A 267107-nucleotide genomic window follows, 5' to 3' on the forward strand; every position below is an offset into this window, starting at 1 on the left:
GGTCAGCTCAGCACGGTGTGAACGCACAGAGAGGTCAGGACTAGCACTGTCTTCAAGTAACTGGACCCTGCCTTAGCTCAGAGCACTGGAAGCACAGCCCAGAAATACCTCGCTGCACCTGGCTGTCTCTACTCAGAGACAGTTCTGGATCTCTTACCTCCTTCCCTACGCAATACATCATTCAACTTTGTGTCTTACAATGGCATCCCAGTGCCATATTAATGAAGTCTAATGACCACATATAATTGGTGGTACCTAGCTGTTTGTCAGCTTTTGCCTTTGCAATGTGTGGTACTTGATGAGAAAGTATCGTTAAGAATAAGCAATATGTAATATGGACTATATTTCAGTGTAAATGAGGTGCACTCATCAGTCAAGAGTCTTTCTAGTGGGCCCTGTAGGAACTAATTCTGGTTCCTCAGCTATTTAATATTTAAAAGCAACTAAAAAAAAAGTAGAAGAATAGGAGCTTACAAGTAAGGAAACAGGTGGAAATGGATCAGGAAATGATTGGGGCTACCCTGGTCTAAGCAACCAAAAGATATTTCATACAACAAGTCAGACATTTAGGAGCTAAGAGTGTTGGCTGAACTTAGTGTGTGAGATTTCCTCAGAAGCAGTAACTTCATGCCCCATAAACCCCATGCCTTCCTTAATCAGCTTTGCTTAAGCTCCAGGAGAACTTGGGACAAATGTGTATAATAAGCAGTAGAAATTCTTATAAGAATAAAGTGATAAACATTACTGTGTTTGGTACTAGTTCAGCCAGTATTAGAACACTGTGTTACGCCCTGGAAGCCAAACTTCAAGAAGGATTTCCATAAACTGGAAATGGCTCAGGGAGAAAAGACCAGTGCAACTTGAAGTATTCTTGTAGCTTGAAAAAGAGGTTGGGAGGCAAGTGGTCCCATTTGCTCCTATTTTTGTGTGGAACAGGACTAGGCAATCAAAGACTCTTACATTTATGTGACTTCTCCTGTTAAATTTTTTTCTCACTGGTTGTACTGGATTTGATCTGACAAAGTGTTGTTTGTTTGTTTGGTTTTTTTAAGGTATCTAGTCAGAGGCTATCCTTCAAAGATAGTTCCTCCTTTTTGTAAATTACTTCCAGTTGTGAAAACCCCCAAGCTTACCTTTTAACACCAATCCTTGAGTCATCACTTCATCTTGGCTGTTTTGACCTGCTTTCATGCTCCTTTCAGAGAATTGAAAAATGTCCACAGAAAATTGTCTCATTGTCCCTGTTGCACTATTCTTCATCTTGACATCATCATTTTATTTTCTATTATCCCCCTCAAATTTTTCCCTTAAAGTGGTTAGGGATTTTTGCTTCAGTTTGTCATTGTTTTCATTATTAGAATTTTTTTTTTCAATTTCCAACTTTGCATCTTTTTTTGGATAACTTGTGTCTGTCTGTTCTTGTGCCATCCTATTCTTTTAGCAGATGTAGTTCTCTTGCTATAAATTACTAGAAATTATGTTCTGTCATCCAGGTTCCATTTTATTAGGATAAACAAATTATTTTAATCTCCTTCTTTACACTCACCTTGGTGGTATGGATGAAATGAGATTATTAGATCAGTGATCAAGAACTGACTTGTGCGGAAACACTCCATTGCCACATATAACAACGCTATTCCTGAAACAAAGCACCAAATCTATCTTGGGGTATTCCACACTGTGAAATCCAGTGTGTTCTTTGACAATATGACTGGCAAGCACCTTGATGCTAGAGGGAAAAAAATCCTTGAATATAGTAAATCTGTACAACACACTTGACTTCCATGAAGTTATATTGTTGATTCATGCTCTCTGAGAATTTATTGGAGAGGGATTAAGCATCAGTTTAAAAAAAAAAAAAATGGCCTTCAAAAAGGGCATTTTTTCAGTAAATGGTAAATTGTTGCAGCTGCTAAGAAGTTCCTTCTAATTGTGGCAGGAATAGTGAAAGAAGTGATATTTTTAATTAGACTACCTTTTCTTTCTCCTTAGATTCTCGTGCTCATTGAGGGAAATTAATGTTTTCATTTCCAGGAATTCTTGTTTCAGACTTCTCTCGTGTTTTTGGAACTGATCTTAGACCACCAGAAGTCAGAAGCAACAGTCCAAATCAAGTCTTTCAATGTTTAGGTAAAATTATTTTTTGAAAGTGTATTATCTGGGGCCCTAACTGATTAGGCAGCTGGAAGAAGGAACTGTTTCCATAACAGAATGCTAGAAGAAATTGCGAAGTAAAAAATTAGTTCTTGCAGTAGACAACATTAAACCTGCCTCACTTCAATAGCAAGTCAGTCTAGCTGGAGAAGAAATTCTTACTGTGAATTTAATTCCATTGGCCATGTGGTCATCCATTAAGCCACTGCTGACCATTGCTTCTTCATACACGAGCGCTTTCTTGGTAATGTCCATGTTCACTGGCACTGTGTCCGTTCCCATGTGTGTGTTTTAAAACTTGCAAACTTACATGTATCTGTGAAAGTGTAGGATCTTTCTACGAGGATGTAAATCCTAGGATAAACTGTGATATGGAAGGAGTGTTTTTGACTGCAAAGGAAAACATAGCTGGCTAAAATTAAACTGTTTCTGTAATATAAAGAAAAATAAGTCTTATGTCCTCCTTTTCTTCTTTACTGAGATGTATATACAGCCTCATAAAGCATGTGAGACAAAGTTTCAGTTCAATCGGAAGTCTCCACTGCAATCTGTAGGAACTATGTTGATTTACTCTAAATAAAAAAAAAAAAAAAAATGCTTGTTTAACCTCAAAAATATCAAGAACATCAACTCATGACTTGTCTGTTTTTACTGGAGATTCCTCTGGATGACTGGAAAAAGTTGTTCTGAGTTAAAAAAAGAACAACATGGAGAGAAAGCCAAACTAATGCTAGAGGACAGTTTAAAACTGTTGAGGACAGATGTTTAGTGTGTTCTCTGGGTCAGTTTGGGGAAAAATATGCTGCTGTGACCCACTCAGAAATTCTGTTGAGACTGATGGTGATCTGTTTTTTTTTTTTTTTTTTTTTTCTTCTGGATAAATAGAAAAGCATCATATCAGTTAACAGTAATAGTGGTATTTAAAATTTGTCTTTAGTCATGATGGTTAACCTGTGAGCAATCAGAAATTAAAAAAGAAAGAAGAAAATTCCCTGGAAGCTGGGTCTTATTAAACCAGATGAAAGAAAATCAGTGTGTTCTTAAAAGTTTTTTACCTGGACAGACAAAGCCCTGTGAGAGTGTTTGAAATAATCCCCTTTAAGGTTGTTTTCTTAGGCCCTGCTCTAGTATGGGCTGGACTGTGAGTAAGAGGTGTGGGTGAAGAATATGACTTGAATAGAGAGCACCTTGGGGGTATCCCACGAAGGGCCCTATATCTTAATCATGAACTGAAATAGGAAATTTTCAGCCGCCAAAGCAGTGTAGATTTAGGAAAGTGCAAAGTGTGCTGCCTTCTAGGACGACAAGTGTTGTAATGTCTCTATGTGCAGTTCAACATCATACCGTGTACCTTTCTTTTAATAAGTGTCAGGTGTTTCTGGATTCCATTGAATCTTCTATGAATGATGTGAAGGTGTTAAATCATCAAATAAGTGATGGCAGAGTAACATAAGCGTTATAGAACTAGGAAGAAGTAAGACATTTCTATGAAAAAAGAGATTAAATAGTTCTCGTTATAGTTGGCAGTACACATAGGACAGAGGAAGGGTCTGTAGGTGGAGGTTTCAGGTTTTTTAGCAGCTTAGAGGACAATTGGCTTGAGTTCCTCAAGACGCACGCTATAGAGTGTCAGAAATATATTTGGCTAAGTTACAGCAGCTGCAGAGCACTGTTGGGTTGTCATGAGGCTGGGAAATGAGACTTAGAGCCAACAAAGATGAGGGCCTTCAGCAAGGCTTTTCTGCTCCCAACAAATGTGCTGGGGAGCCGCAGCTGTTGGGAGTCAGGGAGCCTGCTGGAGCTGAGTAGTTCAATCAGTGAGCTGAGTGCAGAGCTGATGAAGTGATTCTGTCTGGCCTGTGGTGTCTGTGTAAATTATGCAAGTGCTTAATAAGCAAATGGGGAAACTGCCTCCCCGTACTGGGTTCTGCGTGTGGAAGCAGCATGTAGTGCTAGGCAGGGCTGTCCTGAGGTAATTCTTTAATGTTCAGTAACTATCTGGTATGCGGCCTGCAAATTACTGTCTTCTCCACAGGACAAGGTACTACCTTCTGCTGCCTAGAAAGCAGTACCTGGCCCAAAATTGGACTGTAAAGATTCATCACATCAGTATTTAAAAATAAATAAATAATAATGCCTTGTTGACAGGGAAATGCTGGCTCTGATACCTGGAGAGCCATCTGTGAATTACTGTGAACACCAGAAAGCATAGGTTAAAAGACAGGCCACAACTTAATTATCAAGAGAATATGTATAGAGATATGTGTGTATACCCATAGTCAGGAGTGCCAAGACGGCATGCTGGCTTGGGGAGAGAAAGGGGAATCCCCAGTATCATCACTAGCTTCTGGCTCACCTCCCCTAGCAGACCTAAAGTCCACCAGCCTCTAACTTAGAGGTAGCTGTAGAGCGCTGATCATCCAGGATAGCATCAGCTATTCTGAATCCTACCACTATGTCCTGAAAGATTCTGTCTTTCTAAAACTTTTCCTGACATTAGTCTTTCCATGCCTGTTTGAAACTACTTTTTTACTAACAGCTCTTGGAAGGGACAGGGAGAATTAATGCAGTAAGAGCTAAATGTTTTCTGACTGAACTTCTGGCAATGTGGACATGCATGTACTGCAACTGCACCTTCTATAGCAAACCCACATCTGATCAAAACCCATAATGGAAACAGAGGTGCAGCCCTTATTCCAAAGTAATGTGTATCAAATTCGCCTGGGGGAAGGAAACATTGCAGGCAAGAGGTTTCTTATTATTAACACAAATTTGGCAGCTTGCACAACAGTGCAAGAAGATAGCAGAACCAAACACCAAATAACTCTCGTGAAATAGAAGATGCAGCTAGTCCCCGATGACAAAATGTATTGTTTAATGATCTTAAGCCACAAGTTTTCCTTCTTAGCCTGAAAAATCCTGAATCTCCTATAGGATGGTGTTGTATAACCTAAATATCTTTGTTGCAAAAACCATCAGAACTGTCTTTAGGGCTGCCTACATTGACTTAACCAGAAGCTCTTTTGGTTTTCCTTAGAGAAATGGCTTTTTGATGAACGTGTCATCTTCAAACTGAAGCAAAGCACTTTCCAGACTATTGTTGACTCCTGCAATATGAACTGCCCAGTTAAATATTTTCTACTGTAGACAAGGAAATACAGACTTTGCATTAGACTAAAAGACCCAAGGAGACTTGTTAACTTATTGATTTTACAATATAGGGTGTAATTACAACATTTGTTCTTTAATTTGGTGCTCCAGATATCAACCACTCCCAAGAAGAGAAATAACTGTAAGAAGCTGATATTTATAGTGATACTCTGCTCTGTCCAAGCAACAGCCTCCTTTATCATGAAACACCGACCTCTGCAAACGCAGTTCACTCATTGCTACTATCTGAAATAGCAGCTTCCTCTGAATGCACAGCTCTGAATGCTATAGACAATCTGTACTGAGATGAGTCAGAAGGGAATGGCATACGTGAAGGAGTACCCTTCTTTGTCCATGTAGTCGCTGTGATGTGGGATGCCCTTTGGAAACTCTAGTAAGAGTTTCCCGCTGACACTAACAGTGCCGAGTAGCTTTCTCACTGGGTGACATTTGAATATCCAGAAGCATTCACAACTGTGGGAATGCTGTGGATTTCCCTTGACTCACTTAAAATCTAGGAAAAAAATAACCAACTTGAAAGTAATTGTGTAACCTGAGAATATAGTTTAAAAAGGGTAAGACTGCTCATAGCTGTGTATTCTTACTCTCACCTGTGCTTAGCACAGAGTGTCTGGTCTGGATACCAAATTGTATAAATAGACTCCTGTTATCGCAAAGCGTGGCAAACACTCCAGTCATATCAGTACTGGTGTGGCTCACTCCTTAGCATGCTAGCTCAATTGTTTTTATCATTAAACAGACATTGTCCTTAACCATTTCATTTATAGTGTTGCACAGCTCTCCTCTAAGGGACCATCTACACATTTTCATAGAAGTTTTATAGCCTTAAGTCAGAGCTGGTGATAAATAAAGCTGTTCCCAAACTTAGAAATACCAAGAGCCAAGAATCACAGTTATCAAATCTCCAAAATAAATAAAGCATGTGTCAAACTTGCCTATCCATTGGCAAGGGGATGCCATGAACACTAGTGTCCGATTGTTGATAAGGGAATGTGGACGTTGTCAAGTGTTGACTGATACAGCACTCAAGGGAATGGAAAAGAGAAAGTTGTGGAAGATGCAAAAATGTATCAGCTGATATCCCAGTAGGACTTTTTTTTTTTTCTGGTTCTGTGAAGATATTCTATTGATGGGTTGCAGGGAAGAATAATTCTCAAACTTCCAGCAAAGTCACTTTTATGAGTTATATTCTAGTAGTTTTGTGGAGTTGCTGTATGGTTGCTGTGGTGATGGACAGTCTTTTGAGCAAGGTTTTTTTAAAGTACATGCCAGGTCTGGTTCCCTTGGCTTTTATTTTTGTGGTTATGGATGCTTTTCACCTTTGAAAAAGTATATTCTTTGTTATCTTGATTAGAACATCAAAGAGCTGATGTAACAGAATTGATAAATACTTCGGTCTTTGGTTTGCTCTTTATTACTTATCTGTAAATGAGGACAATTGCATTCAAAAGGGAGATTTTTTTTTCCTTCTTGGGTTTTTTGTTTTGTTTTGAGTACCTTTGAACGCATCTCAAGGCTCCTCTTTTCTTTTTACTACTTCCTCTCTAAGAATGGTACTTCTTGTTCTCATAGGATGCGTCAGCTACTTATTCTGCTGCTAGTAAATCAGCCAGGATCATTTCCAGTAACAGAGGCCATGTGTCATGATGCACTAGCACTGGTATCCCACAATTCTAAATAGATTCTTGCATGAACCTCAGAAGGGTAAGCAGACATTCAAGATTACTGCAGTCATATAGAAGAAGAATAACAACTCTAAAAACTAATGCCAGGACCCAGTGTTTGGTTATTCAGAGGGTTGTTTTTTCTCTCAAAGGGCTTGGCTTGTATAACTCTTTAGACATTTTTAAATTTTTTTTAGTTTTGCTTTATTTGTTTTCCTCTGGCATGTGGACAAACTGCTGCTACTACCCAGCATGTGCTTTATTGTTAGTTTTTAGGAGGAAAAGGAAAGGTTTCACTATTATCGTTATTTCTGGTTTTCACGTTGCTGTGTTCTTTTCACAGCTTTTGTCCCCACATATGCACAGCTCTGTGATGTGTGTGTAAGAAGCCTCCCTGTATTCTGTGTATAAGAAAGCTGCTAGTTAAGTAAAAATCTTTTCAATCGGAGGGACTCAGCAAGCATTTGAAAATATTTCATCTGGGCCTCCTTGAGCGCAAGAGTTTTTGGCAGTATATTAAGAACATGTGTACAGCTTTTCAGAAAAGCAGCTGTATAGTCAGAAAACAGTACTACTTGCTGTGATGTAGGTGCTAAGCCTGACCAAACGGAGTTGTGGATAGGCCTTGTAATCTGTTTTGCAGTGGATTTTTTTTTTCCCCAAATACATTATACACAGTTTTCTGAAACTCTTCCTTCTCCCTCCCTGCTATTTATAGGATAGAACAAGCCAGGTGGGTGTCTGTAAAAATTTCACTGAGTTTTTTTTGACTTGGGGATTTAACAGACAACTTCTGGTAAATCTTGATGTGGTACTTTAAACTGTCTCCTTAACCTGCAGCTCTCTGCTGCATCTCTGCTGGAGGTTTCTGCCTCTGAAGCTGAGTCAAGGAAGCGTTTGAGTCTCAGCCGTTGTAATGTGAAGCCCAGCATTTTAGCTTTAAACACTGGTGAAAAAGTGTGTATCCCCTTCTCGTAAATCAGATTTGGGAGTAATAGGTTTGGAAAGATGCAAACCAGAGCTAGAAGGGATGTGTGGATAGGGCTTAAAGCATCACAGCCATATTTGCCTTTTGCTAAAGCCTGTGACAGCATAAGCCTCCTAAACTTTGTTCTGGTACAAAACCAAAAAGAAGCAGAAGCCTCACTGGCTGTGTGGATGACAAATAAACACAGGGCTCACACGCTCACAAAAGAAAAGTTTGGTTTTGGCTAAAGAAACTTCCTGTGTCACACTTCCTAAGGACTTGATCTCATGTACTAATGGATGCATTACATTGAACGAATCCTCAAAAGGTTCTTGGCACGTACGTACTATTTCCTATTTTTCCAGCATAGTTCAAGTAGGACTACATTTTAGTGAAACATTGTTTCTTTTTAGAAATTTTGGGTTGACTTATATGGGTGTAATAAAACTGCTGTAAAATAGAGCATATTTAATTTGATCTCCTCGTGTAGCCTGTGTAAGTTTTGGAGGGCTAGAGGACAAAGTGGCAGCATTATGCCTGTGTGTTTGCTCAGCACTCCCACTTGTAAGGCTCTGGTTTCAACCGATTATTACGTGCCGGGTTTTAACCGTTTGGCCTTGACGTTTCCATGGCATGTTTCCCCAGCAAGTGTCAGTATTAGGCTGAATGAAGCTTTCCAGAAACAGCAAAAATTATTCAGCTTTCTCAGATAGGAAGGGGAAAAATATATTTTGCCCATGCGTCCAGAAAATACCTCATAGTCTCTTCGGTAAGTAGTTCTTGATTTATTTTTTAAATTATTTATTTATTTTTAATCTGACATAGGAGTTGTTGTAGTGCCAAGGATTTCCCTTATTTTTCTGATCGGGCCGGGAGGGGGGGTGAAGTATGCCGACTGGAGACTTGTTAGAGTTTGTCATCTTAAATTGGCATCTATGGCCAAAACAGAGGACGCTTTGAAATCTGTGTGTCTGTCCCCATCTCCCCCGAAGTATGTGGGACCACTCATTTACCCAAGATACCTTTCAACGGTATCCTCAGAGCAATTATGAAAAACTCATATCATAAGGGAGCTTTCCCTAGAGCACGAGCGTTTTCCCCCGTTCCCGCGGCAGGGATGAGCGCTGTAAGCAGCGCTTGCGTTTTCTTCCCGGTGTGTGACGGCGCCCCAGGCCCCCGCTAGATGTCACCGTTGCTCTTCGTCACCTCCGCCGAGAAGGTTGCGCAAGCGACCGCAGCCTGGACGCAGAGGAGCTCGGAGCACCCACCCCTGGGTAACCCGCTTCCTCCTGGAGGCGAACGAGAAGCCAGCTGATTACAACGCGCATCTAAGCATTCACGTGGTGAATTTTCAGGGAACGAGGTGTTTCAAAGCACACCCGAGGAGCTAAGGTCACACGCAGCTGCTGGCGTGTCTGACGAAAATACCTCCCGCGCGCTTGCAGAGAGTATCATCAAGTGGTAGGCTTCCCAGAAGCGCTGTTGCAGTTGGCTTTGTCTGGAACTGTAGCGGTTTGGAGGGAGTGCTCCTGCCTATGGATAAACCCTCTAAAATCCATGTCTTCCGCTGAGTTCACTATGCCTGAAGACCACGAATGGAAATCATGAACTTGCTTGATTCTGTTCTTACTGGAATGAAGTATGATGATTTCAATGCCAGAAAACTAGTCAGTATTGTTTAGTTAAGTTAATCTTGCATTTCTTGTTAGTCCAGCCCAAATCTTTGACAGAACTTTGTGCTGCCAATGGCTCTAAAGTAACATGTCAGGTTACAGTTCCCAAACTGGTACAAAGTGGGTTACACTTTGATTCAACTTGTTGAGGGTTTGCCTCTTCCCTATAAATTCTTGAAAACTACATAGATGAGTTTATCTATAGTGTATTGCATTCAAAAATCTGGATTAACAAACCATTATTAAGCCTGCAAAATCAAGCACACATGTTAAATTTAACATTGCCTGTGTATCCTGTGTGTTCTCCTTTCTACACAAGTAGAAATACAGTGTTTATGTATACAAAACAACACTGCTTATTTTTGCCATGCCAGCATGTTCTTTCATCTTCAGCTGGGATGGTCTTTACTTCACCAGCATTCAATGTTTTATTTTATCTTCATTGAAAAAGATGAGATATGATATTCATATTCTGTGATGATGACTGAATTAGTAATTTCTTTGTGGACACTTTTTTAATACTTCACAATATCCATATTCACCTCATGAAGTTCAACAAGGCCAAGGGGAAGGTCCTGCACATGGGTTAGGGCAATCCCAAGCACAAATACAGGCTGGGTGATGAGTGGATTGAGAGCAGCCCTGCAGAGAAGGACTTGGGGGTGTTGGTTGCACAGAAGCTCAACATGACCCGGCAATGTGTGCGTGCAGCCCAGAAAGCCAATCGCATCCTGGGCTGCACCAAAAGAAGCGTGGCCAGCAGGTCAAGGGAGGTGATTCTCCCCCTCTACTCCACCTCATGAGACCCCACCTGGAGTACTGTGTTCAGCTCTGGGGCCCCCAACATAAGAAGGGCATGGATCTGTTGGATCGAGTCCAGGGGGGGCCACGAAGATGATCAGAGGGCTGGAGCACCTCTCCTATGAGAGTTGAGAGGGGTTGTTCAGCCTGGAGAAGGAAGGCTCCAGGGAGACCTTATAGCAGCCTTCCAGTACCTAAAGGGGGCCTAACAAGAAAGCCAGAGAGGGACTTTTTACAAGGGCATGTAGTGATAGGACAAGGGGTAATGGCTTTAAACTGAAAGAGGGTAGATTTAGATTAGATGTAAGGAAGTTCTTCACTGTGAGGGTGGTGATAAGGCACTGGAACGGGTTGCCCAGAGAGGTTGTGGATGCCCCCTCCCTGGAAGTGTTCAAGGCCAGGTTGGATGGGGCTTTGAGCAACCTGGCCTAGTGGAAGGTGTCCTTGCCCCTGGCAGGGGGTTTGGAACTAGATGATCTTTAAGGTCCCTTCCAACCCAAACCATTCTATGAATCTATGGAGACCAAGCAGTGTTACTAGGCAACCTGGACAGTGTTGTGAGACGAAGTTTAAAATTGCCAAACTGCTGTTAATTTTGGTGGTCACAGTGAGATGTCTTGAAAATGCTTTTCAAAGCGCTCTGCATTTTTACACCATATTAGGTACTGCAGAAAACCATTATAATACATTAAACTTTGGCTGAAATTGTGAGTACTCAGCAAACTTGGCCAGATGTTTCACTTGGGACATGTAAGAAGTGAGAGAATTAGTGATCATCATGTTAGTTAAGTTAAGGTTTCCGTTCGGAGTCCTGCCTTGTGTTAGTACAGAGGCAGACATAGGATCTCATTCTTCAGGCAGCATTCAACTGTCTTGACCCTAAGAATATATTGTTTTTTCCCCTACAGTGACCTTCTTAATTTACCACTCATCTTCTGTGCTATTTAAAAAACAAACAAACAAAAACAACAGAAAAAGAAATGAGACAAATTGTAAGGACAACAGCAGTCTTGGCTATGCAGCTGTGAGCACTGTAGAGCAATGTACATCCCAAGGAGTATGCACAGAAGAGAGCACATTAAGAAGGAACAGGCATTTGTAATTTTGATACTGCTGAACATATGAATTTCTTTATTCGCAAGCATAATATTCTTTTTAATATTTTGTGTAATTCCCTAGGTTTTTAGAAAAGCAAACTGAAAACACCAAACTAGATTTTGTGGAATCGTAACACCCCCCACAGGTGTCATCAGCAAGACTGCAATCTTTGGATACATCTGACAACCATCTGCTACTTGAGCTAACTGTGCATTGACAGCAGTAGCAGAGAGTTATCTTTTATACTGACTGTAAGCAGAAAGGAAGAAAGGGTCTGCATCCTGTGGATTCCCTAACCTCCTGCTGGGAGTCGAGAAATTTTCCTATATCATCCAAGTCCCTGGGAAGGAAGTCTTGGCCAATTGACCGGCTACTCAAAGACTGAACCCTTCTGTCCTTGTCTGACTGCTCCTCGTTTCCCTGCTTCAGTTTTCCATCTCATCCTCCTCCCTGCCACTGTACTTTGTCCCGATATTCTTTTTCCTTGAATCCTTCACCTTGTTTCTCTGTATTGTTTGTAGCTACCTCAGTGCTCTTTCCAGTTTCCTGCCTCACTCTTGGTTCAGTTCTCCCTGGTTTGCTGTCTTCTGAGCCCAGTACCCTCCAGGGTTAGGTTAGATGAGCTGATATCACTTCAACACCTACAAGTTCTCTGTTACCTCCTGATTACTCCTGATGTCAGCCTCTTACCCCGGGTAGTACCACGCTGCCCCTCTGCTCGCAGTTTTCATTTCGTCCACTTCCAGTACCAGTTTCCCTCATCCCATCGTGCATAATAGGGTCCATTCTAAGTCTTGGAGCCCTTGACCATAAGGTATTTTCCTGAATGTAACCTCCCTGCAAGCCAAGTTATTGTCCTACCTGTATTTAAGCTAGGTAGGTTTTATCTTTAGATCTGATGAACTTTACCTACTTTCTTCGCTGTACTCTTTCCTGAAATAAGTTCTCAGAGAAGGTACCTACGTAGCTGTTGAATGAGAAGGGAGTGCAGTCAAGGACTGTCTTACATTCTGTCTCAAATTTTATAGTTAAATCAGCTTGGTTGTATTATAAGGAAACAGAAAGCAGACAGCATATCTTCCAGCTCATTCACTTCAGTGCTAGGTGTCACAGAATCACAGGGTTTAAGTCCAGAGGGGATGATCAAACCGTCTTGTTTGAACTCTTACATGCTGCAAGCCCTTATATTTCACTCCCTTAATATATATTGGATCTGATAAATTGAATTTTGACACTGAGATGATCATAGTTCCTTAAACAAGGATTGGAAAGCCTGAGGACAAACACACACGCACACACACTTCTATGAGAAACAATGTGAATTACTGCCTTTGTCAATATGATGGTGTTTTTCAGAGAGCTGACATGATGGCAGTGTGTAATACGATTATAAACTGAATAAACAGGTGATGTTATAGTACATATATGACGCCTTCTGTCACATTTCTTGCTGCAGTATTTTCTTTTGCACTATTTTCTTCCAGTCCATCAAGATGTAAGATATGAAAATTCTACTACTACTCTGAGTAGTTGCGCAGTTGGGTTTTTTAATACCAGCAGAAATGAGGAGTAAACTTAATTCTTATTAAGCTGACTTTTACTTGATCCTCCCCTAAATAGAGATGAGTGCCATTTAAATACTCCATTATAAACCTACAGAAAGCAAATAATGCCACTGAGGACATTACCTGAAAACGCGTGAAAGTTAAGGATTGTGATTTGGTTAAACTCGACTTACTCATTGTTTGTCAACTTATACCAACAAGAACATGAGTATTTTACTTGGAAAAGCCTTATAATATTTAGTCATTGATGAGTGGGGTAAGTTAATCTAAGGAGGTCTGATTTATATGGTTTTATGCATCATATCCAGGCAGTCTCACTGATTTCCGGAATTTACTTTCTCTTAAAGCTGTATCATGTTTAATTTAGAAACAATTTCACCAGTACTAAGTGCATTAGCACACACCATTATCAGTTCAGGAGCTGAGGTGTTCAAGTATTTTGTCTTTGAAATATCCCAATATTTATGAATTCTTTCAGTAACTTCCATTTTAAAAAATTATCTATTGAAACAACTTTCAAAATAAGGAAGAAAGACATGGAAACTTGCTAGCTTTATCAAAATAACAAAAATTACTTCGAAATTCTAAATAGGCCCCGTGCTTTGGATGTATAGAGGAAGGTGATGGCTGTGTTTGAGTTAATATTATTATTTCTCTTCTTTTGAAAGAGCACCTGGAGACCCCATTTGTGATCAGCTCCCCACTGTGTATTGTATATACACATAATAGCTTCTGGTATGCAGGAGGTCAGATGGGAAGGTGTTCTAGTCCCGTCTGGCCTTAGTCTATGAATAATAGAAGACATTTGCTGCCCAATGTTTACAATGAAAATAGACCTGGCAGATGGTGAGGAAATATGGAGGTACTCTGAATTCCCACTTTTATAGCTGGATAACTGAGAAACTGATAGGCAACTTGCCCAGGGTCACAGAGAAAGTAGAGTTAGTACCAAGAATTAGATTGAGCACCAAACAAATGGCTTGGCCACAAGCCTGGCCTTTCTTTTGCAGTCTCCAGTAGTTAACAGACTGATCGGTGCAGAGGCTGGATACCATTGCCAGCTCCTCTTTAGTTCCTTTTGCTTCATAGCAGCATTACTTTCTCAATCTTTGCTGTCTCCACCTGAAAAGGATGTACCAAGACCCAGCCTTTGGACTGACTGTAAAAGCGCTGGAGCAGGACTTCGTAATTCCTTCTCTATGTGCTTAACGAGGGCAGGAAATAACCTCACGCTAAGCAACTATTTTCACTGTAAAGAAGATAGATTCATAAGCACATTTAGCAAGCCAAATAAGCTAACTTTAGCAGTGATGTTTTAGGTGTAAATTCACATCAGGGACTTATGGTTCACCTAGGTGCCTGCCCTTTGGACTGCCTGTGTCCAAATTTTAAATCTTTGCAAGTCCCTACTCAGCTGGACACTGGACTTGCCCAGTTTCTACGTGTGCTTACATTCATTTACATTAGAAGTCCCTAGACGTCTAAAGCTCTGTTTCGGACTATAATCTGAACTGCCTCAAATGAGACAGTACTAAAAAGATGCATCTCTAAGGATTCTCACTATTCATAAAGTCAGGGTTTCTCTGCCTGTCCCAGCTCCTGTGCTCTGCCTTCTGTTGTTCTTAGAGTAGGCTCCGCAAAATACATGCGAGAGGGAAGCAAATGCTGCTTCTGTTCAGCTGCTCAGTGGTGGTGATATTTGCCCAGGAAAGCTGGGGTTTGGTCTGACGAAATTGGTTTAGACCTGTGTCCCAGAAGAATGCTCTAGTCGCTAAGCTATAGCTCTCTGGGTTGGGGCCATGCTCGCTTCCCTTTATTTGCCACAAAATACAGTGGGTTTCCTGCTTATTATGCTGGGCTTTTTTCGAATCTCATTCCAAAGCATCTACATTTCTCCACATACCGGCATAAGGAACACAGCAGCATTTCACAGGGAGGACCAAGTACCCCAGCACCTACAGTCGCAATGGCTTGCTCACTATCGCTAAACTCATAGGTAGCTTAACCTGCCCAAATTCAAAACTGTCTAACTGAAAACTAGTGGCCTCACTTCTGCTGATTTTTCTGAAGTTTCTTTCCTGAGCAATGGATAAAAACTGGTGAGTGCTCTTAAAGACTTTCAAAGCATCAGAGAGAGCACGGGGGGAGTGCTGATTTTTCTGCTGGCTTGTGCAGAGTATTTCCCATGCCTCAGGTTCCAAAATGTTAACTGGAAACAATACACCCTTACGCGAGGGAAGGCAGAAAAGAGGAATATTTGTTATTCTTCTACACATATGCAAATCTAGAAAAATCGGCTGGAGAGATGAGTGCTGTTATAATAGCTGTACTAACCCCAAATGATTTTAGGTATTTCACGTTCTGCTCCTGTTGCAGAGGAAGAGAGCTGCTGCTTTTTCTCATTTCAAATCCTAATCTTATGTGATGCAAGTCTAATTCACACTTTACAGCAAAGATTTCTGATGTAGTGAGAAGCAAAAATGATGGTGAAATTTTCCAATATTTCCTCATTTGCTTTGTCTGGACCTAATTGCATTTGTTACTGCCTGAGTTGTATGCAGTCTCTACAGCTGTTTTTCCTCCTGTGTACTTTTGATCTTTTTTAACATTTATTTCTCAAATCTCTGGGAATCCTGAAAAGGGACAAAAGTTGAGGTGCAGTTAGTAAGGGGTGGTTTAAAGCTAAAATTTGGTGTCCAAACTCTGCATGTCCCAGACCATAGAAGTAACCAGGGTAAAAACTTCTTTCACAGTTTCTCTTAAAATGTATGTTCTTTCGTGTTTAAACCACAGAAAAATCTCTTTGTGTCGCAGTAGCAATGGAGCCACAGTCAGGAATTCAAATGAACAAATAGCCCAGTTTGCAGTTTTGAGTAATCTGGTTTTGGATTTATTTTTTTTTTTCTGGTTTGCTCTCAGCTGAAATGCAGGACTTACTTGCAAAGCTGAAGCAAAATCAAAGCTTTTTGTTTGAGAAAGGTGTGAAGAGTTGTTTTGCACACAAAAAAAAAAGGCTTTATTTTCTGCGCCCATGCACTCAAGAGATGCTGGTCTTAACGGATAGCATATTATGGGATTTCTTATTTGTAAAGAAAATATTAATAGTCAAAAAAATTAAAATCCATGTGGAAATCTCCTTTCACTTTTCACACAGTCAAAAGCAAATAAGCATTGCACTAAGCTACTTGTCATTTGTTTCGAAGTTGTTTTCCTATTGGCTTCGGTGGAAGTATGTACGTAGAGGTTGCTTTATGGTGTTATCATGGAGGTTTGCATATATAACTGATTGCATGCTACATTAAGGATGTAGATAAAAACAAGAATAATTTGAAGAATGCAGAGGAATAGCTGCAGTATGTACAGGTTTACATACATATTATATATTTGATACATTAACACCTGCTTAAGACACAAGTGAGTTAACTGTTGTGAAGCTGACAATAGTTTTGGAGCAGCAATTTAAGGTTCACATACTGTTCTTCACTCCTGTGGAATGCCTTTGGGAAAATATTGTACATAATTCAACTGACTTGTGTAGTTTTCAGTTGGACCTAGTTAGTCTGAGCATCATTTATCCATGTGCCTGGATGTCAAAGAAATGTGGGTGGAAGATTAGCATTCAATTAACATTAACACTTTTTTTTTTTTAAAAAATACTTCTTCATCCAAATAATGCTTAACTTATTTTGACTACATATTTCTGCTTTCAAAAACTGGGATGCAATTCAGCACCGGACAGTTTGAGGGGTGTTAATGGTTTTCAAGATTGTGTGATGTAGAGGTTTTCAAGATTGTCTAGTTGTTCTTAAACTGTTTAAGAAAAAAAAAAATTACAGAAACATTATTGAGCATGTATTCCATTTCCAGGAGAGGGAAAAAAAGAGGAAATCTATTATTTAAGAAAGAAATACAGCCAGTGTGATAAAAGTGCCTTCCCGTGTCTTCTGGCCAGGTGCTACGTGCATATAAATGTTTCACGTTAAGCTTTAAGATCAAGGAAGAGTCTGTGGGGAACCTTGTTTCCTGGAGATCTGCTTTCTAGAGTAGCTCCCAAGTACTGACTTCCCATTTTTTATTTGGTTATTAAGGATGAAAGGCTATATCATTTTCTGGAATAGCAGTTCCTTGCATGCCATTATCTTTGTCCACAGCTATGAAACATGCATTTCCATAGGTTCATGTGGATACTTAGCCTAACTCAGCTTAGTCACTATCACTGCTGCTTTATGTATGTTTAATTCAAAGGATCACCTTTATATCGTATTGTAGAGCGAACAAAAGATATATGGTTTCATTAGCTGAGAAACTGTCTTTTTTAGATACAGCTGAGTATAATGGGTCTCCAGCCTATGTAATGCAGGGAACTGTAACTCTGTTACTACTGAAAAGGAAACTTTGAAAGTCCAATTTTCTGACATGATTCACTCTGGGCAATGTGTGTATGTATAAGCAGCCTTACATGTGCAAATCGCTAGTATGGAGTTTTGCATGCTATCAAATGTATACACAACCAGTAGAAAAAAATGCAATTGAAATCCATTTGTACTCAGTTTGCATCAGCAAATCATCCATAGGATTAGAAATTCCCACACTTATTTATTTGTCACAGCTACCCTGCATAAATATCCCTTCCACAAAGTCAAGGCTTTTTTAAAAAAAGTCTGGCACAATTAACACAGATGTTTAAAATATCTATATAACAAGCTTAGCAAATAATTTTTTGGCTTGGAAAAAAAATCCTGTTTAACTACTGTATTTTGTTATTTAGCTAACTTCTATATTTCTGGTAAATGCTATCAAAATGAATGTTTCTGAATTTCAAATAAAGGACTTCCATTAACTGTTTCTTTAAAAAAAAATGTAATAAACAATTTAAGCTAAAAAATTCTTGCAAAATATTATTACCAATATAAATGACAGAAGTTATGCTCAATCAAATGTAACATATCACTGTAAGATGGTAAATGGTAATAGCCTTTATACAGAGGTATCAAGGAAAGCACAATAGATGCAGCAATTTAGAATGAAATAAAGCCCTGCAAAGCCAAACAAAACCCAGTAATTTACCAAGGGTAAGAGTAAGTATAGGGTTTTTTTTTCCTTTTCTTAAGGATGAAGGATCCAACCTATAGATCTTTTTCCTCCCCTGACCTGCCTGCTTCTGTCTCACTCTTTAATGTATTTGAAGGCACTTCTGATTCATCAGGACACCTGAAAACAGGTGTCACGTTGTTGCTTGGGAAAAAGCTAATAATGGCAATCTACTGCCTGGAGAGTTTATGCTCATGTATTTTCTCTAACATGACACTCATATCAAATATAAACTTAACAAGGACTGATCTATATTCTGTACTCTTCAGATGTTACTGTATGTATTTCCTGCTGACTCTAGGGAAGAGTAATTGTGTTGCTCAAAACCAGACACGATTGGTATTGTGTAGAAAAGGGAAACACGTTTTTGCCTATACCCAAGTTTTGTTTGGGGGACCAAGAAGCACACCCCCACCCCCCGCCCGTGTGTGTGTGTGTGTATATATATATATAAAAAAAAGTATATGTCTGAGTAAGTCTCTGTATAAAACTCATACTTCTAACTCTTCTGACATAGACATACAGACATACAAATGCTACCATCTTTCTCTGAGAGATACAAACTGATTTCAATTTATGTACCCTTTTAAACACCAAGAACATGTTAAGGAAAGAAAGGAACATTCATTTGCAAGTAAACATAAATGGTAAAGCAGAATAATAATTCCAAATGTTTTCTGTTTTTACATTAAATTCACTTTAGCTTTGATTCTCTCTCTCGTTTGCTGTCTCCAAACGTTCCTGTGACTGTGGTTTTTCAATAGCTCCATAGAAAGGGTAATCCAGCTTTCTCAAAATGGAAGGCAACCTTTTGTTCCGTATAAATATGATTAAGAGGAATTTCCATATGGTTGTATGAAGGCATTGGGAAGAAAAGAGAGCAAGCACAACTCTTTATCTTCTTCACAACAAAACCAAGACTAAACAACAAGGCTTTGACAATTTGTTATCTGGTAGTGGTGTATATCATTTTGAAACACTTTTATGAGGTTTTCTTTAAAAAGCTGTTTACATCAGAAAAAAATTTCTTTTTAGAACTTGGTCTTGCTTTACCTTTAACATAATGTAATGTGTATGGAGAAAACATTATCATCAACTTTTAAAGCAAAATGAGTGGGTTTGTTTAAGTCGCTGTTTAAAAAAAATCAATGTCTGGAAAAGTTTCATTTTGATTCCTAATTTTTGTGCTGGGAAATCTAAGACTTAGCCAGCTAAAATGTACTGACTATAACCAGCTTTACCAAACCTGTTCTGTTTCTCCATCCACTATTATTTAAGCCACTTTCATAGAAAAGAAAATGGGCTCCACTAAGAAGTTGCCTTAAGATGGAAACAATAGGAAGGACTTCCAAGTAGTAGAAGATAAAAATGTGATTTCAATTAATTTAATTTAGACGATAAACACAGATAAAAGCACAATAAGCAGGAGACTAATATCCTTGGCAGAGGAAGGAGACAGACAATCTGCATGGTCCATTGCCCTAGCAGCTCTTCATTGCAATAGGTACTTAAGTTTGAATACTGTTTTTTAGAATAGTTCAGTTAATGAGAGTTTCTGAAAACAGTCTAGGAGTAAGAGTTCAAAGAATCAAGACCTTTTCTCACAGATTTCTCAGACTTGGAAGTAAATATAGTCTATCTGACATGAACAGAAATGAACACTGTTACGCTTATGCTCCTAATTTGGCAACACATTTGAGTACTATCCTACATCTAAGGATGTGTTTGAACACTACGTTGAGAAATACATATAAGCTTGTGAATACCTGCATTGAGAAGAATGATGCATCCTAAGAGTTGTGTTATCAAAGGAGCTTGAACTGAAGTCTCTGTTATCCTCTGCTTTCATATATCTTGTTGGCTTTGTATGGAAAGTCAGGGTGTCAGAAAAGCTAGCAGTAATAAACATTTTCCTAGCTTTCCTGTAGAGCATGAGGGTACGGTTTCTGAGATTTTTCTGAGAATTTTAACCTAAAATATCTCTTTTGTTGGGGACCTAAGATACCCTGTTCTACTTTGCTCTCTGCCTCTGATGCGTTATTTTGGTGCAGTAATCATTTTGTTTACTTCAATGCTCTGTTAAGTGTTTCACGGCCTGACATGAACTGAGTAGCTGGTGGGCAATTCTGATCTAGGCTTCCATAATATGGCTGTCTATGGTTACAGGACGGTTGAACCGGTGACCAATGTGAAGGCCTATGTCCTTATGTTACGCCTTTATATTTTTCCTTCCCTCCACATGTATTCTCTTTCTAATTTCCTAGGTTTCTTCTGGTTTTTCTTTGGGAAACTTTCCTATTCACTGTGGATATTTAACGTTTTCTTTTTTCCTTGGACTTCTGTTAACCTTAACAGATGCATCAAAGGGACAGTAAATATTTTTATTTCTGGTATTTCCTTTTTATTATTAAACTCCTCTCCTCTTTTTCTTGTTTCTAATCCTTTGCTTTTGATTCCATCTTCTTTTCTCTCTGTCCCATATTCTATCATCTAATCTTTATTTTCCTTCTCTACTTCTCCTCTTTCTTAATTTACCTTTAATTGTTCCCATAGTAGATGTTGGGGTTTTTTTCTTCCTCCAAAATATAGAATAGTTCTATTTCTATTTTTCTGATTCATTCAAGCCTGAAAAAGAATTGTTTTTATTTTTTAGGCTCAGTAATCGTTCTCCAGTCTCAGGACTATAGAGGGATGAGGTGGAGCCTTGTACTTCTGAGAAAGGATATATAGTTGCTGGCATTTGCCCACTCTGAGGAACAAGAACCTGCACTCAAAAAAAAAAAAAAAAAAAAAAAAAATCCAAAGTGAAGAATCCTAGAGGGAGCCCCCTTGAGAGCTGAAAACCACCCTTCCCTGATGTGAAAAACACGTCATTTACACCGTTTCTAACAGATTGCAATTGCTGTAAGGTAAGCCTCGCTTATTGATAATGTAAGTGCTTTGGTCTGTTTGTAACCATGAATTTCAAAGCTGCGTGCTGAAAGGGAAAGTGAAGTTTTAAAAGTAGTGTGCCTGCTTAGAAAGTGTACTCTGACATACACAGAGCTTGGCTTCAGTCTGATGTGTCTTCATGCTTCCCCTGCAAATCGAAGTGCTTGGTCATTAACACAGTGAGTCACAGTAATGTGTTATGATCTGATCTGGCATTTATAAGGAAATAGAGTGTCTAGCCTTGGATACCTCTCCTACAGGTCATTTGTCCTAGTGATAAAGAGAGTGCTTGCTCCCAAGAGAAAGCAAATCTGCCCATTATGTCAGCTCACACCCTGGAAAAGGCTACTGATTTCAGTGCATCTATTCGTGATGTGCTCTCTAAACGGGGTCAGTGTCATAACTGGGAGAAGGGAGCAGTTTCAACCGTGAGTGCTCAGAGAAATGGTATAACTGACTCTGTCAAAGATGAATATAAAACGTAGACAAGCTGGCTTGTTTTATATTCACTTTTTAAAAAAAAATACATATATAATGATTTGGGTTTTGGATCATTGATTTATATGTCAGACAGATGAAAAGCAAAATTTCTATGACGCCTTTATCATTATTCTGACAAGGACTGCTTTTAAGTTAAAGACTGATAAAGAATGCCAACTCTTGACGTTACTAGAACAGCCCTATCAGCTTTAATTTTCTTTTGTTTTCTTGTTGTCAAAGGCCATTAGAGAAAAATTATGATCTCAAACTGGTTAATCTAGTGATGTGCATTTTTTTTTTTCCATAAATTGCCCTAGCCAGTTTATAAAGCATTATATAATCTCATTGAGGAGCAAGCTGCCGAAAGTAGAAATTGCAAGTATCGAACATCATCAGTATTTAGGCCAGAGGTTCTCAAACCACTGGAAGACCATGGGTGAGTTGTCCACAGCTGAACCATTGTGTCATATTGCACGGTTAAATGTATGAGCCAATTTGTTATGTTTGACTGTACTTTTGTGTGCACAGTTTTCTTAGCAAGCTAGAGACCGCTAGAGTGTGCTCAATTATAAGTCTGATAGGAAGCACGCAGAGGGGTGCGCAGGGAGTGTTCAAGGTTGCTCAAAGTTTATTTTTTCCACTAAATTAGGGAGCTAGTGCTCTTGTCATTATAGATCAAAGTTAATTGACCTCATACCATTAGCATCAGTATAGTTACAGCACAGAGTTTATACAGAAAACTGGAGAATTTAAAACTGGGAAGTTTCATTTTGACCAGTCTGTGTGTGTATGCTGCAGTTTCATGCTTCAAGTGAGGAGTAGCTGTGCAGATTATGAAGATTTCATGCAAAAGTTTGTTGCCTCGGATCACACTTGAGCTACAATGTATGCTGTTTCACACCAGTCTTTACTCTTCTCCCTCTTTCTTCTCTTTTCTCTATTTTTCTTCTTTCTACCAATTTACTAGTTTGATGAGTGTTCAGCCAAGGTGTTTTCTACAAAACATAATTGACAGCTAATAATAGTTTGCACCTCTTCAGCCTGGCATAGTCGATGTTTTCAAAGCCTTTATAAACATTAGCTGAATCAAGCATCACCCAATCAAGTAGGCCAGTATTATTCATGTATTTTGACAGGTAAACTAAACTAGAAAACAAAATCAGATAGTTTCCTTGCGACCACAAGACTGTTTGTGCAAAAGCCAAGATGAGAACATGTATCTTTTGACATCTATTCCTATACTCAACCATACAATGTTGGGTTTTTTCCAAATATGTGTATGATTATCATTATGATTAAAGGGTTATGATTAACATTCTTTTGGGAATAGATAATATGACTTATTTATATTTATACTAGAAGCTTTCAAGTGTAATATATCATCCTGAGTATGTTATAATAGGACTGACACAAACAGAATACACTAAAAAAATCCTCCCTGCAGCTCAGCTGGATGTTAGCACAGATATATAAGGCATTATGTGAAGTGAAAGAGAGAAACAAAGAATTGGAGAGAGAGGTGAGAAGATGCTGAGAAAATCAGCAGAAAAATACAGAGAATGACAGAAAAAAAGAAGGAAGAAAAAAATGGGAAGAAAGAGGAGTCAGGCTGGATTTATTCATACCCAGGACTAAACTGTATATTATAGATACTATGTGCAGGATGTAATAATTAGACATTATTTAGTAAAATGAGCATATAGAACCTAGAATCACACAAGTTTGGAATAGAAATAAAAATCGTGTTTTCTGTCACAGTATGTAAAGACTCTGCTGTCAGTCTTGTCTATTTTTAATGCATAATGGTAAGGGAATAGAAATATTATGTATGTTTCACTATCGTGATGTGATAATGTCATATATCAGTGTGTATTTTACCATATCGTATCATATATCTGTGTGTTACCAGTGAACAGAAAATATGTGGAGAGAAATTCTTAATTTACCAGTGAATAGTAGCATCTCTGTAGAAGGACAGAGCCCCAAAATAACAATACCATGCAGAGAGTTATTGTAAATTCAATCACCATTTTTTTTTTCTTGTAGCGTGTGTGTTTTCAGTATCCTCTTTCAAGACTTTGGTATCACAGAATAGCTGTTAGTGTTTAGTCACTTTCTGCACCAGTGATTCCATCTGCTGGGGATTCAATTGATTTTTCACATCTCGGCATAAGAAGGCCCAGACTGTGCCCTATTGCCTGTGAGTGGCACCAGCAGTAAGGGATGTCAAGGCAAATGCTTTTAGGACAAGAGCAATGATGATGGAAATACCACAGAGAGCTTTAAGATTTCATGGTACTGCAGACATTATCTTACCTGAGCAGTTCCAAATGTGGATTTCATATGGCAAGAGGCTTTGTCCTGTAGGATCTTGCCTTCTTATTAATGTTGGAAAAAAAAAAAAAGGTCTGTTACTGTTCCTTAGTTTGAAGCAACATTTATTGCCTTTTACATTTGGATTTAATCCTCAACTCTTTAAGCATGAAATTAATTCATATTATTTTCCTAATCTTATTAAAAGATTCTCCTGGGAAGTATCTCTCTCCTGGAAAGAGCAGAAGGTTAGAGATAGATGTGGGAGCAAGGAGATTGATGCTATGTTGGCTGAGATTTCACCTTCTTAATGTATTGTGCCACCAGGCAGTATATTTATATTAACTGCATTTAATTGCTGTCAGGGCACTTAAAACTTCCGAACAGACTGAGAAGAAGAACAGATTCTCCCTGGGCCCTTGCTGCTTTCTTTTGCACCTCTCCGATCTTACCGTTTCCTAAATGAAATGGTAATAGACAGAGGCCAATGGCACTGCAGTGGCAAAATAGGTACGTAGAGCAGCATAGTCATGGAGCATGAAGGCCCCTTGCAAGGACTGCGGGTGGATTACTTCTGGGTTTCCCCTAATGGTAGATGTAATCCCTATGCTGCACATGTGATAAAATATAACGTTTGTAAACATTGCTTGCTTTTATATGGTGTTCCCATAAAATCAACCCTCATTTCTGTTTGGTTCATTTGAAGCTCATGAGAACCTGACTCGGCCTTTGGAGAAGGTAGATTCAGGCCTTTTGACCTGAATCCTGACAAATCAGGGTGTGATGCTCTTATGAAGGTATGACAGTGTTTGGCCTCTGTGATGCATGTTGGAATTATGTTTCTTTCCTCAAAGAAGGGACTCCAGTTAATTTATGGGAAAGAGCTTCCCAGGTTGATGGCAGACATGACTGGTAAAACAAGCTCTAAACTAGGAAGCTGGGGAAGAATGCTGCTAAAACTTATTAACTACTTAAGCCTGCTACAGACAGTAAAAGGGAAAGAAGCATAGTTGCCTGAGAATGAAATGAAGAAAAAAGTGATGTTTAACAATGGCAAATGAAAGGATACATCAAGTACGCTGGCTGCATCACTGGAACTTGGCTGTTCCTCCTACTGCTGGAAGCCTGAACAGTAGGATGAAGGAATTAAAACTCCTAGTACTGGCTACAAAAACAAATCTTGTAGTAGTGGTAGAAATATGGTAGCCATGACATGCTCTGAATTAAAGAATTGAAAGGTTTAAACTGATCAGGAAAGTGCAAAATATATACATAGGCAGTGAGATAGCATTGTCTGTTAGTGAAATAAAAAATGGGACCACCAGGAAGAGGGATGTTGAGAAATATCCAAGGTTCAGAACTGGATAATGATATCGGGGCGGGGGGCAGGCAGAAAGTAGTAGTGGAATTTATGTGATCATGGGAGACTTTAACTTTCCCAGACTAAGACACAAAAAAATGTCCATTGAAAAACTGGACATTTGAATACTGTAACTTTTTTCCCAAATTTATTTTCCAATAAAGTCAGGTCTCAGATATTCTTGGAAGTGAATGAAGGTAGATTTTTTTACCAAACAATCAGTGAACCAGTAAAAAATAATGTGTTATGCTTAGTTTCACTGCACAGCAAGATCTGAAGGGGCTGGACATAAAAACTAAACTTAGAGCAGATTCAATTTTGTCCAATTCTCTTTCTGAGAAAAGTAAAAGATAAATCTCTGCTTCTGGGGCCTTAGAAAGGCAAACTGAAAAACTGAGGATATTTAGTGAGTACTGGGAAGCTTACATATTTGAACGTGGAGGAGACATATAACAACTTTGAATCAAAAAAGTTTTAGCAGCAAGCAAGATGACACTAGTAGAAAGGAGTACAGATCTCCCCGGAATGATAGTCATCTTAAACTGTGTGTTAAAAGTAAGAAGAGAATCCATAAGGAATGCAAAAGGGGATTGATTAGGAGGAAGAATTATGCCCTGGAGGTTAAAAGATACAGAACTGAAGCAAGAATGGCCAAAAGCTATGTTAAACCAGACTTCACTATTCATTTCAGTACTCCGCAGAGCTCTTCAGCTTTGCAAACAAAAATTGAACAAGGAGGAAAAATTCTCATCCTATGTCTTTTCCAAGGAGTATGCACACCCTAAGTAGAGGGATGTGTGATGGCTTTAAACAACTGATCAGGAAAACCCCCCTCATACACCTGAGAGCACATTCCTTGTTACTGAGAAGTGCTGAAAGAGGGGCTATAGTTCCACTACTTCCTTCCTCATGCTTTCTCCCTCTGCCAAAATCTGTGCCACAGGATATTTTGTAAGAACCTATTCAGGGGGCTTGTTTTATTTGCTAGTAGAATATCAATAAACAAAGCTTAGCATAAGCCCTCTGGCTTGCCATTCAGAGAGCTATAGGCTAAATGGGACTTGTATGTGGCATTACACTTAGTGCCATGGCAGAGAGGAAAAGTCTCTCAAAAAAAGGCAAGACAAGAGGAGACTCATGTCTATAAGCCTCCTACCTCTTTTACTGTCCCATTGGGAAGGTATGTAATAAATTCAGGAGGAAGTTACAGGACAAGAAAAAAAGTAAATGGTCTCAGAGTCAACGAAGCTGAGTTTACTTCTGTAGAATGCGTTTGAATCTCAGTGTTGTTAAGAAAATTAGTTGTCATTTGACACTGACTTTAATCTCTTTGGCTTTTAGTGCTCCATCTATAAAATGGGAATAATTTTTCTGCTGGTGGAGGCTGTGTATGTGAAAATACATGCATTCTTGCTGTAACGCACAGTGAAACTGGTGACACAGAAATCAATAATTTTATTCTCAGTGCAGGAATGTAGAGTGTGTGAGAATAAGGTTTGGAATGATCCATTCACTGAACAGTATTTAGTATGTAAATGTTTGTTGAATAAGGCAGTGATTTTGCAGGGAGCAAAAAAAAAGAGAAGTGATAATGACATTTAAGATTGTACTATACTGGTGTTTCATGGAGAAACTGAAGGTTGTACAAATAACCTTAAGACCAGTGTTTCCTTTGCTTTTTAAGTATTTTTGTCAGTTGTGAGTGATTGACTTGGCAATCTTTATATACTTCAGACTTTTTTAGTGTATCTCATATATATATCTGCACATATGGAGAGAGATAGAGTTGTATTACGTATGTATATGCCAGAAAAAATCTATTACTGTTAGGATAGGAATAGCCTTGTGTTGATAGCCTCTTACCCAAACAGGTATGGCTCAACCAACGAGCTCTCTACCAGTGATATAATCACAGTAAGCAATCAAAGAAACCATTATTAGGCTGAGATTAACGTTGTGCCTAAAGGAAGAAAAATATGCATGGAACATCAAAAGTCATCAACGTCCTAGAAATGAATGCTGCTGGGATCGGCAGGTTGCTGACAGTTTAGGACTTGGGTTTATCTCCTGCCACAAAATCCTGCAGGACCACCCAGCAAGAGGTCCACACAGAGATGAGATTGCTGCGTGTGGAAACGCATGCCCACCCCTACGCTTGCTTGTTCGTACACAAACGCGTTTGTGAGGAGGTGCAGGAGGGAGGCTGACAGGTAGACTTGGTTGTTGACTGTTAATAGCATTTCACTGCTAAAATTCCTAATTGCTGTTTCAAGGAGAGAAGTTTAAGACTGAAATACTCTGTTTTACATGCATGCATACCACTCAGTGCACTGTGTCAGCGTGCGACAGCACCATTCCTTCCACCAAGGACTGGGGAGCAAGAGTCACTCAAACTAAAGTCAGTCTTTACTCAAAGTTTCACTGGACTCGATGTAAAATTGTCTAAGTGAAGCCTGGGCATGCCAGATGGTACACTTTTGGTGCTGGGTGGTATTCATATCCACGGGGACCTTCTGAGTGTGAGTCTATGGATATGGGTAGAGATAATTGTTATTGCAGTTACTCTAACACACTAATAAAAACTTTGCCAATGAAAATAATATTCATTTAAAATTTCACTATTTTATGCTACAGTATTCAAATGAGCATATTGTAAATTCTAGTTGAGGGAAAACAGTAAAGTTAACAGGCTGCAGGCTTTGATAAACAATGAGCAAAAAGAGAAATTTCCACTATTTATATTACATATTATTTCTATAACATTGTACAACCATATCTTCATGTTTGCCTTATACACTCTGCTGGGTGTATACCTCAAGTTTACAGCGTGATTATAAATTCTTTTAAGGAAGATACAGCACTTCGGCAGCTCACTCGCTTCTGTGATATAAGTTCAGTTTCTTCTGCACCGGTTCTTTTGTTTGTAATGTAGCTTTTGTTGCTCATCTAAAAGGAATAGTGGATTAAAGGGAACTAAAACTATAAAACGTGCTTTGTAAACAGTATTATTTCAGCAGTACTGCTCATAATGTTAAAGCACAGAGTTAGGGGGTTGTTTTTCTCCTCCTCCCCCCCCCGCTGATGAGCTTTTGAAATGATCATGCAAATATCATAGATATTCCAGTACATCTGCAGTTCAGCCCTTCCTTAGCTCCTGTTCCTCTGAGGTTCATATAAAATTTGACTGCTTTTTCCCTCTTTATTTTCTACCTTTAAATATTGTAAATCAAACAGTCAACACATTCAAAACATATCAGTTCTTTGAATCCTTCTGGAAGACTCCCTACTGTGCTCTCTGAATTTTTAAGCTTTTCAGCATCTCATATGACAAGTATGTTTTCTTCCAATGGACAAGTGCAATGCGCAGTCTGTCAGCTTTTTCCCAACTCTGTCGCTCAGAACGAACTTCAGCATTGCTAGATCAACTTCTTTTTGATAGCTGGAAGTGTTCAGGTCTTTCTCAATAAATTCTATAACCACAATTCTTGCAGCGGAAGAATAAATACAAATTATGGTAGCCCCTTGGTTAATCTTTCCTCACGTTCAGCTTTGCTTGCAGGGTGGAGTCACCAAGGCAGTATGTTTTTGTTTCAGTCTTGCTCTATGTACTCCCTCTAGTGATCCAACCACGTAAAACATTTCCTTCTGAAAGGGGAGAGCTGGAATTTCCCAGATGGCTCACAAAACCTTTAATGAAGTGTGTAGCACAACCATTTCATTACAGCATATTGTGTACTTTTGCCTTTAATAACTGCATTCCTCATCCAAGAAGTCTCTATGGCTTTCAAAAATGAATTACAGTGGTATTATTTTTCTCAGAATATATTTTTCCATGACAAGAATAGCACTTTCCTAAACTATTGTATTTATTAGCAACCTGTTACCCTCTGACACTACTGTCATTTTCATCAGCCTTGATAAAGTGAGTATCATTTAAAATCTCTTTAAAAATTATTAAACCAGTTTTATTGGTTTCTTTTTTTTTTTAACTGTGCATGAAGCAAGAAAAGAGTCAGTAAAAAATTAGAATTTTTATTCTGATCTGATGGCAGTTGAAAAATCAGACTAGCCTGAGGGTGAAATAATCTTCCATGGTGGGACAGAGGAATCACACTGTCCTGATGAAGAACAGGCTGACTTAGAGGGTGTTGTCCATCTCGAAGCCAAAGTATGAAGCTCAGTGCTCCTACTCCTAGGTGACTACTGCTTCAGCTTCAGGAAGAGCTGCTGCTCTTCCTCACAGTTTAGAGGCACTGAATCTGTAGAAACAGAGGCCCATGCACAATTTCTTGCTTCTTTGCGGCTTCTTGGCTCCTTCATTGCTTTTGCACATGCCTATTGTCTACTGCATTTTCTCTGTCCACCGAGGATGTGAAGATATGTATCAAGATTCTATATAGATAGGGCTGAAGATCTTGTGCTTACTTTCTACATGACAGGTGAATTTTACCCTGTTAGAGGGATATAATGATGGCATAAGGGAATTTATTCCTTCAAAATAAAAAAAAAGAACATAATTAATGCATTGACTCCCTGTACCTTACAGTATCTCTGCTTAAATAATCATTCTTAATTTATTAAACAAGTTTTTGACAACAACATAGTTACTGGTGGACAGAGCTGCGAATTAGTTACCCCTGGCACCTCTTAGCTCGGCTGAGGAATTAAGAGGCAAAGAGATTGAACTGCCTTTTGATCCAGAAGTCATCCTTCTGAAATATGCTCTTACATCTTTGGAGAAATCATGTGTGACTTAGTTGCCGTGGACAGGGATAGGATGCAAACTCCTGCCAAAGAGATCCTTTCAGCATGGGTGTTCAATCCCCTGTAATAAGTGTCATTATGAAAAGCTTCATCCATTGTGTAATTCAAAGGAGTTACAAGAGTTGTGATTGAAATAATTTCATTTCTCCTATATTTGCATAAAACTATTAGAACAAAATATTTTATTTTTTCTTAACTGTGGCTTTATTCTCTGTATCAGAATTCTGTCCTTGGAGCATCACAGAATTGGGTTTCATGTTCAGTTCTTGACAGATATTTGAAAGGGGCACTTCTGCTGTAAGCACAGCAGCAGCTGCAGACACAGCTCAGCTTCCCTTGTTTATAGTGTGAGTGTTCCTATACATTACAGCTAAATTCTGCCCCTTTTGGACAAACTTTAGCTTCCCATGAACTTCAGCTTCCCATGAACTTCAGCAAATGCTGAGACTGTGTACAGCAGCCCCCAGTCATGTGATTGTCAACATTTTAATAAGTGTTTGTTGATTCACTAAGTACAGTGTACAAACAGCATCCAATTCTTCTGGTGCTGGTTGAGTATTTTGCAAATCGATGGGTACAGGACAGGGCCCTTAATTTGCCAGCAACCAGGGCATTTAAATGAACTAGGCCTTGGACAGCAGATTGGATAGCTGCTCACATCGAGTTTCGCTTGATGTACGCAGCATCTCTGATAGGTCCAAGAGGCATTAAATCTAATGTGCATCTGTGATTAATCTGTGCGTGCGCAGTGAATCTTACTGGCCCAGAAAAAAAAGTGATATGTAATTATTTCATTAGCAACCAGCAATTCTACATTGAAACCAATCTATAGTAAAAGCAATCTGCAATTGGCCTGACAGCAAACTTTGTCCATTGCTATTGTACATTAATATTTCCATACTTTCTGCTAAAGTCTCTCTCATTTAATTCATTCCTATAGTTGAAGGAAAAAAAAAAAAACCTTAGAAAATTTCCTGTCAAGAAGAATCAAGGAATTATGTCAAGCAAATGGAAGAAAGGAAGGAAACTGTATAGACTGGCTTCCTTTTGCAAGCCAGAGACAAAGGGGATATGAAACCACTGAAGGATTCCAGGTCTACCAAAAAACGTGAAGTTGCTGAGTGGATTGTTCACATCAGTTAGAGATGAGTATCTCTAGAGGTGAATAGGCAGAAACTGCAGCAAACAGCGGCTTCTCCTCATGCAAGGATGGAGGCAACAGGGCTGAAAGACTTCTGTAAACTTTTAATAAAGATGACAGTGTAGGCAAGATCTGTACATATTAAGTTTTCCTAACCCTTTGCTTGAGTGCTTCATTTAAAAAACAAACAAACAAAACCAAAACCAACAATGGTTTGTGGATATCAAATAGAACCAGCCCAGCAAACAAGAAACCTGCACTGCAGAAATCCATCTGAAGGCTGTGGGATTCACCAAGGGGGTGATGGAGGGGAAACCTGATCCAGAAGGAAGGCTTACTAGCAGAACCAAAACGGATCCAAGCGTATCTTCCCTATAATCATGACACAGCTATTCAAGGCTGCTTTTGTTTTTCTTCTTTTTTTCCAAAATGGAATTATATCCTTTTTTTCCCTTTCCCTATATTAAATTGGGCAATAGCTACTTTGTCCACACTGCTGTTTGATCTGGGCAGCAGTTTGGTATTTTTCACTCTGTTTTTAGCATCCTGAATGCTTTGCTGAAAGTGGTTGCACTCCTCTGCAAATAACAAGGTAACTAATACTGAATCTTCTTCCCTCGTCTGTGAGCTGAGTCCAGAGAAGTTTTAGTGGAAGCTGAATTTGTTGAGAGTGCAAAGCCAATGCTTCCATGTATTTTAAGTAAGATAAAGGCAAATTTCTGTTTTAATGCAAATGTAACCTTGTCTCCACCCCTCCCCCCAAACCCTGAACCCAGCAAAGAATAATGCAACAGAGGGGTTGATCTGAAGAGTTACATCAGTCAAATGGTGCTCCAAAGCAAGGGAGCAGCTCAAATACAATTTTAGCACTTCTGCCTTTCAGAACTCAGTTGGATGTAATGTCTACATCAAGGAACTGACAGAATGAAGCTAACTGGTGTGAAAAAAACCCACTCCTTCTGAAGAAGCTTCTAAATACCAGTTGTCTAAATCTATTGATAAGCAGGGATGCATTATTAATGAAGCCTGCAGCCTGCCTAGTGCTGCTCAGATGGTTCAAGCATTTAGTAGGAAATATTTCTGTGAAGTGCTGCACAGAATAATGACAGTGTCTGTCTTAAATCGAACAAATGACTGTAGCAAGCTCTGGGGAGGCTCAGAGCAAGCAGATGCTTTCCAAGTGAAAGGCAGTGGGGTACCACCTGCTGTAGGCAGGCAGGCAGGAACAGTCCACTAAATATTGACTTGTTAATAATTCAAGACAACAGGAACCCCTAGCTCTGCAAGCATGGCGCTGCCCCTTCATCATGTGGCTTTTCATCACCCTAATGAGCTACTTGAAGAATCACACTGAACTGTCTTGCAGATATTCCCCAAAGACTAGGACTCAAGCTGCCGTAATTCTGAATAAGAAGTTGTCGGCGGTACACAAAATCAAGAGAATTTTAAAAATGACAGGATCAGTGCTTTAGCTAAATATTGCTGTTTGCTACACATTGCTGTGTAGTGACTTAGTCTGCAGTTTGTACAGCTCCTGGGGCAGAATGCCTGTCTTCTATGACATTTCTCTGGCTGAAAATAATTGACATTCCAGTTTATTACAGACATATTGATAGTTTTATTTGCAACAAGAAAAAGAGCTCTGTGAAAATCTACAAGAGATTACTTGCAACTGGAATTCTCGGTTAATACTTTCTAAAAAGGATCTTGGTTTTGTGATTAGTGTGTGTTTGGGACCCTCCCCAATTCCTATCTTCATCATGGATGTCAAATCAGCATTTGCAAATGAATACTCTTCAATTGAAATAATTGAAATCGAATAACGCATTGACAAGGAATAACCCTTCAAAAGTTAGCAAAGCTTCTATGCAGACTTTATTGACTTCCTGGTTTACTATCAACAACAGCAGTTTGCCCTGCTTGAACACTGCAGCTTCATGATGAAATGCAGGAGTTCCTGTATTAGTAGTGGTGTATATCCTGGTGATTGTTGCTGTTGCTTCTCTTTCAAGATGTAGCCTTAACAGAACCTTCCCATTCATTCCCCATTATTTCATTTGAGATATTTTACTTCCCCAAATATATAACTTTTCATTTATTTTGGAATGATAAAGTAATATTCTATTATGAGATGTTTCTTGCTTGCATGATTTTCCCAGCTGTCAAACAGTTAAGTTATCACTCAGCTACCTGACTTCTTTGCAAACTTCAGAGGGTATTTTGCTGCACTTAATCAAGCTGACTGGGCTTCACTCTGTGAACAGTCTTAATAATTCCAAATGGAATTTAGTAGACTGTTCATAAAGCAAGTGATTATCTATACTGAGGAACTTAAAATTACAGCAAATTCATTAGTGTTGCTATGAAGAGAGTGCTTCCTCCGTGCCACCATGAGTGAAAGTGTCTTGTGACTTCCCAGCACCGAGCACAAAGCTTTATTTAAAAGAGCCATGAGTGTGTGTGACTTTCTCTGCTGCACTGTTGACCTTCTGCTTACAGTCTTCCAAGTTTTTGGTCATCTGTATGCATTGATAGTGTTCGGATTTGTCAGGACTTAGAAAACGACCTGGGTTCCCTTACTGAGTTAATTGAAGTTGCCCCAACACCTCCACAAACTTTATGCTTTTTTCTGTCATTTGTGGTGTTAGAACATCTTAGCAATCTATACTGTTCATTCAGTGGTGGCTGGTCCTTACTGGACCAGCTGGAAGTGATGTGCATGAAATCACTTTGTAAAGAAACCTCAGGAATTTAAAACTGCAAACTGTAGTCTTTTCCCAGGTATTGTTTGTTTTTTCTTGAGAAGGTCAGTAGGATAGAAAATACCTTCTCATTTCTTTGTAGGACAGGAATACGTGGGGTTTATTTCAAGTAAAACTAACAGCTATCTAGGAAAGTAGTCTTTAATACATTTCTCTTTCCTTTGCCTAGGACACTATTTTATATTGTTGCTGTAGTAGTTTATTTCTGTCTGCGTCATTTGTATCATTCTTTTACATTCCCTTCTCTGCTTCTTAGCTGCAGCTATTGCAGAAATAACTGTGATAATGTCCATGCATCAAAAATGATATAGGGAGATGAGAGAAGTCTACTCTGCAAAAGTAAATTTACCAAAACAGCTAGAGATTGGGGCAAGGCTCTGTTGTCCCCACCCCTCTTTTGAGATGGTGAGTAGCTAGGTGTCTTCAGCACCACTAATCCAGTCACTGCTGGCAAATACTCATCTCCAGCTCTGTGACAGTTACAGCACTGGTTGGCCTGCATTGTTTCCCTGACTTGCTCAGCAGCTGTCCCTGAGTGAGGACGTCAGTGTTAGCAGTGCTTCTCTATTGTCCTTACTGCCATATATGCAGCTGTCATTGCAACACTGAGGCAAATATTACCCTTTCTGCTTCCCCCAAAATACAATTGCTTCTGCTACACAGAATTGCTGCTCTTTGTACGCAAGGTAGAAGCAATATGAGCTTTTATTGAAGTATTTTTTTTGCTTAGACAAAACCCTGTTTTATGATAGATCGGTTGTCTGGTCAGATATTATTGCTAGAGAGTATAATTTCTTCTGCAGCTTAAAAATCTCTTTATCCTGACTGCTAGAAGATAGCCTGTTAGCATTTCCTCATAGTTTTTAATTTGTTGGCTACAACAGGTTTGGGCCAGTGCTTAATGTTGTTTGGTGAGGAAGAGCAAAGAGGTAGATAATCCTTGATTATGCAGCCTTTCCCTCTAGTGAGTGGTTTTGCTGTATGCACAAAACCATAGTGAGGAGTTCAAGTATGAACGCGATTGTACCTGTAGTAGTGTAAGAAGCAGCCTGTCCTGGTAAATGAAGAGTAGGCCTTAGTGGGTGAACTAGGATGCTTATCTCATCTGAAGTTGTCTTTTCATATGCTTTCCAAACTTGCCTTGCTGAGGTGGGAGACTGTATGTTGGCACAAGTTGTACAGTTGAGTTGTCCCACTGAATGTTTTTACTTTATGCAAATAAACGCAGCATGGATGAAATATAGGTGAGGAGCTGCATGGTCTATCACAAACTCATCACTAACAGCATTCATTATGGGCAAAACTGGATATGTGAGCAACATGAATGGACATCTTGTTTCTATAATGCAAAACTTGTGTTTGTATACACTAATGAGAAGATAAGGTGAACCACCTGGCACCCGCAAATAGCTGTCTGAATATACCCTGCCTTTGCAGACAAGACAGCAAGCAAAACTGGGTATGAAATTTTTAAGTCAGAGACTGAAAATTTGGTCCCCAATTTTATTTTCAAATAGATGTTACTTTCAAAGTATATGACTACAAAGTGGCAACTACATGTTTGTCTTGCCTACAATGGTATTACTAAACATTGATCACTTTTCTGCTTTCTAAATTAAATGATGGAATAAACAGCAATCTGTTTTTCTCAAAATATTGCTACGTGTTGTCAGATGCTGAGATGTCAACAGAATATGTGACACTGTTGAGGAGTTATATGCATGCAGTTTGCATGTTTCAATATGCTTTGCTAGTAGAAGCAATAAATTGCCAAATTCCTCACCAACACTGCCAAGTAGACAAGATTTAAGGAGGAGAACATAATAGCGTTATTCAAGAGCACCTTTGATCATGGGAAGCTTAAGCTTTTGAAATATCTTGCAACTGGCTAGCTTAGAATGAAATTTTTAAAGGCTGCAAGGATCTTAAAGCCTTCAAAGGTATGCTTTCTGCCAAAAATCACTGTGATTGCTCTGCTATGTGAGGCTTTGCTAACGGAAGAAATACTTGCATTGTATGTCAACGTTAGCATCTCTGAATGCCAGAAGTACTGTCAGTAAATTAGTTTTAAATGCCCATTGAGCTCTGTAGCCATTGGCCTAGTAGACCTGCCAGGGCCCCATCAGTGCAGCTACCAGGCAAGTATGTTGAGGTAGATGCTGCAAGGGTCTGGGAGTAAGCACAGCTGGCAGAGGGGACTCCCTCCACCACTGGATAGCTGTTCAGAATCAGAAATTGCATAGCCAGGAGTAGCAGGGACATAATTAAGGCTGAAATAGGCATTTCTTAAAACGTTTCACTGTGTTTTTAACCAAGCAGAAATAAGGCCTTCATTTTCCAATAACTTTAATATGATCAGAAATAACACTCCAAAAATCTCATCTCCATCAAAACATCAGAGGAACCCCAACACACTCGTCACAGTGCTGAAAGGGATCAGAATAAAGTATGCCTTTTTATTATTTCAGACATTTTCTGTGATTAAAATTGTAACTAGTTTTCCTCTAAAAAACCAATTTTGCTTCATCTGCAGTTGCTCATGTGAGTGCTTCTTTGACAAAGGAGAAAAAAATTGGGGGGAATTCTGCATTATGGTAGTGCATGGGATTGCATCTCCTCCAGCGACACTTGCTGCTCTATTGCAGACTGCATCTGTCACTCCATTTAAAAAGTGTCTATTCTGCCCTTCCTCACATCCCTGCTGATGTTGTTTGGTTTTCTTTTTCCCGCTGAAGAGAGAATAGTGCTATAGAATGCAATAGGTTAGGAATGCATCTATTCAGTACCACCTCTCAAGCTGATCTCATTTTTCTTTAATTGTATATCTAGACCCTCCAACTGCAAAACCAAAAGTATCTTCAAAACTTAGGCTACTAGACATGCAAATGCTTGTGCTGATTTTGCAAGTAGGTTGACTAATAGGTTTGGTTTTAACTGGAAAAGGAATCAGCTGCTATCAGGACAGCTGAAAGAACAGTCCACCCTGTTGATGTTGCCCATCTCCTCCTAGTACTACAGCTGACTTGTTCTACGGCCTTGGACGTGTCCCTTCCTCTCTCAGACCTCCAGGTGTAGGGTCTCATTGAAGTTATTTTCATGGAATGAATTATATAGGCTTAAATGCACACTAAGATGAGAATCTGATTTGCTGACTGTGAAGCAATGAATCGCTAAGTGTGTTACACGGGGCTGCTGTAAGAACTCATTAGGAGGAAGTTTTGAAAGGATGCTCTAGAGGAGCTAAATACTCTTGTATCATGATCAGGACTTTTTATATCTTATAGACAAAAGTGCGATACCATACATCTGGATCTACACCAACCACTCATGCTTATTATCTATCAGAATGCTTTTCTTTTTCTATATAATATATTATTTTAGTTTGCATGTGGGAATAATTTTTAAAATGTCAATTTTCTAACCAGGAAAGAAATAATCTTATCCAGTAATACAACAGTGTAACAGAATGGTACAGCATCCTTTGGAATGTGAGATAGTGGTGTCACGCAGCACAAGAGTGGTCCCGTCCCTAGGAACATGCTTTAACAAATGCCTGTTCCACATTAACTTCACTTAAGGCAAGAATGTCTTTTTGTTGAAGCTTTTCTCAGTATCCTTTTTTTTTTTTTTTGGTGGGAGCTCCTCAAATTTGGCAGGGTGAAACAGCTAAACAACTTCTGAAGTATAATGCCTGGATTTTAGCTCAGTGAGTACTCCAAACTTCCGATCTGGTCTTCCCCCCACCCGCCGCTTTTTTTTTTTTTTTTTTTTTTGCTTTCTTAATATTAGAGAAGCAAATACTGAAATTTTGTCCCAATTATTTGGACTAGCCAGATCGAGGCTATATAGAGAATAAGAATAAAATGTCAGACCTGATTCTGTCACCACAAGATATGAGTAATTGCATATGACTTTAACAGACACTACCTATACCGTGGGCCAGGAAAATAACATCCAGAATTTCTGACCAATGCAGATAAAACCATGTAGATGGACAGATGCAGTCTCAATTCAGTTAGAATATTTATGTTCAAATTCACTTTTCTTTCCATATTTGTTAAACAGTAAGTGCTCCTGGATCTCTCTTTATTCAAATAAGCAAAATGAATGTAAGGAAAGCTAGGTACCAAGAGTCTACATAAATGTTCTCTGTGAGAACCTTCACAGGATTGAGGGTCTTGCCTTGTGCAGCTTTGCAAGAGCGTAAAATGAGGAAAACATGCAAGGCACTACTGAACCCACAAAGACATGGACCTTCAGAGTCTTTCTATCTTTATATGCAGGCTAGCAGGCATATATGGATGTGAAATATGAAGAGAGCAGAAAGCTATTTCCACACAAGTATCTGTCAAGGGAGCAAGAGTGAAGAGCATGATGCAGTGTAAGCATCATACAGAATACATTAGCTTTATCCATAGATAAATAAATTTTGTCATCAGTGGTGTTACAGCTGTGATGGTCTAAAGACAGAAATGAGACAAGGCTTGTAGGAAAAAGTAGTATCTTCCATTAGGTCTCCAGCATAGAGAAGCTTTCAGGTGCATGGACCTCTTCCTTACACTTTGTTTAGTTCTATAATGCACTGTAACAAGGTAGATCCATTACCCACCCCAGCAAGGGCTGGAGCCTTGAGAGCTGCTGGCTAGTGGGGAAGATCCTCTTTTAGTGAGGCCACCTTGAATATAACAAAGAGGAGGAAACGGCAAATGGACAAGGGCAGGAGACTTCCATGCAAAAGGAAGCTCTGTACTTGGAAAGATGACATAAGCTGGGATGTATGCTTTATTAAAAATCCTTTTTTTCAATTTAAAAAATCTTGGGAGATGTCTCTTTACAGTGACTATGTAGTTTAGCGGAGTTGGTTAGACATCCTATCACCTCATAACCATGTTATGTTTTGGGTTGGGAGATGCTATTTCCTGTTCCAGAAAATTACTGTTCTCTTTTTCAATTATTAGCAAATCACTGCCTTACCATCACCTTCCTCCTCTGGCTTTTAATCAGGGTATTTGTTGCAAACTACCTTATAATGCAGAGGAAAACTTGCTGGCTCATAAAAACACCTGAAGTGTTTTTTTCTTGGTACAAGAGGGAAAATATTGTTATTCTGAACTCATATCAGTTTTGATATATTAGACCTGAGATCACATTATGTTCATTCTCTCTCCTTCTCTTTTCTTTTTTGTTCAAATTTTGCTCAGGACTGTCACTTTATTGCAACTTTCAGAAGTGACTGGATGCTTCTTTCATTGAACTGTTCTTTCTAAATGGTCTGTTTTTAATACTATTCTTCTTTTTATTAGCAATTTTAGGTATTCGATACTAGTTTTCTTTAATAATATGTTGAGGAAAAAAGTTTTAACAGCAAAGGCAATTGGTCAGCCAGAACATAGCCATGGTATTTAACCTGGTTCCATGTTCCATTATAAAATATTTTTACCAGAAAAAGGACTCTTACTCCTTTTTTCCCATCTTCCTTTTAAAGAACTAGTGCATTTTTAAGTATATCTTAAATAAGTTTGTAATTTTTGGCATCTTAAGGTGCCAGAGCAGAGAAATGAACCATAAATGAGAAACATCAAAAGTAACTTAGAGAGAAATTTTTTTTAATATTAAAGCGATGAATCACAGGCCAAATTAACAAGTAAAGGAATCCGCCTATAATGAAATCTTTTTTTCTAACATAACACTTCATTATAAAGGGAGTTTTTCTATAATAGTAGCAAGTGTAATTACATTTTTATATATAATTAGGACATTATTATCATTTCGCCATATCAAAGTTCATTATAAGACATCTCCAATGCATTTTTCATAGAGCAAAAATAAAAAGAGAACAGGGGTCCTTCAATTAGACTAGTATAAGGACATCCACAGAGACCGAGGGAAGCTGATCAAACAGCTTAGCCCAAAAGGGACCAGGTAGAAACTCATTGCTTCTCTGGCACAGGGAAGTTGCGTTTTTACATGTCCTACTTGGTACTAATTATACTTTTCACCCTTCTCATATTCCACTACATTGTTTGGGAGACAAAAATGCTTTCAAAGTTGTAATCCACCAGAACTGCATACAGAAGATATGAAATCTCTGTATTTATGAATTTGAGTCATGAGAGCTCCTCTACCTTCTGGAGCATGTTGCTATTATGCCCAGGAAGATACACCTGTGTCACCAGAAGGACATGCAGATGGAATCCATGTAAGGTGATCATTTTTCTAGATTAATTTGAAAGTGTTTGGGTTCTCTGTTTTTCTAATTTGAAAAACAATTTGACACTTTCCTCTTTCAGAAATCCCTTTTTCCTGAGTAGGGTGAGGATTAAGGAACTACTGAGAATTGGTACAAGAACAATCAAATGTCACGTTGATTATTAGTTTATATATTCCTTGAACATTGATAAAACTATGCAGTTTGATTATGCCCCACTTACTTTCCTACTCCTGAAGGGTTTCATTATCTGATGCACCCATGCATGTAAATCCCTGCATGCTTTCCTAATTGCCAGAACAGGTGTGTCCTCTTCCTCTTATAAAATGCATGTAAAAGTTCTCTGGTAGAGCCATAGGATGGCAGTGTTTTATTCTGAATTAGTGTTAGGCTAAGTGTATTACATCCCATTTATCTATTGGTCTAGAAGCAGGAGATAGGTAGGTTAAATCACAAACACAGTAGGAAATTGAGTATTTCTAGTGTCTTTAAAAAACTGCAGTCATTTGCGAAGCTGGGAATAAATCATAATGAGATCCTGAAAATGTGGCTTTGGACACTGCACCTGTGTGTGTGTTCTGGGATTTGGAAAGGGAACCACCGCATGATGTTGGACTGTGGTATCTAGTGTTTGTCAATGTAGATGTGTTCCTTCTCTTCTCCAAGAATGCACTAATGCATATATAATGCTCACTAGCATGTGACAACAGCTGGGTAAAACAGATTATGAAATACAGAAGTACTTTAAATGACTACTGGTTAAATGGTCCATTCATCAGAGAGGTGCCTAACTCACGTGCTTGCCTACTCTCCAGGCTGAAAGCACCTCAACTTGGTGATTAGGTTTGGGCAGTGGGAACTGCCTCCTTCAAGGCAGTTAAGAATAGCACAAGAGGTGCTTTCTACAGAAGGAATGCACACCAAAAAAAGGAGCTGCTGCTTCACACTCTCTTCCAGGCTGCTTCTACGCCAGGAAAAATTCATGCCTATATTGGAAGTATTCTAAGTAAGGATGCCATTTCTAGAAAACAACCCAAAAAAATACCCAACCAAAAATCACCCCTTTGTTTTAACACTGTATTCCTGGCTGATAAAAGCATATTTTTGTTAGAATAGATTGTGGCTACACAAACGACCTCTGCTGCCAAAGCATCACCTGCTTTAGTCAAAGCTTGCACCTCACCACACTGCTCCCTGACACACCTGTGCTGGCAGAAGGCCGTAATGCAGACCGGCTCAGGGATGAGGCAAGAGGGAAAAAAATGTGTGGAAGCCCCACCTGCCCAGGAACCAAAAGTGTCTTGCTATGGCTCTGTTCTAGAGGTGGTCCATATTCAATATATTTCTAATAACAACAAGTTGTTGTGTCAGGTTGATTTCTGCATGTGAGCTGAAGAGAATGCCTGGCTATATAAGAATCGAGGTGACTCCAAGTCTTACTGGCTTTACAGTATTTGGTGATTGCCAGAAGGTAGCTGATTGATTGTCTACTCTAATGGGAGGTTGCAGAGAGCTGACTCTACTGATTGGCAGTTTATTTTGCTCATCTCAAATGATACCTCTAATTATGAAGCAATGCATTGCAGTCCTGCATTTTGTAGATCCCTTCCTATTCAGTTCTGATCTGCAGGCTGTTGTAACACTTCATTGTGCTCTGTATCATGAGGCCTTGCCACATTTTACCTAGAAATATTAAAAGAACATATTACTTTCTGCTGTCTACTGCCACATAGAACACCACTGACTTAGTTTGTCATTCCTGGAATAAGAATGACTTTCAGAATGGTGTAAATGTTTTTTGTGACCACCTGTGTGTCAGGGTGTAAAATGTCACCCAAGTGGTACATGTCAGGCTCAGGGTGTTTCTTCACACTGCACAGGCAGAGGTTGGAGGTGAAACACCATCACGCACTGCCAACAGCCCTGACCGCCCGCAGCCCTTCTGCTCACATACAGCAAGCTGACAGGCAAATGCATCAGTCCCTCAGGGCTGAGAACAAGCTCATTCCTTTTTTAGAGCAATAGTATAACATGGGTGTAATATGCCTAAATTAAATTAGATGGATGTTCTTGTGTTTCACTTGTTCACTTCTTCACTTTCTCCTTTCTTTTCCCTCCTAGCAGCTTCCGTTAATTATTTGCATTTAGCTTGGGATTATCTCCTGTTTGCTTGTTTTCCTCTTCTCATTTCCTCTGGAATTCAAACCCTTCTATATAACCATCTATATTACCCTCCCTGACTTTGCCAGATATCACCAGGATTTTTGTCCTGTCAGGACAAAAGTTAAACTATATTTCAGTAGTTATAAAATGGGGTAGTATTTGTTAGGGATCTGCCAGATCTTCTATAGGACACAGGAACTGCTAAAAGATTTAAAACAGAAAACTACAACTGGAACTAGAAGTTCTAATCTCAGTTCCATTGCAAATACCACAGGCATTTCATTACAAATAACTGCATTTATTTTAATGGTTTCTGCATTGCTGAAGTGAAAAAGAGAGAGCAACAGCATTCAGGGGGTTTATGCTCTATCTTACACTTTCACAGAGGTGGACTTCTCTGCTCAAGTGAAATCCTTATGAAATCACTGGGCACTGCTGGAACAGTTGGGCTTCTCCCCAACTTTACTGGGATCTGTGAGACAAGACATAAAACACAGAAAGGAGAAAAGACCAAGATGGCAAGAATGGGACAAAAAGCTCTGCGGACCACCCAAGTGCATATGTAGACAACTGCTAAATGTAATCGCAAGTCTCCACTAACCTCATGGTTGTCTTTGGGGCTTTCTGTAAACATTACAGCACAAATGACTTTTAAAGCAGGTCTAGAAGGAAACAAATGTGGGGACCTCTGCTTCAAGTTATGTTGCATCTTTTAGTCTGACACAGGAGCTGCTCAAGGCCACTGTTAAGCTTTTAAATTCTTGCTGCTATTTCAAAAATACAGAGAGAATCCCTTCCTTATTTACCAAATCAGCAAAGACAAAATTGTGAAAATATTACCTGCTATGTAGTGCCATGTGAGTGAGGTTTGGATGACTTAGGAAATAAAAAAAACAGCCAAGTATATATACCCTATTTAGTGAGGGACTTCTTTTAACTGCTCAAAAAAAGTAAAGCATGTCAATTCCTCTTAGCCGTACAAACCAGGCGAATCACCATTTTTAATGTATCATTGCATATAGAGAGTCAGAATTTACACAGATTTCCTATTTTATTAAGTACAAGTATCTTAATTATTTTGCTGCACTCACAGCCAGGAAAAAAAATCATAACATGGAAAACTCCCAAGCTTCCTAAACTCCTGCTGTGCCTTCCCTCCACAGCACTCTTCACCTTGCAGAGCAGCTTCACTCTTTGAAAAAATAAAAGATTAATTTTTAGACAGAAAAAAAGAACATAAAAATGATTTGGTATAGAGCAAAAATGTGCAAAACCAACCATGAGAGGAGGAAGATCAGACTTCTGTAACATTATATTTCTTTATTTCTGAGAGAGTAACGCAACAGTTGTTGTTTAGGATACGTCTATGAAGTCTTTGCAATAGGATGAGAAGTGCCTCTGCCTGCAGTCTGGGCAGCTGAAGCCAAATAACAACATTACTGTAATGCTGGTCCTGACTGCAGGGCCCGTTGCCCCCGGGTTCATCAAAGCACTAGCCATGGCTGCAGGATTTCAGTTTGGAGCGATCCATGCCTTATAAGCTCAGAGAATGAGCAAAGTAGGCTCTTGTCTATTTGAAAGACTGTAGATGTCCCCGTAACAATTCATCACTTCAGAGACTGACTTTCAAAGTATTTATGCAGCGGCTGTTTGCCCTTTGGCCTTTTCTATAAAAGATTTTTTGCTCTCACATAGATACATGGCAGCACTGTGAATTTCTGGTGCAGGAGTGCTGAGCTAGAGGAAAGCAAAACTCAGAGACCTTGGTAAGATGCTGAGAGTCCAGTTTCTTGCACTGAAACTTTTAACACTTGGGCTTCTACCTGAAATCATTTGAATTTAATTTTCTGTGGTGCTGAGCATTGACACAACTCCTTAGTTGTAGCTGTGGGAGCCCATCATCTTTTAGATGAAGAAGGAGGAGCAGGAAGAGGACAGCAGGAGGAAATATAGACCTGGACATCCAAAATGCAAGGGACCTAAAATGAAGACCACTAACAAATGTTTAGTCAAAATTTCTGTCTTGTTTTTGCCTCTCTGTAAAGTGAGGATATTGATAGTTACACCCCTCAAAAATGGATTTTAGGGATTTCAGTATTTGTTAAAGCCCTGAAGAAACACTGTCTGTTCTCTCTAATGAAGTTCCTGGGAAGAAAGCAAATTTAGTGTTAACACGATCCTGTCAGCCTGTCCTTCCCCTAGAGAGCTATTCCCATCCCCAGTAAATGGCCCATATTGCACTTCAAAGATGGCAGGTAGAACAACAACATGACATTTTGCCTATGGGAGCTTTGCTGTTTTTCTTACTGTCTTCTTGCAGCAAAACAGATGTTTGCCTGCAGAGGAAAAGAAACAGGTTAATAGGGATGTGTTTTGTTTCATATTTTAAATTAACCTTTGTTTTCAAATGTGGGTTTCATGCCCATAAAAAAATGTTGCCATTTGACTCAAGTAAGCGATTGCAACAGAAAGCATTGTCTCCTTGGCACAGCTTCCACCTGCCCTTATCCTAGATAACTCCATTGGGTTGGTTCCTGGGCTGTGATGCCATTGCCTTCACAGTAACGAGGATGGCGTAAGGCAAGATGGAGCTGTACCTGCCTTGTGACATGGGAAGGTCCCCGGTTCCAGCTCTGCGACGTGGCTCTCTTCCCTGCCCTGGACCCTGTGGTCCTCAGTACGCACACATTCAGGGTGAAGGTGAGCTTTTGGAGCAATAGCCAGAGATCTCCTGTCCCTGAAAAGAGTGGCCTTGTTCTTTAGGAGTAATAGGAGTAGTAGCTTGGGTCTCCTCTCCTCTGGAGGGCTAGTTCTGTTCTCTTCCTGCTGTGATGGGGTTTGCTTGCCATTTAAAACAGTAATGAGATTAATAAATCAGTTTTTCTCACACACAAATATTAACACAGTTCTCTGCAAACTTAGGCAGACATCAGTGATTTTATTTAACTTAGATCATATTCTGGAATTTTTCTTTATGACCAAGAGTGTTTGAAGCATTTTATTTCAACAAAAGGTGTGATTCTGCTGAACTCACTGAATTCATGAACCTTGACTGGGAGGTACAGGCCTGTACTTCTTCCTATAGCCCCAATGCATGGTGTATCCCCAGGAGCTGCCATTCTCTGTGTAGAAATACACCCCTGCTCAGGGAGGGTGGGATGGATATGGGAAAGGAGCAGCATAATGCACCGATCATTGTTTTGAGGCTTAGTCTCAAGATAGTGGTAAGAGACTTCTATTTTTTGGAGGAGAGGGGATACCTTTTTAACTCATTAAGGCCAGAGATACAAGGTTCTCTCTAGAATTTCCCCCACTGTTGGCATTCTCCTTTCCTAGGAGCAGGTTTCAGCATGAACTGATTGCTTTGATGGTGACAGTAATGTGCTTCTAGTGACTATTTCTCTTGGGGTCCCCTCTTCTTCCTGTTACTGTCCAGTACACCCCATCTGCTGGTGCCCAGGCAATGAGGCATTTCTCAGAAAACTCCCAAGCATGCTGCAAATGCACTGGTAATCATAATATTGTATGAATCCTCACCCTGGTTTTGATCAGCTGAATCACTGCTCAACTGCAGGATATGCGTTGCCTCAGTTATTATAATAGGACAAACAATCCAGAAAATAAACACAGAAGAAATAAAATCAGTCAAAGCAAAATATGCACCTTGGAACAATGCTATTAAAAGATTACCGAGAGGAACTTCAAGGACTGTAATGTCTGTCAGACATGTAGTACTAGAACTAGATGAAATGATTCAACTGAGGCATTAAATGCTTTCAGTATAAGCAAGTGGAAGAACTCAGTGAAGAGACACAGCCCTTGAGTCGGGTAAGCAGCATGACAGCTGGTGAAAAAACTGACAAAATACATTTGCATAGAGCAATTCATTTATACAAGATGGTACTGAGATGAGCTCAATAACAGACGCCTGCAATTGAGGAAATAATATCTGAGGTGGCTGGCAAAAGCACAGTCTGTCTCGCAACCAGGCAATTTTGTATTAAGCAAGCAATTACTTACCCTGATCTCCACACTACAGAGTAGAAATGGATGGCCGAGAGAGACAATATGGATTAAATTTGCTGTAAAAGAATATTAATGCTGCCAGCCAAATATGCTAAAAGGACTCCTTGAGATAAATATCCAGGTGATCAGCATGCTCAGGTATAGTAATTTGAAGGTAGCAGAAACTCAAGGTAGACCATGTCTGTAACATCCTTTTGCTTCTAAGAGCAAGCTAGGGAAGCATAACTAAAATAAGGGGAAAACAAGAGAAGCAATGCCTGCCAACAGTGTTATACAGGGGTCACTTGCTGCCTGTTACAAGTATACCTTGAACCTGGAAAGGCTAAAGCAATGCGACAGCTGCCCACACCTGAAGTATGTCATCTTCCTAGTGAGGAAGGAGAGACTAAGAGACAATTAATATCTGTAAGTTTTCTGAACTAAATTGCTTCCAAGCATTTAAGGTGTCAGTTGAACAAAGATGCAATGTAAACATAACTGCTTCAGCTTGGTGTATCCAGTATGTAACCCCAGGAGCAAGAGACCAGCTGTTTAATGTACAAATGCTCGATTCAGAAAGTAGAGACAAACGAATAATGTGATGCCAATGAGAAAATGTCTGGGCCGTTGCTTCTCTAAAAAGGACACCAGGTAGCTTTCATATCAAACCTGCTGTTATCAATGGAATGCAAATTATGAAAGTCATGAATTGGCTTTTCAAATGCAAAATTTGGCCAGTTCAATTTTTCAATTTGAAGATTGAGAATCAATTTGAAAATGAGCACGACTAGCCAGAACTTTTCTTAACACCAGTAGGAGTGGCGTCAAAATGCTTTCAATGCATGCAGCTAAAATAGCTGTTACTTTTATGCCACTAATATGCCCTAATTTAGATTAGTCCAACAAGGAAAAGATTATGGTATATATCCAACCTTGAGAACAGCAGAATTATAATATTGTAATAGAATATGTCTGAAATTTTCAACCTGCAAGAAATAGAAAAGATGTGTAAAGCCTCCAAATCTATCAACCAGACTAGTTATGAGGCAGTTTTAAGAGAGGCTGAAAATGTCCAAAGATGTAAACAACAAGAAACAACTAAACGTTTGTCATTCTGTCAGTCTGGCCAGACATCAGGAGCAAAGGACCCCGTATACACGGTGAGTTCAAAGAATAAGATCCTCTGCACCAGTAACTCCTTGTAATACCTGGGTCATTGAAAACCTGAGCTCTGAAGAACAAGAACAGCTCTCAGATAGAAGTGTGAGTGCTCTGAGAGGCAGAGTTACCACATGGTGGCCAAACATCACCCAGGTTAGCAGCGACCTGAGAAGGGAGCTTTCCCATTAGCAAAGCAAAAGCTGCCAAATCTGTATTTCGTTCTGGTGTCCAATGCATGAGACAAATATGGGAGCAGAAAAATAAGAAACCAGGCACAAACTGCATGAGATGATGTGTCAAAAAAGGAGGAGGTCTGGACAGATTATTCTACGGTCTCTTTGCAGCTTTGCCTTCGGTAAGAAATGTTTGGTTCTCAACTGTAAAACTGTTTGTGTACTTTTTATTGTAACTATAGATTTCTAATTATCATCAACCATGGAGCCGAGCTGACATTTTCTAATTACTTTTTTTTCCAGTTATCTGAACAAGTGTGGCAGTGCTGTTTAGATTAGGTTTGTTCTGTTTCGCCAGGATATTTTAGAACAATGTGATTATGCATGGTTGCACCTAGCTACTACTATCATGACAAGTACAGAAGTTAAATTATGAAGCAAACGTAAGCTTTGAAGAAATTTTTATTTAATCTGTATTCCCCTGTTTCATCTGCTCATCCATCCAGCACAATCTGCATCATTATTAACCACACCATATTTCTAAAAAAAAGAGTATAAAAAGTAAGACATCTGTGTTATAGCATTAATATATTCAAAGGTTCTTACTTTCATCTTCCAGGCATTAACACTATGTAAGTGCAATGTAGGCGCAACTTACAGCATCGATGAGATACCACAAGAAAATCGTACTAAGTGGCAAAAAAGAAGGAAAAAAAGATGCAAGTAGACTGAGTATTATGTAAAAAGAGGACTTTTATTCATAAATAGAGCACTTTTGCCTATTGCTCCTATATACCTTTATTTCTAATTGCTACCACAATTTTTAAGGCACTGAGGCAAGCCTCCAGCAGTGTGCTGAAGGTGTGTTTGTGCTGTTATGCCCTCTGGCTTTGCTGCCAGCCTATTCCCTTAGATCAGAGCCAGAAGGCAGACTGTTTTCGAATACCGATCACCTCACCCGGACCTAATCCTTTGAGTTCTCTTTGGCATCTATTCCTTCTGCCAGTTTCCTCTTCTGTTCCTCTCTTTTCTTCTGAAGTTGACAACAAAGACATCCTCAGGGCCCTCCTTGATGTAAGACCACTCTTGATGTTGTTACAGTGTGGGGTTTTTTTTGTACCCTAAAGTTGTGCTACTTTTATATTCAGCTAGCACAATATTTGCACACCAGAAGATAAAGAAAATGAGAATATGTTACACAGAATGGTAGTTCCTTTTTTATTTGTACACCTTGGTCCTTTCAGTGGAAACCTTTTTTCTTTTTCTGTCATTCATCTACATACCTGATCAAGAACCTAAAGGTATCTTTTCACAGGCTGTGCTGCCTATATACCTTAAATTGGCCTGACCTGCCACTTTTAATTTTAAAAAGATGGCTGTATGGGATGTGGATGAATATGGAATTTCTATGAAGCACAAAACTTTTGAACGGTTTCTGTCCTCTGTGATAGTGAGTTTTAAAAGGGAAATCTCCAAAGAGCTAATTAGTAGACAAGTAGAGCTCAGGCTGAACAAAGCTGAAAAGATAGCAGATAACTAAAAGGACCTGGCCATAGCTGACAAAAATCAAAGCACTGACAGAGAGCTGGCAGTAACCTTGGGCTGCTAACTGACAGGGACAATAAAAAAAGCCTCTGAGTGTGGCAGAGAGTGACAGCCACAACCACAGGCTCTCTAAAGAGCCTGAAACCTCCACCAAAACGAAGATATAATCTTCTGCCTGGCAGCATCATACACTTTTCCCTCCCATTCCAAATTGGGGAAATTGGAGCTTGTCTAAATAATTCTGCTGCATGAATGTGAACTGAGAATGGAAACGTCCAAGACTGGCGTGCAAAGTTTAGTGGCAAACCTATGGTCTGAGGGGACACGTTTGCAAAAACGTAAGTTTGATTGGGGGACAGTGAAGGTTGCCTTTGCTTACCCTGACACTTTTGCTGGAGCAGCCACATAGCTGCTTGACTCTTACTCTCTGTAAACCTTCATGAAATAAACATATAGCACAGACTATGAAAGACATTTAGTCACTATATGCTCCCTGAAATATAATATAAAATGGAAAACAAAATTAGCTTCTCTGCAGCTGGCAGGGCAGGGGAGATGCTTATTGCTGCATCAAGTTCATAGAGGAAAATGTGCTTGATCTGATTCTAGAAGTCACTTAAATTTTGCTTAATAAATTGTGGCATTTCTTTATATTTGTATGTCCTCACTGACTGTAAACATTTGCACACTGTAATCAACAATCTGTGAAGCCCTGTTCAGCAAGTAATCATTCATGAATTAAGATATTGAGGAAATGTACACATGTAGCAGGTAACATATTGGACCAGCAGCCATGCAAATGAGTTATGCAAAAAAGCCTTGGAGATTGTTTCATACGACAGTAGAGATGGTAACTGCAGGGAAACTAAGGCTGCAGAACGCAGAGAGCATTTATGAAGTGATCATCGTTCCTGAAATCACCATGACAAGAGTTTGGGTGTTGCTTTTGGGCATATCCGTGTTAAGACAAAGATTCTAAAACATGATTTTCGTATCTCAGTGTTCTACCTGCAACCAATTTATCTTCTTTCATATCGTGAAACAGGGACTGACCTTTTTCAGAGGTGGCCAGTTTCTTTTATCCTACAAGCTATAGTGAGCTTACTATATATCAGCAATCCCCATGACCCCTAGAAAACTGTAACACAATTACTTGGGAAATCTCTCTTGTTTTGTGGAAGGGATGGAGATGATTTTAAGGTTGAAGAAGAGCTGAAATTTTCTTTATGCTCTCCAGAAAATCTTGACAGCACTTAATAATCTTTGGTTTACCCAGTCCTAAACCAGTGACTATGCCGCACTGTCTTGGATATGTGTGTTTAACTTGATCTTTCAGCTAAATGGTCAGTTCTGAAATGCCATGCATATATTTGAAGCATGAAATATGGCTCAGAAGTAATATCTGCCCAAGACATGCAAGAAAAATTCATATACCTCAGTATTATTATTTCAATTTGCCTAAAAGCTTAAAAATGTCTAAGTCCTGTTTTCAAAATTAACACTGTTGTTTAATAGTTTCCATCTATGTGCAAGCTAGAGCAAATCCAAAATCTTATAGAAATTGGCCTGCAGCTTCTAAATCTCATAAAAGAGATAACCTTTCGCTTCATTTACATCTGTAATTCAGCAACCTCAAGACTGGGAAATTCTTTTATTTAGAAATTGTAATTCTAAACCAGAATACACGAAGGCTGCTTAAGAGAGCCTCTGTGTGGTGGGACAATTACACGCAACAGGGCATCCTGCAGACAGCCCGTAGTTTACGCTTGCAGTCAGAGCCATGCTCTATATGAGAATCTTGATTAAAAAACTATCATGGGATCCTCTGAATGTTAACATATTTTTAAATTTCATTCATCCTATTTGCCACCTATTTTCATTCTCTTTTCATATGACCAAAATAGCCTTTGGCTATGCTTCATTTCTCCTTGTAAACCATGTCCTTCATTCTCAGTCTTTGGCCTGTCCTGTCCCCCTAAGATTTCTTTTTCCCCTCTTTCATGCTACGTATCTTACAGTCTCTTTTTAAGCCTTTGAGTTCTTCATGGCTCCCACTTTCTTCTCCGCAGGTGTTCCTCATTCCTTGCCTACATGCATTTCCCCTGTACCCCCTGCACAGGATACATTTCCCTCTCCCTTTCCTCATAAAGTAACTTTACTCTTCCAAGTATGTGTTCTTTATTCATTTTATGACACAACTCCATAAACACTTATGAACCAGAATGACATAAAAAGGCCAGCAAGAATATGGCCGTTTCAGGCCTTTTCTGGGTTATTCTTCTTCAATGAAATTTGCTTTGACCATTTTTCCTCTCCTTTCTTTCTCAAACTGCAGTGTTCTTCTCTATTTTACTGCATTGTATTAGCAACTGCCCCCACTTAAAAAAAGCTTCGCAGCTTCATCCTCTGTTCTTACACTGATATAGCTGAAGAGAAAAGCTTTTAAAATCTGCTTTTATTAGTCTTAGTGGTTTAATTCCTCACTGGCTAAAGGGCTGGTACAGGTTAACATACTAATACATATATATATACTAAAATCATCGTAAATTGGTTTTGGAAGGTAACATTGTACTGCATTATACTCAATGCATTCGAAATGAATACAGTTTGTAAGGGTGATGTTCATTTCTGGTAGGAACTGAAACAAAATTGGACCAGTTTAACTGAGATTGACATTAATATATCACTGAGCAGTTAGCTATATCACATGAATTAGATATTACAAATTCAAGAATCATTTGTTATGCTTTTAGTACAAATTTCCCTGACATAAGTGAGATAGAGATAAATAGCCAGTCACAAAGATGTCATTTGATCTCTTGGGACTATATTGATGATTCCTCCTGAGAAACTCTAGCAGCAGTTTACCATGCAATAAAATGTGGAACTGGGCATCCATGGTTTTTGTAGGGCTCTTTTATGATTGGTTCCTCACATTTTAATATTGATTTTTATGCGGATTGTGTGTGTGTGCTTTGACAGAAGAAACTCCACTGAGAAACTTTGGAGTCTCCTCAATTTAACTGACATTAAAAGAAATGTTATAAGGAAAAGATGAGTTCTACTTTGTTACTACTGCCAGTGGAAGGAGAATAGCTGTAGGTAATGAGGCTTTGTTTTGAGTATTACTCAGATATATCTCTACTTTACTTCTCTCAGACCTACCTTGCACAGCCCTTCTGGATGTCAATATTCTCACAGTTACAGTAATTACCTTCAAATTGTTGATAATTTTTTAAAAAGTTAATTATTTGCATTATCATATTTTATTTTTTATAGATCGCTTCTATATTGCTATATTATGTTGAATTGCTCAAAATCTTTTCTCTCCAAGGTTTGGAGGAATTTAGTAGCAAATTTAGAAATGCTGCCTTCTTGTTCTGGTTCAAGACAAAAATTCAGAAATGCCAGAATTTTCTCTTGGGCAAACATCCTATCTTCTAATTCACTCAAACGCTGACATTAACTGGTGCTCAGGCTGTGTATTCTTTCTCAAGTACAGTTTTGTGACTCTGGATCTTGTGGACAGCACCTGTGTTCAGTAAGCATTTCTGATACTTATAGCCAGTAGACAGGATCTGTTTAGCTACAGCAGTATGGCAATCAGCAGTTGCTCTTGCAGCATACAGGCTTCCTTTCTTTAAACAAAGGTATCCGCTACTCAAAAGATGCTTGATGCAGGTAGTACCCATTTAGAAATGTCCAAATGGAGATGTGTATTACAGACGAGTTCTTTTTATTTATTGTACCCTTGACTGGCACGACATGAGTCTTACGGTTTAGCTGTCTTTTACCTGGGTCTATACAGTGGAAGCGTGTCCTCTCTGAGCCTCTCTGTGCATACAGAACCCGTTGGCATTGATGAATAACTAGATGCGGCTGTGAACCTGCGAGGATTCGGGCCTCATGGGCCTCATCTTGCTCTTCTGAAACTAGTTCTACATTCCAGTGATGTAAATGAAGGCGCCCCTCATACGGTAGCGAGAAGTAAGAGCAGCTATGTGCTTGAAGTGCCTTTTCTTTTAATATGCACATTCCTTGAATGCTGCCTGAAATGACCAACAGCAGAATGTAAAAATGAAAGCTGAAGCTTCTTTTGCCAATGCAATCCCAAATCATCTGTTACAGCAGGACTGAATATTTACTGAAGAAACATAGGCACAAAATTAAATTAATATGAACACCGCCAACACAGCCTCACAGAGAAAACGCAGAAAAATCTAAAAATCTCTTTTCTCCTAGTAATACTACAGTGCACATCCTTCTGTAGTTTTCTTTCTTTTTAAGTATAGTAAAGCTACCAGACACTGCATGCATACTTTGGTCCAGTATACAGAGATTTTTTGGAGCCAGGGGTATCTTTAAGCAACAGCTACAAAGGATTATTTTGTGTATATCTGGTTTGTGAGAACTGTGTCTGAAAAATGAATAGAAAATTTTCTCTTCTTTTATTATAATTTTGAAGTAGTTTGTGTTGCATTAGTTGAATGGGATCTTTTTCAATCTTTTCATTAAAAGAATTTGCTTTCTTCATCATCAAAAATTTTATTTTAAAAAAATAAATCTTTTATTCAAATGAAAATCAATAAAATCCATGTTGAAGCTATTGCTGCTAAGTGCATTTTAGAGAGACAACAAACACTAATGGTTGCTAGAGTATTTGCTTTTTATTATGAGGAAATGGCTTCTGGTAAAATATACCTGATAGAAAAGACATATTTTTGCTGGAAATATGTGCAAGCTAGGATTTTGGCTATTTTTGATGGACAAATAATATCAGGAGCCAAGAGTGTTTTCTTCATACATTTATTTAGCAAAGAAAAACACAAATTTTCCTTTCAGAGTTTCATCTCCACCCTGTAATGCATTCAAGCCGAGCTAAATCTGATGTCTCTTCATGTAGTACAGGATGTGCTTGCTTGCTTGTGGTGGGATTGCTCACAGGGAAGCTTGCAGTTGCTTCCAGATTGTTTCCAAATACATGAGTTTTATGGTTTGAGTTACTGATTAAAGGTCACTTCTCTATTTGTATTCTACTTTGACGCTTCAGATGAGATGAAATTCTTGAATTATAAAACTATTTAGGCAGCTATGAATTGTGCTGAGCAGTGAGAGCTCAGAGTTCAGCTCCCTGCTGACTAAAAAAGCCGCAGATTGTTCCCCCAGAAGCTTCAAGGGCTGCTCTTTTTGAAGAGACTTTGTTGAGCCCATAAACCACATTTTTGGAGGAGACTTTTAATTGACAGTGGCTCTATTAGTCTAATGTATTTTGATACTGCACATGCTTTTAGTCTCATAAACATATTTTATAAATCAAAAGGGAGATGCACTATTGTATATAATGCAGTCAAAGAGAATATTAACACTATTTAAAAGAACAAAATATACAGCATATGGCAATAAGTATGAAATAAAAATGGGATTACACAGTAACCTCTTCACATTAAAAATGTTACTCATTCACATGAAAAAGGGTTAATTGCATTGAAGTGTAAACTACAGTTAATTATCAACATTCACCATCCTTATCTGTTCACTGGCTGCAGTAAAATGATTCCTGAAATGGATCTGGCCTAGTGACACTCACATAGCTGTGCCTGATGATTTTAAACGACACTTCTGATCTCAGGTCACAATAGCCTCATGGGGCAGCACGCTGAATGACTACAGGACTATCAGAGCTCTCACTGTGCTGGGCTTGTATCTCTTTGCCTTCCCCAAGGATTCATCAGACGAAAATTGATGTGAGGGTGACAAATAGCCTAGGCAAAATGATCTTCACATCATATAATTTAAGTCCATTTTGTGTGTTTTCATTAAAAAGTTTCACTCAATTTCTTACCTATTGTCCCAATGCACGTTTCTAGCGTACATTTCACTGGGGGGGGGGGGGGGGCGAGTCCGAGGCCCTTCTCACTCCACATTTGGAGTGAGAAAGATTTGAAGTGAGAAAGCCATCAGAAAGATGTTTGCCAGAATTTTGGTGAACACATCAGTTGTTAATGTAACTATTCAATAGCATGGCTGCAGATTAGCTCAACTGAAGTTCCAGTTGCCTTCCCTTGCTTTCCCCAAATTACCCCACGTGTATGAAGAAAACACAGGAGAATTCTCACACAATAATTCATGGAAGTGCTTGCTTTACTCCAGTGCAAGGGAGACAAAAATATGCTCTGAAGACTCTAATTCTACACTTGTTTGGTATTATGGCTTTTGGATGCAGAAGCCAGAAGTGTTAACTTGACTCTGTTTCTGTGTAACACTAAAACATGAAGTGTTGATTCTGCATAGAAATTTTCAGTGTGCTCAGTCTCGTGGCAATGAACACCAGTAAAATCTTTTGAATACCTAGTAAGTCGGATAGAAAAAGAAAACAGTTGAAGTACCAAAGCCATACAGTATTACATGTGGCTTTTAAAAGTTACTTATTGCCTTTCTTTCCAACTCTGAAGTGCATGCTAAGGAAAACTACAGTCATTTGACTGTAGTTACCTGTTGCTAACTGCTCCATTTTAGTGGGAAAGAAAAGAGTTGCAGCTTTTTAACCATCTCCTGGCTCTACAAAGACAAGAAAAAAAATGTATTTAGATTGAGCAGAAAGCAATAGGGAATACAGGAGTTGCAGTTCACCTTTTTCTATGGTTTTATTAACATTTATTATAAAGGTGATGTTTATATATTCTGATCCTTTGTGATCTTCAAAGTTAAGCTTTCAGTAGGTATAGGCCTACAAACATTAAAAAAAGACACATACATTAGGGTGTTGGGTTTTTTTTTTCCATTTGAAAAGTGGCTGTTCTATTTCAGTTAGGCTAACTCCAAGAGTAACTTGAATTAAATCTGGAAAGGCACCCCAGCTAGGTAGAACACTTCTCAATCTTTAGGAGTGTATGAATTACGATAGCCTTTGGCTAATAATTTCACAAGATTTAGAGCCATTGCATATTCAGTTGCTGACTGTCAACCTTGTCAGAGGATAGAAAGACCAACATGATGAAAGAATCTGCTGTTGTCAGTGGCTTTTCTCAACTACCCTCAAAAACAGGCCTCGTAATAAGAACAATCAGAAAAACAAAGAAGACCTAAGCCCAGACACCAAAAATGCTTTCAGTGAGAGCTGTTTGCATCTTTCTAAGAACCAGACAAAATGTCTACTCCAAGCAACCCTGTCTAACAATCAGAACATCTCGTATGATATAAAACTTACACAGTATAAAATCTGTTTCTCATCATAGGTGTGTTACAGTGCTCATCTACTTGTCAGTAGTGACACAAGAGAATTCGGCCCAGAAGTCTTGACAAAATATTGACTTAAATGTTCTGCCCTCCACTAAGATAATAATAGTGATATCCCATTAATCTGCCAGATACCTTTAACAAATAAACTGTGTTCATTTTCCAGTAAGTTTGTTTATATTTACCATAGGCAATGTCTCAGCAGTTTAACGGTCAATATTAAAATCTAGATTATAATTTGAAAACTTCAGACAAAAACACAGTACTTACAAAGTCTTAAAATTTGCCTGGGAGGACAACCATGCCAATGAACTAATAAGATAAATTTACAAACATGTAGACATTATTGTATGATGTAATGAATACGGCAACACAGTAATTTCCTAAAATAATGACTTTGCAGTCAGGTTATGTTTTATTTATAGACTTAACATTTGTTTTGAAAAATGACTACCTGTTTCTTGTTTTAATTAGTCACAATCTCCAGAATCCAATGAAGGGTACTAGGAGCACTAGACAAGAGAAGCCTCTTTTTACCCACAAATAGTCCAACACCAATTGCTTTGCAGCCATCAAACACTACTTCTCCAGCTCCATCCTTCCAATAGATGTACAAACCTTTAGTGATAGTTGCAAACAGGCTATCTGAAGCAGAGACACACTGGCCCCTGCCACTCTTAAAGCTGATGAGTTGAAAATCACTCTTCCATCAGTCCCTAAGTATTCCAGAAATTGCTTGTCCCCCCAAAATCAATCCCAATACAATCAGACACCCCAAAACATATGCAATTTAAGAGAGACTTTTAAAGACATGTAAAACAAGAAGTGTAATATAAAAGTAAGACAAATTGTTCTTCTCCTCCTCATATAACGATAGAGGCATTATTAATTCAATTGCCAAATTTATATCTTTTCAGTTAGCGGTTTTCTGTGATGTGTTGTTAAAGCCTTCTACCAAGATCAAGGAATTCAGGGTCTGTCCTAGTTCTATCATAACCCTTCAGTATGAGACGGAGTAAATTGTTTTCTTGTACTTCAGTTTTCCATCGATAAATGGGGATAATAGTGCATTTCATGACAGACAGATGTTGGTGAAAATTTACTGAGAAGCCTGATACTCACAGGCTAAAAGCGTGTGCTTTAAAAACCGTCTCCCTTCTTTGCTAGTGTTGATCACCCTAGGAAATGGGTAAGTAACAGATGGTTTCTTCACAGTATGGAGGTGGGAATGTCTTTTTGTTGTTGGTTTTTTTGAGAGAGAGTTTTAGAAAAATGTAAACTAGGGAGCAGGGGAGATTCTAAGCTGCAAATAAGACTTATGAAAATGATGGTTATTAAAGAGTGAATGGTAAATATAATAATCTAAAGGAAAACTGAGGCTAGCTGCTTTCCTAAAATTAATTTGTGCTTTTTAATATCAACTACATATTGGTCTGAGAAGTTTACGCTAACCTATCTGAATTCAGATTAGGTTAGCTATAAGAGAAGGTTTTAATTACCAGAAGATTGTTGCAATTAAACCTGCAACGGGTAAGCAATTTTTAAAGAGAGTAAATGGTACGCTTTCCCTGGTACTGCTGGAAGCAACCCCTGCTAGGGGAAAAAAGTGATGTATGCTCCTTGCAATTCTTTTCTGAGAAATCGTTTACTCTTAATCAATAGTGAGAATAAATGCTACCTCCTACAGCCAGGTATACTGAGTATCGGGCAATAGTATCTCAAAAGACCACAGACAGAAACACTGACAGAAAGTTTTGAAGATATAACAACTGCCTTTTAAAGAATCACTTAAGTGTTGATAAAAATAAAATTGCACAAGTAATTAAGTATTACTCTGATCTAAATAATACTGTTGATGCAACTAAAGATAATTTGGGACACAGTTAAAGTGACTCTTGGGGCTGCTTTATTAGCAGCAAATGAACAAAAGGAGGGAAAACATAACAGGCTGTTGGAAGAACATCAGTTCAGTAAAATGGACCTGAATCTAATGGAGATGTCAGAGTTTCAGAGCTATTTTCAGAAAGGAAGGCTATTAAAACTGTTTTCACCAATAAAATCAGACAATGTACCCTCTTGTAAACCGGACAGATTACTTGCACATGAGCCAAGAATGCACTGAGATAAGGAACTGACTGGAACAGAATAAGGGGAGTTGGATGTTTCTTGTCTTGGATACTGCAGAGATGCTTGTGTGTTATTTATAAACAATTATGTTCAACATAGTTACTTTAAATGGCCAAGCCTAGATTTCTCAAGCACAACAGTACCAGGTGTACCATTACAGGAGAAGGAAGAAAAAAAGATAAAAATAAGTAGATTAAGTTAATGGTTCCATTCACATGAACTTATGTGTTCTGTCTAGCCTGGTGGCCTCATTCACCCAGTGAAAGGTGTTGCCTAGACTTAGTAAATACCTTGAGATTTAAGCATAATTGATCCAATTGTAAATTGATGTTTACAAATAAAATGAAAGTTATTATCCAAGTCCTACAGATGAGGAAACTAAGACACTAAATGTTATGTGATTAGAATAAGCTTGTCCTGCAAGCCAGTGACAGAGTCCACCAGAGTCAGGAATGGAACCAAACTTGATGCTATTGCCCCTGGGTCATGTTGATTCCCCTTAGGCAAGAACTGCATATATTAGTTAAATGCCACATTTTTTTTAATGTATGGGATTTGGTGCTTGACAGAAGTACTGGTTTATGTTTTGGATATATAGAACAAAAGTGAGCAAAAGCGCTCACTGACTCAAGCGGGTCAGGATCAAGTCATATAATAATAACTAACATATGTATCATGTATCAAAACAAACTGTCTGGAACCTCAGATCACAGAAATTTGCTATGGGGAAAGATATATTAGGTTATCTGTTGCCTCCTGCCTGGTTATGACTCTTCTACAAAAGAGGTTCCTTTTTTTTCTTTTTCTTTTCATTAGCAGGTCCAAAGGCTTTGTCTTCTCTTCCTCAATGCCTTCACTTCTCACCCTCCATCTCAGCTCTAGTTCCATCTTGAACCTCCTGTTTGTGCCTTCATACACTTCTCCCTGCACCAGATTCACAGTGCTGAGGCTCCACAGGACTCTCCCTCTTTCCCTACCCAAAATACTGAAAGACATAGCACAGTGGTACAAAAGAGGCATTGTTGGGAAAGGGGGTGGGAGGTATAGAGCCTAATCCAGCTTCCAGCACTGTCTCTCCATTCTCCCATGCCACAACATCAACCGACAGCTCTGCCTATGCATGGAGGTTGGAGAGGCAGTCACAATGCCAGAAGGGGTGCCATGGCTGCTGGTTCCCCATTCCTCACTCTTAAACAGTCATATATGACAGAATTAAGGAAGACTTATACAGAACAGGTTACACTCTGTTGTTCTTTTCTCATACACCCTAGTAAGACAAGAAAATTTAAGTGTAAGTACTAGTTATAAAGTGTATCCGCAAGCATTGTTTTGCTAAAAATACTAATGTTCCATGCACTTTTCCAGTCCTTTCTCTATAATTATTCCATTCATGTCCGGTGATGCACATGTCTCAGATTTGATTAAATAAATTCTGGAATAATAAAGCAGAAAGGGATATACTCATGTGTAGGATTAAAGGCCCCACTGAAGTCAGCAGCTGTTACACGCACAGTGCTAAGCCTGCATGCTGAACAGAAGAGCCAATCTGAAAACAACATGGGCAGCCCAATGCATTTAGAGCACTTAGACACTCGTAGGGTTTGAATGTACTGAGCTGCTGTTTTATTAACAATACTTTCTACTGGAAGACTTATACATACACCTTTCCAGAAAATGCTCTTACTAATTTAGCTAATATACTGTATGCATCTTGTATTAACTTTCTTTGCTAACTTCACTGACCTTCACATTAACAGACAGTACCTCATACTGAAGCAAAAACATTTCCTATCTCTTTTTTAATTTACTGCTGCTATTACTCCAAATAATTAACTTCTACTCACTTATTCCTATCAATTAACCAATAGAAAGCAGGATATAAGAGCTATAAAATAATACTGAAACAAGATATATTATTTAAGCAATGAAGCTTGGGGCTGGAGCTAGAATTTTGGTGAAGTTGGGGACTGAAGTTTTAGTCTACAGCATTACAGAAAAGGCTAACATTACAGAAAAGGCAAGTTTAGACCCAGCATAAAAACTTGGCATAGTGTGGTTCACATGACTTCCCAGGGAAAGATGTAACAATCCATTCTCATTTATGGAGATGTATTCTACAGAATTAATCCAAATGCAAAGAATTGACAGGAACTGGAATATTGTTTTTCCTCTTTTCTGTTTATACATTTGCTTTCTAAATGCAGAAAGGGAGATTACATACAGAATTTCAAAAGAAACAATTTTCCCAATCTCTTGTCCAAATTTATCAATTAAGCGTCATCTGTTAAGATGCTTAATACTGTTAAGGAGGAAAGAAAGCAACTCTTCCTCATCCTTTTTTTCATTCTGGAGGGAAGATGTCCTCCCTTCCAGGTTGTCTCTTCAGAAGGGTTTATTTCTAGTGATTGTAGTCAATATTTCCCTTACACACCTTTATTTAGTCATTTTAATTTAAATTAATGACCCCGTCTCCAGAGCTGAATATCACAGAAGTGTCATTAAGTTTGTAGGATAAAGCAGCCTCACTGCACTTGGAAGTAAGAAAACCCAAGTGTATGTCACTTGTCCTACAAGCTCTGGTGCAATTTGCAGCATTTCATCCCTCTGTTCAGTTGCGCGCCTTGCTGGGGCAGCAGATCAGGTTCTGTGACTTTCTCAGCTGCCTAGTTTCCCAGACTAGCATATTATCTTAAAAGGCTGATGTGAGAATGTTTATGCTAAGATGTTGACCTGTGAACTAATGCCCACCAAAATGTTCTATTCTGCAACCTATTTGCTGAAGTATTAAACCAAGAGCAGAAAGCTAAAAGAACAAGAAAGCGCAGCCCATCAGAGTCAAATTTACCATAGGTTATCTGTTAGAGCCCCTCCAAGAATGTTGGTGGTGTTTGCATGACCTAAAGGTTCTCCAAGAGGGGCTGACTATGACAGTCATGTCTCTGTTGGCAAAGAAAATTATTTTACCAATGAGAAACGGAAGATCATGGCAGGCGGAATGATAATGCTTAGACCTTTTGTTTTCAGAGAGATATTTGATTCTGAACATCTACCAAAAGACAATGCTAACAACACTTTATAATGCTTGCTGATTTATATGGAAATGACACCAGAAAAACTTACTAGGAAGAATAAATAAAACACCAACTGAATGACAACAAAATAGAATAATAAGATTAATTTCAGGCTAGTGAATGAGAACGATGTCTGGAGAAGATCTAATCAAGAATTAGGGGAGGTCTGTGAAGAATGATGATACGTTATTATAATGATGGAAACAGCACAACAAGGTATGTCTGGGATACCTGCCATTTCCTGTCTTCTGCCCACATGACCTAGGAGAAGATGGAGGAATTATACTGAACAAGAACTAAGAGTTCCTCATGTTGAGTTACTAGTAATAGGAGAAATATTCTCTGACAGAAGAAAGTGGGAACAAGTTGTGAGATCTGCCAAGGTCTTTTCAGAGTATTCAGTGACAGAGACCAGTACAGCAGAAGTAAGAGGCCTATATACTGTGTATTTACTGCTATGCATTGCTCTACGTAGTGAAATTCTTGTTCTTTAAACACAATATCTGTAGACTGGGGAACATACTGCCTGACGGTTTCACAGTTGTCTTTACACACCTCTCATGTTTTGTTTGAAGGTAAGGGAACTTCAAAGGGAACAGTAGAACACACAAACATATATATGTTCATGAGTGTTTTGCCTGTCTTTTGCCTTGACTGCTTGCCTAATTTGCAGCCTCTTGAGATAGGAATTATTTCCTTTCTTCCCTAAAGCATTTATAGACCAAATCATTTTTACAATCATTCTTGTCCTGTAGATTACCTGCAGGCAGTTTGTTAAAATATTTTACTGTTTTTCTGTGGACATTGAGTGAGATCATATGCTTACTATTTCTTCACTGGCTGGGAATAATTTGTAGCCAAGTTTCTGGTGTAAATACTAATATTTAGGAGTCTGCTACCTCTGTGAAAGTTCCTATCAGAACACTTGTGGAACTGAATTCCTCAGCTGAAGAGGGTGGGACAAACAGTTGGAACAGTCAGATTTTATTTTTTGCAAGCATAAATTTCTTTTCAAAGTTGTTTACACTTATTTCTTTAACTAACTGGATAATGCTTTCCAGTGTAATTGGAAGAAAATTAACATGCTATCTAAACACTTTCCTCTGAAAGATTAGATTCATGACGGAATGTAGCATTTTAAGGAGCCTACACCTACTGGAACATTGCGATTACTTTTCACTACATCTGAAGTCTTACTTGAGTATAACCCAACATAGTCTTCAGCAATTTCAGACCAGTCAAAATACTGCCACGTAATTGTTGATCATAAGTGACCAGTTAAAGAACACTTATATTTAACAAGTTTGTGTGATTATCACATGAAAAATGTGCTGAGGACGAAGAGGTTAGGGAATTCAGCAGCACACTGGACAAAAATGGAAATTCCTCTAAGATTTTCATTATTCTCAAAAGTAACAAGGCTACTCAAATGCAGAGATGCAATTATTCATTTGCAGTCCACAAATTCACATAAAATGATCCCTTTTTCACTCTCCATTTGGATGACAGGATAGTGCAGAAGAAACAAGAATGTTTGCCTGATGGGCTATATGTTTTTATTCACATGTATCCAGAAATAACGGAATGACTCCCTCGAACTTTCAAAAAATAATTTTCATCCAACAGAGACCTAAACTATGAAAATGTCACCTGGCAGCCAGAAGTTTTCAGAAAGTTATAAGCTGCTGAAAATGGGGGTAGCATGGAAAACGTCACACAACCTGAACAGTAGTAGTCATTTTCTCTCCTACTGTAATATGTTACAGTATAATTTATTCATGTTCCAAAGTACATTAGGTAAAAGTAATGAATTCTTAGTGCTGGAAGAGTTAACTCAAATCCTATAAAAATCAATACACTTTCTCACGTGTAAGATTAAGGTAGGGGTCAATTAACTGTTCTAGTTGCACTAAATGAGCAAGATTCCATTTTGGTTGGAAATACAAAGTGCTTGTCAAAATGCCATTTCCTACTGAATTTCAGTTTCCTGCCCTGGGAAAACAATCCCTAATAGCTTCCTCCCACCCCCATTGACTAGCTCCCTTCACATTTTCCCTGCTTTTTGGAATAATTATAGCAATTCCTAAGCATAAAAATGCTTGCTTGCAAAGTATTTTGTTTTAAATTAATTCTTCAGACAGGAAAGCTATTCAGAAATTAAAACATACTGTTTTCTAGCTATTGTGCTATAGTGCCTCCTCCTGCTTTTTTTGTGATTATCTCCACTTTTCGTACTGCAATGAGGTCCTTTTGTTGTTCATTTCACAGAATTCTACAGCTTGATTTTTTTGTTGGTTTATTTTTTACACAGAAATTAGATTTTTTTCACCCACATAAAAATCCGTATACACAGGATCAGAATCAGGGCAGGGTATATATTTAATTACACAGTATGTCTTATTCTTGAAATGTTAAGAGGTAAAGACAAAGTTTATTTTCACCAAAAAAAGTTAAGTCCCTAATATATTTAAATCAATTTGAGTTAATAGGCAGCATTCATTGCAAAGTTTGTTTTTATACTACCTTTTTTTCTTGAAACCGTCAGAAATTTCTGGTTTACAGTAAAGATTGCAGTCTGTTCTAAGCAAGCCAGGACTTCCAAAGCATTATTTAAATGCCTCAGCTGAATACCAGCATTCTTTCATCCCATTTCACACACTGAAGTACCAAAAGGGTAAATAACTTGCAATATCATTTTTGACTGACTTGGCTTTGAAAAAGGCACAACCTACATAAACAACTGAGCAGTTGTTAGGTGCTTAACTGGATCTCTAAATGATCCCATATGCTAGTCTGCTAATGCTGGTAATGATTATAAACACCTCAGTTCATCATATTAATGAGTTATAGCCAATAGAAAAGGACAAAATCTATAACTTTTCCACAAACTTAGTTAAATGTCAAGGTTTTTAAAGGCCTAGTTAGCAAGTATATTAGATGAGATATGTCAGTTTCCCAATTTACGACTCTGACTTGTCTCTTGTGATTCCTTATAGCCTCTAGCCATTCTCCTCTTACCTGAGGCATTCTTTGGCAAAAACCTGATGCTTCCAGTCATTCTGCATTCTTGTGTTCCTTCAAAAATAATTGGACAGGCACCTCTCCATAAACAATCATCATTAGTCACATAAGGTACACAGATAAGAATACCATACAAATAAGTTTCAATAGAATGTCTCGAGCCAAATAATAATAATTTGGCCAGCATGCTAGAAATGTGATTGACAGGGAGTTAATGCACTTAACACTTTTCCAGCAGGCTGTTAAAATTAGTTCCTTGATGCTCAAAAAGTCCTGCTCCCAGAAAAGTGACACCGACATTGACCAGTGAGTTTGTTGCTGTTCAGTAACCTGCTCCATTTCCAGACTATATGATTAAAGTCATTATGGGAACTGTCAGTAGGAGGGAAAAAAATGAAAACTGTCATAAGAAGCAACTGTTGGAAATCTTAGGATTTTTTTATAATGCTAAACTATTTTAAAATAGTCTCTGTAATTTTAATATCACAATATCCAGCCATATAATAAGGATCCATATAATAAAAGAAATCCTTTGATGTTATACCATAAATGGTATACACATCCTTCTTTATTATGTATATAGTAGAAAGGAAATTAATCATAAATTTCCTTTTACATGAAAGAAGAGTGAATTAGCTTACAAAAAAGAATCCCTATTTTAAAATGTTACCATCATATTTAAATTCTCTAAATTAAATAAATAAAACTAGAGAGTGGGGGAGAAAAAACAAGAATTCACGGTTGCAAGGATTTTGTTAAAAGAAAAAGCCTGTCGACAACGTAATCATGTCTAACATCAATCCTACAGAGCCAATTAGTTGCTTCATGTGAATGAACTAAATTAGAAACATAAAAACGTCCTAATTTCAACTTAAAACTTTCCTAAATTTATTTTAATATTTGATGCAATTATATAGGAATAGTTTACACTCTTAAATACCCACTAAGCTCTGTTTCAATTGACCCACTGAATGCACTGTAAATTGTTGTTAGTTATACAGAGATCCCAAGACTTACGTCATGCATTGCTCAAATAGACATAAATGATAGTATTTGTCTTGTATTTGAATATTTTCGTAGACTTTACTGATTTTTTTCACAAATTCACAAATACTTAAACCTTAAGCTGTTTAAAGATTTGGGGTTTTTTCATATCAACATAATGATCTGACCCTTTCCTTATGTTTAAAATATTTTTATAGATCAAGAGGGTGCTTAAGAAGATAGTGTCTTTATCTAATACAATAATACCAAGACTATAATTTTCTTATATTTATTTTTCTTTTCTCACCTGCTATGCCTAGGTTTTAACATTAAGAATATTGTGTTTGATATTTTCAGCATTAAAAACCACTTTATGCTTTGGTTCCATTTTACTCCCAGTCAGAAAGATCAGAAAAAGCTCAAGTCACACAGTGAGAAACTTTATCCACTGAATGAGACATTATCCATTCCACCAGACTACAAATCAAAGAGTATCTCTTAGGCTGCTTAAAAATTCATTTTAAAATCTGATCCTGATTGTACTTTTATGGTAATTTCATACCATCAATCATCCTTTTACCTTTAGTCTCTAGGTCCACTGCTTTCCCCATAGATCTCATTCACTCTGCCTCATTATAATTCTTTAGGTGAGAAAACAGGGTAAGAAACCTTAACAGAAAATGAGAGAAAGATGTAAATTTCTCGAGAAAAGTCAGGTTCACTAAGAAGCATAGCTAATGATATGTTCTGATCTATGTTTTTTTAAAAAAATTAAAAGATGGAGGGGAATAGAATAGAGTGAAAAACACATTTCCCATGCAAATAATGTGTTTGTAATCCGTATTCTAACTCAACAATATCATTTATACAACTAAGCTGTCAAAATACCTTCTTAGATGGAGTTCCTTAAAAAAAGAATAAAAGAAAGATTTTTGGAGCTCCACGGAACTTTTCCTAAATAAGCGCTGAACTTCCTACGATTCTGCACTTTCCATTACAACTAAGGCTGACCCATCTTTGCTAATACTATAGATTATGTAAATTGTAATAATTAGGAAACAGAACTAACTGCAGAGTACTAGAAACATACTGATCAAAACCTCTTTCTTACACCTAAACTTACACTACATCGTTATATAAAATGAATATATAACCTTGTTTATTTCTTCAGCAGTGCTGATGCCTTCACCAAGAAACAGCTGATCACAGGAAGGGAAAGCTACTGTATATTGTTCTGTCAACCAGTTCTCAGTGGCAGGTAAAATTCTTGGAAATAGTTGAAATCTAGTCTACGTCTGGTGGTTTCTACATGAGTCATACTTTCCCAGAAGTCAGTATTATAGTTTCACTCTTTTCATTTGAATCCTGGCCATAATGAAAAGCCTTTTTTACAGCATTGAGAGATGACAAATAACGAACCCGCTATTCGAGACATCTAGACTGGAAGAAAAACATGGCCCATCCATGTTACAGTTCCTAATGTCTTCAACAAAATGTAGCCATAAACCACTGAATACTGGTAATAGCAATAATCCCTCCAAAATGGTTTGTTACCAGCAGTTAGTGACCAGTTTCTTAGTTAACGGCCTGAGGGGAAAGGCTTTAAAAAAGCTGTATTCACTGTTTCCTCTCAGGCAATTTAACTGGCTGCATTAAACTGTATTTTCATTGAGCTTCCTAACATTTGTACTCTGATAAAATTCTAGTCAGGGAAGGGAATGAGGCGGCGGTGGAGTATGTCATCACTGTACTTTGTAACAGAAACATTAAAAAAAAAGTTATTGAGTGTCTTACTACTCTGAATGATGTTAGGATTTGGTACTGATAGTAATAATAAATTTTAAAGTCTTTAAATATCATGTAAAATTAAAAGTAATTAGCAACTTTATCTGAAGAAAGATGAAAGAGTCTTCAGCTTTATGGTATGATACAATGCCCTTGAAACAACCAGGGAATACAAGAAAAAACATTATGTGCTTTCATGCAAAATCAAAATGCTAATCTGAAATGCTCATTTATTTTCATAAACCAAGTAAAAATAGTACCTTATTTGGAAGATTATCACATGCTAGCGTGATACATGGTAATATTAAAAAGTTAATAAAACATGAGTACAGGAGGGCATATAAAACAATTAATATACAGTTTTCATTTGTATTTTAGTAAGTTAATACATTGTTTCATAAAGTGCTTCCAACTATGTCATTGATGTACAGGCTTATGCAAGTGGGATTTTTTTTTTAAATATACATGCTTTATCCATACTTTATAAAAAAACATTTTCAGTAGATGAAAATATTGTACAGCACAGTGCTCTGTTAAAAGGTAAAGCACGAATATTCCTTCACTATTTTAGTTCTGTAACAACCTGTAAGTCAGTCAAACACATAAACAACACTATGCTGATTCCTCTGCCTGCCTCCACAACTCACTGGGTTTAAACGATATCTCTTCGTTTTTTGCTCACATGGGTAAGAAGACTCATTAATCAGAAACTTTTTCCTGAGTATGGCAATAAAGTCAAAGGAATGATTGGCATTACACAGAACATTCTGTAACATACACACAGGAATATAGGCTCTCATTAGGCACAGCATATTAAAAAAACCCAAAACAAAATATATCTTTGCTTGCGCTATATAGGATGAAGGAATGATAGAGAAAAGAACCACACATAATGTGTAGGGAAGCGGGGGCAACTGGAGAGAATTTGAGGTTTCTGGAGTCCCGGCACGAACAGAAGGAATCAATTCTGGGGAACTCTGACAACCTGCCTTATAGCTTTGGTGAAAGATTGTAGATGGCACAATCCCAAATGAAGTTACTTTTGTGCAGGAAACTGATGTAAGGGTTTGTTGGGACGGAGTTATTCTGTTCGTGCACAGCCTGAGACATTCAAACAGTTGGTACCACTACCCAGCTGCATTATATGCAGTAAGACTTAGTGAAACTGGCTTTTTCATGAACCTTGCTTTTATCAAAGTGCTATTGGAGCACTTTTTGCTATCAGATCCCAGTTCAAGTCTCTCTACCACCCACCATAGGGAGAATCCTATTCCCAGCAATTTTGGATCTACCATAACTGCCATATGCAGTAGACTATCATTTTACAGAACTATTGATGTTTTAAAACTGCATTCTCGTGCTGAGGTGGGCTGTTCATTTTGTGTCATCTAACTATAAAGTCAACTGAATTATGGTGAGTAGAATGAATTATATCACACATAAAAATTTATAAATAAATAGACAAGGTGTTTGTTGGAAACACACCATTCATGCAGTTAAGTCAGTCATAGGATGTCTTAAGTAAATAAATAGTGGTAATAAGCGGCATTAAAAATGACTGAAATGGAACAATTAGGTAGCAACACTGGAATTTTAATATAGTTAGGTGGAAATGTGAAGGGGATGAAGAAAACTAGCAAGAAGTGGAGAGAAGGGCTTATGCTTTGAGAGCAGAGACAAAGGTTTTCATGGGAAGCAAAGGCTGAATACCCTTGGGAAAGGCCCTAATCAAGAAAGATACTCATTTTAAAGAGGGGATTTTATATCACATTTACAATTTACAACTACAACAAGCTGAAACATTTTTCTTTAATAATAGAAGAGTAACTGCACTTTTTTTTCCTTTGTGTGTTATATACAAAAGGAGCTTGAAAAGCTTTTGTTTTTTGTGGTTTTCCCAGCCTTCTCAATCCTCAAAATATCGGATGTTAATTCCGGTTTTGCTGGAGGACATCTTTGTGGATGTACCTCCTGTACCTTAATTGAACTGATAAGAGAGAAGGGACTGAACATTTAATAATACATTCTTCCTTCAAAAAATTAATGAAACAAGAGTATGAAACATTAATGGAATTACTTCATATTAAACTATCCAGAGAAGGTGCTAAGGATAAACGGCCTCGTCATTCAGGTGACTGTATAGGTTAAGCGCTCTGTTTGGATAAAAGGGGATTGGAGGAAATGTGGGCTCCACTGGACATTGTTTCATCTCTAACCCCTACAAGGGGCTGAGCTGTTACACCGACTTGTCTGAGGTCAGGCAAGGTTTCAAAACATCAAACTGAAGGCTAGTTCCTTTGAGCTGAGGGACTTCTCGGATCAAAAGCTGAGCAGAGGAAGGAAAACAGAGTGGACTAAAAGCAAGAGAAAGAGATGAGAGAGAAGAAAGGTATTTTCTTGGCAACAGAGCTGGCTCAGTGGTGTCTGATTTGGATATTTTGAAAGCAGAATTACTTGTGTGCAATTTGGATAATCTCTGTTCAAAATAAAACAACTTGTGTTCTTTTTTAATAGAAAGACACCCGGAAGCTGGGGCATTTCTCTTTCAGCTGTAGAAATCTTAACCATTGTAAAATCCTGATTCTGCTATGACTTTGGATGCAGCAGTATTTGTTTCATGCTAAGTTGACAATTTCTGTCAGATTCACCACAAAAGACAGCTGACGTAGGAAAAGTTCCTAACTCTGATAGCCTCCGTAGAAAGAGCTGGACTGGCGATAGCAACTTGATTTCTAGACAATTTTCTTCCACTTATGATAAAGCAACAGCTGATGACTGAGGTGGGAATCTGAAAAGATTGTAGCTGGTGGATTTTGTGTTTAACAGTGTTGTGGCAATTTACAGGAATATACAAATTGCCAGGTACAAAAATAAACATTTTAAAGTTACTTCTTAAGAGTGTCTTGCCATAAGGATGACTGTATTGCCTACCAGTTGTTTTGCAGGAAGTTGTTTGCTCAGGAAGACGGGCAGGCAGGTGCCCCGCTGGTGCCAAAGCAGGCATTCTTTGCTTACTTGGTTTGTTCCTTACATTCTCCAAAGAACTCTCAACTTGTTTCACTTCCCAATGTTTTATTTAAATCTCAGTGCAATAACGGAGCATGGCAAAAGACCTCCTATTTCATGGCTGATCCTCCTTTCAAATCTCCAGGCTCAAGCAGAATTGCATAGTATTATCTGACCCTTTGCACTGACTGTTCTGTCAAAGCTTTGGCTGCATACTGCCCAAGTGGTCAGTAATGAAGCGATCTCTACCATGATTTCTGCAATATTAGCAATAGTGTGAGAAATACAGCTCTTCCATTTAAAAAAAACCAAAACAAAACAGAGGACAACTGTTTTTGTTTAAAACAACTTGGTTTTGTTTAAAATCTTTTTCTACTTTACTCCTCATGCTAATACATTTGTGACAAATATTATTTTCCCAGATGACACTTGTACAGTAGGTCTATAGGAAATGTCAGCCGGAGAAAAAAACTCCTGCATTAATGTGCATTCTGAAAGCCTTCTCATTATTTCTCGTGCCAACTAGGAGCTTACTAAATAACAAAATAGAATAAAAATAATAAAATAATACAATTAAGCTCATATAAAGTTGGGGTGCTCCAGAAATAGCAGAGAAAAATTGCACACAATATTTATATATATATGATTCCCTTAAGAAAGATGGGGTACCGATTTTATGCACACTTTATATTCTTATCACTCAAATCATGTGGAAAAAAAAAGAAATTAAGATGCTACTGTGCTACGGAACAATATACAGTGATGAGTACAACGGAATCTGTCAGGGGTCATCTTTACGGATCCCTTCAAAATAAATTTCTGTATGGGAACTGCAGTAGGGCCAAAAAGGAAAGTTCAAAAACCACCCCCAAATTTATGAGATTTTTTTAAATGAATGAGGGTGATTTCTTAATCTTTTTGGCAGATTAGATTACATCTAACGTTTGCAAGAAATTCTTCTTTCCCAAATTTTTGTTCTGAAAGAGACAATGAGCAATCATTCCTTGACCACTTTCTTCATACTAGTAATGATTATACAGGCCTCCAACTATTTGTCTTTTAGCAAACTCTTTCTAGTTTATGTAAGCATTTCTTTTACAGAAACTATTCCCTACCCTCAATTATCTAGATGATTATGCAGAGATCCAAGGATGGACTTCCAGGGGGAATGTCACAGAGAACAGGAGCCTTATATACACAGTACTAGTCTCCTGAAAAATGATGAATGCCCAGTATGTCTGTCCAGTCCATCCTGCTCTTAGGAATATAAAACTGTGAAGTTTCATAAATATGCTGGTCCAGAAACTAAAGCACAGTATGACACATTGCAGAGACTCTGTGCAGTTTTCTTTAGCAAGACAAATTACTGTAATCTATTAAAGGGATTTTTCTTCAGATATTATTTTAACGAAGAAGGTTCAGCATGTTCCTGATACCAAAATCAAAAAAGGGTCTAGGGCAAGAAGAAACATTCTTTTAACTATCTTAAAAACAATCTAATTTAAGCTTAGAGCAGAGAACAGAATCAAAGATAGCTGGTTCAAGAGATTATACTCATCCACTCAGGAAACAAAAAGATGTGTGACCTGGACGGCCAGTTAGAGGTAAGAGTCCTTATAGTTTGGAAACTAGAAAGAAAGTAATTGCACAGCAGCTATTGACAGAACATTGTTGAGAAACTTACTGTAAATCATTCCAAATAAATTAGAACATACCTGCATGTGGCTAAGTGGCATTTATCTAAATAGTGGAGGCTGCCATATCCTGAAATGGAACTCAGCTTTGTGTGAATGGCTATAGCTACTAAGGAAAATCTCCTTTTTTCCATGATAATAATCTCACCAATAACCGTTACCCTTAAAATTATGGGGCTCTTAATCAAAAGAAAGGGTTGAGTCCCCACCAAATATACACAGATATGTTACAAAATGAATGTCACAAGCAACAGAAATAAATACTGAATCTCGCTGGATTCAGTAAAATTATTCTCTCTTCTTTCTGTTGGAGCACTCCTTTAGAAAAAGTCTCTATCATAAACACAATATCATAAATCTAAGCAGTAGAGAAATATTTAGTTAAAACTATAATTATAAATACATACATATTAACACATACACATCATTACAGCCTCTTGCTGTTTGCTTTCTTGTTTCTTTAGCGAGCTATCAACAAAATTTTCAAGGGTGATTTTTTTTGGAAAGCATGAAGTTGGATACCCTTCCTTAAGTAAAGTTGTAAAGTTTACATAGTCATAAAACTCCAAGAAAGGAGTCTTGAAGAAAAACCTTTCATATAGCTAAGAATTTTTAAATAAATTTTTTTAATAATAATAAAAATAATAAAATTAATAAAATTTAAACTTCAGATCATTTTATATTTAATCTTTAGTATACTTAACAAGTAAACATAAATGAGACTCAATACAATTATGGGAACTAGCAACAGAATTAGCAACACACCATATCTAAGGAAGAAAAAATAAGCTCTTTCTCTAACATGCTACAGATGATAAGCAATAGTTTTAATTTTAAATAATTTGGAGGGTTTTAGATGCTACAGCAGGGAACAATCAAGTAATAAGACAGGATTTTCTCTGCCTTCCAAAGGGTCCCTCTTTATCTTGTGTATCCTCCTCAGATTTGCTTGTCAAATTTGACTATAGCATTCTAAGTAAGGATATATTTCTTTTAAAGAAGTGTGATTATATTTTCAACTCATTTCTTTACATTCTGTTGCTCTTCACCATCCTAAGTGTATTTTTATTCTAGCCTAACATTAAGGACTTTAGAGAGAGCATTTTAGAAGTTGTATTAAATTGTAATTTGTTTCTTCATTTGTTATTTTGTCGACATGCTGAAAGAATGCTGGAAATTACTTACACGTATTTATAAAAATTTTTTTTTTTTTTTTTTTTTTTTTTCAAAACATACAAATTGGCATTACTAGGAATGAAAACCCCTCATGCACCAAATCATGAGCAACACGCCCAGGCCTTTTTAGACAGCTCAGAAAAGTACTTCAAAAGTCTATGTTCTAGAAAGACTATGCAAGTCTGACATAAAGAGTGATCTCTGCTGAGAAGAGCAGCAAAAGTGCTGGTTGTAATTGTGAGGGTAACTTTGCTCATAAAAACAAGTAAAGCAGAAGACACTGCAAGTTACTTACATGGAGTTAGCAAAGGTCCAAGTGTGTGCGGTGCACACCCCCAGCAGTTCCTCTGCTCCAGAGCAATGGCAGCAATTTCAACAATGGACAGCCAGTCCTACGTGTCTGAAAATCTACAGAACAGAATGCTATGAAGAGCGTTGACTAGCAGTGCCCTGGGAGTTACTTTGCTTTCAAGAGGCTGACTGCATTCTTTATGCTAAAAGAAAAAAAAGCATTCTTGGATCTGAATTTTGTTTTCTATTGTTGAAAATTATTTCTGAAACCAAAAGAATATAGCTTTGCATCTGTTAGGATCTACAATGTTGAAAAGATCAAAAACTTATTTTGGTTGGTAAACTGGGCAAACACAGTATGGAAGTTAAAGAGAAAACATCTATAGAAACTATACTTTTAGACATTAAATTTTTGAGAGTGCATGCTTTAGCAGAAGAAATGTAACACACTTTTCCATTAAGTTTTCTTTATAATTTTTAAATTGTGTATATTTTGGGGTAAATTCAAAATTTAGCTCAAATTTGAAAAATATAACAGGCCTGTTTCTGTGATACAATATCTCCCCCCCGCTTTTTGGGGGGCTTTTTATCTGCTTCTCCTGTTGACAAAAACTCAGCTACTTTCAATGTAATGTTTTTTTAGTGTCTCAAATATGACCTTGATCACCCCTTCTTCTGTTAAGTCTTCAGAACACTCTTGTCACAGACAGCCATAGTTTTCCAGAATAATACTAAACAGCTTGAGAATTTATTCAGTCTTCAGTTCTAACTATATCTTTTTCTGCTCCCTCTGATCAATCTGTCTCGTGTGCTGCTTTACCTCGGTATATTGTTTTCTTTCCTGCCCATATTTCTGAACAAGTCTATTTAGATAGTCTGTTTCATCAATTTTAACATCAAACTCTATCATTACCTGTTTTGCCTTAAAAAAAAATAAACTTCCTGGAATCCCATAATATCCTAACTTCAGAGCAACTGTCTACCTAGTAAAATAAAGACATAACTTCATTATCGTGTGCCAGCATCCCTGGTTAGCTAAACCCAGCTAGCACTGGAAACAATAGCCCACAAAGAAGGGTGCAGCACAAGTTTTGTGAGGCAGGAGTCCACAGGAGCCTTTTCCCAGGATCCTTGGAAACATTGTACTTTGGTTGTGGAAGGCCAGCACAGCCCTTGATCTGACCACATAAAATTGAGGAACTACTCTTTCATGCGGGCCTTATCCAGTATTCTACTCTGAAAACTTCTTCCTAATTGTATCTAATACATGCACCGTCTCTGCCACTGTGGATCCCACCCACTACCCTGAAACAAAAGCAGGAGTTGTGAGTATGGTCAAATACTGTGTTAATAATTATTTTTATCCCAAAATACCACATTGCAGTATCATAATTTTTTACTAAAACATTTTAGTACTGCACTGTTTATGTAATATCACTTATTTATCCTCATAAGAGCATAACATAACACCTGCCAAATCAGGCAGAAACAGATGTCTTCTGTTTGTGATAACATGTCTCTGACCTATAAAAAAGCATATGACATCTCAGTGCAGAATTGTGACACGATCTCCCCTGTTTGGATGTTTCCTTCTCACGCTTCCACTTACTCCTGATTTACGCTCTGAAATAGTTATATGAAGTCTCTACCCCTTTTCAAAGCCAGATAGAGTTCTATGGTTGAATACTAAGCTATTTTTTTAAATTTACTATTTGTTGCTCCCTAAATAAAAATGTTTATTCCCTTTTAAAATTCTATTAAAATCTGGAACACAGTACGGTGATGAGCTGCTAGACTTATGATGTGCATAGAAAAACACATATATATTTATATATGCTAATCCATTTAGAACACCTCTTATTTAGGAAATGTATTTATTAGGATCTCAATAACTACAAAACAACTAAAAAACAATGCACTATGAACCATTCTGAAAGTAAAAATATTGTATTTCCTAAAAATATTCTTTAACAGGCATAAAGTCTGAAACATCTGTTTTCCTGACTTTATTTAGAGACTAAATCTGAAAATCTCATTAATTTCATTTGTTTCTATTTCCATCACACGATAAAATAAGTGAAAGGAGGTCATAGGCCATGTTCTCAGCTGGCAAAAAATGGCATAGCTAACAAAGAAATGCTTCATGCTAGCTGAGAATCTAGCCCCATGTTTCTAAACATTACTCATTTACTATTTTAAAACATATTTTTAATTTAAAGAGTATGAGCCAATGGAATTTGGAATCTATACACAGAAAGCTGTGAAGCATGCTGCCTGTAATTACAGAAATGAATGTTAGATTAATACCTAATGTTAGTCTTTGCTAAGATAATCAATGTTTATTCTAGACAAAAGAAATGCAAAAGATTTCCTATCTGCACTTTAGAATGGAGCTTAATACAATGCTACATGGGAGTAACTTTTTCCAGTGGAATTTATACAAGAAAGTATGTAGGAAATTCACTGAAGAGGAGATGGTGACATACTATGCTGAAGGAGAAATAGGCAAGCTAAAAAGAGGCTATATATAGGATTCATAAAGTAGTGGTGAGGGGATAAATCACATGTAATACATTCAAAAATGATCTTGGCAATTAGGAATAAATGACTCAAAGCTGAGATGACGTTTTAAACACAGAGAAGGATCCAAATATCCAGAGAAGAAAATCACTCTGAAGGCTGGACTGATTTCAATGGCATGAAATGTAAAAGTACAGAATACAAAATAACATATTTAAGGACTAAATGTGGAAAATGTTTCTGCAAGATTGAGTTAAACTCCTGAGGGGGTTCAGTTTTCAGAATTATTGTTATGTAAATATCTAAAGCCTGGAGAAAGAAGTTGCAGTACATGGGAATGACACCTTTTAGTGACAACTTTGGAGGCATGAAGTCCAGGGCATGTGGTGCAGGAGCACAAGTTCCTTCCACTTGGAACAGGATTCTGACTGGAATCTCATTCGAGATCTTGGACCAAAACGGATTTATCAGTGTCACATTATTTGCACTTTTCTAAGTCACCTTCAGCTCAGCTAATCCCATCTCTGGCAGGAAGAAACAGGCTACCTCTGCATTTGCTAGCTTGTCAGATTTCCTCTGATGCTCTGGCAGCTAATACCATGCTAAGACATGAGATCTGGAGGGCTTGCTTTGACTTATCTTTATCCCTGGCAAAACAGGTTTGAAGAACTGGGCTGAGCAGCCACTGCTTTGCAGCTACAAATCTGGCTACTGGGTTTGAGCATTTGCTGGACTGTTCTTTATCAATGGCATAATTTTAAATTTTCTGCTTAATTCCTGTACCGGCCATAACTGGTCATATTCTATAGCAAATAACCTATTACAAACACACAGTGGTATGAAGTTTTTTATAAAAATATTTGTCACATCAAAATCTTACATGGGGATTCTTAAACAGAAATCCTCTCATCTCTAAGTCTACTTGCTCTGCTGGAATTTCCTTCTCAGATAGAATTTCTTCTTCCAGCATCAGTCACTCCTTTATCTCAGCTCTTGCAATGCTGTATAGAAAAGGTCAGCTCCAAGCAATGCTACTTTGTGGCCTTCTTTTTACCTAATACTAGATATCTCTTCTCATCTCTGTTGGATGCAACAGTGCCAGTTTCTCTTCTTTCAGAAGTGGCTTAGGAAGAGCACTTCTCTATTTCAGAGTCTGCTTCTTTCCTCCATTTTTATTTAGAAAAGGATGGAGCATAAACATCAGCAGATTCTTCTAACACAGCACAATTTTCCTGGTACCCAAATATGTAAATCAAAGCCACCATTATTAATGCTTTTTGCAGCTCAGATGATATGCTAAAAGGATACTTTATGTTCCCTTCCCTTAAGAGAAATGCCAGATAAAATTGTTACTCTGTTTAAATGGTGCCTGACTGAAGATTTTGTTAACATGCGGAACAGAAAGAGCAATAAGAAGGTACTCCCTTCATCAGGATATTCCTAGCTCATAACGCAAACCTACTCTACTGAAACTAGCTAAGAATGAAAAGTCTGTTTACATGTTAAATCTGCCCTGGACGTCTCACCTTTTCTTCAAAACTGCCAGGTGCTGTACACGGCAACACTGATTCCAGTCCACTGGATATCCAGTTGTACTTACCTGCATTTTCACTCTTCCTTCTCAGCCAATACCGGGTCCGACAGCGTTTTTCCTCCATTTTCTTTCCAGAAGTTTATTCAACAGGTTTTTAATAACTTACCTTCTTCCACTAACGTTAGTTATTCCTTCTTTTCTTCACATTCTAACTATCTTTAAATCTTTCATCCTCCTCCACACTTCCTGATCTTTCTTCACTAACCATTTGTATTTCTTTGAATTACCTGTTTCATGTTAGAAGTTTATTCTTTCTCTCCTCCTCTTTCAATCTTTTTCTTAATGTTAATCTTTATTTCAATCTTTATCTTTTTCTGAAAAGTCATTCTCAGTTTCCACACACTTCCTTTTCCAAAGGATTTCTAATCAGTTTGCTAATCCATAAAGTTATATTCCTTTCTTCTTTCTGGAGATTATTCTTCGTTGTTCAGTTCTTACTGTCTGTCTGCATTACATCCAGCTTCCACTGAGCTGCCCAGCTAGATATCTGCGGCAGCTGTTAGTTGTTTAGGGCAAACCTAGGCATATATGTTGATATGATATCCAAGTAGCAATAAGAACCCTAACACTCTCTGCATCCACACATAAAACATCTCAATGTTTGCTAAAGAAGTCTAACAGGCATAAAACAGCCAGGAGCCAGGGCTCTAGTTCTGCAGTTGCACCAGTATGCTCAGGGAGAGCTAGAGCTGTTTTACATAGCTGCTAATGTATGTTTACATGCTGTGACTCAGCTGGGAATGAAAAACAACTAGAAGATGCTAAGAACTCTCACTTTCCACATCTTTTGGTCTACCTTATGATAAGTTTCAGGTCAGCTCAAAACATTGATGAATGTATAAAATTTGCACTAAAAGTGCAGTCTGTTACAGTGGACCTTGTGAGTGTTTGAAGTCCCTTCTTGTTTAAAAAGTTCCTTTACTATATTTAACGGTAACACTGCAGAGAGGCTTAGCGTGAACTGAGAACATCAGATGTAGAGGCAAATTATAAGTATGCCAGATGACAAGGGGTGAAATTGTCTACCCATAGAGGCATATTATGTGAATCTGCCCGTTCTTCTGGTCAGATCTGAGCTCTGCACGATACAGCAATGGCTCCATATCTTACATAGCCCAGTCCAATGTTATGTTCCAAAAAGCAATCTGGATGTTTTCTCTCTACTAATAACTAGCAGGTTCTCACCTGTATAATTAAAGAGCAATATAACCACTTTAAATTTAACCACTTAACATTTAATTTACTAGGCATGAGTATATATTTTGTTTTTTAATGTTAAATTAGGTGAGTCAGTTTTATAGTTTGTGTTTTCATAATACAATAAAATTCTAGTCAAAATAACCACAGAACATATATACAAGGTAAAGATACTGTATCATAGAAGAAAGAGTCCCCTAGGTCAATGAATAATTCATTTGTGAACCATGGAGGTGATAAAAATCTGAGAACAATAAATAAATATAATCTACACCACAAAGCTTGGGAGTGCTGAGTGGGGGTAACTCACTTGAGCTCAAAGATAGTGGAAACAGTTTGGTTCTAGCTGCCCTGCTGAAAATACCAAGACTGTTATCCACGGTGTTAATATAATCAAAGCTATGATCATGATCTCTTCAACCTCAGGTGCAAAGAAAATACTACAGCAGAAAAGCAGCTGTCAATTGTTTCTAAACCAACTGAAGAAAACAAGTAGAACATGTTGCTAATCCAAGCTGATGACAAGAGTGTAGAAAATTAAGAGACCTTTACTCCAAAAAGATCTTCAGTGGCTGGAGGCAGAGAATGTAGGAAATTTACTGTGGGCTGTAATAATTGCTGTCTGCCCTGGGAAATGGCATCAAGGCCAGAGCAGTCATGGCTCCATGCAAGCACATCCTCTAATTATTGAAAAACCTGTGTAGAGTTTCAATGTTAATCAGTCTCTCAGAGACTTCAGCTTTATGTGGTTAGTGCAGATTTATGGCATTTTTCTTTTCTTGTTATTAAAACTGATATTTCACAAGGAAGAAACTATCTCCAGACAACTGTTAAAATGCAAAGTTTCAGTCATAAAAGAGAACTGCAGGATTATTCTGAGAATATTCCACAGAGAACCCAAACAAGAAGGGTAAGAAACTAAACATCAAAGACACAAGGAAAAATGGAAAAAGATGAGACTTTAAAATATTAACTAAAGATGCAACAGTTGGCCTATAGATTCAAGAGGTTATAGTGTAATTAATTAAGTGCTTGTTACAATTAGGGAAATAAACAGTGCATACACTAATGCAACATGAATAATACATAACTATAAAAAAAGTGAAACAAATTGAGAGGTTTACATGGCCACATTACCAGAGTTATTTGCATTATTGTATCAATGACATCGTTAGAAAACAAACAAATCCAGAACTTTAAAATTCTATTACATGACCACAGTTTGCTTCCTTTTACTAGTGCTGCAGTAATAGTATAATATACAATTTCTGATTATTCCACTGGGATGATTTTAAATTATATTTTGGTCCATAATGCTGGAGCAATTTTGAAATATTATACACAATGGTCTTTGCCAAGTAATATATTTAATCAATAATGTTTCAGATTTTCTACCAGCTGTGTCTGCAAATTTCTGGCAAACAAAGAAAAAGTTGTGTGTCTCAAGATCTTTTCTCTTACTGTTACATATTGCATCAACCCCTACTTTGCAGAAGTACCTGCCACTTCATAAATAGTAGAACCCTGGGAAAGTTCACAGAAATGAAACCATAAAAATTGCAAACTTCTATGTCACTGACAGGATTTGAGAAGGGCTTGGAGGGAGTGGGGGAGGTAGATGTGTTAGTCACACATCATTTAGTTGTTGTCATCATTTTGAAAAATACGAAATAACAGACCTGATTTGTCTACAGGTTTTAATTTACTAGTGATGGCTCACTGCTCTTCAGTGGCCTAAATTAGCATCAAAATAATCTTTCTGGAAAGACATGCATAAATACTGCATAGGAACTGACCGTAGATTGTATTTATAACCCAGAAGTGGCACGTTTACTCCGCATAGAAAAAGATACCAATTATCTATGTGGCAACAGGAAGTTCAAAAGATGTAACCGGCATAAGCAGTGGGAATGCCTATATCAGAGCACAAGACTGGAATCAAAAAAGGATATGCAAACTGACACCTGACATCGGCTCTTTATTCCACTTATGATGCTAACGCTTGAAAAGAAAAGAAGACTAAAATACAACGGATATATGTGCAGGAAAGATGCAGAATGATTTAAAGTACAAAAAATTGTATGGAAAAGCAAGCAATGTGTGTTCAAGAATTCTCTCATCAGCATACAAAGCTCTGAGATATAAAGACATCTAGGACACTATTTTAGACTAACTTACAGTCCATAGCCTTAACTATGATGGTATGATAACTTAAATCGTGTCATGTTCACTCAAAAGTGAATCACAGCTGCAGTTTTTACTACCTGATTTACTCTGAAGATGCAAACAATCAGGTACAACAATCAAGAAACATTAAAGCAGTCAAGTGCTTTATCTTCTGTAAAGATTATGACCAAGTCCAACTCACAACCAGAATACGTATTTCTCATTTTGGATTTGAATTTGAACAAACACTAGCTAATCTTGGGAGGAAAAACATGCAGCGGGCTCAGTATTTTATTACCAGAATGTCATTTGAAAAATGTATCCCCATATGAAGTAACTTGGCCACTACCAACACAACTAATACTGCAATAAGCAAGTAAAAATAACAGGGGAAGCACAGAAAGCTGTGCATGCTAGTGTGTTTGTGAGCCAGGCAAAAGTAATTAGATTGATGATTACTAATTATGGATTATAACTCAGATGTCTATCAAAGAATAAAACCACTCTGTAATACTCTATTTGATGTTTTGTATATAGTAGTTTAGATCTACACATTCTTACTTGTATACATTTCTATTTCTCAGTATTAGCTACCACTCTCTGCCTTAGTAATAAGATGCATGTCCAGAAAAAATTGAGGGTTTCTCACCCTTTTATAATAACAACATGCTGAATTGCAACTGTATGCATATTGTATATTATATATAAACATAGACATGAAAGTCTAGGTTTTCACACTTGTTTCTCTATCTGCATAATTGTAACTGTGCACTTGAATATTTACACGTTCACTTTTTAGCACATTAATTTTAAAACATGAAAAACTGAGTTTTACTGAGTGTAATATGAAGTGTCACCTTTATAAAATACAGTATTCTACGGTAATTACTGCAGAGTGCAGTATTGCTGTTGTTACTTATAGTGTCTTAAATCATCGCTACAGAAATCCTTAGTAATATTTTAAAAAGGAGGAGAAATGCTCGATTTGTACAGGTAAATATAATTCGCATTCCCAAAACTGTTCTAATGCACAGGAAAATTAACAACAGTTAGTCAATTTAACTTTCAAATCATACATACAAGTATCAGCTATATTTATCCTTTGCTTCAACTATGCAAACATACAAAAGTATAACACTTCTATTTATTTGAAGATACATTATTATCAATTAGTGAAAATACAGCTGACAGCATCAAAAATATAAATAGAAAGTTAATTTTTCTGAAGACTTAGTTCAGAAAAGACTAAAAGTTCAGTGTTTTTCTAACCTGCCACTTACTGGCCTTATAATAATGAGAGATTATTCCACCTTTTAAAATAAATACAAGATTTTTGGATAAGAAACTATCTATCTAACTGAACAGAATCTTTTAAGACTGAATAGCAGGTTTGATTAGAGCTTCTTCACTTATAAATGAAGCAGATACTCTGCAAAGACTTAAAAAGTTTAGAACAAAATTGTTCCATTAAGCAATCAGTGGCTATATAAGAACATATATATGATTTTAATTTTATTTCATTAATTATTTAATGAATTTTGCTTCATTTTATTTTATAAGCCGTCCACAATTTTATGTTGATATTCCACCTTTGCCACTACTTGTACTAAACACTGTAAGTGGTGTCTTGATGTGTTTTCATGTACATAAATAAGTTATCTGAGATGAATGGACCTTGACTAAAATCTTTCCTGGGAAGAATGAAATACATAACTTATTTAACTTCCACATGGAAATGACTGTGCCATAAGCAGTATGACCTGCTTTTCTGGGCATGCTTGCCTGTGTACTAAGTTTCCAGTGTTTCTGCGTGTCCCTGCAGTCCTGCTTGCCTACTCCCTATCTGTATGGATACAGAATTTTGTCCCTCTTCAAGAGATGATGTAAACATACTGAGAAAAATTTACTAAGATAAAGACGGCAAAAACAAGGGACGGCTCTTATCAGAAGAAGGCCCATTTTGCTATGAGTTCAAGGAAGAATCAAGAATTAGCTGTAAATGAGAGAAAGAAACACCAGTACTTGAAGGAAAACACTAGGTGCAAGGAAGGAGAATCACTAGCTCTTTAGAAACATCTGCTTGAAAACAAGCCAGATAACTATCTGTGTCACACATTTTTGCCCAGCTCTGTATATTGTTAAAATTAAAAACAATCAAGTGTAGGATCTCTGCAATGCCTGTCTTTCATACACTTCAGTCGTCACATTTCTCTGCTATGGTACTTTAAGAACCTATGCCAATTAATTCACGACTGAGAAAAGAAATACTAAATTCCTGAAGGCTCTTGGGGAACTTGTCTTTGTAATGAGTCCTCCCTGGTTGGATAGCAGGGATCCAGCTCTCAGAGGAGCATGCAAGATGGAAAGTGCATGCTAAGACTGTATACAGAGACTAAAAGGCAGTGCCTAAACTCTGCTCAGGTTAAAAAGGGAAAGAATTCACTATGAGGCCTTAGTGAGAGTTCAGATGCAAAGTTTTCAGGGTAGACAAGAAGGTAGCTGTTAAAATTACAAAACTAGGTGATTATAAAATTACAGTGTAGGTGATTATAAACCTACATTATGCAAGATCCTTAACCCTGACCTTTTTAAGGTGTTACGGCAGAAAAGGCTGATTCTGCAAAGCAGATAGGAGGAATTTTGTTGATTTCCAGCCTTGTTACCCAACACCACTGTCCCAAGCCAGTTCTACCATTTTTCTCTTCTTCTTTGGTTAGCTTTGGTTTAGCAATGCAGTCATGCTGCTGCCAGTTCCAAATATGCATCTGAATCCTTTCCCCCATCAGACTGAGCAGCTCTAGCTAGCTCTTTCCATTCTGTCCCCAGAAATGAGACACTCCATTTTTTGGGATGTTGTCCTATGGCTTTACCAGCTGCTACTGACCTTCAATGAGCCGAGGCACAGGTACATCCTGGCTGAATCCTCTATACTGGGTTCTGGAGACCAGAAATTCCTCTCAACAAATCCAAGATCAAAGGCAGATGGGTGCTGACATTACAGTGTATCGTCCAGCAGGACATAATGCTGAATTTCATTATGGGTGTTAGCTTCTAATCTTTCTTGCAGTAAACTCAAACTATTATCTTGAATACTGCCATAATCCATCTCCCAGCTGAGCCATGTTACTGAACTACAATTTCAGTTCAGCTTGTTTGAAGACAGAGATACTATGTACTTAGCTGAAACTGTTTAAATAGCATTGTTCAAACAAATTATCATTAATCACCCGGTAAGAACATATATCTGGCAACATTTAAGACAAAGCTAAAGACTGATGTTGTTATGACATAAATGTAATGAATTGTTATAAAGGTTTTGAATTCACAGTCAAGTCCCAAGAAAAGGAGCCCTTAGCATCATCCTCTCTTCTTTCTGGGGCTGAGAGATTTAAAATTCAGAAAGCCTGTACATTTGTGGGAAAATGATGGTCAGGATAGAGCAAGTTAGACAATAAGCCTGAATTCTCTGCATCTGAGGAAACAGTGGTGTAAAAATGCTACATATTGTGTACAACAGTTACAATAGTGTGAAGTTTGTCCACAGAAGAATCAATGCCAAGAACATCCATTTTCAATAAACTGTGCTCTCCCAAAGCCTAATTCATAAGAAACTGTCTGATATAAACTTTTGTTTCACATTTAGAAAAGAATGTGACTCAACAGTTTTGGCCATGTGGCCACCACAAGACAAAGGCATTTACGTCAAAGCCTACTGCAACTGCACATAGATCCAAGTTCAGCTATTACCACAGCAATATGTCTTTTTCAGGATTTATGGTCCTAAACTGTCATTGCCAGCCGCTGCCTTCAATTTCACTCTCCAAAAGTTGTTACTTTGACTAGATAAGCAAGCAGAAAAAGGATAAGGCTAGACTGGATCAGTATTACCTTGAGTTACACCTAGACATCCCTGCAGATTGAGGGACAATAAATGTCACCTCCATCTCCGAACATTTTGTTTTGAGGCAGATCCATAAAGAATGAGTGAAGCTGTTCTTCCAGGGACACAGGGACAGTGGCTTATGCTGGGGAACTCCTGCTTGCCTGTTCTGGACATCTTGCAACAAGTTAAAAATCTTCCTTCTCTTTGCATGGCAGTGAAGAAAATCAGGCAAATGTTACTGACTCCAGGAATGTATCATTCCAACAGAAGCTCTGTGCCTCGGCAGCACTTCACTGAATTCTCTGGCTTCATCAGTTCAGTTATTGTTTTTGTATTATCTGATAATTTAGATACAGTTATTGTAGGTTCTTCAGCCTGTGTTAGATATTCTCTATACTCCCCAGAGTTTTGTAGCCTGTTTTATACTTCTTCTCTTGTTTTTATCAGTTGTCACCTATTGTGCCTCAGTATTTTACTCTCGGGTGCTTTAATTATATATGAATGCGATGTGCTTCACAGCAGCTAGTTTCCATTTGCCATCTAAATATCTTTGTACATGAATGGAGTAACCCACATCTGACTTCACAGACAGTTGTGCAAATCTACTGTATTTCAGCTTTTGGGTTTTGTTTTGGGGTTTTTTTTGTCTGTTTGCTTTTATTTGATAATTGATTTCTACCTGTTTTTTCCTCTGCTTTTCAAATCGAAAATAGAATGGGAAAAGGCGGGGGAGGCGGAGGGGTGGAAAGGTTAGGAAAGAAGTCACAGAGCCTATCCCTAAACCTGAAGGGAAAGAGGCTATCTTGGGGTATTAGAGGGCCCACCTGACCTAAGAGGTTTAGTCATACTGACTCCATTGGTGGAGTTCATGTACTTAAGCTCGGTAATTTCTTTTAAAAATGTCTATTACAAGAAAGAGTAGCTTGCCTGGTTTTAATGTCTTGGTAGTAGCAGTAATTATTTGCAAAGCTTTGGTAGTACCCCACAAGACTGATTTTCAGAAGTGCTTTCATCCCACAATTAAGTAGAAGCTGTTTTTCCAGTACTCCTAAAAATAAGACACTTTGAAAACAGAGAGGCAAGATCCCTGCTCTTAGAGTATTGCCTACACAGACAAAAGCCAGGTAAAGAAGGCGGCAGGCATATGGACTGGCATTGACATTTATATGAATCTCCTTTGACTTATTTTCAGAAAATATTTGCAATGTCCAATACACATAAATGTGTTTGATACTTTTGTAATTTTTTTACATAAACATAAATACACTGTAGGAAAATCAAATATACCTCACATCATGCTTCCCTATGCTCCTTATACAGTATCACAGGATAGTGAAACAGAATTTAGTATCAAATTCTTGTAACTTTGAGACTGGGCTCTAAGTCTTAAAATCATATGAAATAAGAATCAGTGCACTACATTATCAGAACCATCTTTCTTTTTATCAGGTAATTTTTTTTCCTCACCTACTTGTCAGACGTCTTTGCCTCAGTCTACATTATTCAGAAAATGTAGTGGGTAGAGAACATACACTGAAGAAAAATGACCTGCCCACAAAGCTTATGGCTGGCCACGAGTGTTTTAAGGGTGTTCCCACTTCTTAAAGTTACTTCACAGAGCAGATAATGATCTGTTCAAACTCATGGAAAGTATAAGAGCTTTTAGAGAAAATTGGGTAGTAAGACTCTTAAAGTTTTTTGTTAAGCAGTCATCTTGCTACCTGCATCTGAATTTCATACTCAAACATGCATTTAATATAATGCCAGTGTTCAGAAAAACATATAAAACAATAAGCATGTATTCTTGTAGGAAAAAAAAAATCTCAGTACTAGAAGAACAGAAAATAGCTGCATAGGGACAAAAATGATTCAAAGCAGAAGCCCTCAACATATAGCAATATAACATTGTGTTTGTTTTGATTTTTGCTTTTCTCAATCCCACGAGCACCTAACGTACCTTTTAGACTATTTTGAAATAATTTTAAAAGTAAATAATTTGGTAGGACTTTTTTAATCAATTGTTAATCCATGATTTGAGTGGCAGTCTCACTAATCAGGAAAGCAGCATGAACAAGTGGTAAGTAAATACAAATCAAAATGCATCAAGAAATAAATGTCTGAAAAAACCAGCAATGCACTAGGGGATTTTCTGATTTCAAATCTGTGCAAATACAGATTGAGCTTAAGATGTGTGGTTATTGGTTAAACAATTTTTAATGAAATATAAAGACCTATGTGCTCTTAAATGGATAATTTATGTGCAATGTTATTGTCTCTCAAGGTTTAATTAAATGTTTGCCTTGTGGCTAATCAGCTACAATTAATAAATGAAGCCTATATTCATGTCACTGATAGGGAATGTTAAAATGGCCTCCGTTAGAATTTCAGCATCACTTTTGTGGCTGGTTGATAACAACAATCTAATGTATCAGAAACTTCCACAAAATAATTTGGTAAGGACACTAAGACAAAATTACATTAATATAATGCAATGTTTTTATCATAATGCATAATTTTAAGTTCAGTTTGGAGGTAAGTTCCTAGAAGTACTTAATGTGGAAGTGTATGCCCACAAAGTGCTTTTCATCCCCAAAGTTTCCAAAGTTCAATTTAAACATCTACTGTACCTAAAAAGAGCAACACTTCTTAGCCTTATGGATGCAAAAGAGTTTACACAGTGGAGCAAAAACATCCATTAATCGCCAGACCTACTGAACCCACAGGATTTGAACTATCTCTGGCATGATACACTAAATGTTGTCTTAGGACTATGTAACAACACGTTATTTTCCTAGACATGGCCTTTCCATGCCTTTTTCACTCCTGCTACTTTAAGTTATAAACCTCAACAGGTAAGCATTTAAAATGTAGGTGAGCCTCTGCTGGGTACTGTCCCACCTGAACACATTATATAAATCAAGGCCAACAGAGAACAGGCCAAAGGCAATGCTGGCTCTTACTGACAGTGTTCCAGAAGTCAGCTAGAAAGAGAATTTCAGATCTCCCTGACCTCAAAAAGACATCTGTTCTACGTAGTTAACATGTTGTTATTTATCATTTACACCGCAGTAGTGCACAAAGGTCTCAGGTCTAGGCTCCATCATGAAATGTTATCTGTAAATAATATGTAGTTACTTCTCTGTGTCAGTGTTTAAGATGAGAAGCAATCAATGAGTGTGACAAGTTGTGCTGGTTTTGGCTGGGATAGAGTTAATTTTCTTCTTAGTAACCAGTATGGGGCTATGTTTTGGATTTGTGCTGAAAACAGCGTTGATAACACAGGGATGGTTTAGTTACTGCTGAGCAGTGCTTGCACAGAGCCAAGGCCTTTTCGGCTCCTCACCCCACCCCACCAGCGAGCAGGCTGGGGGTGCACAAGAAGCTGGGAGGGGACACAGCTGGGACAGCTGACCCCAACTGACCAAAGGGGATGTTCCATCCCATAGGACGTCATGCTCAGCATATAAAGCTGGGGGAAGAATTCACACATTTGGAGTGATGGCGTTTTTCTTCCCAAGTAACCGTTAGGTGTGATGGAGCCCTGCTTTCCTGGAGATGGCTGAACACCTGCCTGCCGATGGGAAGTAGTGAATGAATTCCTTCTTTTGCTTTGCTTGCATGCGCGGCTTTTGCTTTACCTATTAAACTGTCTTTATCTCAAGCCATGAGTTTTCTCACTTTTACTCTTCTGATTCTCTCCCCCACGACACCAGGGGGGAGTGAACAAGCGGCTGTGTGGTGTTTAGCTGCCAGCTGGGGTTAAACCACAACACCAGAACTAGAAAACAATAATGGAAGAAGAGTTTAATAGCAATTAAGAATAAACAATCTTCAGGGACCAAGTGCAAAACTTTAGAGTTTCAACTTACTGGGGAAAAAAATTATCCTTCAGCGCAACTTAATATGAGCACCTTTTGCTGGCAGTCTTTCTGATTATCTTAAATGATTTTTTCACCAATTTAAGCATAATCTTATCAGACAAGGAAGAGAACTGTACAGGATAATTCTGTTGTCATCACTTCAGTCATTCATTTTGATTGCACCTCCTTTGATTTAGTTAGATTCTCGTTCAACCACAAGTCATACCACATACAGAATCATGAAATTCACTCAGAGGAATGTGAAAGACTGTAAATACTACTGTCTTCTATTAGTATAAAGGCATAATTAATTACAGTACAGTAAGGCTATTGGCTGTATATTTTGTCTCACGAAATGAAAACTTATTTAAGAATAACTTATTTCTCTTGGGGTTGTAAAGACATCTTTATCTGTAAGTCACTGTTCTTTTACATTGGCTTCTATTTATTACAGAATGAAGACTATACAAATTTATGTATTTGTACTGGGTTTGTGTGGCAAGGTTGTGGTAGCGGGGCGGGGCTACAGGGGTGGTTTCTGTGAGAAGCTGCTAGAAGCTTCCCCTGTGTCCGATCGAGCCAATGCCAGCCGGCTCCAAGACGGATCTGCCGCTGGCCAAGGCTGAGCCCATCAGCAACAGTGGTAGCACCTCTGGGATAACATATTTAAGAAGGTGTCATGGTTTAACCCCAGCTGGCAACTAAGCACCACGCAGCCGCTTGCTCACTTCCCCCACACACAGTGGGATGGGGGAGAGAATCAGGGAAAAAAACCTTGTGAGTTGAGATAAAGACCATTTAATAGGACAGAAAGGAATGAAAAACAATGATAATGATAATAATAATATGACAATAGTAATACTAAAAGAATTAAACTATACAAAGCAAGTGGTGCACAATGCAATTGCTCACCACTCGTTGACCGATGCCCAGCTAGTTCCCAAGCTGCGATCCGCCCCTCCCAGCCAACTCCCCCAGTTTATATACTGGGCATGATGTCATATGGTATGGAATAGCTCTTTGGCCAGTTTGGGTCAGCTGTCCTGGCAGTGTCCCCTCCCAGCTTCTTGTGCCCCTCCAGCCTTCTTGCTGGCTGGCCATGAGAAGCTGAAAAATCCTTGACTTAGTATAAACACTATTTAGCAACAACTAAAAACATCAGTGTGTTATCAACGTTATTTTCCTACTAAATACAAAACACAGCACTATACCAGCTACTAGGAAGAAAATTAACTCTGTCCTAGCTGAAACCAGGACAGAAGGGGAAAAAGTTACTGTGCAGCAGCAATTGCAGCGGGAGAGAGGAGTGAGAATATGTGAGAGGAACAACTCTGCAGACACCAAGGTCAGTGAAGAAGGAGGGGGAGGAGGTGCTCCAGGCGCCGGAGCAGAGATTCCCCTGCAGCCCGTGGGGAAGACCATGGTGAGGCAGGCTGTCCCCCTGCAGCCCATGGAGGTCCATGGTGGAGCAGATATCCACCTGCAGCCCGTGGAGGACCCCACGCCAGAGCAGGTGGAGGCCCGAAGGAGGCTGTGACCCCGTGGGAAGCCCACGCTGGAGCAGGCTCCTGGCAGGACCTGTGGCCCCGTGGAGAGAGGAGCCCACGCTGGAGCAGGTTTGCTGGCAGGACTTGTGACCCCGTGGGGGACCCACGCTGGAGCAGCCTGTTCCTGAAGGACTGCACCCCATGGAAGGGACCCACACTGGAGCAGTTCATGAAGAACTGTAGCCCATGGGGAAGGACTCATGTTGGAGAAGTTCGTGGAGGACTGTCTCTTGTGGGAGGGACCCCACGCTGGAGCAGAGGAAGAGTGCGAGGAGCTCTTCCCCTGAGGAGGAAGGAGCGGCAGAAACAACATGTGATGAACTGACCCAAACCCCCATTCCCCGTCCCCCTGTGCCACTCGGGGGGAGGAGGTAGAGAACTCGGGAGCAAAGTTAAGCCTGGGAAGAAGGGAGGGGTGGGGGGAAGGTGTTTTTAAGATTTGGTTTTATTTCTCATGATCCTACTCTGATTTGACTGGTAATAAAATAAATTAATTTTTTTTCCCCTAAGTCAAGTCTGTTTTGCCCATGACGGTAATTGCTGAGTGATCTCCCTGTCCTTATCTTGACCCACGAGCCTTTCGTTATATTCTCTCTCCTCTGTCCAGCTGAGGAGAGGAGTGATAGAGCGGCTTTGGTGGGCACCTGGCGTCCAGCCGGGGTCAGCCCACCACAGTATTAGAGCTATTTAGCTCGCTTCTCCATGAAACAAAGTTTGTCCCAACATATACCAGAATAAACAGACAATGGCACAATGAATACACAAAACACAGTAAAGTTTTCTAAATATGATTACAGTGGCTGTTTCTATCAGTTATTAATATCAGTTCTACACATAAAACATTTTTTAAAAAATGCTCTATAGGATAAACAGTCTTAACCTAATTCTGATTACTATTTTCCATTCAGTCATGAAGGAGACCTTCAAACTCACTTGCCTGAGGCACTGAGGAGCTCCAGATCTTTGACGCTCATGAAAGAAAGATAACAATCACTCTTCAGGGGAGAGAGATCTTATTATATGTACCCTGTGGGGTTTTTTTTATCCTTTATCAAACTGCACCTTTGTGGGCCTTTAATTTCTTAATGGGTTGTTTATCCTTTACCCCATAATTCATGATGATAAGCTAGATGTCACATAGATATTGTTATGGTGATGAAAAAGTTGTACTGATGAGCCGAGTCAGTGATGTAGTTTGATTAACTTTTTATATAAATCTTTCTAGACAGCTTTCAAAAGAAGGCAAAACAAATAAGTTGATAATGTTACAAATGTTTCAGGAGGTGAAAATCAATCTGATGCATACCTATAAATCTATGAGTACTAATACCTGAAATAAGTAAACATTACCACAGAACCAGGAGGAGATATTAATGGGATAAATTTCAGTTTATTGTAAAGAGAGGGAGTGGGAAAGGGAGTGGGAGTAAACATATAAAGTGCATGCTGGGGCAGTTTTCTCTGTAATGCATGTAGAATATAGGACCTACAATGGCATGATATAAAAGACTTAACAGCATGAGTTTTGAAAAGCAGTATTACTCGAGATTCCATCATTCATGAATAAGTTTATTAGGTGATCTCAGGCAAATGCTAATAAAACCTTTGTACAATGCCACCTTTGTTTATCCTATACATGTCTCTCAGGTTAAAGAAATACTGATTTAGACACTTCTGAGACGTGTTAGGTTACCATGAATCCAGTTATCATTTGTAATAGCCATAAAACTGAAGTGCAGCATCTCTGGACCTTCCAGGACTACAAATGAATGTTTCTACCCTCTTTTTAACAATGCAAAACTCAAATTTCTAGGCATGCAGAAAAATAAGGCCTGAAGAGGAGAATTTTTTGCCATTGTAGCCCTTATTTCAATGGCTGAGGAAATGCTAATTTTGTAAAAAATTAAAAAAAAAAAAATCTTTCCTCATTTTTTGTGGCATATCCTCTTCCCTAGTACCTATTTCTACCATGGCACATTCCATACTTTCATAAACACGCAGACTAGATTGTTACTGAAATAACCACAGCTTGTTTCAGTAAACCATAATTATATTTACCCTCCTTTGAACTATATCAGCCCTTAGACCTATTTGTTTAGAGCTAACCTGGGAAGGGTTGCTACTTATGCTAGCAAGTTTTTAGTCATATGAGCGGTTCCATTTGAAGTGAATGGAACAACTTACATAAATAAATGCTCACCAACACGTTAGAGTAGTGTTAACGTAGTCCTATTTTGCTTAGTTTCCCATTACAGTGTTTGAACTGACATAAGCAAAGAGAAATGGAAATCCTCATAAAACAAAAAGCTTATGGTGTCTAATCCTTTTGCTCTAATGCTACTGTGGAACACTTCCATCTCAATACCAGCTGGAAGCTACAGCAAGATGAAACATGACAAGAACCGTGAAGTAAAGATTTTGGAGACTTGCATTCTCTGACAAATATTTGGCTCTTTCCTGAGCCTATTATGCTAGCAATGGAACTTGACAATGATCTAGTATATCGATGCATAATATGTATATAATGAATAGCAAGACTAGAGATCCTTATAGTAATTTTAACACTGTAAGTTTGTTTGATCTTCATCAGCACTGCTGTCTCCATCTCATCACTCAAATAGAAAGCTAAAAAAGGAGATACATGATGTAGAGACATTGCTGAGGTTGGTTAAACACGATGCAAGTGCCGCATTAGAAAAACGGTGGAAATCCTTAGTCAGTATGATAGTACTTATTCAGATCTAAATGTGTATTTGCCATAAAGAAAAAATCAGAGGCAAATCCTCCAATTTAGTTGTGTATTCCAACTGCCTCTGAAATTAAAAGAGATGGCTCTTGTAGGAAAAGTAACTTTTATATTCAGTAATACTTTATTGCTGTCAAAAAAAGCAGTACCAGGTCTTGCCTGGCACAGCCTTCCTTGCCTAATTACTACCTGTACCAGGACGCCTATTTGTGAGGGCTCTGTATTTACCCTGCTTGCTTCTTCAAGTGCTAGCTTCATGCTGGTACCTGACCAGCAAGTTTTGCAGCATCACCAGTCAACAAAGCAGCTGATCAACACATGGCAGAACTGAGCTCCATACTAGCAGATTGGTCCACAAAAGCCTCATGCTCATCTCTCAAGAAACTAGAGGGGTATCACGTACAGAGTGATTACGAGTAAGGTACCTAAATATGGTTTTGAAGAGGCTGCTGTGAAAGAAAAACATTATAATGTGCCTGGGGAAGTATCTCATGTGCGTGTAAGAGAAAACCATTTCTGGTGGTACTTGGCCTATGATAACTACTTAGAACAGCAAGTTACACACTTCACTAACATAGGAACATCAGAAAGGTAGAAATGCTGTTTATCTCTCGCATGTATAAGGAAAAGATGCATAGGAAAAATGAATCATTTTACAGAAAGATAATCCGTTTTGAGATGACAGGTTTCCTGTTATTTGGCTTTAAAGAAAGTTCACAAAAAAACATTGAAAATTGAGGTTAGAAGCATTGACTGCAAAACCTTACAGGATCTGTCTCCAGAAATTCTCTGATTTGCTTAGGTTTTGTGTATTTCACTTGGTATGAAAAACAACAGTAGTACCACAGTCAAATTTTGGTTAAAGTTCGTGCCAAATCAGTACCTAGCTTAGTATGCCATCCAAGGTCTCAGAGAGTTGCAGAATCTTCTCATTCACCTCCTTTTGACTCTGGCCCTGGGCCTAGTGAAGGAGGAATTTTGACTAAAGAAATCCTGGCAACTTCAGAGATTATTTCTGTTCCACCAGCCTGTCATGTCTCCACACCTGCAGCCCACAGCAGCCAGCATTAGCTTTTGTACTTTTTGTGTACTTTGTACATCTTCATACACTGATTGCTGCCTGGTAGCATGCTCAGTGTTGCCTCCCTCCAGTTCCCTGGTTTTGTATTTTTGACACTTTGACCTTTCTCTTCTTTTTTTTCGTATTTTTCTCCATGATCACTCTAGTTTTCACCAAGTCTCTCTCTCTTTCCTGTATCTAAAGTGGAGGAGTGGGGACACTTCAATTTTGTTTTTTTCTGCGGTGGACAGGTTAACATGTAATAGGAAAATCAAAACTACCAGGGACCAAAGACAGACAGCTAGGCCGGAGTCAAAAAACTTTTTTTTTCTTTTGTTTTTTAATATATTTAAAGTAATAGTGCGCAGGTTCTTAACTAGTTTTATGAGCAGTATTCAAGTATTCAGTATTCAAGAGTATCCAGATAGGTTCTGGTAAGTTTTTGGCATTTGTGCATTTAAGCACAGACAGTATATTAGCAATTCCTTTTTCACGCAATCACTAAAGCTGCACAAACACATTTCCTAAGGGTACCAGCTACTCAAAATGACAAATATATTGCACTTTTTGCCTCTTTAGATTACATTTTTGAATATGCCAACATCTGAACACCAAGTTTTGCTCAAACAAATTAATTTTTCACACAAACAGTTTTTGCAAAGTTGATCTGCTATAAAATATTATCCTTCCTTGGACATTATCATTGCTTACAGAATTGGAAGAAGACCTACCCCAATGATAGGAACAAAAAGTGTTAGCAATTGAAATTTTTTTTTTTTTTCCCATGGACAGACACCCTTTCCCTTCAGGACTTGCAGACCAAACATTTCTAGACCAATTATATTGGTGCTACAACACAGCATTGTAATAGGAGTTGGTTTCATCCTTAACCACAGAAAGGCTACTGCCTCTTCATATTACTATACAGATGTAGACTGCCTTTGATTCTTTGCTAAAGAGTGTCCTCTCTAAGTCACATACTGTTTGGCATGCAGGATCCTTTGAACACACCTCCATAAAAAAATTCTTACTGTGCTTCCAAGTCAAATGAATTATATACGCTTAACATGGAAGATGTAGCCATGGTGTAAAATGGCTGCTTGTGAAGTATTTCAGATACCATTCCGGAATATTACCAGTAATTTTAAATCTGCTGTTTTATCTTTTCAGTTTTTACAAGTTTTCTTTGTAAGTTTATGTATAGGATACAAATAATTGTGTTATTGCATATGATAATAAGTCAAATGCTTTACTGAAGTGTAATTAAATTACATCAATATGTGAAACCTGCAGCCTCATTAAGAAAATAAAGTCTGTTTCCCAGGCTCTATTTTTCTGCCAGGTTATATATTTTTTTTAGCAGAAGCCCATGTTAATTGGAATTATCTGTCTTCTTTTAAATTCTTTGTTAACTGAGTTTTATATTGGCTATTCCGTATTTCGCCTGTGACCAATGTCACATTGATAAACTACTATTATCCTCTTCATTCTTTTAAACTATTAGAACAATACTAGCTTTACCCTTTTTATGTAAATGTCTCGGTGTTCCAAGAACTTCTGAATATGAACATTGATAGTGCATACAACTTCTTGACATGTTCATTCAGAACTCTAATGCCAGTTTTCTTTTAGAAACTGAAGTTGAACCATCCTCCTACATTATCATTTGAATAGAAAACAACTCTTCAATACCATACAACATACCTACATCAGCTGCCATCTTCCCAAATGCACAGAAGAAATATGTATATGTTTTAACATTCCAAGTTCGTCACTAATTATGGTTAAAGCTTACATCTTCATCCCTTAATAGGGTCTTCTCACTATTCAGATAATTTTCTATATTCTGTACTTGAAAAAAGCTTTCATTTTCCTCATTTTAACTCTGTTGACCATACGTATATTTCCCTTATAACCTTTTACTTCCCACAGTAATTTCTACAATTCCTAGCTTCCAGTGTACATGCATGATACCACATTCCTTTTTCTGTTTCATAGATGTTTTCCTTGTAAATCACCCTGGCTTTTCAGCAAATTTATTCTTTAGTTGTGGGATTATGGCTTTGTGGGTATCTGGGCTAACAACCTTAAACAGTTTCCAATTATCATTCTCATGTTTCAGACAAAATTCTTTCTCCCAACAGATTTAACTTATAATAGTATTCACCTTTATAAAATTAGCCCTTTTGAAGCATTAAGTATATATATATTATTGGTTTGGACTTCATTCTGTTTGCACATAACAAATGTAATCAAATCATTATCACTTATACATAAGCTATGGCTAATTTTTAGTTTTGTGATCAATTCCTTTTCATCTGACAAGATGAGGTCTAATATAGAATTCCCCTGTGTTGGATGCAACACTTTTTGAGTTAGGAAATTGACATTTAAAATATTTTGAAATTCCAAGTACATTTTAACACTGGCAGCATGAGACCTCCAGCATATGTCACCCAGATTTAAATTCACTGCAGTACAGCAGTGTTTTCCCTGTATGTTGTAAGTGGGTAAGGTATAGGTCATGCTGTTCTCTAGTGTGATTTCATATCAGCTAAGTACCCTGTCAACTTCTGACTTATCCGTTAGAACATTGACCCATAAACATTCAAGATCATTTGCTTCCGACTGCCATCAACTCAGAAACAGGTAATGCCATTTTTGAAGTGCTTTCTGTCCACTTGATCCTTCCAAAATAGATTATAACAATTGATTTTGACATTCCAGTTTTCCAACCAGTTTTAGCAATAAAAACTAGGTCAAATCTGTGCTAAAAAATGACCTCTTCTGCTGGTGTCAAGTTTCCAACAGTAAAAAAGAGGCTACTGAAAAATCTCTGCTCTTTGTATTCTTTAGCATCCCGATTATGGTTTCTCTTATCATTTTCGTTTGCACTTAACCAAAAGCTCATTGTTTCCTTCTCACTATTTCCATTTCTTATCAGCTCCCAAACTCCCTAGCCGATCAGTCCCTTAGAAGAACAGTTCCTTTGTTACAGTAAATTAAGCAGCAGGCTCTCATCACCAGAAAGTGACAAAATTTTCCACAAACCAAAAGCCTTCATGTTATGTCACTTACTTGGAGATTAAGTCTAGTCTTTTCTACTTGCTCTTTTCCATTGCTCAAAAGTCCTGAAGGATGTCGGAAAAGATCAGAGGTCCTGAAAGAAAAAAGCCTGCTCACTGCAAGTGTTCATCTATAATCTAAGAGACTGCCCACAAACCTTCCTTTAAGTACCGATATGATACTGTCACTGATTCTTTGCTTGCCAACTTCAGAAACTTACCTAGCTTTGAGAGATGCTCCCATTTGAGACAAGCTCATTTGGAGCTCATCTGAGCTCCAAGAAAGCACACAAACACTTTCCGTTAGCTGGAGGACCCGTTAATGCTGAACGCCTCGAGCTGCGCTCATTTCTCACAGCTTCCGCATTTTTCATGGTCTAAATCGGGCCTTGGGGCTCACCCGGCCTGCAGGCCTCCGCCAGAAGGGAATCGCTGGGCTTCCTCCTCACGCCCCGGCGACCGGCCGCCTCACAGAGGCCAAGAGCAGAGGTGCCTCACCCGGGGCGGCCTCAAGGGGGCGGCGGGGCCTGACGACGCCGGGTTCGGGGAATGCAGCGGGGCGGGAGGCCGGCCCTCAGCGCTGCCCGCCCCCGTCGCCATGGCGAGGCCGCGGGCGTCCCGCGGAGCGGCTGGGCTGCAGGCGGCGGCACCAGGGCCGAGCCGGCGCGGGGAACCGGGCCCCTTCTGCTCCTCACCCTGCGCGGGGGGCACCCGCCGGCTCGCCTTGGGCGGCGGCGGGGGAGTAACGGAGCCGTTGAGCGCCGGGTGCGGTGGGCACGCCGGCGAAGACCTCGTCCTGCAGCAGCGCCATGAGTAGAGGTCCGTTCACCTGGGAAGTTCAACTAATATCTTTTTTTTATATATATATATTTTTTTTTTTTTTTTTTTAAGAGGCTGAGACAGTACCAGAGCCAAGGGTTGAGGGTATGTAGCGTATGGGGGTGGTTAGCAGGTGAAGGGGAAAAAAAAGCGTAGCTGGCTGGTGGTCGGTGAAGGCCAGGAAGCAGCGAAGGGCGGCTGGCTGTCCTCCCGCAGCCAGGGCTGGATAGCCACAAGGCCGGAGGAGGTTCAGAATATGGGTCGAGTGCTGCAAAACCAAGCGCTGGTTGGGGCTGTGACCTCATCCAGGTTACTTGGAACAAATTACATCTATCATGCTGGCTATAGTTTTTAAAAATTTATAGGGTTTTTTAATCAATCATATCAGCACTTTCAGTGTAATAAAGCGGCGTGGCTGTAAGTCTGTCCTGTCACACTCTGACATCCTTTTATTTTATGACGTGCCAGGTAGCAGCAAACACATCCGCAAAGGCAGCTGGATGTAGCCATGCCTACTTCCTAGGCAGTGAACAGGTTTCCTAAAACGTGCCGGGAAAGGCCGTGACAAGCAGTTACCTTTAGCTTCAATGCACGTTGGAGCAATTCCAGCCTGTGGGGAGATTCTCTTGATCATGTGATTAAATATAGCACTTCTTTAGAAACTGCACTGCCTTGTCTTTTGCTGAATTCTGTGGGTGTTTGATTAAGTAAATGAGATGTAGCTTGAGCCTTATAATAAAGGAGTAAGATGTGAAGGGGTTAGCAGTCTTTAAATGATCAGCGACGAAATTTATGTGAACATAATACCACGCATTTCAGAAGGATGTGTTGCTGATACCTTCTGTCATATGTCTCTGTGGTTGTAATTTACCTGTAAAGATTACAGTTACCTTGGAAATGAGAGAAAAACACCATCCATTTCACTGTGAAAGCAACCTCCCACCTCTAAAATAAAAATTAAATTGTCATTATTATGAAGCAGATTTTTTTTTTCGTTCTGTCGTGGTTTGACCCCAGCCAGCAACTAAGCACCACGCAGCCGCTTCCCCCTCCCCACTCCCAGTGGGGTGGGGAGGAGCAAAAAAAAGTAAAACATGTGGGTTGAGATAAGAACAGTTTAATAATTAAAGTAAAATAAAACACGCTACTAACTAAGAGTAATAATAATAATATAATAATAATAATTGTAGTGAAAAGGAATATAACAAAAAAAAGAAATAACACCCAAGAAAAGACAAGTGATGCACAATGCAATTGCTCACCACCCGCTGACCGATGCCCGAGCAGTGATCCACCCCTCCTGGCCAACTCCCCCCTGTTTATATATACTGGGCATGACGTTCCATGGTATGGAATATGCCTTTGGCTAGTTCAGGTCAGCTGCCCTGGCTCTGCTCCCTCCCAGCTTCTTGCACACCTGCTTGCTGGCAGAGCATGGGAAACTGAAAAGTCCTTGGCTTAACATAAGCGCTACTTAGCAACAACTAAAACATCAGTGTGTTATCAACATTATTCTTCACACTAAATCCAAAACCCAGCACTGTACCAGCTACTAAGAAGAGAGTTAACTCTGTCCCAGCCGAAACCAGGACACATTCCCAAGCTTTGAGTTTGAAATAGGAGTCAGGGCAAGTTTTAATCCTTGTGAGGCAGTAATGGACTCAGAAAAATGTCTGCGTATGTGCCTCATGTTAGTGTGAGACCTGTGTGCGTGCCAGCCTGTCTTATCATATACTTGAGTTCTGTGGGGTGGGAACCTGGAGCGTGTGGGCCAGTGAGGAGCTATTGTATGCTCCAGCCAGGTCCCATGTGGGTGTAACCTGGAACCTGAGACCATGAGCATGCCACACAGTACACCTACCTGTCGATAGGTTTGAGGCACGCCACAAAGTACACCTACCCGTTGATAGATTTTCATGGTTGCAGTGACTCTACCAGGGCTTTCAAGGTCTCCCTTCAGCTGCTTACCCTGTCTTTTCTGCCCCATAGCTGCAGGTGTTCGGCTCTCCTGCCTTGCCAAATTCAACAGTTGCCATTAAGACATGATCTGTTTGCTTTTTCTCACCTAACACCTCAAAACTAAGAGGCTTGTAGAAAGCTTTGCATCTTCTCTGGGCTTCAATATTGTTGTTCCAAAGTTACTATTTTTCACTGGATAACATCTTCCTAAAAAGAGATTTTCCTTTCCATATTGCTTCTGGATACGAACCTGTCATTCTCTATAAGAAGTATAATCTTTTATTGTGTTGAATTACCCCTATGTTTTTATTCTATTGATTTTTTTCCATGACACACTTGTGTAAAATGTTGCTGCCTCCAATTGTAGATTAGTTTATTTATAAATAATTTTTTTTTCTTTCTGTAACAAATGTTATCCTTAGTATTAAGCCCTAAAAGAATGACTTAGGGGAAATATCATATCCAGTCTCTTTTTGACCTGTAATTGTCTTTGTTATTCCGTTCTAAGTAACACAATTTAAAAAATTACTTCACTATAACTGTAGCAAAATATTGCATCAATGAAATGGCTTTTGATCCCAGAAAGGCTATTATATAAAACATCTGCTAGTCTGATGCTGATCATTCAGTATCAAGTTGATTCATATCTAACATTTATTTCCCATAAAATAAATTTCCTTTCACTAAATGTGGCAAATAGTTAAATTGTTCCCCTCCTCCTATTATATCCTGTTTTCCCATCCCTATTAAAAGTTTGTGCCTTGAGGCCTACCAGCAGGGCATACAATACCTACATTAAACCAAATTTAAAAGTAAGGGTGCTCCTGCTGCTAACGTCCTCAGATCACAGGCATGCAAAATGAAGGAACTGGCAGCTGAAACTTTAACGGTAGAAAGTGTAGACTGAATACTTGGGGAAAAAACACAATAGCTTTGTATGAGAAAAAAGTCCTATTAGCATTTATGTACTTCAAAATGACGAGCTAGACGATTCTACATAACAGTGGGGCTTTTGGCTTTTGTTTTAAGTAAAACCCTGTGTTGTAAGTACAGCATTACTTACATTTTTTTATTCAAAGCATTGTTACTATTACAATAATGTATTATTTTGAATGTTAATACAGTGCCTGTTGTTGCATTGCACGCTGCATGTTCAATCATTTCTCCACCTTATGTATTAACTTAAAATATTATTAATACTTGGACTTAGATAGCTTCAGGAAGCACAGGGAATCACACGCAAGTAAGGTTCCTGAATCAGTTGTCCCTGTGCAAATGAAAAGCACTCCAATGAAAGAGACAAAACTATTGAAAGTAAGATCATGACCATTCCTATGCATTATGTCCTACTGAAGTAATGCTGAGGTCTGAAAAGATTTGTGTGGAACTGGAGTCCGGTTTTACACATAATGCACTGGAAAGAGAGTTGACTAGGAAGCAGCACAAGAAGGATAAGAAACTGCATCACCATGAAGACATTGTTTCAAGTAATGTTGATTTTGTTTGTTTGTTTTAGTTAAAATGAATGTGTTGCCTCAAGCGATCCTGCAAAGCCCAGGGGAGCATCCCAGGTTCATAGAGCAGACTGTTGGCCCCTCATTAGACTTTGCAAGGTATGTACCTCTTTTCTTTCAGAGTATCATTTTTACTGTGAATAGCTTCAATCAGCTATGCTGAGGTGACAAACTGTGTTTGCTTTTTTGCAATATTTAAAACTGCAAAAATCAGAGGCATGGAAATTCTCTCTTAGGAAAGTTTCATAATTAAAAGGGAAAAAAAGGAAAATAGGAAATGTGTTCTGTTTAAGGTAGATATTTCATCCTAATTTTTCAAAACCCCTTCAAGAGGCATAGGAAGTTATTTCCATTTAGCATTGATACGAATGTAGGTCATTGAAAATGTACTTATTTGGATGAAAAAAACAAGATTTTTAAAATTTTTTCATTCAGGCACAAAACAGTTTCACATCTCTCAAAATATAATGAATAAAACTGGCTTGAAAAACATTATCCTGTACTTAATAACTGACACATTTAACAACAGTGCCATAATACTTTCAGGCCATCTTCTTCTTGCACGTGCCTACATGGCTTTCCATTCTGTTGCACTCATTTCTCCTCTTAGTTACTTGTATCCATACATTTTTCTCTCTCTCGGTGAGTACTGGTCTCTCAGTTACTACTCTGCCCCGCTCTGCTCTTTTTCCTGGAATTGCCTTCATTTTGGAAAGAATTGTGGTTATTTTCTTCTTCCTCGTCTTTTTTTTTTTCTCCCTCCTCCCCCCCCCCCCCCATCCTAGCATTCCCCTTAGCCTTTCGCTGAAAGGTCTGGGGCATCTCAGAGTTCAGCAGCTGCATGTCAGTGTCTAAAAGCAGTAAGGATCTAGAAACATGGTATCTTTGGGCCCAGTCGTTCTGAGAGGCTCATACAGGTAGGTGTCCTCTCACACATTCGTAGAATAAGGACATACAGTGATGTCTTACAATTTTTTTTTTTTTTTTAAATTCTTTTATGGCTGGAGCCATGTTCTGCAGCCATCACTTTTTCCAGTAACTACATTGCTGGACAACTCACCCCAGAGATAGGAGGCTTGTTTCCTCCCTTTACTTGAGGAGTTTCATGTTCAAGAAGATCATTCTGCAGCACCCCTATAGAAGTTGTGCCTATTTGCAGAAAAGAAACTTGTGATTCTGTAATGGTCTAGACCATGCTGTTGATGCCTAGTGACTAGAGCAAGAGAAGCTCTGCCATTTTCTTTGATAGAAAATTTTGAGAAAACTGGAGTCTGGGTTAACAGAATAGGCAGTGGGGATAGAAAGTTACATGAGAATTAGTTTGGTCCTTTATGTGTGTCGTGGTTTAACCCCAGCTGGCAACTAAGCACCACGCAGCTGCTCGCTCACTTCCCCCCCACCCAGTGGGATGGGGGAGAGAATCAGGGAAAAAAACCTCGTGAGTTGAGATAAAGACAGTTTAATAGGACAGAAAGGAATGAAAAACAATGATGATGATAATAATAATATGACAATAGTAATACTAAAAGAATTAGACTATGCAAAGCAAGTGATGCACAATGCAATTGCTCACCACTCGCTGACGGATGCCCGGTTAGTTCCCGATCTGCCTCTCCCAGCCAACTCCCCCAGTTTATATACTGGGCATGATGTCATATGGTATGGAATAGCTCTTTGGCCAGTTTGGGTCAGCTGTCCTGGCTGTGTCCCCTCCCAACTTCTTGTGCCCCTCCAGCCTTCTTGCTGGCTGGCCATGAAAAGCTGAAAAATCCTTGACTTAGTATAAATACTATTTAGCAACAACTAAAACATCAGTGTGTTATCAACATTATTTTCCTACTAAATCCAAAACACTGCATTATACCAGCTACTAGGAAGAAAATTAACTCTATCCTAGCCAAAACCAGGACAATGTGACTTCGTTCTGTTCTTTAATTAAAAAGCCAGGTGTATTTATCATGAAGTTTATTTCTAGAAAAAAATCAGTAGCTATTTTTTTGCCGTGTAGATTGGTAACAGCAATAATTATAGGAACACATGGTGTAAAATGTTAACTCTGGGATAGCTGTCCATTGGATTAAAATATATTTGTCTTTAATAAGTGAGTGATTTAAAATTAAATAGGAGCCAATTTACAGGTGAAGTAGACTTTTTTATAAACTATTTATGAAATATAGTGAGTCATCATGGAAACACTGGAGAAATAAGGCTAAAACAGTTTGGGAAAAGCAAGTGACAACTTCTGGAAGAAAAGAAACAATGCCTCTTAGCCAGTGCCATCCTCAGCTCATTTCTGTCAAGAAACAAAGTCCATTCCAAGTCACAGTCTCAGTTCTTCACATTAATTACTTTTATTGTTTTTAATTCTTATTGCATATAACAAGCCATTTTAAATAATGATTATTTGAGTTGATGGAATTTTCTACTGTGTATTTTTTCCTATGTATCATCTGCCTGTCTCTTCCGTGTTATTGCTTCGTTAACATCATTGATAATAACAGCCAGGATGAGATAAGTATTTATTATTTTTAGTAACTTAAATTCTTTATGATGGATGACTCTGTGTGTAGTTGCATCAGTCCAATACAGGGTATTGCAGAACTTATGCAAACAGTAATTGGTTTGCAAGTTGCTTTTGTTGTTTTCCCCTTGGCTGTAGTTGTCTTTAAGTTAGAGGGTGTTGCCAATCAGAACTCAGAAATTTATACCTTGACTATAAGGCAGGTGACATTTTAAATTGTATATGAGTCTAGGGGCTTTTCCCCTGATCGCTTTTTATTAAAATACCTTTGAGAAGATAATGAGAAGGCATCAGGCTTTCCTTTGTTCCAGTTTGAGAAGATTTTTAACCGCAGTGTGGATTACATTGCAGCAAGCTGATAGTGATGCCTAGGAATTTGTTTGTTGTAGTTGACTGTTTTCAGTTTGCAGATTTGGACTCCCCCCCGCCCATATCTGGTCTGTACTCTATGTGCTACTGATGTACAGAAAGCTCATTTTTGCAGTCTTAAAGTACAAAGGTCAGCCAGGGGGTTTCGTGTTGTCTACTGAATACTTCATATTTAATTACCCAGAGATACTATCTTTCAGTTTTTCTATTACCTCATATAAACCTATTGTATCTTGAAATATGTTTTACATCCGTTTAAAATATACAACAATTACCTTATCTTCATTATCCTAATGACATCATGTATCTTCCTAAATTGGTGTGAAAATTCTGATATTGATTAAATTTTGTTATTGATTATAACTGAATTTTTATGGCAATATCCATAAGGTGTACCTTTTTATGGTCAGCAGCAACTCGTATGGATTGTGTTATGTGCACTTGAAAGCATAAGCCTCTGTTGGTGCAGCTCAGTAGTAGTAAATTCTGAAACAAATTTAAATACCGTATTTGTGCCGGAAGTTTTCACTATTACATTGTTTTAAATACAGACATGTCAATATCTCTACATTGCTTAGCTATTTTGTTTTCATTTAAATGAACTTCATGAAGTGTCTTTGGTATTCTCAGAGTAATAAGGAGCATGACGCTTATATTAGCTAACATTATGAAAAGAATTTACTCTCATCCCTGTAATGAAAGACAGCAGTGTAATACAGACAGAGAAAGAGGAAAGTAATAGATTTATGTGGAACACTAATGTTGAATTTCTTTTATCTTTGAGTGATTAACCAGACAATCTTTATGCTCTTTTAAAGAAGAATAAAAATAAATTCACATTACTTTTATAAAGATAATATCCTCTACTGTCGGGACATCAGAATCTATTTAAATACACTTTATGGTCAATAAGTGCATATTATCCTTTCAAATTCAAGGCATCACTTGTGTATCAGAGTGGAGATGCAAAGAGATGATGGCTCAAGTGAAAGGTGAAATGATATACAGTTCAAATTTTAAAATTAGATCCATACATCCTGAAATTTGCTGTTTATTTTAATGCCCTTTGGATTACCCCCTTAGTGGACCACCTTTTGCAATATGCTGCTCAAACTGTGGAAAGCTGAGAGCAGTATTAAAAGTCTACATTGCACTAAGGAAAACATTTTGAGTTGGGTTTGGGATTTGTTTTTGTTGATTTTCTTCTTTTTTAACTTTGAAAAGGTTAAATATAGAATAGATTGGACCACTTTGGTCCATACTGATAGTGCAAAAATGTAATGGTTCTGGTTTAGAAAACAGTTTAAATATGGATAGCTTAATCAATTATTGTTGATTTAGCTAATACACAATTTCTTCTAGTTTAGACAGAAATATCAGATAACCAGGTCCTTGAAAGCTAATACCAAGTCTGTTTTCTTTTAGAAATAAAGATTTGAAATAGCTACAGACCAAAAAATTAAGAAGATATTTGTATGTGTTTATAGAATGTCTGATACATTACTTTGTCAATATTTCAGTATTTAGCTCTACTTGGCAATGCTAATATATTATACATGCTGCAGAAGTCTATGTTAGCACCTCACAGTGTTTCTTTTAATTTTTTTCATTTAGATTTAGGATTCATTTGATCAAAGACAAAGATGGCATAGATGATTATTTGGCGAAGAATATCAAAGGGTTGTCAAAACAAGAAGCTGCTGCATAAGTTGGCTTTTTTGAGTCATTTTAACATCCATAAGTTTATTGTTTCCTTTATTTCTAGGCATCATAATCATTTACATTTAAAGTTCCCTAGGCCCTACCCTTTCTAATGGAACTTGGCATTTAAAAATTGAAGTTGATATTAAATAATGATGGTTCATTTCTCCTGATCTTAAACATATCAAAGCATTTAACTGCTTGGTTTTACTAATTTGTATATTTACCGAAGTATTATATCACATTTGTAACATTATTGTTAAGATTGTGTCAGTAATTACATTTGAAATCCTGCTTCTTTTTTTTTTTTTTTTTGGTCTTTTTTTTCTGAGCCTTTGTGAAATATCTCCTCTGGGGTGGAAGCTTAGTATACGAACATACACATTCTTGTAATTTTGAATTATTATTTAGCCAAGCCCGAGTGCTGACTTCTGCAGTGAAGCACTTAATACACCATTAGTTATTTAAAAACCCAATGAATGAAAGAAATCTAGATAACTTTTGATTTATTACAGCTGAGGTATTTACATTTAGAAGTTACAAGAGACTATGACTGACTTATTCTTCTGGCGTCTTTTAACAGATCTGGGGTTCAGCACCATCAAAATTAATGAAAGAATTCTAACAAATCTGAATTGCTGGTTGCTTAAGTGAGATTATTTATTTATTTCGATATTTAAATAATAAAAAGATGCATATACAAGGGCTCTAGGCACCTTAACAATTAATATTGCAAGATCACCCTTGCAGCATAAAAACATTCTATCGATCAGACACGAATTCGACCAGCTAGTTTCTTGCAAAACATGCTTCTTTTCTCCTTCCTAGCCTGAGAATGTACCTGTAAACCTTCCCTAAAAACTTTCAAATGAAAATCTAGAAAATTACCAAATTTGAGCTGAGGGGTAATAACTTTAGCAGTGTCCTAAAACCATACCATATAATACTCAGCCAGCAGACACACTTTCCTTTCCTGTGATACATGTCTGATCCGCCTTTATTTTTACAATGGTAACATGATAAAGCTAATAAGTGTTCTGACTGTCGGTACAAAGATTGTAATGTACCTGGTCTGATGACGTAGGAGAGCAATCTGTTTAAAGCAAACTCATACCTCACTTCTCTTATTTGAATTAAGACTAGATTCAAAGATGACGATTAGTTCAATGATGGGACTGGGCAGGACCTTCCCAGTATGTCATCCTAGGGTTTTGTAAAGTTCAATTTGTTCCTTTGTTTCTGTAGAACAGACTCTGTTATCATGGTCACAGTCTGTGGGAGAGAGCAGCCTGACAGTGACAGGGAAGTGAGTTAGGTGAGGCAGTGGGAAGTGCCATGTTAGTGCTCTGTGAGTACAGGTGGTTGATGTGGGACAGTTACCTTTGATCATACTGTTGTACTAATCGTGCCAGGTGTCATAGCTGGTTTAAATATTCCCTGCTTAAAGAGAAGGAAACTAAGATTGGCCTGTGACTCGGTCACATTCTGCATGAGCTGGACCAACATAAGGAACGGATCCTTCCTGAGCAAATGCTGTGTTGACAGAGGTCCTGTCCCCCGAATTAAGGGTAGCATAGTTGCTCTGTGAGAGGGGAAGAAGTATCAGACCTCAAGAAGCAGGTCTTATTTCTGCTCCTTGAAATAAGTACATTCACTTATTGTCACCCTAGTTCCATACCAGCTATGCAGTGCTGCTGTAGTCATTACGCTACAACAATTGTTGCAGATTGACTTGCCTTCCCAGTGAGCTGTTTCAGTTTTTAGCCCCAGTGGATTTCCACAGTACACACACCATGCTAAGGACAGAAGTGTTCTCTCTGTGATTACACAGGAAGTCACTGCTATTTTAGGAAGGCCTTGGGGCTTCAAAGTGCATTTTACAGCCCTGATTTGATCAGGTCAGCCTTTTACTGCTATTAAAAAAAAACCCACAAACAAACAAAACAAACAAACAAACCAATCCAAAAAACCCTCCTATACGATTTTTCTTTTTATATCCAAACCCTGAGTCTGGAGGTTGCGGAAAAGGAAACCAGCAGGGAAATCCACAATGAAGTGAGAATTTTATCATCTGTTCTGCAATACCTACACGAAGTGGGGTGTTTCCTTACAGTTTTGTAATATGCTGTTTTTCAAAGTAATCAAAGCCTCTTAGAAGATTAAACTGAAATATCATATGTATTCTGGTTTATTTGTATGGAGATTTTTTAAGTACATCTTTTAAAAGATGACATTCATGTTCTGTGTATTTAATTATTCTCAGAATTTTAGCTTTTGATAATAGCTCAGCAGTTACAAAATTTCTATAGTATGTAATTTACTAATGCTGTTCCATAAACCTGATCATTTGAGAGCAAAAAAATGGTAACAAACTAGCAGCTACACAGTTATATTAGTACTAGGCTAATCTACTTATGAAAAACTAAATGGAATAACTGTAATTTTAAACCAATTTATAAAGTAAGGGAATGCCATATCTGTAAATGATCTTACTGAAATCAATGTTATGCTTTGTACGTCTCAGCAGACAACAGATGTTTTTATTAAAAAAAGTATGAGAAAAGGCTTATAATATGCTGTGTAGTTTTTAAAATATTGTTTCCATTCCAGAAGCAGATTATTGTACTTCTTTATAAAAGGACAGGATATCTTTCTTTTGCCACCTAAATAGCTGTACTTTTGTTTAGTATGGAGGTTAACTTAATAAGTCAGTCATTATTTTGTCAAGACAAATTCTTGTAGCCACATTCCTGCTTAATATTAAACACCCTTTTTTTTTTTGGTGCATGTTAGGCAGATAACAAATTTATTACCTCCTAAATAAAGGAAAGTATGGGTAGTATCACATTTATGGAAACAAGCAACATTCTTTAAAACTGTTCACTAAATTGTATCCTTCACAATATTCTTTAAAATTGAGATAAGCTAGTTTCTTCATAGTTGAAGGAAAAAAAGGTTCAAGTTATCCTTCTATTATACAGTATTGTGCTCTGTTCCAAGCTTCAGCAAATAAGAAGAATTCCATTAAGTGTGCTTATGTTATAATCTCATTTTTCTGTGGAAAAATGTGGAGATGTTTTTCATTTTTTTTTTCTTTGCAATAATTTTTTGTCCCAGGTGATATGATACAAAAGGAATTAAAAACAGTGCTTAAGAAAGATAGTACTTTAATTATCTTAAAACAGGATATTGCTTTGGTTTTTTCATTGATTTTGTTTTGTTTCCTTCTCTAAGACTTTAACTTGAAATCAGAAGTGAATGTGGTGTAAGAAGCTGGAAATGGAAAAAAAGTAAAGGTTCCCATTAATGCAGAAGGTAACTGCTTTCTTGCCACAGAATTAGGCTTTTGTAAGCTTATGAAGAGGTTGGCTGACTCCACCAGCCTTCAGTGTGCCTTTCCTGGTACTTTCTATTCTTGGTCTTGACTCACCAAATCATTAATGGCTGAAAAGCAGGTTGCAGTAAAAATTAAAAATTGTCCTTACGACTGATCTAAGAGTCAAAAAGTTCATGATGAACTGTGAAGTAAGGCATTTTCCATCAAGAGATTGATTCCAGGGTTGAATCTTCAAATTAGTTTGGAGCCTAGAATGGACCAGAATTTGATATTGTCATTCCTGTTTCCTGATATTTTTGTCAGGGCCAGAAAGATCAAGTAACAGTTCTCTCCTCTTCATACAAATGAAAATTGTCCAAAGATGACCATATCATCAAAAAAGAGTTAAAGACTAGAAAGACTTTGAAATCTTTTTGATGAGAGGAACAGCTTTGTTTAGTAGTAACAAAAAAATACTACATTAGCGATTTTACTTGATGTATTTCTGTGAATCGGATGATGGAGTTCTAGTGTCCTCACTCAAGACTCATGGGTCAGATGCCATCTATATTATTATACAGAGACAGTACGGGCTGACCTAGATATGCAGAAAATTTGTATTTGTGTTTTCTGTCTTGTGAGTGGTGGATCAGTGTGTTATGGAAAGCTTGCCTTGATAAAAGACATGCTCTGATATGACTTTTTCAGGCAGGAGACAAGATTATCTTATACGCATTCGAGCAGATGTTTTTGAGATATAGTGGGTTGTTCTGCTTAGAATTCACCAGAAGGCTGGTCCACTTCAAGAATGTCTGGAACTCAAAAAGGCAAAGGCTTTCATTCTCAGGTGGGCCATGACCCCCAGAGCAATTGCCAGCCATCTCAGCTAATACTGGGAAGATCCATCATTAAACTGCTTTGCAGATTGTATACTGAAAACTAGAACATAATATTTTTGCTCTAGGAGTGACGACTGGTGAATATAGTAGCAATCCTTTGCTTCCATAAACCTTTGTCCTTCTCTGCAAAAAGAGCAAAGGGGTTTTCACCTAAGTTTAACTGATCCAGAGGACTAGGTTAATCACCCCATATAATCAATGGAAATAATTAAGAATAAGTAATTTGATTAGTTGAGCCCCACCTTTTAGGACTCAGACAACTGCTTTAGAATAAGGTGAATTACACTTTTGAAGCACCTATTTCTCTCCATTGCTTATATAGAGAGTTTAGGGTGACCAGCTCAGATGTAGACATGTACATTTACCGCTGAATCCCACACTGGGGAACTACTGAATTTTGAAAGCTGTAAAAAGTATTAGGTAGAAGTCTTAGAGAGTTGCATTCACTAACTCCTGAGGCAGCATTTCTACAAGAAGCTAGCAAGTCCAGAACAAAAGTGACCTGGCATCCATTTTAAATCTTCTGTTAGTGCCATCTGATAGAAGATTATTTTACCATTCTTCAGTGAGAGAATTAAAAGGGACAAATTATTTACTATGCTCCCCCCAAGTTTCTGCTGTTTTCAGTGTCAGTGTCAGCTAGGGAGAGTTAAGGAAAAAAGATGTCGGAAAATTAATGAGGGATTAAGTGCTCAAGATAAGTTTGTGGAAATAAAAGATTTCTTTCCTACATCCTTACTTCTTCTAGCAGTTGGTCTCTGAATATTCAACCCCATCTGTCCTCCAAGACTAAAGAGGAAGAAACTTCCTCACCTGATTAGAGGCCAGGATGATCCAGACAGTCCACTGAGGGAAAGGAATGGGGTTTGTGGGCTGATGGAGAGGAGAAGGTCTAGCTTGAAGCGTGTTTTATTCTTTACTTTCATCATAGCCATGATGAACTAGTAAGCCCTACTATTAGACTGGGCTGCTTCTGATCTTGTACTCTAAGTTATTTAAGTCTTGAGAGTTTTGGTACTCAGTTTAAGATTTGTTTGCTTTTCTATTTGTTCTTATTCTAGTCTTTTGCATTGATGGACCAGTTCTTTAAGGAAGCTGAACACAAATAGTTAATTGGGGTTTTGATTAATCCAGACTTTTTAGTAGCTGTCACCTCTACCAAATAAATTAATAAGGTGACTTCATAGGTGACCTATGAAATCTTTTATTCAACAAATAGATTGGGACCTTTTTTCATTGACAGCTTATCATATTGCCATGGGGTTTTTTTCACAACCTGAAATCTTTACTGGGCCTTCCCAATTTGAACATGCATAATTTAGGCTTGGGAATTTTGTGTTGTAAGGTGGATTTGACCATTTCTGTGTTACGGAATGAGGCTCTCAAGGGACAGGGGAGGGGCACTGCCAAGAATAAGGGTTAGGAAAAATATCTTGTTGATGTGGGGTTAAGGCGAGGAAGGAGGAGGGGCAGCTGCTATTACTAGAAAGCTTGCAAAAGGCAATTTCAGACACAGACAGATAATGTGTAGGTGCAGATTCTGCTTTTCCGATGTATTTCAGCCCTTGATTGCACAGTACTTGGTTCTAGTGATGCACTGATTTGAGCTGCTTCCATTTTGTCTGTGTATAACACTATGAAGACAGAGAGAGAGAGGAGAGCTCAAGGCAGCTGAAGAAGGACATAGCAGCAAAAGGAGAAAGAAGTAAACTGTTCTTTCCCTTTCATGTTCAGGTCCTAGCAAGATTTTGCTGTTCTTGCTATTGTCAATCTTTGGATATGACCTGTGAGCACCTTATGACCCTCTTTGTTCACATTACTCTGCTTGAGAACTGGTGGAATGTTGTGTCAACTCATTTACATTTTATGAGGATATTTCTTCACTTTTAAACACTAAAGACTATGGAAAAGGGTAAATCAGAACCAAAGAAATGTATCCTTTCATAGTAAAAGAAATTTTAAATTAAGGCACTCTATCCCAAACTCCCTGCTGATTGTGGAAAGGGAGATGGCACAAGTCACTTATTGAGCGAGATGATAAATTTTAAATTTCTTTCACAATATTATTTAAATATGTATTTTTTTCTGTCTGAATAATTCCTAACAATCTTGCTTGCCATGACCAGGATTCAATGTTTATTAAACAACTTTCAAAAAGAGATTTTAGCACTTAGAGGCACACATTCTTTTTGGTCAAATGAATGATCTCTGCAAATTTTGGGCCTGATAAACATATTATTTAGTGTAATTAGGCAGTGATCTAAAGAACAGAACTGTGTGGGAAGTGAATGGTTTGCCTTTCCTACAGAAACTTCTCTGTGCGTTTGTGTAATGTGAAAGGTTTTTCTTGAAAAGGTTAAAAAAAGTTCTAATCAACTTCTGTACATTATGTAGAACTTCATTTTCTAAACTCTGCAAAAGAAAGTTTCATATTTAATGGGAAATCATGAATTATTCCATTTATTATCTACTTCCTCCTTTCAAAGACATGATCTGGATAAAAGGCGGGGTGAATAATTTCAAAAAATACAATACATTTTTAATGGGAAGGTGCAAACTACAGATTCTCATGACTATTAGCAAGTATAGAGGAAACAGAATTTTACTTGCAAAAACTCATCAAACTCTTGCAAAGATAAGATACATGACATACTTTAATAAAGAAGAACACAGTGAGCTGAAGTTTTTCCTTTTTTTGTGTAACTTGTTGTTTTTACTAAGTTTGGTCTTACAGTTTTCCAGTGCTTTCATTTCTCAATAGTTCAACAATATTTAGTACTGAAGATAATGTACAAGCAATACACAACTGACTTGTATTTTTAAAACACTCCATAAAGGTGAAGCATCTCTAACATACAAAAAGAGTCTGAAATAAAGACAGTCAGTCTAATTTGCCTTGGTACAATCATGACTTCCTAATAATTCTCACAGTGAATCCTTCTGAATTGTGCAAAATCCTCTCTTTTTCTCTTAATCTCTGTGTGGTCTATTTATCCTTAGACTACTGAGTAAGTTCTGTTGGGGACTTGAATGAGATATCATAAATAAAAGCAAAATTACTGTGGGAATTGTTCATAGCAATAGTATAATAAATGCATAGCCTTGTATAGGGTTTTATGATAATTCATAGCATCAGCTTGAGAAGATACAGAAGGCAAATAATTATGATTATCTTTTTCTGAAGATAATTTTGCACACTGTGAAAGAAACTGGCAGAGAAATTTAATGACTTCTCCGGTATCATGCAAGTCAAATGGAAAGGGTTCCAAACTCAGATGTTTCTAGCTCTCAGTCCATTAGGTCAGCTCTGAAACAAAAGAGGAAAGTTGAGAAATACTTCATTTTGATAAATAATAGTCCATGAAATATGGTTGGAATTACTTTTTGTTAATGAACATAATTAATTTAGAAAGAAAAGCAGGAAGATTAATGAAGATAATGTTTTTTTTCTGATTATGCTTGAAATAATCACAGGTGTGTGTGCTCTTGTATGAAGACCATTTTTATAAGGGTAGCACTTTTTATTTTTAGTGCTTTCTTTGCATTTATGTTTAGGGACAGGATGTTCCAAAAGTTCATTGCTAAATTTATGTTTCCATTTTCTGGCTTAATGAGGATTCTTAATTATAACAGTACTTACATTCATTTTAAAATACTTTTTCTGTGTCATCCTTTGATGTTTATAATTGATTAATTTTTCATTTTATGTAGTATTAAAGTGGCAGTGTAGCTTTGAACGAAAGGAAGTGAGTTCAATGTACGTGTTCTTTGCAGGATCCTACTGACAGGTTATGCATCCACCTTTGATTGCATGATTTAGGTTAAAGTGTGGTTTGACAACACAAGACTGTGAGGCAGTAGATGAAAAATACTGCATTACTTATGCTGAAAGTTATTATACCTATATATATAGTATAAAGTACCTATATATTTTCTGATATACTTTATTTTCATCTTTCTCTTAATACTTCTGAATAGATAGGTCCATAAAACTTTCTTTATTTAAAAAAATCTGAATTGTTACAAAAGTCAATTTCAAGTAGATGTTCTTCCCTCTTGTGGTATGTACAAATTGTCATGCAATATTTTTTATTTGCTATTTAGAGTAGGGAATTCTTTTTATAACATTTGGGGGCTTGGTGGATTTTATGCTTTTTGTATTAGGACATTAGCTATTTCAGCTTTATAATTTGGAATTTAAAAACATGCACCCCACCCCAATATACTTTAATTCTCAGCCTTAATAATCAAAAATTCTGATGTGTAAGCTAACCATCTATTACTACTTAATGGCATTTACTGTACTTTCATATCTTTCTTTAATGAGATTACTGTAGTCTACAATTTAACATATTACCATCCAGTAAATATTTCATTAAAAGAAAAGTATTTAAACGGACAGTCTTCAAACTAGGATTAAAGAGGGCTGTGCCCTGCTTCAGTTAAATAGCTTTGTATCAGTAGCAGTATGTGGTGAAAACATGCTGAGTACCTTGACCAACTGAGGGCTTGACTCACCAAAGTACTTATGTATATAAATTTTCACACTGAACTCAGATACTCAGACAACTCAGATATATTTTCAAGTTAGCTACATACCTGACTTTGGTGAATTGCAGCCCCCACACAAGACAATATAGTTTTCAACAGTGTGAGTACATGGTTTTATACCACTGTAACCTGGATCGTAGCATCGCTGAAAGCGATAGTCAAATCTTCAGCTTCCATATTTACCAAGTATTTGCATAAGTGCTTTTTGTGTTCAGCAATGCCCTGCAGAAGTTTTAACAATGGTTTAGATGTGGGTCACTAACGGTGTTGCAAACCTGTTATGTTTTTTGGCTGTCCAGCTATAACTAAATAATAATTCCTCTTTCGATTCTTAGGCAGAGCAGCCTGAAGTTATAAACTCTTACATCATGCTTGGCTTTTTAGTGTTTTGTATAGTCTATTTGTTTTTACTTAATGCATATATTTTTCAAATTTTAGTGAGAGAATTCTGGTGTTTCCTTGTCTATGCTGTGTTTGTTTGCATGTAGGTTAAACACAAAGTAGCTAAGTATTCACATACTTGATGTAATTTTAATTTTCTTGTTGATTTATAGACAGGAAATGTGGGGGGAGGGGGAAGTAAAATGTATTTGTTTAAATAAACTTAAGCAAAAATATCTTGATTATTTTTTCACAATTTTGTGATCCTTATTTAAGGCATTTATACCAGTCATTGACTTGCCAACTGCAGAAGGAAATCCCAAGTGGATGCAACCTATTTGAATACAGTTTTTAAACATTATAATAATTGGTAGAGTAATTATTTTACACTGGAAGTACACTTTAATATTTTATATACTATCATTTAATCCATGCCATTTTGTGCTTTACAAAATGGGATTGCTACAGTACACTTGCATTGTAATCAGCAGCTGGCATTAACCTATAGTACTAATTAAATCCTACAAAATCTAAAGATATGAACCCTGATATTAAAAAAAAAAATCTGTCATCTGAAAATAGTAGACTTTTGCACTTATTTTGCATGTCTGTAATTGAACACACCAGACAGGAGGCATGGAGAATTAAGCTCATGATAAATAATTCTGTTATGCTATACTGACTATTTTGATTATTTCTAACACCAGTACCTGCCTCTTGGCCTCTTAATTTCTTTTTTCTTTTCTCTCTTTCAGTGTAAAGGGTAGAATGCAAATAGCTTTGTGCAGGATTTTAAGTTAAAGGGAATGTAGTACGGTACTGTCCTGATCTCCCAGAATTGCTTAAGAGTCTTGTAAAAATACAATACCATAACATGGGAAGGTTCTTGAGATTGCAACAGTGTAATTTCATTAGCCTCACTGAAGGTTAGTATTTATGATTTTTGTACTGGTAAAGGCAGATTAGAAACAAGTTTCTGTGATTCCTCAGCATGACTCTAGATCATTTTAGAATAGCAATAATAATAATAAAAGAAATCCATATAAGAAAATTATATATGCAGCTGTATAGTTTAAGAAAAGTAAAATGCCCGTAGCACCATCCAGGTACAGTTAAAGCACAGTGTTAACAATAGCAGTGCCTTTTCAAGCTTGCAGATCCACATTCAATAAATAGCTGCTTCCACCCATGTGATATTGTACTACATGAAATCATCATCTATAACATGGTACCACTAAAATGGCAACTTTAACTTTTGGTGGTTATTTATTTGGTGCTAAAAATTCTTCTGACACCCACCCCGCCATGACACACACACAGAAGCGCACAGGATTTTTCAGCACCTCATGCATAAAATACTGCATCGCAGTAACTGCTGACGTAGGACAAATGCATGATACCCAGCCAGATCCACTAAGTGGACCTCATTCCACTGTTTTACCCAACCTGTGTAAATAAACATGTAGCAACATCAACAGGGTTTCAGTAATGACAGAGATGAGTGTACAGTCGGCAGAACAGTGGATTCTCAGCATCATCTATCTGTGTTAAGTATTACGGTTTTCATCTGTTGAATTTCATGGATTAAAAAAATAGAACAAATCTGCTTTAAATTAAAAACAGATTAATTGGTATCTTTGTTTTAACCATAAATACATAGATATGCTTAGATTTCATTAAAAAATACTTTGTTTTAAAAAAGCCATCTGAAATCTTTTTCTCCTAGCGTGCACATATGATCATTCAAAGGGGAAAGAGGACTTCATGTTTATATTCATATCACGGTTCAATTTTAAAATTAAACACGGCTAACATTACAAAGCTGTCTGCTCATTCTAATTCGCCTGGTTTAATTGCTTGCAGGCAACTGTGCAGGCGGTGTTTGCATGTTTGTGGCACTCTGCTTTTGTGGCACTGAGTAACGCAAGCCAGAGTCAGCGGCGGCGCAGGAAGCGCAGCCCCGCTCTTCGCCTGCGCGTTGCTCGCAGCGATGCGCGCCCTGCATTTAATCCGTGCTGGTTCCTTTCTTTGTTCTGCAGCCGTGCCTTGCTGCACTGACAGCTGCATGATTAACATGTCCTGGCTGCAGTTTTCCAGATTTCCAGTAGATGCCCCCAGAGACCATTAAACCTCTTGAACGTCTCCAACCAAATGAAAGGCCAGTCTTTTTTCATTTTGCTTCTCGAAGTAACGTAATTGTTCAAAGGAAACCTAAAATCGGCGTGGACGCAATGCAGAAAAACAAACTTACTTGTTTAATAATATATCATAATTTATTAGGTAGGAAGGTTCAAAAGGTTTAGTGTAAACGAGTTTATTAATGTAGTAGAAACATACTCTTTAACAGTTGGATTTTATAAAATAAGTCATGTACATTTAATTAGGTATCAGGTTTTGATATTGATATTAGAAATAACGTGATCTTCGGCTATGTAAAACATGAGATGTCCTGTTTAACCCCCCATTTTACATGCTGCATGACATCATAAAAAGCAGTATGAAAAGGATTTTGAGGACTGAGGATTTATAGTTTATCTCAAGATATCATGAAAAGTTTACTTCTGTCACCTACACCACTCCTCTGTTCGAAACACTGTTTGTTGGAAAAAAAGGACACTGGTGTTTTCATCTGGAACCACTTTGATAACTGAAACAATTTCAGAATTCATTGCAGTGTCAAGCTCTCTTAGGTGTCACAAATACCATTCATCCCCATAATATAATTCATTTCTAGCCCTATTTTATTGTTTGTGTGTGATCAGTCACTTGTGGCTTATATGTTGCAGAAACTTAAGGAAACAATAGTATTATTATTTTGCGCTTTTTGTATTTTCTGGTTTTAAGTATAACTGAGAGATAACTCTTATCTTTATGCCTCTAAAATTTGAATGGTTATACAGTAGATAGCTTCATTGCTTGTGAGTTAAAATCAGTTATCTTTGCCAAAGACAAAAAGTGCTCTGTACCGTATGATTACTTCAGCATTATTTCAATTTCTTTATTAATTGGGATGGGATTTATTAAAAGAATATTGACACTAATTTTTAAAACTGACCTATTTTACTGTATGTTTTGTTTTCCTGTATTGGTTTGCTAATAATGCTGTCTTGTGGGGAAAATGTGCTTTGACTTCTAGTAAAATGCATCAGTCTACAGGAAATAACATGTTACATGGACACAATTTTTCTATTTGTATGAATATTAGTACTGTGCTCAGTGAGTATGCAAACGATGTTAAAAATTAACTGAATGACGTTTTGTTTAGTCACTGTTAAGATCTTTTAGCAGTACTTTCTTGTTTACTTCTAATACATCTAATGATCTAATGCATGCACACTTACATACGTATATAGATCACATTACATAAATAAATATGCATGTATGTGTGTCTGCTATACAGATTGTTATTCCACTGCTCTGAATTATATTACTGTAGGATTCAGTCCTAGGCCTTTGGAAGTTGGTAGGAATTTTTTTACCTATATTCTTCGATATTTTTTTAGTTAGATAGAATTTTAAAACAGAAAAAAAAAAAGCATTCCATATACAGGGTAGAGAATACATTGTACTGTATTAACATAATATCTTTACAGTATTTTTAAGCTATATATTGTGCATCTGATATCTGACAAATATAGCATATTCTGGCAAATTAAAATTTAAATGTTTAAAGATATTTCTCATTTACTTTTCTAAGATAAACGTTACAAATGTTTTCTGGTGCAGAGTAGTTATATATTTTCCCTTGTCTGTGTGAATAATGTGTGCTTTTCAATCTCAAAAAACCACCTATTTATATATTAAACATAAATTCAGTACTATCTAGTCTAAATCGTATCAGGATTTTGTAATATTTTTGTGTTCAGTTCTGCAACTGAAATGTAAAAAATACATATGAAGAATTAATGTGCATCTATGTAGTAATTAATAGGTTTTATTTTAATCATATTAAATATGAAATAATGCAGATTATTTACTTCTAACATCTCACATTACTATTTATTTCTTTGACATACAGCTAAGAAGTTTTTTACATCACTTTCATCTTATTAGCGTTATTAAAGAACTGCAGTAGCTCTTTTTAGGCTCAAAGTGTCATTCTCATTAGGCTATTGTTTAGCATAAGGTCATCTGAATTTATTACATACACTATAAATCTCCGTTTTCAGAATTCCATATTTATTTTAAAGCTGCTGAGAATTTGAAGTTAAATGGATTTTAATCTAAAAAGACAGTCTTGAAAACAGTTTGGAAACTTAATGGAATATAGAAAATAGAATTAACACATCTGGGTCCTTGCCATTTTACTGGGACAAAAGTTCGTTTTCTCACACTAGATAGCTACGCCTGCAAACCTTTACATCTGTCCTTCAGTGTTGCAGGCAGTCCCATTGGACTCATAGTTTTCTCCAGGATAGGACACAATGATTGTTGCATGACACATAAAAGAAATATTTTTATTATTTCCATAAATAATGCCTCAAAAGATATATTACCTCTTGAGAATATTTGATTACACAACTTTTTGATACGTATATCTTATCAGAGTTTATGAATGAGATAACTTTGATATAAATTCATCATTGCATAATATGATTTTAAAATTAGGGAGAAATTATCAAACTTTTGCATCAGTAAACCAGTCCCAGCTGAAGTTATAGGCTAAACAGAAGCAAAATAATATCTAATGATTATGTTTCTGGCATAGCATTTGTTTGAGGTTTTAAACCAAGCCATCATATCCTACAGCAAAACTATTTAACATATACATTGTTTTGACATGTGGAATGTGCCTCATTTTTCCCTGTGCACTGTTTTAAAGCAAACTAAGAGTTCGTTGTGTTTTCATGAACTAATGTAAACATGGGGTTTTTTCCCTTCAGTCAGCCTTTTTTACCAATACCAGCTAAAGAATACCAGTATATTTTTAACATGTTTTCAATATACGTATTGATATTTATTCATTATTGCCATATTTACTTCCCTAGGGTATGACATTCATAATCATATTTTAGCAGAATGCTTTTTGAGCGGGGGGGGGGGGGGGGAATAGCCCTTCCCCACTGCTGAACTGCAGAGGTCTCTTCTTGAAAGCTGTTTTAGTTATCTGTACTTATTTCGTAAGGTGGAGAACAGAATACAGGTTTAAAGGCTTAAAATCTTTCTTTCTTATTCCCAGTAACAGGAATTCATACAAGAAGAACATCTGCATAGACATGCTGCGACAGGGTTATCACAAGTCCTTCTCCGAGCTCTTCACTCTGATACAGAAGTGGAATGCCTTGAGGGAGGCTGCAGGGCCTGGGTCAGCCATATGGCAGCAGAAGTCCCTGGAGGAGCAGCCTGATAAGCTGGATCAGCTTTACCACTTCCTGACCAGGGCTGAGGCAGCCCAGCGAGCAGGTAAATGGGGGGATTGTGGGTAGCAGAGCAGCGGGAGCCGCAGCCGCGAATGCCTGGGGGAAGCTTCCAAATTGTTTCATGTATGAATTTGAAACGTTCCTGCATCTTAGCACATTTCAGCCTTAGTCAACTAAGCTGTATTTATAGAATAAATGATTAGGAACTGCAGATACCGGGAGAGGCTTTGTGAAGGAAAAAAAACCAAGGGAAAAGCATGTAGAGTGCATTATGATATCATCAGAAACGTTTGATGTGTTTATAGCTTTGATAACTTCTCAATTATTTTCTCATAGTTTCATTATTTATTGTTTTTCTTTCTCTATCGATTTGAGTAGCTGGTTTTGTATTAGAAAAATTTAATAGGTGAAATGCTGTTTCACACAGTAATAGTTTTATAAATCTGATTTTATTAAATACCCTGTCTGCTAACTGTGTTTGGATTTGTGACTGACTTAAAAAGGATTGTGAACATGTCAAATAAAATACAGCACACAGATGTAACATGCCACCTGTGAATTACTAGATATTAGTGAAGACATAACTCCAAATTACTGTATTTTCTCTATTGCCTACTATTTACTAAGCACTCATATTTATCATTTCCTTTTACTATAAATAGTAACATAACTTACTCTGTCTTTCTCCTTTGGAATAATTGTAGGATGGAGGCAGATAAAGCTCTAACTGCAATCCAGTTTCATGGCTGAGCTGATTTCACTATAGTTGGCTTGTTTCAAGATGCATTTTGATCATTACAAATATGGAAAACTACAATAAAGCTTGTGAGTTTGGAACCTAAGCTTTTTGACTGAAAATTAGAAACAGACAACTTCATTTGAAAAAGGAACAGCAAAAAAACCCTTTCAGCACTTAAAAAAATGTTCATTTAAAATGTTTATTTTATGTTTACTATGAAAGCCAAAAGTTGTGTTTCTTTATTTAATTCACTGTAATTCTAGGCAGGAAATCTAGCCAGCCCATGATTGGAAGGAATCTTCAGATTTGTCTGGAGTATGACTAAAACCTGAATAGGCACTGCCGTAGCTTGCAGGAGTACAAGAGAGAAGTTTTGCGCTCAGACTGCCCTGACAGAAGCATACTGCCAACACTTTGATGTTCAAAAAGTGGTAGATATCTTGATGGGCCTGCTTCCTGCAGCTGCTTGAGGAAAGCATTTTGCCTTCCTTCAGTGCATGATATTTTTCAGTGTTACAAACTGATATGTTACAAACTGATATGTTACAACAGAGTTGGCAAACGCGCTCCCAGAGAGTCAAGGCGCTGCTGACTATGCAGTTTCTGCCCCTATGAAAGGCAGGGGCCCTTTCTCTCACTGAACTCAGCATTCGTTGCGTGCTGGGCTCTGTAAGTCTGTCACCTCTCACAGAGACAAGATACCACCAATTGCCTGACTGATTGTATCTTGCCTGTAGGAGAGAATATCTCCCAACTTTGCCTGTTAAAGTTGGTTAAAATGAAAGAAGACAAAATAATGAGAACATGCTAATAGAGTTGGCAAGCATCTTTACTGAATTGCTAGAACAAGGTATAGTTTTAGCTTTGATTTTTCCATCAGTTTCAATGCAAACCTTTGCACAAGTCTCTTGTTTGTATTAAGTGAGGCTTGAGTCACCTGGCACGTGAAGGGGTGGATGCTAATTCATGTTGTAGGTGTTACAGCTAGTAGTGCTGTGAAGATAACATATGAATTATACAGCTCATCAAATACTAATTCAGTAGTTCCGCTAATCCAGTTACTCTCTGATTCTAATCAAATTGCTTGGGGCTCTGGCTTATGATCTCCTGACAACTCTAGTTGACACCATTTAAGAAGTGTTCAGCAGTTCACCTCAGCTGGAACTTACCATGATGTAGCAGTCACAACAGCAGCTGACCTGCGTTTGCTCTTCAGCGGCCACAGTTCAAGCTTAAAAGGCTGAAAGTAATATTTGGGGCTGCAAACTGTGAGAGCTTCACAGTATGGCTGATGTGACTAATATTAGGCTAGCTGAAAGTTTACCTGTCTCAGGTATGCTGTCCTGAGCTAACAGTTGTGTTGAAGAAGAGATAGCAGGTATAAATTATGAAAAAAAAATTTCGTGACTTGTAAGGTTTTTGATGAATTTAAACTTCATGAAGGGATTGGTTTTGAACCTGAAGTGGTAAGTGGAAAACAAAACTTCACTTACTATGTCAGTAAACAATTTTCTTATTTATTATTTAATTTTTCTCACCTGATGTTTTTGTATCCTAGAGTGTTGCTGTCTTAATTGTGAATATAACTTAGGATTGCTGCTCCTAAGTTTAGAGTTTTATGGTTGTTACCATAGTGCACAGAGAAAGCTAGGTATTCATTCACTTTCCATGTTTATTGGTGGAATATGTTAATCTTTTCAATTTTTTGATTGTTTGTAGTTATAGGACACTATAATGCTGGACATAAATTGTTTGCTTGCATAGAATCAGTGCCATCTATCACAATATGGAGGCTGCTATCAAAGAGCAATTATTTTCTTTACTGCTGAGTTTATTTTGTTTACCAGCGTTACATTGTACAGACCGTTTACCTTTACATACACCAGCGAATGTTCTCTCTGTTTTCATTTTTAGTGGAACATTTTGATTGAACTTCAAATCATACAGGAGTCATCTTTTTTTATTGGCTATTACCAATATTATAATGTGTGCAAAGAAAATATCTTTTTTTCTGTCCAACTTAATCTCATTGTCATTGTATTTGAATACCTTCCAAGTATTTAAAAATAGAGAGCTAGCATTAATCTTTGCAGCTTCTCAGAAAAATAGCTGACAGTTATTTTGCCCTACGTACAGAAGCATCCTAAAAACACTGGCAGAAATATTGGCAATACTTGACTGCATTCCTATTTGGTCTTTTTTGATGCAAATAATGTAAATGTTTCTGACTTCAAAATTGAGTTGTTTCTAATTATTCCTTGATCTTTCTTCGTTATCATGGACTAACCTCTCTTTTTACTAGTTCTGGTCTCAGTAGCTTAAAAAAAAAAGGAGATAGTTTAGATGTTTAAGTATGTATAGTTGTGGGGTTTTTTACAGAAGAATGCAGGCTAAATGCCAAAGTAATGTATCTACATAGCTCAGCATGTGATGTATACAGTTATTTCTTGGCACGTGTATGAAAATGTTGGGGTTTCTTTCAAAAAGAATGTTATATTTTGAGACCGTGGAATGGCCTGCCCAATTGCCTGCTTGCCTGCCTGATTGTACTGCTCAGAGTAATTCCATTTAAAAGTATAATTGCCCTTCAAAGGTGTAGTACAGTGCTGGCAGGTTGTGGTTGCTATCCCTTTGAAGAGCCATAGCTCCCTGGCCCCTACTCAATCCTGTTCTGCGAGTTAGCAGGAGGGAGAGTTTGAAGCCGCAGTCCATCCTTGTCTGACACTGAGGGTTGCTAACTAAATATCCTTTGGCTGCTGACACCCTGTGAACAAATGATGACCGTACCCTACAGAGGTGCGCCAACTAAATAGAATTCTTTTTGTCTGTCTAAGACCCAGACAAAATTTTACTCTGTGTGTTTAGGTGGGTCATGGGGAAGAAGTAGAAACAAAGGAAATCCAACGAAGAAGTCTTTTACTTATATTTTGGAATTTTGGAACAGCACCCAGTGTAATGTGTGCCTGGGAGAACAGTTCATTATAACGATAATGTTGCTGTTCCTCAGATAAAACTATTTAAAAGTGAAATTAAAACCTTTAAACTGGTATTTGCACAAATTTTACCATATGAATGTAAGTGATTCTTTAAATCACTACTTGGCTGCTACAGCCTGTCTTATTGTTTTAAAATGTATTACTAATTTACTTGTTGGTTCTATATGCTCATTAGGCTAAGCCACTTCTTTGAATCATCTCATCAAAATATTGTGTAGCTACTTTTAGTTAGTTAGTTAGCACTAGGCCTACCAGAAGAATGATTGATAGTATGCAGATTATACTGTAAAGCATCAACTGTGTGTTTTAGACTGAGGACAGCCTCTCAATGATAGTGTGCCGAATTTGTTTTTTGTCAAATTAGAGGTCACCTGTCCCAGTATTATTTCAGAAGGGCTTGGAAAATGTTGCTCTTCAAATTACATCTGAATTACATATTAAATGTAGGCTTGAACCCTAACTGAATCTTACCTAGGACTAGCAGAGGCCTTGAAGAGCTGGTATGATCAGTGCTTGCTAGAGTGAGCTGGTTTACTTGTATTGTACAAGTTGAAGGGAATGCAAGGCAAGTTACAGCTCAAGAACAATTAAAGGAAGAGATGTCTCAGCCATTGGCTCTACTCTGCCACAGGAGGGGAGCAAAACCAGGGAAAATGCCACAGTTCAGTGGCTGCAACGTGTATTGAGCAGTCAGCACTATAGTGGCAGATCACTGTGTTCACTGTGCCAAAGTCAATGCATGGAACCTATACTCGGGTATGAACATGCCTTCAAATGGGCAAGACGCTGCTTGTTAGTTGATCATTGGAGCAGCTGGTGGAGAGTAGCAGTTAAGACCTGGAAACTGTTGCCTTTCTCAGATTCCATCTGCTCCTGGTTCCTGACCCCATGCGACCTTTGTGGTACGCTCTAAGCTAAATGCTGAATCTGTGCATGTGCCACAGGCTGCTGACCCTTGTTGTAGAGAATATCAGACACATAGAATTAGAAGGAAGTGCTAACTTGGCTCTTTTTCCTCACTTCAGTGTAGAGAAAACTTTTCACAGTATGAGTTATCATTTGTTGTTGTTGTAAAAGATGACTTTTCGTAAAGTATACGAAGAAAGCATGAGTATTTGATGTGTTTGCACTGGAAAATCTTTCTTTGTCCAAGGTACTTAAGGTTGAAAACAGAGTTTAGCATTTTACAGTGGAAAGCTTTTCTGTAAGATTTCACACTTACACCTTAGGCTGAGCTAGAAACATTGCAATAACCATGTCACCCATGCTATTTTGGAAAAAAAATGGAAAGAGGTTATGCATTAAAAAAGATAAACATACCAAAACCTGTTTTAATATTTGCTTGGAGAAGACATAGTTTTCTTTGGTTTTGGGGGGATGGGGAAGGGAACGCTGTTTTATTTTCTAAGCAGGTTTGTTGTTCTCTACTTAATATTTTATCACAGGAAAAAACACAGCAGTTGCTAGAGACCAATGGAGGAGTTTATTTTTGTAATTATCTTACAAGAAGTGAAGCGATTCTGCCCAGGAAAGAAGCCAAGCCTTCTCAAAATATAGCCAATTGTAGAACTACCATTAACTTCAACAGAAGCAGCATTTCTTAGAAAATTTCAGTAGTGGGTTCTTGTTGCAATGGCTTGGAGTCTCCCTTTAGCATCCCAGATTACCAGTTAATTACCTTATATCATTATCATTAGATAGCTTTATCCTTACTTGGCAAAATTATATCCTGACCATTTCCTTAGCATCTTTGTATAGATTGTACTTTCATTGAATATATTCCCCTTATGTACCTAGCAGTGTTGGGAGGGGTGTGCTCTGTGTGCACTCTGCCTCATGATATCTAGGAAACAGAGGGTCTACCTGAAACTTGATGGTGTCAGCATGCTAACCCGCAGCCACCTTTCTTCATTTGTGTGCGAGTTTAGCTTATGGATATACTTTCTGGAAAAAGAAATGATTGGGTGGCGCTCTACCTGTAGGTCTAGAGGCATGATTGTCCTGAACAAGCAAATGGGACTGATTCTTTGCCGTGTATGGATCCAGGTGGAAATAAACTGATTGCAGCACCATATTCTATTACCGTTCATGCTTCTTTTTGGCCCAAGAGCCTCCATCCTAGATCTTTCTGTGTGTGAATTCTTCACAGCATCAGCTGTCTTGCCACTAAGTCACTGGTATTGATCTCTGGCAAAAGAAAAATGAAAATTCCAGTATTAATGGTGTCTCATTCTGACATCAAAAATTACTCCTAGTGATGTAATTGATCTCAGGTCACTCCTTTGTATGTCTTCAAGAGTGAATGGTCAGTTATAATCAAGTCATACTTACTAAAAATGACTAACTGAACTGGAAGATGAGTGTTACCAGCTGTTGAAAAGTTACCATATGGCCTTCATCTGGCAGGAACAAATGACTGACTGGTGGTTTTTTGAGTGGAAAATATTGAGCCATAAATAGAAGTTGAAAAATTTCTTTCTGATACCTGTATTTTAAAAATTAGTACAAGTTCTATTTTCCATTAACAAGAACAGCAGCCTCTTTCTTTTCTTCTTCCAGGAAAATACCAAGCCAGGATCTCTTCATGATGTTGTTTTCATCTGTTCTCTAAAGACCATTTCAGTACTTCTTTTCCTTTCTTCCACTGCGCCCTGTCAGGAAGGAGATCATACAGATGTGGCAGCAGTTGTACTTAAATCACACTAGTATGGCTTGCAGATCTTCTACGTTTCTTTTTTCTCATCTTAGCTCTGTTGGGATTGTCATACTCAAACTCCACCTTGCTATCACTGTGCATTGCACTACTTAGTATTGTCTCACTGAACACAACAAACATGCAGACCATGGATTTAAATGACCCTCTGTTCCATGCACACCTTTGCTTGCCAAGGGAACAGTTCCTGAGAAGAGTCCAGGAACAAATAAAGATATTGTTCAGTGGGCCAGTCGGGGTCTATGGCTTGAGCATAATGAGATCCTGCTTGACAGTTGAGATGCACCTGAAGAGATCCTGATGCAGAGCAGGAAATACTGTATGTGTTTAATATATGGGGTTTAATGTTTAAGCTCAAGTCGAAGGGATTTTTTTTTAAATCTCTCTTTAACAAAAAGATCTCAGTGAGGTTTGATAGGGATACTTTTCTTTTGTGCATAAACACCCAATTTTAAACTTGTTTTCCATTGCAAAGGACGATGAAAATAAAATATTTTGAAAGTTCAGATCAAACAAAATGAAAGTCTATTTTCTGTAACTTATATTCTGGGACAAAAACATAAAAATATTAAAATATTATAAACCAAATACTACAACATAGCATGACTTTTAATTTGTTTTCTGCTTAATTTTTGTGAAATATTACTGCCTTCAATTTGGTAATTTGGCATTGAAAAAATGTTCTGTTGGATAATTGTCCATAAGATGTGTTCTTAGCCCTGCTTCAGATCTTCAATTAAGTCCAAAACTGTGAACTATCAGGCCTCACCATCTGCCCCATCGAGTTCTGTTTGTTCTGTGTAGCTGCCATTTTGGGTAGATGTTCATCTTTACAGTGTTCTCACAATCCTGTGACTTAAATGTTCTGGAAGACCTGAATTTAGCTTCCAATGTTTTATGAAATTAATGTAATTTTTGAAAGATTAATGGGATCAGCCTTTGAACCTTTATCCATGTGCTTTCTTAATTGTTTCTTATTTAGAAACAGGAATTTGTCTTCCAGGAACCATTTTACAATTGCTTGTGTGATTCAGACTTCTCTTTCTGTTCATTCAGTATCACATTCCAGTGCTGTCATTCCCTGTCTGATAACTGGTGCAGATAATTATTATTTTTTATATCAACAGATATATAAAAATGACTTGTCTATATGTATTCTATTATCAGCTGTAGAGAACTTACTGTACAAAATCAGAGAGGTCAAAGATTTAACGACTGAACTACCAATGGGAGATTTTATAGAAGAGAGTATTTACTTATTCTAATATTTTTCTTCTCCTGGGGAGGTAAAAGTTCACTTTTACTAAGTCTGACATGCTAGCTTTACCACTGTCAGAATAATCTCAATGAATTTCTTGATTTGCAGATCAGACTTTGAATCCAGAAGACAATACGGCTTTTAAAAGTCTGTCTTTTGGGGTTTATTTTATGACCAGCATATCTGGTCAGCCACTGTCCAAGACAATTACAGAGAAATGGTTGTCTTTGTGCACTTCTCATTGTTATTCACCGGCAGGATAGTCATCAGAGGGTCACATTAAAGTTCATTCAATCAAAGCTGTGGCAGTAGCAATAGTCCGCCTCAGGTCAGTTCCATCTCTTGAGATTTGTAGGGCACTACCTGAAGTTATTTGCGTAATTTTATGTAGCGTTAGTGCCTTGATACTTTGTAGCAAAGATTTCAAAGGCAACAAATTTGTATCTAGTGTTCTACCCCAATGACAATCCAATTATCTTTCCCCTTACTGTGTTATTGTAACCATTTGTATGTATCCTCTGCTATCTTCCAAGTTCATTTTCACTTAGCTGTAATCTATGTATAATGTGTATTGTTATCTTTATGCTAGTAGTTATAATTAGGTTTTGTATTTCTCTGTTCATGTGGTTATTTGTTTATGTACTTGTAATCGTCATGGGAACCTCTGCCTTTTACTTTTGAGATAATCTTTAAAAGTACTTCCTTGTGCTGCAATAGATAGTTTAAGTTGGGATGAGATACTTCTGCTGAGATATATCTGCTTTTCTTCATTGAGAGTTAAGGGATCCTAGGTAACCCAAATCTATATGTCAATTGGTTAGTTTGGATGAATCCCAACTATGTCTTGACTTTTTATCTATGCATATGTATAAATGTGCTTACATATATATATATATATGCATATATGTGCGCACACACACAGATAGATAGGTGTATATTAAGCCCAAACCAGTTCTGTTACTTCTATTCCACTATCATTTGCAGAGATTTTTGAGGCTATTGTACCAAAATAGCCTTTATTTCTAATGTATGAATAAGTTTTTTATAGGATGTACACTCCTGGATATTCTAAAGAAGAGGTACCTAAAATGTACTTTTTCAGCCTTGAGGGGGAACAAAAGGCATGAAAACTCACAGCCATGAAGAATGTTCTGATTAGGAATACATGAAGTCTATATATTGATAATTATTCCTCTTAAAGCCAAATTTCTAAACTTAAGCTGATGTTTTGGTATCAAACCTTAGCTACAAATGATGAGATGATAATCTAGATGTAATTTCTGGGATATTTCTATTTTGGTGATTCTAAAGAGATTGTGAAACGTTCTCAGTTCTTGGAAGGGGTGTTATCTTATTTAAAATACTAGAAATGGAAACGTATGTAACACAAACTGGCTCAAAAATCATAATTTTATATATTTTAATGGGAATTATTAAAAAGGTAGAAATATGAAGTACCACTTCATGGAGGAAAAACTCTGAGAAAGTAAATAGGAAAGTAAAATAATAAAGCAAAAGCAACAAAAATATATTGTTTACCATTAAAGAAGAGGAATGAATTTGTAAATCAAAAGACAAAACCAGAGAGTGTTCAAGAATGGGGAAAAGACATTTCAGTTTGATTTCAGAAAATTTTACGCAGGGAGAATTCAGCCAATGTTCTCCAAAATGGCCAAGATAGATAAAAATGGAGGGGAAACAAATACTAGATAAACCTCTTGAAGACTGCAGAAATGATTAGGTGGTAATAGGGCTCTTTCAGAAGACAGAATAAAGTTCTTACTGTGTTGTACAACACACTGAAGAGCTTTATCAAGACATTCTGAAGTCAAAGAACTTGGTCATGACAACAGACAGAACAAGAGATTTGGATTACTTCCTATTAGACCATATGTAATTTGTTGGTTTTAGTTTTGAGATAGAGCATACTAGAGATGAGGCTGAGGAAACGCTCTCTTGTGTGGTTTAGTGATGCATTCACAGTACTTTTTTGAGTAATTGCTGCTGTTTGTTCCAAACAATACAAGTGACGCACATACATGATACAATCTACAGTTGAGAAATTAGTCCTTTTTGAAAGTTGGATTTTCCCCAATTCTTCCTGCAGGTAACAAAGGAAGAGAAATTAAATGCATCTTTTGATCAAAGTGTTTTGATATGGTATCATAGTTTTAAAACACTTAGAAAAGATCTGGACTTTGAGTGAGATCTTGCCTGTATTGAAATCAGGTTTTTTCCCCAGTCGATTTTTATGTGGTGCTCCATACCCAGGAGTGAGAGGGTTTTTTTCTTTCTTTTCCCCCTTTTCTCTCTTGGTTGAGCAAAGCTTACAAACTGCAGAACTCCCGAAAGCAAAGCAGTTCTGTTCACACATCTAGCTTAACCAGTCAGTCTCTTACCTGCTGCAAGACTTGTGGTGCTTAACTCCTTTACCCAACTACATGAAAATTCTTTTAAGAACTGGCTGTTTGGCTTACGTTCATTTAACAGCCACAAATACAGTAAGTAGCGAACCAAAACTGCAATGGAATTTTAGTTAATTATTTCCATTCACAGCTGACATGAGCAGAGTTTGGAAAGAAATTTCATTTAGTTTAGCCAGCGATAAATTTAGCTGTGAAACATGTAGGTTCACGCTGTACTTCATTATCTCATAGATTCTTCGGCATCATGTAGGAAATACATATTTCAAATCCCCCTTAGGGAGAAGCAGTATGATAAGAGTTGTCAGGTAAGTTTTAGATCTCTACTCCAAATTAATACAGTTTTGGAATAATCCAAAGAGGATTTTTGTGGATTTTTTTTTTAAAGGTGCTTTTCTGAGAGAAATAACTCTAATTCCATAGAAGCTCTCATTCTAACTCTAATTCCATAGAAGCTCTCATTCTATAATTTTAAATTGTGAATAATATATTTGTTGATGATTTTGTAATGCTACTTATATTTGGGACTTGCAGTGTTTTTATAAATTCTAGGGATAGTTCGTGTTCATTTAGATGTCTGAGATGATAAAGAGTGGGAACTAAATGTGGGGTGTTTTTTTTCTTTGGATCATAAAGGAGATCTGTGACTTTGAGTCTCCCCTGCTTTTCACATTCGTTCTGAGAGCAGTATCTTGGTGAACTGTCTTTTTCAGGGCAAGGTGTAAAATTCAGTTTGTCCTTAATTTCTAAGAGTGATAAGGTACTAAAAATGGGAATATACATGAAAACTCAAAGCCTTTCTTGTTAGTCTTACTTTGAACATTTAAAATAGTATGAATTGATAGATTGTGTTGCAGAGTGTTCTGTTTGGTTCTTTATCTCCATCACCACAGTTGCTACCTTAGACCTGTTTTGAAAGCTCTCAGTGCATTTTCAGGCCTCAGTGGCTCAGACAAATGCTTCTCTAGCAGTGACTGTGTGCTTTTTTTGCTCACTCTAGCTTCTCTCTTTTGACTAGCCAATGTCTTATCCAGGTTTTGCATGTTTTATTGAACTGAATTTTGGTTTTGCATACAGAAATGAGAGCAATTTATTGCGGTTTTGCTAAAATAAGTTTTCAATTCTGCCTAATTTATAAGGTTATCATTTTCCCCTTATCGTATTTCTTCGAGTGGATATGTAGGAGAACTTGGTGGTATTTGAGTGGTGGAAATATACCTTTTCATTATATGGTTATTGCTGTAATATGTAAGATTTCTGAAAGCTGATAATCGAACATTTTTATTGTAATTTTTGTTTTTAAAGGGCACTATGAGGAGGTGTATGATAACCAGCTTAACTTGGCCTACTGTTTCGATGACCCTGAGGACAAATGGTTAAGTAATTACTTTTATGAGCAATGCTTTAACACTGCTCAACTGATAAAAATTGATGGTGGGAAAAGAGAGGCACAAGCACATCTGAATATGGGCCTCATCAATGAGGAACAAGGTAAGTAACTGAGATCATCAGGCTACGTTGTATCAGCATTGAGTCATATTTGGCAATTTGTGTTTCATCACAGGGCACAGTATTTCAATGTAAAATTGATTTGCAACCATAATTTAAAAGAAGTTTTAAAACTGTTGCAATCTTAATTTTTGGAGCAGCGAATAGGAAGACAAAGAAGTCTATAATTATTCACAGGCCTGTTTCCTCTGACATTCTGTCTACTGTTGAAAGTACTCCATCAGATGAAAAACAAAACACAAGTTTGAAGGAAGCATTTGTTTAGCACAAAGGTTCTTTGGGTTTGACCTTATTTCCTTTTGCTTGTTTTTGACAAGAGACTGGTAATGCTGCCTCAGGCCACAGGTGTTTGAGTAGGATGGCATCTGTAGTTACACAACCTGGGTTGATTTAAAAGAGGTATGAACACGTCATTCAGTTTAATCCTGCCTCCAATTTACACTTGGATAAAACAGCCTATATTTTTGTGGTTTTTTTAAAAACTGCCTTCTGGTTCTCTTGACTGAAAATGACACCCTGTTTGTTTGTACGTGACTGCCACATTGGTGTTTGCTTCAGATTTATACCTTACCACAAGCTCCATTTCTCCATTCATGTATCTGTATCCTCAAACTGTGAGTCTCTGAAATTAGAAAAGATATTAATAGAAATAACTAGAATCATAGAACAGCCTAGGGTGGAAGGGACCTCAGAAGATCATCTGGCCCAACATTTCATGGGAAAGGGAGCCTAGATGAGATTATTTTAGCATGCTGTCCAGTTACATCTTGAAAACCTCCAGCAATGGGGACTCTGCCACATCCCTGGGGAGGCTGTTCCAGTGAATGATTGTTCTCACTGTAAAAAATACTTTCTTATATCAAGATGAAACTTGTTTCTGTGTTTAAAAATATGCATAACCTTTCATGACAGAGGGGTTTGTGTGTGTATAGCAGTCTGGGTATAAAAAAGGTGTTTTCTTATGTTTGTATAAAATCTGTTCATGTTGTGGGAAGACAAGCAATGAGTGAGCATCAAGTAACTGAATAAAACCTATCTTCCAATTCTAATTCCCAAGTGTGCTGGATGCCTAACCATTGCTTCAAATATAAGTGATTCGTATAGTCATTACGTTTTTGTTTTTAAGTTTGACTTTGTGGGTTGAAAGCATTCCAACTTTGAGCTCAGCTTGTGGCTGGTTTCTCAAATAGAATGGTTTTTCTCAGAAAACAGAAGATTTGCAGAAATTGAAATATTTTGTGGAAATAGTGTAATTCCAGTAAGTGTCTGACAGAATGGGTGTGTTTTGAAAGATGGCCTAATTTCCCAGCAAAAATCTGGACATAAAACCTGCAGGGTTTGGTTTTTGTTTTTGTTTTTTTTTAATTGAAAGGGTTTTGTCCTTTTTTTTCCCCATGTTCTCTTAGAGCTGAAACTTCCCACCTTTTTTAATATTTCCTTATATTTTCTAGACTGCTGGTCATTCACACTGTTTTCCTCTGAACTGTTGCCATATCTTTCTTGCCTGCAACACCCAGAGCTGGATGCAGTTTTAAAATTTGAGTTCATACTAATGATCAATAAAATGGAAGGATTACTTTTCTTACAAGTTGTATTTTTATTTGTGTTTTCAGGTATGACATCTACAGTTTTTGTTTCAGCATAAATTGCATACTCGTATTCAGTTCATGACCTTCAGTAATCTCTAAATTCTTTTCTGAAGAACTGTGAACTAGCTATTCTGTTCCCCATTCTGGGATCACCAGTTAGTTCTGCCTAAATGCAATATGTTGCTTTCTTTTTGCACTGAGTAGCATCCTGTGTTTTGTAGGCGGTTTCTAGAAATTGTCAAGATTGTTTTGAATTGTGAAGTTGTCCTTCAACACGCTTTCTCTTCCTCCTAGTTTGGTATCATTTGAACATTTAAAAAACATTTTTCTATCCTGTAATTCAGATCCTTAATGAAAATACTAAGTAGTAAACTGGACCTAGGACAGGCACCTGTGGAACCTCACAGAGTACCTTTTTCCATACTGACGGTGAACTACTGATAACCAATGTCTATATAGGATTTCCTAACCAATTTGCACTCACCTAACAATAGTTGCAGGTGATCTATGCTTCCTTAATGCTGTACAAGAAAGTTATATGACAGTGAGAAGGAATTTGCTAACTTAAATAGAAGATTAGTTTGATGACATTCGCTCTTGGTGTATTGGCATTGGCTATAATATTTTCATGTTTTCTCTAAATGCTTGTGAATAATCTGTTTGACTATTTGTTTTTTCCAGTATTGTTCTAGGAATTGAAGTTAAGCTAAATCCAGTTTCCCAGTAGATAAGATAGCACTTGCTTAGAGCCCAGCCAGTCACAACCAAGTCAGTTTCATTGTGAGTGAAAAATGCTTAATTAGGTTATCTGTCTGATACTCAGTAGAATAAAATGATTGAAGTTGCTGGGGGTTTTTGCAACCTTTCCACTTGGTCCTTCAGTTACTAAAAAATTATAAGAAAGTGCATAAAAGCAAACATCCCTGTCTATTTGTAGCTTCAAAGGCTCATACTGAGTGTGACTCACTACTGTTATCCAACCACTGCCTAAAAAAAATTTAACATTTCCTACTTTTATGATGTATTAAGCAAAAGTTGTTGAATACTTAAATATCTTTAAGCACATAAGTAAAGTTATGAAATACACTTTGAGATGCACAGAGGGAAATTTCATTTTCCTGCTGTAAAATATTGGGAAATTCCAGAAGAAAGGCTTCTTATTAACATTGGTAAGGAGAGATAAAGCAAGGTGCATTTTCACTGCCCAGGGTAAAGCTCTACTGAATCTGTAGGGTCTGTCATTTGCAAATATTTTCTTTCCATAGAGAGAGGTGAAAAAATGAAGAAACTGAGAGAGTAAGCATAGGATTTGCTTTGAGGGACCACTGAGAAAAAGACAGCAGATGTATTCCATGCGCTTTTTGTTTTCAGCAGGTGAAAAATTAAATCAAAAGTTCTGATTGCAGAAAAAGTGTAAGAGCAGATGTTGAGTTGGCATTGTATAAAATTGCATGAGTATTAATGGTGTTGTAAATAAAATTCTAAACATGCTATTTTTGATATTAGAACAGATAGATATCGCTTGTAAATTGAATGATCTTTTTTGTTCAGTTATTTATAATGCTGTAATCTAATTTGTGAACTGAATGAGTCAGATGCCCACTTCCTATGGGAATATATACATATATGCAGGAATAGATACACATGTATAGACATGTATGTATGCATTAATATATACATATAGGAATATGTATGTGTACCTATATAAATACAGGGATGTGTGTGTAGGTATGTGAATAATGCCTAACATTTACATGATACTTTTCATCTGATTTAAATCATCATATCTATATTAACTGCATTGATTAATAGTGCAGCCAGGAAGACAGGAGAATTTACAAGGAAGAGAAGTTAGTCTTACAGACATTTATGTGTGCATCCTTTTAGATGTAAATATCTTGTACCAGTTCTTTTCAGTTCTCTCACCCAATAGTGTATTTTTTATTACTTGTGAATGGAAGCTGTCCATATATGCTTAGGACTGATTGCTTGGGAGTATAAAGTTAAACATGTACTTGTAAAGATTGTTGTTTGCCTTGGAAGCAAATCAATAAATTTGCTGGGTAATTTTTGTGTAATCAAATTTAAAGTTCTTTGACTTTCAGCCTGGTCCCTGTCCTAAAGGCTGGATGTAATCTGATGTTCATTAATCTTCAAAGCTAAATATTTGAAGTGTCAGCAGTGTAGACTTCAGTCATGATATTTGGATGCAGGTGATTAGTGGCTGTCAGTACATAAGGGAAAGAAAACAATAATAATTGAGTAGCCTGCTACAGACACAAATGGAACATTCTGCTTGGAGCAAACATGATTTTAGTGGCAGTTCTTTGCAGAATGAGATTTTAACCTCTTTAAAAAAACTCTATTTGTAAAATAAGGTCTCTGTTTACAAGTTACCCAAATGAGGTGCTACTCATTGATTATTGTAGGAGTGTTCAGGTTATGATCCTGTTCAATTAGCTGTACTCACCCCATAGTTTGTCTTTCCTCAGGGGGCTGATAATAAATTTTTTTATTAGTTTGGTTTCTAGGCATTTTCTCATATAGCTATTAAACATGCCGATATCACTTTATACATATTGAAAAAGCAATGTAATATTTTAATATTTTTTTTCTCACATTAAATTCAGCATTACTTGTCACAAAGCCTGTGCTTACTTGGATGACAGAATCTCAGTTGAGAAAAATTAATTTAAAAAAATATTTTTATACCTGTGCTTTGAAGGTGGTTTTAGAAGTAATATCATTATAGTCATTATAAATGTGTGCATTTTTCTGCATATCAGAGAATAAGAAGATTATCATAGTCTGTGATAGTTCTATTATATTAGTGTAAATTCTGCTAAAGTTAATTGTAAACCTGAAGTTCACACTGTTGTATCTTGCAGAAGAAACACAGTCTGAGTGTACTGATAAACGTAATGGTTAGTGCTAGTTTGTATAGGTTCTTAGACTGCCAGTGCTCATCATTACAATATTTGAGTGCGTTCTGTTTTATATTAAATGGTTAACATGAAATGATGTAGACCTTAAATATATGCATCCCAAAGTTTCAGATAACTTATATCAGTAACAAAAGCAGTCTAGGGAAACAAGGAATTTGTACTTGTAGGAGCTATTTGCTTCAAATAGGTTATAACAAAATTAGATGTAATATATTTCTATATTATTCAAAAGTGTAATAAAAACAGATATCTGAACGTGTACTTGTTCTAAAAGCAGCCATCAAGGACACTGCAAGTAATACAGGTGTTTGTATAAATATGTGTGTACATAGATGTGTATGTATGTAGATGTATATATCCGTACACATCTATATACAGACATATGTATGCATATATATGAACACACAGATTCAAATATAGCCAGTGCTTTAAAGCCAGTACTTCAGATACCAACATTTCGGTCTTGATGTCAAGCAATTCTACATTTGTGAGAGAAGCTTAAAGATGACTAATTAACATATCTGATGGTGTTTTTCTACTACAGATGCATGACTGTTCTTTCCTTAAGGCACACCCTTACAAAAAGTTAGGTTAGTGGTACGTTGTCTGTGGGACAGTGGAGCAGGAAACGTGACATCGAGAACTCTGGAGGAAGCAACGAAAACATCATCACTATGATCTTATAAGTATCTATCCTCCCACCCTCAAATGATGCAACAATCTCAATGCTTACCTTTCAGACGTTCGCAGCTAAGGTAGACATTCACAGGCCATGGTTGCTTTCCTGCCTGACTAAATTAAGCAGTGCATGGGGATGTCTATGAGCATTGGAGCACAGGCTAGTGCTAAAATGGTGTTAATAGTCCTGCACGTGCTTTTAGCTTGTGCTAACTTGGACTTTCCTGTCCTGCAATTATTCATGGGCACAGTCTGGTAATTAGGAGTGTTGCAGGGACTTTTCCTAACAGGCAGTTTGCAAGCAGCCACATTGTTTTGAAGGATAAGAGAGTTTGCTAGGATAGATGTACCTTTCCATACCTGTTGGTTGCAGTGCTTGGAAACATTTCTGGATACACTTAAATAACTAGTTTTGAGAAAGCATATAAGTATCACAGTAGAGTCCAATGAATAAAACTTTCACAACAAATTCCAAATGTAAATCAGTGCCATGCCAGAAACTGCGTATCACCTGGTATGAGAGCTTTGAGATGTGTGAAAACTATGCCGTTAATCTCAATGCGATGGTGACTTTGAATTAGTCATCAGATTTATATTCTGCTAGCACCTAAGGATCAACAAAAGTGAAGGTAATACTTTTTCTGAAATGCTTACAGACCAGAAAGACTAAAGGCAGGTAGAACTAGTAAAAGAAAGGGACAGAATGTAAAGCAAATAGCAATGTTAGATATCTTAGTGCTGATTCCTATAACATACAGCTAATCCATAAACCCAGTTTTGTCTGTCTGTGTGTGGTTTTAGATTGCAAGTCTTAAAGAATTCCTGATCAGGGTCTCCTTAGTCCTTTCTAAAATAAGCTTAGACATTTCAAAAAACCTGTGATATTCTGCAAATTAATGAAGGTTTTTTAAGTGTTCAGTCTTAATCCAGTTCTGCCTTGATTATAAGCAATGTTAAGCTCCTGTTGCTTTTCAGTCTGAGCAATGTTATGCCAGAGTTGATCACTTCTGATCCCTCTGCACCCACACCAAAAATATTAATAAACTGGACCTGATTTATAAGAAAGGTATAATTGTTCTACCTGTAATCACAGATAAAATACAGTCTGTTTCATATGTTAGAATTTGATACAGACTTTTCTAGTTGAAAGGCCTACTGAACACAAGAGACTTATAAATAAATTTAATTAATTTGTTGTGGGAAAAAAACCCACAGGGTTCTTATAGACTTTGACAATCTGGATTAAGACCGAGGAGTAGGATTATACCTATTGTTTTACCATACTGTTGAAATTAAAGTTTTTAATCAAGGCATTGCAGAAGTTCGTGGAAAGATTCCTGTTGAGTTTAATGGGCATTTGATTCAAGCTTCTGAAGCTTAAGTATTAATTACTAGATATATTTGGTAAACAACAACTTAAATACAGTTCATGACATCATCTTTTTGTTTTGGAACATAAAAAGCCTAAACTGATTATTTTCTTGTTCTTAGCAAGTCCTATTTAATCCATTGCTAAGAAATTGATGATTTTTTTGTTTTGAATTGTTTATGGCAAGTGTTTTTCAATTAAAAACTGTAATGTATAAATAATTGAGAGAAACTCAGCATACATTCATGAGTATCTATGCAGAGGAAATATGCACATTTAAGCAGAATTTCCCCAATTGGTTTGCCTTAAGGCAGAAATAATTTATATTCAGATAAAAAAAAAAAGAGAATGTTAATATTGCAAAATGAAGAACTAAAAAGGTTTAAAAAGGCAAAAGTTAAAATTGCTTATGAAATTTCTTATGCTTTCGTGTGTGCGCATTTTGCGACTTTGTTTTAATTACATAAACATGTATTGTCTTTTGCTAGGAGATTCCTAAATATAGCCAGAATAAAATTCACCTGTGGGATGCATAACTTTATATTGTTATCTGTGTTGCAAGTCTGCCAAGCCGACTCAAATGGCAAATCCTCATTGTGCTGTATAATGTAGAAATGAAAAGTGCTGCTTTACGATCTGATTGCAAAACTAGAAATAGCTGGTAAATAAAACAAACCAGTGGGACAACATTTTTGAAGAGTGATGAATTTTTTCCTTACTACCTGTGGAGTGCAGAACTGTTACTGATAACAGTATTGCTGCATTTGAACTATCCAACCTGCCTATTTAATGTTATGTTTCCACCATAAGGTGTATAGCCAGTATCTAGAGGTCTCCATACTGTTGTATTCACAAGCGCAGGTCTGACACTGGAAGAAGGCACCTAAAACGGATCCCAGCTCTTTCTTCAAGAACAGAAGCAACTCAAATTACCAGCTAATAGCTACCCAAGGCCTTTCTGGTTTCATCTGTCCTTGTGTCTGTGTTATAGATTCCTTTTTGTAAGTAACTTCTTTTGACTTAAAATGATACTCAGATAAGCTTGTGATTTTTTGATAAAAGATTAGCCTCATAATTTCCTTTCTCTTTGTTTTTATAATGGGATTTTTCATAGTGTGGACCAAAAAGAGAAAAGGGATTTAAAGATATAAATGCCTATGTAATTTTTTTCATAGGAAGCCTCAGTGGTAGTCAAAATATGGCAGTGGTCTAAAGGAGAGTCACAGTTCTAGAGATTTAGAGACTATATATCCTTTGAGGCAGGAACCACCATTTTGTTCTGTGGTTATACAATACCATTTCCTGTATGCTTCTATAACGCTTGTACTTGGTAAGGTTCAGTGTGTGCTGTGATAAATTGAAAGCTATATGTGAACATGCTGCTGACTGGTCAGTGCTTAGATACTGGCTGACCAAGCAGTGTACTGCCCCTCTAGAATATGTACAGCAGAGTTCTGCCTGTCTTCTGAATTTGGATCAATCTCTATCCTCAAGCTACTGATTTTCCAAGAAGTGGTTGGAATTTATTCTCCTATGGACTTCTTACTGCTTCTTACCAAATTTGGTTGAAGTTCACTCCAAATGTAGTTGGAGGACAGGATGATCACATAGGCTTGTTTGCTTTGGAAACTAACCTAAAAATGTCTTTTTCTATTGTTCATTGTTTGGCGAAAACACATAGTATGTTTCATTTGGTTGTTTTAATTTTTCTTTATATAACAGACCATATCCAGTAGTAACCAAATACCATTGATTTATCGTGATATCCCCCGCTTCGCCCCAGGTTGCATATCCCAGACTGCTAACTTTTAAGATTTATTCCTAGTTGTGATTATTTATTCCAAACAACTTTTTCAGAAAAAGGAGTGTAGGAATAGTTCAGACCTGAAAAATTACTCACATTTCTCCAAATCCCGTATCTTTGGCTACATATACCTGTTGCTAAATTTTGTCTTTAAGTTCATGTAGAGACATATACTTAAAAAGAGTCTCCACATCAGGGAACTTTAGAGACAGAAAGAAGCCTTTCCTTGATGGGACACAGAATTCTGCATATCCGGTTTGACCATTTAAAACACTTCCAGTCATTGGTTTTCATCATATCAACTGAAGCTAAATCTTCTTTGTTCTTCTGCACTTACACTATTTCACAAAGCAGTTCTATTGGTTTTTTTCTGGTTGCTTAAGAATTGAATACATAAGTTAGCTGAGGAAAAACTTGATTGTAGAGCATAATTTAAAAAGTTTAAGCAGCAAATTGCTAGGAAATAAAGTCTTCAGATATGATGCCTTTCTATGTCAGTCAGTGGCAGACAGAAGCAGCCATAAATTCAGATAGATTCTTGGGGAGAACAGATTTAAAAGGTTTATTAAATAATTGAGCTCATCCTCATGCAAGTGCAGAAAGTAGTTCCCAGATAAATGACATCTTATTATTACAGGCTTGTTACTGGTATTGACCTAGCAGATACTGTATTGAATTGATGTTATAGAAATTAAGTATATTTTCAGTTCAAATTAGTGTACTCTTAAGTCTGAAAGAAGCTTCTGAACATGCAACAAGAAAGAGCAAAAAGGGCCTGTTGAGTTCATAATAATATTCTTCATATAATTATTTTTTATTCTTATTTTTTAAAAGGTGTTGGTGGGCAATGAGGATGTTTTGAATAAGAGAACTCGGAGAATTCTGTAGGGTTCTTATTTTCACTTCTGAAAATAAATACTGTGAAAATGAAAAACTTTCTTCATGATTTTCCTTCGGTTGATTTCAATCAAGGTTTATTATTAAGCACAGAGAAGTAATAATATTCTTTACACTAGGAAAAAGTAAGCAGGTTTGCTAAAAGCCTCCTTAATCCTTTCACCATCACTGCCACTTTCCTAGCCTAATTCTTCAAATGGAGAATCTTTCAGTTCTGATATAACACTTGGGGACAGGTCTGTATTCTTAATTTGTAATGAGAAGCTCTTCAAAATATTCATAACAGTGCATAAGTGCTAATTCTAAACTTTGTCATTTGAGTTTTCCTTAAAAGTTTTGACATATGCAAAAAATAAAAAAATCTTAAATTAGTTTCTGTTCTTAGGTATTCGGTGATTGTAATGTTCATTTTCAAATACGTCATAAAATTACTGAAAAAGTATTGCTGTTGTTTACTTTGAACTGTGAAAGATATCGTAGCAGAAATGTTTTAGAAAAAACATTTTATGTACACTTGAATATAATGTGTAGTGCTCAAGTGAATTGTTTATATACACACTTCTGTAAGAATCATATTCTTAATGTTCTTGGTATCAAATGTTGCTCTGTTTGCTTTATGTGCATGTTCATAAGACTATGACGTTTAATGAAGAGATCTTTTTAAAGTATTGATAGCCATGAGTAAATTATACTATGTTTGATCTGTGTTAAAGATTCAAAGTCCAAGGTCTTTGAATAGAACTTAGAATAAAAATGTAATTAGGTTACATCCCTAAAGTCTGATATATCTTTAAACAAGACTGCAAATGAAACTTTATTAAACCTTCAAATGAATTATTTCTTTGCTTTTTTAAATTCTTTTTCCCTCTCTTCTCTTTCATGTCTATTACTGACATTGCTGCTTGTATTTTACCTGTCTTTTCCAGGGTATTTTAATTATTTACTGCTTAATGAGTAGTACTGAGATGAAGCTTCATTCAAAGATGCCCACTCACTAACAGATTTTTTTGCTTCAAAGCTCTGCAAGGTCTTGGACTACTGCAGCTGAACCGGCAGTTGTCATCATAAACTTTCCTGGAGGCAGTGTTTCCCTTTAGTAATTGATAAAGGAGGCACTGTTTCCAGAGGTGCCGTCGCAGTGGGACCAAGAGCTGATGGGGTTGCATGTGCTCAGCTATTATCAATAATCTGTAGAAGTCATAGGTAAAACAAACATTATGAAGCTATTAATAAAAATATATCTTACTCTTCAGAGGATCATAGGATAATTCAAGTTGGAAGGGACCTCAGCAGGTCACTAGTCCAACCTGCTACTCAAAGCATCCTTCTGAAGTAGATTATCTGCACGACAGAACAGCTCCAGTGCTGGAGCGTTGCATCTGATATTAAACTTGTTATTGGAAGCTGTGAAAAGTAAGGGGAATGGGGTAGAATCTGAATAAAATGTAATCACTACAAAAAAATTATTTAAACTGAGGCAAGCATTTGACATGAGTTAGAAAAAAAAGTAGTGAAACTAATCTGCTTCAGTGTCACTTTCTGTATTTAAAAGATAATGATCATATTACTCTTTGAGATTAAATAGTAATATAACTTGTTTTCATTTGGTTCTACTGAGTTAAAAAAAACCCTAAAGCCCTGAAAAACAGAACTGCAAAGCGTGTGCCATTCTTCACTATTCATCACTACATTTTCACCTCCCTCCCCTCTCTGCATTTGGATATCTGCCTATAAACACTGAAATATTTGTGAAACCTGAAGTGTGAGCATCCCACTGAGCGTGGGCCTGCTCTTATTCAGAGCCTGGAGCCTTACATTGTGAGCTTCCTGAATACACTTTGCATCTTAGGTAGCCTTTGCATATAGAAAGCACTTTGATGCTTTACAAACATGAAAGAAGAAGGTTTGAGTGTTATCGTGAAGCAAGAATTCCATTCGCTTTGAAATGGGTATGTTGTCATTCAGCTAGTGTTCAACATTGTTTGCAATGTTCTCCTCTAGATTAAAATTGACATATATCAAACAGTGTTTGTTTATACATAATCAACAAATCAGAAGAAGGCATCTCACAAATGTTGCTTTCATGAAATATGTTAACCTAAAAAGATAAAGGAATTTTAATTGTAAACCAAAATTTTCTGTGTTGGTTCATTTGAATATGAATGCAGGACAGACAAGTTAGTGGAATTTTCATGTGGGACCTGTTCAGTTGTCGGGTTTTTTCCTGAAGTTGGACACTGATCTTGGAAGAGTACATTTTTTATTCTAGTTTGCATGTGGGCAAAATGCTGCTAAACACATTTGTGCAATTACCTGTTGCAAGGCCTTCAGAGACTCTAGATTCCACCTCAGACCTAAACTTCTGTGAAAACGCCTGAAATATGAACATTTTTTCCAGTTAAGCCTAAAGCAAAGGGAAAAATCAGTGATATAATGTAGTTCAGATAGCAAGACAGTAATTAGAGGTATGTTTCTAACTTTCAGAGTTAAGGGTTACACTTAGTATGAAATCACTCTTTGATTTAGTATTGTCTTTCATGCATGTCCATATGTTATATTTTGTACCACTCTGTAAAGTATACATGAGGTCTGTGTGCATATAGTTTTGGGGGGAATTCATCTAATTGACACCAGATTTTCTTTGCAGAGTTACTCAGAGTAGTTGCAATTGATCGAGAGAGTAGCTGTATGCCTCTCAGAGAAAATCTGAGAGGTTTTATGTAGAGCCAGAAGCAACTTAAGAAGACCTGGAACTGACCCAGAATTTTGAGGGTACGCTGCAGTAACTGGAAGAAAGGCAAGAGGAGGATATTTGTTCCAGTCTCCCCTACAACAGTGCCAGTTCCTCCTGTACTTTTTTCATGCTTTCTTGTAAGAACAAGATTTTTCACAGCAGTTCGTCTTCTGGTAATGTGCTCTTCAGTTAATTACTGTTTTTTTCTCTTGCTGGTCCACAGTAAACTATCCCCAAAGCAGCTGTCATTTCAGCTGCCTGTGGGAAACCCTTCCTTCTTTGCAGTTCAGTAGTGTTGGCAGCAGCAGGGGAAGGGATTAGAGGGCAGACAGGCAAGCAACCAGAGAAACTAGTATTATTCCTAGCTTGTGAGGAGTGTCTTAACCCTTTAAGCAACATCTTTTTAGAGCATTCTTAATATCATAATGTGTTGATGATGCGATATAACATACTGTGAACAGTCCTACTGTGGGCGCTACAATATGCAGTGCCCTCTAGGTTTGAGTATTTGAGCTTTAAGGCAAGTAATTTAGGTCCTCGGAGGACAAGACTATATATGATCTAATGCTCACTGGATTCCTATAGGTATGTTTTTCTTTTGGACAACAGATACTTGCTTAACTAATGTCAACAGAAATAATATATCATTCTCTAAACTGCAATACCAAGGATTAGCCTAGCAGTTCTTGACCCAGACAAGGGAACATAGAATACCATCTTTTTGCACTGCAGTCTCAGTCCACCAATGCCGTATCTCAGGTTGTGTGATGCTCAACTTTCCTTTTATCTCCTTCCTTCTCCTTTATGTCCTCAAGCCTTCTACTTCTCAGGCATGCTTTCAGTTGACCTTGAGCAGCTTAGACTCTAGGGAGAGGTCTACTAGTGTATTGTCAAATTGGGGAAATTGTCAGAATACCCTATAATGAGCTAGCATGTTCATTACAACAGTCCTAAGAACTGTCTATGTGGTTTTGCTAAAACTCCCTGTGGAATCTTTCTGAAAAATGTTATCAGCTCTTGCATAGTAAATGAAAAAACTTTTTATCCTTTATCTTAAAAATGCTCACCTTGATTGTCGTCTGATGACTGGTTGTGTTTTAGAGGAATCTTGTAGAGTTGTGGAAGCACAAAATTTTATCTTAAATCTCTTCCACAATTTCTATCTTTCTTTTGCAGATGGCACATAAACTCCGGTTCTTGCATCTGAGATCAGTCCCAGTGACTTCTGTACGATTCATTTTACTTCAGGAGTCCAGGGTGGTTCAACTATTTACTGAATGAGAGCCTTTTTTTATGATTCTTGTGAGCTTTTTATTCCACCTCCCAACACATCTCTGTTAAAGACTTATAACAACCTCTGTAGATAGTGGCTCACATCATTGGAAACTGTGATAGATTCTTAACTATTTCAGCATGAATAGTGCTACCATAATTAACGTAACTGAACATAGGAAACTAAAAATAATACAAGTAGTTCAAGTAGTTAAACTGAAATATAATCCTATATCTTTTAAAATAGTAATAACATTTTTCTTTTTTTGCTACCATTAACTGTTGCTTCAAGCAGATTTTATGTCCACATTGTACAGTGGACAGTAATAACTGATTACAAAAGATGTCCTAGTCCTAGATTAAAATATACTATAACATAAAGCTTTATTGTTCCTTTAGGTTGTTGTTTTAAGCTAAAGTGGAATATTTTCTAAAGTCCTCAACAACTGTTTACAATTTAGAATTAAATGTGCTTTCTGCTTATACTAGTGCTGCTGAAGAAATGTACCGAACAGACCTATCACTTTTTTGTGCAATTGTTTCTGTGGCATTATTTTCGTTGGTAAATGTACAAGCTGATAGAAAAGGAAATCATTAGGTGCTCTCAGTATTGCTGAGGCATGGAGCTAGAACAGGTCAGTCACTGCATTTTGCAGATTGTGACATTTTAAATTACCTGTACACTACTGGAAGCAATCCGTGGACCTAATTAACATCTCACCTAATTAATGTCAGGACTGTATATAGAGAATTCTAGATAGTTTTGCACTGCCTTTATTTATTAAATACCACATTATTCAAATTTGCTATCTTTAATTTCAGTATTGAAAACTTCAGATCTGTGTGCTGTTTTCTTAAGTGGGAGTAACTTCCTTTTTTTTTTTTTTTTTTCCTCCTTCAAGTAATCAATGCACTGCTGAATGAGTTCATTTTAATGCACTCAATCATGCCTCTAATGTTTGTAGCTTACGGGCGCAAGCATCAGTAATGCAGGAATGTTATATGGCTTTAGTTTGGGCCATTTCATAAAATATTCATGGAATCAAAAATGTGCATCAAAATAGCGGCTGGGAGAATTACATTTATGTGCCTGCTTTTATGGCAGCTTCACATTTAAACCCATTTGTGTTAATATCTAGTCAATCTTTCTACTTAAAAAAAAAAAAAAAAAATAGTAGTCTCCATATATACCCCTTTTGGTTTGATATCTAATTTGATATAACAAATGTATACTTTTGGAGTGGGTTTTAGGAAGGGAAATTATAAAGGAAGTTTTAGATAATGTAAAAACGTTTCTCTTCAGTGTTTACAAAATTACATTGAGTTCTTTTGCTTGAATGAATAGATTTATTTTTTTGACTTCTAGGCAACTCAGTGAAAACTGTAGCACAAATCTTTGTGCATATGTATGTAGTTGCTATGAAAGTAAGAGTAATTTATAAAATTTGATACTGTTAGTAGCAGAGTAATGTCTTATATTCATATAATTGTTTAAAACTGATTCTTTACTCCCAAAATTATATTGTGACAATGTTTACCTCCCATATTTAAGACTAAACTATTGCTGATAGGTTTTCTTTTGTTATGCCCTGAGCTACATTAAACTATAACATGTTAGTAGTGGTAGTATATATGTTGTAAGAGTTACGTTTCTGGTTTTTGATTCCTTTTATAAACAGGGAAGAGGGCGATATCAGAGATTCTCAAACTCCATTTACTATACACTGAGCTAATTTCTGCATGGTGGTAGGAAAAGAAATACACAATTGCTGTTAATGTTGCCAACTGAAAATAGCTTCATGTAACATTTAGCAAATAGATTTTTCAAATATAGATTTCCTAGAAACACCTTCTGGATTTTCTCTTTGAATTCCTAGAGATATAAAAGATACATTTCTACAAACTATTCCAAGTGATTTTCCTACTCATTGTTTTTCCTTTCATTTTGCCTTTTTTTTTTCTTCTCTCTTTCTTCTTTTCCTTCAATTGATAATAAAAGTCATTTAAAACTCTGCCTTGTCACTGCTCAGGTGAGATAAAGATACTCTTACTCTCAGAAATGTTCTGTAATTGGCTTATTACTTTCTTTTAATGTTTTTCAAGATTTTCAGACAGCATCTACCTGTGTCTGCACCTAACAGTTACAGTAGTTCAGTGTTTAAAAATTGGAATGCACTGGCCAGATCAATTCCAACTGAACCAACTCATGACAGTGAATAAACTTGCCACCCCCCTGAAAACATGATTTTTCCACAACATTTGAGGTTCACATAAACATTATGGATTAAAGAAATAGACTGATACATCGTTTGCCAATGAGAACAAGGGATTTCAGATTATTCCAAAGTCTAAAATGTTTTACCTTCCATGAATTTGAAAGGTCTCCAAATAACTAGTATTACTTAAAAGAGTCTTCAGTAAGCAAATTCCCAGCCATGAGGGCCTCTCAGGTCAGGAATTCCATCTCTTCCTCATTTAGAAAAGTAGCAGGTATTTTATTTTTTTGCTCAGCACCTTCTTTTTGGTATTTCTGTGAGCAGATTGTATTACTTTTTACTTCATAATCTTTCTTGGTAGTTCAGTGAAGCCAAATGTTATTTAGTTCCACTTGAATACTACCAAAAAGATTATATTGCTTTTGTATTTTGAAGCATGATGTAGATGGATTGTTTCTAAAGAGGTTTCACTGAGATCTGGCAAAAAGGATGTCAGGTCACAGCTGTTATGGTTAGGCCAGCTCTTAAGAACTATGGGATACAAGGAATATATGAGTTCAATTTCTAGTCTGACAGAAACTTTCGCAAGGGGATACTGCAAGTGAGGAAGCATGGGTAACAATTACCAAACCTGATAGTTCTAACAATCTAAAAAATAGTTCTGAAGGTTGCACGTATTATTTACGTAAGTGATGTGTCCCGTTAAGAGATTATATTACAGAGTCTTAGGAGAAACTCAGATACTGTGTTCAGCTTCAAATTACGTATCCGGGTGATACCATTAATTTGTTTGCTGCTTCCCCTTCTTACTAGAAGTTTTTGTTACACATGGATCAAACTCTATTATTCTAAAGAATCCATTACACATGTAGTGAAACTAGATCACTTAAATGTACTGCAATATCCTTTCAAAAGGACAGTCAATTGTTTAATAAACTTTGGGGAAAATTCCAAGGAGGAGTCTGTATGTGCTTATGAGTATCCCAGTGGATAAAATGCTAGATCTAGCTATTAACATTAAATGTCAACTCAACTTTCCATCATTTGTCACAAAGCCAACACTAGCTTCTTCAATTAATATCTTAAATCTGCATTTAGCAACTTGGATAACTGGAATTCTGTTGACTTCTGAGTTGAACTTGCCCTAAGAAGTTAACTGGACTGGATAGGCAGAAATCCAAATTCAAATTGGAAGCCTCTTTAGAACAGACAAGAGTTTTCATCTGGGTTTAGCAAGTCTACATCTCTATTTCCTGTTACGTGTACTGTCAGTGAATCCTTAAACAGCTTATACTGGTCTTGATAATTTCACTTTGTTCAGTCTGATGTCAAGTATGTGATATTTGGAAAGAATGTATAGATCTTTTCCTGTCTGTTTACACGGTCTGATAGCTACTCTGGCAATAAGATTTTTTCTAACGTTTTGGGTTATCTCTCCGATACCTGTCCCTAGCTAGACTGGAACTGAATAAAGCCTGCTGTCTCCCCTTTGACCTGGCATTTCACTCTTCGGCACTTTTTGTTGTTTCCTCTGGGACTCTTAAATGAATCATAGGTTGTAGAGCCTTAAAATGATTTGTCTATGAAACTCATTTAATTAGTTGCTTCTTTGAAAGAGAAGTTTCTTGTTCTTGTCAATTTTAGTTGCACTCATTTTAATCATCAGAGAAGCTTAATATGAAAACAAATTTCATTCTAATAAAGATAAGAGTTCTGTTTTATATTGCAAAGTTGAAAGCATGATTATAAAAGGGTAACATATGCAAAAGGCAAATCCAAATTAAGTTAATAAGAGGAATCTGTCATAGCTGTTCTGCTGCCTCCAGGTTGGCTGGAGGCCTGGGGAGCTAGCCTCATTTTCTCTCAGAATGCTTAAAGAAGGTCCTTCTCCAAGCTTCTCTCCCTTCCTTTCCTAGAATTGGGAAACAACTTTTCTCCTTCCTGGTTCTTTTTGTAATTTGAACACAGCACCGTAAAAACAGTCTGCAAAACAGTAATTGTTCCTTATAAATGATGTTTCAGGAGAGATGTAAAATGCAAACATCTAAACAAACTTAGTTTATGGTTTGTTTCAGCTTTTAATAGAAATAGCAATTGATATATTGATGATCTATGGGACAAGATTACACACACAAACTTACGAAGGAAGGGTCACATTCACAGTTTTCCCTGCTATAGACCATTCTTTGTAAAACAAGGTACTGTAACCAGAAAGCCTTTTTTTGTGTAATGTAAATGGTCTCATCTTATCTGCTTCCCAGCAGTTTTTCTGTACCCATTATGTACAAGGAAAAGCTTTTCTGTTCTTTCAAAGGGCTGTCATTTTCCATTGTCCAGAAAGCGTGGAAATCTCCTAGATTGCATATATACACAGAGATAAATCTAGCTGAAGGTAGAGGGGAGAGAGAAACTACTTGCCTGTTAAAATGAATTGAACTTTATCTTCAAACTTTCCTTTGCCTTAAAGATGTTTGAGTAACTTACGTTTGAAGATCTTAAAGTGTATTACTTAAGGCTCAATAATTAATCTATTAGTGGTTAATGCTCTTCCAGTAAATTTACTACATAAACTCACCAGAGTTGGCCTAGTAATAACTGTTGAATAAATTACTTTGCATAACAATTCTTTTTTCATCAATTAATTTATTTGAATAAAGATACTTTTTTTCCCCCACAGTTTTCATGCCTTTATTCTCCACATTTCAAATCTTTCAGCACAGGTTTTCATTATGGAAAAAGAAACTTGAGGAACAGTTTGAATAGTGATTATTTATGCATAAATGTGATTTTGAAATATGAGATCCACAAAGGCTATATTCATGAATCTATAATAGATGTATTTTCTAGAAAATTCTGACTTTGCATCCTTGGGATCACACACCCCCAACATTGTGAATCTACAAAGAAAAGATAATTTAAAATACGATAAGTTTAAATTACAGCATTACTGGTAACTGTGAGATTTCGCAGTATTTTCCAGCGATTTCTAAGTTATATATTGAAGATTCTTGAAAAATCTGTGAAATGGTTGGCTGCAACTTACTTTCTAATGAGAAAATTATTACAGACTAATAACTTCTTAGAATTCTGTTGATTACACTGATTGTAATTACGAATGACATTTTTCAGGTCATGTCATGAAAGCTGCTGAGCATTATGAAGCATTTTATCAGCTAACAGAGGGTTCAACATGGAAGGATGAGACAGGCCATACTTACAATTCACTGGCATGTGAGCATCTCTGGAGAATTTATACATTACTAGCAGATAAAATGCTAGAAAATAAAGAACACCAACAGGCCATCAAAACACTAATAAAAGCTTTAAAAATGGCAAAAGAAGGTAGGTGGAAAATAACACTTTCACATTCCTCTATTTGATGTGCATGCCACGGTTTTCCCAAGAGTAAAGTAGAAATTGTCAAGTGTTTTGACTGGGTGATTATTTCCTATGAAATTCAAAGACAAATGCTATCAATACACTTCCAGATCTCACTAAAGCAGAAATGCCTTCTTGCTGACAACAAAGAATCTTTTAGATTCCTGAAAGCTTTATCTCCAAAAGAACAACCTTGTGGGAATAATAGTATAAAGCAGTGAACCTATAATCAGAAAGTGAGGTCACTGATGGAATATCAGCTCACTGATTTTGATTGGCTAGTCACTGTTGATTTGGCAATTTGGGGGTGATATTATCTGCTGGAACACTACCTTTTCACTCTATATAGTTATTTAGTACTTGCAAAAAACAGTTTTCTATCATAAGCAAACAAGATTTCTTCTGTATATGTTAATACATATAAATACTTCGAAACCTGAAGTAAAAAATTACAGAATCACAGAATAGCTGAGGTAGGAAGAGAGACCTCTGGAGATCATCAGGGTCAGCTAGAGCAGGCTGCCCAGGACTACATCCAGTCAAGTTTTTAGTATCTCCTTAGGTAGAGACTCCATAACCATTCTGGAAAACATTTTCCACTGTTCAAACACCCTCACAATAAAGAAGTATTTTGTTGAGTTCAAATGGAATTTCAGTTTGTGCCCATTGCCTCTTGTCCTGTCACTGAGCACCACTGAGAAGAACCTAGCTCCCTCTTCTTTACTGCTGCCTAAGAGCTACTCATAAGATCCCCTGAGCCTTCTCTTCTGTGGTCTGAACAGTCCCAGCTCCCTCAGCCTCTCCTCCTAGGACAGATGCTCCCAGTCCCTCAGTCATCTTTGCAGCCCTTTGCTGGACTCACTCCACTATGTCCCTCTCTCTCTTCTACTGGGGAGCCCAGAATGGGACACAGCACTCCTGGGGTGACCTCACCGGTGCTGAGTAGAGGCAAAGGATCACCTCCCTCGACCTGCTCGCAACGCTCTGCCTCGTGCAGCCCAGTTGGTTGCCTTTGCCACGAGTGTGCATTGCTGTCTCATGGGCAACTTGTTGTCCACCAGGAAAGCCAGGTCCTTCTCTGCCAAGCTCCTTTCCATCCAGTCAGCCCGCAGCCTGGGCTGGTGCCTGGCGTTATCCCTCCCCAGGTGCAGGACTTTGCATTTCCCTTTCCTGGACTTCACGAGACTGCCATCGGCCCATTTCCCCAGCCTGCCGAGGTCCCTCTGAATGGCAGCGCAACCACCTACCTGGTGGATCAACCATTCCTCCTCAATGTTGTGTTGCCTGCAAACATGCTGAGGGTACACTTGGTCACACCCTCCAGGTCATTAATGAAGATATTAATGAGTATTGGTGCCAGTATTGATGCCTGAGCACACAACTAGTGACTGGCCTCCCACTGGACTTCACGCTGCTGCTTACAATCCTTTGAAGGCCGGCAGCTCAGCTAGTTTTCAGTCTACCTCACTGTCTGTTTATCTAAGCCATATTTTATCAGCTTGTGTACGAAGACGTTATGGGAGGTGGTGTCAGAAGCCTTGTTAAAATTGAAACAACATCCACTGCTTTGCCTTCATCCACCAAGCCAGTCATCTTATCCTAGAAGGCTATCAGGTTGATGAAGCACAAATTCCCTGTCTTAATCTGTGCTGACTACTCTTGATTGCCTTCTTGTTCTAGATAATGGCTGTATGAAGCTTTGTCCATGTGTGGCTAGGTTTAAAATTGGGGGAAATCAGAATAGCATTTGAATCTATATAATGTGCAATGTTGATCAGCTAGAAATACTATGCTCTGGAGCACTTCTTACGCATGAGACCGAACAGAAAAGAGAAGACAAATCTTACAAGTTGACTTTATGAAAATACACATAATTTTCCAGACTTTTCAGAAATCTTAATAATGCTTGTTTCTCAAAAGATGCTGTTAAATGTCCACTCCTACGGACTTACTTTTCCTAGATGATTATTCTAGATGGTTATTGGAGTGCTTCTCAGAAGTAAGATAGAAGGTCTCAAATAATCATCTTTTTCCATGCACCGCAATTTAAGAGCCTTTCATGGTATTCCTTAAGGGGCATATTTTGCATAAGAATTGCACATACAATTAATTTATAATATTAATTCAATATTTATCACCAGATACATTAGTTTTTTAAATTTAATAACGTATGCCCAACATTAACCTGTTAGCCAGTCTTTGAGTAGTAGTTAGGATAGATAGAATTAAACTATCAAAAATGACAAAAAAAAATTGAAGATCTTTTCCAAATTTTAAAATAAGTTTTGCCACAAATGAATATATGACTATACAGGCAGATAGTATAACACAGCAATCTATAGAAAACTATAAAACGTATTCAGTGAAGCCAAGGCAAGTTCCTAAAAAGAAATATCTTTATTAGACCAGCAGATACTCTTGGAAAAAATGAACAAGCTTTCAGGCATCTCAGCCCATGTGAACTTTGCCGTTTATTATTTTAAAAAGTGCCAGCAAATTATTTCTATTTCAGGTTTTTTATTATATTGTCTTTGATTATATTAATTCTAAAGAACCAAAATTTCTCATCTTGCGTTATCTCATGAAGAATAACATTCTAAAACACCGTTTGAAATCTAAATGCTTTTGTGTGGTAATTTTTGGGGAATAAACCAAACAGGACTTTGGGGGCAAAAATTCAGTTCTTTCCATTCCAAATATTTGATTTGTGAGGGTATATGATTGCATTTGGCTAATTTTTTCTTTTAATTAAACCAGTAAATAACCTATTTTGTTTTTATCTGCAATTTACATTAGTAGATCTGTTTTGTGAGTTGCCTGTTTAGATCTTTTCTCTTGGGAGTATGTACCCAAATACTGAGAATGCCAATACAATTAATCAGCTGAAGAAGGTCACGTGTACCCAAAACCTTCTTCATCTTTTCTAGCTGCATCTGTTGATCAAATACAAGCTTTTATCTTTTTCTACAGCTGGTATCTATAATACATGCTTAAGTCACAGCTACAGTAAAACTGCTGCTACTAATCTTTACTGAAGTAACTAGAAGGACTGCTGATGAAGTTTCCCACCAACTTCTTCCTATTGCTAGTGAAAACTGCTGGAAATGAAGAGATTATCAAAATGGATCTGATTCCTTTCCAAAACTTACTTTGACGAGGCAGATGTTCCAGTGCCCTTACTTCAAATCAGTCACATTCTTAGCTTCCTGAGACATGTAGTAAATACCACTATGCACAGTATACTTGCCATTGTTCTCTTTAAATTTAAGCTTTAGAAGCTCCTTTCAGACGAGTTCTCCAGTCCCCATTCCAGAACCATAGCCTTTGTCTATGAAGCCCATATTTAACAATTTAGTTAAACCCATACTGATTCTGGCTGCCATCTGTAATATCCATTCTCTCCTTCTGGACCATCATCTATGTTTATGTATTTTATGAATTAGGATTAGATATTACCCACTTCAGACTCTCAGACTGTTCTTAAGTGAGGAAGGAGGTTTTTTATATCCCTAGCAACTTTTCACTTATTATTCCTCTGTGAAACTGTATTTCTATATCCTTTTGCCTCATTAAGCCTTTTAAGGGATATTGAATACTGGAACAGACCATCAGGTTTTTGAGTTACAGGCTTTTCATAATTTTATGTAACGTATGAAGCGCTATAGATAGAGCATTGCTATGGCCTCAGCAATTATAACATTCAGAGAGTTCCAGAACTAGATGTAGGCTTCTGTGTGTTTGGACATAAAGAATTTATTAGCCTGACAATTGTAGGTAGTTAATCTCCCTTTTCAATGCAACTATATTTATTTATGCATTTTACAAAATATCTTGATATGCGGTTATGCTTCAGGTTGATTTTCCACTCTTTATTGTGTTTGAGCAGATGGATATTGAGCAACAGAAAGACTGAAATTTTGGCTATTTTTAATATAATTTCATCTACAATTTTTTTTTATGGATACTCATGTTCTGGAGGGAAATTTTTGAATATAGTGTGATATAGTAAGCATTTATATAATTAATTTATATAAATTTCAGTATTGAATGGATGATTTTCTATTGAGAGAGCAATATAAAAAGACCAGCAAGTAGTGTTCGTTAGATCAGTATTAGTGAAATAAAACCTGGCGTGGAAAAGTGTGAAGCACCTCAGTTAGCAACTGCCTGTTCAGAATTTTCTATGACTACTGCTTGCAAGTATAAGTTATCCCTTTTTTTAGCTATTCTAGCCTACAGTAGCTTGCAAAATAGCCATGAGGATAAGAAATATGAACCTGGTCTATGGATAGTTCTCTCTTAGTGTTTCACTAAGATTCACATTAGGGAAGTGGATGGGTCAATATATTTTGTGTTTATGTATTAGGGTGTGTTATATATTTGTAGCTACTTTTATTTTATATATGAATATATAGAGAGAGGCTACTATGATTTTCTAATGTGAAGACACTGTGAGTATTATTAAACAATTCATGACAGAGAACATTGCAGCATGTTAAACTGATTGTACAGCGTTACTTACTGGAAGTATTTTCTCTGACTTTGCTGAACTTTTTTGTTAAATTTTGTTTAAATTCATAGTCCCTATTTTTAATTACCACTATATATTTTTGGAAAGAGATAAATGGCAAGGTTAAGGAGAAGGAAAAACTTACTACAGTATTTAAACATCTGTATGTTATTTAAGAACCTGCAAGAACTGTCTGTACTAATGTCATTTTGTTCAGATTATGTTGGTAACTGTAACTTTAATCCTTTCTTTAGGAGGTGGTATGAAGATGGAAGGAGAAGCTGCATATTGCTTAAGTTTAGCATATCATTTTGCTGGAGAGCAACAGACGGCATTATCAGTAAGTTTATTTTAAAGTTGCTTTGGCTTTCCCAATGCCTTTCTCTGCCTCTTTGGTATCTGAGGCATTTTGGAGAGTGGAAAAGACTTGGAGAGACTTGGCTCACAGACCTTTTATAACTGTATCTAGTTCTGTAGACAGGGATACATGTGGCTTAAGCAATTATGGTTCCAATAAATTCCAGAACTGATGGAGTCTAGGTTTCCATGCTTGGATCTGTAGAAATAATATAAATTGACAATTCAGGTTATATGTGACTAGCTTTCCTTTTCCTGTATTCATACATATATAAACCAGTTTTTATTTAGTTAGATTTTTGTATAAAACGCCAGTTTTGCAAACTAGTTTGATACAGTATACGTGTAAGCAACGATTAAAAATATATCAATTCACATGTTGAGCTTTTCAGAACATCAGGAATTTAGAAGAAATATGAATTGCTTTTGGTATGAAAAGCTGTAATGCTGATGCAATCCCTTCTGTTGATACTTGAGTTCAAGCTTCTCTTCTCATGTTTCCCTTGAGCCTCCCATACATAATAATTCTAAGACAGTGAGAATTCTACATGTGGAATTCTAGTCTGGAAGGAGGGTTCCTCTAGTTCATCATAGGTCAGTGTGAGAGGAAAGATAAGCAGCAACTTGATTTGTCTATGCCAGTCATCAGAGAACTCACAGTCCTCCATGATCCTCTTAAAAATGTGTGGAAAATTAATTTGTTTGAATATTTTGTCCATGATTATTGTGATTAATCAGCTGGATAATTAGTATTTCTATTTCTGTTTGTTCCTTCAATTGCAGAATGATTCAGTATTTTATTAATGAACATGTTTTATAGAGGTCATTCTTTGTGGTTATTTGTTGTGGTGGTTTATTTTTTTCAGAAATAGACCAAAAGAAGTCACAGAGTGAATTCAGCACGGGTTTCAATATTGCTTGCTTGGCTTCTGCAGTGTAGGAGGGGTTCTAGACCTCTGTCTTGATATATCCTCTTACAAGCTTTTAATGATTTTTGATACAATTTTTCCAAAAGTTAGTTATTGACCGTCTTTATACATAAGTCTTCAATGCTGATAGGCCTATCTTCTGTATAGATCAACTGAATGCCGGAAAGTGGGAGCCTGTTCTCACATCAGTTGCAGTCAAAGTCTGTAGCTGAATGTGAAAATATTTCCAAATTAAAAAGCTACATATAATTTTATAAAATTATGTCTAATATTTGCAACAGCAATGAGAAGAGGATATTTGATCTCCTCCAAGAACGCAGTATGACAGATTAGACTAGAATTTTTTGCACTGAAGTTTATCTGCATTTTTTTTTTGACTGACAAGTGTGCTGGCATTCTTACCAGATCAACTTTTCTGTTAAGTTTCTGAGAGTCACACAATAAGCTGTGTGAATGATGAAGAGCAGGAAGATAAACAAATGTGCTAAATGAAGAAGCCTGCATGCATATTCGATCTCTCCATCACAGGATAAATTAATTAATGAACAAGACTGCACAGTCTCCATGATACACAAAGGATGAAACTGCCCTTGCAAGTGTCAAAAATATTAGATGTCCTGGCATTGTTTCCTCAGGATCCATTTTGCTTACATTTTATAGCTACTCCTTTCCTTTCATTGCTCCCCCATGCCTCCTGCCAAAAAGTTACAGCAGTCATTTGGAAGTTCCATTTCTTTTTGTCACGTGCAGAATTATTATTTTTTTAAGGAAGATTCTGAAACCTTGAATTTTGTAATGTACTACTATTAATTTAAAATACATACATGATAGGTTGTGCCTATTGTTTTTAGTCTTACAAAAACACCTGACAGGTAAGGAAAGCAATGTGCATTTTTGTTAAAAGAGAAAGTCTCTGTAGCACAAAACATAAATGATACATTAAGAGTATGAAATGTTATTTTAACAGTAAAGAAAATACCAATGCTTTTCAGTGTAAATAATATAATATTATAATATAGTGGCATTTCCTAATATAATGGCATTTCCAATGATATTACATAAGAAACCTATGAAGTACTTTCATTCAGAAAATATAGTGTGTGTTATGGGACTAAGAAAAAGGGGTAAAATTTTAGTTTCTTTTGTCCTTAACAGTGATCAATATAGACAGCAGTAAAATATCAGTGGTTGACAGTACTGTTGAGCACAGGTTGTCTTCACTCTCCAATTAGAAATCATTGCCTAAAATTTACCCTTCTGTTCTCAGTTTAATGGTCTCTGTATCCAAGGGGAGCTCAGATGCTTACGGAGATGAAATCATTGCATCCTATTCCCAGAGGACTACTGGTTATCATTACACATAACATGCAGACAATACTGCTAGGAGCCAGTTTGCCTCATGGTAATATGTAGTTCATCACCAGCTTCTGTAGCATGCTAAAGAGGTCTTGCCACACAGCTTGGGACTATTCGGGTGTAGACTCAGGGGTCTCAGCAGTTATTTTCCTGCTTTGCATCAGTTTTCATCATCTTTATCCTTTTGTGCTGTGGTCCACCTCAGGCAGTCTCCTTCTAGGGGAATCTGAAAGGAGCAGCTGTTAGAGATACCATTTCCTCCAATTGTTGCCACTTGGTTCCTTTTGCTGTTCAGCGTGCTACTCCCTCCCCCAACATGCACACACAGTAGCATGCATATAAACTTGTTTCTCTTTCATTCATGTCTTCTAGCAGAGTGGAGAAGCATATGTTCAAAATATTCATTATCTGATGCAGTAATTAAAGGTTGAAATGATTAAGCTGGAGCCTATTATATCAAAAATATGCAGTCACTTTGTATGGAATAGGCTAGTTTTGTTGGAGAAGGTTTTTTATTTGCTAGGCACTGGGTATTTAATCTAACATAATTTGATTTGGTGTATAATCTGTATAAATTGGTTTAATTTTATTTGATATATATGATTGATTTCAGTGGACCTACTCAGATGTAAGAACATAAGTGTGTGCAAGTTTAAAAGCCTAAGAACTAATTATGTTCAATAGCAGTGTGGTATGTTCATAATATTTTTCATATCATCTGGTTTATAATCAAGCCTAATGGCTTTTCCACAAAATATGACACAAAATATTAATAGTTCACATTATATAGATTTTATCTTAAACATTATAGATTTTGTCACGGAGAGTTCTCCATCTAGGCTAATTTTAAAGTAAAAGTTACTGTTTACTTGTTTTTCTTCAGACTTGCATAACAAGCTAAGTAAAACACTTCTGTGTCATTAGAAATCTTGCATAAGATAGTCTAATCTAATGCTTGATGTGGGAATTTTTTTTTAAACTGGGCTTTCAAGAATGCTTCAAAGAGTTGGGCATCATGGATTTTTTCTCTTTCAATTAGAGTTGCATCCCAAATCATCAGGAAAATTCCAGTCCTCATCCTTTGTCTGAGCGTTAGGGGTTTTTTCTAAGTGTTCCTTTATTTTGGATATTGAATCCTGTGTTTCAGATATGTTACATATTTAAATAATAGAGGCAGTGTTCACGAGTACTGAGACTCATGCCAAAATAAATATGGTAATTTATGACATAATGCTATGTGCATGAATTGTCAGAATTACGATATACAAGCCACAGGCATAAAATTATCAAGAAAATTTATGAACTTACAAAGACATCTTCACATTTGAAATGACCCTATTAAAGTAATCAGAGGTGATTTATGACCATAAAGTTAATCTCTGAAAAAGTCAAAACAACTGAAAATTTTGTCTCAAGTCATGCAGCTAGAGAGAATATAAGTAAATGTATCTGGGATGCAGATATTCTGAAGTTAGTAAGCACGGTATATTTTATCTAATTATATCTATTATATCTAATTATATAGATTACGCCCATATGTTTGTATGAATTTGGTGAATCAAGGAGGATCTTAGCAAGTAAAAGAACTCCAAAAGGTAGACTGAATGCTATCCTCTTTTTTCTCAAACATTGTGAAAGGTAGTTGAGAAGAATGAGCATCATTCCTTTGAGATTTGCTTACTATTCTAGTGCTTTGCTAGAAGGTTGAACTTCAAGACACGTTTCTGTCAATGGTGTCTGGGTAGATCACTGAGTTTAGGTTTAAGCTTTCATGACTGTTGTTACAAAAAGAAACACTTAAATGGAGACTCACAAAACACATCAAAAGATACTATTCAATGGGTATTATTTCAAACTTCCTTCTTCTAAATCAGATTGTCCTTTATTCATCTGTAAGTGATATTTAGCCATTAGTAATGAAGTGTAACACTTTCAGCTTAGCAAATGACGTCATGTGCTTGAAAAAACATTTTAGCATACCAGTTTAAGAAAAGGTCTCATCATTCCTAGAGGCTTCAATTTTTTTGAAGCGATTATTTAAATTGTTCTTAAAACTGTACTTATATAGAAATTTTGTGTTTTTCATATCTGAGGAATAAAAAAACAGACAAAACTCTGAGTCATCTTTGAAGGTAGGCACTTCTGATTGATCTTGACACTGACAATGGATTATGTACAGAGAAAGGTTTTCTTCTTGAAGGTCTAGAATTAGTGAGTCAATTATGAAACTGATTAAATTTCATGTTTCTGAAAGGTCCCACTGCTGCTAGGCATTGATGAAGATAGTACAAACAAAATTATGTGAGAAAAATTAGTACTGGTAGTGAACTTCGCCCTGACAAAATATACTGATTCAAATACTGATGGAATTAAGAAATTAGAAATTATTTGTGTTGAGAATATTAAAGAAGACCTGAAACTTCAGGAAAGAGGTGAATGTCTGATCATTCAATTGATTTTTTGTTGTTAATTTAGCACTTAATTCTTAAAGTGAAAGAAAGATCTAACTTCTTATTTGGATATGAAAGTTAACAGTCTTTTAGTGAAGACTGTTGGCTTAATTTAGATAATCGTTTCCCTATCTTAGCCAGTTTCTTGAAAACCTGAAAAAAACCAGGGAACATGTTCTGAGTAGCCCTGAGATGTAATGACGCTATTTTCCTTCAGTACTTTTCTGTATACCACACAGATTTGCACCTTGGTGATATGGTGTCCACTACAATTGCCTTGGAACATGGTATCATTTTCCTTTTGAGAAAGGTTCAAATTTCCTTTTGTGGTTCAAATTGCATTTTGCTTGGTTAATGGCATCAAAATAACTCCCCTCAGTAAACTGGATTTTTGTCAAGATAAATGTACCACAAGAATACCCTTTGTAAGAAAACACTCTTAAATGCAGTGCTGCTGCAGAATTACAGTAGTCATGTTATACAAAAATTATAGAGCATGAGAAACAAAAAATATGAAATACGTAAAAAATCTATTACTTGATGACAAGCAAATCAGATTATCAGATTTCCATGTTTTCCCATAGCAACAATGAAAATAAATGCACTAGTAACTTGTTGATATCAACCTTACTCTTCAGGAGTCTCATGTTCCATAAGACTGGCTACCAGAACACCATAAATGGGTGGACTTTCATCACATCCATTACAATTTTAAATTTAATCATTCATACATCCCAAAAGAGCAAGACAACTGCAGTGAGCTGCAGATTTGACTGCATGTTCTGTTAGATAAATCTATAGCACCTTTTCAGAATTTTCAGACTATCTGACCTCTGGTGTTCTCAGGAATCTGAATACAAGCTGGTGACAAAAAGTTTAAAACCCCAGTTTTGGGGGCTATGCATGGAGGACATTGTTTTGTTTGCTTAATTCCCAAACAGTGTGAAAGTTGCTGGGTTTATATATACTTACAAGTTTTATGTGGCCTTACTTAAAATATATATATTAAACAGCCTGAATTTAGAAATCATGCCATTTAACATATCAAATGTGGTTTCCCACACTTCAAACTCTATTTTTCTGTAAGATTTTGAGTCAGGATATCTATTACAAAATGACAAGTTTTATTATTACCTTATACACACATGCACTTGCACACATACACACACACTCTCTGTATAAGTTTGCAAAAGAGCTGGAGGGAGCTGCAGTGCAACATTAATAAGAATATTTACATGCTTCTGCATTAATAATAACAATAGATATCCTAAGATCAAGAGAATTTTTTATATGAGACTGAATCATTTCCATGAAATTGTTGCTAGCTGTTATGTTTGAACTCAAAAGCAGCAAATTGTCCCTTACTGGAGGTTTGCTTAGCTCTAATATGTTGAAACATTGAGGACAAAGCGATAAAAACTCCTTAAACTGCTCTGCAAGGGAATAAAAATATCTTTGCATATATTTTTCACCAAGGCGTGGAGGGCAGAGCAGTGGGCGATCATGGAGCCTTTGCTCTGGTCCTACCTTTTTAATATAGCTGATGGGATGGAACAGTCTCTGCTATTCTCTGCATATTCTCTGCTAGGTATGGCCAGTGGAGATGGCTCTTGCTTATGCTTTCCCAGGCAAGGTAGGAGCCAGATTGTGACCACAGCTATACAGTGTCTGGTTTATGGGATATAAGGTTACAATTAGTCCACTTGCCCTGACTGAGGTTTCTAAAACTCTAATAACTGTCTTCTGTCAGTTAAAAGATGTGATTTAGGCAGACATTTTCTACTTACTGTATTGAAACTTTTTCTTAGAGTAGCTAATAAAAAATACTTCTCTTTTTTTTCTTTTTTTTTTTTTTTTGAATAACTGCTGATATACACGTTTCCACTCATTTCATTCCCACAGGCTAGGAACAAAAAAGACAAAGCAGTACAACTGTATGTTATAGAGGTTATTTACTTTATGTACTTTAGACTATATTGGATTTCTAGCTTAGGTGTGCTAAACCTTGGAACCTAAATGCTGTATATAATTGAGGGAAAGAGATAGTTATAGCATGTCTAAGTTCATAGCTTATATTATCTGAGAAATAATAGTGTGAAAGATCCTTAGAACTGTCAGTAGTATGTCCATTAGTGAAACTGCACATATTGTACCCAGGGCTGTAGCAAATGGCTGAAAAACTGTATAAGAAATTTTCTAATTCTGTTAGATAATATACTTACGGAACTGAGACTTTTTATGTGTTTTGAGAAATGAAACATTTGTACCCACACTGTACAAACTCAGGAATTTCAGTACTTAAATGCAAATATATTCATAATCGTGGAGGTTTTGTTTTCCTTTGTATATTTTAGTTCAAATGAACAGGCTTTAAAAAAATTTCTATAAAGTAAGGCTTTTAAAATTAGATTGGTTTCTCAAATTGGTATAGTTCAAGCTACAGCAATTTACTTATTAAATATGTGTTTAAATTTCAATTCAGTTATTCCCATTCACTTCAAGGGGACAACTCATATATTCAGGTGTAAGCAAATGCTTAACAACTTGCTCTAATCAGAACCATCGATGGCTAGATTGGAGAACAGGAGGTCTTGATTCAGGCATCAGATCTGAAGGAATTTAAAATTTATCCTTTAATAGATAAATAACCTGAGAAGTTAAAACACAGAAGCATGCCAGTATAAAGCCTAGAGCTTGCTGCTTCATTGCTAGGAGCAATTTGTTTTGCTGTTTTGCTTTCAGCTTATGTATTATTTCAGAGCTGATCAAAAGAATTGGTAGCAAAGTGTGAAATAAATTGTACTTCTAAATAAATCGATTTAACATTCCTTGGTGCTTTAAGTGATTTTAGTAATATTAATATTTAAAATATTTCTGTCTGAAATCTTTTTATGACTACATATAGCAATAATGGCCACCATTTAATTCTGCTGTTTTTCATATTAGAATATTACACAGTAAACATTGTAAAAATACTATCTTTTAGCACTGAAATGGATGTAAAAGATTTCAAGTGTCTATTTGCATGTAAATGACTCAAGTTTTATTCAGTCAATAAAAACAGTCTATTAATCCTTTTACTACATTTCTTACATGGGTTAAAACTTAAAGAATATGAGGTTTTCAGCTGAATGAGAACTTTTCCTTAATTTCCATATAGGTATGCAGAAAAATAATGGTTTTTAACTAAAATTTTTTGTATACCTTCCTGGTTTGCCTCTGCATTTTTTTCCATTGTGTTATGCAAATTTAAGGGTTGGTTTGTTTGCTTTTAGCTAGGAAAACTTTGTGTAATTAAAAATACCTGTTCATGGGTGGACTAAAGATATTAATAAGCACGAAGCAGAATATTTATATGTGCTTTGTCTAAGAAGTAATGGGCATTTAAGCATGCACGTACATATAATATGATATTAATGTCTTAGGAGGCTACAGCAATCTGACAGCCAGGTACATTCATGTAGACACAACAGTGTGATAAATGCAGTCCAGACATCTGGATCACAGTGCTGCTACACAAAAACATTTCTGAACAATTCACATTATTGCACTTACCCAAATTTCCAGCCTTGTCCACTCCTTTCTCCTTGTTTCTTTCTCCGCCTCTGCCTTTGTCTTTTATGTACTTGCGGAATCTCATTTTTCCTTTACAAGTCACCTCCATCTGCTTATGTGTCAGAGTGGCCCTCATGCCACACATCACATTGAGGAATTCTCAAGATGAAGGGCTGTATTCACATCACTACTTCTGTCTCAGCACTGTTTCATGCTTGTCACTGCTCAGCACTCAGCGCCACACTGCCTTGTTTTGTCAATAACCATTTATTTGTTGCTGGAATAGTAGCAACCATTACATCTGACCTCCCTGTTTCATCAATTATGGATAGATTATTGGATGTGAACATCTGCAAAAGCTTGCTGTTGAACTTACCTCCTGGCTGGGATTAGATAAAGTATTAAACTGTTGTTTATTGTCAGGCCAAAACTCTACTGGGAAGCCAGGGAATTCCAAGACTAGCAGACTCCCATCAGCAAGCACCAAAAATTGTTTAGTATTGCCACCGTTTCCCATAAGATCGTAGCCATTTATTATTTACACTTATTACTAGTTGTTATAACATACTTGATAAAAGCTCTTGGCAGGCACAGTGTTTCCAGCTATTGTCACATCTGTCAGGATGGAAAGGATACATAAACTGTTTTTTCCTCTTATATTGCTGTTAAAGGGTAACAGATGAAGCTTCTTCACTCCAGACTGTTAAGCCATGCTCTATTTTGAAGAAATATGTCAACAATGGCTGGTTTGGAAAACATTACATTCCCGTACTAAATAAAGATTGCAACAACCTTTACTAGAGTAATGTCTCTTGCAGTAAAGATTTCAAATTGTACAATAATAACAAACTAAATACCTGGTTTTGATGTTTGCATAGGTTTTTAGTTTGAAGGACCTGGCTGATTTTGTAAAAGATTTTTTATTTATTTTAATAAAACTCTTTACGAGGTATAGTAAATAATAAAATGATGACTGCATTCCTACAAAGTTGTAGGTGTAGAGAACCAGAATTAATATAATTATTAGTGGCACAGAAGGCCAGAATTAAGAACAGTAATACAGAAGCTAATACAGAAGAACTAAGAAGGATGGGAACAGAAGTTAACATTTATTCAATCATCTGTACATTTCATCACTTTTAAGTTTCCTGTGCAGCAAAATGAAGCATACAGGGTGAACTCCTGACCTCGTGGAAGCCAACAAAAGTTTGAAATTACTCTGGGGAAAGGAACTTTTTCAATTAGTTACTTGTATTTACATATCATCCATTCAGAATCAAAGCAAAATATACATACTCTGAATATTATGCAAGGCATACAAGTAAGACTTGATACAGGCGAAGAACCTTAGGTCTTATCTTGATAGACTGTTAAGGAAGGAGTGAAATGTTTGTCTTCCCTTCTCTAATCCTTTAAACAGATGCAGACGTGAGTAACCTGAAGCACGTATTGCTGTGCAAGTTTGTAGAGCATCAAGGTAAACATTGCACTTGATAGCCGAGTATAACAGGGGAGGGAAGAGTGTGGACTGGATGGACCAGTTACCCCTCAGGGAGAGTGTCAATCAAGCGACACCTTAGTGATTAGCCATGTCCTAGCAAAAGCCTGTGGAAGGTCTTGAACAAGGGTGCTCCGCTTTGATGTTTGACTTGGCCAGACTTCTACATCCATCCCCATCCCCCTGTCCCTGATTCCCTTGCTCCAAGATGCATGCTTATGCTATGCATTATCCAAATACCCACATTAAAGTCCCTGGAATAGCAGTTCTGGAACAGACCAGATTGGCCAATTCCAGAAAAATTCTTATTGCTGTCCAACCTCTCTCACAAACAATACTGTGTTTTGGCCAAAATAAGAATACAGCTGGGTTGGTATTGTGAAACTTTTCTTTGACCTTACTCAGGATGGCCACAGGCGTGTAACCACTCAAATTATGGTAATAAAGACTGCACTTTTTAGGCATTTCTAAATATGCATTTCTTGAGGAGCTATGGGAGAGAGTTCACTGAACTGCAAAATGCCTACCCATACAGTTCTATTGCCTTTTATTTTCACTGGACTGCATGGAAGTGATTATTTAGTGACTGTCAGAGCTATGTGTTTTTTCGGAAAGTATTTAAGAGGTACTAAGTCATATGAGGCCAGTAGTCTCACCCAGTTGCATTGTCTGTCTACCAACACCTATTGTTGGCTCCAGAAAAATATTGTCAGATGCTGCTGGCCAGGCTGGGCCTTAGCCTGTTACTGCAGCACCTGTCAGAAATCATTAGCGAGTGATGTCTTTGACTAATGTTCCAGTTGATTGTCTGATTCATGTTCAAGATCTGTAAATGAGGCAGAAGCATCTTTACTGCTCAACCAGCTGTGAAATGGCTAAACACAGCTAGATTTTCAGAAATAAAAATAAATGTATTTCCAATAAAGTTTGACAACAATATCAAGTGCAAAGCTGAGAGCAGAACTATGTTTTTGTGTTTTTTAAAGTTACAGTATTATAAATCAATATTATCGCATAATGTTTATGTCAGAGTAATGTATTTTACCAAAATAATGAAATACTGGTAGTAGCATTAATCTTGTGTTGAGTTGGATAGACGTTCTTTATTCAACATAAATTCATACCTTCAATTTTTACTCTTTTGTCCATTATCCCCAGATGTATCCATGTTTAGTACAGCCTATGTCCTTTTGTCTGAGTCCTCAGTGTATGCCGATGACGTGTGTGCATGTTTTTATGTATGTATGAAAGAAGTACAGGTGTGACAACAATAAAAAATAAGAGGTGGGATTTTGGGCAGGGGGAGTCCTGAGGGAGGAGCTGGTATATCTGTTTTATATTAATGGAATAACCCCAGGAGGGTCACGCTGGCATAATGCTGAGATAACTGAGAAGCAAATCTGGGCCTGAGATCTGCCTAATATTTTTATTGGCAAAGGAGGTAAACATGAAATTCACCACTATCTGGAGAATTAGTGCAAGAGCTATACCACAAATAGGCTCCAGTTTGAGGATTTAAGCAGAGCTTGTTACTTTACTTTATTTTTACACTGCAACTAATTGTAGCCACAATAGACCTACAAAGACCCAGGAAGAGAGTTGATTTTGTAAATAAATGCTCCCACAGTAGCTATCCTCCTTCCAGGTGCACCTGCATCCAACTTTTAGTGCTAAGCAAGAAAACAAGGGAAATTGTACAATGCATCCTGATTTTTTTAATTTCTATTTTGGAGCCATCAAAAAACTACTTCTTTTATTTTTTTTTCCCTCCATACACCAAAATAGTAGTGGACGGCATGTGGGACAGTTGTCCATAATGTGGAAGACGAAGTTGAAGTCTTCACCCTGCCACCTTCCCACATCCTGCACGAATGAGAACAAGTGATTGAAACCCACTGTTCATTTCTGTATTAGACTTTGATTTTCATTTTATTTGTTTTTTTAAGCAGTATTTCCACTGCGGACCCACAGAAGTAGGAAGTTTGAGGCAGTCAGTGTGCTTGGTCACATAGAGCCAAAAACTAATTCGTGACCAGAATCAACGCAGTTTCTATAATTTTTGTTTTGTTAAACTTACCTTACATTTTCTTTTCAGAGGTAGAAAGAACTGTACATTATTCTAACCTGTTTAACTGCATGTACAATGATCTTTTTCCCCTAGTTGCCAGGAGTATCAAACTGTCTTTGAAATAGTATGGAAATTTTATAATGGAGCCTAGCATGATCAGGATAAATCTATTGCAACAGCTTCCTTCCTCAGAACTCTTTGTACATAGCAAATTTAAAAACAAAAAACCAAACAAAAAACAACAACAACAAAAAACAACAACAACAAAAAAGCCAGGACATTTTTCCCCCTTCAGTAACTCTAAACCTCTGAAAACTTTGTCTGGTTTTGAGAAGGAAATTCAGCCAGATTTGTATAATACCCAAACCCACTCTTTTTAATGTACATTACTAGTATAGATTCTAGTGTAGTCCCATTCAATATCTCTTTACACAATGTTATAGATTTTTATTTACATTTCCTTAACATGAAGAAAATTACCAAGATATTTTAATGCACAATATTTGTCATAGAATACTGAAGCAGAAGCATGTTACCTTAATAAGAAGACTTTTGTTCTGTTGTCTAAAACAATTTTTCCATCCTTTTTGTTTGTGTAATGACAGCTGTATTCTCTAAGACCACAAATGCAGCAAAACTGCACATTTGTGTAGGAGTTTTCAGCATTAATTATTGACATCTGGATATTGACGTATCCACCTCTTCCTTGGATGTCACTGTCCTCTGCACAGATTGGCCAAAATATATATAAAAGACTCGTTTCTGGCTATACTTCTGTCTAAAGGTAGAAAAACTTTCATGGGAGCCTATAAATTCCATTAGATCTAAATGATATGTGTTCCAAATATTTATCCACTTGTCAGAGAGCTAATAGATGACTGGCCCAGCCATGCCCACTCAATACTCTCTTGCCACATGCCTGGCTTCTGTTATGTGATATCTAAGACAGTTAGATGGACTGGTTGTTCATATCCCATGAAAATAAACAGGAAACTTTTCATGTCCATTTGTTTTCAGGCTGCTTACAAATTCTGGCAGACATCACTGTGTCAATTCCACTTGATTTGCCAGCATGCAAGCTTTAGAATTTTTCATTTTAAATGAAAATTAGAAGTGTGCTGTAATTGCAAGAGACTTTGGATTAAATCCTCTAATGCTTACGTGTTAATCCAGCATTTTATCCTGCCCTACCTCCTCTTCTTTTTCTATTCTGAATGCTGAAGGTAAGGCATGCAACATAAGTGAGAAGGCCCCTCTTCACTTCCTCGACATAAATGGATACTGGGCAATTGTAGCATACAGGGGCACTACACAGCTCCTTTCCATCAAGAACGTGTCCCTTTCTTTGTCCCTACATAGTATCTGAAGCTGGAGGAGTTATTTGAAATACAGACATAAAGAGTGTATTTTCTATTGTAATTTATCAAGATTTCCTCCCTTTCATGTAGATGATTTAATTATTGTTATTTCATCATTATTTAGAATGAAACATCTGATTTGTGTAGAGTAGTAGTAATCTGGGACCAAAATGAACGCTTTTCGTCAATATGAATGAGTGGCTTTATTTATTTACTTACTTCTTTCTAGCAGCTGTTGCAGAGATGCAGTGAACCAATTTTTTCTTTAGCTGCTCTGTCTATGGTTTTTCCTTGGTTTTATCTGCACTTTTTAGGCTTTGTGATATCTTTGGTAGAAAAAAAGTACAGTAGCCTAAGTCTTAGGTGTCTCAGTAACCTTTCTGGGCTAGATAGTAACCACTAGAGGTCCTGTGTCCTAGTTTAATATTGCGGAGGCCAATTTAAAGTAGGAGTGATTTCAGTCCAGTACATAAAATTTTGGAAACCTCCTGACACTCTTTTGGCAGATTTTCTGACATGGGCACGATTATTACAACAAATGTTTTAGGTCCTCTGAGTTAAATGCAAAACCCAGAACTGTTTCTTGGACACTAGTGTGCGTGTTTCTGTTACCATCCTGGATTAGAAGGATGCGCTGCAGGCCTTGACAAGTTTCAGAATGCATTCAGTTTAGGGCGAGTTCTGAACTGATGTGACACCTTCCTAACTGAGGTGTCTTTATACTCTTTGTCATATCTTATGCATTGATAACTCAATTGACAATGACCTTCAAGTACAGGATGCAGTGCTGATGTACATGAGAACAGAACTGATAAGAAAGTACTTGAGGGATGATAAATAGTGCAGTGCACATTAATAAACGCTACTTTTTATCCACACAGAGCTTATATGACTAAAAAATAAGAGCCTTGTCCAGGGATACTCCTGCATGTAGTAAAACTTTCAAGAACTAGGAAATCTGAGTAGTGGAAACTGTGATAGAAGTGGTGACATCCATAGCATTAACACACAGAGGTTGTCTTCTCTTGAACTACGCACTTTGCCAATGACAGGGGATGCAGTCTTAATAGAAAATGCCCTATCTTTTACCTCAGTATAAATAGGCATCTTGGGGCATGCAGGATACTGTCATATGTCCCTGGGCATCTCCCATCCCCCTTCAGAGCTGGTAAATGACATTCGCTACTCCTTTCTTGGAAATGTGCAAAAAGGATTTCCATAGATAGTCTTTGGAGATTTCCTGTTTTCTCATGTGTGTAATAGGTTGGGTCAAGCAACAAAGAGGAGGGAGGAAAGAATAGGATTTAATTTTATATGCACTCTCCCGTCATCACCATTGGAAAAAAAATGGATGAAAAGACAAATTATGCAATACAGGTGATGTCAGTGTTAAATTAAATTAAGATCATATGTTTTTATGCAGCAGCTGCAAACCTTTGGTTATGGGAGGGGTCATGATAATAGAGTACATTCCAAACGAATGTTAACAAATTGCTTGTGTGCGTGAATAATTAGTCATAAAACAACAACATTATCTACAGTATTTTAAGCCAACATAGTTTAAATGTATAACCTATAATTTATTCACTTTTGGGGCATCTGAATTGTACTAAGAAAAGTTGTCATAGTGACAGTTTAAAGAAAGAAAAATAATATTAAGTTGTATTTCGGCATATCATTCTAAAACATTATGAATGCAAAGGAAACTGTCTTAAGGTATTGATTATCAGAAATTCATAAAAGCATAGCTTCTTAAAATCTTTTAAATTATGGATAAGGAAATTTATATTGCAAATCAGGCAATACCCCTTTGGTTTTTGCAAAGTGCCAAAATACCGGGACTCAATGCAAGCTATATCTTTTTAATTTGTAATTATTGAGTAGTTTCAAACAACTGTAAGTAATGATCAAAAACCTAGTCCTATTACAGCTAATTAAAGAAGAAATTTACAAGTGGGAAAACTTTAATTTTGTGTTTCATATGGACACAGAGACAGCAAAAAAAAAGTGGGAATTCTTAGCATTGCATTTACTGGGTTTTATTTTCCTGTTTCACAGAATTTGAACACCTCTGTAAAAATCTTCACAGCACTTTGTGATTCTGCTGGCCTAGGCAGAGCATATGCAGCTATAGCCAAGATCCTGGTAAGGTACGTTAGCACATCCTTGTCTGACTGTCAGTGCAGATTCATTCAACTGTGAAAGACTTAAATTGTTAGAGGTCTGTCGCTTCCCATTACTGACTGCTTAAATTTTAAGCAGTGCCCTTCTTGCAGTAAGTGACCCTTTCATCGAAAGTTATTTTAAACTGGTACACATTTTTTAAAGTGTGTGATCCAAGCTTTTCTTTACCTGTAAACTATAGTATGTCCTTTTTTTCTGACTTTCTGGGGGCTTTTTAAATTTTTTTTTTTCCCCACAAGTTTGGGAGGACCTTACTGGAAAATAGAAATCCAGGCATATTTTCTAGATTAAAAAAGACAGAAAACCTTGAAGAATGTAGCAAGCTTCTGAAGGTGTCTCAGTGTAATCTTTTCCAAACTGTAAGTTTTCATTTATTGCACTCACTTCTTCTGTGGAGGCATTTCTGATTTGTGCATGTGTAACTAGATATAAATTTTTTGCAAATAAGATGCTTGTCTTCAATGTTTTCGTTTCAGCATCTGACATTAAAGTCTTCTTCCAGGTGAATTAGTTTGAAACTACTTCAACTTCTTACACAAATAATTTTGACATAAAGTAGTCTAATGCAATTATCATATGAAGTAGGAAAAAAGAGATTAAAGTGAAGGTTGCAGCTTATCCTTGATTCATCCTATGTTTGGGGACTTCAGTGCATATCATGCATGATAGAGGTTGGCAAATTGTTTATGGAGGAGGACTTGTCACCAGGTTTATTTCAGTGTGCAGAGCAAATTCTCCTGTTTGAGTTAGATCCCTTGTCTCTTGGCCTTTCAGAGCATATAGGGACCAGCCACAATCACAGTTCTCTTCAGCTCTCTGATACATAATTCATGGCTACTCATATTCTGAGCATCCTAAATAAGCACATGGGATAAGATGTTCAAAAAGCCACAGAACAGACTTGGAATACCACGTCCCATTTTCAAAACTGTCTTAAGCCTAACTGAGAAAGATTTAGTTGCTAGGACACCAGCTGTTACAATAAGTGACTTTGCAATGAGTGCAAAGGTGTCTGAGCTCTCAGTAGCATTCATGGGTTCCTTGTAATCACAAAAAGCAGCAGTCTGGGTAGAGGGTGGCCTAAGATAGCCAAGAGGACATTCCTAGAAAACCATATATATTCATTTCCTCTCTCTGTGATTTAGTCATTCTGGAATGAGAGCACATACATTTATTTACTCAAAAGTTACAGATTTGGAGATCCTTCTGAAGTCAGGTTGCTAAACCCTTCATCTGAAAGACCATGCCAGTGCAAATTCTTTTCTTAAAAGTAAAGCTAAAGAAGGAGCGGCTAGTGATTTTCTTGTATCAAATCTGTACTCCACACCTTCTGGGAGAGTTCTCTATCTATCCGGGAATGGACAGTCTCACTGCTTTCTGGTTGTTGCAATTTGAAAAAGAGGAAAACCTGTAGGTAAGGAGAAGTGAGAGGGCTATATGAGCAATAAGACTCCCCAGTTTAGTATTTAAGGCATTCTCCTGGGGGAGGAACATTCTGATTGATTCAAGTGAAGGAGGAACTCACTCTCATGTCTAGGATCAGGGATTTAACTGCTAATCTATTGCACAGGTAAAGAGACAACCATAAACCCTTCCTCTGGAAAATGGCTGCTGTGGTATTTGTTATAAAACCCATCTGGTAGTTATGCCCTGAGAGTGTTAAACAAGTTGAACACCTTACATATGTGCCTGCTTTGAAGAGCTTTAGGTGTGTGATAGGCATAAACTGCTTAGTGCTGTAAAATATCATGATGACTCTCAGCACCTTTCAGCCATTTGAGAAACTTTTATGTAGAAAAGTCTGGGCACCTATGAATCATAGAGTCATAGAATCATAGAATAGTTTGGGTCGGAAGGGACCTTTAAAGGTCATCTAGTCCAACCCCCCTGCAATAAGCAGAGATGTCTTCAACTAGATCAGGTTGCTCAGAGCCCCGTCCAACCTGACCTTGAATGTTTCCAGGGATGGGACATCTACCACCTCTCTGGGCAGCCTGTTGCAGTGTTTTACCACCCTCATTGTAAAAAATTTCTTCCTTGTATCTAGCCTAAATCTACCCTCTTTTAGTTTAAAAACATTACCCCTTGTCCTGTCACAACAGGCCCTGCTAAAAAGTTTGTCCCCATCTTTCTTATAAGCCCCCTTTAGGTACTGCAAGGCTGCAATGAGGTCTCCCCAGAGCCTTCTCTTCTCCAGGCTGAACAACCCCAACTCTCCCAGCTTTTCTTCACAGGAGAGGTGTTCCATCCCTCTGATCATTTTTGTGGCCCTCCTCTGGACCCACTCCAACAGGTCTATGTCTTTATTGTGCTGAGAACTCCAGAGCTGGACACAGTACTCCAGGTGGAGTCTCACGAGAGTGGAGTAGAGGGGCAGAATCACCTCCCTCAGCCTGCTGGCCACGCTTCTTTTGATGTGGCCCAGGATGCAACTGGCTTTCTGGGCTGCGAGCGCACATTGCCAGCTCATGTCCAGCTTTTCATCCACCAGTACCCCCAAGTCCTTCTCGGCAGGGCTGCTCTCAATCCCTTCATCCCCCAGCCTGTATTGATACCAGGGGTTGCTCCAACCCTGGTGCAGGACCTTGCACTTGGCCTTGTTGAACCTTATGAAGTTCACATGGACCTACTTCTCGAGCTTGTCCAGGTCCCTCTGAATGGCATCCCGTCCCTCAGGTGTGTCAACCACACCACTCACTCAGCTTGGTGTGTCTGCAAACTTGCTGAGGGTGCACTCGATCCCACTGTCTATGTCATTGGTGAAGATATTAAACAGTACTGGTCCCAATATGGATCCCTGAGGGACAGCACTCATCACCGATCTCCATCTGGACATGGAGCCGTTGACCACTACCCTCTGGATGCGACCATTCAACCAATTCCTCATCCACCGAACAGTCCACCCATCAAATCCATATCTCTACAATTTAGAGAGAAGGGTGTTGTGGGGGACCATGTCAAAGGCCTTACGGAAGTCCAGATAGACGACATCCGTAGCCCTTCCCTTGTGCACTGATGTAGTCACTACATCATAGCAGGCCACTAGGTTGGTCAGGCAGGACTTGCCCTTGGTGAAGCCATGCTGGCTGTCTTGAATCACCTCCCTGTCCTCCACATGCCTTAGCAGAGCTTCTAGGAGGATCTGTTCCATGATCTCCCCAGGCACAGAGGTGAGGCTGACAGGTTGGTAGTTCCCAGGGTCCTCCTTTCTACTCTTTTTAAAAATGGGTGCAATGTTTCCATTTTTGCAGTCACCAGGCACTTCACCTGACTGCCATGACTTTTCAAATATTATGGAGAGTGGCTTGGCAACTGCATTAGCCAGTTCCCTCAGGACTCTGGGATGCATCTCGTCAGGTCCCATAGACTTCGGTGTGTTCAGGTTCCTCAGGTGGTCACGAACCGGATCTTCTCTTACAGTGGGAGGGACTTTGCTCCCCCCAGTCCCTGTCTTGCAGTCCATCCACTCGAGAGGTGGGGGAAGAGAGGTTGCCGGTGAAGACTGAGGCAAAAAAGTTGTTGACTACCTCAGCCTTCTCCTTGTCCATTGTTACCAGTTTGCCAGTTGTGTTCATCGAGGGGGGTACGCTTTCTTTGACCTTTCTTTTCTGGCTGACATACCTGTAGAAGCCCTTCTTATTATTCTTTGCATCCCTTGCCAAGTTCAGCTCCAGCTGTGCCTTGGCCTTCTTGACCCCATCCCTACACAACTGGGCAGCATCCCCTATACTCTTCCCAGGATACCTGTCCCTGCTTCCACTGCCCGTGCATTTCCTTCTTGCCCTTTAGTTTGACCAGCAGGTCTTGACTCAGCCATGCTGGTCTCTTGCCTTCCTTTCCTGATTTCTTACACCTGGGGATGGAGAGCTCTTGTGCTCTATGGAAAGCATCCTTAAAGTTCTGCCAGCTCTGTTCTGCTCCCTTGTCCCGGAGGGCAGTTTCCGAAGGGCGTCTTATTGACTAACTCCTGGAAGAGCTGGAAGTTTGCTTTCCTAAAATTCAGGGTCCTGACTTTACTCTTCGCCTGACCCATATCCCTCAGGACTGCAAACTCCACCAGTGCATGATCACTGCAGCCCAGGCTGCCTCATATCTTGACGTCACCGATTAGCTCACTTGCATTGGTGACCATCAAGTCCAATATCACATCCCCTCTGGTAGGGCTGTCTATTACTTAGGGCTTAAGAAGTTATCCTCAATGCACTCCAGGAGTCTCCTGGATTGCCTACAGCTCGCTGTGCTACTTTTCCAGCAGATGTTGGGGTGGTTGAAGTCCCCCAGCAGGACGAGAGCCTGCGAGCGCGATGCCTCCTGTAGCTGGAGTAAGAAGGCTTCGTCAATAGGCTCCACTTGATCAAGCAGCCTGTGGTGGACACCAACCACAACATTCCCTTTGTTGCCTTGGTCTCTAATTCTTACCTGTAAGCTTTCAACCTGCTTGTGGCTATTCTTCAGAGACAGCTCTTCACACTCTATCCATTTCTTGATGTAGAGGGCAACCCCTCCACCCCTCCTTCCTCACCTGTCCCTTCTGAATAGCCTGTAGCCATCGATAGCTGCACACTAGTCATGGGATTCATCCTACCAAGTTTCAGTAATGGCAACTAGAGTTGAGTCAGAACTGAACTCTGACATTCAGTTGACCAAAAATTGAAAGGATCACAGTTCTGGATTTATGCTCCAAAAAATTAAAGATGTCTCAGGTAAGATATATAAATCTGTTTGTGTATGTGGGCCTTACGTCTTCTTGAGCGCTTGAACTCTATGACTGAGGGTCATAGAAACTTGGAAAGTTTTCGTCCATTGTCTTCATGGGGCAATTTTGTAAGGAGGTTTCACAGATGGGGGGATGCCCTTCCATAAAACCCATTTATTCATTGTTTTAAGTAGAAATGGATAAATTCCATTATTACTTTTACTATATCACAAGCAGCAAAAATAGCTGAGTAGACCGTAAAGTATCTCTGACATGAGAAAATAGCATAAGTAACATTTGAATTGGATGTTGAGGGAGCTGGGCAAAGCAAGGCTGCTTTCAATTATCTTTGAAAGGTTGGGGCAACTAGGGGAGGTTCCTGAGGACTGGAAGGTTGCAGACGTCACTTCTGTCTTCAAGAGAGAGGATGCAGGAAACTTCAGGCTGGTTAGCCTCGCCTCAATCCCTGAGAAAGTGGTGGAACAAATAATCCCAGAAGCAATTTCCAAACATGTTAAGGACAAGAGAATGACTGGAATTAAGACAGGGAAATCATGCTTCACCAATCTGATAGACTTCTAGGATAAGATGACTGGCTTGGTGGATGAAGGCAAAGCAGTGGATGTTGTTTCTCAATTTTAACAAGGCTTCTGACACCATCTCCCATAACGTCTTCGTACACAAGCTGATAAAATATGGCTTAGATAAACAGACAGTGAGGTAGACTGAAAACTAGCTGAGCTGCCGGCCTTCAAAGGATTGTAAGCAGCAGCGTGAAGTCCAGTGGGAGGCCAGTCACTAGTCGTGTGCTCAGGCATCAATACTGGCACCAATACTCATTAATATCTTCATTAATGACCTGGAGGGTGTGACCAAGTGTACCCTCAGCATGTTTGCAGGCAATACAACATTGAGGAGGAATGGTTGATCCACCAGGTAGGTGGTTGCGCTGCCATTCAGAGGGACCTCGGCAGGCCGGGGAAATGGGCCGATGGCAGTCTCGTGAAGTCCAGGAAAGAGAAATGCAAAGTCCTGCACCTGGGGAGGGATAACGCCAGGCACCAGCCCAGGCTGCGGGCTGACTGGATGGAAAGGAGCTTGGCAGAGAAGGACCTGGCTTTCCTGGTGGACAACAAGTTGCCCATGAGACAGCAATGCACACTCGTGGCAAAGGCAACCAACGGGATCCTGGGCTGCATGAGGCAAAGCGTTGCGAGCAGGTCGAGGGAGGTGATCCTTTGCCTCTACTCAGCACTGGTGAGGTCACCCCAGGAGTGCTGTGTCCCATTCTGGGCTCCCCAGTAGAAGAGAGAGAGGGACATAGTGGAGTGAGTCCGGCAAAGGGCTGCAAAGATGACTGAGGGACTGGGAGCATCTGTCCTAGGAGGAGAGGCTGAGGGAGCTGGGACTGTTCAGACCACAGAAGAGAAGGCTCGGGGGATCTTATCAGTAGCTCTTAGGCAGCAGTAAAGAAGAGGGCGCTAGGTTCTTCTCAGTGGTGCTCCGTGACAGGACAAGAGGCAATGGGCACAAACTGAAATACATGAGATTCCATTTAAACACAAGAAGAAGAAAAAAATTACTGTGAGGGTGAACACTGGAACAGTTTGTGGAGTCTTCATCCTGCAAAAGTCACTCAAAACTCCACTGGACACAGGCCTCCTCTATTTGACCCTGCTCTGAGCAAGACGGGTGGAGATTATCTCCAGAGATCCCTTCCAACCTTAACCATACTGTGATTCTGTGATCTTTGTTTTAAGCAGTCCTTCCAGATAAATTCACTTTTGCCATGTAAAGCTCTCTAATAGAACACTTTCTGTAACCCAGTATGATGGATATTTCAGACAAACGTACTTTTCAAAATTCAATACCAGCATTTTTCGTGAACAAAATCATGCTGGTCCAGCTCTACTGGTTCTTCCTTGGAGGAGGAAAGGGCATAGAAAAACAGTTTGAAAAGCCAATGTGAAGAAAGACATTAAAAGAAACAAGTTTCTCTTTACTCTCACACCAAACTTTTGGATATTTACTTACCTGATATATAGCAAACAAGCAAATTTCTGGCAAGCCTGTTCAGAAAATATTGGATAAATGTATGAATAATTACTGTTGGTGACAAAATCTCCATACTCATCTTGATCACTTTTTCTTTACTTGTATTTTTACCTGATCTAGGCTAGACTTGTACAAATCATTTTAAATTTGATGGATAATGTCTTTACAGAGAAAAGATGACTGTTTCCCTAATTATAACCATAATGTCTGTGAGAATTTGCACTGATTGCCTTGTGACAGGTTGGAGAAAGTGGCTGAGCCCTCCCTAATCGCTCAGAACTTGTCTATGGCTTTGGAATTTTTTGTGAAATCTTTGCTGCAGATGTTTCCACAGACCATGGGAAACTGAAAATCTGTATCATGTGCATTTAGGCATGTCATTTTCCAAGGAAAAATCTGACATAATAGCATCATGTTCTTGACTTATTCTGCCAGTGTCCACCATGGTAATGACTTCTTGTGGACACATGATTTATACATCCAATTCAATCACATGAGCAATCCTATAAAAGGTGCATATTTTCATAAAAGTCTAATAGGGGTAAAAATCTCATAGGGCATTTTAGCATGAAACTGGAAAATGAGTTGCTGTAGATATGTAATCTCTTCTGCTGAAGTCATCATAACTGTTCTGTGGGATCATGAATGACTATATCTTTAGGAAATTACATTTTATGCATTTAGGAAGGTGATGTCTAAGGAGATAGAAAGTATATGGCTGTATAAAATAACATGTAGATTTTTGAAGGAACTGTAAAATATTAGCCCTTTGAGTAGGAAAGACCTGTTTATCATGTTATCAGGTCTGTGCAGGATAAAGTGTTTCAGTAATCCTTCCAGCATACTCTAAATATCTCAAGCTGTAGTGCTTTTAAAAGTACTTCCTTTGAAAAATTGTTAAACTGTACCAACCGGTTGCTAGTTGGCATAAGTGAAGTTCTAACAGTGAGAAATATCTTTCTGATATGTATCAAATTGATTTCAGTTTGCCTGAAAGAGGTTATATGCCCTAGCAATTTTCATGTTTTCTATATGTGGAGCATTGGTTTTTATGTGATATATAAAAAATGGCCAAAAATACATCAAAACATTTCTATTAATTCATGAAATTAAGAAAACCTTTTTACATTTTCTCCTGTCACTGATTCCATTTGCTTTATTACTTTCAGCCTCTAGCCCACAAACTTGGTGGCACAATCAACAAACCCCTTAGTGGCTGTTTCATCTCTGCTCTATTTGATTTCTCCACTCTGAGTAAATGATTAAGTTTTCATGCATTGGTTCAACCAAAATCTATGTTCACTCAACCACATCCTTTATTGATTACTTCTACTGCAAACAGTAGGCCAAGTGTGATATACATAATTGGACAGTTGTCAGGGGATGTGGGTGTTAACAGTCCTGTTTTCCCAATTGGAAACTGGAATCACCTTGATACACAAATATTCTGCACTGTTTCATTCTCATTCCTTGGACCGAGGAGTCCTTTTCCTCAGAATATATGTTTTTAACTCTCAAAGGTCTGGTTGAATGGATTTAATGATTATACCATATAATATGCTCTTCAAGTTGCACCTGTGCACTGCATATAGAAAACTAGAAAAACTGGAATTAATATTTGTCTAACACTTTAACCTTGTCCTTTAACTTATATAAATCATGTGCTGTATTTCTGTGGGGAAACATTCCATTTTCTCTTCTTAGGAAAAAAAATAAGTTTAAAAAAATGTGTTTCTAATTCTAAAATTTAGAGGCCTTTTGACATTTGGCAAATGTTTACAGTACAGTATATTTAATATTCTCATGATATTGAAATACTTAAACTAGGAAACTTTAGTAAATCCAGCTCTGCTTATTGACAACTAAGCTTTATAGTAGCTTATACTTGAACATGTCAGGCATGTTAGTTTGCAGTGTTTTAGCATCCTTTTGTAGCAATCTAGCTCATCTCAGTCACATACAGATAATCACTGCAATATTGCAAATTTGCAGCCATGCTTTGCTGTGTTTCCTGTTCCATGGCAGGCTCTACCCTGTTATAATTACTCTGATAGCATAAGACAGGGAATTGCAGACTTCTGCCAGATTTTGAAAGCACATATCCCTAATGTAGTTTATAATAAAAACCGTGATGTAAATAAACCCCAGTCAGTCATTTGCTGCAGGAATATAACTTGAAGGTGTTTTAAAATGGTGAGAAAATAAATCACAATCTTTATCACTTACAGGAACTTCTATTTCTGTGAGTTTCTTAATTAAGACTGGATTTTCTGTCTTGCTTGGTGGCTTGACATTTAGCATGCTGCACTCCTACATTAGTGACTCAAGTTCAAGGCTAATATTGAGGTCAGCTGCAGTAACACTTCAGCCTTAAAGGGAAAAAGAGCGCAGTGCCTTACTCACAAGCAAACCCAGATGTCTATCTTCTATCTTGTAATCATGCTGCAGAGGTCTTATATTGTTAATATGACCGGCTTTATTAAAAAAAGGAAATCTGCAAATGTTATTGTCAAAGTGCATTAGCCAATTTTCAACTTAGATTCAGCTGTGACCTCAGGTTGCTCTGATCTCACTGGGATTTGGGGGTGGCACCTGCAATCCACAGTTTATAGGTTTGCCTGTGTGACTCCAGCAACCTTTGATCCACCCAGCCAAAGTGCAGTATTACACTCAGGGAAAGGCTGTCATCCCCAGAACTAAGAGACAGCGCTGTTATGGAGCTGCTGCTGCACCACCAGGGTTCTAGAGCAAGAAATGGCAGCTCTGAATGACAGGAGTACAAAAAGTCTTGCTGAAAAACTAGCCTTCTTACCTCCTTCCCCTATTTTGTCAGGATGTGAGGTCCAGCTGTATTGAAAATGTTATCAGCTGCAATAGAAAAAATATTAAAATAATAGAAACTCCAAAACCCCTGTAAAATCATCACCTGCATTTTCATTCTTGGCCTTAAAATATGGCACAATATTCTGAAGAAGAATTTTGTTTTATTTCACTCAAAGGATCCAGTTCTGCCCTCAGAGGTTCTGGGTGGACTAGTCTCATTAGTCTCAGCACAGGTAGTGCCTAGACAACCATTTTGGAAATAAAGTCCAGTAATGGATGAGTCATCACAAAGTAAAGTTACTCCAGAACAGAGGGATAGATCTTCAGCATTTGGAGAAGCCATCTGAGTGAATATTTAATTTTGTCCTTGTCCTTTGCTTCAGTCAGGGAAAAGCGGCTGAAACTATTAAGTACTTGGGAGAGTTTATGAAGGCTGCTGAGAACGCTCATCTAAGCCAAAGTCTGGTGGATGCATGTGTATTACTTGGAAATATTTACAATGAAAGAGTAAGTACTGGTTGTAGTAATGGTGTCAAACAATTGGGTTTAATTCATGGTAAAAATCTGGTTTTGCATATGAGATGACCCAGAAGGATTTGATCCAAATATTGTGTCTTACAAGAGTTATCAAAGGAGAAGATAACTGTGTGACTAAATAAAATGTGCCTTAAGTTTTTGGGAAAGGTGAAAATTTCACACCATATTTAACACATAGGATTTTGTTCTAGAATGGGTGAATAAAAACTCCAAATTCAGATCATGACAAACTTTCAGTGTTGTGAAAAATCTGATCCAAATCACCATTGGGGCCGCATATGCCCTTGAAGAGTCATCTGTTAACGCAAATGAAATTTTATTGTACTATACATTGAAATTCATGCTTTTTTTAAATGAATGTATTCTATATTGCATACTAATAAGCAGCTTTTAATCTTAGCTTGATTTCCTCTCTACATTCTCTCAGCCAAATTTATGAAATGGGTGCTAGCAGCAAATAGTTTGGCAAAGGTCTGTGTTGGTAGTGGAAAGGCTTTTTCTTCTATATGCCTCCATCCAGCCTGATGGCTTTGATTTGGCCTGTTTAAATCAATAGATACGCAGTGATGGACAATATTAAGCTAGAGGTAACTAAGAAACTCCCTTTATCGTAGTTTCTATGGTCTTCTGAAGTGCTTATTTCTGACCCATGTGCCAGTCTCTGGATTGTTGCTCTGGGCTGGACCCTGCAAAAGCAGCAGTTCTGTTGGCTGCCTCTCCGGGTAGTGGTTTCCACGCTTACTCTGTCCCTTACCGCATCTAGAGATGCAGCACTTGCACTGCAGTAGCACTTGGGTTTTGAAATCAGAAGGCTTAAAAACATTACTGCAGAAGTGAAAGATTCACGTTGAGCCCTTTAACACCTATTTTAGAGCTGAAATGCTATATGAAATTATTTAGATACAATAAGTAATAAAAAAAGAATTCCTTCTGCAGACTGGACAATGTGGAAATTAGGAAACGCTTTCACTATGAACAAAATAAACATAGACATATCCTTTCAAAATCACCCTTTCTAGCTTCTGTTGCCTGTTTTTTGTCAGAATTTCTTTTCTATGTGTAATATAATGAACAGGCTACTTGCCCCTTTTCACTTACACTACCCCCAAATGCCTTTTTTGTTTTTCCTGGATTCCTCTTACAAAGAACTCCCAGTACCAAAGTTGCTGGCCCATTTTTGTTTCATAAGCAGTAGAAAAATTTCTTACTCTGTAATCTCTAAATTAGCCTGAGAGTTTTCTATTTACATATGTTCTTAGCATAAATGCTGATTGTCCCATTGAAAACTAAGTTTTAAATACTTTGAGAACTTGCTGAAGTAACTTTCAAATGGATCTGAAACTTAGAAGAAAGTAGGGTGACGTGACACTGTGCTTAAATATTCTACTCCAAATTTGAAAAATAATTAACTAAATTCTGTTTAACTACTTTTATATTTCACTGTTTCTGCCACTATTGCTAATAATCAATTCTATCAGAACTGATATTTTAAGAATTAACTCTCTTTTGGTTATTCTCTAAATTCTCTTTCTCAGTTCAGAATTTGCTGCGTTGAACTGGGGTAGTGGTGTAGAAGGGAAGAAATGTAGTGACTTAATCTTATTAACTTACATAAAATATATAATTTAAACATACCAAAAAGAAAAATGTCTTAAAGTTTTACAGTTCCCTGTTTTCTATACCATTTTTTCTGCAAGGTCAGCAATGTTTACCAAAACTGAGTCTAAATTAACATTTCCTCTCTTGGATCACTGCCTGCTTGGTGTCAACTGTCATCGCCAGTATTCTCTAAGTCAAGTCATTATTAGGGTATTTTTATTCAACTCTCTACTTCCCCCGGTGATACAATTTGCAGTAGTACTGTCCTTCTTATATCGAATTAAAGATATCTCTATTTATATCCAGATCTATCCTTGGGGACCTTTAGTAAACCGGGGATATAACTTTTACTGTTCTTCCCAAAGTGACTTTGACCGAATTCACTTTGCTCTGTCCACGCTGTTGCTGTATCTTCACAGTTCCGTCATCTCGTTATTCCATCATAATCACTGTGTTTCTTTAATGCTGTACACCCAGTTCCTGCTTTCTAGTCATGATTGTCTTACCCATATGTTCTTGTTGCCTAAAATGCCTGGGTTTGTGTTATGCACAAGTATTAGGTCTAATTTCTCCCAGTTTTAAGCAGGTTGCTTACTTAATATGCAAACTCTGATGGAGTTAGCATGACACACACTGTCATTTCTCATTTGACTTTTCTCAAGTTTCTTAGTCTGATTTGCTGCATTCCTCTCACTAATTGCATCACTTAACCTATTATAGTTCTCATGAGTATGGTAGGTAGATGTTTCTTCTTTTTATCTATTATCCTACTGCGTATCATTCTTTATTCATTGCTGTGTACTCATAGGCCTAATTCTGCTCTCCTGCTGTATTAAACAAAGCCTAAAGACTACATGAATTTCTATTACTCTTTTCTCCTTTTTTAATTACAGACACATTTCAGCAGTTATACAAATTTTGATCCCAAAAAGTGGTATCAAGTGCAACAGGTATCAGTTGGAGTCTCTCCTCCTGGTCTCTATGCAGAAGGGAATTTCAGTCTTACTAAATCAAGCTGAGAGTGAAAGGATAAGAAGCTCTGAAGATGTTTTCAGTCAGGAAGTTTGTGCCATCAGGGCAGCAGAATTCCGCACCAATGGGAGAAATGGAAGGCATCTTCCAGGCAGCAGGCACTCTATAATTACTATTAAAGATAGACATATAGAAACTGCCACAAGAAGTTTCTCTAGCTCTGACAATAGCCAGAACTAGTTCCTTCAGAGTAAGGTAAGGGATGTACAGTTCCATAATGACTTGCTCCCAGGAAGACCTTTTTTGCCTTGTCTTCTTTGTTGATTTTTTTTTTTTCACAAGGATGTCCAACTTTCTTCTTAGTAGGCTTGTGATCAAGATTGTCACCATAAACAATCCATTAAGAGGAGAGAGCTATCTGTAATTATTTTTATATTTCTTGCTCTTCAGTTATATTCAATTCATCCCTATTCTTCTATTGTAGTTGGCAGCAATTTTCAGTCTATACCTGGTTTATACTTGCTGTTTGGCATATATTTACTTTGTCCAGTTTTATTAATATACTGTTTATTTACATAGATTGTATCTACTCTAGCTTTCTCTGTTGCATTCTTGATGCATCCTAATATTTTTTTTGTCCTTACTAGATCTTAGAGCTGTTTTGCATTTAGGAGAAGCCACTGCAGAGCTGTCCATGTTATTTCAAGGCTACCTTCCTGAGCCTGAGTTAATTAGAATCCACTAAAAGTTACAAATAGTTCAGGCAGTATGAAGTACCTCTCATTTTCTAAAGAATTAATTTCATTTGCTATCACGTAACCACTCAGGTAGTATTATTAGGTCCCTTTGAGATTCCTCAAAGCCTTGCAAAAACCTTTCTTTTTTACCTTTTTCAACAATCTTGGCAAAATTGTCATCTGATTCTTTTTCTATAATAATTAAACATTAAACAATACAGATACTAGAGCATAAAGTTATTGCACACTGCCACATATAATACCAACACAAAATGTACTACCTTTCAAGCCTGGATTATACTACCTAGTTTTAATGAGCGATGTAATTTATTTCCCAGCAATTGAATCTCTTTGTCTTTAGATTTCTTCAAATCTTTTATTTATGCTCTGTTTAGGTCTGGTGGTATGCTACTTTTTAAATTAGAAGCTTGCTCCTGCAACTCTTCTTTTGACTCCATGTCTAATGGTAACTCAAAATAGCTTCATGGCAAATAAGAAATATGCAAAAGATGAACAAATATACCAAGAGATATTTTAGCTTTTCAGCAGTATCCTTCAGCCTATCATGATTTTCGCTAGTTTTCTCTTTATTCCGCTCTGGTCAAGAAATTGAGGAGTTTTCTTTCGATATCTCACATAAAAAATAGTTCTTGTTATACCTTTTTTAAATTCCTCTTAATGTATTATCTGCTGTAGTTTATACTGCTTTTTACTGGATTCATGAATGTTGGATTTCTGTATTCTGCAGGATAAAGAGATAAATCATTTGGATTTTCTATTTAGCAACACTTGGCTTATATTTCTTCTACTGTTTCTCTTTTTGTGATTAGGAATATCCCTGGTTTTTGGTATACCCCTTCTTCCCCCATAAATCTGTAGGTTTTAATTTCTCTTCTTTTCTGTGTTTTAGGTCCATCATTTCATTATCCTCTTTTTTCCATTTTTAAGATTTCTTTTCTAAAATTTAGTATCACAAGAGTAAATTAGGACCTTTTGTCCCACAGAGATGTTAAACTTAAAAGTGATAATTTCTAAACGGCCTGGCTGGAGTCAGTATTAATACTTAGCATTGATATACTTTGATTTGTATGTTCAAAATACTACACAGACAACCAAAAAACAATTCAGTTCCTGAGAAAGATATGAGCAGTGTTATCTGGATTTTAGAGGTTAGGAAACAGCAAGGGAGAGTGATTTGCTTAATACCATACCATGAGTCATTCTGTGGGCTGGCCTCTCAGCTGCAACATCTCTGAGGTGCCAGAGGAGCAGGCTCTAACCTCAAGGTAAAACACAGGTGACTACAAGTAGTTTTTACAATTCTTTTTTTTTTTTTCTCTTCTTTACTAGGGGAACTATAAAGAAGCTTTTGAATATTTCAGTCAGGCTTCTGAGGCAGCAAAAACTTTAAATAATTTGCCCGTAGTGGATGAAACAAAGACCTATTGTGGCATTGCGAAGGCTCATAAACTGATGGTGGCGTTTAACAGCCATATAGAAGCAGAAGATCCCGTCAGCCTCAACTACCTGCTGGCATGGAAGGAGAACAGAAGTGACATGTGCACTGACCCTCTTACAGTCGGTAAGACATTGGTTATGAAACACATTAGTGCTGTATTGTCCTCAACGGTTAAGTTGTTTTTCTTGTAGAGTTTTATTAAATTATTTCCTGGGTTTAATCCTTGTACTGAATGGAGGTTAGATTCACTCCTTCATGTGCTTATTTTAAAGGCTGAATTGAATAGGTTTAAAAACAACATAGCAGGGAGAAACAGATAGTAGTAGTTGCTATGGATGGTAACTTACTTTTTTCAGTGCTGTTTTCCAAAACATCACAGTTACAGGCAAACAGTGATGTACTAGTTTAGTCAAATATCATTATTTTAATCTTTAAAGAAAAAAAATAGTAATAATCTTAATTTGCAGTCAGTTTTTCAAGTGCATCCAAAAATAAGTTCCCTGTTACTAAAAGTAAGACGTAATTTCTGCTTGACATTGTGGACATAGTTCTGAATTCAGAAGAACATGCTGTTTTATTTTTGGCATCCTTATACTTGACATTGGAGGGGAAGGAAAAAAAAGCGCAACTCTGACTTCTTCACTGTGTTTCCTTGTCTCAGATAAAGAGTAGAGGAGGACTTTGTGTGGAGTAGACCTCTTACTTCACAGGTTAAATTTGCTTTACTTTTTTTCCCCTGTACTATATGTTAATACAAGACAAACTGAATTATGCATTATCTCCAAGTATTGATAGTATTAAACTGTATTGTACTGGGGAAGGAAAAGCGATAAGTCTACTCCACCTGAAAACTTTCCTCTCTGCGTTCCTGTGGAGAGTGTGAATCTGGAGTACAATGGAAGTAAATGACAGCTGGGGCAAAGTCATAATATGGAGCTTCAGAGTTACTGTGTCCAAATTCCCTCAGTTATCATACTCTCAAAGACAAAGAACTGCTTGTCTGCTGTTTTCTTGTCTATCTTTTCCTTTCATAGAATTGGAACAAGTAAGTATAACTTCAGTTGTGAATTTTATATATAAAAGAAGTGGTTAATAGCCTGGTAATTGAAGACCAGGGTAATTAGGGGTTTAATAGGTTTAATAGGAGCCAGGATACCAGAGGCAACACTGGAAGCAACTGAGAATTGTGGAATGAGGACATTCATTGGCATGCTGAAGAGATAACAAATTAGATAGCACTCTGTTTAGAGTTCCAGTGATGGTAACAGGGCAGTTCTTTCTTGATGATAATGTGTTTCTTTTTCAATGACTATATATATTTATGATTTTTGCCTCAGTAAGTGAACACCAGGCACACTCACAGACTTTGTTGGCTGGCAGAGTTAATTGGGTGCATGTCTCCTGCAAGGGATAGTAGGTTTCTAGACCTGTAGTGCAGATGCCAAGAATTCAAACAGAGGTGGTCAAAGAAGAATCCGATGTCAAGCAATTTTATATGCATTTCATGTGAGGATCATTAGCTGTAGCTGATGTAAATAGGAGGCCAACAAAAATCAACAATAGCAACGGCAAAAAACCAGGAGCCTCGAAGAGGTGGGATCTTTGTATCTTCAACATGTATTTTACTTCTTGCACCTAAAGAGGTTTTCTGTTCAACTTTTCTACATTGCTTTCTCCAGCTAGTTGTGAAACTCATTTATATCCTGAAATGATATGTGCCCCTTTAAGCTTGAGCTTCATGCTCCTCTTTAACAGTACTGCAGGGATAAAAAGAGTATGATTAGAAAAGCCCTTTATGTCCTGGCAAGCATGGTACCAGAAACAAGTTTTGCCTGCTGAGATTCTCTTCCTTCTGTGTTTCTGCCTAGTTCACCCTCTGTTACTTTCAGTATTACAGTTTTCATTTTAGTTCCAGTTAACTCCAGGAACCCTGTGGCTACTGCATATTTAGCAGCTCCTCCAGTTCAATATCATTCTTCTCATTAGTGCTCCAAGCTTACTCTCATGATACCCAGATTACATCCAGGAAAACATAGTGTCACACTGTCAGCACAATCTGTAACGTTCTTCGTGTTTTGTGTGCCAAATCTCTCGTTAGTACTGGCATTACATTTTTAATATCTTTGTCTGGCAAAACATGACCTGGCAGCAATTCAGTATTAGGATTCACTGGCTTTGAGTTTCAGGTACAGCCTTTATCCTACCTTCCAGGAGAATGTCTCTGCATCCTATGATAAACTCATCACTTTGGAAATTCCTGCAGTGATAATAGAACAGTATTTCTAGCTCTTTCAAACAGCTCAACATCGATAATCTACTCGATTTTTCTCAGTCTTTTTGAGGATAAAACAGGTAAAGACAAGATACAATGGTAGTTCTTAATCCGCAGGGGAATTTAATGAAAGGAAGAAGGAAGGTAATAAGTTTTTATTTCTAACTGTGCTGACTGAATATTTTTTTCTGTCACAAAAAAAATAAGAGTAGTTTCTGTATTCTTAGCCAAAAGAAATACTTAGGCTAGTAGAGGAACAATGACATTTAAATTCAAATACTGCCATACACCTTATGTCTTTCAACCAAGGCTTATTTTCTAAATCAATCATTTCAATAACCAGGCAGGAAGAACCATTAATTACCATTTATTAATAAAATGGGTGTTTTGACCAAAGTTGTCATGGACAAAAGGGATGGGATTGTCAGAAAACAGTGTTTATAAATGCAAAGGAGAATGTGTTTCTATCTGCTGCATTTGACTCAGTCATCTGACTTCACTTACAAGAGAGTTATTTATGCCATTGTGAGATGCCACTGCAAGAACAAATACATTTTTATTGATCTTTTTATGTTTAGTCAAATGTATAAAAAAATTAATTATCAGCAGAATCAGAAGGCAGAAAGGCTTGTGACTCCATGTTAAAGTCTAAAAAGGAACCCACAGTATGATTAACATTGTCTGATGAGAAAATATTTCACAGATCTTTCAATAAATAATCTCCTGACTTGCCGTCTTCTAGAAGGGAGAAGAATAATTAAAGGTGCTGAAGGCAGGAAAATTTTGGATCAGATTTTGGATATTGATTACATGAAATGCTGACCAGGAATTGTGTTTTCTCTGAGTCTGGCAACTCTCAGTGCAGGTCATTGCATCTGGCAGGGCTGTGCCTCAGCAAGAGACCTTGGATGCTTGAAATCAGACTTAAAACGTATTGTTTTCCTCATACTAAAAAGTCTTCAGTTGTTTTCTCGAGAAATGTTATGTGGTTTTGACCACAATTTAGATTTACATTTCTTGACTTTGGAAAACTGCAAAATTGACACATTTTACCGTAGGTTTTCTGTGCTTGTTTTGTTGGTTTTGTTTTTTTTTTTTTTTTATAATAGCTACAAATGCAACATAGATGATTGTCTTACCCATATCATCAGTTGTGAAGTCTTATGATCAATGGAATTATCTTGTACCATTAACTGCAGCATGATCAGGACTATTTCTAGGATTCTACACCTGAGCAGCCTTCAACGTGATTTAAAATGCATGCACTAGCTAAAACTATAGCTTGGAAAATACAACCCAATGAGCTTTTGTTCTTACTCCGAAATATGTAGGTATGTAGTCCCTCAATATTCTTCCTCCAGCTCCCTCTCATAGATGTATGGAATGGTACATTCCATAACGTGAACGTGTCCTTTTTGTTGTGTAAAAAGTTAAATTGTCATCCTACCAATTCACATTTTTAAAAGCTCTTTAAGATGTTTTATAGTCATTTTTCTGTAAAAGATGTGGCTAGCACGAACGTGTTAGTGTGTTGAAGAACAGAGATCTTACCAGGTGCATTTTAGATTGAGCTTGTGTGTGACTGTCATTCATTAATAAAAGGATTATCCCTGAAGAATGGTGAAGTCAGAAATGAGATATGAGATCAAAGATTACACTAAACAAATTCTGTTAACATTTCTCTACCGTAACATACCACAGCCATGTAATTTATGGGCCATTTTGGTCATAGTGTCCAACAGTTGAACAGTCTGCTTCATAATGTGATGAACTGCTTTTCTTACTGTCTCTTCTTTCTGAAGTACACCAATTCCAGGAAAACTTCTAACATTACAAATCTTGTCTTTCTTCCATTAATAAATTATGTTAGTTACCTCAAATGCATGCTAAATAAAACTGTTATGCCATGGCACTGTACCCAAAATGCTTGACTGCACTTCAGCAAATCAAAACCAATCTTCATCAGGAATGTGCATTATAAATTATATTTTGTATTTGCCCAGTAAATGTTCATCGATGGTAGCAGATTTTTTGATCTGAGAACATTTAAGAGAAAGAAAAGATATGGTGCACTGATCAAAACTACAAAAATAGCAAGTCTTTGTACCTTACACAGATATACATCCATAAAATAGTTCTTATATGATGTCAGTGGAAAGGTAGAGGCTTGTATTAGCAGGTTCCTTTCACTGCTTATTTCATATCTAAACACTGTCATAGATTTTGGCGTATCATGATACTGATGTGGGACTACCGGAGTTGTGCATGTGCATGCGCTCCCTCAAAGCCACTGTTTGTGTGTCTGTTACATTGTTTGGCTCATTTATTATTTAATAAGTTCTATTCTACAGTTAGCATGTACAGAAGGCAAATATATAGGCTTGTATGGTGACTGAAATTAGCATGCAGTCTTAATATTTTCTTTTAACATGTTTCTTCTTGATAGTATATTAGTGGGTTTTGTAACTAACTTGTTTAATAAAGATAATTAAATGTAAATGCTGTCAGTGACAAAGTAGCTAGACTGAATTTGAACAGGCCAAACCGATTTTCTTCCCAGTCACTGCTGTAAAGAACATGGGAATGATTCAGACCCTCGTTTTGGGAGGCGGAGAGCATGCCCATGCTTCCCAATGACCTTCTGCCCTCCGTGCCCCCCCCCCCCCCCCAGCAGTCTGTTCACTGTGCAAGAGTCTGGAGATAGGATCTGTAATGGACTCTGCTTCAAGCTCTACATGCTTATGATTTATGTCAATAGCGAGTTATACAAACTGAGTGTTCATTTAATTTTTTCAGAATATGTTGTTAATATGACCAAAAATAATGAGAACTAGAAAGGATTTTAGAGACAGGTTTGGGTGTTTTCTTACAAAATACAGCTGAACATGAAATAAGGGAATTATACACTTGTTCACACTGTTAAATAAGAACTATGATTTTAAATTATAGAAAGGAAGTGTGTGACCAAGTACAGACTCCAAGGCTGTCCCTGCGCCAGAGGCACAAAGGCTCACTTCTTAATAAGCATGTTTCAAAAGTAGCTCAAATGCTTCAGTGTCCCCTGCTGAAATTCACAGGATGGCTTCTGCACATTTTTGTGAGGTTTATCAAATAGAATAATTTGCTCACTTCTGGAAAAATACTGTGGTTAGAAGTGCCAAAATATATACATTTCAGAAAATGATTACCAAAAAAAAAAAAAGTTGAGAGGTGGTTCTGTCATTGTTCCTTTTTCCTTAAAATTTTCTAAATTTGTACCGCCTCTTCTTATTCACATCACCTAGCACTCATCAGTTGCTGAATTTTAGCTTATCTCACTTTTAATTTTAAAAAATCTCAATCATTTTTTGTACTGCTGTACCTTTGATATTAATGCAAAATACCTTAAGTAAATGTTGAAAAACAGCATGCTTACATATAGATGTTGATGACATGGAACAGGTGTGTTTCAGAAAATTGGCTTATGTGGTTCATATATCTTACGTTATTTATTATTAATTGGGGTTTGGTTTTTAAGTATTTGATTAAGTCTGCTTAGTGATATTCTCTGATATTTTTAGAAAGTGAGAGTGATTATTACTTGGACTACAGAAAGACTCAAGTGTGAAGAGAAGAACTGAGGGTGACAGGGAAGTTTTTCGGCACATTGCGATCAGTGGCCGGATGTACCAGATTCTCGATGAAGAGTCTGAGAACACCGTTTAAACATCTGTGTCAGTTTTGCCATGAGTGCAGTAGCTTGTTCGGCTTTCTGCTGATGGCTGAAGTTTGTCTGAAAAAACATGACAAGGGAGTGCTGATATTCAGTGTTCTTATGCTTTGTACAAAGGCACTATCCAGGTTTTTTCCTGTGATTTATTTTTAAATACTGCCTTAAATAATTGGGAATTGCTAGACAGGATCAGATCTAGGTCAAGTCTGTGGATTGGCCGTACCAGATTTGAGAGGAGGGTTCGCAGAATATTTTAATGTTTAACCATGGAATAACATGTTAGGAGAAGTTTCTTCATAGTCTTTGCCAAGAGTTGGCAGTTCTTGTATGTCTAAGTGGTGTTATAACTTCAAAAAGTTCACTGTCATCCTGTCTAATGTGATTGTGAGTGTTCTTGTCATCTACAGTTATATAAAAACATCTTAACCAGAGGAGAATTTGGATCTCATCTAGATTTTTCTTCCATCTGATGCTTTCTATGGAAATGTCTGAATCTCGCCATGCATTTGCTTTAGACACATCCTGTGCTAAACATTGTTGGCATCCAGCTGTGTTTTCTCAGACAAGCTTTCTCGATCAGCAGAAAATGGTTCCCTAAATAAGGTGAATTGTTCTTTCTTGTGGAAAAAAAAAGTTGGAAGTGGTGTTCAAACTACAGTGTATTGTCAGACCCTTTAGTGTAGCTTTATGCACTGAACTAGTGTAGCTTCGTGCACTGCGCTGTCAGTACCTCTACCACAAGTGGAGTTCCCTACCAGTTTAAAAAGTGAAAATTCTCAGGGCAGAAGCTCAGTCCTGCTCTGATTCTGTAGGATATTTGAACGGTGCAAAAGAAATTGAAGCTCTTGCCTAACCACATTAGGTCGCTTCTGGAGAAAACCTTGATTTGGGGGCACCTAGAAGTTTTAGGTTTGTCAATGCATTTCTTATGCTCTGGACTGCAGGCAAAGAGAAGAGTCATAAAGCAGAGCAGCTGGCAGCTGCTGTGCTCTGGCAGTCCCCTGATGGTTGCAGGGCCAAAGGAGGAATAACCAGTTGGCATACTTTGAAGTGGCCCTAGGGCTTGTCCACATGTGCCCATCATAGGCCCCTTTCCTTTGCTGCATACATGAGCAGAGATGTCTCTGGTGGTTTTATGCTCTTGTTCTCAAAAGGGAAAATTGATCCTCAGAAAGAACCAAAGAGCAGACTTTTATGTTTTTGTTTAATATTGAGAAAGTTGTTGTCATTTAGACTTCATAAAGAACCTTTTATTGGTGCTGTCTGCAAACATGCCAACTGAGAGAGATTGACCTCAGGCCAACATGAAAACAGTTCTCTGTTGCAAACCCTTCCTTACCAAAAGCTCCCCAACAATCTTTGGACACAGAAAATCAAAGCCAAGACAAAGAAACTGTATTCAGTGCATATTTTCTGTAACAGAACCCTTAGGTCGTCTCAGGAGTCACAGTCAGTGTATCAAATACCTTCCTTCTCCTTGGTCTCCCAAGCCAGCTTTCTTTTCTGCATCTTTGAGAGGGTTTTTTCTGAGATGCCTTCCCCTGCCTAGACATATCCTTTTATGTTCCTCTTATGTTTAAGTAACAAATTGCTGTTTTTATTAAGACTATGTGGTCTGAAGATAGTCAAGATTTAAATTATTTACATTTAGAATGAGCCAATCTATCTTTAAAAGTGAAGTGTCATACTTCCACACTTAATGTATTTATGAAATCATATTTCCTTTGCCCAAAAATCCACCTCTCTCTATTATTTTCTGTAATCATCGGCAATGTTTTGTGATTTTTTTTTGAACGGTTTCTGAAACAGTTATTTTCTTCTTGTTTCTCCTCCTTCCCTGTCTGTTCTGTGCCCTACTTCTCTTTTGTTTTCTCTCCTGTTCTTCATTTTTATATTGCAAATTATTCTCTCTCCCTTTTTGGCCCCACACCTTCATTCCAAACTGCAATTTTATGTATGTTTCCAGTCAATGTTTAAGGAGCATAAGTCAGTTACCTCTGTACCCAGTAGCTAGCATCTCCATCTTTACCTTATTAGGTATATCTTTTTGTGCTTGTAGTAGAATCAATGGGGGGTTTTTTAAGAGTGGTGTTTCAGTTTTTTCATACCATTTTGGCACTGTTCTTCATGCTCTGTGTTTTTATTACGTTGTGATCAGAGAATACACTGAAAAGAATCACACTTCATATTGAGTATATTGGCAAGTTGGTTAACAGAAAATTGTGAAGTATCAAAATAGCCTTTAAAGAGATCTTAATCACCTGTGTGATTGGATTGACTAAGTTTAAGTATACAACTAGGTGATTAATTAGCTTGAAGATCCAAATGCATGCTTAAGTAGATGACCGTGCCCCCAGGCTCATCCACTTGTTTCTACTCACTCAGTTAAGCATTCAATATTATCTGTAATACAGAATATTCCCGTTTAAGGGCTCATACAAGTCTTGCCACAGAGCCAAGTAATTATACAGTATTTTCTGTAATGTGTCATACAGGTACATCATTTTGAACATGTAGCTACTATCCTGTAATACTGACATTAATAAGTATCAGATAGAGTAATTGATCAGGGGAGGCCAATATGAAATTGTTCTGAATCAAAGTTGTTGTTTTCATATTTTTTCCACGGTTGGTACAATGTTTTAATACAATTCCTTTTCCTAAAAATTCTGGCATGTTTTTTAATTTTGGAGATGTAGCTGCTACGGATGTTAGTCAAACACAATGTAGCTGGTGTCAGCTCCTGTGGGGAATTAATCTTCTGCAGCAGTTTTTGAAATGGGAGCTGCAAGTGCCCAGCACTTCTCATATCTAAACCTTATGCTTATTCATATGCTAATGATAATGTCTGTGAAAGCCAATACTCAAACCATGTCTTTTTTGTGAAGGTGTATTTCATACTGTCTGGTATTTACAGATCACATGAACATAGACTTCAAGCTGTCTGATTGTGTCTACCCATCTCAACTGGGCATCTAAATGATAGTACTGTGTATTCAACTTGTTGTTGATATAAAATTGAACCTGAAAAATGGAGGATGAGTATGCTATATAGTAGTCTTGCTGAGCTCATGTTGTGCATCCAAGGAATTTGAGGAATAGGAACTCCAGATCATGCCCCACTAGCTGGTGTCAAGGAAAATCAGAATGTTATAGTTGGTAGGAACCAGGAGGGGAGGGTGCATGCTGCACGGTGCTGGTAGTTCTCGGCTATCCATTGACGTCTTATCCTGGGTGCACTACTTGCAGCCCTCTGTTTGCCTTACATTTTTGTTCTCCTGGTGGAAAATATCACTTCAGGGTGCTGTGGAGCCCAGTCCGTTGTGTCCAGAACCTTTCAATCTGCTGAACAGCATCTTGAGATGTGTAATTCCCCGAGAGTGAGCTTATCCTCACTGGTACCTTTAGATCAGTTTTGAGAATATTAATTAAATAATATTAAAACAAATTATATTTTATTTTGTTGATACTCATACAAGTACGCACATTTATGCTACAGTAAGAAGAGAATTGAGATGAAACATTTATGAAACGATTTTAAGCACTAGGAAATCAGCTGATACATTGGAGGATAACTGGGTTTGTGTTCTTGTCATCTCTTACATATCTTGAAATGGCTCACTGTTTACATAGATGAAAGCAATACTTCAGTTGCTGTTTTAAAACTGTTAGTAATGACTGCAACAAATTAGCTGTGATTACCAGAAAAAGATTGTTCAGGCTAATGACTTTGAAATTTGATCTAGATAAATTTAATTTTAGTTCAAAATAAAATATTTCTTTCTCTCACATACTTTGGTAAGTTTTTAATGATTGTACTGCAATTATATTAGCTGTTTGGAAGGTGGCTGTGCATGTGGAGTATATGTACATACATATGTACATACAGAGAGAGAAACTGTATGGCAAAGAGAGGGAAATATTGCAAATATGCTAAAAATTGTGGACCAAATACTGGTTTTTGTTATGCCCATAAAATCTTGTTGATATGAGGGGGGTTGCACAAGTGTAACTATGAGCAGAATTTGTCCCTTCTATCTGAGATGCATTATCAAAAACTTCTAGTAGAGGTTCAAATAATTGAAGGAATTGTTGGGTATGATATTCATGCTGGGGAACATAACCTAGATAAGAGGGAGGTTCCGATTTGAAGGTATTCTAATAAATAGATTTTAGTATATTATATTTTGTATTTCTAAAGAGTGTTGCTTGAGCATTTGTGTTGAGAAGCTCTGGAAAATATGTTACTCACTAACCATAGTTGTAGTATGTTTAAGGAATGATCATGAAACTAAAATCCAGAAGATGCAGGAAGAATTCTAATACGTCCATAGGAAAATACGGGGTTAAAGTGGACTATATTTTAAGCAGTGTTCAGTTGACTTGCTGTGCAGGGAGAGACTGAGCAGTCCTGGCTAATTACTTGTAGGTACTGAATCCTCAGGTCTCTCAGGTGGTTTCACTCGACCAGTTTCAGCAGAATGATGAAAAGGTTGAGATAAAATAAACTGACAGTTGCTACTCATCGCAGGCAGCAAGCTGTACCCTGGCAGATGAGACCCTGGGAGCCCTCTTTTTTAAACAAAGGCTTTCACTGCAGTGAGCAATGAACTCCACACAAAAAGGGAAAAGGAGAGAGAGATTGGCAGCTGGTGACCGACAGGAGGAGGGAAAGGAGGGAAACTGAGAAACACAGCAATTGTTGGCTAATTAGAAGCCATTCCCACCTACTTAATACCAACCCATTAAGCAGAAAACACTTTTCATCTTACTCTCGCTGCTACACATGACATTATACTCCAATCAATACCCTCCCACTGGCTGCCCCACTGCCCACAAATGAATACATTGCAGTTCAAGAATGCAGTAATTGAGTTGGGGCAGCGAAACTGCAGCTCACAGTCAAGATCTTTCTCTGAAGATACTAATGTAGTGTTTGTGATGCTTGGATAAAGAAATCAAATCCCTGTATTGACAGCTGTCAACAATTGGCAAATGGATGAAGTCAGCAATGAATCCATTTTAACCTTTGATTGAAGAGACAATAAGTGTTTATTTTCAGAGTATTTTTTCCCATTTGAGTAAGAGATCTAGAGTTTTTACACCCAAATGTTTAGATTTTCCAGGGCATTTTGAACTCTGATCCTCAGTTATACCTACAGAGTATACATATGCACATCATTATGTGCATGCAACAATACATCCCTGTATCAATACATCTGTGGTGTTTTAACCCCAGCCGTGTAACTAAGCACCACACAGCCACTCGCTCACTCCCCCCGGTTGGGATGGGGGAGAGAATCGGAAGAGTAAAAGTGAGAAAACTCGTGGCTTGAGTTAAAGACAGTTAAATAAGTAAAGCAAAAGCCACACATGCAAGCAAGGAATTCATTCACCACTTCCCATCGGCAGGCAGGTGTTCAGCCATCTCCAGGAAAGCAGGGCTCCATCATGCATAACGGTTACTTGGGAAGACAAATGCCAGCACTCCAAACATCCCCCGCTTTCACTTTCTTCCCCCAGCTTTATATGCTGAGCATGATGTCATATGGTCTGGAATATCCCTTTGGTCAGTTGGGTTCAGCTGTCCCAGCTGTGTCTCCTCCCAACTTCTTGTGCACCCCCAGCCTCCTCGCTGGCAGGGCAGTGTGAGAAGCAGGAAAGGCCTTGACTCTGTGTAAGCACTGCTCAGCAATAAGGAAAACATCTCTGTACTATCAATACTGTTTTCAGCACAAATCCAAAACATAGTCCCATACTAGCTACTAAGAAAATTAACTCTGTCCCAGCCAAAACCAGCACATCATCTCATGGGCTTTCCTGTTTTCTGGAAGGTTTTGAGGTACTCTAACCTTTTAAAAGCATTTACAGCTGCTTGCTGCCTTTTTTTTTTTTTTTTTTTTTTAGTTTTGTAAGCTACATATACTCGGGCTGGTTTTTTATTTCATTTTAAGTCCTACTATGATTTTTAGGGGTTACCTTCAAATGTACAGTTTGGTCCACAATAGTACGTTGTGCAGCAGATTCAGGATCTTACATTTTGATCATTAGGATCTTACATTTAAGTTCTACATTTTGATTCTTGCAACATTTTTTTTTCAAATTAAATCCCTTGTTCCCTGAGCCATCTGGAGTTGGTAATACTATGCAAAATCTGCAGCATAAAGTAATACTGTGCAGACTGCAGTACAATTCCTTCTTCATGCCAGTTTTTTCACCACAGAATCAAAACAGCAGGACACTGTTACTCTCCCTCCTTGGTTAGAGTGAAGAAGACATCAGTGTAAGTCTTTTGGAAGTGCTGGAAGGAGGTTCCACTGCAACACATGACATCTCTCCATCCCTTTCAATTCCAAAGTGAATTGAATATCAATTCAGGAACTTGGATTCCTTACAGTGCAACTTTGAAACCATCTTTTCGATGCAGATTAATTGCATACTGTGACATCTGATATTTGCAGAAAGAGACTACCATCATGTGTGCTATTCATTGTCAAAATAATATTGTGGCATTTGCAGTATGGCATTTCTTCAGATGCTGTTTCCTAAAGTACTTCTTACGTACATAATTGTATAACGTGCTGTTAACTTGCCTAGCTGAGCCTTGAACCCTTGAGTTTGGCATTATGTATGTGCAATAAGTTAGCCTACTACTTGGAGCTCTCACCATTTAACAGCTTATCTATATCTGAGTAAGAACAGTTAAAGCTGAGTATAGTCAATAAGGCTGACACAGTAGCAGATGTTTTGCATCTTTTGAAATTGTAAGCCAAATAACAACAAACTGCTACTTTGTTGCCTCTTTCCAGTTGTATTATAATATTTTAAGCTTATTAGTATAATTATCATTAATTTTCACTCAATTCGTTTCCCAATATTGTAAAGCACCTTTCAGCCACCCTCTTTGTTTATGCTCCCTGGGTTTCTTCTGATTCATGTTAATGACAATCTTAGAAAAAGATTTGTCCTCAGTACAGTCTGTAAAGAGGAAAGAATCGTCTTCTGAAGGAGAAAGCTGGAATCTTCACCACCTGTGAAGATGCAAACACCCAGGACATAGGAGTTGAATATGATAAGGCATGGAGGCAGAGGTTTTATTTACTTAGACATATCTGCATAGGACAATCAAAGCTACATTCAGATTCCACGTAGGTACAATCTGCTTTTTAAAATAATCTGGTTCTAACATTTGTTTCCGTAAACTATGGGACTTTGATTCATATAAACACAGAGGTGTACAAGTTCAATCTTACTTTGACTAGATGCCAGTTAGAAGGATCAGAGGCAGGCTAGGGAAAATGTGAAGAGCAGTTGGCAGTCTTTCTGTTTCTCAGTGCCAAAGCCTGTGGGGTTAATTTGAAGATACCCAAATCACCTTGGCAGCATCAACTCTAGTCTTTTCCAGAACTGTGGAATTTAATGAGCCAGGACAATAGACATAGGATCATAGAAAAATAGTAATGGAAGAGACTTTAAGAAGTCATCTTCTCCAGCCCCAATGTAGGAGCAACTGTATTTATGTCATTTCTAAGAGATGTTTGTCTTGCCTGTTCTTAAAAAATATCTGGCAATGGACCTTCCACAGCATCCATGGACAATCGGTTCTAAAGGGTAAAATGATGCAGGAAAAGGAAAAAACTAGAAAGCTTTTCCTTTATGTCTAAAGTTGTCTGTAGCTCAAACTCTGTATCTATTCTATCCAATGAGGACTTCAAATTCATTCCTTCCATCTTTGCAGTAACCTTGGAGAAAGGAATTATCTGACACATGCTGGGGTTTAGAAGAAAACTTCATAGTGATTTCTGAAAAGGATGGTTATAAGGATTACTTATTCTAAGTATTAATTAGGTATGACAGAATGTAGTTCCTTCTTATAAGCACGACTGATGGAAGGAGGTAGAAAGAAGATGCAAGGATCCTGTTTCCTTTTTATTTATTATCCAGTTATATTGTCCAGTAGGACTAGTCCATATCACTGAGCTGAGCACAGTAGATTGGTATCCACTCCAAAAGGGCAGGAAGAACAAGGGCTTCACCAGCGAGAAATAGACCAATGCAGAGGGAAGGGTTGCTGCTTACTCTTAAATGGTCTCTCTAAGTGCTGGGAAGCTTTGTTATTCAAAGTCTCTTACATAATTCAGGACTCTTCTCCTTACATAAGTTCCTAAAGCAGGAAAGCAGCTAGATTTCTGAATTCATCTTATTGAGTTAATTCACTTATCCTTCAACTCTTACTAGAGATACAGCTGAACTCAAATGAAATGCTTTAGATTCTTATTTATGATTGAGGATGTTTCTTCCGGAAACCCAGATGTGAGATCTGAACAGTCTGTTTATCCATTCTAGGCTGTATGTTTTGATACTTCAAAAACCAGACTCTGATTTTTCTCCAGGTTCAGAGTTCAGTAATTGAATCCATATCCTCAAATAAATAAAATTACAGTACTGCTGTGTGCCTTCACAACTCTCGAGTCTCATAAAGCTGTACTGAGTCCCGTTTTGCCAGTCTTTTGTAAAGAGAAATCAAAATATTTACAAGCCAAATGGCTCAACTTTTAAGTCCTTCTCAAATGCCTTTATTCCCTTTTCATCAATTCTTTTTTTTCCTCCCATGGCAACTTAATTAAGGCATTTTTTATTCTGATCTTGGAGTCCATTCTAACAGTCTTATCTGCAATAGTTCCCTAGCTCCAGGTTCTCAAGTCAAATTCTTTTCTAAATGTCACTCCTCTTTCTATCCTAACTAAGATTTAACCATAGCTGCCTCTGTTAGTAAGAGCTTCCTACAGAGAATCTTCTAAGTTAGAAGCTGGCAAGGCTATTGTTTGCATAGGACTCATTAATGAAAAAAAGTCTAAGGCTATATTTGTCTTCTGCAGAAGTTATAACTAAGGGAAGAGAGTACAAAAAGCATCAATCTTCAAATAGATCAAATGATCAATAAAACCCACTCAAATTGCATCCAGCAAGCATTCTGCTCAAGGAGACACTGCTTCAGGAAAATGGCTTCATCATAGTTGAACAGAAAGAGTATCCTATGGAAGCAGTTATGGGCAGGCAGTTAGTTGCTCTTCCATGCATTCTTTCACTCCATGTGAAATTGAGGTGTGTTTGATTTTCTTCTACCAATTTCAGTCATCTCACTCTGCTGCGAATGCTCCAGATTGATAGATGGAGCCTCTCTGGAGAAAAAGGATGTTTCTTTCCCCTACTTACATGTACACCAAGCACTGCAGAGACACATACTGGTTTGTTTTTTATATTGTGAGATGCCACTGTGTTTGGGGGTGTTTGAGAGAGGGGTGTTCCTAATGGAAAGAAAGAAGAAAATTGTCTATGAACATTGCCTGTTGTCAGACTTAAAATGAGATGTGTTGTCCATTATTGATTTCCATAAACTTGAGTTTTGTGTTCAAGTTCTCGTAGTCATTGAGGCTTCAGTGCCTCTCTAGCTGTAAACATTTTCAAGCATTTGTCTCTAAGGATGCATGTGTGGGACCTGCTGATGTCCAACATAAACAGTCACATTTAGTTAAGGGGAAAATGTTTTTTTCCTGACCTTGTCATTTCTGTGTACACAGAACTTTGTGGTCTAGATATTAAGGAGGCTATTGCATTTTATTTATACTAGACTGAGGTTTCCTGTGTGCCTGAGAATCTCAGTCTCCATGGATAAAACAAGGGCTTAAGAGCTTCTGAAGTAATGATTACTTAGAAGGCTGAAGGATTGTACTCTACAGCTTCCTCGAAACAGATGAAAAAAGTTGCCCTCCATCAGTGTTGTTTTAATTGTGATTCTGAGGTGTTAGCAGTTGATATGTGTTTGGTTGCTGCAAGAGTTAGCTGAAGCTTTATTTAATATTTTAAATGACAGTTTTGATTAAAAAATGGATTATTCATTCCCCCTACCCCAATAAATTCAATTCAGTTTTTGGATTAATCCTAACTCTTCATAGTTCTTTCCTTATTCCAAAGTTGTCTCCATTGGCTGATTTTGGTGCAGTTCTCCAGGCTATACATCCAGACTGCACAATATATATATATATAAATACATTATAAAAAAAAATATATATATATGTTTGGCAATTGCCTATGTGGTAATCTTCCTGGTTTTCGTACCTACCTGAGACCCATCAGGTTCTTTCATGTTTGCTTTGCTATACACAATTTTAGTTCTCTAGTTTGAGATTTAGCCAACTTTTTACATGCTAAAAGTAAGATTAACAAATCATTATTAGCAAATATAATCGCCTAAAAAAATTGGCCCCTAGAACAATCTCAGATTAAGCCACACTTGCTCAGTCTCAGTAGCTGCCTCGAAGAGTTGGGTTTAGCTGGCTGATGGTGCATGTCTCTGCATGGTGTACCTCCAATGGCGTACTTCTCTGTATTGGCACAGCATGAGAGAGAAGTGAGCGACACTCCCCTGTTGCAAAGTCACTCTTTCTTCCTTGTTTTCCTGTCGTATTAGCAGTATTGTAAGCAGAAATACTTGAAACTACAAAGTGTGTTTTTTAAATCAGTTTTATCTGAAACTGCAGCCACTAATGGTAGTTTTTTATGCATTGCATGTCACTACAAGGAAACTGGGAATGTTTCTGAACCTTCAACAGCAGTCTTTCTGTAAATTAGAGATTCTTTTAAATTTAACTTTAAGGTAATTCAGAATTTCCTGGCTTTATTATGCTCACTAGGGGGATAATTGCTGTTATCATTTAACTGTTTTTACACACAAATTCCTGATACGAACTCCGTCTTGATTACGTGAAGTGCAGTTTTATACATGAATGATTGCAAGCTTGTACCTGAAAATGGGATCTGTCTTGATAACCAGAGAAAACCATGAAACAGTTTAAAACATTACATGTATATATGACCAATCCATGGTATCCTTTTGAAAAATCACCATTTTTATTAATCATTATGAAAAATAAGATCTTTAATAGAAAATTGTTTCTTAAGGAACAGAGTACTGTCTTGGAGAACAAAGTGTAACAGATTTAACACATGGCAGTGTTGTTCTGAGGGCAATTTTGGTACTTTTAGGTCAACTCTTCATGTAATTTATATAGAAAAAGTAGCATAATACTGTTCTTGCCCCTAATTAAAGGAAATCAGTATTCTTTCACACAGGTGCTTTATGTAGCAGCAGTGAGGTATAGCAGGATGTGAAATATGAGAAAAGAGGAAATAATTTCATTGCAAGCTGAGGAACAAGGTCCACCAGCATGAGCCTTTACAAGTAGCCTTGTCCTACCTAAAGGACACTTACAGCACAGTTAATTTCCATTCAGGAGTGACTCTGCATCATTTCATTGGAAATATTTTATATTAAGAAATTGTCTTTGAGTAAGAACCACAGGTTATTGAATTAGTATATACACCTCTCTTTCTCGAAACTGGGGGAACGTGCCTTTTGACTTCACTTTGCTTCCCCTACGTCTATTTGAGGTTATTATGAGCTTCATGATGTAGTCCAGCATGAGCAAGATACGGCCCTTACTGCAGGCAGGGGTAAGAAAATCTTATTCTTCCTTTTGCTTGTGCACCCATACTATCCTGGGCAGCGATGCTGTGCAAGGTGCGCTTGCAAAAGAACACTCCTTTCGAGCATGTTACCTCAAGACACCGACGCAAACCCGATCTTTTTAATAGCCCTCCCGCGACCGTCTGTGGTCGTTCTGTTTTTCGGGGGGCGACCTAGGGCCAAATACGACCCTGGGGTGGGGGGGGCCGAGGTGAATGGGTGGCTTGCAGTCGCGCCGGGAGCCGCGTTCAGCCTCTAGAGGGTGCGCTTTGATCCCTCTTGCTCCCACAGCGACTGGCGGGGACAAAAGCGAGCGGGCGGGTGAATACAGCCGCTTCGGCGGGAACGGCGGCGTCACGCGCCGGCAGGCGCTGTTGAGGCAAGGCTCTCGTCTCATGCAATAAACCACTTCAGCTCATGTGTACTCCTTCAGAGGTGGAACCTGCCTCTTTTCGCACTGAATTGGGTGTTAGGTATTCAATCGGCGTCCAGGTTTATGCTTTAGATGCTCGTGGAAGAGGATGCTTTCCTTCGTGTGCCTGTCAGTGGTGACGCTTGCACGCAGTTTTTATATTTTTGGAGTTGTTTTCTTAAAATATTAACACAAACATCCTGCCACGTAGACAAATCTGTGGAGATACTGAAATCTGAGGAGTTAAGAGATTTGCAACATAAGGTTTTATTCTACCCTTTGACTTCCTTATAAATCCTTTTTTTTTTTTTTTTCTTTAATGTGAAAGGTGTCTTCAGGAACACGGCTTATCATTTTCCTGTGATATATGTGTGCTTTAAAATGTAGTCTAAATTTGCTCAGAGAAAATCGCTTTCAGGATCTAGTAATATAGTTGCATTCAAGACAGAATAAAAGGCTTATATTACTACATCTGATTCAAAACAATGGCTTAATTGGCCGGGAAAATGTAGTTATCAGATGATAAAGATATGAAGTCAAGGGCAAGATATGCCTGAAAACAAGCATTTTCCTGCCTAAAATTAGGCAAAGTTAATAGGTTAAATTTTGTTTATTGAATAAGAGAACCCAAAGTTGATTGATATAGTAATTTCAGTGTTTGCTATGGCAAATATTTAGCTCATTATCAGTTTTAATAGCATTTTGCAGAACAAGCCTTTTCTTGACATGCAGAAAATACTATTAAATTTCCCTGCATAGATACATTGTTATGACATGCAATAACTACTTGAATATAAAGGGGATTAATAATTTAAAAGGTGTTAACAAATTAGGGCCATCATTAAAAATAGACTTTGAACCATTTTGTAGAAAAATCAGATTGAGGTAATGCTCCGCTCTTATGATAAAGAATTACAGCATTAATTCTGCAAAGTGAACTTATTGCTTCTATTCGTCTCCAAAACCCTGGAGCATTAAAAGACAGGAAGAATGAAATGATCACTGCGTTTTTTCAGGCACAACAGCTCTAATATTTCCATCACAGTTTCACAGCTCAGCTTGCATGGTTGTGCTAGAGGAAAAAGCCCATAAACGTCATGCTTCCCTTTGTTTTGTTTTTGCTGGTCTTATGAAATCGGGTCGAATTTTTTCAGACAGTTTATATTAATATACTGAGAATTTTGCTTGTACAGCATCTGTGCAGAGTATAAAGCAAACATTTCTTCTGTATAGAAGCTGTCCTTTCTTGATTTTAAAATATAATCCTCGGTTTTCTTTTGCATTTTGTTTTTCCTTTCTTGCAACGATTGATGACCAGAGGCATTTCAAGGTTGAATTCTTGTTGGTTTGCAAATTATTAATTTGTTTTCTTTCCAACTTGAGATAAACAGAAATAAGATCACTTTTGTAGCCTTTTCTTCATTGTTTCATATTGCATCCATGAAACATGCAGAAAAATGGATCCAATTTTTTTTTGCGTACGTATATTAGGAAATACATTTGTGATTCTTATTCGTGTGAGTAATCTCTGCCCATATGAATAGTTTCACTGCAGTAAGGGTCAGGAGTGGACCCTTATTCTAGAAATAGTTCAGTTGAAAGATTTAAACAAGCTTTAAAAGGCTAAGCTTTTGTATTTGCTTCATTCCTCTTATTGTTTTCTTTCAGATTTATTTTGGAGAAGAAAAAAATAATTTCTGGGATTTAAGTAATAAATTTCACATTTGAAGGACAGAGATACCAGGAACTCTTTCAGGCCCCGAAGGCAGCAAAATATTTGTCCTCTCCCTCTCTCTTATTCTCACTTGCATGGCAGTCATCTCCCTTCATAACATTTCCCTCTCATCCCCCTGCCTGAGTTTTCCCTCCCCTTCTCCTTGCACTTTCTGAGACCACAGAACCCAGATGGTGCCCTCACTGTTGCCAGGCCCTTGGGGAAACTGTTCCTGTTATACCCACCTCTCAATAGCTGTACTGAGAAACATGCCAAAAGTCCAGTGCTGAGATAAGTTTTATTTTGATATTATTTTCTTTCCAGTGAATTTGTTTGTCAGCACCAATTTTTCTCCCTAAACTCAAGTCTCCAATATTGGCAATGGTGCAACATCGAGTTTGAATAAAACAATGAGTTTCCAGTCATCTAATTGTGATTTTAGCAGAGTTAGATGTTGTTAAAGCACCAATCAATAAATGGTTAAAGCATTGTTTATATAGCACTTCTATTCCTGCTAATACTGAAAAATTCATAACACCATGACGTTTTTCAGGCAGAAATGCATATGTTGGTGCAGACAAAAAGAACATCTCCTTTTATGTACCAATATACCAGTATTTGATTTTTTTTAATCACACAGAATGAAGTGTGATGGAGAAAGTAGAACATATAGCAGAGGCGAAAAGATTCATGTTCTGATAAAGTATAAAAGAAGAGTAACTGTGGTAGAGATACAGTTAGCAAGGGACATCAAGGATAACAAACTATTGGTACATTATTAGCCAGAGGAAGATCAAGGGGAGTATTAGTCTGCTATACAACAGAGGGGAGAAACTCCTAATAGATGACCTGGGGGAGGCCAATGTGCTTTAATGCTTTTTTGGCTTTAATCTTCACTGAAAAGGTCAGCTGGGATCATGTGGCAAACAGAGTTTATATGTGCCACAAAAAAAGCAAGATCCAAGGCTAGAACAGAAGAAAGTAGGCTAGAGAGTACTTAGAGGAGTCAGACCTTCAAATCAGATGGGCCTCAGAAACTTGATCCTACAACACTTTAAAAACTGGGTGGAACAATCCTGAGGTCATTAGCCATTTTTCAAAACTCATGGAGGTCAAGTCAGGTTCCAGAGTAGTGGAAAAAGACAAATCTGATGCCTGTTTTTAGAAAGGGAAAGAGGAGGAGCCGCCAAGGAATTTCAGATAGATCAGCTTAAGATCCTGACTTGGAAAAATACCAGAACATACAATGAGATGCTTAACAGATACCTAGGAGAAAACAAGGAAATGTGCGACAGCCAAAATGGATTTGTCAAAACTAATTTTGTCATGCCAAAATAATTAACAGGGCAACAGGTCTTCCGGGTAAAGAAGTTACAATAAGGAGAATATATATGATATAGTCTGTCTGAAGCTTTTGACATAGTATTGCATGCAACATTTATAAGCAAGTAAGGAAGTAAGGACTACACAAACCTACTATCAAGTGGGTGAATAATGATTATAAAAAAACCTGACTATTAAAACCTGTCAATGGCTGTTGTTAGAAATGGAAGGCTGTTCAGCACGTGCTTCTACAGGGATCTGAGTCTGTACTATCTTGTATTTCCATTCCTTATCTGGAGACTGGAATAGAGTGTATGCTTATTACATTTGCAGATAACACAAACTAGGGAAGGAACATAAGCATTCTGGTTCGTGGTATTGCAATTCAAAAGGATCTTGACAAATTGAGAAACACATGTTGTAACGTTCTCAGCGTTAGTGGGTGTGTGTGCATGTGTGAGTGTATATAATCAAGAATAATCAAGGGCATAGTTACAAAAAGGGAGCAAGTACCAGTTCTGTAGAGAGGGAAAATAAAATCTAGACTTGCAGTAAATCACAAACTGAACCTGAATCAACAGTGTTAAGCTGTTGTAAAAACTGCAAACATCTTACTAGGGCATTAAAAAATGATGACTCGTGAAGTAATCCTTCTGCTCTACTCAACACTGATAAGGTCTCAACTTAGTATCTTAGCAGTTCTGGATATCATGCTTTATGAAGTATGCAGACAAGCTGGAGAAAGTTCAGAAAGGTTGAAAAAGAGCTAAAAATCATGACCAAAAGAAAAGATTCATTTAATGGTAGATTTTGAACTTCTGTGTCTACAGAAGAGACACAGGGAAGACACAATAGCAGATTTGAGATATGTAGAATTTGAAGGGGGGGGAAATAAATAATGATCTCTTCTCTTTGTCCATGATAGGTTGAACTAAAAGTCGTGGGCCGGAAAAATGCAATTACTGGAAGGATGCTTCTGAGTAGCCACTGGAAAAAAATTGTAACAGTTTGAGGAATAGACTGTGTGATGTCCATTGTAGCCACATGTTTCAATGGTTTATGAGTTGCCATTATGATGAGGGTGATTTTTATATATATTTGTTCATTCATGTCAGAGAATACAGACAGCAGCATTCTCATCATGCTGTAATTCTGGAGATAAGGATGTGCAATGCCAGTGACAGGATCCTGTGGCCTAGCAGAGAGAAAAAGAAAAAGAAATTATTTTCTGGGAATAAAGAAACTTGCATTTTATTTGAAAATAAACACTCATCTGCTAAGAAAGTTTGGGTAAATAATTTCATTTCTTTGTGCCTCAGTTTGCCCATCTGTGAAATCAGCTTTAAGATGTTGATATTTTTTATAAAATAGCTTTCCAAAATACTTCTTGACTTAACGATAGGAAGAGAGAGATATTCCTTGCCTACCCCAATTCATCCCTCATCCTTTCCTCCCTGGAAGCTCTCCAGTTCTTCTCTTCTTACCCCTGCTCTTCTCTGCAGAAACCATTTCAAGGCTACCAAAATATTGAATTTTGTCATCGCATGGATTCTTAGGGCAACAATATTCGGTTTTGCCTATTGTTGAAAAGCCTGGAATCGGCTTCATATTCAGGTTTAATGTCAGGGAAGGCTATGAAGACTGAGTGAAATCCACTTTTGCCTCTTGGGAGCAAAGTTCACAGCTGCAGTTTATACTCTTCCCTCCTTCTACTGCCTGTTTCTCGTCTGTCTGGCTAGAATAACAAACCAGCCTTTTCATCCTGCTTGAACAGGCATTACCATGTGTCCCTTGTCCACTTTCCAGCCCAGGACCATTTCGTCTCTTCCCATTATCAGGCTCTGGGCTACCGGGACTACAGGTAGTAAATGCAATCTTTTGCTTTTTCAGCTTTTGTCTCAGTGTTTCCTTCCAGAGCATCATCTCTTGGGGCCTAAGCCATGTACATGACCTCAGATTAAGTTGCTATTAATGGCACTTTCATGAACATGCTGACTACACAGTACAAGTTTTTTGTTGGTTTTGTGTGGCTTTTGTCCTCAGGTACAGACATTTTCAAATCCAAATATTCAAGTGAAGAGAACATACATATTCTAAATTCACGACCTCCCCTTTTGCCATTCCCTGGGCTGCATGCCCCCAAACTGACAAGCCTGTCTTAAGGGAGCAGCAGCGCGCAGTGCCTTCGACATCATTTCTGCATGGAACCTAAGGGCTAACGTTGGCAGCTTTGGCTAGAAAGGGTGGGAGGCTAGAGTGTCTAGCAGCAATTCAGTATATTCCTCAGGGTTTTTTCACATGAATGGTTTGATTGTAAACAAAATGGGAGCCATAGGTACTTGCATGTATGTGTGCATACATCGGTGAACATATTTTTTTCTGCAAATGCTGAAAAACTTCCACCGTATGAGAAAGAGAGGTGCAATTACTGAACACTTTCTAAGACACCTTTGTGCTCACTCCTAGTATTGTGAGGGATACGGAAGCTCCTGACCCTTGTGTAGGAGTTATCTATGAAAACCTGAATATGGCATCCCTGCATAGTTGGGGCGTTTGTCAGGGAGGGGCTCCAGTGCAAGTCATTCTGGAGAGTGGCATTCAGATCCTGTTTAAAAGGCATTGAGAGCAGCTTACAAGCAGTAGTGTTAGGATCAAAAGTAGTTTGCAAGTAAGAATTTGGGGTGGAGGTTATTTCCCACTTTCTTTTTCTTACTTCATTTTATGAAACTTCCCTGCTTCTCCAAGGGCAAGGCAATCTTGCCTTGATATGTTTTCCAAATAAAGCACTGTATAATTACTGTTTTAAAGCTACTTCAAGGTAAAATGTTCTGGTATATGTATTTTTGAGTCCTAGAACCTCTGGTAATTAGCATCCAAAGATGACCACATGCTGTAACTGAAATGCTTGTTTCCACTGGCTGATATCAACCAAGAGATATATTTTCTTGTTCAATGTTCTATATGCACTCACAAGATTGTTTCTCTTGCTGCCAAGTCTTCTGATATAGTATGATTTTCATTAAAATTTATTTTTCAATTTAAAAGTGTTTCCATGTTAATTCAACTTCAGGCATAGGTAACCAACAAGTGAGGTGAATTTGACAGAAATTCTATTGGGTCTGTAGTGTTTTCTCCCTCTACTCAGTATTAAGAGATCTATAACCCAAGAAATTAAAGCTTTTGAAGGTAAACTAAGCAAATAGAAAATCGGGGTGCGGGGGGTGTATGTTGTAAAATATTAAATATTTGAGCATTTGTCCATGTCTTCTGGCCTCTAGAAATTACAAGTATTTATAGATTTGAAATTCAGACAACTATTTGAAAAATGAATTGAGTACAATACTTTATGGTTAAACTGTATCTATAATTTCACCAGTTTCCTGCAAGTGTTTAAACTATTTGATTGCTTACATTTTGGAGGAAGAAGAGAAAGAGAAAAGGGCTATAGAATGATGGAAGTCAGTTTAGAGTCTGACTTAATAAATGTGACGATCAAATATGAGGATTTTTGGAAACAGAAATAAGTGATGCTAGCCCGAAGGCTGAACTTAATGTCAAAGAGGGTGTTCATGCAAAGTAAAACAGTGTATCTAGTAAACTAGAGAAATATCATCTTTGGAGAAAAAAATCTCTAAAGATTTTATGCCACTTTTAACAGACAACAACAAAAAACCCTAGCTGTACCTCAGGATATGATCAGTCTTTTTGAACTGAATTTGTTCAGTGCTTTTTTGTTCTTCAGTGCTGTCTGCAAGCATTCCCTGTCTCAGTCATAAGGCTCAGAGTTTGGCAGTTTTATTTGTTATGTTTTCATCATGTGAGATAAAAAGTCACGGATGAGTGATATAATGGAAACAAATGTTACCTGTGTCTGAGCAGGAGGAAAAAAGCCCTCAGTTGCACTGAATCTGTGCTCTTATTCTTTCATAAAATTGTTTGAAATTTTTTGAAAATGATAGGTGGGTTTTTTTGTTTGGTTTTTTTTTTTTTTTTCCTTCTCTGCTCAGCCAAACTACCTCTCTACCAGAAGTTCAGTAGCCACCTTAGGAATAGCATTTCTCAGGATAGCTGAGGTTGAGACTGTTGTAGGTATGATATGTTCAGACTCTGCAGGAGGGGATGAAGGCTGCATCACTCTTGAGTAGCCCCTGGAGGTTAGCTTAGAGCAGCAGTACAGCTTTGGAGGAAGCTGCCAGCCCTCTGGGCTACAGGGATGTGCTGTTTTTAATAAGTACATTGCACAAGGCAGTACCTATGAGTTAAAGTGTATTTTCTCACAAGAAAGTCTTTTTAAAAATAATGATTAATAAGTCCAAAGCTGCATAGTTAATTTCTAAAGAATATAGTGTGGTCAAAATACCAAACAGTCCTAGATGTTTCAAATGTGAATAGAGCCTAAATGAAATACATTCCACAGATGGGCAGTTTGGCTCATCCCTTGCTCAGAGATTTGAATTTGAGCTCTATTTGTTTTTACCAGTTGTGAAGGAGTTAGAGATATGAAGATCATTTCATTCCATTCAGCAGTGGCTCTTCAGCTAAATAATATTTAATTTGATTAGTCAATATATTCATTTTTGTGGGGGAGGAACTGAGAGGAGGATAAAAATAATAGGGACTATCAGTAAGTATGCATTTTCTAGATATCACAATGCCATATATATTGTGATAAATTGCTTTTCAGAATGTGGAGTGCAGCAGGTTTTGAAGCTGCTGTATATAACTTGTACTTTCATTTCTTGCTTTACTATTCGGTGACGGCAAATCCTTCATATATCTCATGTTTTTTCAAGTTTAGCTACTTATGCTCTTCGTCAATTAGTTACTGAAAGATTAGGCTTTTTTTTATTGGACACATACTAAGTAAACACGTCAAAAAGTTACTCAAAAATTAAAACTGAACGTTACATTATCAACATATTAAGCAAAACTCACATGTTCACAACCAGCAATTGAGTGAGCTAAATCAGACAATACTTTAAATATGACATGATGTGATAAAGACTCCCTTGTATTTTCTTTTACATATTTTTCATTATTATAAAATCTTGTAAATCTGGTGTTCATAGGCATGATTCACTGACCTGCTCAATCAATTTGGGCAGTCATAATCAAAAAGTCCTGCAGAACGTCATTGACGAACTGGTCTAGAATGAGACTGCAAGATTGCCTAGCTTTTTATTTCCAAAGAAATGCATGTCTGCCAGAAGTGAAGGATGAGGTTCTGGTTGTCCTGAAGTTATCATGAGCGGGAGATTATACGGACATATATGGTAGTGATGAACAGAGATCAGAGAGACCAGAACATCAAGGGGAAGGAGAAAGGGGAATTAAGAGATCAAAGATTGTAGAGAAACTGGAGGGAGAGTTGGCTTTGTCTTCTTTGCCAAAAAAGGTGTGGGTTTTGTTAGAAAACACTAACAGTAGCATTAGTTATTTTGCTGTAGAAGACAACAAAAGCTCTGTAGCTTTTACTGTGATGTAGCTGAACAAGTTCAACTGCAGCAGTGAACTGTAACACCTCTGTCCCTTGTCTCCCTTTTTACTTAACAGTAAGATAATTTTTGGTGAATGAACAGTGAAAAAATTACTCTGAATTTCTCTGTTTTATTTCATTGAACACTATTCAGAGAGGAAAAGCCTGACAATAAACAGCAGCCTAACTTGGACAAAAATGATGGAGTCTGATTTTCATACTAAGCAACATTTGACACCACAGGAAGGACTCAGACTATCAGAAAAGCACATAGAGAGTAATATCTGGAGAGGATAAGGCACTGAGGGTTGTGCAATCTAAGATAGCAATTTATTTCCCTCTTTGCCACCGATTTGCTTTGTAATGTTGAAAACTCACTTTTCCTCTCTGATACATTTTTTTCTTGTTTCTTAAATAATCACAGAAAAGCACAGTTATTCATTAATTCTTCTCTTAATCTTTCATTATTCAAGAAAAGAGCTTACTGAAACCTAAGGTCAGATCTGTTTAATATTGGCTATTTATAATTAGGCAGTGAAAGCCATACCTAAACATTTAAAGCAGTTTGAGATGTTGATTACCCATAACTCCCAATGGAAATACACATTTTATTTATAAGAAGCCTAGGGACAGAATGAAATCTGTGTATTTTTGGAGGTTTTGAAAGACTATGTTAGAAAAGTGTCTGTCCAAAATGGTTCAGGTACCATTGATTCTGATTCCAATCAAAAGTATTATTCTGGAACCTTTTTTTTGTTATCTTGCACTTCTTGGATTTTAGTCAAAGATGTGGCATTAAATGCCTAAATGTAGTACTCCAATTTTAAAGACACTTTCTACAAATTACAGCTTTTATATACTTTCTCATATAAAATTAACTGAGACTTTGAGGAAACTTGTCTACAATTTCCTCCATCTCATCAGTAGTAGACAAGGCTTTGTCAGCAAGCTTTGTATGAAGAAGAATCTGTGAGAGCACGCTTATGCTGGGTCATATCCTAAGTTTCCTTTGTCATACAAGTTTCTGTAGAAGGAATTTGCACAACATGAGTGTTTGCGTGATAGTAGATCCAGCAAGAGCAGAATTTCTTATGCATGAGTTACATGGGAAACAGTTGCTTCAGTTTGGTGAATTATTTTAATTCTGTTAAATTTTCATCTACAAATGTGTACTGGAAGCCAACATATCTACCACCAGGTTCTCGTTACTTTCTAGAGAATGTAGTATATAATTCTCATTTTTAGTACCTGAAAACAATTAAGAGAAAAACTTCCTCACCCATGAAGTTAAAAAGCAATAGTAATACAGCCAAATTGTTATAACTTTATTTTCTGGTCTTCAGGATAGACCTTGTAGTAGTATTCTCTTAAATTCACAGCAAAAGAATAATTTTTTTAATAGAGTAAATTTTCCTCTAGGATTATATGTTTAACAGATGTCTACTGTACACCTTATCTAGGGAGTTGATTCTTTGTTTAGTATAAGTAGCATTGGGATCACAGTAAAAGAGAAGGCTAGCCTCCTTTGCTGTCTGCAGACTAGATTGCCTTAAGAGACATTGAGACCTGTAGAGAAAAAAGAAATTACACTGATCCAATAGATATACTGCTGAGAGGTTTCTATTATATTCTTACCTCAGACATTGTACCACCATTAAATTCACACTTTCAGGCCCTGGGAATCAGGTCAGCATGACAGAGAAGTTTGGCTAAAATGAATCTGCTATATTAGTTTTTGTGAAAATGATTAAGCTCTGCAGGTTCAATATCAGTACTATTTTTCAAGCAGTCATTGTTTCAAAGCTAGGCAAATAAACCCTAATATAAAAGAGAAAATGATAGGGAGCCAGACAAAGATGAAATTGAGTAGCGGAGTAAACAAACTACCCGAATACATGATCTCAAGTAGAAAACAACACAAAGTCATTCATTTGGCACAGTTAAAAATCAGCTGGCAGGCAAATTTTTTTTTTTAAGTATTTTAAGTAGACTGCCCATCAAATAAGCATAATTATAATCAAAATTCTTACAACGTTCTCAAAATTCCTAAAGGCAATCAGCTCCACTCAAATTAGTAACTTGGATAAATCACCATTAATTAGCTAATATAAGCCAGCAGGTGGTTTTGAGCCCAGAGAGATTCCCTGGTTATTTAAATTATGTATACTATACTACACCAAAGATAGAGTAAGTGAAAGGGGAACAACAGGCACAAGTCTGTTTGGGGGGGAAAAAAAAACCAAACCACCAAAACTGTTTAGGGATGATGCTCAGCTAAAGTCTCTCCAACTCCCACATCCTACCCAAAGGAATACAAGGCGGCTTTGACCCTCAGCTCAGATAATAATAATCCAGGAATGTTCTGCATAGTTCCTATTTCAACACTGAAATATATGCAGGAAACAAAATCTGCACTGGAAGCTAGTTTGAATGGTTTGTTCTAAAGATATTGTGATTACTAGAGGATGGACATAGCAGTGACTATGCTTTATAAAAATGCGTCATTGAAGCCACAAGGATAGCCTTGTCAGCATACACATTAATCAGAAAAACAGGGGGCGATTCTTTTTTGTGAGCTTGTGGTAGGCACTTCCTATAAATAAATAAAATAAAAATTACATCATTTTAAGAGATTAATGTCCAATCTTCTGTGACCAATGCTGTCATGCTCAGTTGTGGACAATAACTCTTAGGAACCAAACTGACCACTTTTACATTAGTACAGCAGAAGAAAATTAGAATTTTTTGAAATACTGGTGCCGATAACTTCATGAGATCCAGAGATTCTTTGAAAAATCTGACCCAAATCTGCATGCAAATCTATTGGCTTGCAATAATTTCTATTTACATGGTGTGTTACCCTAAAAATCCCAGAGATTGCCATAAAATTTTGTCATAAATTACTGCCACCCATAAGACTTAAACTTGGTGGTCATGCAGAATCGAGACTCAACTATATTTTATAGTCTTTGATTGAAGCTAATGACATTGTGTGGGAGGGAACAGCAAGATCGATACAGATATTTGTGTTTGTCCCAGTGCTAACATCTCTGATGGTCTGGACTGTGATGCAGTAACAGTACTTTAAAGGATTAAAAATCCTGCCAGGTTTTACTGAATGATGCGCAGGTCTGGTAGTAATATTTAATCCCAGTGCGTGCTCTTGGATCATCCATGATCTTCACATTAATCAACTCAGTGTAATGCTCTGTTTACAAAGAACTAAGATTGCATATCGCATTGTATTACTGCCTCTGTGTCTGGCAGACTCATTGCTGGCGTATATTTTGTCCTGAGTGACGTAATTTGATGAACTTGTTTTCATACATTTATGCAGGTTTCTAGTCTATCACATTTTTTTTCAATGTAAATGATAAATGTATTATAAACATATTATCCAAGAATTATTTAGCATTTCCATTCAAACACAAGTTTCTATAAATTGAGCCTGTTCAATACTAGAAAGAATAGCGTAGGAAGAAGGTTTTTTCATTGCCATATTATAACCCAAATCCTGAAGTCCTCATCGTTTTGCTTAACAGAGAAAACATGAAGCGTGTACCTACCTAAGTCCTCCCCGCTTCCACAATAAACACTTAGGAATCGGGCTTATCCCACATAAATGCAGAGTCAAGGCGGTTCCCAAGTTATCTGAACAAGCCTCAAGATGTGTTGCAAACTACTGTGCAGTCTTCACAACAACATTTCAATTAAAAATACTCTTCTGTGGACTATTTCCAATGGCCTCATAGACTAATGCTTCATTAGTGGATCAAAGTCCCTTACAGAAGAGGACAATAGATATATACAATGATTGAAAGCACGAAGATAGGTGCACATCGTCAGCTTTCCAGCTGTTGACAGAGACTCAGTTAAAAGGTGATACAGACTAGAGCTTTATTCATTTTCCTGCAGACTTCTTTACGCATCACCAGTCTCCACGGTCCTGCCACAATTACTTTAGGTCGCTCTGCCAGAAATGAGGGAGCCAGAGCAAGAGCCAGTGCGTGTGTGTGAAGGCCGGGACAGCACAGGAGTTCGCCAAATTTGAGGGCAATTTTGCCTCCTTTTTAAAAGGTTTTCTCAACCTCTGCCCTTTCACTCTTCCACTGAAAAAGAGAGTTAGGGCATAAGCAATGATTTCAGAATGTATCCTCAGTCAAATGCAAAATCTGTAAAAGTGGTAACAACCATAACTAATTCAGTAGGTAAAATTAATTCCATGTATACACAAAAGTAATATCACTAGTTTTTAAAAAATGTGTCCTGCATTGTATTTTAAACTACCTTAAAAATTCTTTTTTTTCTGGGCATGGTATAAAAGTATACAACTGTTCAGGGAAAAAAAAATGCAGACTTGTTGCTCAACACATGCAACAGTGCCCTTTGATATCTTTTTTTGGACTTTGTAATAATGCTGTGACTACCGCTGTTCACAAATATTTTATTTATAAAAGCTGTCCTCCCACAGGACTGCTGCAGATGATCTGCAAGCTGAAGACTAGCCTGTAAACCCCACTCGCTCTAGGAAATGGTGCTTCTGTTTTCAAATATCAGTGCTTGGGTTGGGATTTTTAGCAACTAGTAGTGTGCTCCCAATTTCAGTATATAGAGCAAGGGATCTAGCTCTTGGGTAATGTGTTAAGTTTAATGCCCAGTCTCTCTATGACAATGCTGTTATGCTCTATTGTTGATAAAAACTGTAGAAAAACAGTCTGAATGCCTTTACATTAGCATGACAGGTAGAATTAGTGTTATTTTTGCAAGTAAAAATAGTCATTCGATATCTCGGAAAGATCAGCACTCACAAGCCATCATTTGTTAGTAGCTTTTGAATGGAAGCCAAATAGGTGTTAATGCTCAGAATATGTCAAGTTTAATAGAATGAGTTTTTGTGGCCAAAAATACAAAATTTAGAGAGTGATGAAAACCCTGGGATAGTGTTTAGCAGAGGTAAGTTAAGTCTGATTTCATACAGGGAACAATTGGAAGAGTTCCTATGTAGGTTTTTTTATGTTAACCCTTCTCTAATCTCCACAACTAGAGATCATGCTTTTCTAATAGTAACATGTTATACTGAAAAAATGACTGTAGTAAGCCAGATCAAAGGCCTATCTAGTCTGGTATCTGTCTAGCAGTGGCTAATAGATTAGGAAAAAATATAAGAACAGGAAATTTGGAAGCAATACTTCTGTCTGGTATTCTCTCCACATCTTCAGCAGCCTGGAAGTTAGGGACTTTCTGAAGAAGTAGTTGAATGTAGATCCCACTATATTTAGTAGGCTTTCCTGTACTTGTCCATGAACTGGTCCAGTATATTTCTAACTGTTGCATAACTTTGGCAGCCAAGACACCTCATTGAATTTCACAGCTAAAATATAGCTTCCTTGAATCTGTCCTTAGCCCGTTGTTTTGCAGTTTCAGTTGTTGCCTCTCAACTTTTGCTCTATGAGAAATAGCGAGTTATCATTTCGCACTCCTTTTCTTCATGGCGCTCATGAAAATACACGCATCTCTCTATATCCCACTATCAGTCATCTTTCTATCAAGCTGAAGCTTGCAGTCTCCCCATGCATGAAAGACAGTTCTCCACATGTGCATTACTTTGCATTTATCAACACTGAATTTCATCTGATGCTTTATTGCCCAGTCACAAAATCTTTTTGAAGTTCTTTAAAATTTTGGGTTTGATTATCCTGTGTAATTTTGTATCAGCAGTAGATTCTGTCACTTTGCTGTTCACTAACATGTTGTGTGCTTTTTTTTTAATGTTTAACTTTACAAATTCTGCCTTAGATCCCTGTTGAATTCACTACTGATCTGTCTTCATAGTGAAAATCAATCCATCTATTCTTACCTTCATTTCCTACATTTAACTAGTTACTAATCCAGAGAAGATATCTGAAGCATTCTGGGAATCTAATCAACCAGGTAATATTCATCCAGATCCTCATGCATTCCTCAAAAGAACAATAATCTCCTGAGACCTCTACAAAAGCTATCTTGATTTCTCTTCCTCATTATAACATTTTAATTCACTTATCTATCGTTATATCCCTTATTAGAGTTGTAGCTAATTTGCCTAGTATGGAAGTCAGATTTTTAGTAGTCTCTCATCCCATGGAACATTCTTGTTTTTAATTAATGTCTCGTTTAGCACTTCATATTATTCTGGTATTGGGGCTGATTTAAGCGATACCTATGTATGTGTCCTTTAAAACTCTTGAGCAAATACCACTTTCTTGCCCGATTCGTTTCTCAGTTGTTCTAATCCTCCTTCAATGGTGTTTCAGTTTGGGACTGTTCCTCTCATTCTTACCTAGAAAATAAAGATGCTGACGTAGATCTCTGCTGGAGGTCTTCCTTAGTGACCACCATCCCAAGAATACATTTCACCTTTCTGCTGTTATCTTTTATTCCTTGAGTTCTCTTTTAACTCTTTTGTGTGTGTGTGTGTGTGTGTGTGTGTGTGTGTGTGGTTTTCTGGAAAAAAATTAAAAAGAAGCATGCAGTTATGCTTTTCCCACTATTTTATTGCAAGGACACAAATAGAAATAGGAAAACAATGCAATCTGTAGAGATGTGGTACCTGAAATCTGTGCTCTGTTATCTTTGTGCGGTCCTCATAAAATAAAGCAATGGATTAAGTTGTATTTTTATGCCTATGCCCTGAAATCTTTCAGCTTTTCTATTTTAGAAAATTGTCTCCAATATCTTGGCATCATGAAAGTTAACATTAGAGTTCAGTTTAAAAACGGGTAGTCATCAGCTATTTGTAGGTGCAGTGTTGATGTTCTTGGGTTGTAGCAGTGAGCAGGTTTCTGTGTCAGTGGCAAATGAACAAGATACAGAGTGATTGCAAAACAGCTATGTTTTCCTGTGCTATCCAAGGGAATTTCTGACAGGCATGTCAAACTGCAGAGGCCCTGATTCTGCTCTTAATTAAGAGCTATAGGTTAGAGACATCTGTACCTTCCTTCTTGCATGTTGAAAAGTCCAGGGGAACCTTCCACAGTAATCAGTGTCAGAATACAACCTTATGTGGTAAGTAAACTTTTAGTGACTTACTGTTTCTTCACTGTATTGTCTTATTCATTAGTCATTTGAAAAAAATTGCTGTATTGTTCATGACCATTTTCACTCTTTCTTCCTTCATCCTTCTTTTCACACTTTTACTGTCTTCAGGGTTTTCTTCCATCTTTTCCCTGCATTTCTTTCCTCACAGGGACTTCACTTCTAGTTCTTTTCTCACAGCACTGGTTAAATAATCAGAGATGAAGTTTGGCTTGATAGCAAAGTGTCATTATTTGAATTTAGAAATAATATCCTAATCAAATCGGGAGTGGAAGAAGCAGCTTAATCCTCAAGGGACATTGCTTTAAGTTGTCTGCCGACTTGGGCAAATACCACTGCATTAGATATTGATTAGTCAATGGAGGGAAAATTTGAACCTCTTTGGGGAAACAAATGGAGGGAATAGTTCAGTGAAGCTATCCTAGCAGTCTTTGGGTACTTGAGAGAAAAGGCGAGAGAGAAAGAATTTGGAATACATAAATGCAGTGAAACAACAGAAAGCATCAGCACTCAAAGAAGGAAAGATTTGTATCTTCTAAGAGTTTTGCCTGGTCATCCAAAAAGGGGGGGCAGGGCTTTGAAAGACATGAAAAATTCAATTTATGATCCTTTGTGGCTCTTTTTTTGGCTGATCTTTTGTTTGTAAAAGAGTCCTGAAAGGTTCTAGGCTTGCTAACTTGTTTTGGAAATTTCAGAAGATGTGGTGTGTGCTCTGTGGTACGTTGTGTGAGCTTTTCGAAGTTATCTTTAAAGCTGGCATATTACATTTTTGTCAAATTACATTTTCTCACAAGTGTATGATGTATGCTTGAATTAAGATGTCACAATTTGTTTAAATGTTTGAAAAAATTTAAAGAACAAAAAATGACAAAAAATTCATGTCCTTTTTTCAACAGCTTAACTTTTAAGCTTTTACTTTACAGTGTCCTAAGCTTGCTGGTTTTTCTATTTTGTTTACATAGTCAAGACCTACATTTAAAAGAACAATGCATAAACGTATGTAGGTAAAAATGTAATCTTAGGTTGATATTATATAACCTTTTTGTATTAAGGCCTTGTCTGCAGATGTAAGGCCTCTTTGCTTTCAAGTTAGTTAAGTAGCATCATAATGCAATATTAAAAAAAAAAAAAAAATCCAGACAGATATCCTTCTAAGCTTGCTGGTGTAAGGTCTGCATATGATGAAATACTTAGTGCATGTTCCAAATCCCACCATAGTTAGCAGAGTGCATACACATACACAGATGAATAAACACAAAGTTAGAAGACCTTTTAAATTAAAGGGTAACGTTGACACAAGAATAGACTTTTTTTAATGAACTGGCTTATTGGTAGGTTTAGGTCAGGAACTAAAAGTAGTGAAGTTTTGAAGAAACCCTAAAAATAAAGCATTAGGGACTTCTGTTAAGGTAGGACTTAACACTTCAATGAACAAGATTATATTATGTGAATCCTACAGTTGGACTATGATCCTAAAAATTCAGAGGGTATTGATTCAAGCTTGTAAACTGAAAAACTGAAAAATCAACATTCTTAGGCACTCCTTGATGCCTGATTCAATGATTCAGTTTTGGGAGAGCAGCTTATTACTTGCTTCATAGCTCCCTTATATTCAAGATAGTTCTTTATGGTCTGCTTTAAGACTATTGAGGATCTAGTTAGTGTGTTTTTCTTTTCTCTCCCCCTCTCTTTTTTTTTTTTTTTAGATAACATCTTCAGAAGTGAGGTTCAACCATAATCTTAATATAGTTGGGGAGAAATGAAATACAAGTACAGCTTTAAGATTTTGAATTCCCTTGGTGACTTGAGTGCGACGTAAAAATATTGACCTAACATTTTACAGAAAATATCTAGCTGTACAAAAAATGTTTCATTAGAATCACCAGGTTTCAGTTGCCATTAATGGAAGAATTCAGTTCAGATTATTAAAATTACAACCGTTTAGTACCAATCCCCCCAGTGGTTAATGAAGACACTTGTGAAGTTTTACAAAGTCAGGATTCAGTCCAGACCTGAACCACTAATTTGGCAGTGATGCAGCTCACATTAAGTTGTTTGTGTACCCTTACTTTTGGGGAATAGATATTTCCCTAGCAAACGTATTATATACAAAATAATTAATTAGCATTGTCTTAATAAATTTAGTTGTCCATAAACATTCAGAACTCTTCAAAATAAATCTCTCACATTTCATAATTCAAGCTTCTCTACTAAAACTACTTTTAAAATGCCAGTAGCTCTAGTCTTTATTTATTTGTAAATCCTTTGTGTGTGTGTGTGTAATTAAACTTCAGAATAAGTTATAATAAAATACTCTGTTTTGTTACAGCATTACTTAAAAGCTCCCAGGGAACTGAGTTGTAAATATTGCTCTCTGTGACATGTTTTTCCTATGAAATAGGAAAACCAATTTCATACTAAACTTGCCTTTTCATATAATTATTAATTGTGAAGCTTTTTTGCCATTACAAACAATAATATGAATGTAAATATATCAAAAATATGTGTATTTGAGAAGTCTGTACTTTTAATATAGGTGAATTTACTTAGCGATCTCTAACCTAACAATGTCTTAGAAGACCACAGAATGATTCCTCCTTCTGAATTTCACTTAGACATCTAGAATAATGCATAGTAAGAAAGACTGACCAAAATTCAGAAGTGATTTAGCTAATGTGCAGCTGTGCCTCTATGGATGTAGTTGTTCTGGTCTGAACCAGGTAACATGATCAGTAACATAAATAACACATCAAAACAAGACACTCAGTTGTGCTTCAAATCAAAGTCTCTTGGTCTGCGCAAGTCACTCGCACGTTGCTGGCATCTGGTACTGTCTAATCTGATCTTTCCCCTTCACGGCTGTACCCAAGTGTTACAAAGAACTAAACTTAGACTTAATCCTTGTGGAACTTTCCGAGTATAGAGGGCTGGTGCTGAGATTGTGTTACTCTAGAAGTGCCCACTTTTGGGAAAGATTCAAACTGTGTTAAAGTCTCACTGTTGACTTATTGTGGACTCCATCCATCTTGCTGAGGTGAGACAGCGGTTTTTGGTAGTGTCAAATGGCAATGAGTGGTCAAAAGGAACAACTTTTCTGTCTGTCCTCTATGTGTTGATAAAAGGAAATCTGACCTCACTGCCTCCCAAGCCATTTTGGTGCCATGTCTTGGCTTGAATTTATACTGTACCAAATCTCTAAGAGTAGCTTCTAATTAGAAATTCCTTGTAGTAAGTCTTTGAATATGCCTTCTCATGCCAACTTAAGAAGAGGTTTTGGGGAGAATATTACTTGGCTACAAATGACGTAAGCAGGATGAAGGTCTTTAGTGTCAGTAAAAAATAGAAGAGAATATTCCTTTTTTGAAGAGGTATTGCTTATCTCATCTGCACTCAGGAAGGATTAAAACCATACAGAATTAAATACCAATAATAATGGTATGATTAGTGTATGTAACAATAAGGTGCACAACTTACTGAAAACTAATCATTGTGAAAGTTATTTTATTTGCATAATAAACAATTACATTAATGAAGAATACTACTGTTAAAACAAATATGCAGTTAAAGTTCTTACCCAGAAGTAGAACACACAAAAACTAACACTAACTTTTCTTTCTATTCTTTCAAGTACGCAAACTTGCAGAGACGTTCAAAATATTTAGTTTAATTACTATTAAAATTGAAGTCAGTAACTAGAAAGGGCATGTAGTGAAAATGTGCATTGCAGCTTACCCTAAAGGAAGAAATATTGGGCTGATGAAAGCAAACTATAGAGAACGTGAAATAACAGCCAAGTGCTGGCATTTTAGGAATGTCTGTTCATAGACGTGCAAGTTTTATTTCACATTGTCCTCACCCTTCTCAATAAGAATGACTGATAGCTTCACTTTGTGATTTCCCAGCTTTTAAGGGTCTATTTTTATTTATTTTTTATGACCAACCTTACACTTGTTAAATGTAATTTTTGCTTTATGTAACATAAAAAAGAGCACATCTGCAGTATGCTGTCCCATGAATTAACAAGAATGACTGGACATAAGACAAGAAATCCTTTAAAAACATATGTTCACATTAAATATCTGGGCTATCTCGGTAAAGGAGGTCTTATGGGGTCATTTTTGATGCAGTGCAAGTAAACCGTTTCTGCTCTTCTGAAATAGTTTCTTTCAGGTTTATATTGAGCTTGTATAAAGGCACATTACATAAATAAGGGCTTAGTTTGTACATTAGTCTTTTACATCTTGGATTCTTACTAAATCCTTGTTTTTACCAACTTGATGCTTAAGAGATATTGATTTCTGCCACACGTGTCTATGGTGTTTATTTTGATATGTCTGGGATTAAAAACAAAATTAACACGCATAATCAATTTTCTTAGAATTAAAAAGGGCGCTTTGGTACCTTTGCTTATATTCTTCTGAAGAAAAAGGAAAGTGAAGAAGATGTGATAATAAAGGGATCGATTTATTCAATCACTGGGTATAAAAACATTAGCCCTGGGAAAGAGCCTTCCTCTAAGAGCTTTAGCTGCCCAGTTTCACTTGTGTGGCACAAAATAATTTACATTTTTAGAGAAATTTCGTGTCTTCTGTGAGCTCTAGTGAAACATGAATAAATTGCCTGCTTTTCCTCTTTTTCTGATTTTATAAAGCTGAATCCATTAAGGGTTGAGTCAAACTGTAAGGAAAGAAAGGCAACAACTGAGATGATGGAAACCCTGGGTAGTCCAAGCCCAGCTGTCATGGCCTACGTGTCAAGTTAGTGCTCTTTGGGGAGGCCCAACAGTACATGTGAATATTTTTTTAACTGCTGTGTTACAACAGGTCTCTAAAGCAGCTAGGAATTAAACAGAGAAGCAAAGATTAAGAATTAAACAGAGCGACAGCAAGCAGTTCACCAGAGAGATTTGCAGTCAGGCAAGTAAATCTTTCCAAGACTGTTAGCCCACTGCCATCTGCCTGACAGGCTTGCATGTGACCCACCGCGCTCCCTTTGTGAACGCTGAGTTTATGTGATCACTGAAGATGCGTGTAAAGGATACGTTTGTTCGTGTTACTGAGTGCACTGGCCTGGCGCTGCTTTAGCACGCTCTGTCGAGTTCACCGCAAACCAATGCTCAGCTCAAATAAAGCCTCTGCGAAACGTTGGCATTTTTATTCTTTCATACTACAAATATTCTTCTTAGCTGGTTCATAATATAATGGGTACAATCTAAACAGAACCCAGAAGAAGCCAAAGTACAGTTTCTAGTTTTATGCCTAATAAATGAATTTGCACACCAGGATCAAACTAGGGCTCTGCTATTGGAAGAAGGGCAGTCTTCAAGATTTGTGCCTGTGAAATATTCTGTCTGATGGAACAAGGCTTTGCTTGAAGACTCTTAAACCTCCAAGCAGGGGTGTCTTATTATAATTTATAGCAAGAAATTTTGTCTATTTTACCTTGTGAGCTTTGTGATGAGGCTGAAACATGATTTGATCAGAATGTACAGATTCCAGCACAGATTTTAAGGGGAAAGCTGCAGATCTATTTTTTTTTTCATCAGGAAGACCTGCTTTCCTGTCAAAGCACCAAACGTTCATCTGAGTACAGTCTGGTGCTAAATTATCAAATTACTGTTACCCATAGTCTTCTACCTAATCTTTGGAATTTATCCAGCTTCCAAAGAGACTCTCAGTTCCTCGCATGAAGGGGGTGATGGCACAGTTAGGGGGTTCTGAGGTCTGTAGCAGATTCAGATAGCTGAAATCATCTTAAGTTCCACATTCACTTGGGGAAATTGTGATGATTTCAAACCTATGTTAATTTCAGAACAGGTTTCCTGGATTGTGAGAACAGTTAAAAAAAAAAAAAAAAAAATCTGCCAGAATCCCTCTCAGACTTTTGCCCTGGGGAAAAATTCTTTCCTGATTTCTCAGCTGGCGACTTCACATGATTTACCACATCTTAGGAAGGCATTTCAAACTGGCAGCAGCAGTAACTGAAATGGTGCCTGCCTCCACTCCCACTGGAGCCTTTGTGAGGGACGGGACTGAGAGTCAAACCTTCCCTTAACAGTCTAACCTATGGCAGCCACACAGAAATAGCCTTTGGTTTCCGTTTCTCCCCTTGCATCGTGGTTGGGGGAAAGGTCCGAAAGAAACCAGATCACCCGTCGCTGCTCTCCTTCCCTCAGGCCTCGAAGTCCATGCCTCCCTTCAGCCTCATTAAGTCTCTGCCACACTGAGAGTATCCGGTGCTGGTTTTCATCTCAGCCTTGTCACTGCCGTCATGGAGTGGAGTGGCAGGGCGACATCTTTTACTTTCATGAAGACATTTGTTCGCTTGGCAGATGTTTCTAAGCTTTGCTGTTCCTAGAGCAAAACAATGTGATTGGTATGGTATAATTCAAAGTGAATTTAAAATTACTGAAGTCAGATGTTTTCTAAAGAGACCTGTTTTGAAGCAATTTGGCAAAGCTGACATAACCATGCTGACTTCAGTGAAGCTGCATTGATTGTATCACTTGAGGTTTGGGCCCGGACTAGCCAGAGCATTTATTTTTAAATTCTAGCTTCTACTGGCATGTTCTTAAAAATCTCTGTAGTTCTATAACTTTCTAAAGTAGCTCACAAGTCTTATGCTGACTGCTAATAAAACAGAAAATCCATTTCCATTTTTCAGGGTAATCTTTTTTTCATGTGAATCTATTTCTCATCAAAAGAAGCAGATGACTGGCCTGAAAGCTGGAGTTCTCTACTTATCTGCAAAGACGAAAGACAAATAGTGACCTTTCAAGTTGTCCCATGTTGTCTGAAAGAACATGGCCATAAATCCAAAAACTAAGAGGGAGAAACCCAACACTCAGTGTTGCTTTGACCAAGAAAATTATTGTTCCTAATGCCTGGTGAAAAGAAGTAGGTCTGATCTCACTCTGTTGGTAAAATCAGCATGGAAAGCTAAGACAAAGAAGCTTCTCCAAAGTGTCTGTGGGAGACGTATCTCACATAGCATTATATCCATGTCACCACATGTGAATGCAAGGACCCTGCATAAACCTGGACCTTAATTTCCAGGAGCTGTTTTTTGTTGGGTTTTTTTTTTAAGAGAGAAGTAGGAGCCCTTTGCATCTATCTTAGAGGAGGACTTTAGCTGCTACAGAGAATGATATTCTCCCCAGAAAACCTCAGTCACAAGAAAACTGATACTTCCATAAGGGATTCTGTATCTTCTTTTTAAAGAACATAATCTTCCAGATGCTTCCCCTACATCTCCTTAGCCAGAGAGGATGCACTCATGCCTAAGATGCATTAGAAGATGTAAAACTAAAGTCAGATAAGGAGAAAAAAATCTTCCTGGCATCCTTTTTTTTGTAGCAGATGCATTGCTGGATTTTCTCTGCTTCACTGGCTTCAGTTCCTGTACCCAGAAGATACCGTTGGCTAAGCTCTTGGAAGACAGTTTCCCAGGCAAAAAAACCCTACTTTATAGAGGCCTCAGATGATAGTTTGTGAGCTACCAGGCAGAGTAGTCACTGGAGATGCTGAAATAAAGAAGTCTCAACCATGAAGAAGTACTCTTACATGTAATTATAGAAGAGTAGGTAAGCCTTTCGAGGCCAGAAAACAGCAGAGCCAAACCGGAACATAAAGAATGAGATCTGCAGAACAAGAAACTCTGAACAAAGTTGCATAGAGCACTTATGTCAAAATACAGAGATAAAAGCAAAAAGAACTAAAATCAGAGAAACTTCTCATCAGAGCAGTCTGATACTATATTTGAACCTCAGTATGCTAATAGTATATAATTAAGCAAGAGGAAGTGTTTAAGTAATCTGAGCTTTCCAGCCTTCCCTCCCTTTGGGACACCTTTGAGGGACCTGAATTTCAGAGAAAGGGGTGCTAAGCAATCTCTGACAGCCAGATCCTTTGAAGACACATCAAGCTGCATATCCAGAAAAAATATCACACACTACCAGTGATTTAAATACTGAGCTCCTCTGTTCAATGACATATTTTGTTCAATGGGTAGAAGATGGTGTTTACAAAATGCAATTATGAACTGTCCTGCTATCCTGTCTTGCAGTTTTCAATGGGGCCTTTATAACAAGTAGACTTAATGCAGTACGTCTATATGAGTAAAGGATAAGGTATGAGGTTTTACGTGTAGCCATGCAAGAAGGTTGCATAATAAGTGCATAAAGTAGGCTCTCAAGCAGAGTATTTAGAAGTTTTACAGGACAAGGACTGTAGTGATTTGAGGGAAGACAGTAAGAATTTTTCAGTGTACCAATTTGGGCATGAATTGGTCTTAGAATCATCGCTATGCCTGAAATCTGTGTTTTCACATCTACTGTATTGTAATTATTTACTGAGCACCTGATATACCTTGCTTTGCTTTAAAATGAATGTAATGATGATAATTCTGCACACAAATTGGGAACAAATGTGCTGCTTCTGTTATGATCATTATGTTGTCTGAAACATCAGTCTGCTTACTGCTTCTTTGCCCTTTGCAGTGAGATTAGATTTAATTCATAACTCTAAAGATGTGTGTTAAAAACTTCTGTGCATATAACATTGATATACACATTTTTGTAAAAGCGTATAGGAATGTCTTTAAAAATGCTGGCAAAAGTTCTCCAGGACTATAATACCAGTTCCGTGAGCCAGATAAGGATTTCCTTTCATAAGGATTTCTAAGTAGCTTTGGGGCTCAATCTGTAGTGGTGGCTCATGGTTCTCGGCAGAGATAGAGGTAGTGGAAGTGTTTTTATACTGCTTGTATGTTCTCTTCTCACCAACTTCTCAGGATAGCCAAGGATGAGTTTGGCTTCTACCACGAGAGCAAGCAGCCCCCGTTTGCTCAGAACTTTGCTTTCTTGGGAAGTTCCCCCAGGGCTTGTCCTGTCTTTAGGAGAGAGCAAGTAGGTTCCAGTTGTGATCTTTATTCTGTATCTGGGTGGGGGAGTGAAGGAAAAGAAACCCTTCTCTGGGCCTTCTGGGAATTCTCCTTTGCACTGTGGAAACCTTGATTAACCAGCTGGGCAGATGCTCAGCCTGCTTTGTGTTGCTGGAAAACTTTGCCTTCACCTGAGAAAGTTTCAAGATACTGAATCGGAAACATTGTTTCCTTAATTTCTCCCTACGTTAGGTTGGAGTAGAGCCAGAGATGAGATGCTGTATTGAAACTTTAAACTAATAGTTTGGATTTCATGTAAAATTTGTTGACAGTAAAGGTAAAACTATAAACTGGCTGCTATTTTGTCTAGGTTTCTTCATGTTTGAAGTGATCTTCTTGATGACTGTTTTTCAAAGCTGATTTTTCTGTGTCACCAAAATTTGTGTAGAATTTTTGTGATCTCTGATTTCCAGATACACAAAAGACACTGTGTCATATTTTGGCCTTGAGAAAATCCCTTTTTTCTACCTACAGTCAACAATCTGACCTGATAGAGCTGTTATTTAAAGTTGATATTCAACAAACTGTTTGTGCAAAAGATGCTGCTGTTGTCACAGACTGGTGTATAATTTTCACAATGAACAGAACTGAAAAATGTAAGATCAAGAGAGATTTCCATTGCTGTACCATGCCCATACTATGTGAGAGACGAAGATTAACTTGTATGAGGACTGTTGAATATGAATAAGTAAACAATGGAAGTTATTAGGCAGGAAAAAATTCATATTCCCATCAGGTTTTCTCATCCAAACCAGAAAAACCTTGCACTTTACTTATAGAGCCATAGTCTGAGAAGACTCTTTAAAGCATATAAAATAAATTCTGCTTCTCATTCATAAACTTACCCATCTGTGAAGCCTTTATTCAGAGAAACCTACCTGCTCAAATGCTTTCTGTAGTTCATTAAAGGCTCCCATTTGTACTCATAAAGACTCATTCATTGCCCTGAATAATATATACAGTATACTGAAAGACAACCAACTCTCACTTTTACAATCTAAATTAAACAACTTTGTCTAATAAAAGAAGCACTGTCTCATTTCTAACTAGGCCATAAGCCCTAAGGGTCTTGTATGTGTGCATTTATTTATTTATTTTTGCCAAATTGTCCTACAAGGATCTGAAAGCTAAGCAAACCGAGCTGACTAAATTGTTTCTCTTTTTCTGCCTGCTTAGAAAGACTGAAGCAAGCATGGGCACAATTGTACTGAAGCAAATACTTGTCCATAGACTTATTCTAAAATGCAATTGGATGATCTCCTGTCCTTTTCTCAGTCCCACCTTCTAACCTTTCTAATCTTGAGAGTTCATCTCTATTATATGTGGCTCTTACAAATGCCCGTGATTAATAACTACTGTGATTCATTAGCCTGTGTTGTTGGTATTGTTTCCCCAATGGGAACATTTGCTATCTAGGGATAGTCCATGATTACTCTGCCTTGTGGAAGAGCAAGATGCTTTCAATCTAATGCACTGTCCATGTTTTAGCATAAAATAATATTAAGGCATCCACATAATGGAACCGTCTGAAGATCCATTTTATTAAGCACTGAAAGAAAATGTGTGTGTGTTTGTATGTGCAAGGGAAACATAATCAGCAAATCTTTTTCACCAGAAACATAATTTCAGTAAGCGTTTTGCGTAAAGACGCAGCTATTTTGAGGTATAGTTCTTTGGATTTGAGGTTGAAAAAATACTCTATAGCCAATATCTTACCTGGTACAATTAACTTACTCAAATTATATACAGCTTATTCAAAGCAGGAAAAATAGGAAACGGAGGTAGGTTTATTGTATTTATTCCATTTTGCTGGTATTTATTTTAAATGCAATCTACCTTCAAGTACAAAGCTGTAGTGCTCTTAAAAGATTACTGTTTCAAGTTACTTCACATACCTTAACAGAGCGTGTAACCTTTTTACATTATATGATCAACTTTTTGACGGTGCAGGGCCAGCACAGCTAATGGAATAATAGCCTGCAGGGTCCAGCTAAATGATATACGAATATAATCAACCTTTGTGATGACTATTCAAAAGTAATCCCTTTAGCTTTCAACTGCAACATATATTTCAACTGGGCAAAGCCATATGAAGAAAATCTCTGCAGACTCCACTGATACAATATGGCCTTCATATCCCCACAGTGTGTTTGCTGCTCACAGTGAGTTTTAAATTTAAGGTAATGGCTACTGTATATTCATGTGAGCATAGAACAATACCTTTGATTTGTTGGAGAAATGTTACATTAGCTACCAAGGGCCCTATTCAGTAAACTTTGACACAACCCTTATATATGGTTTACTGCTTATTCTAAATGGAATATGCCTGATAAAAATGCTTTGCATGCCCAAATTGTACAAATTCATTAATCTTTATATTCATAAAACCTCCAAGTACAACTGCCTCCATTCCAAGTGAACCTACTCAGGATACATGGCTAAGCATGTAGGCCCAATCTGCTTTTAAAAAAGCATTGCATCAATTTTCATTTATCAAGACAGAAAAAAAGTAGGAAGATCTTCTACAAGTGTGGGACGTGCATGTTGTTGGCAGTCATATTATTTTCTGCTGTATCTTTATTCCTACTCCATTACATCATTCTACAGATTATATAACTGAAAACAGCTGCATGACCTTTAAAAATGCAAGTAATTTTTAAATTACAATAAGGGGTTATATCTCATCAGCTGCATTACATCAACATGGTAATCTAGCATACCCTGCCAAATCATGGGGACGATATGAAGAATATGGTGAGATAGCCTTGCTTTCTCTCTCTCCCTTTTTGTGACAAAAATACGGTAGTAGTGAGCTTGAATACGTGGAATTAATTGTATTAAAGGAAAATAAATGTAATGAAAACACTGCATTGCCTCATGTTGCTACTTTTGTATATACAATATGGTAAGAGTTAACTCACATTAGCAGCAGTTGCAAATATGGTCTTGTTTGCATATGTGTACCTAAATACCTGTAAAAACGTAACAGCACTGTTGCTGTCTTTTGTTCGAGGTGTTGTATTATAGGATTTTATGCCCCTTAAGCAAGTTAGCTACAGTGAAAGAGTAGGAGAGGGTACGGACTTTTCTCCTATTTGTTTGCCATGTCACTTCTTGAGCCCGCAGAAAATTAGGGCATCCTCAGCATCCTGCAGCAGGGAGTTCCAAGGATGAGTTGGCAATGCACAAAGACCACCTTCCTTTGTCTCCAAGCCCACCACCTGCTACTTTCAGTATATCCGACCTCATAAGAGACAGTGAAAAATGGTTTCTGGGTCACCTTCTACATGCTACTCTCATTCTTACTTTTGTCATCTCCTCAAAATACTGCCTTTCTTTTGTTTCAAAGCAGTTTCAGCTCCCCAGAACAATAGTCCTCTTATGATTCTTCCTCAGCTCGTGGAGCTTTTCGGTGGAGTTGTTGTTTAATAAAGTCCAGCAGTCTCTGAACAATGCAAAACTTGGATTTGAATGCTTTCCCATCGCATGGCCATGCAAGCTCAGGAACAGAGGTGTTGCCTGTTTCATTTTCTTTATAATCTTTTGAGAGAATGGGGCCAAAAATTCCTGTCCTCTCTGGACTTGGTGATCATTTCAGCTTCAGTCTTTGTAGGTGTGGCTTTCATTCTTTTGTATGACTTTTCACTAGTTATATTGTGTAAAGGACTAGCAGCTCTGCTTAGCTTTCTCCCAGGAACATAATAAAATAATGAGATTTTTAGAAGTGTAACGATCTTTAGATAGACACATGTAAACAGCAAGAACAGGGATGCCAATTCTAGCTGCACTGAAAATTCGACCAGACAATTTTAATTATATTTTATCAACAGCAGTGATAATATGTCAGGAACATCCTATTATGATTAATTATATTTACATACTATTAATACATATTAATGTTTATCTCTGCATTTTGCACAACACAATAAGATAGAAGGAGAATGCTTGATGGTGTGATCTGTGGTGGTATATATGTATTATCGTTATGAATATGAGATGCTTTTATTGTTCCCAAATAGCACAGGCCAAACAAATGCCAAGAAAACATTTATGGCTCAGTATTCCATCAGTTATCCTTGATATGCTTCATATTTGCTGGGAGGGTAGAACTGTTAATCAGACAATAATAGCTTGATGTCCAAGTGTGAAGACAAAAGGCCAAAAGGTGCATGAGAAAAGCAATTTGTGCTATAATTCCCCATCTGTCATGTACACATCCCCACTGTTTTTTGCATGTGTCAGTGTATGCAGGATACGTTGCTGTCAGAGACACACTTCTATGTGTATTTACTTGCAAATACATATGTCATTATACATACCTAGTCACATTTTGGGCTTGAGTCATCCACTTGTCTCGCACCACTTTTTCAACAATGAGCTTCCACTGGAAAGAGCAATAACGCTACACTGGTGTAAACCTGGGGTGGAGCAAAGTAGTTCAGACCCCTTGTTAGCACTTCTGAACTGCGTGAGGCGCTCAGCTGCTTCTCAGTGGTGGAGTTCCTAAGCCAAACTGAGAAGTTATAGACTGTGCAGCCGTGAGCAGAGCCCTTTGTATTCAATTAGGTTTTATTAGATTTTTTTTTTTTTTTTTTTTAAGACATGGTCTGCTAGTAAAGGAATTTCCATTGATGTACTTTAGGCCTGGTTTCAGAAAACGTTACCTGGAATAACTACATATTGTTAAATACAGAGTAAACCACTAACATACATGTTGCCCTCATACAAAATGAGACTTCATATGATAACTTACGCTGATTCTCAGGTATTCTTCATAGATTTACTTATCCTATTCTTACTTGCATACAACTATGGATGAAGTCCTAGTTAGCAATTATACTTAATAAAAGCCTATGATATGACAAAACATAAATTTTGTTGTCTTGAGCGGTCCGGTAGTTTGCATCTGTTCCAAACAGTGCACTATCAGAGACACTGCTTTGAACATTATTTTTCACCTGCACCGGAACTGCATTAATGTATTTATTTTGGACATGAAGTAAATCAGGATGCCATATAAGCATCATTGGTATTGCTGTGACTGAAAGACATAGTCCAGTTTTAGGCATCACAGTGCAAAGAGGTAGTGACAAGTTGAGGAGGATCCAGCCAAGGATTATACAGAGGTCAGACAACATGAGCTCCTTTCAAATATGGAAAAGATTGCATTTGCTTAGCCTCAAAAAGAGAAGATTAGAGGAAGGAAAATAGTCTCTCAAGCTATAAGGAATTACTATAAAAGAGGATGGTGTTCCTTTGCTCTTCATGTCTAGCAAAGGTAGAACAAGAAAAAAATCAGCTTAATTTGCAATAAATATTTATCTTAAGTATTAGGGAAGAAACTGAGCTATAAGATTGTGAAGCACTGGAACAGAGATATTAGGGATGTTGTGAAATGGCCTTCATCAGAAGCCTTTGAGAATAGATTTGACAAATAGATGTCAGGGATGGACTAGATATATGTGCACTTTCTTCATTTGAGGAGGTGAACCAGATCAGTAGTTCCCAAAATAGGAAACAATCCCCCAGGGATGGTGTGGTTGTAACTAGGCAGAGGGAGGTATGCTGCTGGAGAGTCACTGGCAACAGAGCAGAAAGTGCAGCTAGGAGGTGGGAGTTTGGTGTGGAAATGGAGCAAGGAAGGAACAAGGCTGAGCATCGCAGATCATGGGAGCAAAGGAAGCGTGTGGCTGCCAAAAGCTGCAGAGTTAAGCCATTGCCCTCTAGCCACCTGCTCTTTTGATCGCGTCCCATTAGGAGGACCCCGCTGAGAGGTGGCAGCCTTACTTATCCAACCGCCTCCCTCTGCTCTTGCTTTCTGCACTGCTCACTTCTTCCTCTGGATAGTCGTCTTACTGCCTGCCATCTTTCAGCACTGTCTTTGCCGTCATCTTCTCCCAAATGCGTCTTCCTTGTCGGCTCCCCAGCTGGTCCCACCTGGACCTATCCTGCAAAACCGGCCTGTTGGAGAACTGCTGCACAGGAGTGCAAGAAATAAGAACAGAAATCCCTGTCAGTTCTGTATTTGTAGGATTATATCTTATGTGGCTCACCTCTGTGTTGTCTTAGATTTCCTTCTCTTGTGACTTTTTACTGTATTACATGTTTTTCAAATAAACCTTCTAGGCTTTTTTAATGTTAAGAATGTTGTAAGTCTAAAGCACTAATGCACTTTTTTTTTTTTTTTTAATAACAGGACTTGATAAAGAAACAAGTGCTTCAAACCCCCTGTGAGCCTCTTCCAAAGACACCAGTTCTAGATCCTTCCTGGTACAGTATTTGCTCTTAATCTGTAGTCTTTATAGCAATATGCTGATTTTTGCAAAATGTCATTGGTATCAAAATGTAACTTGATTTTGACAGCCAATTGCACATCGTCTCTGTTTTACTTTGTCCAAATGACAATATTTTTCCTGCTCGTAAATGAACAAATTCACACTTCCTTCAGATTTTTTACTTGTTTTCCCAGTTTTAGAATTTAATTGCCTTTGATCATGTCATTGCTTTTAATTTACAGAAATAAGCCTTTGAGATAGAAACAAATCTATTAACTAGATGCCGAACCCAAATATAAAACATGTATATATCAAAGTGTATATATAAACTTACAACATTTACTATTTTTTTTATTTGCTGTTTTTCATTATAGAGAATGCCTGCTTACTTACAGAGAGCTGATAGATGTATAATAAGTACAGGAAGATCCTTGAAGAGTCATGCAACAAAGTAGGAATTTTGGTAGGAATTTTGTCATTTAAATGGGAGCACAGTGTTGCAGTATAAATATTTGAGAGCTCTAAGTTCTTTCATGACTGAAGTGTGGCTTCAATATGTGTTACATGTTTTTATCAAAAATAGCTGGTGTCATTGAAATAAATACAAAAGAAAAAGAGTAAAATAGAATAGAAAGTTTGCACTTTGTGCCCCTAATGCTTATTGTCTTCCAAAGTGTCAAGATCCTCCTGTTAAGACATTAAACATCCTTTATGCCTACTGAATGGGAATCCAAGATGCTCGATACCTTGTAAGATCAGGTTCTAAATATGTCTGGAGAGTTTTCTTTAAATCCCAGATTATTGTCCCTTTCAGAAAAAATAAACTACAAGCTTGAGGCCTTATTCATAGGGCTATCAGTGATTTTAGCATCTGTGCTTAACCGTTGCAGTTCAACTGTAACTTGAATGGAATAGATCCAGCCTGGGTGGCGCACTATGGTGCAATTTTGATCTAATCTATAACACAGGTTGGACCCAAAACACAACTCAGTATGTTTAAAATCTCATTGAGCACACTCATGAAACTGTTGAAAGCCTGTACAACCAAAGCTTTTGAAATGCCATTGAGTGTCTCAAGTGCAACATCAATCTATAGGCACAGCTGAAACAACTATATTTAACAATGAAAGTGCATCTGGTAGAATACCTGTATGTCACATTTTTGAAATTGAACCCAAAATTCCCCTTTTAGCAAAGCCTGTGTTCATTCACACAATCAGGTAAACTAAAATTCCGCCTAGATTCTTTCTGATAAATAATCTGAAGAACTGATTTTGGAGTGTGTGTGGAGAATTGTCTCCCATTTTGAGCTGATTAAATTCTTGGCAGTGGGTTCTCCACATGACCCACAGCAGTCTGACTCCTGTGGTCTTCACAGTCCTCAGAGGGCATTTTCCAGCTGCCATCACTGCTGGCCCAAAGAAGAGACAGAGGACAGATGATGGTGGTTATCACTTTGCAAAATATACATAAAAGCAGGATTTGGAACCTTTTAATTTTATTTAGGAAAACTGATGCAAGCTTTCATAATTTCATGTATTAGAAAGCTTGTTCTTTCAAACTACATAAACAAAGCTTTATGAATCCCAATAGTCGACCATTCCTTTCTTTAAACGGAGGTTTCCAGATTCAGAGTTGGAAGCAAGGGCCATTAGACCTGTAATCAGTTTTTATGACAGTCTTTGAGCAAGCAATAGCTTTTGCCATAGTAATAACTCAATTCACTGGTTTTCTTCAGGATTGCAATTTGAGTAACTAACTGGTTGACATGTGACAATAGGATTTCTCCCTGTTAAGGTATGGTAAAAACGTATCATTAACTAGCTCTTATGAGACCATTTTTGATCAAGATGCTGTGTACATGCGATGTAAATACAAATACCTCGAGAATTTTATTCTTTTACTTAGAGGTCTTTATTGCCTGAACACCAAGCTTATTACAACAATGTTCATTTGGAATGTTTTTACAAGGCTGAAAAGTTGTATAGGAATGTTCCTACATGTAATTATGTACACACATAACCATACAAATCTCTTTACTGAGTGTTAAAAAGAGGTAAACATTTTATGAAAACCAGGAAGAGAAACAGGACCATGAATTAAATATAAACAATAACAGCATCCAGTTTGCCACTTATATTTTAATGCTATTGATATGAAAGGCAAAAAACATTACAAAAACAGCACAATTTTGCAAATAATATCTGAAAATCACATTAATCTGCAAACTCTTCTCATCTTGATAAGTATAGCAGGACTGCTTGTAAGAGGTTGCTATTTTTCGATATTTGGAATTTCTTTTATCAGAATATGTTGAAAGAAATGGCGTATTTGAATTTATCCTTCATAGTAAAAAAAAAAATACAAAAATAACATAAACCAAGCAGACATTCTAGAAAAGACAATTATCAGCTTTTCAAGGGCAAGTTTCTAAATTCTTAAGGGTTTTGAATCTCACGTACATTTCTGCAGTAACTGAACATTCTGTGTATGCATCCCAAAAGTTATTATGCAGTTATATTAAATAGCATCCATGATCATCACTATTTTTTGACAATCTGCACTCGTTACTAAGTGATAACTTTTGTATGCTGTGAAAAAATGGTCACAAATTAATCCTCTAGAGCATTAGCTCTTCCCTACTTTTTAACAATACTTTTTAGTCATAAAGGTTTTAATAAAAATAAGGGGACTTTTATCATCCTATAATAATGTAAATGCAAGTTGTGTTCTTCAGAGTCAGGAAGCTTCAGGAGAAAATTATGTTTATTGAGCTAAATGTACCTGCCTCCCACCTCAGTAATGATTTGTCTGACGAGTAACTATCTGTCTGGCAGAATGCAGGCGTTGTTCCGCTCCTTGCAGACTTTTTCAGTGGGAGAATGAAGGCTCTACTTTCCCCTTCAAATTAATGGGGCAAGGAGGTTAGGCAGAACGTTGTTCCATAGATTATACTTTGGACAGGATCCTGGAATAAACCTCTCAGCTGTTAGAAGCAGTCAGAGCTCCGTGGGTCGTGGGCAGGCCTCGGTGTAGCACCTCGCATGATCCAGTGGAAAGCACAGCGCTCACTGGTACTTGGCTGCAGCATCAACTCAGTATTTCTTTAGAAGAAAAATTACCACTTACTGAATTACCAATGCTTCTTCCAACATCACTTTTCTTTGGTGATCTTTTGCCAGACATAGTCCTGCTCGTAAGATCTGCTGAGATCAGAGCTCCAATTGGTATAATGGAACTTTTGTACTTTGTCTCTTTATGTGAGAGGTGCTCTAATTTCTTTAAGGAGCTCCTCATATGGAACAGAATTATTCTCCACTCTGCCTCGCTCATTATCATTGTAATCCTTCCTCCAAGTTTTTCCAGAAAGCCTCTAATCCCCCGACCCTTAAGACTTTGCAATCAGAAAGGAGGACTCATGAGAGAGTATGAATCGCAGTTGCAAGTTTTTCTGTGCTCTGAGAAATTATAGGGATAGTTGACTTTAATGAAGTTAGGAAAGCAGGTAAATCACTTTAGCCTATAATGCCAGTTGTCTCTTTCAAAACAAAGACTTGTCAAGCATATTATAGCAGATGAATCTCTGAATAGTTCTGAAGTGTAATATTGATGTCTCTCAAATCTATGTCTTGTGGGTGCCTAAGGTATGCGAGACTGGCAATTAAGACTGCTTTTTGAATAGGGTTTTAGTAGGTTTCACTGTGGATGTATCAGACAGTATTGACTAACAATTCATAGCAGAGGGGAAGGTTGTACCTCAGAAAGGATTCTGTTTATAATTATGAAAAGCATGTTTTCTGACCATTAATAGGGTATATCTTGTTAATTATGATGATATATAAGGTATTTCACCTGTGAAGCCATTTAGAAAATTAATGTTTGAGTCACAGAAAGGTCATTGCCAGTCTGGAAGGAATCCATTCATCTCTAAATAGGCCATCCGAATATAGACTAAGAAATACGCTATGTATAATTACCTAGAAATAGATGGAATAAATAAGATTAATGATAGATATTACTAAAGCCACACTTCAGTTTCCTGCTCGGAAAAAGTAGAATGTAACTGGAAGAAACAATAATATACATGTAAAAATGCAAGAAGTAGGTTCAAGTCTTAAGTAGTTATGTGAGATTCAGCTATTACACATGAGGTGAGAACTCATCAGCCTTCAGAAGTGGTGTACATCAAGGACTTTGTCCTGAGATTCAGTCAGGTATTTCTGAAGACAGCTCCCACAAAGAAGAGAATGAGGATGATTTTTTTTTTTCCCCCCAAAAAACTGTCTTGTTTGACAGCATAACTTCATAGTATCTCTATATTTGCCATACTTATGCTTACAAGTAGATAGAATGTATGTGCTGTCTTTGAAGATAAACAAATAAACATGTTAATGAAAATTTCCATGTGTGAGTCTTCTTTTGACACAGGCATATCACTGAAGAGTGATGCTGAGCATGAAGGAGCCCAGCAGCTATGACAGTAAAGCACATTGCCAGGAGTTTAACCTTTGGAGATGAACTTCTCTTTCTAAACATTTAAGGTTTAGTTTTTAAAACTATAGAATAAAACTCCAGAATGGCTGTTGGTCAAGTGAGCTCTCAAGCCCGTTTAGCAGAGGAGGAGAAAGAGAAAAAGGTGCGAGTGTGCCTTTAATTGAAAGCCTGCCATTTAATCTTCGCTCATCTGTGGGACGGACAAAGTGAGTCCCAGATTCATACCCACTTGCTGCGATGCTGGCTTGGAGGAATTAATCTGAATAGGTGAGAAAGCAATTTAGTAACTAAAATCCCCTGTCCCCGTCCCTGCTGAACGAGTTTGCAGCTTTCAAGCACAGCTAACCTGGGTGAGAACTGAAGTGCTGGTGATGGCCCTGCCTGAAGTCTTTGGGAGCTGAGGGTGTGCAGCCCCAGAAGAATTGCTCAGCTCTTTGTAGGATCAGAGCCGAGGAGGGGGGGGAAGTCTCAAGTTGTCCCAGCAGCTACCCATTCTCCAGCTCAGCTCTGCAGCTTGGCCACCTGCAATATGGGTAGACAGAAAACCGATGGACAGCAGATTTTCAGTAGCACACAGAAGACCCAGGGGCTGGGAACTTGAGCATCCTAGGAGGAGCGCCTGGGAGCAGCAATAGCTCCTGGCTCCCGCTCAGCTCTGAACACAGCTGGGAATGAGATCTCCTACTCCAGACAGACTGATGAGAGGTAAGCCTTGTCTCTGGGAGGCAGCTTCCTTCAAGACCAGCTTTCGTAACTGGCACATTCAGCCTCCGATTTGGGACATACGTATCCATGTACAGAGGTATATCACCTTTGAAAGGTTGCTATCTCCTACAATGAGCTATTCTAACCCTGGCAACATTGCTCCCTGGTCTTCCTGGGCTGTTTCAGAAAACATTGCCCCATCTAGCCACAAGTTCACCATTTGTTATTGAAGTGGCTTGAATCTGGACTTAACCACAGCGGTGCCTCTAAAAACGTCTTCAAAGAGCCCTCCCTGAAGCATGGTGGTCACTGTTATTTTCTCCTATTTTCTTTCGTAAGAGTTGTCTCCCTCCCAGCTCCTCAGCATCAGTTGGCTGAGAAAATTAGACACTCTCCCTTTGCACATGAGTACCAGGAACTCAGTTTCCCTGGCATTGCTGTCTGCTTTCTGGGCAGACTGGGCTCATGCCAGGCTCACAGTACAGATTAAAACAAAATTTATTTATGATAAGGGAAGTTCAGAATTACCTGTCTTCTGTCTCCAGGCCCCACTCTCTCACAGCAGCCCCTTTAACTTTTACATTCTGAATTGCAATGAGCTTTCACGTCTGCTGAGCCCTGATACTCTCAGAGGAGCTCTGTGATATTAGAATATTTTGATGAATTAGAGCCTCTGCTTTTACTTCGCCTCTCCCAGTCTCTGTTCTGGGAGAGCAATATCACCGATGCATTCCCATTTTGCAGTGCATTTGGCAGAAACAGCTAAACAACTGCTTGAGATGGGGACAGTTAAGCAGAAAGGGGCGAGGATTTATGGCACTTTGAATTCTTCCTGTCACACTGAAATCCAGCACTAACGTACCCTGTTCACGTGGGGGGCAGGGAGGGGTGCATCTGGCCTTGCCAGCAACAACAGAGTCGATCACGTGCACAGAGCCAGCGGTGAGTGGACACCCGCGCAGGCTTGTAAAATGTAGCTGCTCCTGTGCTGGTTGTATGGAGGCTCTAATGGCAGTCAGCAGCTCCCTTATGTGGCAAATGCTTTTTTTTTTTTAAATGATGGCTGTAGGTCAGCCAAGTGGTTGTGTACCTGCCACGCCACCGGAGCTTGGAGCTCTACAAAAGCAATACAATCGGTGTTGGCACTGTGTAATCTGAATAACTAAGGGGGAACACCACAAACAAGTCTTACTGATATGCCTGTAGGGGAAGTTCTCATTAGCCAGACAGCTGATAAACCTCGTGTGAAACCAGCCTGGATCAAGCCAGCTCAATCTCCTGAAACACAAACTTTCAGGCCAGCAAAGGTGACTCTGGCAGGGGCAGGAAAGATGTCAAGGATCAGTGTAAATATTTTAAGTGCAGTAGGAGCCAGTTAGACTCCAAGATGTTGGGACTAGGAACCATCTTTGAGATAACTTGTGCATACCAGACTTGGCACAGCAGTTGGGGATCGGCAGTGCTGTGCTGGCACAAGCTGTGCACATGCACACACACCAAACTGCCTCGGAGCAGGTGATGTTCAATTAGTGGTGCTGGTTGGGGTCACTTGTATAAGTCATGTTCTAGGTTTTTTCCTCCTTCTTCCCGATTAGAAAATCGCAGGATAGAGGAACCTGCCTAGAAAATTACTTTCTGAGACCATCTGTGCCAGAAAACTTGGTAGTTTATGCAAAGTAAATAAAAAAACAGGCTGTGAAGTTGAGCGAAGTCAAAGAATAAAAACCCTAAACTAATATATTTGCAAAAAGTATGCTTGCCTTAGTCGCCCCCTGTCTTGGTTTCGGCTGGGATAGAGTTAATTTTCTTCTTAGTAGCTGGTATAGTGCTGTGGTTTGGATTTAGTGTGAGAATAATGTTGATAACACACTGATGTTTTAGTTGTTGCTAAGTAGCATTTATCCTAAGTTAAGGACTTTTCAGTTTCCCATGCTCTGCCAGCAAGCAGGTGTGCAAGAAGCTGGGAGGGAGCAGAGCCGGGGCAGCTGACCTGAACTAGCCAAAGGGGTATTCCATACCATAGAACGTCATGTTCAGTATATAAATGGGGGGGAGTTGGCCGGGAGGCGCAGATCACCGCTCGGGCATCGGTCAGCAGGTGGTGAGCAATTGCATTGTGCATCACTTGTCTTTTCTTGGGTGTTATTTCTTTGTTTTTGTCATATTTCTTTTTCATTACTATTATTATTATTATAGTAGTAGTAGTAGTATATGTTATTTTACTTTAATTATTAAACTGTTCTTATCTCAACCCACGAGTTTTACCTTTTTTTCCCGATCCTCCTCCCCATCCCACTGGGGGGGGAGGGGAAGCGGCTGTGTGGTGCTTAGTTGCTGGCTGGGGTTAAACCACAACACTCTGTTTCTCCCAAATCCCACATCCCACTGTAGGGAGCTGTGGTATTTCCATCAGTGAGACAATGCACTTTCCCTGGGAAGCTGCTGGGTTTAATCTCAGCATCAGATGGTGTGATTCATTTCTGCAGTCCCTGTTGTACATTTCTTAATATCAGACATGAGTGAAATATCTTCAGAACTGTGAGTGAGAGTGGAGTTAACTATTTTTTCAAAGGAAAAAGATGCTGGAAATACATAGTGGTCTTCATCAGCTGAAAGAGCATGTGAAACCAAGGCCAGACTCCTGGGCTGCACATGATGAGCCTGTCATGGTATCGACTAAGTGAGCCAGAAAGAGGCTTTCACACCTCTAAAATAGAGCCAGTTCGGTTCAGCCGAATCCCAGGCACAGTTCAGAGCCTTTGGCCCAGCACGCAGCTGCCTGGAGGTGGCCACATCTGGTGAGTAACAGCTACACCCTTGCAGAGGAGAGGGCCTACACTGGCTACAAGGCTGTGCTGCGTGCTGCATGAATTCATCCTTCACAACATAGCAAAGCTTTCCTCTGCTTTTTGTAGTGCTACAGTGGCTCCACAGAGCTGTATGAATGGACAAAAAGTTTCATGTAATAGTTTAGGTTTTCCCTCATCTTCTGTGAGACCAGTGCACGTACATAGTCTGCTTTAAATATCCTTATCATATGCATTGTCTCAAACCATTGTATAGGTCAAGAAGTCCTCCTGAGAGCTGTGTTCAATGAAGACAGGCTGAAGTCCTTTTACTTTTTCCTCTGGTTTCTAAGCATTTGAAGCTTGTTCAGGGTGTATGCTAAAGCTCTTTCCTGCAATGGAAGCTGCAGTTCTCAGGTCATCACTTGACTTCTGAAGCAAAGGCTTCAAAGCCTCCACACATATTGCAAGCTGAAGTAAAAATCTGCATGTGGTAGCCCTGAATTTTGTGTCTTCACATCTTTGCTTCCTGATGGTTGTAGTCAGGCCTTTTGAATTTCTACCTGTAAATCATCTTCAACACCTTTGAAACACAAGCATTCATAATGGTGCTATGAGCTGAAAAAGTTTATTTCATAGTTTAAAGTGGTCCTGCCATCTTTAGCTGTTCTTTTCCATCCCTGCATAATGATCACCCACTTGGGGGGAAAGTAATTTCCGTGATTTTGTCTGTTTTGCCATGACTGGTTCCTTGGTTAGGAGCTCGCTCCTCTTTTCTCATCCTTTTCCACATGCAGCATTGCAGCATTAAAAAAAAATAATCTGTTGATCAGGTAGATGGATATTCACACCAGAACTAAGTCAGAATCTCACTCCCCAGCAGAAAGGCTTTGGGTCGAGACCCAAATACAAATTACTGTAAAACTGAGATTTTGAGCCTGTTATATTCCTTTCTCATTTGCACTTTCTTCCCCACTTTTCCTTGTACTCATTTGTTTCCTTCTTCCCCTTCATTCAAAGTCTCCCCTCTGTCTTCACGATTTTGATTAACATTGGGTTCTGCAGAAGCTCATTCACCCACCCCCCACATCACCTGCCAAAATGTTGGCGTGTGCAGTTTCTTCTTTACAAGGAACCACCATCTCTTTTCTGTGATTGTCTGAAAACGCTTACTAACCAAAGGTAAGTCACGTCTCCAAAATGATCGTGCGGTTGTTTACATTCCTAGGAAAAATGAAACTGTTCTGTACTGCTGAAAAGTGAGTAAACTTTTGCTTTGTGCATATGAAAAGTGGGTGGGTTCTGTTTATCTGTGTTTATTCTTCACTTCACAACTGTTTTCCCCAGTTTTCAGGTGTCCGCAACCTTTGAGATAGCAGGATTTGCTTTGTATTACTACAGCCCGGGATTTTGGTCTGTCTACTTTACTTCGTAGCCTTCCTTCATTGTTAACCCTGTATGCCTGCCGCATGAAGACTTGATACAGATGAAAAGTAAAGACGATGAGCTATTTCTAATTAAACTTTGCTGCAAACAGCTGATTTGTGAAAGTTACGTTACACCCTCAAGAAAAACGAAGGCCTAGAATATCACTGATCTCTGTACACCAGCCTGCTGCTAAATGCCTTCCGAACTCTGCCCTTCAGAAACTCGGACTTTCACCTTCACCCCATCTGCTGTGGGGCACACTAGGGGATCTGCACATCAGAGCAACCCGACCAGTTGTAAACTGGTAGTGCTTTTACCCAGTATCATCTACAACTGCCTCCCCATTAATTCTCTCAGCCTGGAAGCACCCTGATATCTCCTTAATAGAGGTTAACATTATTTACAGCAATTTACAGGTGTGCTGCTAAAAGACGGAACTGTGAATCACCTTAAATGTTGTTCCATGATGAAGTGCCTCTACATTATTTAACAAATTGTCCCAACATGACTGAAAGATGCACAACGGAAAATCTTGCCACAGAAATGTAATATTGAAAAGGCCACAATACTGCGTATTTAGGTTAGATTTGTATTGCAATTGATACTCTGCTGGCAGTTTTGTACTCCAGGAGTATTTTCAGCTTCAGAAAAGCAGACTACTTCTAACCTGGGGGCATCAGCGGGGCAATACGATGACTAATACATGTGACACTGTTATACAGCTGGCGTTGCAGAGGTATTTGGCACAAAAAAGATCAGGCTACATGTGCGCATTTTAGTTACAGCTTACTGCCTAGAGTGTAAGGTAGCAATGTTGTTTTACAGTGTATGTGAGTGATTCTGCCTCAGTAGAAAGAAGATTGAGGTGTGATGAAACGCCAGCCAAAAGTGCCTACAGATACCTGAAAATAAAGAACTACACATGTTCTGAGATGTTGGTCTATCATATTTGGCCTTAATCTGAGCACAGTGCTTTCCCGATCAAGGAAAGGCTTGTAATTTTGAAATGATAGGAAAGGTGGAGCAGCATCTTCTTCCTAGAAAGCCTGGACTGAAAATGAACCACATTAATTGTTATATTGGTCCTTTCTCTTGTAATTGCAGGTGGTTTTCCTCCTTCAGATGTGCAGGGTACCATTATGTGGTAAATGGCTTCTGTTTTTTCTTTGCTTGACCAAGGACAGTTTAAAGATTGTCATGCCTAAAACATACACCCGGTTGAGATCTCACCGGGTAAGATCTGGCACAAAACCTAATGGAGCAGCCCGGCACCGGCAGCCAGGTCAGCTGCTGATTTCCTCTGGGCAAGAAAACTTGCTCGCAAACACCCATAGGCATATTTGGAAGGGCAAAGGAGGGAAGAAGGGATCTGGAAGGGTGAAGGGAGGGTTGGTGTCAGTGCTTCCTTCCCAGGGATTCAGAGTTTGGAGGTGTATGAATCAAAGAGTCTTTTCCACAGATGAGAACTGAATAGTCCTGGCAATGCCTCTGTTGCTTTTTAAGGAGTAACTTTTCTTTCAGTTTAACCTTTTGAGTTTTCTCAGTTAAATCTTAACATCAGTCAGAGCTTTCTTAATGTGAAGTCCAAGACCTAAAACTATTGGTGAGGATGTTTAAAATGTTGCTACAGAAATGAAGTGTCCATTTCTATGTGGATAATGGGGCTGTTTGTGTTGGTGCGTGTCCACGTGCAGGAGGACCCACTTAATTAAAGCCAGCCTCGGACAGCAGAGCTGCATCGAGGCTGCTGCTGCGTTGGGAGGATGAGGACCATTGCAACAGAAGTGGTCTGGGGGGCAGGGAAGGGTGAAGGAGGTACCCTGGGTGTTGAAATGTTCACCTGAGCAGCATCTCTTCTTCAGGTGGCTCAGTCACGGGTGGCAGCCCGGCTTCCTCAGGAGGGCCCGGGGGACCACACTCCGCATGGCTGTCCCTGTCTGTTTGTACCTCTGTGCCTCCCCCAGCCTCAAACCGGTTTTAAAACTGTTTTAAGCCCACTTCAAACCAATGGAACAGATAGGGAAAAGGCTTAACTATGAATATATCCCCACAGATTTTGTGCAGCGAAGCAGCTGAAAGAGGGGACAGACCTCATGTGTGTCCCACACAAGGGAAAAGGCAGAAAATCACACGTACCAGAAAGCCTGCCACAGGCAAGAGGTTTTATTAATGCTCCATCCTCGGGAAAAGCATCAGTCAGAGTTTATGCCTTATTTGACACTAGAGAACCAAACCAAAAGACCCAAATCCAAGGGAAGCCGGCTTTTGCCGTTCCACTGCCGCTCTGTGTCCCCGCTGCGGTACCCCTGAGGCCAAGCTTTAAAAACGACTGCTGTGCTGCTGCTGGGGAAATAAACCACTTCTTGCTGTAGTTCGAGGTGAATGAGTGTTTCGTTGGGCATGTCATACTCCCAGTGTCCTGGGAGTAAGATACTCAAGGACATTACTGGTTCAGCTTTTTGGAGGTGCTGTCAGATGGGGCAGGGTTGGTCCCCTGGTCTGAGCGCTCTCCTAGGACTTGAGAGACTTCTCTACAGTTCCTCATCCATCCCGAACTTCTCTGTTTTCCTCTGCTGTAAGGTGGGTAGCAGCACGTCCCTGCCTCCTGGGGATGTTGCGGGGATCAGTATGCTAAATACCATGAGGCAGTCTGATACCACCAGAGAGAGGGGGAAAAGCACTGAATTGCCATAAAGACCCAGAAAGAATTATAAACGTCTAGAAAAAAAAATCCTTTAAAAAAAAAACCAGCCAGTCCATTGGGATGCAGTGTTAAATACACTGTCACTAACCCCCAGAGCGGTTTTCCCTTTTCTGCATGCTCTCTTCCACACATTGCCACTGCTCTTGCAACTGGAGCCTGCGACGTGTATAAAACGGGACTAGTGCAGCACACGCAAGCATTGGAGTTTGGACCGTGTGTTTTCCTTCACAGAGCACCACCGCCTTGGCACTAGAAACCTTGTAAGTGATGTGTTTTGCAAAAATAAATAAATAAAGGAGCGAATGAAAATGTCATATACATAAATATGCCACAATAAGTTTAGTCTTTGGATCAAAGTGCTCAAAACGACACAGCTTTGAAACAGAAAGGTAGGAATCAAAAATTACACATCCCTGCGTACCAGCTCGGATGCCAGCTGTTTAACTGAGGCATATATACCATGGCTGATTAAATGAAAACATTTTAACAGCTGTCTAAAAAAGTAAAACCCTCTCCCCATCTTCCCGGGGCTGCCTCTTACACCATCCCCATGGGCTGCCCAGGAGAGCAGCTGCTTGGCTCCAGCCCACGCCTGCCCCATCTCCGCTCATCGGCACACGTGCGGGAGCCACCGGGCACACAGGGCTGCTCTGGGCTCATCCAAAGGACAAGCAATAAGATCGTTGGCAAGGTCTGGACCTCACCGAGTCTTGGTGCCATTGACTTGCAAACCTGCGTCTGGGCAAGAGCCCATCGGCTGGCTGGCTCTAATCCAGAGTATTCAATGAGTTAAAAGTAATGCTGGCTAATTCAGGGGGACAAAGTGGCTCAGCAGGTTGAGGGGAGAGGCGCTGGTTTTCATATCCAAGCCAAACACAGCCCGACCTCCCCAGCGGGGAAGAGGCTTTATGGAAAAGAAAAAGCTTTAGGTAAGTGGTGTCTGGTGGCTGCATCCCTGCCAGTCTGCAGAACCAGCTGGGAACCATTCTCCAGCCCTGGGGCCAAGCGGCACTGTGTGACTGCTAATTCCCCTGCTCTCTTCCCCTCCCTCCCCAAAACTGTGGGCACAACTGAACTGCCTGTTTGGAGCAGACACTGTCCCCTGTGGCCCATGGCCAAGCATTGCTTGGGAGGGTGTTTATCGGCTCCGGCCAGCACATTGGAGGCAGAGCCGTCTGTGGCCAGGCTCGTGCCCCCATCCTGCTTCATTTCCTGGTATAGGCACAGCCAGGAGGTGCTGACCCGCGATGCTAGCCTGGGCTTGGGAGGGCTGCACTAGGTGGCCGCCCAGGATCTTGTCTCCTCAGCTATACTGGGAGGATGGTGATACTCTTCTTGTAGCCCAGGTGTTGCCACAAGCCCCAGCACTGGGTTTTAATGGTGTCCTCAGCAGGGCCAGCAGCAATTGCACAGCCTGGGCTGCATCGGCCGTCACCCCTCTCCGAATGCGACCGCCCCAGCTGTGGGAGGTGAGTGTTTCCCCAGGCTTCCTGAGCAGGCAAGGGATTAACCTGGGCAGGGAGACAAGAACCAGACATGTCGCCTGTCCACCACCCCCAGCCCACTGCTGACATCCACCTTGCGTCTGCCTATCAATGGAAGTGCATTAGAGATGGTGCATTTTAAGAATGTATTCTTAAAGAATCTGAATTTCTAAAATGAAGAGCAATCAGGAAAGAAATTTTACAACTCAGGATGTAAAAACAATTTCAAAAGGTGACATCTTTTGCTCTTTTTTTTTGCATAGCTTCTGTTGTGTGCAAGCGTGTGTGTGTGTTTGTGTGTACCTGTGGGATGGAGGCTTTTACTATGCTAAGGTTTGTGCAAGCCCTCCTCATCACATTCTTCTTTGGCCCATGGGGCTTCATGTTGCTGCCCAGCAGGCGCCGCCATGTGTGTCGGTGCCAGAAGCACCCCGCCAAGAGTTGCAGCCATTACCGGGGTGGGAATGGGACCTGTACATGGCTCATTCACTGCTGCACATCCACCATTTCTGCCCCCAAAATAAGGCAAGAAACCGAACTGCTTTTCACTTGCTTAAAAGCTGTAACCGCTGCTGCCATAAAATGTTGTCATCGTCGTAACACAAGACTTTTCCATGGCTTTCCCTCCCTATCCGGCATGGGCTGACTTGCCCAGCTATGTTTGACACGATGTTTTTTAATGGCTTTGTTAAATACAGACAAGCTATCTCCCTGTAAAATGCCCCCCCCCAAAAAGGTATGTTCTCAATGTTAAGTTTATCCCACCTACTTCCATAGCTTTCCCTCCAAAATAATGTGCTGCCACAGGCAAGAGAAAAGCTACGAGGGTTTCGAGTAGATGGGTAAGAAAGGGCTTTCCACCATGCAATGAGCCCTTCTCAAATCCAGCAGGCCACGCACGTGTGCCCACACGCATCCTGAGAGGACTCGATCCCCAAATGCCACATGCAAATGGACAAGGAAAACACACACCAGCCACGTGCACAGCAATGTGCTGCTATGCTACACCTCCTGTATGTTCCTGGTGGCAATAACTATGAGCACATCTGCATCAGCCTCGGGCCTTCTGGTGGCTCTTTATGCCTCGCATTTTTGCCTACCCGGGGTGATGCTTTCACTCGTCATCCTGAAGGTATTTTTCTCTTCCTCTGCCCAGAGAGCATCTGGGACCAGTATAGTGGCAGTGGATCTAGGAGGGGACTCACGTTGCTGGCGATGACCCTGTGATCTGCAGAAGATGTGTCCAGCTCTTAAGGAGCAGCCCTCTCTCATGTGGGGGCCAGGGCTGTACGCACCCCACCCCGCACAGACGGGGGCCCCCCCGGGGCTCGCTGCCCAAGAGGAGGGGAGGGCTGGATGCAGCCGTGTGGCTGCTCACACATCGCACTCCTGACTGGAGAGGAGGTAAACGTTCCCACGGGTGTCGGTGTGTCCCTGTGACCGTGCAGTGAGGTAAATCCCCCTTTGATACAGGCCTGTGTGGGAAGCTGGTTAGAGCTCCTGTGGGGGAGTTTGTGCTGGGGGTTTGTCAGGCTGCGGCGGGGTTTGAAAGGCTGCTGATACCTGCACCCGCACCACCCCCCCGCAGCCCCCTCTGCCCTGGCCCCTGACCCGTACACTCTAGGGGGTTCCGGGGGCAAAGGGGCCTTTCCGATGCGTGGTGAGAGTCCCCTCCTGCAGGGGGAAATGGCCGGCGCCCTCCCCACCGCGGCCCGAGTGCCGCCGGGGCAGCGGGCGCCCCTCCCCGGGGCCTCGGGGCGGGCGCTGCGAGGCTCCGTGTCCCTTCCCCGGGGGGCGCCGGCCCCGCCGCACGGCTGTCACCGCCGCCTCCTCCCCGTTATTTACATCCGTCTTTAGCAGTCTAATTACCCGCTTTATTGCTTTCGCCCGGGGGAAGCCCGGGGACGGCGGCGCAGGGGAGGACCCTCCTCGCAAGCCCCCGCCGCGCTCCGCTCCGCACCGCCCGGCGGAGGGGGGGGGGACACGACACAGAGCTCAGCCGGGACTTCCCCCTCACCGCCCGGTTTTCGGCAGGATTTCGGGCGGGGAGGGGCGGAGCAGGTCTCCGGAGGCGGTCGGGACCCGCCGCCGCGCAGGGCCGGGGGGCCGAGGGAGCCCCCCCGGGGGAGCCGGCGGGGCGCTCCCCGGCAACCTTCCCTCATGGGGCGGCTTCATCGTGTTGCACCAACGCGATCTGCACCAGCGGACGAAAAAAAACCGACAGAATAGATGGATTTTTCAGATAAGCAGCGGAGGTAATTTATTGGCCTTTATGCTCTTCCGATGGAGTGGGGGAGAGACGGCGGAATCGTGTCTGCACATCATTAAGCAGGTTTACTCCGCCTCAGCCAAAAGAGGTTTCCCCCTGGCCCCCCGCTGCCGGGGGATGCCCGGCGCCCCAGCCCGAGCACGGAGGCGAGCCCCGGGCCACCCCCGGACGGGGTCCGGCGCTACGGTGAGGGGCCGTCGCGCCGGGGTGCCGCTCCCGCAGCCCCCGGGGGAGCCCCAGCCTCTCCCCGCTCATCCAGGTTGTCCGCGGCGCACTCGCTCTTCCAAACTCATCTAAATTACATCAATAACAGAGCGCACTCTTTAATGAGCTCTCAACTTTAAAGACTTGAAGGATATTAACAAGCCGCTTGACAAATGGTGCTTAGAAGCACATTAAAGACGCTGCTAATGGAGCGCATAATGACGGCTAATTTTCGATCAGATATAAATTAGAGCCCCAACAGTTATTTGCCTTAAGGACTTTATGTAAATGATCCTGTTCTGTATAAACGGGGAGGCGAGGCGAGGCGAGCCCCGCCGCGCTGGTGAGCGGTGCCGCAGCCGGACGGGGCGCGCAGCCCCCAGCTCCGCCCGCCGCGGAAACACCGCGGGGCTGCGCGGAGCGCCGCGTCTGCTCCTGCCCCCCCCCCCCTCCGCGCCGCGCACAGGGGCGCACAGCGTCACGGGCCCCCCCCCACCCCACGGGCGCCCGGCGGCCAAGCGGGTTTGCTGGGGGAGGAGGAGAAGGCCGAAGGCTCGTCCCGCTCCGCGGCTGGTTGCGGAGGGGAGGGGGCGGCTGTCCCCGCCGGGGAGGACGGTGCCAAACGCCCGCGGGGGTTGGGGCCGGCCCAGCCCGCCCCGGCCGGGCAGCGCTGTGCCCTGCGGGCTCCGCGGCCGCGGAGGGCTGGGGCAGGGCCGAGGCGGGGGCCCAGCTGCGAAGCCGGCTCCTGCACACACACACACGCTCCCGGGGCTGTCCCAGCTGCCGCCCAGCACTCCTGCAAGCGCCTTTTTTCTTCCTCCGTTGTTTTGGTTTGGGGGTTGTGTTGAGTTTCGGGTTGGTTTTTGTTTGGTTGGTTGTTTTTTCTTTCTTTTTTTCTTGCTTTTAATTTTTTTGGCAACAAGTGCCAGCTGGGGGCCCGGCCCCGGGACAGGGAAGGCGTAACCCACCCCAGCACAGCGGCCGCGGCTCCTGCCCTGCCCGGCCTCCGGGATGCCTCTGGCACGGAGGAGCCGTGTGAGCAGGTCAGCAACGCCCCCCGCCGCGGGAAGGGGGTCCCGGCTGCCTGTGGGAACCCGCGGAGTTTTCTTGGGGATTTTTTTGGCTGGTGGGTCGGGATTCTTTTTCTTTCTTCCCCGCCCCGCTTACTTGCGGGGTGTCCTCCTCCTTCCGAAAACCGCATTTACCTTCGCGGGGCGCGCCCAGCCGCAGCCGCGGGGCAGGTTCCCCTCCTGCGCCGCCGGGCTCCGGGCTCCCTCCTCCGGGAGGGCCCGGGGGTCTCACCTGCCGAAATAACAATAACAATAAAGGGAGGAGGGGAGTGTTGTCCCCCCGTCCTCCCCCTCCTCCGGTTACCGCGCCGGGACCACAAACCAACCGAGCTACCCTGGGAGCAGGGCGGCTGCTGGGGTCTGCCACCGCCGCGCTAAGGGGGGGGACCCGCCGGCCGGAGGCCCCCCCGCGCCCCCCCTCCCCCCCCGGACCAGCAGCCCCCCACCGAGAAAGGGATTTTGGGAGAAAAAACGGCGACACCCCCCCCCCCCTCCTTCCCCGCGCCTCCCCGTGCAGCGACCCGCGGGCCGGGGCGCGCTGCCGCTCGCCGGACTCGGCCCCGCCGGGGGCGGGAAGGAGCGCGGGAGTTGCGCGGGCGCGGAAGGCCCCGCCGGCGGCCGTACTCACCCGGGCGGCCCCGGGGCTGCGTCTCCTGCTCCACGCTCGCTGCCCCGATCCATCGATTTGTTCCTGGAAAAACGCGGCGCATTCTTATAGCAGCTACGAGCAATTAATATTGCATTAACCTTATTTAAAAAAAAAAAAAAAGGGAAAGGGAAAAATCCGCACCCTATCAAAGCCATCTATTATTAACGCGAGGGTAATTGGAGACCTGAGACGTGGGTGTGTGCGTGTCGTGGGGCAAGGCAGGCAAACACAGGCGTGACAGTGTAGCGGGAAGGAAGGGGAGCCGAGGCTGGCTAATATTTAATTTCAGGTCTGTGGTTTTCTAATTCGAGATTAAAAGCAGTCACGTCTTTGAAGCCAGACACTTGGTGTAAATGTACAGTTAAAATATTCTATTCCACAGTCCCCAGACAGAGCTCTGCTACTCCCAGGCTTCATTAAATTTTAATTATCATCCCAGACTGGAGCAAGGGAAGAGGGGGAAGACTGTCCACCTAATTGCAATTGATAAAGGCAAAGAAGCCTAGATCTTTTTCCTCGCCGTGCACGCACAGCAGTTGTTGTTGTTGTTGTTGTTGTTGTTTCAATGCGGGCAAAGCCCGGCGAGGGCAGCATGAGCGTCTCCACCTATAGATCTGCTGTTTACAAAAGATGCGCGTGAAGGAAAAGCGGGAAGTGATGTTATAGATGGGTGTTGGGGGGGGGCGGGGGGGGACACGACACATTAGCTCTTGGAGAGATCTGGCGAAAGATCAACGGAAGAGACAGGGACCCTCATTAGGGCTCGGCAGCTTATTGTCTCCCAAAACAAAGCGCGCCGATGCCTCAGAGCTTCCCGGCCCGGGCAGCGGTGCCGAGCGGCAGCAGAGGGGCTGCCCGGGTGCCCGCTCCGGGTCTCCCGGAGCCCAGGCGCCTCTGCCCTCCCCCCCCCCGCCCAGCCCGGTGCTTTCGTGCCTTTTCGTTTGTTAATAATCTGCATGTGTGGGACAGGCAGATAGTGGCAGAAGTCGACTAATTGCCCCAGGTTTTTAATTTGAGAAACTAGAGAGCAGTCTATCTCCAGGCAGTAAAAGGTAAAAAATAAAACCCACCGCGTTTGCTTTCTAAGCAGCTTCCTATTATCACATCGCCACTTAATTTTATTTCCATTCTCTCCAAGTTAAATAGAAAGCCGAGCTCACAGGGGAGCTGCCATGTGCCTACAGACTGGGGATGTCAAGCAGAGAGACTCACTGTGCAAAGTTAATTTCAATTCCCGAGGAGGATTTCACATTCTCGCTCGCTCTGACCCACAGTAATTAGCTGAGATAACTAATGATTACTTACTTATTCCTTGTAATTATCTGGATTTAATAATTCGCTGTGTAATTTATTAATTCGCCCGTAATAGCCTTTAAGTGAATGGCTCATTTAAGAGGGCGAAGCGGCAGTTCAGGGGCTGTTCGCCGCCTGCTGCCTGCGCCTACAGACGGTTTTGGGGGGCTCTCTGCTGCTTTCAGGGGTCCGACTGGCCCCTGCCCCCGCCGGGCTGCCTCGCCCCGGCCCGCCACTTTCCGCCCCCTTTCTGCCCCCCCCCCCCCCCCCCGCCTCTTAAAACGACCCTTGCGCCCGCGGAGGTTGCGCGGCCGCCTAGCCCTAGCCCGCGGCGGGGGGCAGGGAGGCATTTCCCCGCGGGAGGAGGTCTCGGCGGGGGGCGCAGCCCTGGCGGTTGCCCGGTCGGCGGGGCGCGCAGGGGCGCGCAGGGGTGCGCGGGCTCCGCGCAAGGACAGCGCCACCCCTTCCCAAAAAGCCGCCCTGCGCCTGCAGCCCCGGCAGCGGCTGAAGGAGAAGACAAGCCGCGCTGCGCGCCCGCGGGAGCCCTGCGCGCCCGCGGGATTGTTACCATACCGTTGCGGTAGCAATGACAGTAACGACAGCGACAAGCGCTGGCCGTGCCGGGGCCGCGGAGGGCCGGGAGGGGGGGCCCGCCTGTGCCGGCCGGGCCGGGGGGGGACGAGGCGCTGCCTCCGCGCCCCTCCGCGCCCGCGGAGCCACCGCCCCGGCCGTGCCAGCAGACCGGCACCCTCGGAGTGCCCGGGCGGCTTTGAAGATGCAGCTGGAGCTGGTGGCTGGGCGGAAATATGAATATTTAATAGCGGTTCGCGTATGATCTCCTCTCCCCCCTCCCCGCCCGCCGCCGTCGGGTTTCCCCGGCTTTTGTGAGCGCCACGCGGGGAAATCACTTTTCTCTTCCCTTTTTTTTTTTTTTTTTTTTCCCCGCGCGTGTGTGCGTGCGTGGCACCTTGGACTCCCCCGCGCCGGGAGGCAGAGCGGCTCGGGTAGTGGGGGCTCGGCGGGGGCACCCCCACCCCACCCCACCCCCACCACCCTCCCCCCCCGCACAATCACAGCCACGCACAGGGTCACCCGCGACAGCGGCTCGGCGGGCGGGGCGGGGCGGGGCGGGGCTGGGCGGGGCGCGGAGCGGAGCTGTCCGTGGTGCTGCCGCCGGCAGCGCCGGCACCCCCCGGGCCGGGCCCCCCCCCCGCCCCGCTCCGGGGGGCCGCAGCCGGGCCCCCCCCCCCCTGCGCCCCAGCTCGGCGGCGTCGCCGCCGCCCGCCGGGCAGCGCGGCGGTGGTGCGGGCGGGCAGGGGGGGTGCAACACCCCCGCCTCGCCGCGGGGTTTGAGCGACTGCCGCGACCCGGCGGCGGCGTGGAGCTCGGGCAGAGGCTTGCGGTGGAAGCCAACGCGCTTTGCCAATAAAACGTTAAAATCCTTTTTTCTTTTTTTTTAATGAAAGACGATTTAACAACATTGAAAAATAACTTAGTACATTACTAGAATAAATAAACCTCCTATTAACAAAAAAAACCCAAAACAAAACAAAAACAAAAACAACGAAATCGGGTCATGTACAGAACTCAAGACTTCAAACAGTCTCGGATAGAACAGCGATACAGCGGAATCTGTAAGAATATATCTATATGTGCGTCAACGCCAATGAAATATTTACAATACATACAGGTACCCAACCGAGTACCCTCGTTTTATTGTTGTTGTTCCAAAAGAAATGTACCAAACCATTTGTGAATTTACAAGCAGTGCAGCCTCGCTCGCTCGCTCCCTTTCCTACAAATTTAAATTTGGCTTTTCTACAAACAGACCTCCAAAAGGGACTTTCCTCCGTGGAAAAGTATTGCAATTAAAGATAATAAATAACCGACCGACCGACCGACCAAACAAACAAATAAATAAATAAATAATCGGATAGATAGATAGATAGATAGATAGATAAATAACCGAGCCGGTCTGAACACCGTCGCGATACAGCTTTGAAATCGAGAAAGACGGATATTGTGCTGGCAAGAAACCCGAAGCGACAAACCCCCCCACGCTGCCACCTACGCGGCCACGTCCTTTCTCGCTTCGGGAGCAGCGTGTGGTGGGGACAATATGGGAATCCCCATTAAATATGTAACGCGGTAAACAAATACCTCGGACAGTGAATCAGGCTACACAAATAATGTAGGACATCTACTATAGGGTGCCGACGCCGTACGAATAAGAATACTCGCCAGAGAAATACCTTAGGTTCAGGTGACAATTTACAGATGGCCAAAAGGGACGTTCAGAAGAAGAAGAGAAAAGCTCACGTTCATAAATCCTACCAACACAAAATATTTGATTCTCACTATCCTTTTTTTTTTTTACTTTTATCAAGACTTAGATTAAAGAGGTGTAATTAATTAGAATGAGCACAAAATGAAGTTGCTAGAGAGATAAATTAATAATTTACAAGGGGTTGTTTGGCAGTAATCTAATAATAGCTTTTGAAGACCAGTGAACACAGCAGGATCAGCTCTTTCCCTAAGCGTTATAACTTCAGAGAAGGAAAAGGATAATAACGACAGTAAAAATATATATATATTTATATATTTATAATACGCAGTGTAAATGCAGAAAAACCTGCCATCTGTTGTTTTTTTTAATCATTATTATTATTATTTATTATTATTATTATTATTATTTAAATCAAAATACTTTTGAGACGTCTCTCGCGGCGCAAGCCTCAACTCTAGATTCAAGTTTGGGTCCCGAGCAAACCATGACACTGCGGACACACCGCTGCGAAGGGCACCTTTCGCGCTTGCACCCAGGCGAGGTCTGTTAAGAATAAAAACCAGCGGTACTTGCCGGGGCGGGTCCGGGCGGCGGCTCCGCGGGGAAGTTCCCCCCGAAAGTTGGGCGCCAGGCGGGCGGTGGGGTGGGCTGGGGGCGGTGGGGTGGGGTGGGTTTTTTTTCCTCCTTTCCTTTTTTGTCGTTGTTTGTCGTTGTTGTTTATTTAATTTTAATTTTTTTGATGATGATGACGACGACGCTGTTGATTCTCCTCCGCTGCCGGCTCAGATGCCGGCCGAGTACTTCATGCGCTTCTGCTTCTGGCGCTGGTTGCAGAACCAGACGCGGACCACGTTCTTCTTGAGGTCCAGCTTCTCGGCGATGGCGGCGATCTTCTCGGAGGAGGGCCGGGGCTGGAGGGCGAAGTAGGCCTCCAGCGAGCGCTTCTCGGGGGCGGCGATGGAGGTCCGCTTGCGCTTCTTCTCCGCGCCGCTGAAGAGCTCGGGCTTGGCCAGCTTCTCGCGGTGGGACTTCTCGGCCTCCTCCAGCCAGGCCTGCAGGATGGGCTTGAGGGCGATCATGTTGTTGTGGGAGAGGGTGAGCGACTCGAAGCGGCAGATGGTGCTCTGGCTGAGGGAGCCCACCCCCGGGATCTTCAGGTTGGCCAGCGCCGAGCCCACGTCGGCCTGGGTCACCCCCAGCTTGATGCGGCGCTGCTTGAAGCGCTCGGCGAAGGCCTCCAAGTCGCGGGGGTCGGCGTCCACGTCGTTCATGCAGCCCATGTGGGCCGGCAGCCCGTGGGCGTGGGCCATGCCCAGCGCCGCCGGGTGCATGGGGTTCATGCCGGCCATGTGGGGAGCGTGGCCCGGCGTGGAGACCACGGCGCCGTCGGGGGCCGCCATGGCCCCCAGCGCCAGCCCCGGCGTCAGGTGCTCCAAGAGTTCCCCCTCCAGCGCCTGGTGGGGCTGGTGGTGGTGGTGGTGGTGGTGGTGATGGTGGTGGTGGGTGCCCGACAGGGCGGACGGGTGGGAGATGGGCACCGAGGAGGAGGAGGCGGCCGAGGTGCAGGGGATGGTGTTCATGGTGTGGTAGGTGGCGTCCGGCTTGAAGGGGCTGTGGTGCGGCGGGTGGTGGTGGTGGCTCTTGCTCGGGGAGACGATGTCCACCGCTGCCAGGGCTTCGGCGCGGGCCAGCAGGCTCTCGTCCAGACCGCCGAATATATTGCTCTGCAATTGCAAATAGAAGGCACACATAACGCTCAGCAGGGAATTCGCCTCCCCGCGCACTCCGCCGTGCCACTAAAACCTTCCCAGCATGTTAAAAGAGAAATCCTGGAGAAGGGGGGGGGGGGGGGGGGTGGAGGGGGAGAGGAGAAGAGGGAGCGAGCGGGGCGAGGGAGCGGGCGCGGCGCGCAGCCGCTCGCACAGAGGCAGCCGGCGGCGTGCGGACGGACGGACGGACGGACACACGCACCAGCCGCACGCAGCATCCCAGGTCATAAAAATTAATACGGGCGGCAAGAGCCGCCGCATGCATAAGTTGGGCGAGCGCCCGGCGGCGCCGGGTGATTTGCTGCGCGGCCATGAAAAAATCATCAGGCGGATCCGGGGGGCCGCCGAGGGGCTCCCCTTAAAGCGGGGCGGCGGGCGGCGGGCACCTACCGGAGGGGCAGGCAGGCAGGCCCGCCGCATCGCCTCCGCGCCGCCGCCGCCGGAGCCCGAGCCGGAGCCGGAGCCGGAGCCGCCGCTGCCGGGGCCGGAGCCGGAGCCGGAGCCGGGGCCGGAGCCGGAGCCGCGGCCGGCGGAGCCGCCGGTGCCGGTGCTGCTGGGGGAGCTGGCGGCGGGGGCGGCGGCGCCGGCGGAGGGGCAGGGCGAGGCGGTGTGCAGGGCCGAGTACTTGGTTTCGTGGAGGCCGCCGCCGCCGCCGCCGCCGTGGGGGAGGCCGAAGGGCTGCTTGCTGCTCAGGGACATCATCATGGTGCTCGCCGCCGCCGCGGCCCGGCCCGCCGGCAGGCGGCCGCCGGAGGAGGGCAGGGGCGCGGGGCCGGGGGCCCGGACCCCCCGGAAAAGCCACAGGAGCCCCGGCCCCCCCCCGCGCCCCCACCCCCCGGGAAAAAAAAAAAAAAAAAAATCCCACTCGCCCCCCAGCCGGCTGCCCGAGCCCCGCCGGGGAGGACGCGGCCGGGAGAGGCGGCTCCGGCGAGCCGGGGATGCGCGGGGATGCGCAGGCTGCCTGCCTCCCGCCCGCCCGCCCGCCCGCCCGCCCTCCGCCCGGGCGCTCGCCGCCGTCCGCCGCCGCCTCCGCTCCGGCGCCGGCCCTCGCCTCTCGCGAAGTGCCCTCCCCGCCGCCGCGCCGGTGGGTTTTACTCTCTCCCCTCCCTCCCCTCCCCTCTCGCCTGTCACTACAGCCCAACTCCTCGGGAAGGGCCCTTCGCGCCTGCCTCCTCGGCCCCGGCCCCCTCCTCCGCCGCTCCCTGCCCGCCCCCTGCCGCCCCCGCGCCCACGCCCACGCGTGCTCCCACACTCACCGCCGCGCCGCGCCCCACCGCCTCCCAGAAAGGGGAGGGAAAAAGCCAAAAAGCAAAAAAAAAAAAAAAAAAAGCGGGGGAGGAAGCGACCCCCTCGCCGCCTTAAATCCACCCTCCATTAAAAAAAAAAAAAAAAAAAAAAAAGGAAAGAAGAGAAAAGTCCCGTCCGGGCTCACTACGAGCCCACAGCCAAAGAGTGTCCCGGGCGCTGCCCTGGCACGGCTCGCCGCTCCGGCGGGGCGGCGGGGGCGGCGGGGGGCGCTGGCCGCCGGGCGCTGTGCGGGGGCCGCGGAGGGAAATGCAGGGAGCGGCGGCCGGGGTCTGTCCCACCCCCCCCCCCGGCGTCCCCCATCGGCGGGGTGCCGGAGGGATCCTCCTGCAAAAGCTCACCGCTGTCCCGCCAACTTCCCCCTGCCTCTCTCTTCGAAAAGGAAGAAAAGTTAAAAAAAAAAAAAAAAAGAAAGAGAGAAGAGAAATCGGGGAAAGTCAGTTTTACTGAAGGTGGCCGGGTTTATTTCCATGAATTTCACTTTGCAGCAGGAAGGTTAAAATAAGTGCTTAGGTGTTTAATTTCGCACCTAAACAGCAGACTTGGTGATTTTAAGGGAAATAAAAAAAATTACATTGTATCAGCTCTCACTGTCGCCAGCTCGGAGAAATGAAATAAATCAAAGTTAAAAGCTTGAGTATCATTTAATTATGGTGCGAATAGCGCTTGGAAAGAAGTAGAACAACATCTCTAAACAAATTATGGCCGGGCCGGGAAGGAATTATTAGATTGAAATTTCATTTAGGCTCGGGAGACACAGCGCTTCAATATGTAATCTGTTATGCCTCATCTGATTTGTATGCTTAATTCAGCTTGACGAATTTATTAGTTTTCATAATAGTAAAAAAATTGAGCAGCACTATGGGCTAATGCATTGTGTGTACTATAAATTGTATGTCACCGTTGAAAGGCTGAAGTCTATAGAAATCTTTTATTAATGACAACATAGGAAAGAGGATTTTCTTGCAAGCCTTTAAGGACTTCGTGCCAAACCTCCGCGCTTCGTGTCTCAGTAGGCTATTAACATATCGTCATACTAATTAGGCTACTTCATGAGTGATATAATTTCAAACTTTAAATTATGTTCTAATTAACAAGGGTTGTCCAATTTGCTTAATCTTCAAAAGGCTTTTGGCTTGTCTAATTAGTCCAAAGCATCGAGCATCTCCAACGCCCAAGAAAAAGCCATCAATAACATTTTGCGTGTTTTCAGTAAACGCCAGGCAGAGCCCACGCGGGGCGCGGCCCGCCCGTGGCGGCCAGCGGCCGGCAGGGAGGCAGCTGTCCCTCCGCCTCCCTCCGCCGGCGCCCCCGCAGCGCGCCTGGCCGCCCCCGCGCTCCCGCCGCCCCGGCAGCGGCCGCAACCTTCGCGCTGCAAGCACGGGCGTGCCAGGAGGTGTGCGGGCGGACGAGGAACATCTCCCACTTTCTGGAAAAAAAAAAAAAAAAAGAAGAAAATACCTCGTTGGCGCTGGGAAGTCCGAGGGCAGCCCGCCTGCCGGGTCCGCGGAGCCCAGGAAGGGGCTTTGCCCGCCCGGCTCTCCGGCTGAACTTTGGCTGAGAAACCCTCTCCACGCTATACATTTAACCCCTCCCGCACTGAGTTTAATTACTCGCAGTAGTTGTTCTAATGTATGCTGTCGCACGGGAGAATTGAGAATGCATATCGTTAATATGAATTAATCTTGATTTTAATAGCAACTGACAACCGATCTCCAAAACGCTGAGCGCTTATCGCCGCTCCGAACGGCCGCCACGGGGGTGCAGCGGGGTGCGGAGCAGCGCGGCGGAATAGCTGGGCAAACTTTCCTCGGTGCCGGGCCCGGGGGGCTGACCCCGGCGGGCCCCGGGGGTCCCCGCGGAGGCCGCGCCTGCCGGTGGCTCTCCGCGCTGCAGGGACTCGCCGCCGGCCCCGGCCCCGCACAGCGCCGCGCTGCCGCTGTACCCCGCTGCCGGCAGCGCCCTGCCCGCGGCGCCGCCGCCCAGAGAACGCTGCATTTCCCTTTTTTCCCTTTCCTTTTTTTTTTGGTTTTTTTTGTTTCGGGTGTTTTTTTGGAGAGAGACACCGCGATGCCCAGGTGCACCCCCTGCCCGGTGTCGTGAGGGACGCCGGGGGGAGCGGCAGCAGGCGCGGAGTCCCCGCCGCAGCCCCCCCGGCAGCTCGCCGGCCCTCCGGGGCCGCGGGCCCTGCAGCCGGCTCTGCGTACCGGTGGGCCGCCTAAATAAAAGGAGAGCCCTCCCCCGCCCTTACCCACGCCCACGCCCACACCCTGACCCACGCAGACAACTGGGGAGAAATCACTGTCGCCTCTCATGTATCCATGTTCTGATTTACGATTAAAATTTAAAGACGCGCATTCATATTTTACCGAACCTAATGCGCCCTATGAATTTTTAATCCATTAAGATGCGGGCTACACTTTGAGCAAACTCTACCTTTGTTTTGAGCGCAGGGCAGCGCCGGCCCCGGCGCCCCACACCGCCCCCGGCCTCCGCCGCCTCCGGGCCGCTCCCCCGGGGCTCCGGGGGCGGGGGGCGATCCGGCCCCGCCGCCGCGGGGGCACCGCGGGTGCGGACAGCTGCAACCCGCGGAGCTGCGGCAGCCACCGGGCCAGGACGCCCCGTCGGGGCAGCCCCGCACCCTCGGCGGTGCCTCCGCACCCCCAGCACCCTCGCTCCCCCCAGCCCGGCATCGCTGCCTGCACCGGCTCCTGCTCCCCCTCTCCCCTCTCCACATCTGGTTACGGGGCCGGCGCATGGTGTCGGGCAGGCACCGGGGGGTGCACCCTTCGCGGCGCCCCCGCCGCTCCCCGCCGCCTCCCGAGGCGGGACGGCCCGGCCGGCCCCCCCCGGCCCCTCGGCCTCGCCGGGGCGGCGCTGCCGCCGCAAGCCAAGTCAAGTCACGAAGTCAAACTTAAAGCCCGGAACGATCAATGAGGACTTTTGCCGTCCGTGGCGCCTCGTGCTTCCTGGCACTAAAATAAATGCAAGAAATCGAAACTTAATTACTTGAAAGAAATCCAGAAATCCCTCTGCATAATTTATCCAGGCGTTTTTCGTGGCGTTTGTGTTGAATGCACGCGTTTAACTCCGCACGCTCCTCTCCCCAACGCCGCTCCCCTCGGCAGGCGCGGAGCGACGGCCGGGCGAGAGGCGGCCGGCTCATCTCGGCGGAACCCCGGGCCCCCCGCACCCCCCGGACCCCGCCCGGCCGAGGGGCGAGGGGAGGAGAGGGGGGTCTCCGGAGAAGACCGCGTTTCTGCCTCGGGGTGGCCCGGCGATGACCCCCCCCCCCTCCCGCCCCCGGCTGAGAGCATCTCCCGGGGCAGGGATGCGGGCCGGACGGCGTGCAGTACCCACCCCTCACCGCCTGCGAGGTCTGAGCCCTGAGCGAGGCACTCGGCAGATATTTTCTGATCAGGAGTGTCTGGCGTAACAACCCGAGTCTCCTAAGCGCAATGGAAAGTGCCAATAAAGTAACTCAGTTATTCTGATAAACTCCCCCCTTGTCTTTGATGATACCCCCGTGGCCTCCGCGATCCTTCTTATGAACAGGGTATGACACCTGCTAGCTGGGGTAGTATATTAACTGGCAACGCAGTGATGGCCTCCTCATTTGCCATCTAGCCTGGCTGATGAGAGCCCGCTCGGCGAGCCTTTCACTGAATTCATTAGGACTGGGAGTCTGGCGGCTCGGGAGCAAACTTTATCATAGACACCTCATCGAGAAGTTGAAGTAATGTTATGAAAGAATGAAAAATACATTTGGGAGCTGCCTGGAAACTGAAGTACATTTTGATTTAACTTACATTAACAGAAACCTAATGTAAAAGTGAAGGGATCTAACAAAACCATTAATAATTTAAAAATAATTACAGATAGTCTATCCTTACTATTCATAACCACTCAACATTTTAGACAAAGAAAGCTGAATATTCTTCGTGGGAGAAAGATGTGAGCAGACTGCTAAGCAGGAGCTGTCCGGGTCGCGCTGCCTCTCCTCTGCTCACATATGCCACACGTTCCCCACGGTACCCAGGGCACCATCCAAAAAGTACTTTTCCAAGAGGGAGGGTGAAAGCTGGCTGGAGGTGGAGGGACGGCCCTGCCTTTGTACAGGGCTTTTTGGCAGGCGTACAGCACGGATTTCAACCCCTCCTTCTTGCTGGAGTTGCTGTTTGAAGTGGGCCCAGTCTGGCAGGGGAGACCAAGGACGCTCTCACGCCTCCTTGGGCTCTCACGAAGCTCTGCCAGCCTTGGAGGCCTCGGGAAAGGCCTTTTCCATCCGTAGCCTTGGGTAACACCAGTGGCAACGGTAACTCTCCTGTCTCATGCTGTGCTGTGCTATTTAACAACAGCTGATATCTGCACCATACATCATCTGCTTGGCTTGCCATGGCTCTGTGCAAAAGTTATTTTTAATGCATCCATTCTAATTCAAGTTTCCATCGTATGCTTTATAGCTCAAGGGTCTTGAGCATCCTGCAAGGCCGTGATTTTGCCTGTGTTTCTGTTCATTTGGGGTTTTTTTGAGATACATCTGCTGTCCAAACACTGTGTAAAATCAAAGCAGCTGGATATGAGGCAAAGTTCCCTGATTTTCCTTACAGATAAAGACAAAATTGTAAAAAGGGAAATTCACAGACATAAAGTGGCTTCTAAAGGAAAAGAAATATTGGACAATACAAAACAGATAAGAAATTCAGATTTAACTCTCACAGGAACCTACCTCACAAATAGCCTCACAAGTGGGATCCCTTCCTAACCGTTTCCCCAACCGCTCCTTGCACTGAAAACATTAAGATCTCATGGATCATTAGAAAAAAAAATCCTATAAATCACGTTGTGGATGTCCTTGGGACTCTACTCTTGCTGATTTAGACAAAACCCTGGTATCTTAGATTACCCTTCATTAATTATTTTCATTAATTTCCCTTGTTATAGATGTATTATCACAAATCATATTCCAAACACATCCCCTAATTAAGCACGAAATTCCTCTCTACCTCTGTATGCCATTTAAAAGGAGCAATGAGAATGCGCATGTTCAGCCCGGTGCCCGGAGGCTGGTGGCAGGCAGTGGTGTGACAAAAGATGGTCCTTGCATGTCAACTATCTTTTGGGATTTGCTCTAACTCTGAGAAAATATTTTGATTTTCCATTTGGTCATCAACATGGGCATGTTCTCAGCTCAGAGCTCTTAGCCCTTCCAAATTTCCAGTGTCCTCCATCTTCTTCTGCAGTGTTTTCAAGGTAAATCTGAATTCCTTTTCTCCCCCTTCCACCATGCGAGGTGTTGGCTGAGCTCTTTATACATCCCCAGGATTCACCAGGCACCACAGAGCAGCCTTCCCTTTTTAGCCAGGAAGAAAAACTATGACAGGTGATACGTATTAAAAAAGGTGATGAAAACCTCGTGTTTCTGAGAAGTCTATCACCAATGGATAGATGCAATTTTAAAAATGGTTTAACAGTTGTGTCACTGGGTCGGCGTTTGTACCTCGGAGCCATTAAATAGTGTGCTAAAATACCTATTTAGGTAGACAGGGTCCTGCAGCCCCACGTGAGAAGTGTATAATGTACAGCTGTGGTATTTGATGTGTGCCATGGCACGTTCTGTGCTTTCCATGGTTTCTGTAGTTTTGGTGAGGTCTTGCATGGACTCATCCTGCTTCGTGAATGGGTAGCGGAAAACGTCTGTGAATTATTCTGTTTTCTCCCTTTGATTCAATGTCTACACAATCAGAGCATGATGGGACCCAACCCTGGCTGGTGAGGAAGGCCCACTAGGACCAGCATCTACTAGAAAGATTAGATATGTGCTGAAGCATTGGTCCCTGCAAGACCAGGCACGCTGAGCTCAGACCTAGTCTACAGGCTCATGTTCCTTGAAAACCAGGCTTTAATTCTCAAAAGATATATCTGTGCATAAGAGCAATGATAATGTTTGGGGGGGTCCACCTTATATGTGGACATAGACACTTGTCTATGTTTTATTCAAAGCTAATCACAAATCCTCAACTTTATTTTCCCTCCTCTTTTTTTTTTTTTGTTTAAATTCAGTAGAAATGCATTCCACCTTTCCTACAACCTCTGGGCACACATCAAAGCCCTTCCCTTCACACACAGAGCATGGGCAGATATCTGCCTGTGTTCTCCTATCCCTTTTTATAAATGAAATATTGCACGTTCTGAAGACTGTTAATATAATGAAATAAAATTGTGAAATGCCTCTGCAGCTCATATCAACATTTCCTATTGGAAACAGCCTGTTAGGACTACGTTATCACGTATCTCTCGCAGTCCTGAGACAGCAATCGAATTCCAGTGAAATCTCTTACCAAAGGCAATCAAGTCGATCAATGGGAGCTTTGCCAGTAACATCAAACCCGATGAAATGGTTCTGTGTTAAGAACTGCAAATATACACATGGAAAAGAAGACAGATCAGAAAACCAGACTATGAAGATAAAGAAAAAATGCAGAAAGAAAAGAAATGATACCCAGAAAAAAAAAATGCAGGAGATAGTGATCGACTGACATAGATAGCCAACCCAATACAGAGTTTAAAATGCAGACAACTCAGTTTCTAGCCTGTAATACAAACTTCTGTAGAGGCATTTACTCAGAAGAACTCTTATCCACACATCCTGCTTTAAATATTTTGCTGAATTGGGATGAACTAAACTTGTGCTTAACTGCTTTACTGTTTGTTTTGACGGGGGAGACCTGGGACAACCCAAAGAGGCTGTCATTTTAAAACTTTCAAATATCGTCACCAAGCTGCATGTGTCTGCATATGTGTCTGTTGCTATGTATATATATTCTAAATATAACATCAAATCATATTTTTACTTGTTAACTCCTTAACAGTTATGTTGCCTGGTAGGTGCCCTGACATAGTGAACTTGTTTAAGTAAAACGCATTTTGTTTTTCTTGTTTAGGCCAGCATGTTTCCTTGGAGTAAGTGAATTTGTTGCTGCACACCCGTGAGACGGAGGCAACACTTTCTAGCAGGTCCCAGCATCCCTGTCTTTCCCAGTGACTGGGCTCCCAGTGTGCTTGCCTGCCTCTGAAAATGTTCCTGCTGGGTCCAGACACTCTAGTCCAAAGTAGGCCAAATGGGGGGGGGGGGGGGGGGGTTGGCGGGTTTTTTGTTGTTGTTTGTGGTTTTTTTGTTCGGGGGATTTTTGTGTTGTTTTTTTTTTTAGCTTGATATAGTTTTTAATAATGTTCGTGGATATTTTTGAATGAGGGGGTTGGATCTGACAAAGCTTTTACAACCGTTAAAACTTGTCTGCTTTAAGTGCTGACAGCTGGGGAATGGCTCTTAATGAGGAGGGATGCACTTGGGAGTGCCCTGCCCATGGTCTGTCCTGTGCTGGTGACGTGGTGGTATCAGCCAGGGGGGCCCTGCGAGTGTCCCCACCGCAGGGTGGGGAAGGGTGCAGGTGGCTGAATTACTGCCACCCCATCTGTATGAATACAGCTGGGGCACCCTTGGGGGACATGAGAGGAAATTAAGGGCAGCTTGTGGCTGCGAGGGGCTGTGCTCCTGTTTTTTCCCGGGAGGCCAGGGCAGCCCAGAGGCCGGGGAGATGGGCTCAGGACCAGGATCCTCCCCCCTCTTCCCTCCTCCCCGGCTCCCGGGTGCGGCGGCCCC

The 267107-nt window shown here is 39.2% G+C and overlaps 2 protein-coding genes across 2 annotated transcripts; one reads left to right on the plus strand and one right to left on the minus strand.

The window, feature by feature from the left end:
- The first annotated feature begins 20990 nt into the window (after window positions 1-20990).
- Window positions 20991-235476, plus strand: TTC29 (tetratricopeptide repeat domain 29). The gene is given in 12 exon segments (XM_050896042.1): window positions 20991-21093; window positions 101514-101610; window positions 106022-106123; window positions 120429-120652; window positions 132044-132229; window positions 150881-151093; window positions 155894-155979; window positions 171269-171360; window positions 181352-181475; window positions 186164-186395; window positions 234919-234992; window positions 235372-235476. Coding segments are annotated over 10 exon segments (1389 nt in total). The 5' UTR covers window positions 20991-21093; window positions 101514-101518; the 3' UTR covers window positions 234957-234992; window positions 235372-235476.
- Window positions 235477-257152: 21676 nt separating this feature from the next.
- On the minus strand, window positions 257153-258844 carry POU4F2 (POU class 4 homeobox 2). Its single transcript, XM_050896337.1, has 2 exons — window positions 258530-258844; window positions 257153-258094 (listed from the first exon to the last, which is right to left on the minus strand). Exons 1-2 carry the CDS (start codon window positions 258842-258844, stop codon window positions 257153-257155), a joined length of 1257 nt encoding a protein of 418 aa, XP_050752294.1.
- Window positions 258845-267107: the final 8263 nt, after the last annotated feature.

The sequence above is a fragment of the Gymnogyps californianus genome, chromosome 4 (genome assembly GCF_018139145.2).
Source record: "Gymnogyps californianus isolate 813 chromosome 4, ASM1813914v2, whole genome shotgun sequence".
NCBI classification, from domain to species: domain Eukaryota; kingdom Metazoa; phylum Chordata; class Aves; order Accipitriformes; family Cathartidae; genus Gymnogyps; species Gymnogyps californianus.

Coding starts and splice junctions, on each gene's coding strand:
- POU4F2 (XM_050896337.1), bottom strand. CDS start 258,844: ATGATGATGTCCCTGAGCAGCAAGCAGCCCTTCGGCCTCCCCCACGGC. Junction 258,095..258,529: donor CCTGCCTGCCTGCCCCTCCG/GTAGGTGCCCGC, acceptor TTGCAATTGCAG/AGCAATATATTCGGCGGTCT.